The sequence below is a fragment of the Manis javanica genome, chromosome 1, assembly GCF_040802235.1.
Source record: "Manis javanica isolate MJ-LG chromosome 1, MJ_LKY, whole genome shotgun sequence".
Lineage (NCBI taxonomy): Eukaryota > Metazoa > Chordata > Mammalia > Pholidota > Manidae > Manis > Manis javanica.
This window is the reverse complement of record NC_133156.1, coordinates 44714861-45003218: the sequence shown is the minus strand read 5'-3', so window position 1 is coordinate 45003218 and position 288358 is coordinate 44714861. Positions and strand designations below refer to the sequence as shown.

General features: G+C 36.5%; 1 protein-coding gene and 1 non-coding gene across 2 annotated transcripts; one reads left to right on the top strand and one right to left on the bottom strand.

Annotated features, from left to right (window-relative positions):
- Positions 1–48674: 48674 nt before the first annotated feature.
- LOC140843441 (uncharacterized) lies at positions 48675–269517 on the bottom strand. Its single transcript, XM_073213066.1, has 6 exons — positions 269501–269517; positions 269020–269444; positions 246813–246898; positions 106960–107034; positions 103944–104017; positions 48675–48778 (listed from the first exon to the last, which is right to left on the bottom strand). Exons 1-6 carry the CDS (start codon positions 269515–269517, stop codon positions 48694–48696), a joined length of 762 nt encoding a protein of 253 aa, XP_073069167.1. The 3' UTR covers positions 48675–48693.
- On the top strand, positions 158396–158499 carry LOC118970145 (U6 spliceosomal RNA). The gene has a single exon (XR_005057954.2). It is a non-coding gene; the product is annotated as a U6 spliceosomal RNA (small nuclear RNA).
- Positions 269518–288358: the final 18841 nt, after the last annotated feature.

The window sequence follows — 288358 nt, the reverse complement described above, 5'->3', positions numbered from 1 at the left end:
CAGAAGTTGGGACACTGCTGCTGTTGTGATTTGTCTCCATATATTTCTTGATCTCTGTTTTAATTTGGTCATTGATCCATTGAGTATTTAGGAGCATGTTGTTAAGCCTCCATGTGTTTATGGGCTTTTTCATCTTCTCTGTGTAATTTATTTTTAGTTTCATACCCTTGTGGTCTGAGAAGCTGGTTGGTATAATTTCAATCTTCTTGAATTTACTGAGCCTCTTTTTGCAGCCTAGTAGGTGATCTATTCTGGAAAATGTTCTGTGTGCACTTGAAAAGAATGTGTATCTTGCTGCTTTTGGGTGCAGAGTTCTCTAGATGTTTAGGTCGATCTGTTCTAATGTGTTGTTCTATGCCTCTGTCTCCTTACGTACTTTCTGTCTGGTGGATCTGTCCTTTGGAGTGAGTGGAGTGTTGAAGTCTCTTAAAATGAATTCATTGCATTCTATTTCCCCTTTTAATTCTGTTAGTATTTGTTTCACATATCTAGGTGCTCCTGTTTTGGGCACATAGATATTTATAATGGTTATATCCACTTTTTGGATCGAACCCTTTATCATTATGTAATGTCCTTCTTTGTCTCATTACTTTATTTGTTTTGAAGTATATTTTGTCTGATACAAGTACTGCAACACCTGCTTTTTTTCCCTATTAGTTGCATGAAATATCTTTTTCCATCCCTTCATTTTTAGTCTGTGTATGTCTTTGGGTTTGAAGTGAGTATCTTGTAGGCAGCATACAGTTGGGTCCTGTTTTTTTATCCATTCAGTGACTCTTATGTCTTTTGATTGGTGCATTGAGACCATTTACATTTAGGGTGATTATCAATAGGTATGTACTTATTGCCATTGCAGGCTTTAGATTCATGGTTTCCAAAGGATCAAGGGTAACTTCCTTATTATCTAAGAGTCTAATTTAACTCACTTAGTATGCTATTACAAACACAATCTAAAGATTTTGTGGGGGTTTTTTCCCCTCCTTTTCTTCCTCCTCCATTTGTTATATATTAGGTATCATATTCTATACTCTTTGTCTATCCCTTTTTATTACCTCTGGTGACAGCTATTTAACCTTAGAAACACTTCCATTTATAGCAGTCCCTCCAAAATACACTGTAGAGATGGTTTGTGGGAGCTAAATTCTCTCAGCTTTTGCTTATCTGGAAATTGTTTAATCCCTCTTTCAAATTTAAATGATAATCTTGCCAGATAAAGTATTCTTGGTTTGAGGTCCTTCTGCTTCATTGCATTAAATATATCATGCCACTCCCCTCTGGCCTGTAAGGTTTCTACTGAGGTCTGATGATAGCCTTATGGGATTCCTTTGTAGGTGGTCATATTTCTGATTTTAATAGTCTGTCCTTATCCTTGATCTTTGCCATTTTAATTATTATATGTCTTGGTGTTGTCTTCTTTGGGTTCCTTGTGTTGGGAGATCTGTGCACCTCCATAGCCTGAGAGCCTATCTCCTTCCCCAGATTCGGGAAGTTTTCAGCAATTACTTCCTCAAAGACACTTTCTAGCTCTTTTTCTCTCTCTTCTTCTGGTACCCCTATAATAAGGATATGGTCCCATTTAGTTTGGCCACACAGTTCTCTCAGTATTCTTACATTCTTAGAGATACCTTTTTTCTCTCTGTTCCTCAGCTTCTTTGCATTCCTCTTCCCTAATTTCTATTTCATTTATTGTCTCCTCCACTTTACCTAATCTGCTTTTAACACCCTGCATTGTGTTCTTCAAAGATTGGATCTCCATCCTAAATTTGTTTCTGAGTTCTTGAATATTTTTCTGTACCTACGTGAGCATGTTAATGATTTTTATTTTGACATCTCTTTCAGGAAGATTCATGAGGTTGATTTCATTTGAATCTTTCTCAGGTGTATTCAAATTTTGCTTTGAAGCAGGTTCCTTTGACGTTTCATAATTTGTCTGTGGTGCCCTCTAATGTCCAGAAGCTCTACTCTCTGGAGTTGCTCAGCCTCTGGAGCAATGTTGGTGGTCACAGGGGAGCAGTGTTGGTGCTTGTGGGAAGGAAAGAGCTGTTTCCTGATTTCCGGCTGCTATGCCTGTCTCCTCTGCCAGAGACAGTGGGCTGAACACACAGGTGTAAGCCTCTATGCTTTGTGTTTGTAGCTGCCATAGGTGGGGTTTCCCTCTAGCTGGCCTGACACCAGGGCAGGGGTTGCCGGTTTGTGAGCCAGGTGCAGGTTAGCCAGGATGAAGACACAGCAGGCTGTGTATCACAGTCGGGGGCCTTGGAGCTGTGTAGCCAGCCAGGGGGATGGAGTGCCTTAAGTTTAAGCTCCCAACCTGCTAGGCAGAGTGCACCCAGACTATTTTGTCTACCTGTCCTTTCTCCTGAGCAATAAGCTCTGTGTAATCCTTGCCCCTTTATCAGCCCTCTTGCTTTTAGGAAGTCTCTCAGACTGCCTAACCAGATCCGCTGGATATGAATCCCTGTTTTCCACAAGCAGCTGGTATCTCCATCTTCCCAGGTATTCCACCTGTCTTAGCTTTCCAACCCCACTAAATAACTAGAGCAGCATGAAATGTAGGTTCATACTCCCCGAGCAGTTCTCCAGGGCGAGTTGTTCAGCATTCCCAGGCCTCCACTCCCTCCCCGCTCTGTTTTTCTTCCTCCTGCTGGTGAGCTGGGGTGGGGGAAGGGCTTGGACCCCACCGGGTCATGGCTTTGGTACGTTACTCTGTTCCATGAGGTCTGCTCTTTTCTCCAGTGTATGCAGTCTGGTGCAGCCTTCTTTCCTGTTGCTCTTTCAGTATTAGTTGTATTAATTATATTTTCATATTATATGTGGTTTTAGAAGGAGGTGTCTGTCTCACCTCTCATGCCACCATCTTTAATCCAATCTCCCATGTCTCTATAAAATTTAAATCACATTCTTATGTGTTTATTATTAGTAAATAAGGTCAATCCCATCACAGAATTTGTTTAGTGGGACTAAGATAAAAGAAAGAAAATTCATTTATATGCTTTTGAACTAAGATTTAGCATGTGTATCTGAAGGAAAATTCAAAATTACTATAATCTGGTTATTAATTGTACTTTTTGTGATTTCTTGAAAAAAAAGTAGATATGGTCTCTTTTTTTATATGTATTTAATTTAACTAGGAAAATTTAAAAGTTAATGTTTGTAATGCCTGAAATGTTTAAGGAATTTCAAACACCAGACATCAGTTAATACAGTATATAATTCTTGTCATTTATAAGCTTTTATAAACTCAATCTCAGAAAGCAGAGCAGGACATTCAAATGGGAACATCACAGGTACATTTTTGCGTTTGGTCACACTGCTTATAAAAAGAAATACAAGCAAAATGATACAGGGATGGTAGGATTTACTTACCCCTGATAAATTAACCTGAAGTCTTAGAAGAATAAGAAAAACAAACTGATGATATTTTAGTTCAGTTCAGTTTAAGCATTTTGAAAAAATGATTCTATGAAAGAACTAGGTTGTTTTAGAGGAAAATCATCACTTAAGAGAACTAGGACTTTCAAATATCCAGACCTTTAAAACATATATACATCTACATACACACACACTCACACATGCATATACATTATTTCCTGAGTAGTCATAGGTGGATAAACTGAATTTTTTTTCATTTTTTTTTAAACCACTCAATTGAGGTATGACTGCATACAAAGGATGTACATATTTCATATAAACAGTTTGATGAGATTGGAGACAACTGTGTACACAACTGGGATTCTTTATAATCATACTTTAGACTTTCCTCTTTAATTACACATTAGATTTATTTAGTCTAACCCTCAAATGGCTCAAGCCTCAAAGTTAGCCCCAATTATGACTCTTTTTAACCAATTGAGTAAATACAGTAATTTCTAAGCAGTACTCTCCAGTAGAAATAAAAGCAAACTTGAAATTTTTAGTAACGATTATTAAAATTTAAAAGAAACAGTAAAATTCATTCCAATGATATACTTTACATTACTCAAGATATTCAAAATATTATAGTTTTGACATGTAATTGCTAAAATTAATCAGACATTTTACTTTTTCTTGTACTGTCTTTGAAATCTAGTATATATTGTATACTGACAGTGCATCTTCATTCAGGTCAGCCACGCTACGCTGGTGGCTTCTTACTCAGCTGGGCAGTTCTACAGTCACCAGTGGCTCTTCCTGTGACAATTTCTTTCTTTGAATTAGCATGTCATACAAATGCAACATATCCAGTCACTCCCCCATCTCTGTGCAACTATGCTCATCTTGGAGAGTCCTTAAGAGAGATCAAAATCTCAAAATCTCAAAAATGTGACAAATATTTGGGGAGATGAAAATGTGGATGATTGTGAGAAAAAGAAACCAGGAACTAGATGTATATCTGATAATATACCCAATCAAGTGACTTGACACGGCAGAAAATTAGATACCCTTGCATTTTCTATAAAACACTCAACATGCAAAATTGTTAGAGGAAAGCACATTCATTAACTTCTCCAAGGTCAAGACATACTGGCTCTAACTGAGTTTTGTAATGTGACATTTGAGTTTCTAATTATAACAGTGGCAGGTTTAGATAATACTTGCTATGAAATAATTCTAAACTTTTCTAATACATAGCCAAATATACACATTTGGACTACAAACAAATGTGAGAAAATGCTGACATGCCCTCTGCTTACCCTCCGCCCCTTACAGTCGACAAGCTGGAGAAGGTAGCTGAGGAGTGTTTACAGATGCTTTTCTATCTTCGGTTGAGAAGAATGACACTGTCTCAATATCCACAGTGCTCTGTCAAATTGCTTACAATCCCATGAGAAAATCACATAAATGATTACTCGTAATCATAAAGACTCCTCCACAAATTCAATTTATTCCTTCTCTAAAACATTAGTTTGTAATTAGTTAATACAGCCTTTAACTATCAATTTAAATTTCCTTTTTTTTTAATCCTCTTTGACCGTAACTTAGTTCAGTTGTATATATAGTCCATCCTATCTGTCAGTCTACGCCTGAGATGCACCAAAGCTCAGAAGGTAAAGAAACTGGGGTGTAATGAAAACCCATGAGCTGTGGACCAAAGACAGCCTTGGTTCAGAACCTGCCCTGCCATTAATAGTGACTGACTTTGCATAAGGTAGTTAATCTCTTTGATTTGCTTCTTCCCTTTAACATGGGGATGAGATCTATTGAATTTAGAATATCCATCAATAAGTCGGGGTATAAATCCTAAATTGAGCTATTTTTATTACTGTTACTACCAATATTAACCCAATGATCTCATTTCTTAAAATCTCAAAGTCCTTTAAAGAAAGAGTATGAAGACTAAAAAATCTCAGTATTATCTATCTACAGCTTTATCTCTCTCTATATAAGTATGGTTATATAGGTATCTGTGTATCTATATCTCCAGAGATAGATACTCTGTCTCTGTAGCTTCAAAGTTAATCAGTAAAGCAGATAGCTATCTGATGCTGTTCCCTCATACTGTATTCTAGGACCAGGATTATTAGGAATTATTTTATGAGAAAAAATTATTTTCTGAGATAAAAGTATTTTTTCAGTTCTATTTTTAAAAGGTTTGGGAATAAATTTTATATGAGCAGTTTTTTGTTTTTTGGTAAACTTCTCAGAATAGTTAATATGACTAAGGACTTGTGAATCTGCAGTAAAGAGATACATTATCAATATTTTCTTAATTTATAACCACAGAATCTTTTTCTCCAAGTATTTTGTAGGACTGGTGTTCCACAGATCACACTTTGGAAAATACTATTAGCATCTAATACTTTTTTTTTTTTTTGAGATGGCATCTCTCATATTTATTGATCAAATGGTTGTTAACAACAATAAAATTCTGTATAGGGAGGTCAATGCTCAATGCACAATCATTAATCCACCCCAAGCCTAATTCTCGTCAGTCTCCAATCTTCTGAAGCATAACGAACAAGTTCTTACATGGTGAACGAATTCTTACATAGTGAATAAATTCTTACATGGTGAAGAGTACAAGGGCATTCATCACAGAAACTTTCGGTTTTGATCACGCATTATGAACTATAAACAATCAGGTCAAATATGAATATTCGTTTGATTTTTATACTTGATTTATATGTGGATACAACATTTCTCCCTTTATTATTATTATTATTTTTATTTTTAATAAAATGCTGAAGTGGTAGGTAGATGCAAGATAAAGGTAGAAAACATATCTTTAGTGCTGTAAGAGGGCAAATGTAGATGATCAGGTGTGTGCCTGTAGACTAAGTATTAATCCAAGCTAGACAAGGGCAGCAAAACATCCACAGATGCAGAAGATTTCTCTCAAAACAGGGGGGGTGAGGTTCTGAGCCTCACCTCTGTTGATCCCCAATTTCTCTCCTGATGGCCCCCCTGCGACTGTGCCTGTCTTAGGTTGTTCCTCCCTTGAGGAATCTTACCCGTCTCTGGCTAACCAGTCATCTTCCGGGGCCATACAGGGAAATGTAAAGTTGGTAAGTGAGAGAGAAGCCATATTGTTTGAAAAGGTTAGCTTTTTACTTCTTTGCAGATTTATGCCCTGTGGCTTCTATGCCCAGCACTTGTCTCGAGGTATCTTTACCACCTGGAGGAATTATGATACTCGGTAAATTCGATATGAGGTATGAATTCTATTTAAGGGTTGTAATTAGGAAGGAAGAATAAAAGCTATAGAGGTAGCATATGGAAGAAAACATGGGAGGATTGATTATTTCTTTGACATATCTTCTTGTAGAGTACCTTAAGCATGTATAGGTTTTAAACTACTAACTAACTTGCACACACATATTAACATAATAGGAATATGGTGACATAAACAATGCAAATCTATAATTACCAGCCATCTCCAGTGGAGGCAAGAAAACCAGTTATGCACCCTAGGCATTTGTGAAACTTTGTCTATGATATGATGGATATTGTCCAACTGTACTTGAAAGTCTGAGAGAAATCAGACAAATTAAAGCAACCCATTTCTGGGATCTGTTCACATCCCATCTGTTCTTTTAACCGTAGATAGTCTATAGTCATAAGATTTTGGAGTGCTACAACTTGCACCCCTCCCAACTCCTGGTTGAGTTCCAACAGTACAGATCAGGTCAAATTCGTTGTCTCACTGTATGCACATGCCAGCCTAGACATCTCCCTCCTCATTCCAATGGCAAGTCCAGGAAACGGTGGGGTGGATGCAGCCACAACCGCAGCATCGCCCGATCCCTGTGGAGGCTTTTTGATGATCATCCCCCGGCACAAGTCCTCCAGAGAGTGCTGATGCCAGAAGCTCCTCCTCATATCATATCTTAGTTCATTTTCTGGGTAGCCAAGGTAGGCCTTGATCTTCTGCATAGAAACAAACAGACCCTTTGCCCACACTGTGACATGCCCTCTATACCACTGTGTAGAACTCATTGGAGGTCAGCACACAGGAACTGCTTTGTTTTTTTTTATTAAGAGAAAGGAATATTATCAGAAAAGAGTACCACCATATCTGATCATCTGACAACCTTTAAGTGATCAACATTAAGGATATACCAATAGTTTTACCCTATCAAGGAGTAATCCCCCTTTTCTTTCTTTCTTTCTTTTTTTAATTTATATTATTTTATTTTTTTAATCTTTAATCTACACTTACATGAAGAATACTATGTTTACTATGCTCTCCCCTATATCAGGTCCCCCCCTAAAAACCACATTATGGTTACTGTCCATCAGCTTAGCAAAATGTTGTAGAATCACTACTTGTCCTCTCTGTGTTGTACAGCCCACTCTCCACTTTTATCCTCCCCCCCATGCATGCTAACATTAATACCCCCCTTCTTTTCCCCACCCTTATCCCCCCCTGCCCACCCATCCTCCCCAGTTCCTTTCCCTTTGGTACCTGTTAGTCCATTTTTGGGTTCTGTAACTCCACTGCTGTTTTGTTCCTTCAGTTTTTCCTTTGTTCTTTTACTCCTCAGATGAGTGAAATCATTTGGTATTTCTCTTTCTCCACTTGGCTTATTTCACTGAGCATAATACTCTCCAACTCCATCCATGTTGCTGCAAATGGTTGGATTTTTCCACTACTTATGGCTGAGTAGTATTCCATTGTGTATATGTACCACAACTTCTTTATCCATTCATTTACCGATGGACATTTAGGTTGCTTCCAATTCTTGGCTATTGTAAATAGTGCTGCGATAAACATAGGGGTGCATCTGTCTATCTCAAACTTGATTGCTGCATTCTTAGGGTAAATTCATAGGAGTGGAATTCCTGGGTCAAATGGTGGGTCTGTTTTGAGCATTTTGATGAACCTCCATACTGCTTTCCACAATGGTTGAACTAATTTACATTCCCACCAGCAGTGTGGGAGGGTTCCCCTTTCTCCACAGCCTCGCCAACATTTGTTGTTGTTTGTCTTTTGGATGGCAGCCATCCTTACTGGTGTCAGGTGATAACTCATTGTAGTTTTAATTTGCATTTCTCTGATAATTAGCAATGTGGAGCATCTTTTCATGTGTCTGTTGGCCATCTGTATTTCTTTTTTAGAGAACTGTCTGTTCACTTCTTCTGCCCATTTTTTAATTGGGTTATTTGTTTTTTGTTTGTTGAGGTGTGTGAGCTCTTTATATATTCTGGACGTCAAGCCTTTATCGGATCTGTCATTTTCGAACATATTCTCCCATACTGTAGGGTTCCTTTTTGTTCTATTGATGGTGTCTTTCGCTGTACAGAAGCTTTTCAGCTTAATGTAGTCCCACTTGCTCATTTTTCTATTGTTTTCCTTGCCCGGGGAGATATGTTGAAGAACAGGTCACTCATGTTTATGTCTAGGAAGTTTTTGCCTATGTTTTTTTCCAAGAATTTAATGGTTTCATGACTTACATTCAGGTCTTTGATCCATTTTGAGTTTACCTTTGTATATGGGGTTAGGCAATGGTCCAGTTTCATTCTCCTACATGTAGCTGTCCAGTTTTGCCAGCACCATCTGTTGAAGAGACTGTCATTTTGCCATTGTATGTCCATGGCTCCTTTATCAAATATTAATTGACCAAATATGTTTGTGTTAATTTCTGGAGTCTCTAATCTGTTCCACTGGTCTGTGGCTCTGTTCTTGTGCCAGTACCAAATTGTCTTGATTACTATGGCTTTGTAGTAGAGCTTGAAGTTGGGGAGTGAGATCCCCCCTACTTTAATGTTCTTTTTCAGGATTGCTTTGACTATTCGGGGTTTTTGGTGTTTCAATATGAATTTTTGAATTATTTGTTCCAATTCATTGAAGAATGTTGCTGGTAATTTGAGAGGGATTGCATCAAATCTGTATATTGCTTTGGGCAGGTTGGCCATTTTGACGATATTAATTCTTCCTAGCCATGAGCATGGGATGAGTTTCCATTTATTAGTGTCCCCTCTAATTTCTCTTAAGAGTGACTTGTAGTTTTCAGAGTATAAGTCTTTCACTTCTTTGGTTAGGTTTATTCCTAGGTATTTTATTCTTTTTGATGCAATGGTGAATGGAATTGTTTTCCTGATTTCTCTTTCTATTGGTTCATTATTAGTGTATAGGAAAGCTACAGATTTCTGTGTGTTAATTTTGTATCCTGCAACTTTGCTGTATTCCGATATCAGTTCTAGTAGTTTTGGAGTGGAGTCTTTAGGGTTTTTTATGTACAGTATCATATCATCTGCAAATAGTGACAGTTTAACTTCTTCTTTACCTATCTGGATTCCTTGCATTTCTTTGTTTTGTCCAATTGCCATGGCTAGGACCTCCAGTACTATGTTAAATAACAGTGGGGAGAGTGGGCTTCCCTGTCTGGTTCCCGATCTCAGAGGAAATGCTTTCAGCTTCTTACTGTTCAGTATAATGCTGGCTGTGGGTTTATCATATATGGCCTTTATTATGTTGAGGTACTTGCCCTCTATTCCCATTTTGCTGAGAGTTTTTATCATGAATGGATGTTGAATTTTGTGAAATGCGTTTTCAGCATCTATGGAGATGATCATGTGGTTTTGTCTTTCTTTTTGTTGATGTGGTGGATGATGTTGATGGATTTTCGAATGTTGTACCATCCTTGCATCCCTGGGATGAATCCCACTTGGTCATGGTGTATGATCCTTTTGATATACTGTTGAATTCTGTTTGCTAATATTTTATTGAGTATTTTTACATCTACATTCATCAGGGATATTGGTCTGTAATTTTCTTTTTTGGTGGGGTCTTTGCCTGGTTTTGGTATTAGGATGATGTTGGCTTCATAGAATGAGTTTGGGAGTATTCCCTCTTCTTCTATTTTTTGGAACTCTTTAAGGAGAATGGGTATTATGTCTTCTCTGTGTGTCTGATAAAATTCCGAAGTAAATCCGTCCAGTTCCGGGGTTTTGTTCTTGGGTAGTTTTTTGATTACCATTTCAATTTCTTTGCTCGTAATTTGTTTGTTTAACTTTTGTGTTTCTTCCTTGGTCAGTCTTGGGAGGTTGTATTTTTCTCGGAGGTTGTCCATTTCTTCTAGGTTTTCCAGCTTGTTGGCATATAGGTTTTCATAGTAGTCTTTAATGATTCTTTGTATTTCTGTGGAGTCTGTCGTGATTTTTCCATTGTCATTTCTGATTATGTTGATTTGTGTTGATTCTCTTTTTCTCTTAATAAGTTTGGCTAGAGGCTTATCTATTTTGTTTATTTTCTCAAAGAACCAGCTCTTGGTTTCGTTGATTTTTGCTATTGTTTTATTCTTCTCAATTTTGTTTATTTCTTCTCTGATCTTTATTATGTCCCTCCTTCTGTTAACTTTAGGCCTCATTTGTTCTTCTTTTTCCAGTTTTGATAATTGTGACGTTAGACTATTCATTTGGGATTGTTCTTCCTTCTTCAAGTGTGCCTGGATCGCTATATACTTTCCTCTTAAGAATGCTGTCACTGCGTCCCACAGAAGTTGGGGCTTTGTGTTGTTGTTGTCATTTGTTTCTATATATTTCTTGATCTCTATTTTGGTTTGTTCATTGATCCGTTGATTATTTAGTAGCGTGTTGTTAAGCCTCCATGTGTTTGTGAGCCTTTTTGTTTTCTTTGTAGAATTTATTTCTACTTTTATACCTTTGTGGTCTGAAAAATTGGTTGGTAGAATTTCAATATTTTGGAATTTACTGAGGTTCTTTTTGTGAGCTTGTATGTGGTCTATTCTGGAGAATGTTCTATGTGCACTTGAGAAGAATGTATATCCTGTTGCTTTTGGATGTAGAGTTCTATAGATGTCTATTAGGTCCATCTGTTCTAGTGTGTTGTTCAGTGCCTTTGTGTCCTTACTTATTTTCTGCCCTGTGGATCTATCCTCTGGGGTGAGTGGTGTGTTGAAATCTCCTAAAATGAATGCATTGCAGTCTATTTCCCTCTTTAGTTCTGTTAGTATTTGTTTCACAAATGCTGGTGCTCCTCTATTGGGTGCATATATATTTAGAATGGTTATATCCTCTTGTTGGACTGAGCCCTTTATCATTATGTAGTGGCCTCCTTTATCTCTTGTTACTTTCTTTGTTTTGAAGTCTATTTTGTCTGGTATTAGTACTGCAACCCCTGCTTTCTTCTCACTGTTGTTTGCCTGAAATATGTTTTTCCATCCCTTGACTTTTAGTCTGTGCATGTCTTTGGGTTTGAGGTGAGTTTCTTGTAAGCAGCATATAGATGGGTCTTGCTTTTTTATCCATTCTTTTACTCTGTGTCTTTTGATTGGTGCATTAAGTCCATTTACATTTAGTGTGAGTACTGAGAGATATGTACTTATTGCCATTGCAGTCTTTAGATTCGAGGTTCAAAGGTTCAAGGTTAGCTTCTTTAGTATCTTACTGCCTAACTTAGCTCACTTATTGAGCTGTTATATACACTGTCTGGAGATTCTTTTCTCCTCTCCCTTCTTATTCCTACTCCTCCATTCTTCATATGTTGTGTGTTTTGTTCTGTACTCTTTTTAGGAGTGCTCCCATCTAGAGCAGTCCCTGTAGGATGCCCTGTAGAGGTGATTTGTGGGAAGCAAATTCCCTCAGCTTTTGCTTGTCTGGGAATTGTTTAATCCCGCCATCATATTTAAATGATAGTCGTGCTGGATACAGTATCCTTGGTTCAAGGCCCTTCTGTTTCATTGCATTAAATATATCATGCCATCCTCTTCTGGCCTGTAGGGTTTCTGTTGAGAAGTCTGATGTTAGCCTGATGGGTTTTCCTTTATAGGTGACCTTTTTCTCTCTAGCTGCCTTTAAAACTCTTTCCTTGTCCTTGATCCTTGCCATTTCAATTATTATGTGTCTTGGTGTTGTCCTCCTTGGATCCTTTCTGTTGGGGGTTCTGTGTAATTCCCTGGTCTGTTCGATTATTTCCTCCCCCAGTTTGGGGAAGTTTTCAGCAATTATTTCTTCAAAGAGACTTTCTATCCCTTTTCCTCTTTCTTCTTCTGGTACCCCTATAATACAAATATTATTCCTTTTGGATTGGTCACATAGTTCTCTTAGTGTTGTTTCATTCCTGAAGATCCTTTTATCTCTCTCTATGTCAGCTTCTATACGTTCCTGTTCTCTGGTTTCTATTCCTTCAATGGCCTCTTGCATCTTATCCATTCTGCTTATAAATCCTTCCAGGGATTGTTTCCCTTCTGTGATCTCCTTCCTGACATCTGTGATCTCCCTCCAGACTTCATCCCATTGCTCTTGCATTTTTCTCTGCATCTCATCCCATTGCTCTTGCATTTTTCTCTGCATCTCTATCAGCATGTTCATGATTTTTATTTTGAATTCTTTTTCAGGGGGACTGGTCAGGTCTGTCTCCTTCTCGGGTGTTGTCTCTGTGATCTTTGTCTGCCTGTAGTTTTGCCTTTTCATGGCGATAGAGATCGTTTGCAGAGCTGGTACGAGTGACCGCTGCAAGAGCTTCCCTTCTTGTTGGTTTGTGGCCTTCCTTTCCTGGGAGAACAGCGACCTCTAGTGGCTTATTCTTGGCAGCTGTGCACAGACAGGGCTTCTGCTACCTGCCGGTTTGCTATGGAGTTTATCTCCGCTGTTGCTGTGGGCGTGGCTTGGCTGGGGCTGCTCCTCCAAAATGGTGGATCCCTATTGGAGGGGGAGCGGCCGGGAGGCTATTTATCTCCGTAAGGGGCCTCTGTGCTCCCTGTTGCCCAGGGGGTTAGAGTGCCCAGAGATCCCCAGATTCCCTGCCTCTGGTCTAAGTGTCCTGTCCTGCCCCTTTAAGACTTCCAAAAAGCACTCTCCAAACCAAAACAAACAACAGCAACAACGAAAAAGGAAAAAGCAAAGAAAAAAAAAAAGGAAAAAACGCGATTTTCTTTGTCCTCAGTCGCTGGTCCCAGGCACCCACTCACCGGTCCTGCTACCCTGCCTCCCTAGCACCGGGGTCCCTGTCCCTTTAAGGCTTCCAAAAAGCACTTGCCAAAAAAAAAAAACCTCTCCAGTTTCTTTCCTCCCACTGGGAGCCGGGGGGAGGGGCGCTCGGGTCCCGCCAGGCCGGGGCTTGTATCTTACCCCCTTTGCAAGGTGCTGGGTTTTTGCAGGTGTGGATGTGGGCTGGATGTTGTCCTGTGTCCTCTGGTCTCTATTTTAGGAAGAGCTTTCTTTGTTATATTTTCATAGATCTATGTGTTTTTGGGAGGAGATTTCCACTGCTCTACTCATGCCACCATCCTGGCTCTGCAGCATCTAATACTTTTTACCAAATGAATCTAAAACTGACAGCATCTTAGGCTGAATATACTTTATAGTTCCTGCACTTTTACAATCACCAGGAATAGGGCTCTAGTTTTCCATAATTTTAATGAATTTAAGATATTAGGTACTTCCTATTCTGTTCTATCTTCTTCCGTTATCTGCATCTATTCCACATGAGTGGAGTGCTAAGTAAGCATAAGGAAGACAGATGGATAGATAGATACAGACATATAGGCCTCAAAAATTAATCTATTTTTCTATTAATTCTAATGAATCATACTATTCAGAATTGAAATATGTATGGGGTAAGGGTACCAAGATAATTTATGTTATGTAACAACTTTCTCAGAAGACTTCAAAACATTTGTAATCTTTGTAATTTGTAGGCCTGTTTTTAAAATGGCAACTGAAGGTAAAACATTTATACAATGACCAAAACTCTGTTTGAGATGCCAAAACTTGAATCAGTGATTTGTCCATCAAATACCTGCCACTTAATTAATTCACTGATTAATTATCCACTTATATTTTTAATTGTTGCCTGTTTAAAAAGTCTTATTTTCATTTCCTGTTAATGTGGCATGAATTAGCTTAAATTTAATATTGTAAAAGCATGCAACATTCATTTGGAACTGAGTTTCTATCCCAAAAGGTAATTCAAAGGTAGTCAAATAAATATAAAGGAATATGCCCTTGTAAAATCCCAGATGGTTAACCGTACCACCATCCCAGTTGTCACTAAAGAGGCACAACCCAAATTCTGTTGTTGCTTAAAGGTAACAGCTTCAATCTAAGGATCTGTAAAGAGCCCTAAGGCTCAGAAGCCTCCTGCTAACTTCTGGAGTTCAACTGACACACAGTCACTGCAGCTTAGAGATAACTGCCCAAGGTTATTTATGAGTAGCAGTAGGGAAAATCAAATCCAGGGGTCACATGCTCTTACAAATGTTTTCCTCTCAAGAACACCAATAAGGAAAAAAAACACTCTGTAATATGCCAGTCCTCTAGTGTGTTTATTATTTTGATTTAATAAGCATTTACCTTAAGAACCCAAGAGCCTAAATGAAAATAAATGACACTTATTAGTAAATAATGGTTTGTTTGTTCCAGTCTCTGGATACAAAGAAACCCCATCAAACGATAAATCCAGCAGGGCCCTTGGAAGTCAACAAGTAATGATAAGTAGGAACAAATGGAAAGAAACAAGGAAAACAGCTCAGAGAGTTGGGAGATTGATTTTCTTATGTCAATTACATATTCTTCCCCCCCCACCCAGCTCCTTGATTGGCTAGAACAATTACATTAAATATAAGAGCTTCTCTTCAGTAGATTTTGGTACATTTGAATCATAGATGGAGCCTAATAAGAGAAGAAGAAAAAAATAACAGTTTCTAAAAGGTATAAAACCTATAGGAATAAAAAACATTTTTCCATTGTTATAGATATTATATTATCTTAGATAAAGCAGTAGCTTGGCCAGGTCATATTCCTTATAGAGAAGTTGTTTTCAGGCAGTAGGTTAGCCTCAAGCCAAACATATCTTTAAAAAATGTCTATCAGAAATTTCTAATAGACAACCTAAAATGTTGTTCAAGGTTTTTCTAATTGTTATTACTGGTGTGTAGCGGAGGAAAAAGATGGACTGCATTTAAATAGTACAAGTATATAATGGAGGTCAAGGAAACAAGCCTGATCCTCATAAAGTCTTAGACCCGGAATCTGAAATTAGTCATCCATTGGCTTCTTCTCTCTTCCTCCCTTCAGCTAGCCTGTGTCTGCTCTGCTCCTACTACCTGATTTTCTCCATAAAATGGCTTTTTCTTTACACTGTCTCTTCCCCCACACACTGCAAAATAAGACTTGCCCAAAAAGTCAGTAGCAGTTTCAGTGGTTACGTCCTCCCGTGGTTACATCATTCCTAAACAGACTCATAACTACAGTAGAAACTAAACCCTCTTCTTATCTGACATTCAGTTACACCAGCTGAAAAACTCAGAGTGGAGAATTTTTTTTAATATGTATGTATATAATTAATAATATAATTATAATAATGTAATACATAGTAATAAATATGTAATTAAAAGTATGTATTATGAATATACATATACTGTATACTCAATCCTTTCAATTTTTTAGCTTAAAATGATTGCATGTGAATCATGCACCAAGTTTTGACATTAAGGTCTTAAAGCTGGATGGGAAGGGTGAGCCCCAGTCTTCATCTCTCCCATCCAGGTGCCTGCTCAACTGTAGGGAATACTGAGATAGATAAGGGGAGAAGGGCTATATCTCATTTTCTAACTGAACAAGAGAATGGTCTGATATTAGTCCAGTTGTCACTGCTTCTCTGGCTAGCTTACTGGCAATTTTTGAAGGATGCTATAGGGGGCCTCCCCTAGTACACAATCTCTGACAGGGGAGCTCCTGTTTCACTTCGCCCTTTCTCAGTCTCCCAGTAAGGCAGCCCAGCTCACACTCTTACTGTTGGAGCCTTTCCCCTGACAAGAAGCAATCTTTAGTGTACTTTTGGCAAAATAGCTTAAGTACAACCATCATCTCCACTTCCACTCAATCCACAGGATGCTCACACACCCTTGATCAACAGCATGCAGTAGGAAATGACCTTTTGGGACTTTCAAGACTGGTCCACTAGAGACTTCAGCTTCCGCCTGGGGCTCTTAGAATGCTTGCTCTAGGAGAAGCCAACTGCCATGTAAGAAGTTCAGTTACTCTGAGAAAATCATGCTGTGAAGAAGACAAAGCTTGCTATCTAGAGAGGTCCTGTGAAGAAAAGAAAGATGCCTGATCAGTTTCAACCATTCCAGCTCAGTTAGACATATGAGTGAGGAAGCCATTTTGGACATTCCAGACCTGGCAGACATGATTTGTAAGGGAAGGAAGGATCCGGTCAATGGCCAGGACGGAAGCACTAGGATTATGGCCACAATGGAGCCACCCCAGCTGAAGCCCAAGTTACCAGCAAAGACATGCTATCCCTGATCTACTGACGCCAATTATGTGGGCATACCACTTAGTTGCTTACACCACTAAGTTTTAGGATGGTTGTTGTATAGAAATAGGTAACCAGAACATTATACAACACTCACATTCAAATTTTTTCAACCTTTTAAGATATTTACATTAATTTTTGTGAGTGGTTGAAGTTGCTCCAGTAGTAATTGCTATATGAGGTTATTTCTCAAAAAAATTAATCTTATTTAGCCTTAATTAACATGGACCTTGCTTTCACAATGAAAAACATGGATTGGAGTTCTGTTTGTTTGTTTTGCCTATGTGATTTTGGGTAAATAACATCAACTCTTTTTTATTTTATTCAGAAAATGGAATACTAGCCATTTTATGAGACTCCATGGGAAATCAATAAAATAGTATGCATATTGCTACAGCCACTATGGAGGTTCCTTAAAAATTAAAAATAGAGTTACCATATGATCCAGAAATTCCATTCCTGTTTATATACCCTATGAAAATGAAAACACAAATTCAAAGAGATATATACATGCACCCTTATGTTCAATGAAGCATTATTTGCAATAGCCAAGAGACAGAAGCAACCTAAGTATCCATCAACAGAAGAATGGACAAATAATAGACATTACATATATATATATATATATATATATATATATATATATATATATATATATATATATATATATATATATACATACATATATAAAAGAATAGGTCACTCAGCCATAACAAAGAATAAAAGCTTGCCATTTGCTACATACAACATGGATGGACCTAGAAGGTATTACATGAAGTAACACAAGTCAGACTAAAACAAATACCATATGATTTCACTTCTATGTGGAATCTAAAAAACAAAACAAATAAACAAATAAAACAGAAACCGACTCCCAGAATACAGGCAACAAACTGTTGGTTGCCAAAGTGGGGAGGGGTTGGATGGTGGGTGACAGGTAAGGGGATTAAGAAGTATAAATAAATTATAAAATAAATAAGTCCTAGGGATGTATAGTCAACAATATAATAAGTTCAAATAGTAACAGATGGTAACTAGACTCAACATGGGGATTATTTTGTAATGCATAAAAATACTGAATCACTACAATGTATACCTGACATTAATAGGATATTGTAAGCCAGTTATACTTCAATTAAAAAAAATGCATAAAATGCCTTCACAGTTTCTGACACATCACAGGAATGTACAAAATGGTGGCTCTTTGGAATGATAATATTTATTTTCATTTTCACTATTATCCTTCATAAGAGCCAGATGTGCACAAATACCTAAAGGAACTATTTCTGATTTAGTAAAAATAACTGTACATTTAAAGGAGTTACAGGGGTAAAATCTTTGGAGATATTAGATTTTTGCATCTGTTATTTATGCCATTTGGAATAAGCTTGAGAAATCTTTAGCATTCCCAAATATATTTGCTTGTTCGGTCAGAAGGAAACCTCTTAGTTTGAAAAAAACCTTGAGGCATTTGTGAAAAGAAAAGAACTTTGCATAAAGAAAGATAAACTAAACAAAGGTATACCATAGAAATTTATTCTGCTATAAGTGCAATGAAAAGAGAAAAATTGAGAGGTGGGGGGATAGAAGAAACTTGCAAATATTTCAATCAAATCAACATCAAGCATAGTTAGATGAGGCTGGGAAGATAATCACTTGCCTAGAAAAGCAACTAAACTAAGGTTTTGTCTTTAAGAAAAAACAGCATGCTCTGTTGTTAGAAATAAACAGTGGAAGCATTAATACTAATAATATAATATTTTAGGATTTACTTTTTCTGAAATATGCAAAATATGAAAATATGAGTGGCATGTAGGTTAAGTCATGCATAATCAAATACTGTGTAAGCAGTCCATCCTCAGGCATTCCATTTCACTATCTTGATTGGATGTTATTTTACCTGCCTGTGATAAAAAGGTTCTTTTAAAACAAGTGTTATCTTCCCACAGTTCCTTCTGTTTTATGGAAAAGCAGATTCTGTGAATCCTTTCTTGATAACTTTAGGCTGTTCATCTTGACTGATTATTCATTTTACTTGAGTTCTTCTTCAAGAGGATGTCAAGGACTTTTTTTTGTCATAGAAACCATTAATTTGCATTTGAAAGATGGGAAGTTGGGAAAAAAGTCTTCAACTAATTATAATCAGTGGCTACATCTCTATGCAGAAGCCTGTGCATAGTCACAAAGGATCTAAGAGGAGTAATGCATCTTCTTTATTCCTCTGTGTTTTCATTAAAATTGTGGAGATTTTTATTAGTCTCCTCCACATTTATTTCTCATCATTCCCTATCTTCATTTTATAAGTGAAACATGCTTGGTCTTTCAACAGTCAATATTTCTAATTCTCTTTCACAGTTCATTGTTTTCTTCCTCCTCTTTAACTTTTTTGGTTTAATTTTTTTATTGTGACAAAAAGTACAGGACAAAAGATGGATCTAACAAAGATGATGAGTATATTTTATAATTTATATTTCAGCATAAAGTGAAAAAGATATATTCACTGAATACCTCTACAGAAATAATAGGCATAGTAGCTAATTCATATTTGAAATCACACTTAGCTTTTATATCTATTATATCTTTGAAAGAAAACCATATTTCATATATAATATTGATAAAAGATAATGCAAACAGAGGAACTTTGTGAAATACTAAAATAAGATTTCAAAGACAAATCATCTATAAATATGAAAAAAATTAAACTAGAAAACAATATGAAGAAAAATAATGCAATAGTAAACAGAAGCTATACAATCTCCAGTAGAAGAGTATTGAGTAATGCAAACTTAGTAGAAAATAAAAGTGGTTGTAACAAAACAGGTTCAAATTTCAAAGGTCAAAAGACAGGGAGGAAGTCATCTCCATGATTGAAAAACAAGATAAATAAATATAAAGTAAGGTTTGGTGAAGCAGCTTAGATAAAATAAAACAAAAAAACTTGAAAAATCACAAACATTCATTCAAATTTAATCAAACCATCTTACTCTAAACCCAGAACTCTGCTTTATACCTTAATATATAATATTGATAAAAGATAATGCAAACAGAGGAACTTTGTGAAATATTAAAATAAAATTTCAAAGACAAATCATCTATAAATATGAAAAAAATTTAACTAGCATTCTGAATCTTTGAAGGGTTTGATTTTTTTGGCATTCTTAAAGAGAAAAGAGCAGGTACAATATAATCCCCTTTTTAATTGGAGGACAGATCAAAACACAACAAACTTCAAGTGAATTTTTTAGTGTAAAAATCGGTAACATTTTAGGGTTGATTTCATATCATAAATCATCCATCAGTATATCAGCATACATTTTCATAAAAAATCTAACAAAAGAGCCTTTGGATCCAATATTCGACAAAGCTGGTAAAATAATCTTCTGCTGTGATAGCCACTCTAGGAATATGCTAATAGTATTTGAGCAACATTTTCATGTCAGAAATGCCTCTAACCCTGTGAATATTCAATTATCATACAATAAATTTGTCATTTAAAACCTGTATGTTTCAGTCTATCATTAAAAGAGAAATGTTTTTGAATTTTGCCTCTCAAATCTTCTTGCTCCATAAAGAGTCCCACTAAAAATCCATACGAAAAATAACAACCACAAGAGAAGGTATATTCAGACATTGATTCTCATCTTTGGGATTAGATTGACAAAGCCAAAAGCCAGTGAATGAGAGAACCGTTGCACTAATAGGTATTTTAACTGTTTCCTTTGGAAATGGCAAAGAGGCTAATAGTAGCCTGCAGTAACAATAATGAAACTTGTTAGTCTTTCATTGCCATCATCGTCATGATGATTACCCTAGGTTGAAAATAAGAATATAAGAAAGAATATTGTGTAAAATGTTCTCTGAAATTATAAATAAAATATGTTCTCTTCCATACGTGCAACATTTCTTCTGAACAATATGCTGGGTAGCAACTATTTCTTTTGTTCATAATAACAGAAAGATCATTCTACCCATGCCAATTAAATTCTGGTCATTGTTTCTGTGAAGTATACTAGAAGTGGCATATATCCTTTCTTTTCCCATATCTGCAATATTTCTTCTGATCTGTAAGTAAGAGAGAAAACCTCTCTTCCACAACATGGAGATAAATTAGCTCATATATCTGACAATGGATTAAGCCATCCTTAACTTTTGGCCTTTTCAGGGTAAAATTAAGTATGTTTCATTCTTACCTGAGAATTTGGGGTTATATCAAAAAATTCCTAAGCTCTAACCCCCTCAGCGTGGAGTGATACTGATCACCCTATGTCCTTACATTTGTTTAAAAATGGAAGTCCTGTATTTTCAGTAAAATTGATGTTGACTATGTGACCCCGTAATATAATAACTTGAAAAAAAGCAGGTGATTTCAGGGCATTATCATTTCAAGCCACTATTAGAAATACTGATAAAAGTTCCTATTTCAATAACATAAGTAATTTTCTTCCAACAGAATCTGTACTGTGCATGGTTAAACAGTCCTTAATATTATGAAACTGTACATTATGTATAGCCCTCCATCCTGATTGAACTCCAAAATAGAGAATGGATAATGAACAAAGGAAGCTGATATTAACAGTTTGGATAATTAATGAGAAATATGCCCCCTAAACTTCAACCAATGTTTGTCCCATAATTTAAATCTCCCTATAAAATGAAGTTATTTAATGAAATTAATTATGGCTTTCCTTAAAGGCATACACATCTCCCTTCATCCATCCCCAACCAATACACACATCTTTCAAATGGGATATAATGAGGCTTGTCTGCTTTTCTCACACATCAGAGGAGAGCCACCTAGTTTAAAAAGAAATGCTGGAACTTGTCTGGAGTAAATAATGATTCCTTCATCCAAAAAATGTCTTCAGGGTGCCATTTCTATGCTGGGCACTTTGTTCTGAGTGCTTATCTCTTCAAGAGCTCAACTCTAAAAGCATTTACAGACAGACGCTTTCTTGACACTTCGAGCTGCCCAGCAGTTAGTGGGTAGTCTCGGGGGAGGTGGGGGGTGAATCACATGTAGATGGTGACTTGAAAGAGGGAAAAAGGGATGGTGCAAAATGAGCTGGACCAGAAGTCAGAAAAAATGGATTAAAACCCTGGTGTCTAGAGCCCTATGATTTTGGCCGTATCATTTAACCTATCTGGACCTCATTTTCCTCCTTTGCTAAATGAGTGAGTAATGAAGATGACTCCTCAACTTTGAAATTACATTGACACTCAGAACAATAAAGTTTTAAATAGTGTGAGTCCCACGTTTAATAGTTCAACTTTTCAATAAATATACTGGAAAAAATTTTGGAGATTCCCAACAATATGAAAAAACTTTTTTTCTCTAGCTGACTTTATTGTAAAAATACAGTATATAATACATACAACATACAAAGTATGCATTAATCAACTGTTTATGTTACCAGTAAGGCTTCCAGTCAACAATTGGCTATTAATAGCTAAGTTTTTAGTAAATAAAATGTTATATGCAAACTTCTCCACTGCATGGTAGGTCAGCACCCTAGTTCCATGTTGCTCAAGGGTCAACTGCTTCCTTTTAATCATTTTTATACCATCTTGTGTATGATTCTAATTTTAACTTTTCAATTAATATTTATTGATATAATAGATTTCCAACTAGTCTACATTTTCCATTCCTTCTGCTCACCACTTCGTCTGGTGTCCCTGTATTTGCTTCCCAAAACATCATTTTCATTATGCCTATACCAGGGGTTCCTCAAATTCATGATTTCAGAGTGGGTGAGCACTTGCCCCATTTAAGGGGGGAAGCTGTTCCTTGGCTTGGGCCAATTGTTAGCAGTCAGAAATGTGGATACAATGTTAACCATTTTTTAAAAGAACCCAGAAATCTAGGTTTTCATATGAAATCTAGTAATTTAAAATCTTGTCAAATAATGTTTAAAACTGAACACCCTACATGGATCAAACAAAACACATTCTTGAGACAATGTCAGCCCATGGAGTAGATGAGTGCTTGAAATCTCTATTTTAGGGCTTCTGGTGCTTATCAGTACATGCCCAAAGACCAACCATTTTCACTCTGCATTCTGAGGCATCGGCATCAATGCAGCAAAAGACCGCAATTACCTAACTACCTAGCAGACTGGCACTTAGTTCAACCCACTCATTCTAAATGTATGAAAGAAAACTGAAATATAAACAATTGAAATACCTTTCCCAAGGTCAGATGGCAAATTGGTAACAAAATTGAAACAGGAATCCAAGTCTCACACTTTCCAGCAAAAGTCTCACACTTTCTAGCCTTCTTCCTCTTTTTTCTAATATATCTCTGATAGAAAGGTTCCATGCTTTCAAATTATAAACATAATTTTCTCATTTATGGAGCTACCTTTCCTAGGACTGCCCTGTACATTATTCATATTGCTCATTTACATAAAATTTAATATGTAATATTAAATTACATATAAATTATAATAAAATATATGTAGTTTATTATGTACTTTGCATATATGAAATTTATTTCATTTTACAAATACAATATGAGGCTTTTAACATTGAAGACCCACAAAGTCTCAATTCTATGTACACATAGGACAATACCTCCACTACATTCTCTATTACATTAACATCCTTCTCTCCTAAATTATTTGCCTCAAGTACCTGGGTACTTCTTCTTGTGCACTTTAAATCATGGTGGAAGAATGCTAATCCTGACAGTTCAGTAAAAATCACTCGGATAAGTCAACATTGATCCATTTTTTTAGATGTCCTGTCATTTTTCACCGATGTTTTAAATCTGACTTCTCAAATACAGACCATTATGAAAAAACAATAAGTAGCTGACGGTTGTCAAAAAAAATGGAGGAAAAAATAGCATGGCAAGAAGAGATGAACTTTATTTTTTCTTTTAAAAAGTGTTGCTGCATTAGTTATTTTTTTAAACAAAGTAATTCAAACACTATAAAAAATGTACACATGAGCCCTTTTTAAAGTATTACTCAACAAGAACAAAAATTAATAAATAGAAATGAAAATGAAAATGAAAATGAAAATCTCTGGGAACATTCATTCTACTTGAATCATTTGTAATCCCATTAAATCATATGAATATTTGCAGACTTAGGAGACTCAGAACTGTATTGCATTTTTTCTCCTGTTTCTGCTCTTAGAAACTGTTAATGAGAAGATGAAAATTAGGACTGTATAAACTAGATTTGGTCTGTACACATTTACGTATGTCATATATATATATGCATGTATATACATATATATATGCATATGATTTAAAAATCTAGATTTTTTCCCCCCACCAATTATCTGTGTGAACTTCGGACAGTTGCTGCTGCTTCTAAAGCCTCAGCTTCTGCATCCATGAAATGGGGCAATAATTCCTGTACTATAATGTTATTGTAAATATTAAATTTAATATTTGAGAAGTATAGTAGAAAGAACTTTTCTTGAGAAATTCATGTAGTGAGGTGACTTGTTGACAAATGGCTTCTTGTTACAATAAATTTACTAGGAAAGGACAAAATGAAATGTGTAAACTTGTTTTTTTTTTCTCTTCCCTCCAACATTAAGGAGGGTATTCAGGCCTATATCCCCAAGCCTAGGTTTTCATTATCCCTAGAATGTACTTTTTAAAGTTGTTTTTAAAAGACCAAGAAGTCAAACTCTAACAGGCCTTTCAGCCTATGATGATGGAATGTTTGCTTGGGGACTCAAAGGTGAAAGAACAGAGGCATCGATTCCAGGTGGGTTGGATATCCAGGAATTTGACACTGAACAGAGGGGCCCTGAACAAGACCAAAAGCTATGCCCTTAAGGTGGCAGATGTAGTAAGGGCTTACGTTTGGGGTGAAAATAAAGGCCAGGCTATCTAGTCCTGGGGTTTCAGTGAAAGCCCTCTGACATACTGGTCCTACAGAAGTGGTGCACAAGGGAAAAGCCAACCCTTAAGTGAAAGCACTGGCCTGGGGAAGGAAAAGTTGCCAAAGTATCAAATGTGGATTTAAAAACAAAGGGCTTTCCCATTTTCATGCATTGCACAAGGGAGTAAAAGGATTACCAATGTAAGATGGTGCATAATGGACTTCTGGCCAATTTTGGAGGACGGGCCATCAACATAGATTTATCATGAGTAAGAAAAAATTTTAATTTGGTGTTTATTTTATGAAGATCATCATAGAGCAATTTAAATATGTTTAGCAAAGTGCCTGGAAAATAGCATGTGCTCAGTAAATTGGAGCTTCAATAGTATTATTATCCTAGTCAAATAGGCCATTCTTGCTGAAAGATCTCAACCTGTGACACATTATCTACTTTCTTTTCAGGTACTTGGAGTTATAAATGTTCTAAGAGATCACCAAGACTGATCTCTTATTCATGGTAGCAACTATGTATACAGCTTCTCTAACAGATAATCAAATACTCTCGGCTGTAATTTGTTAATTGACAGAGACTTCAGAGATTTTAGTAAGTATTCTTTGTGAAAACTCCATCCAGGAATCCCATGTCCTGCATAGTAATCTTCAGTACCCCATTATTTCCATAGATAATAGGCAGTGATTTATTTGAGAATAACTTAAGAAACTAATAATATAAATTATTAAATTAACTTCTTAAGACAATATAAAAGTATACAAATAGAAACTATGTCTTGTTACAGAACAATTTCTTATCCAAAAGCATTTTTTGAGGAGTTTTGCAGGAGGATCACATTAAAGTTTTTCTTTCTACGGCCTATTAAGTTCACACATGTGTACCTCAAATCTAAGCAGAGAGAACCCACATCACAATATTTCCCTGAAATCATCAGTAGCATGTATGTGTTTACTTTTTTTCTGTTTAGAAAGCTCTATTTACTTTGAATCATCTCATAACTGGACTTGGATTGGCCATTTTCCTTTTGTTCAGTGCATTTATTACTGATGCTCTTCTAAATTATCAACTGTGCTGTTTATTTGGTATCCCCAGGAGTTTTAAATAAAAGGATCTTTCTCCTAAGTAACTCACATTTACCTCCATCTCCATCTCTCTGCTAAGTACTAATTTAATAAATTATTTCTACATATATTATATGTTTCATTCATCATCAATGAACTGTGCATTGAAATACCCGTTTTTAGGTTCTCTTCAAATATATATCTCTGACCCCAAACTTAAGTGTTGATTTTTACTGTGATATGGGAGTGCCACAAATACAATTTGTTACCATTAAAATTGTGTTACTAAGAATTACTTTTCTGTCAGTTTGTAAAATTTAGCCTATACACACTAGAAGACTTGAAAAATTGGCAAATGGTAACAGTAAAAGCTTGATGGTTTTATTAACAAGGTATTAAGTGTGCATTCATAGCAAAGGTATGAAATGGGTTTAGTTCCTCTAAAGAGTGTCAAAAGAGGCCATAGTAAAAAACAGGAAGACTAGCTAGACATAAAATTATGAATGACATCTCCCCAACATTCTTCTGATGAAAGAAAAAGGAATTTGGAAATGTCTCTTAAACCAATAATGGAAAAAAAATGGTGCTTTTCTAACTTAAATAACACATTATTGCAAAAGTCACTCAATGAATTTGTAGACATCCAACAGGAAAAACTGGCAGTAAGGCTTGCAAAAATAACAAAGAAAATTCTGATCTCTCTGTTAGGGAGATTCCCTCTTGAAGGGAGAACTGAAATGTTCTGAAGAAAGAATTTACCTTTAGCATAATAGGGCATAATACTATATTTACATATAAAAATAAACACTATCCCATATTATCTATTTATACACTCATTACATAATTATTTTGAGATTTTTAATTCTTTATTATTTCCTTTTGTTGCTTTCTTTTCTTTTTCACAGAAAAGTACCTTTGTAGTATGTCAAACTTCAAAGAATCGAAACACAATTCTGTCACTGTCAGATTCAGTGCATCCAGAGATAGAGTTTTTCTTTCTTTGTAGGCTTTTACTAAATAAGTAATGTGCCTATTTTCTGCATTTTGAATTTCATTAAAAGTCATTTTGTCCAACACTCTGAATTTAATCCAATTGGTCAAGCTTCCAACAACGGATCTTGAAAATGAATTTTAGCCTGCATCGTAAGGTATTCTCTCCAGGAAATTTTCATAATACCATGATCAAAATGCTGAGATTTTATAGGATACATTTGGATTCTTTCATTACATATAAATTTTCAGGTCCCAACTCTGCTTAATTTCAATCAGTAATATTTCTAGACTTGTTCATGGCTATTAAGAAACTACATAACTCCAAGGTGCCTTTTTTTGCACAGGGAATTTCCTGACATAGGGTAATTAAACCAAATTCTACCTCTCTTGAAAACATGAAAACACCATAGATAGTACTCATCAATGAATTCTTGTCCTCAGCCATTCACATATGTCTTTGGACATTTCACAGCCCCCTTCTCATACCTTCTTTGGAAAAGATTCCAGCTATTCCTGATATTCTCTCATATCATTAGTCATAATTCTCTGACCAATGTGTATTGTTTCCAAGGAGAATGGTTTTTCTTACTTTAAAACATCAGGAAAACTTCCCCTAAAATTTATAATGTTTGTAGAAGAGCACATATTTAATGATAAACATTAAAACAGTGGAAAATAGAAACCTCATACAGTGCTTGTGGGAATGCTAAACAGTGCAGTCATTTTGGAAAACAATCTGGCAGTTTCTCAAAATGTTAGTTACCATATGACCCAGCAATTCCAGTCCTAGAGATAAGTCTAAGGGAAATAAAAACATGCATCCATGCAAAAACCTGTGTATTAAAGCAGCATTTATAATACCCAAAAAAGTGGGACCAGCCCAAATGTCTATCAACTGAGAATGGATAAATAAAATGCAGTGTATCTCTACAATGGAATATTATTTGGCCATAAAAACAGAAAGCTGATACTCACTTATAACTGGGATGCAACTTACAAATGCTATGCTAAACGAAAGATGCCTGTCACAACAGACTACACATTGTATGACTCCACTTTTATGAAGTGTCTAGAATAGGTACATTTGCTGTAGATCCATGGTTTTCTAGAAAAGATGGGGAGGAGGCAGGGAGGAACAGGGAGTAACTGCTAATGGAAACAGTTTCTTTTTGGAATGATGAAAATGTTCTAAATTGATTGGCTATAAAAGTCTGTGAATATACTTTGAATTATGTAGTTTAAAAAGAGTGAATTTTATGATAAATGAATTATATCTCAATTAAGTTATATTCTTAAAGGATCATAATGCAACATGAGATCCATATATACATGTATATAAATATATATTCTATATACCGAAAGTAACCAGACTGAGTATACACTTATTTATTCAACATTAACTGAGCACCTAAAAAAGCAAGGGGAATATATTAAGTATTCAAAAACAACAGAAATAATAAAGAAAACAATGAATTTTTTAAAAGAATGAAGTAAATAAAGTCCAAGCAAACCTACAGAAGAGAAAAGAGATATGGTGAATCTTAGATCAAATCTTCTGTCTACCAGTTAATACCAGGGTAACATTAAACCTGACACTTAACCTTCACCACAGGCCCCGAAGCTCAGCTGATTCCTATCTGCACAACAAAAGCAGTTAGGCTATTCCAACCTGTCTTCTATTCTAGAACATTTAGGTTGTTCTGATGTTTTTGATAGTGACAGCTTTTAGTTTTTTAAAAATGGGAAAACACTTTTAGAAATTAAATTTAACCCATCTCATTAAACTGTATTTTTAAAGATAGCAAAAGAAAGAATATATATAACGATATTCACAATTCCTATGTACACTAGAGTGATAAAAATGAGTGCTTATAGCAGAATAAGGTATAATGTTAAATTCCTAAGTTGCATTTCTAATTTTGTGACTATTACTACTACTTTAAGATACTTTACTTCTATCCTGATCAATAACAAAAAAGTCAATTATTTTCCCCAGGAGTGTTTGAATTCAACAATTCTCATATTTTTTGTCAAGGAACTTCATTTTCAACTCACAAAGCAAACATACCGACAGAATTACTGCCCCATACTCTGCAGAGTAGCGCTCTGGTGCCTGACGGACCCGGCCCAGAGCCCAGGCCTGCCTTCCTTTCATCTGACGTGGGCCTGGTAAGTTATTTTCCTTAATTTCAGTTCGGTGGTAGGTGCTATACTCAGTCTCCCCTTGTCCTTAGATATAAACGCCTATTAGTTTTGGGTGTCAACATGCCCAGTTAACACTCAGCTTGTCCTGGGTTAGCTTTAGTTACTGAGACATGGAGGGAGCTCCTGAGTCAGACTGCTAAGAAAGCTTTCGAATAGAAGCACTCAGCTGGCATCCCCTTTTGGTTCTTTGTTCTTCCTCCTTATCCTCTGTGGCTTGTCTCAAAAGTAGACACAATACCTAGAGCAGCCATTTTGCACATGAGGAAATTCATCACCCAGTAAGAATGGCAAAGTAGGAAGATCAAAGGACTTTTTACAACATTTGCTTAAGCTGCTGTTTCCTGGCATCTCTACCGCTTGCAGCAGAGCACATTTTAATAGTTTCTTCTTTAGATACTACTTGAAGATAATATCTGAACCAATGTCTGTGGCTTTATTTAGTTTTTTGATTAGCACAATGCTTAGAACATAGTTAAGCGCCAGAAAATGCTTATTACTAATGTTATTAGCAGGGTTTCTATCATAAGCCTTAACTGATAGACACATCTCTGAGATATCTAATGTCCCACGCAAAGTATGAGAGGGAAAAAGACATGTACATGTGAAACCAAATACAGAGATAAACATTTTGAACTCTGATCAGTTTCTAGTTATACCCATCATTCAGCTAGGGAAGGCTCCCATTTTATATGCTTAACTTTGGAGCTACTGCCCTTTTCCCATGGTCTCAAAGTTGTCAATAAGTAACTGATAAATTTTCTGTCACTGTGGGCAATTAATAGGAGTTACACAGTATCAGTTACATCCATTCTTCTGTATCTGAGGAGCAAAAAATTGATTTCACAAACTTACTGATGCATATTGATTCAATGCCTATCTCTAGGCCATTTCTACTTAACACTTTTGTGCAGTCATTGAACAAAACCTCAGTACTGTCAAATAAACTCTACTTCTGTGGAGTTTTTACCTATTAATCTCCTTTGCAAGTACTTTTGGCATCAGTAATGCACTTTCAAGCTGAGGGATGTAGATACTCTTTCTCTTAAAATATTTTCATATCTGGAAAATAAGAATAGGAAACAGCTAAAAATTATTCACTTAAGTCTGAAATCTCAGTTGACACATTCACAAAGGTATTACAGCATGTATTTTTTTGAAAAAGAATAGGATTTATGTACTTTAAGCCTCTCTTGGATTTCAGTAAGTGGTTTAAGTTAAAGGTTACTTTATCTTTGTTAGTAATTGAGGTTACTCTGCTTATTCATCTTTCCAAGGAGGTCTGGGGTGGCATCCTAATAATATCTGAATATATATTACATTCATTAATAATAGACTTTAAAAGCAATCCTAAAATTGATTCAAATATTTCCCTGTCAACAAATGTGGGTGAAATGTTCATTCTGTGTCAGGTACATTCTGAGTCTTGGGGAAAACAGTGTGAGAAAGACAGACAACACTCCCGCCCTCATGTAGTTTATATTCAGGAGAAAAAGAGATGATAAAGGGGAAGACAGAAAAAAATACTAAATAAACAGCAAAATTTCAAACGGTGCTGTGGGGAATAGCAATGGATTCTAGCAATGGAAGAGATGGTAAGTGGTATGAGTGGGAATTTGCTATCTAGATAGGGCGGTGAGAAGTCTTTTAAGGGGAGTTGACATATAAACTAAATCAGGATGATGAGGAGGGCACTATACAAAAACGAGGGGAAGAACATTCTAGAAAGAAAGAATAGCATGTGTAAAGGCTCTAATTCAGGAAAAGGTTTAGGATTTTTAGGCACGAGACAGAAAAGCTAGTGGCTGGAGTGAGCAAGGGGTGAATGGTAGAGGGTAAAATGAGAGCTATCAACCAAGGCCAGATAATGAAAATCTTCAGGCTTACAGATTGTGGTACAAATATATAGATTTTGTTTTGTGTACATGAGTAGCCACTTCAGGGTACTAGGTATGGGAGTTACTGGGCTGATTTATACTTTATTTCTTCCTCTCTATGTCCCTCACCAATCCTACATTTCATAGGAATCAGTTGAGATTATTAAAATCTTAATATAATATATAAAGAATGCAATTGCTTATTATATTCCCTCAAAATTAAAAAAGAAAACTATTAACTTTTTCTGTAAAACACTGGTTCTCCTCTGGGGGAGATTTTGACCTCTAGGGACATTTGGTGATACGGAGACATTTTTGGTTGTTGTGATTGCAGGTTGCTCTGGCAACTAGTAAATAGAAGCCAGCAAGGCTTCAAAATGTCATACAGTGCACAGCCACCCCCACAGAAATGCATTATCTGATCCAAATATTAATAGTGCAAAGGTTGAGAAACACTGCTTACTATAAAGGAATGTAACAGAATTCAAGAACAGTTAAGCATTTTTGTCTAATATATAAAAGGTGTTTTTCGTTTGACTTGATATTGAGCCCTGCACACTCTAAGTTCCAACACCTCTCCTGTAAATAAACACATAAACACAAATACAAAAATAGAACAAAAGCAGCTAATTCTGGGTGTTATGGATTGAACTGTGCCTCTCTACCCCCAATTTCATATATTGAAGCCCTAGCCCCCAATATAACCATATTTGGAGATAGAATCTTTAGGAGGTAGCTACAGTTAAATGAGGTAGTAAGAATGGGGTCCTAATATGATGGGAGTGTGGCCTTAAATGATAAGAAAGAGAAAAAGATACCTAGCAGTAAGAAGGCGAGCCAGAAAGAGAAACTTGATTTTGGACTTTCCACCCTCCAATACTGTGAGAAAATTAATTTCTGTTGTTTAATCTACCCAGTCTATTGTATTTTGCTATGATAGTCCAAGCATGATAAGATATTTGGGTGTGAGCTTTCTAAACAGTGATTAGTAAAGAGAGAGAAATAAAAGCTTAGAAAGAAACACTAACTCCTGTGACATATTTCACAGTCATAGTGACTTTCAACCCAATACTTACCAAGACTATTACACTCAATTTGATAAATGATCAAGGAGTTACTTTCCAAACTTGGTCCTGGGATAGACAATCCACACTGTATACAACACTCTTTGACTTATTCATAGCAGCACCCCTGAAATCAGTTGTCTTCTTGATGACTGGGCAAACATTCAAACATATGGCTGCATTCAGTAAAGTAGCAGACATGCTATATATGTTTTCACTTTAGAAAAACCAAATTTATAGTGTGGAATTTATTCTCTAATTGAAATTTACTATCATTTCTTCCTGAGACATTTTTCCTAAAGATGTAAATGTATTTTATGTTTTAGCAATTGCAATTTTATTCTTCATAATTAATAATGCAATTGCTGTGTGTTTCTCATTTGGATGTATTACAAGAGTCTTGACAGTTGGAAGAGTTTGCAAAATGTGTTATGTTGTGTTGCTTAATACCTTATTAGGAATATTGTCTTGCCTCCAACTTAGTTCCAGTTGCTACATTACAATAAGACTGTAAGTTACTCTGACAGGGAAACAGGAAAAGGAAGTCTATACTTATAAATATAAATAAGAGTCCAGACAAAAGAGAAAATGTAAAATTATTCCATAACCTACATGATGATTGAGATTCCTGATCAGCATAAGCATAAAACTCACACACAAGGCTATTTTCTTTCTCTCTGATATCTTTATGAACATAATCAAGACTTTGATATAGTCCTTACGAGCCAGTATTATAAACACTGATAATGTTTATGAATACATATGACTCATTTCCATTTTAAGCATTTACATATCCCTAAAAATAAATGCCCTGTAATTCTGCTCAACTTAAATATTTTAAGAATCCACCAGAACTTATTCTCCTCTGTAAGAGTAACAAAATAAGCTTATTTCATGGTTATATGTGATTATTCTAGTGTAAAATATTCATAAAATTGACTGTAACATATGACTATCTTCAACATGCAGTCTAAGAACATAAAGAGGGTGGGGACAGCAAAATATTGTTCAAAATGTAAAGCTGCCATTAAACTGAAATAATAGAAAATTAAGCAAGGGATTTCAGGACAAGGGAAACAAAACATCCTTCTTTACTGATGAATTGTTACAGTATTAAAATTAATAAATGTTGTTTGGTGAGTGCTCTCACTCTAAACTTGTAGAGTACAACTTTAATCATCTTTTCAAGTGATGGACACTTGAAAAAGAATCCATAGTTTCTGTTTCTTCTCTTCTCTCAAAATAAAAAATCTAGAAAGAAGGAAGGAAGGTAGGAAGGGAGGGAGGGAGAGATAAAGGGAGACTGAAAAAGAGAGAAAGGAAAGGAGAGAAAGAAAAAGAAAAGAAAGGAAAAAGAAAGAAAAAAATTTGAGTGCTAGAAATGGACATAGGCTGGGGGAAAAAAAAGAGCCAGGCTGGTTTCAGGTTGCTTCAGGAGCAAGAGAAAGACCTATGGGAATCATAAAGTCAGACTGGGGTCAAAAGAACCTCCCTTCAGTTTTGACCACTGCACCACATGGGTTGTCAAATTTTACAACCCCTTGGAAGCAATGATTACAGTAGCCATACTCAGCAGGGTGCTGCATGGGGCCAATCTGTTTGGGGTCTGCACACTCAGCTTCAGGTATGTCAGATAGCAAAATCAGATCAGGCCTGCTTACCTACAGTGGCTTTTGAGTATCTTGCATCACTGCACACTATGTCACTCTGGAAAGATAAAGAACTAATGCCCTCCAGCAATCCTCCTTCACCAGTCATGTGGGTCTCAGTAGGAATTAGGTTCCAACTGCCAAGGCCTGGTTGTTCCTTCGTAAACATCCCTGGGTTTCATGCTGCTTTGTTATGTGGCTACTTGCATAATTTAGAGCCCGAACACTTGGTCCAGGATTGCAGGAAATCTTTGCGTAGTATCTACATTTTGTTCATTTACTTTAAAGAGATAATCTTAATAATTCTGTCTCCACTTTTCTTTAAATCACTCTCTTGTTTAACAAATATCTAGTGCAAAGATAAAAAATGAAAGGACTTTCTTCCCCTCTCCACTCTTTGTACATGACTCATCTTGCTTTAGTCCCAAGGTAGGCAAGAAGGAAAAAAAATCACTTTATGTTCCATGTTGCTTCTTTCAGCTACAGGCTGATTTTTGATCTTCATATTACAGGTGCTCTTAATAAACAATATGTGACTTTATATAAGGAATTATATTCCTCCCAATATCCCCATGTATATTTCTTAAATAATCCATTTTCTTTTGAAAGTAAAAGTACTAGGCCAATTGCCAAACCATTAGGAGTTAGATCCAAAACTGTACATATAAAGTAGAATAGTGTTTAAAACTGTGGTAATGCTAATATATAGGTTGCCATAGTCAACTCAGGAAGCTATAACAAATTATGATAGACTGAGGGGCTTAAACATTTATTCCTTGCAGTTCTGGTGGCTGGAAGTCCAGGGTCTAGCATGGTGTGGTTCTTGGGGAGGGCCCTCGTCCTGGTTTGTAAGTGGTGGTCTTCTTGCTGTGTTCTCACATAACAGAAAAAGAGGTAGCTAGTTCCCCGCCCCTCCTGTAAAGGTACTGATCCCACTCCTGAAGACTCCACCTCATGACCTAAATACCTCCTAAAGGCCCCACCTCCTAATACTACCACACTGGGACAGGGTTTCAGCATATGAATTTTGGACACACAAACATTCTCTCTGTATGTACAAACACATTGGTTCCAGGTGCAATGATGAATAAAGGCAAAGTTATTACATATTGTTGACATCTTTCATCTATAACAAAATCTGCACAGAGTGTCTTTCCATGGGCTCTGCCACTCCCAACTTAAAGGAAGTGTTCTGGCATTTACTGTTGCTTTAATTCATCTTATAAAACCACTTGAAAAATATTGAATATCACAAGTGAATGAACCTCTATTGGTAGATTTCCTGGTATCTGCAAGATGACAGTACAGAATGTATAGTTTTTATGAGAAAGAACATTTTATCTTCTCAACTAAAAATACATAACTTTAATATCTATTTATCCCCAAACACAAGGCTAAATCAAGTTATGAAAATGTACTTACACATCTTATACACTCATTATACAATTTTAGACTCTTGTCTTGAGTGCTGTTAATGAGACAAGTAAAACAAATTACTGTTATGTGGCTATTGATAAATAAAAACATATGTGTAACTAATATCAATTAATAGAAGACAGTGGAGTCCATTGGCCCTTTAACTTTGATTTCCCCCTAAGGTGTATAAACAGTGATAAGCTATCTTAGAAACATAATATGCAATAAGGGCAAAATTGTTGGACTCTCTCCAGACATCTGACACCACGGCACCTTCTACAAAGATAGAAGCAAAAATAACAGCACTGGCAAAAACCACCAAGATTTCCAACCCATCCCTGCAAAAGACATAAGAACTAAAACCTTTCTCATTTTTCTCTTCCCAGGGAAACCATGTCCATTATGGCATGTTTCAGCAAGACTCTAAGTTAGTGGCGAAACCAGTCCTACCCCACACGTCTACCTTGGAATAACCGCTCACTTAGTATCCTTCTGAACACATATGCACATCCTATGATCTTTCCAGCTCACCTGTGAGTCCCTTTGAAGAGCTGCAGTTAAGAGTCAGTGACAGACCTTCCTTAAGGCTAAGTCACATATCACCTACTACAGACTTGACATTAAGTCCGGTGCAAGAGTAGCACTCTCCACTAAGCCAAAAATGTGCTTTCTAAGAATTCTCACCTCTTCCTCCAAACCTGAGCCCCTCTGCAACTGGCTTCCTTGAAGGAGGTCTTTAAACTAGAAAACAGATGTGTTCACCTGTCTCACAAAAGAATTTGGTATGAGGCAGTCTTTAAACTATATTCATGGGGGTTTCCTCATAGCAAGGAAATGCATATTAAATTATGAATTTACTATAAGCTAATTGTTTTCCCTTGTAGGAAATTAATTAAAATTACAAAATCCTAATATTCCTTCTAGATCATGTGAAATAAAAATTCAAGACAAATGCATAGAGTGTAATTGTAAAAAAGAGGTATCAGACATCTTATTTGTGCATGTGTGGTAGTGGAAGTAAAGGAAAATGCTATAATCTAGACTCTGATCTCTAATTGTAATTTGAGATTGTACAAGCAGTCAGTCAGTGATGTGAATATAATCTTTCTAGGGTTTTTATTGTTGTTTTTAATAATGTTCCCATATTCTTCACAGTATGTAAGTCAAATGACTGCACCTAAACAATTTCACATCAAAATATCCAAATAGTCCATCTATCCACTGGCTACATAACAGAGTTTGTGCACTTGTGAGCTTAGAAAAATGAACCAACCACCTGAGTATTTTAGGTCCAAATAGGCATTCACAAAGAAAGCCAGTAAGGTCAGTGTCCAATGGTTCTGTTGGCTCCACTCTCTCAATAGGTAAGACCAGGAAAACATTCGTGTGATGGGAAGTTCCCAGTGGCTGCATCCTTCTTACATTTACCTCCTTGCTTGATCATCTGTTACAACTTTCCCAGGCCAATCTCTTTCTTATTTATATGTGGAAAAAGGCATTCCCTAAGGAAATACACAAAATTGAGGTATTTTATGGATGGGTGCAGTCAGCATGTAACAGATGACTTATGGTAACCACTTGAAATGTAGCAATTTTACATTTTCTAAGTCCATTTACTGTACTTGTGCTATACTCTTGAGAAATAACCAAGACCCTAAATGTCTCTTCGTGTCTGAAAGATACTCAGAGATGAACTTTTTATAAAGTAGTAAGTTTCCTTGGTCCTATCTGTTGCTTCCAGGTGACTGTAACTATGACAGTCATTTATACAGTGGTTGGCAGAGATGTCCTGGATGTCTCAGTCACAATTAAAATAAGCAAAAGGACGTCAGGGATTACATATAACACACCTTAGCCTCTAGTGTAATCCACTGACAAGACCTGCCTGGCATATTTTTTGTCATATGTACCTCAATCTTTGGCAAGATAATTATATATAATAGACAGTTTTTAAAAAGCAAATGTTATTGGCAAAATAGCAAAATTTCAAATATACTTAATAGTAGGTAACTATAGCTACATTAAAATTGAGTTAATTCAAATAACACCCCAGTTGTTTGCTGTGCCTCTGATAACTGTTGTTTTATCGTTAATCTTCCTAATACTTAGGATATATCACCTCCTACTCAGAACCTAATGCTTCCTGACTAGACACTGGATAAAGACCAATCTCCTCACTCAGAACACAGTATTTCAGATGTCTACCCTACCTACTTTTCCAAATATAACTACCACTGCTGCACTGGATAAACTGTCTCAGTCCAATTCTTCTCATTGCAAGAACAAAATGTCACCGTTCCCTTAGGAACTTTGCTCACACTATCCTCTGTACCTGTTTGCTCCTCTCTTCTGCATTTGGAAGCATCACCCTTTCTTCAGGACTTCCACAGATGTCAGAGTTTGGTAACGGTACTAATACCAGCCTCTCAATAAACAGAGCTATACTTTTTATCATCTACCAGATACTGTGCTTGGAATATCATTATTGTAAGAATTCTCATCCTCAGTATTAACACATCAAATTTAAAAAAACATTTCTAATTTTCATAAATTCATTCATTCAGTCCACATCTATTTACAAGTGCCTACAGTGTGGTAACATAATACTGGCTGAGGCTGGCATGGGCCATTCTCTCCTGAGGGTATTATCTTGGGTGGTGGTGGTGGTGGTGGATAACAACTATATTAGGAACTACATTAGGAACAACTATATTATTATTATTTGATGTTATATGACAAATTCATGCTTAGAAAAGAGAAGTAACTTAGCTGACATCACACACTAAACATTTGGATTTCACTGACCGTTTTTCCACATGTTCTCTCATGTCTTTGTCTTAACTCCTTGTTTAAATTTCTATCACATTGCATACATGCAACAGTCCTTCAGCACTTACTATATGTTATTTTGCATTGATATTTAGATTTCCATAGGTGCATTCATTCTTCCTAAATAATGTGTTAGTGCCCTTGAAAGTAATGTCCCCATCATACATCTTTTGTATCCTTGACACCCAGGACAGTATCTGATCTGAAAAGCAGATACTCAGTAATGAGCAGTCTCCCAGTTGCAGTTATTCTCAACAAATGTTATAATAAGTTTACAGTAGTGATATTTAGCACTCAGCAAACATGAAGAATATCCACCTAGATACATTACCAGTTTCAGGCATGTCATTTTAAAACATATCAAATCTGTCCTAAGAAATTCAAAATTATTAAAATACGAAAATTAACAATTGCTGAGTGTCTAATAGAAATAGAAATCTCATAATTAACATGCAGAACCAAACATGTAAGATTACCCATAATAGTTCATTCTTACTTTTTCCCCAGTCTTCCCCATCTCAGAAAATAGCAGAGAGATCCATTAAAAATACAAATCACATCATACTACCTCTCCACTCAAAGCACTCAAAAGGCCTAACTTATTATTTAATATTGAACCTAAATCCTTTACCATTACCTGCGGCATCTATGTAGGTTTGCCTCAGTCACCTCCACAGCCTCCCATCTCTCCTTTGCTCCCCTCCTTCTCAAGGTCTTAGCATCTCTTTTACCCCCTGCCTGAAGCTCTCTTCTTCTCCAGATCAAAATGTCTTATTTGCTCAGTCTGTTAGTCAGGGTTCTGCAGAGAAACAGAACCAAGAGGATGTATATATGATAAATACAAATTGCTAATTCAAGACCCAGGAAGAGCCAGTGTATCAGTCTGAACAGGAAAAATGCAAGTCCCAGCTCACAGGCAGGCCAGCAGGAGGAATTCCCTCTTCTTATGAAAGGGTCAACCTTTTTGTTCCTCAGGACTTCAACTGAATGAGGCCCACTCACATTAGAGAGGGCATTCTGCTTCACTCAGTCTACCAATTTAAGTGTTAATCTCACCCAAAACTCACAGAAACACCCAAAACAATGTTTGACCAAATATCTGGGCACTCTGTGGCCCACTCAAGTTGAAACATAAAATTAATAATCAAACAGTCTTTCACAGTTTTGCTGAAATATTATATTAGATAGAACACCTCCAGCCATCTATATAAAATCACAAGCACATTCTGTTTCCTTTACTCATTCTTTTATTTCCAGCACTTATCACCAACTGATGTATTCTATGTGTGTTCTTTTACTGTCTCTTCCCTCCTATGGCCTACGCAACACATTTGATTATAAGCCCCATGAAGGCATGGATTTTGTTTTATTCAGTGCTCTGTTTCTAACACTTGGAATAAAGAGACAATCATTAAACATTTGCTCATTGAATGCATGAGTACCTTCCTTACCTGCCTAATTATTTAAAAGGGGAACTAGCCTGTTCTTTCATCACAAAGAGAAGGTGTATGTCAAAGAATTTAGTCATTCATGTATGATAACCTAGGGGGACAACCTTCTATAAAGCAGCCACTGGGAACATGTGAAATTGCTTTTGTTTTATTTTAGAATTTACATGTTATGCAGATTACCATTTTCACACTTAAAAATACATGTTTATTTCTCAGTATTTACCAAGGCAGTAGCAAAATCCCTTGATGAACTTTTAAGAGATTACCAAATTGAGCATAACTGTAACAACTATGGATATATTGATTTGTATTAAAGCTTTTGCTCATCTTTAAGAAACAGGTAAATTTATGAACTATTCAAATAACAGTTTAAAACCAATAGTTACCATTTGAAAAGTTGTGAGGACTACATTTCTGAGTTAAAATAAGCTAGCAAAGTGATCAGTGAACAGAGTATATATAATATGCCTTCGACTATGTTTCTTGTTTATCCTGACAACCATCTCCATTCTGCTGCCTAGACTCACTTTATAGATAAAATAAAACATTTTTCTTTTCCATTTTCTTTCTCCCAGTTGCCCTCTTTTTCTCATTTGATCTCATTTCTATTTTGACTTCTGTTCGGAAATGGAATTTTCTGTATTCAGTCTACAATGCCCTGTATCTTCATCAATTCTGTTTCAATGATACACAAATCTGGAAACTGGTAACTGTAGCCTCTCAGAAGGAATTTCTATAATAAGGCAGAAGTTTCTATGGTTCATTTTTATGGGAAGTCTCCTAATGAATTTTTAAAGGATATGTTTTTTTCATTCTTAGCATCAAAGTCTATTATTTTCATAAGCAGTTTGGGGAATGGTATATCCACATGTGAAACTTTGATAACATCCTTTATTATGTTCTTAGCAAATGTTTAACTCAATTATTTCAAATCTGTTCAATTAATGCTATATTGCTTTTTCACGCTGGTCAGTCAGTCTTTTAAGCTCTGCAGAAATAACAGGAGCTTAAGCCACATAATACTTGGTGTTTGAGAAGGGGGTATATTTGAAAGGCTCAATTCTCTAAGCAAAGTAGTTCTGAAAACTGTTTCCATTTTCTTGATGATAATCCATCAATTTCTATAGTCCTTAAAATAATGCAAAGTAGTTAACCTATGGGGTTTCAAGTTTTACCTACCAATGGAAGTAAGCTTAAGTCTTGCTTAGAAGGATACAAAACATTTTTATACAAAGAAAAATGAATAACCTTGGGCATTGGGATAAGTAAAAATTTATTCATATACTTTAATGTTTTGATTTACCTGGGGAGCCTCAAAAAGTATCAAAAAAAGGAAAAACAAGTATCTCAAAGATACCTTGAAAGGAAAATTCTAGAAATGTACTCCCTTTAGTGACATATGTATTCATTTATTGTAAAGGTAGTTTCAAAGAATCAACATCAAAATGGACTGTTCCAGTTCAATGATGCCAGAAAAAACTTTTTTTCTTGATAACTGTAGAAATGATTGAAGAAGCTAGGAAATAGAGACTACCATTCTCTTATCATCTCTCACAAATTTCAACAAAAGCTTGTTTTAAGGCAGCAATAACCACTAGCATCTAAAGCAGAGGCAAAGGTCATCAACCGTAGTCCTGATCGAATCCAGCTAAGAACTTTACATTTGTAGAAAATAAAAAAGAACAAAAAAGAATATGCAAACAATACTATATGTAGCCAGCAATTCCTAAAATATTTATTACCAGGCACTACACAGAAGACGTTTTTCTGATCCCTGTTCAGAAGTATAGTCTGAAATTTAAACTTAGCATTTTGTTTCCCTTCCAAGAAAGCAGCAAACTGGGACACAGAGAACTAGGGGGGAAAAAAAGTGAAAATGCCATATCTACCACAAAAATTATCCAGGAATATGGATTAAATGCAGTGATATGCTGAAGCTGGTTCATACTGGCTTCTAAGAATCAACTGCTAAATTTTCTGGAATTTTGAGAGATGACAAATTGTTAATAGCTTGAAATCAGCCATTTGTAAGAGTATTTACATCATGGAAATTAGCAAGAACTACAAATAGGGTTTTTTAGGGTTTTGTTTGTTTATTTTTGTATTGTCTGTTTTCCGACATACACAGTGACTGAATATCTTCTTTATGTGAATTATCAAGTAAGGTTTCTGTCAAGGAAATACAGGATTGAAATGATCTTGCTCAAACCTCTATTTATTTCCAGTGAAATGGTTCTTAGCCTTTTGCATAACACTTCTTTTCACTGAGCATTTGCTATTTGCAACATAGAACATTTAGTTTGGGATTTGTGTAAGGACCTCCATGGGCTTCCGTTTCTACATTATTACTGACTGAAAACATGCTACCAGCTACAAAAGAAATTCTAAATGGAATAGTCAGTCTTTCAAAAGCACAGGCATGAATTTGGATCTCCCAAAGGACAAAATCTAAAATAAAACTGAAAAGCAGAGGGGCTGGCATGAGAGCTAACTGTGTAGAAGCTGTGTAGAGGGTTATTTATCTCATAACTAAGGCATTTACAATTTAAAGTTCATGAGAAAACAGAAATGGAAGAGATGTTATCACAAAGATTCTCAGATGAAGGCAGGACATTTGAGTGGTTATTAAATCAGTAAAATGTTACTAAATGAGTTGCTGTCTGACAACTGGGATAAGTAAGTGAAAAGGAAACTTGAGGTTGGAATCTATTTGAAAAAAAGTCTTCCTTGAGAATCTACAGGCCAGAGGTTGATAATTAAACTGTTTGCTTGATATAGACCCAACCAAGCTGAAAATTTAATATTAAAGGGACACTGATAATCATTAAAGGCATTTAGCTGAAACAAATGCAAACCTCCCTAAAAGAATAATTATCACAGATAAAGGCCTCCTAACAATAAACCCCCAAAAACACAAGTTGCAGAACAGTTGTCAAAGACCATGAAGAAAGTCAGCAGACCAAGCACACAAAACTTCAGATAATAAAGCTACCAGAATGAAGTATTTTGAAATGGTTATATTCATGAAAAAAAGAAAATTTAAGGTATAAGTCATAATAAAAAGATATAAAAAAATAACAGGCAAAACTGAAAAAGAAACAAGTTAAACTTCTGGAAATAAATAAAATTAAGTCACTGTAAAAAGATTTAGTAAAGTATTTATATAAAGAAATTACCCAGGCATGAGCACATAAATGAAGAACACTTGGAAGAAAAGTTAAGAGACAACAAGGACAGAATGAGAAGCTCTAATATATTTGTAGTAGGAGTATACAAAGAAGAGAATCCAAAGAATGGGGAAAGATGATACACTGAAGATTACAACTAAACATTTCCCATAACTGATTAAGTTCAAGAATTCTTAGCCTCAGGTAACATAGAATACAATGGAAGAAAAGTAAAACGAAATCCACATCTGGATACATTGAATATAAAGACAAAGAAGAGTCTTTAAAAGTAGTCAAAGAGAAAACTAGATTACCTTGAAAAAAAAGACAATCTTATCTTAGATAAATGTTTTGGGTAACCACAATGGAATCCAGAATACACTGGGAAAAAAATAAAGTATTAAAAGAAATTATTGATAATTACTGCCCAGCTAAACTATTATTCTATAATGAGGAAAAAAATAAAAGAATATTCAGTCAAGAATAAAAGAGAGAGTTTGCTGTAAGAACTACCAGAGGATATACTCCATGGAAGAGGAAGTCAAACTCTGAAGGAATGAGTAGCAGGAAGGTGTGGTATGAAAAGAAAGTGATGCATGGATTGCTAAATTTAAAGAAGCATTGACTACATGTATTTAAGTCCACTTGGGCTGCCATAATGAAATACCACAGAGTTAGTGGCTTAAAAGAAATTCATTTCTTATAGTTTTGAAGGCTGTAAGCCCAAGATCAAGGTGCCAGCAGTATTAGTTTCTAGTGAGGTCTCTCCTTGGCTTGCAGAAGGCCATCTTCTCTCTACATAGGCCTCTTCTCTGTGTATGTGCACTTCTGGTGTTCCTTCCTCTTCTTAAAAGGGCAACAGTCCTATTAGATTGGGACCCCACTGTAATGACCTCATTAACCTTAATTACTTTCTTAAAGGTCTTATCTTCAAAACAATCACATTAGAGGTTAGAGCTTCAAATATGAATTTGGGGGCACACAATTCAGTCTCTAACATTATGTACAAAAATAATAGAGGAAATTTCTAATGGTAAAGAAAAATAAGGTAGAATTAAAATACTAGAGAACAACATGTAAAAGTATTTGTCTTTGAATTCTTCAGAAGAAGACAGACACAAATTAATTTTAGATTTTGTATCAAATATGCATGTTAAATTTTTAAATCAGATACAGAATGTATAAATTCCAAATAGAGGTGGAAAAAGAGTGAAAAAAACTTGTACAATATAATAAAGATAAATAGAATCATAGAAAAAAGATTACATTGACCCTAAATATTCTAAAATGAAAAATATCTTGTCTATTGATAATTTCATAAGAAAGTAAGGAACAAGCAGGCCCAAAACTAAGCAAAGGCAGAAGCCCAGAAAATAATCAGAACACTTAAGCTTGCTTTTGTCTTGAAGGAATTTGCTGAACCAGGGTACTTAAGCTTTAATTTTTATAGGCTCAGGGAATAGAATAATATATGCTATCAAGTGTAAAAGAATGACAGAAATACAAAATCAGAATTTTGCATCACCAATACAATGATTCAAACAAGGATCATGAAACTTATAAGGTGAGATGTTTTTGGGGGACAGAATATTTGCATCTTGCCAAATACCTGCATCTGGCCAAAGTATCATCCTATAGTCTAGTTAGTTTAAAAATAAAATAAAACAAAAGTGAGCCTTAACAAAAGTGAAATATGATAGTCACCACTTTAACCAAATGATCAAGGTTAACATCATTAACCCTGAGACAACCTCAGTGCCCCTTACGAGTGTAACATGAAGTACATGGCATCATCCATGAAATATTCCTAACAAAAATTGCATTCAAAATCGAATTAATCAGTAGATTCAACATTTGGTTTATAAGAAAGGGCATAGACCAGACCAGAGGGTATAGTGCTTCTGGGGATCTTCTTGAACCCCTGCTCAGGCCACTAAGCCCAAAGTGGCCAAAGGCACCCAGTTTTTTCCTCATCTTCCTTCATCCACCTACACTGGGACAAAGGCACTGAATAACTGGGTGTAGCAGCTACTGGAAAAGACATTTGCAAAGGCATGGATACTACCAAAGAAAGAGGCAAAGGTTTTGTGTAGACCCCCCATAAAAGGTGTGATGAAAGGCCCTGGAGCCCAGTGATTTACTACTGATGATCTGCATGCCTAGAAGAGTAGGCAAGGTAGGGGTTATACGGCTCATCCTGACTCCACCCCAATACCTTCTCCCTGCCCTACCTGCTGAATCATGGACCTAAAAAGAAAACATTAGTTCTAATAGATGAGTTTTTGTATTATTTCTTGTCTCTATTGCCCGTATGTGGTCTAGTTAAAGTAATTGAGGCTTGTCTCCTGAGCCTGAGATGCTACCTTGGTTCATTGAATAAGTCCATGAGAGTGAATGAAATTCACCACTGACACTACCAGTTCAATAACAGATGACAGATTCAAATATCTTCTGCAAAGTATCTGCCAATGAATAACATGATGAATAGCCATGGGCTTGAAACACTTCATATTTTCACAAGCTTTGTAAATTTATCAACTAAACCTATTCCTGTTCCATATACATTTTTACCATGTTCAGTTATAACACATACTAGCAGATTCCACCTCAGGTAGTACTGAATTAGGGCTTACTTAAAGTCTTTAAAACATTTTTGGCCTGTCAATGTTCCATACAGACTCATTTTTCAGCCTTTTCAAACTTGGTGTTGACTCCTCAAATAAACAGCTGAACAGTATGGCAACATCTGTCTGCTCATCAATAACCAAATAAATCCACTCAGAATTGTTTGCCTTGTTTTATAATTGACTGTCGGTATTGTCCAAATGTCTTTAATTTTTTAAGTGACTATTCTAACTAAAAAGCTAAAGCCTTAAACAAGTTATTTTCTCTAAATCATTTCTTTGTTTTTTTTAAATCAAACATGATTTAATTAACTATCAGTAAGTGACTTTCTTGATTAGTTAACAAATGAGCCTTATGAAAGTTACTTTGCAGCATCATGTTTAACTTTCATTGTTGTAAAGAATTTCTGCTGAGATGAGATACTCTTGTAAAATTTTTTAATTTTCCTGACTATGCTTTCCTGTGCATAGGGAATAGTGTGATACATACTTATTCGGTTAACATCATCATACACTGTAGCACACCGACATTGTCACTGAGTAAACACAATTTGGAGCATCTAGTTCAATAATAAAATAATTCACACTCCACTATGCTTTAAAAATATGAGACTTTATGTTAGTTACCTGTGGCTCATATAACAAATTACCACAAATATACTGGCTTAAACAACACAACTTTGTTCTCTTATAGTTCTGAGAGTCAAAAGTCTGAAATAAGTTTTACAGAGCTAAAACCAAGGTATCAGCAGAACCAGTTTATTTTGGAAGCTTTAGGGAAGAACCCATACCTTACTTCTTCTGGATTCCAGAGGACAGTGGTATTTATTGGCATGTGGCTTACATCACTCCAATCTCTGTCATCACATCACCCTGTTTATCTGACTTTACTATATCCCTCCTATAAAAATCATTGTGAGTACATTGGACACACCCAGATAATCTAGGATAATCTTTCCACCTCAAAATTATTAATTTTATCATGTCTACAAAATCCTTTTTGTCGTATAAGGTAACATACAGATTCATGGACATGAACACCTTTAAGATAGTCAGGCTACTGCATAAAATCTACTTTTCTTTTCTCATTTTAATATAATAAGTATGTACTGATAATAAAAAATAAATAAAACAGTATATAATAATATGCATTTTGAAATTCTGTCAAATTATAACAGCATCGTTGCAATTTGTAGTACACTAAAGATAATGAAAATAAAGCAGTCATAGGCAGTATGTAAACAAAAAAGCATGGCTGTTTCACATACTAAAATTTAAATTTCATATAATTTTCACATTGTGAAACATTTATCTTCCTTTGATGTTTTCAACCATTAATAAGGTGTAAAAAGCATTCCTATCTATAAGACCATAGAAAATTAGGTGGCAGGCTAGACTGGGCCCTTCAGCTATAGTTTGCTAACCCTGACATAAACCAACATGCAACACAACAGTCAGACAATACCTACAGATACACTTTGGACATCAAGTAGTTAAAAAAAAAATCTCACATTTAAAAATGAGGAGAATTTACATAAAAATCTTGCTTTCTCTCTCACTTTATAAAATCAAGATCTGGCAGCACTGAGGCCACATAACAAAATTACCACAATGATATAATTTTCCACCTTAGAAAGAATGTAGACTCTCCATGTGGCCTACTTCAATCTTATATCCCTTTGAATAAGTGACCCAGGTATATTATCCTCCTAAACTTACTGCTGAATTCTTTCAACCAATCCTTCTAGGCCATAATTTCCCAAACTTCTGTCATCTCAACCCCTTTCCCTTGTACCAGTTCCATTCTCTCCTAAAATATGGCACCCAATAAAAAATGCAATGCTTACTGCTCAACACAGACCCTAGATAAGTGATTCTTAACCTGGGCTGTACATTAAAATAACTTGAGGATTTTTTTGGGTACAATTGTGTACCTTAATCAATTAAATCAGAATTGCTGGATCTGGAGCCCATGTATCAGTATTTAAAATGTCCCAGGTGATTTTACTGTGAAGCCACAGCCCAGACCCAATGAATTGGTGAATAACATTATATCATTTTCCTTTATTCTGGGCTTTATGTAGTCAAATCAGTTTTGAGATTTTAAACTGAGAAACAAATACCCAGTAAACATCTATTTATTTAGACGTGAGAAATTATGGAATATTTCTGTTCAATTTTTATTTCCCATTTCAATCATTCATTCTTTCATTCAACAAGAATTTATTAAGCATCTACTACTTTCTAGACACTAGGCTTGATTAGATAGTTACAGTGAGAATAGCTTGTTAATTCTCATCTCAATCAGTTGACCTGAGTTCATATTGGACTGAATTCATACTACATTAATAGCTATCTATTGAACATTTGTCTGGGTGGCAGATTTTGTGCCAGGCACCTTTCATGGATTTCTTGATATGTTCTTATAGAAACTTACCACTATGTACATAATCTTATTACCTCCAGAATACAAGTGCTGATCCTGAGGCTTGGTAGGGCTAGAATTCTCCATGGTTCCACAACTGGCAATTTGGTTCCATGTTGGAATTTGAACCAAGATTCCAGAGAAGATTTATCACCACTGTGCAAAAACTGCCTTACCATGTGATAAACTATCACTTACACTAAATGTAATATTTTTATATAAAGCATTTCAGGGTGGTGCAGTGCTTCAGGCTCACCTGCATAACAATAATCTTTATTCATTCATAGGGAAACCATACATCCTAGTTTGCCTATTATACACCTGGTTTATGCCTATTTTCTGGGTAAGTATATTAATAAACCCACCTTTACCCTCAAAAGTATTCTGGTTTAGATAATAAATTATAGAGTCACCAAATGTTTACAAAATTAAAGCCACGTGCAGTGCCAGTAAACTCTAGACTTTCAAAATTCTTTGTTGTTTAACAAATAGAGGGATAATGGTGAAGGCAAGAACTTATGCCCTGCTTAAGGGTTGGCAAGTTATGTTTTAAGGAAGTTACCCACATCCGTGTTTATCATATGCTGTTCTCAAAACTTTAATATAGAACGTTCCAAATATTTGAGCATTCAGAAAAGTAAGGTTTTACAATTACAGGAGAATTGTTTTAGTTATTATGATTACCCCTTTCCGTTGATGAAATAAGTTTTTGACTAGCACTAAATTTTAAACACGGCAAGTTTTAGAAGCTTTGTGCCCTCTGAGTACATTTACGTTGTTGCTGAAATTTCTATATGTGAGAAATTCCACACCATATAGATATATTTATCTTTCCTGTATAGTGGCCAAAGAAATGACCCAGTAGAGATTTAAGTTTTTTCACTCACAAGAGACATTCTATTCTGGGTTGTGTCTAACACCCCAATTATAATATGAGATATAGCCAGGTCTGGGAATGTAAATGCACTACCACTAGCTAAAGAGATTTGCTGTTAATTGTTTCAATCACTCCTCATAACTCAAATTATATGCTTCTGGACCATTTACAAAGTCTCACAAAAAAAAAAACGATTAGTGCATTTCTAAAATCATATGCAGATGAGAGTGGAGGTGAATTTGTGTGTGAGTCTGCATTTACTCATGTTGCACGTGTTTATTACATATTAAAATGATGCACTTCCTCAGAGTTGTAAAAATGTCATTGACACAAATTTTATCTTTTCTCAGATCACATTTTCTTCTCCATAATTGTCTACAATCTTATTTGACTTATATTTTCTACACTGTAACTACAATTACATTATATATTAAAAATAAGAAAAAGTGTTCTCACTTGAAAAACATACAGAAAGATATGTTTCTCTGCTCACTTCTGATTAGCTGTAATCTGGGTCTCCAGAGGGAAAGGACATGACATTGAACACTGAGTTTCTCTCTTCAAAAAGCTGATCCTTAACAGTGCTGAGGAAAAGAAAAAAATTCTTTTGATCTTGTATTTTAATCTTAAATTTTAATTTGCACCATATAATTTTAATAACTGTCCTCTAGGTTTCAGAGTGAATAGAATTAAGTATTTTGCGCACGTTGCATATTACACATGTAACTTCATATTCCTTTGTATTTGCAAGAGCTTTGAAGAATGCTTATTAAATTAGTAATGACCACCAGTCAAGGGCTGTCAACCTCTTTGTACACTCATGAACCTTGGCCACAAATCAAATATGGATGTTGAACTCCTTTTTGTTCCCAAGCATAATATAATGATATAGCCATGAAACAAAGTCCATGTTTCACATGGGATTGTAAATAACTACATCTCTTGCTTTTTCTAGATTTTTCTTACTGCACACAAATGAATAAAGATGTCATTTGACTGCGTATACTGTCCAAAAGTCTGATGGTCAAGTTCTGACACTGCAAAAAGAGGATTACTTCTGAGCAACAGATTCTTATCCTTGTCATCTTAAGCTAAAGCAAAGGTAATATTCCAACTCTGGAAAGACATCAGGGAATCCAAGCCTATTGAGAAGTGGCTATTTCACTTTTCTGTTTTGCTTTTTTGTTTTATGTGAAGATTATATGGTATTAATAATTAAAGAATGCATGTTTAGCAAATTACATCCTGCATTTTTTGAAAGCATGTGAGAGAATATGAGTCTGAGTTTATATATTTACAATTCAATTTGGAAGCAAATATTAAAAAGACACAAATGTAATACAACTAGCAAACATTTTTATATTTATATTTTTCTATGAAAATATGCTTTTGTTCTTTTGATCACTCAAGGAAAATAAACTAAGAGAACTCACTATATATTGTGCACTATGCTAAGAACTGAGGAGATATAAAATTGTATAGAACTGAGGAGATATAAAATTGTATAAAACTAAGAGCTTCTCTAACAATTCACTGTATGCTAAGAAAGAAAAACATGGAATCAAATAGTCACATGCATGTCCTTCAGTGAAGAATGAACAAAGGGCCAAAGACTAGAACAAAGGTGATCAGGCACTGACTTGAGGGGTCAGTGAGCTTCAGTGAGGTGAGAAAGCTTGGCTTAGAGCTTGAAACATGAGGAAGAGCTTGCCAGGCAGGTGAGCAGAGCCAGGTTATTCCAGACAGTCCTCCAAGAGGAAAAAGATATACAGGCATTGGATGTAAGGCCCATTAGGGGCTTTCTGAGTTACTAGTACTGCAAGAGGATAAATGAGAGAAATAGGAGATGATGTTGGAAAGGAAATCAGGATTCTACTCTGTTTGTGTGTGTGTGCACACGTACATGCAGGCGAGTATGGATATATGTTGAATCTTAGCTTCTGAGAATTAAAGTGACGACCTAAATTGTCTTTGTACACATAAAACATACCATATAGGAAAAAAGAGAAGAAATGATTGCTATTATATTCTCTGCCTATTTTTCATGCCTCAACACATCCACCCTCAAAACACATATTAGCAAACACAGAATTGGCCCAGAAAAAGGTATTTAATGAGTACAATCCATATCTATTAATGATCTGGTAAAATACAAATTATAATAGACTCAAGACTTTATTACCATGACAACACTACTATCAATTCAACAAATTGTCTGATATACTTTGCGTTAAATAGTTGATTCCAACAATGAAAGGATGAAAAGGGCACTAATTCTACAGTAAAAAATTTGTATATATATGTAAACTTTTGACTCCCTAAAATCCTGCCTACCTACAAGCTGACTGCTGACCTGAAGACCAACCACTAACAAACACATTGTGTAAGTTATATCATATTCTGTATTCTTATGATAAAGCTAGAGAAAAAAATGTTTTTCAAATTGTCACACCTCTCCAAAAACTTTTCCAAAAGATTTATTGAAAAAAATATGTGTATAAGTGCACCCATACCATTCAAACCTGTGTTGTCCAAGGGTCTAATACAATTTACATGTTGTAAAATTAGATCTTTTTTAGTGTAAGCTGTATGAATTTGAAAAAATATTCAGTTATATAATTATCATGACAATCAAAATATAGTTCAGTTCTACTACCCACAGATTTTTCTTTGTGTCCCTTTTAATCACTCCCATTGCCACCCTTCTCCACCCTCTGGCCATTGGCAACAAGTTTTCTGTCCCCATAGTCTTAACTTTTCCAGAATGTAGAATTAGTGAAATAATACAGTTTGCAGTCTTTTGAGTCTGCCTTCTTTCACTTAGCTTAATGCACAGGAGCGTCCTTCACATACAATGTGTGTTCGTACATACCTGTGTCAAGAGTTCATTTGTTTTTATTGCTGAGTAGTTTCCCATTGTATGGACGCACCACACAGTTTATCCATTCACCAGTTTAAAGATACTGGATTATTTCCAGATTTTGTCAAACATTAATAAAGCCACTATAAATACTACATAAAATTTTGTGGGAGAACACAAGTTTTACTTTTTCTTAATAAGTATTTTGGAGTGAGATTGCTAGGCCATATACTAAGTATGTTTTTAAACTATATAAGTAACTGTTTTAACTATATAAGTAAGCTGTTTTCCAAGTGCCTGTGCCATTTTGCATTCCCACCAGCAACGTGTGAAAGGTTCAATTGCTCTCTGTATCCTCACAAGCACTGAGTTTTGTCATTTTTGATTTTTTAACCCATTTTAATACCTATGCAGCATCACAATGTAGTTTTAATTTGCCTTTCCCTAATGACTAATGATTCTGAACTCCTTTACATGTCCTTTTTGCCATCCATTTATCTTCTTTCGTGAAATGCCTCTGTAAAACCTCTGCCCACATATTGAAATGGGCTGTTTTCCTATTACCGCGTTTTAAAAGTTCTTTGTATAATCGAATACACATCCTTTGTAAAGTATATGTTTTGCAAAGATTTCTCTTAACCCACAATTTTTCATTCTCTTAATAGTGTCTTTCACAGAGCAGATGCTTTTAATTTTGAGGAAGTCCAATTATCATGTTTTCTTTTATGATTGTGTTTTAATGTCACATCTAAGAAACATCTGCCTGATCCAAGATCATAAGGATTTTCCCCTGTATTTTCTTCTAAAAGTTTTATGATCTTCGGTTTTATATTCAGGTCTAAGAAACATTATAAGTTACTATGTAAGATGCAATACATGGGTCTAAGTTCATTTTTTGCACTAATATGTAAGATGTAATACATGACTCTAAGTTCATTTTTTGTACATGCAGACACTATTGTTTCAGCCCCATTTTTTGAGAAGACTCTCCCTTCTCCACTGAACTTCCTTTGCTACTTTGTCTAAAATCAATTGGCCACAAAGGTAGGACTGCTTGGGACTCTTTTATATATATTTTTTTAAATGAAACTAATAAAAATGATGGAAAGCACTATAGTTCTACTAAGCAAGCTACCTACAATACATGTGAAACATGAGAAGCCCAAGCCAATATGTGAAGAGATGAAGAGAAAGAGCCTTGACAGAAGAGTGAATGCTCTAAAAAAATGAGATTCCCTAGATGATAACACAGAGCCATCCTTCTTTGTTAAAATGCTATTTCCAAGCATCTGGGCCCTGTCTCTTTATTAGAAATATGAGGTTGGAATCTTTTTCCATTAATTCACTGGCTTAAAGCTGACATATCACCCAGGAAAGCAGCAGAAAGAACTTGACCAATGGTGGGCAGATGCATGAGGAACTAGCATACACCTGAGTAAGAAAGAAAGAATAATAATCAACTTCGTATAGCTCTGTGCATAGGTCTTGCAAGGTGGTAGTGTTTTTCTTTTCTCCTAACTCACTTTACATACACCTGTCGCACAGTTTCTCAAAAAGCACTCCACTGAAAGGGGAGTTCTCAGATTCAAAACCTCTATTCTTAGGCAATGGTATTTGATACTTTAACCATCGAAGTCCAAATCCTCAGCCACTTCTATCCCTACTCCATGTTCCTTTGTGTGGTTTAGGATGTAATTCATATAAAAGTCATCTCTCTTTTTCACAGGCTATAATTCTGCTTTAATTAGATTGTAATTAAGGCCAAAAAAGAAACAGACATATGAATAACTTCCTAAATTTTTTTTCCTCCTAAAAAAACGGTAATTGTTTCTTTGATAATCAGCCTAAAATACAGCTGGAAAATGGTTTGTGCATTTCAGTAGTAAAACACTGTTGTATGTGTGTGTGTGTGTGTATGTGTGTATGTTCCCCGAAAAGCACTCGCACAGAGAGCATTTAAATTTTCCATGGTATTGCTATTTTGACCTCTGAGACCTTGCAAAGTAAAGTATTTATGATCCTGGGCTTTTTTATGGTATTGTTTCAATATTTTTGTAACATTTGTATTTCTTGCTGATGTTTTTGGCATTAAAAATCACTCAAGCTGTGCTGAAATATAATGGCATTCACTGAACCATACCATGGAAGGATAATTCAGTTCAGTGAGGTTATTCTAGCTAATCATGTACACCAAGGATTGAAAGAAATTGTAGGGTATTCTCAGCTCTCTACACAGGCAGCATTGAGTGTTTTTTTCCCTCTAATAACCTGACAAAGAAAAACCTTCACTTGAATATAGAACTATCTAGTTTTAAGTCCTTAGAGCAAACCAAAGTAACAATGCAGTGGCCCAAGGTATAAGGAAGCAAAGTGATGGTGGAGAGTCTCCTTAGATCACAATTTCCTTTATCTGTTACCCAGAAAAATATCAAACCTCAACGAACAGTCACCTTTCATTCCAAATTTCAACACCTTCCTATACAAGCCCCCAAAATAATTAGTCTCAAACTCAGAGGAATGGAATATGCTATTACAGATATAAACCAAGGATGATTCAATTTCTATATATTTATGTTGACTATAACTATCGATATCTATAATGTCTGAGTTTAACTTCCATACTTATGCCATTTTGTATATATTTTGAAATTTCTCTCCAAAAAAGTAAATAAAGGCAAAGCCTTTCTGTCTCTTGTCACACCCAGCTTGAGATGTCAATTATGACAGCACCAAATATTATTTGACCTTTTGAATAATTTCTCTTTCAGTCACTAATCATTCAAGTTTGGCTTTGATTAGCCAACATAAACTCCTGAAGGGTAAAGTACAGAAGCTGACTGGTCAAAGCACTAATGTTTACATGCTTAAAGATGGATAATATCCAATATATGTATCTTTTTCTTCAATTTCACAGGGACAAATATATTTTAAACTACAAATGATTGGTTGAGACCTTAAATTTAGTGTACTTATCTGAGAGAAACCATTTCCTACTGAAGATGAAAAACAGATCTTCCAAGTTGTATTCTCAGTAGATAAGTAAAAGTTAATACTGTAGCAATATACAAATGCAGTAGGCTGCTAAACACATGATCCCTAGAATCTGACAAAACAGGGCTTAAATGGCTTAAATGGTACCACTCCTATTTATATGCTGGGTAACTTTGAACAAGTTTCTGAGTCTCTGTAAAGCTCAGTTCTTCCATCTGTAAAATGGGTACAGTAATAGTTTGGTTTACAGCTCAGTTGCATAGCACATCCTCTGAAATAATATTGACTCAAGATAGTTAATTTCTCAAATGACATACTGAGCATAATATAGCAGCTTTTTGGTGCCAGGTACAGGACTCATTCTCTGCTGTGCCATCCTCAACATACAGCTTTCATATTTTAGTCAAAAGATGCTGCTCAAGCTCATTATCATGTACATGTACCAGCCAGAGGAAATGTGAACAAAGGAAGAGGAGGTAACGTACATTACAAAGATGATGACCTTTCTCTACTCTTCCCTGTATCTGTGCCTCTTCACAAGGTAACTCTGCAGTAACTCCCACAAAGTAATTTATTCCTTGCCCACTCCTTGAAGTCATGAGTGCCTTATAACTTATTCTAACCAACAGACCACACTGAAAAAAAATATGTAAGTCCTGAATCTAGATCTCAGTATCCTTATACTTGCTCCCTTGGGTCCCTGACAGCCACTGTGTAAGCAAGCCCGGGGGGTGAAGAAAGGCATGGAGCCCAAGCATCCTCACTGCCTCAGCTATGGCCTGCCAACAACTAACCTGACAGCTAATCACAGATGCATAAGTTCAGACAGTGCCAGAAGACTCTATTAGCTGATCCCAGCTCAAAGGGCCAAGCTGCAGAATTATGAGTAACCAACTGAATTTTGGGGTGATTTACTAGGCAGCAAGTGATAAAAGGAAAAGTCATCACTTTCCTTTTAACCACTGACCCAAAATCTGCACATACCACACCTACTTTTGCTCCATTGGTAAGAATTCAGTCAGTCAGGAGAAGTCAGTCAATCAGGAGTAGCAGGCCATAGTAGCTGTGAGGGAAGCTGGGAAATGTCAGTCTTTCACTGGATGGTCATGTGTCCAGCTACAGGTGGTTCCTGTTACTAAAGGCAGAGAAGGGAAACACGGGGAATCTGTTCTGGGGGACAACTAGTTAGGTCTCTACCACTGCTACTCTTCATCTTGTTGTGAAGATTAATGTGAAATAAGTGTAATGGTTTTAGTGTAAAAACTGGAATGTAGAAAGGACTCAATAAATGTACACTGTCATTTATATTCAAAATCCGAAATAGATGACATTTGTTTAAAGTGTCACAAAAATAAAGAATCTAATTCTCTGCACCTCTTTCTGCTTTATCTGTTATCTTCCAGCAACCTTTTTCCTGTCCCAAACTAAAGTCAAGAACCACACTGAAAGAAGATCCATAGAGAGAATATAAAAAGTGACATAGAAACACAGTGTGTACTGATGTGATGCTGACAAAGCCTGGACATCTGTTAGAAAAGATAAGATAGATTTTATGGCAGAAAGCCAGGGTACAAGACTAAAGGCAGTCCTTTCAATTCAATCATCTGTCACTGTATAATAAAGAGAGAATGTCACTGGGCAACTGTCAGAAATCAGAGTGGGAAGGGCTCTACTTTTCTTTTCCTTTTCCTTTTTTTTTTGGTACTATGGGTTTTACTAAAAAAACAAAAAAAGGTAATGAGTGTGCTAGTAAACTATCTTGGCCTTGAGGAGAGAAAAAAAGCAGGTATTCATTTGCCACAGCCAATTTATGTGTCTTTTTCCAATTTAATGGAAAAGTAATAAAAGACAAGAGCAGAACTGGAGATAGTCTGTGGGAAACTGACAGAAAAGAAATCTAATAGGAAAGGTTTTGAAAACAGTTTGATAGATGTGTACAAACCCCACCCCCCAAAAAACCGACCACCACTTATTAACCAGCTAGATGATTACCTTGGTAAGTGCAGAATAATTAAGCAATCACTAAGCAATAATTAGTCAAGAACACATGTTCACTTGTATGTTGAAACCTGACATTTTGTTATCCCCCTGACTACTGGATGGCCTCACATTTGGTAAAGTTACTATTGTTGAAATCTGTGTGAATCATCTTGCTCTCCTTCCCTAGTTGCTGCCAATTCAGAATTTTCTATTACAAGTCAAATCCTGAAACAACTTGAAAAATCATAACTGAGGAACCCTGGGTAAAAGAAAGATTAAATAATCAATAAATGAAGTGACACATGCACAAAAGAATAAGACAGCAATGAGATGCAGGGCAGGTGTGGGCCATCCTGTGAGTGCCAGTATTTACAGAATATGTCCAATTGAGATGCAAGGAAAGGTTCAAGGTCAACAACAACTAGAAAAACAGAAAGCCATAAGGAAGAAGGCTTTGTCAGGAGCGATATATGGATAAAGTTTAAAAGCTGAGAGTGGTGTGCTGAAATGTGAGCCAGAGAATGCAAAGTACATTCCAAAGAAGACTTCAGAAATAGAAAGACATAATGGCATAGAGGAGAAAAGGAGGATGAATGGCTCAAAGTAGCATCGTTAGAAATATTTGTTTTATTCAAAGTGATTAGGAAGCAAACACCCATGTCACCTATAGTAGTTGGTACTTTAAAATATGAGACATGCCAGGATAATCCTATCAGAAGATTAGAAAATTGTAATATAAGGCACAGGATGAATCAACGATTAAAGTGTGATGCCCAAGAAATACATCAACATTTCCACAGTGTATTCTAAAGAATACTAGTCTCTCTCAAGAGGGTAACAGATATTACATAAAAACAATATGGAAAATGGCCAGGTCACATGGGGTTGTTTAGGTTTCTTTGCTGTGGAGAGTATTCAGAGTTAACATCTGGAAAGTGTGCAGGAAACACCTGTTCTTTGCTCTCCCATTGCCACCTCACCACTTCTCCTTGAGCAACAAGAGGGTTGCTTGCATTGGGATTTTCCATCCAAGTACACAGGTTATACCTTCTACCAAACTAGTGAACACAGGACCATGTCCAGGCCAGCCAGTTTCTCCCACCTAAGAATGTGCCACTAGAGCCTATGGACACAGGGATAAAATAAAATTGGTGATATGTAGCATCACTGTTTTGTTCCTGCTAATGGGTTTCCCCTCCCTCCCAAGCCCTGTGGTTCAGACTAGCTTACATGTTCTGAGCTACCCCACCTCCTTCTAATGAACTCCACTCAGGCTTGGTAGCCAGAGTTTCTTTGTAACCAAATTGCTCTGAGGGGAACAGTTTGCAACACTGCACAAATATATTTGACTACGGATTTTTCTTTTTTTTTTTGGCAAAGTAACAAACCGTTTGGGTTATCTTCAGAACACACACTGTTCTAGCCAATAATGGAGGGCTTTTGGAACATATTAAGGGAATATAAGCTGTACTCAATGCTTATATTTACTCTTCAAAAATCACCAAGCAAGCAATAACACATCCTTCTCTCATGTTCTTGCCACAGAGAGAGCGTTAAAGTGTCCTTGCTAATGATGGTGAATCCCCCACACAAAGTTATTGCATTGGCACTAAGACCACCAAGGATCAGATGACTCCTAGTCAGAGGAGAAATGTAATGTCCCCTGCAAAGTATAGGATTAGCAGGCATCATATTTAAAAATGCCTATAAAAGGGAACCTTCAGCTTACCACCTTGAGCTTCCTAGAGAACCGTAAGGCTTCGTTAACTGACAATCTCCCTCACTCTGGCAGGGTGTGGAGGTCTGAAGGAAGTACCTCCCAAGCCTCCTCCCAAAGACTAGTAATGTGGTAAAATATATATTTATAAAGAAAAAAAATGGCTCTTTAAGTATATCCTCTTAAAAAAAGTAAGACTTCCCTAATATAGGACAAAACAAAGACATATCCCTTAATAGGAAAATAGGTGGAAGAGAAGATTCCAAGTAGAAAGAAGGAATTAAAAAGGTGGTAAAGGTACAAACCCAAATCATAGTAACTCTATCTGCATTTCTACACAACTTCTACAATGACCAGTCCAGAAACAACAATGGTATTTGTAATAGTAACAGCAAACAGTAACAATATGATTTAAGTTCTATTCTATTTACATTCAAGCCATTATCCCTGTTATACAGATGAGAAAACTGAGGCAGGAAAGTAGGTTAAGTGTCCAAGAGCCTGCCTGCCTTTTTAAACACTTAACTTCCCCCTCAGTTAATTCTTTTGCCCTAATTGTTTTCCTCCCTACTCCTCAGAAAATGCAGCTGTTATACAATCTGTAGCAACAACAGTGATGCAGGAAACTGTACATAGCTTTATAGGCATGCACATATACATGCTAGTACATATTCAAGAGTGCATGGGAAGGATGAATAACACAAATAAACAATAAATGCAATGAGGCCTGGAAGGGAATAGAAAGGCGACATGAGTACAATCTTAAAGAAAACCTGGGAACATATCGTTCTGTCATTCTGAATAACAACAAAAATAGAAATATTTTATGGCAGGTAACAGGAATATTGGCAAATTCATGCCTGAAAGCAATTCTTAGAGTGGTATCATGCAGAATGATCTAGAAAAAAACATTTCCATCTGTTTATTGAATCTTTGGGTCTGAACTGGCTTCCCCTTTGCTAACAACCCCTCATTTTTCTATATAGGATATAGATATTTGTCTATGATGGAAGTTAAATGAATGTTTATGGAGCAAATCAATTATGTGCAGTTGCATTGCATTCACATAATTTATATATATATATTCACATAAATTATAACAGCTCTTTCTAGCTCTCATAGGCAAACCTCTAGAAATTTTTCAGTTTTATCATAAACTTTCAGTTTGGTTAGGCTTTGTCAGGAGTTCCAGTATATTTGTTTAATCTTTACTGTAAAGTCATGAAGAATGTTTCAAAATTAGAAGTCAAATGGGTCAGGTGCACCAAAGTCAGGTGACCCCAGGATCCAGGCAAGCAGCAGAAGTTAATAAAGCAATCCATGTGTGAAAAAAATTGCATGGCTGCCTTGGTCTGCCTCTCATTTGCCCACTTTTTCATATGGCCTGGAAGCAGAAAATAATCCCCCTAAAAAAAATTACCACAAAAGTGCAATGATAGTGAAAAACCATCACTGGTCTTAATCTCAGAGAGATTCACAAGGCACTGTCATGACCTCACGATGCAGGACCATCTAGAGGTGGTGGCTGCTACCCAGACTTCCTATCAGTGCCACACCTCAGGTGTGATTCTGATATTGTCAGATGTTCTGAATTTTTTAGCAAAATGTGGGAGACAACAAAAATTCCCCCTCTTCCTGTGTCTATGCCCTTTGCCATGTAACTACATGGTGCCTTCATACTCTCAACTGCGGAATCACCTATGTCGCTTGATTCAACCGACACAATGACATACAAGTGACAGTAATGCCTGAGCCTCTAAGCCTAGAACTTAGGAGGTCTTGCATGTTTCTGCATGCTCTCTTTTACTTTTACCATCTCACAACACACCAAAGTTAACCTGATGTGTATGAGATACAAGGATGTAGAAAATAGAAAAATTGCCCTAGCTAATAGCTAAATGTGTGAACCCACCAAGGTCAAAGAAGCCACACAGCTAACCCTGACCTCATCCAAGACACATGAGCGATAAACTTATATTTGCATGCCACTGCAACTGTGGATGTTTGTTATACAGCATTACAATGGTAGTAGATAACTGATACACAAATCCAGATTCTTAGGTAAATCTGATATTTAAAATTCATGCCTTAAAAGCAGGTCTTGGAGAAGTATCAGGCAGAGTGACCTAGAAAAAAAAAGCATTTCCATCTGTTTATTGGGTCTATTGGTCTGGACTAGCTTCCCCTTTTCTAACAACCCATCCTTTATCCATGTAAGATACAGATTTTTGCCTGTGAGGGAATTTTTTTTTAACTCAATCAGTTCCTGATTTTTAAAAAACACAACACAGTTCAAACACATTATTTCTGTGAATCTTATCCAGACCACGGGCCATTACATTGCATTCTCTGCCATAGTCTAATCCTTCATTTTACAATTAAAAAAAAGACATTCAAAGAGATAAAATATCCTTTCCAGTGCTAAGTAATTGGACCTCAGATGCACTGACTGACCTAATGTGGTTACTTTTTATAAAGCATTGCACTGTCCTCCTTTGAGTTCATGATCCAAAATCACTCAGGTCTTCCCTCCCCATGCATCCTGCCACTTTTTTTTTTTTTGTCCAGAGAACGGATCCACATGAAGGATCTACAATGCATTAATTTCAGCAAACCTCATGTGAACCCTGTCAGCTAGCGTCTTTTGAGCAGGGTATTTGAATTCTCCTTTTCCGAGGAATGTGCTTGAGGCCACAAACTTAGTTCAAACTTACTTCTTTCAACATTAAACTCACACCTCCTCTCTCCACAAAACAAATGAATAAATGATGCCTCTACTTTAAAATAGAATAATTTTTACACAATGCTGACTAAGGTAAAATCCCATGAAATCTGGAAACATTGGTCTGGTCAAGCAAAAACAATCTAGGATAAGAACAGACAGGCAAATTCTAATAGTGCGTGTGTCTATTCATTTAGAAAAACACAGTTTCTCTTTCAGAGAGCTACTGAAGGAGAACCCATATTGAAAGTTGTGATTATTGTCTTAGCCCAGATTCATAAAGAGACTGAACAGCTGCACACTTTATTAGTCTAATCTAAATACCTGCTCCTTGTATTTTGTGCTGGGAGATATTTATGTTATCAATTCAACTTTATACTAACCATCAGGAAGAACACTCCCTGTAGCTCTGCTGACTCAAAATAATGACTTGTAAGGGAGCCCTAATGACAGAACAAGGGGCAATTATAGACACAGCATGAGATTTGGAATAACTGTGTGATGTATTTTGAGCACTTGATTGACCTCATGTTCAAGTTCGTTTGTGCCTCACTGTTGTAGATACAGCCTATGCCTTAGGGTATATGCCTTGTTGATTTCAATATAAGAAGATAGGATGGATTAGATCAGATGGCTCAGACAAAAAACAAAACTGCACCAGTGCTTGGTGGAAAAGTGATGGCACATTGGGGTCTACCAGAAGGAACCATCAAATATCTTTCAAGGAAGAATAAGAAGTTAGAATAATCAATACGGAGTGTTAATTCATTGCTACTCTTGGGATAACTAAACAACGTACAGCTTCTCATGTCTTTATATAATTGTGGTGGCTGCTGGGAGTACTTAGAATTTACTGCAAAATGAGAGATGAATAAGAAAACAAAGCAAGAACAAGAACTCAATATAAAATAAGGCTACTGTGAGATGTCCTTAGATTAAATTGCTTTAGAGCAAAACCATTTGGCAGTCTGCTCTGTCCGTTACTTTGAAATACACTCCTGCTGTGCTGTATAACTCACTGGATGAGAAAAGGGGGAAAGTCTTTTCTGATGGGTTGTTTATAATCCCAATTCCAAACAGGCTTCCTTACATAGGTGAGGGGGATTAAAAGGAGAGGAATGTAGGAGAGGAACTGTTTTTTGTTTTTTTATCAATGTTGGTGTTTATCAACAAAAAGAAGAAGAAGAAATCCTTGTTTCATTGTGTACAAAATTATAGAGGGTGTTCAAGCACATAACGATACTGCAGACTGACTTGAAAACAACATGGAATAACTGGCACTTATGCAATTCTTTAGAAACATAGCTTTTACTCTAAATTGGTTGAAAAGAGGTGCTCTGAAATAGTCGTTTCATCAGTCTTGGTTGTTTGTTAATAGCACCATCTAGTCAACTCTGCCCACACTTCCAAAGCGGTTGTTAGAAAAACCTACAAAGGCCTTGGTGAAAACTTGAAATCAGTGTTTTCTGAATGACACTGGGAACCACATCTTCGCTCTTCTATTGTTAGCCATGTGATCTGTGAGAAAGTGCAAAACTAAAATCTCATTCTGAATGAGGAAGCTCCTACCTCAGAATACACGAATAAAATGCCAACCTAACAAGGAACACAGGCAAACAATGCCAGGTGGCTACAAATTGGAGTATGCGCGTCTATTCCATATTTATCTGGCCTGAAGAATCTATGCTGGAAATGGGTCATAACTGAAACTATCAGAAGGTAAGAGCTATTGTGGGAAGGGGCAAGATGCTGATATTTCCATGGCTATCTTTACCTCAAATGCTAGGGAAAGAGTAGGAAATATATGCTCAAACCTGCAGCACTGTTTAAAAAATTGATCTTCAATAAGCCAAATTTAAAAAACAAATATCAGTGAGTTCTCTTCAGGACACTAGTCAGATAAAATATACTAATTTTAAACAGTATGTAGTAGACTAGATTTTCACGTTTCTTTGAGAAAACAGACTTCTGACTGACAGCTCTTGCTTTAGGAAAGTTGTTTCTTGCACTGAGGCAATATCCTTTACTAACTTAGAGTAATATGATGTGGACAATCCTAATAACACAAGCATAATGGTGATTGATTTATTCATTTTAAATTGCTGCCTTCTAATTTTAACAGAACTGCCACTGCTTTTTTCCCCAAATTAAACCAAAAATGTTATTACTTTATAGCATATGTTTTCAGAAAGTATAAATTCACTGATTTTAAAGTCAATAAATCAGAAACAAAAAGCTGTTTTCATCACATCAGGGATGCAGATAAAAGTTTTGTGAGAGTTTTACCTTTGATTCAAACTGCTCCAGCATTTTATTCAACTAAAGTTGAAAAGTAGTGTGTAAAAAAAATCTATTATTCAGTATATAAGTCTTTATTTTGGCTGGAAAGCATGTATTCTTAATTCATCCAATCAGGTGATTTTCCTCTGGATGTCATCTACCCAACCATGTATTTGGGGATATTCATTTCAACCCTGTCATGTGACTCCAGTCTAGCTGATCAGATACTATTTTTCCTGGTCAAAGTAATTGCTTCAAAATAGAGTGTCTGACACAGTTGAGATCCATGAAAGAGTCAATATCCCTGAAAAATTTCTGCAATTATTGTATCACTGGATTTGAACTTGGAAACATTTGGCCCTGTGCTATTTGCAGTCATCCTAGCACTATATAAGGGCTTGAGAATGACTTTATCAAAATAGAAGATAGCTCCACAGGATAAAGTGAAAATAAATTCTGATTCATTTATTTATTAATTTATTCGTTCAACAAATATTTGTTGAACATTTACTATGAACCAAGAGAGTTAGAGATAAGGTGGTAATAACAGATGCTATAGCCCTCATGATGCTTATCTTGTGGAGGAGATAAGAGCAATTTTAAAAATGAAAATACTTTCTTATTATTTTATGATATGGTCATTAAAATATCAGTGATATTTTAATTAATAAACCAAAGTATACTAAGAAAAAATGACTTTGAAGACTAAAAAAGAATGACAAAATATGCTAAGAAAGTGGGTGTGCTACATTGTCTAAAGCATGGCTCAGTAAACTACATAACATAGATCAATCTGGTTTTCTATTTTTAGAAGACTTAAAGAGATAGAGAATATTGCAACAGAAACTGTATCTGGCTATAAATGTATAAAACATGTATAAGGCACTATCCAGTGCTTTATAAAAGAAAGTCGTTCTACCAAGATAGTTGCCAAGAATTCCTTCTGTCCTTTCAAAGGAATGCCATTGATACAATCAAAACAGAGTCTATTTTCCCACTCCTGTATCTTAGCTGAGCTTTTAAATGTTTTTGACCAATAGAATAATGTAGAAGTAATATTCTGCAGCTTCCAAGCCCACATGTAACAAGGCCTCGTAGCTTTTGCTTTCACTCTTGGAAACTAGACCCCACATAAAGAAGTCTAGGCTATACTGTTAGAGATAAAGGCCACAGGGGCAGAGACCATGTAGAAAGAAAGGCCACACAGAGGAAAGCTGAAGCATCATAAAAAGTACTAAGGCCCTCAGTCCATTAATGAAGCCATGTTTGGTCCCCTAGTCCCAGTCACAGTACTCCAGCCAACAGCTACCACGTGGAACAAAGATAAGCCATCCCTACTGAACCCTACCAGATTTCCTGACTCACAGAATGGTGGGGAAGACGATGATGACGGTTTAAGCACTAAGTTATGGGGTGCTTTGTTTTTCGGTAATAGGTAAGTGAAACAGAAATTGGCACCAAAATTAGAATGCTGCTTTCATAAAAACCTAAAACACATAAGATTACCTTTGGAATTAGGTGATAGGCAGAGGCGTGAAGGGTGGTAAAGAACCATTAAAGGAGCTTAGAAGAGCACTGAAAAAGTGCTATAAAGACTGGAAAAAGGATGACCTGTTAACAAAGATGTGGAACATTTGGCATTATTTGTGAATCTAGCTATGAGTTTTAGGCATAGGTTTGAAAGTACAATTAGTTTCTTGTAGTTGTGTATGTAAAATAAATGAGAGAGAAACTAAAGAAGAATTTCTCCATATACAAGCAGAATTTAGAGGAAATATAAAGGACCCAGGACAGTTTTTCCAATCAGAAAAATGTTCTCCAAGTAAGAAATGGCCTCCAGGTAAAAATAAAATCAAGAGTGCCACCATATGATCCTTTGTTAAAAGAACTCAGAATAATTAAAGTGATTTTTATTGCACCATTCAGCTAAATTAAGAGTAGTATAAGAATCTTGATGCATTGGCCTGCATCAGCCCAAAGTAGAGAAAAATAATAGTTATCAATATGACTTTGGAACATGTAGTGAACCCTGATGAGCTATATGAGATGTCCACAAACATTTTAAGAGAGTTACATTGATAGAAGCACTACCATCTTGGATTAAGAGAGATGAAAATGAAAAAAGTGCTCTGGGCTCTCAACTTTATATAGGTAGAAAAGAGGAGCAGGAAGCAGATAAAGTGCAAACAGGAATACTTAGTGCACATAGCCATGAGTGAAGGAAAACAATTCACTAGAGAACAACTGTCATGGAACAGAACCAGGCCCTAGCAAAGAACCATTCTCTTGAAGAGAAAAATGGATGACATGTGCCCAAATGGATTTTAAAATTGCTGTGGACTAGTGACTGCTATGTGTCTTCCTTCTTCCCACTGTTGAATGAGATTGCCTATTGAGTTATCCTGCCCATCTTACCATTGTATGTTGGTGTGGGGAGAGGATAACTTCATTTTTAGTTCACAGATCAAGAAGAATGGCATTTAAGGAGTCTTATCTCCAGAACAAATGTGAACCACAAAACACTGAATTTTGGGCTTCATACTGTGAAGGATAGGATTTGGTGGTCTTGAGGGAATGAGTATACTTTGCATGTGAAACAAATGAGAAAGGTGTAGCCAGAAGATAGACTTTGATTGATTTATATGCAAAAATGGTCACCAACAATTATCTAATCCCTGTACATATATGACCCAACTCCCACCAAGTAAGGCATCTATTTGCCCAGCACTTAAATCTATAGTGGTCTTATAAGGTGTTTTGACCTATAGAATGAAGTAAAAAGACATCCTGGGACTCCCAAACACAGACCTTTAAAGGCCTGATAGCTTCAGCTTTTACTTTTTTTAAAAAAGCTGCTATATAGCAAAGTCCAGAGAAGCCACATGGAAAGATAGGCTCAAAACATGAGAGATCATGCAAAGAGATGTGCCAGGTGGAGGTGAGCTGAGGTATCCATGTGACAAGCAGCACCAAGACTGCAGACACGTGAGTGAAGTTGTCTATATCGGTTCTCCAGCCCCAGACAATCCACACAGCCAACACATAGAAGAGAGACAAGCTGCCCACAGAGTCTTACTTAATTCTGATATACAAAATTATAAGTGATAGGTGGGTGTTTTAAGCCACTGAGCTTTATGGTGGTTTGTTATGAAACAATAGATAAAAGACACACAAGATAGCCAAAGAAGCTCACTCTCTAAAGAAGTGGCATCTTAAGATTTTATGATGATGAGAAAACTAAGACTGAACATTCCAGGCAAATAGATATAACTATAAAGCTTAACTGACATTAATCCAGATATTCTGGATTAAGTATCTACCATAACAAACTACCACAGCTCTGGCAGCCAGAAGTCCAAAATCAAGGTGATAGCAGGGCAGGGCTGTCTCCAAAAGTTCTCCTTTATCTTCTGGTGGTCCTATGTATTCCTGTGGCTGTATTACTCCAATCTCACGTCCACTGTCAAATAGCTTTTGCCCTTTCTCTGTCCCATATCAAGACACTTAAGACTGGCTGTAGGACTCAACCAGTTAATGAAAGATGATCTCATCTCAAGATCCTTAACATAATCACATTCTCAAGTAAGATGATATTCACAAGTACCATGGGTTAGAACTTGGATATATTTATTTGAGGTGGCAGGGGAGACCATCAACCCACTAAAATACTAAAAGTACTTTTTTTTTAATCAAAGGAAAAATGTAAAACATTGTGGAATGCCTTGAAGCACCACTGAAAATGACCAAATTTAAAAATCATGACTTAAATTTCAAAACCATATGTTACCCCATTTTATTTTTATAGGATAATTTTATAGGATGATGAAGAATTGAATATAGGAGGTACCAAAAATTGGAAGAAATCAGCTTATACTTTGTACTGCATATCCACAGTCCACTCAAAATATTTGAAACAACTGAAAAAATCATTTTGAAAATCTCAGTACTTCAGATGCCAACCTCAATCTCCATACATAAGAAATTTTTATTTTCATCTTGCTTTCACTGGAACAATCCTTACTCCATTTACATTGTGAATTACAATTTATATTGCTGCCCTACATGTCTGAAAGTGACTTAATAGGGAACAGAAGAGGGAATCATTATAGTATAGACAAGCCTGGTGATATCTATCAAACAAACAAAAAAGCACCCTGTGAATGTTTGCTGACTCTTTTTTTATGTTGCATCCAGTTGAACAGATGAATCACAAATACTTGCACAGGAACAAAGATTAAAAATAACATTGAAGAACAGTATATGATTATGTCAATAATCTACATTTAATAGAAATTTTCATTTCTGACTATATAATGGGCCCATACACTTAACACATGGAATGTTTATATATCCATTATGTTTGCACATTTCTAATCCTGTCTAAGAATATTGCATAGGTCAGAATGATTTCTGTTCCAAGTGACAGAAAATGCAATTCAAGTTGGATTTAGGGTAAAAAAAGGCAAAAACAAAACAAACAAAAAACTTAGTAACTTTACTGAAGAGTCCAGAGTTTCAATTATGGATAGAGCCAGGGCCCTAAATGACCACATCTCTAAATGACCTTTCTCCACATCTTAAATTTACTTTTTTATGTATGGCTTCATCCTCAAAGAAGGCTCTCTCCACTATGTATTCCTGCAAGTCTTAGTTTACATTCTTTCAGGTTCAAATCCAGTAGAAGAGTGGATGGTTTTATCCCAAACACTCCAGCAAAAGTTCAGGCTTACTTGGTAAGATCATGTGCCCAATCCTGAGTTAATCACTGCAGGTAGAAAAATAAAATGCTCTGATCGGCCAGGACTAATAAACATGCTCAGCCCTGGAAATTTCAATGAAGTCAACCCATCATTGGTGAATATTTAGGTTGTTCTCTTTTTTTTTCATTGTAGACATCTCATCAAGGAATATCCTTCATTACATATGTCTATATATTATTTTCTGATTATTTTAATAGAATAAATCTGCAGAAGTGGGAATGCTTTGTCAAAGTATATACACATACTTTCGAGAATCTTTTTTAAATGCACAAAATTACCTCCCAGAAAGTGATATCAATTTCTACTTCAACAATAGCGCATGAAATTTACCTTTACATAGTCTATCACATTTGGATATTATCATTTTTGCCTTTCCCACATTGAAAGGCATAATCTGTATTTGTATATAACTGAGCATACATATTTCCTTTGCTGAAACTTTTGAAAATGAATTGCACTTTACCTCTATATATTTCAGCAAATATCTCTTACACAACCACAATGCCATAATCATAACCAATAAACTTAATGATATTATTTAATAGTCCATATACAAATTCTTCCAATTGTCCCAAAATGTCCTTTATAACTTTTTCTTCTAATCAAGGATCTAATCAGGATCATGAATTACATGTAGATATGACTTTATTTCTTCCTTCACTGACTGTATACCTTTTACTTCTTTTTTGCACTATTGCATTAGCTAGACCATCCAGGGTAACAGTGAAAAGGAGTGGTGGGAGGAAACATTCTTATCTTGTTCCTGATATTACAGGGGAAGCTTCTAGTTTCTCATCATTAAGCATATAAACTGCAGACATTCTTTATCAAGGTGAGGAAGTTACCCTCTATTCCTATTTTACTGAGAGTTTTTAATCATGAATACATAGATTTGGTCAAATGCTTTTCTACATCTATTCATATGGTCATATGATTTTTCTTCTTCAGCATGTTGATGGAATGGATTAATTTTTTAATGTTAAACCAGCCTTGAATATCTGGAATAAATCCTACCTCATCCTGGTATATAGTTCTTTTTATGCCTTCTTGGATTTCTTTTTACACATTGTTCAATTTGCCAATATTTTGTTGAGGATTCTTGCACATTTTGTTCATGAGAGATAATGGTCTGAAGTTTCCTTTTCTTGTAACGTCTTTGTCTAGTTTTGATGTCAGAGTAATGCTGGTCTCATTGAATCAGTTAGGAGGTATGCCCTCTGCTTCTATCTTCTGAAAGAGATTGTAGAAAATTGGTATAATTTCTCCCTTAAATATTTGTAGAACAGTAAACCAATCTGGGCCCTGGTGCTTTCTATTTTGGAAGGTTATTCATTATTGATTCAATTTCTTTAATAAATATAGGACTATTCTCATTGTCTAGTTCTTCTTGTGTGAGTTTTGGCAGATGTATCTTTCAAGGAGTTGGTCCATTTGATCTAGGTTATCAAATTTGTGGCACAGAGTTGTTCATTATATTCCTTTATTATCTTTTCAGTGACTTTGAGTTCTGTAGTAATGACCCAACTTTTTTTCCTATTATTTGTAACTCATGTCATCTCTCTTTTTCTCTCAGTTAGCCTGGCTAAAGGCATAAAAATTGTATTCATCTTTTCAAATAAACTGATTTTGGCTTTGTTGATCTTCTCAATAGTTTTATGCTTTCAATTTCATTGATCTCTAACTTTTATTATTTCCTTTCTTCTACTGTCTTTGAATTGAATTTGCTCTTCTTTTTCTAGTTTCCAAAGGTGGAAGCTTAGGTTCTTGATTTTAAATCTTACTTCTTTTCAATATATACATTCAGTGCTCTAAATTTTCCCCCAAGCACTGTTTTCACTGCATCCACAAATTTCGGTAAGCTGTATTTTCATTTTGTTCAGAATATTTTTGTTTTCACTTGAGATTTCTTCTTTGACCTATATGTTACTTAGAAGTGTTTTATTTCATCTCCAAGTATTTGGGGATTTCCTAGGTATCTTTCTGTTATTGATTTCCAGTTTAATTCCTTTGTGATCTGAGAGGAGACACATATTTTCTGCTCTTTTTAAAAATTTTTAAGGTATGTTTTATGGCCCAGAAAGTGGTCTTTCTTGATGAATCCTCCATATGAGCTTACAAAGAATGTGCGTTCTGCTGTGGTTGGATAAAGTAATCAATAGACGTTGATTAAATCCAGTTGATTGATGGTGCTGTTGAGTTCAACTATATCCTTACTGATTTTCTGCCTACTGGATTTGTCCATCTCTGATGGAGGGATGTTAAAGTCTAAAACTATAATAGTGCTTTCACCTATTTCTCCTTATTCTATCAGTGTTTGCTTCATTTATTCTGACACTCTATTGTTAGGTACACACATATTAAGAACTGTTATATCTTCTTGAAGAATTAAGCACTTTATCATTATGTAGTACTCCTCTTTATACCTGATAACTTTCCTTGCTCTGAATTCTGCTCTATCTGAAATTAATATAGCTACCCTCTCTTTTATTTAATTAAAGTTAGCATGGTATATCTTTCTCAATTCATTTACTTCTAATATATATTTGTCTTTATATATAAAAAGAAAAGTGGGTTTCTTTTTACAATACATATTGGGTCTTATTTTTTTATCCATTCTAACAATCGTTTTATTCATGCACTTAGACTATTGAAGTTCAAAGTGATTACTCATATAGTTTTATTAATATCTGTCATATTCATTACTGTTTTCTATTCATTGCCCTATTCATTTTTCTTATTTTTGTCTTTCATTCTTTTCTTACCCTTTAGGGTTTTAATTGAGCATTTTATAGAATTCCATGTTCTCTCCTTTTTAGCATATCAGTTATACTTTTTTTTTTTTACTCTCTTTTAGTGGTTGCGTTAGAGTTTGCAAAATACAACTAACCCAATCTACTTTCAAATAACACTATACCTCTTCACAGGTTAGTGAAAGTACTTAATAATGACTGATACTAATTCTTCCCTCCTACTTTCCCTTATAGCATTTCTGCCATTCATTTTACAGTATATATAAGTAAATAATTAAACACATTGTTGCTATTATTATTTTGCACAAATTATCTGGTAGATCAATTAAGAATAAGAAAGAAAAAAGCTTTATTTTACATTCATTTATTCCTTCTCTGATGCTCCTCCTTTCTCCATGTAGATCTGCATTTCTCACCTATATCATTTGACTTCTCTCTAAGGAACATTTCTTGCAAGGCAAGTCTACTGATAACAAACTCCTTCAACTTTGTTTGTCTGGGAGTTTTTATTCCATCTGCATTTTGAAGGATAATTTGCAGGGCAGAGAATTCGAGATTGGCTAGGGGATTTTCTGAACACTTTAATATTTCACACCACTCTTCTCTTTCTTGCATAGTTTCCGAGGAGAACTTGGATATAATTCTTATATTTGCTTCTCTATGGGTGCAGTGTTTTTCCCTTTGGCTCCTGTCAAGATTTTTCTTTCTTTGGTTTTCAGTTTGAATATAATATGCCGATGTATATTGACACTTGTCCTGCTGGTGTTCTTTGAGCTTCTTGACTATGTACTTTGGTGTTTAACATTAGTTTGGAGAAATTCTCAACCGTTATTGTTTTAGTATTTCTTCTGTTCCTTTCTTTTTTCTTCTGGTATTCCAATTATGTATATGCTATTCCTTTTGTAGTTGTCCTGCAGTTCTTAGATATTCTGTCTCTTTTTTTTAGTCTTTTTTCTACTTGCCTGCAGTTTTTGAAGTTTCTGTTGTCTTATCCTTATGCTCAGAGATTCTTTTCTCAAGCCTGTCTAATCTGCTAATGAGCTCATAAAAAGCAGTCCTCATTTCTGTTACTGTTTTTGATCTCTAGTATTTCTTTTAAAATCTTTCTTAGAATTTCCATCTCTCTGCTTACATGGCCCATCTTTTCTTGTGCAGTGTCCCTTTATCCATTAGAGCTGTCAGCATATTATTCACATCTGTCCTATGTTCCCAGTCTGATAATTCCAACACCCCTGCCACATCTCAGTCTGGTTCTTGCTCTGTCTCTGCAAACTGGTTGTTATTTGCCTTTTAGTGTATGATTTTTCTTGAAGCTGGATATAATGCATGGGCTACAAGGAATTAAATAGGCCTTTAATAATGTTAGGGTAAGGCATACAGGAGGGTGAGGAGAAAACTTCTGTATGCCTCTGACTAGACCTCAGTCTTTTATTTAGCCTGTGCCTCTGGACTGTGAACTTCTCAAGGGCCTCTGCTTTTTGTCTCCATTCCCTTTACATGAACAGGATAGCAAGAGCATGCTGGAGTCAGGTGTTTCTCTTCCTACATATCAAGGGACGGAATGGGCTAGAGCTGAGCATTTCCTTTCCCCCAGGTTGGTTAGGCTCTGAAGAAAACATAATAGTTTAGGCTCTGGTAAAATAGTTTATCTTGAGGAAAAATATTTTCAGAAGAACAGAATATCTGGTTTATTAAAAAATGGTTACGTTTCCCCTCCTCTACTTGAACCTTCTAAGGATTTTCCTCTGGTTTTCAGTGACAGAACCTGGTCAAGCTTCCTGGAGGTAAAACTCACATACCCCTTATGGCTGCACCCCACCCCAATTTTTTAATTGTCACACTGAGCCTCCAGCAATTCCTCAACTATGCCTCAGGTTTCCCAGCCATACCATTGGTTCCTATGATTTCTGCATGTGGGCTTCTGCCCCAGCAACTTGTGATTCTCTGTATTTGTGTGTCTATCTCCCCAACTTTAGGGGCAGAAGTTTTGTCTGACAAATCTAAGAGTCATTGATTTTCAGCATTTTACTTATTAGGACAAAGTGGTGACTTTAAAGCTCCTTTTGTGCCAGACTGGAAAACAGAAGTCCACATTTTTTTTCTCTAGTTTACTATTTCCCTCATTTCTAATACCCATTCTGAGGCTCAAAAAGGCCCAGCACAGAATATGTTTAGCAGCTTCCATAATGATATGTTTCCTTTGTCACATAGCTCCTGAAATAATCCATGAGTTTGCTTACACTCATCAACAGTTGTCTTCTTGTTCTTTTATAATACAGTTCTTACCATACCTTTTAGCATTTTGAAGTCTTTTCCCATATATCACCAGCAGAACTGATTATATAATGGAAAGTCTAAACAAACCATTGGCTTATATAGTGTATGTATACTCAAATGAAAAATCCTTTTAGCTAAGTTTTTGCTCATGGAAATATGAAGAATAAAAACAGTTTGTGCCCTGCTGCTTGTATTAGAGCAGTGTGCCTTTGCACACAACAGAAATTTCTCATTTCTTCCACCATAATGTCTTTATTGTTATAGGTTCAGGATTTGATGGTATAAGGGAAAGTTATCAATCTCTGATGAGAATCTAGTCTCTTACCTCGAGTGAGGAACTTTCATAATTATCATCATGCTCTTACATGCCCTCTTCATATTGCCACAGTATATTGAATCTCAGCTGCATATGACAGAATGCCCAGTTCAGATGATCTTATGCCGAAAGATAATTTACTGGCTCTTGTGAATGGAAAGCTCAGAGTGGAAGAGCTCACTGAAGGTGCAGCTTCATGTTAAGGACACTCTCTGACCTAGTTCTAATCTCTTCTGTGTGCTAGCTGTGTCTTAGACAGTTCTTCTTTTGTATTTCTACAATTATTATATCAAATCCAGGCCTTCTCTTCTCAACTAAATGTCCAGAGGAAAAAATGAGAGAGCCTCTTCCAGGATTTCCAGGAAGATTTCACTGTGTCATTGGTGCTGAATGTCTCTGAATGGGCTATGGGCCCACCCCAATCCAGTCACTGTTGTCCAGGGAATGGTGCTGGTGACCCATGGTCCAGGCATATGATTCACACATGAATAAAGAACAGAGCTAACTCCCCTAGAGACCCTTAGAAAGACAGTGGGGTATGGTGGGTGGCTTGGGATACAGTTTGAAGAAGATGGATGTACAGATACCAGAAAGTGAAATCAACATAAATTGTCTAATCTGAAAAACTAGAGTTAATTTGTGGTTATGACATCAGCAGGTCTTGAATGAACAACTCAAAAGTAAATTTTACTAGTTTGTGATCACTTGGTTTTTTTGTCTTTCTCCAGTCATATTTACATGATTATAGCACAAAGATTTTGGTAGTTCACTTAAGTTATTATTCCCCACATCTAATAACAATATTCTACTCATCACAATTAATTTAGTTAATCTGGAAGAGATTCTGATATCATGAACTGAAGATTATAACTACAGGTGAAAAATAAATATCAGGAACCAAAAAGAGAGAGAGAAAGAGTAAAGCCCAGATTTCATGAAAATGCTACCCTCCTCCATGTAATGACTGAGATTAAAAAATAAATTTTAAATGTAATTTTTGGTTTCTGGTACCATTGTTTTTAAATATACACACACATGCACATACTTCTCTTTATTTTCTCCCTAGGATATGCACTTGAGTGATACAATAGTTAATAGCAATTTGTTAATGTTGAATGTCTATGAATTTCATTTATAGTACTATTACTTTGAATGGAAAATAATAAATATGAACCTGCTCTATATGTATACAACTGTTTGTATAATACAAATTACAGGGATGAGGAAATCAAAAGTAAATTTGATGGGACATGTAGTCTATAAGAAATAACTGTATAATAGGTGGTACACATAGGCAAAAACTAAAGATATTTTCCAGTAATCAATTAGAATTCTGACAAAGCAGTTGAGAAATAATAAGCAAAATTAAAAGGCTTATGTTCAATATCACTGACACAGTTATAAATTACAGAAATTGTGGAGTAATAGAAATGATATCTGACAAAGGAAGTCCTGAGTAGGAGCCTTTAGTATTAAATATATTAAACTGTGACTTTCCACAATATTGAAAGGCTGGCAGGCTGACTCCCAAAAGTGCCACAGACCTAAAATTACACAGAAGTGTGATTTTTGAATTAATGAACAATGTGAAGCTCAGTAACAGTATGTTAGTTCTTAGGCCCTGTGGTCATATAAGGACAAAAGGAAGATGTGCTGAAATGCCAAGTATAGTTTCTGTTCTCATCCCATCTATGGAACCCATGGAGAAATAGTATAAGCAATGACCTATGTGCATTTTACAAATACTTACAAATGTCAGATATGAATTCCTAATTTGGTTTAAAGTTTGAGTTCACAACACACTGATCTCCACCAAGATCTTAGAAGGATTCTCTAGGTAACTCTCAGCAAGACATTAGGTTGAACAAAGAGTAAAAGGAAAAAGGTAGCTTTAACTCTTAGGGGAAGTGTGCTCTAAATAACCAGAATTCCAGTACACTGTAGTGCAGTGGGAAGGGTGTGATACTTGGAGTGAAGCAGACCCTGAATACGAGTCTTGACACCCACCCACAAGTTGCAGACTATAAACTTTGGCCAACTTGCTGAAATCCTCTGAGCTTGTGTGTGGTGATCCATGAGTGGGCAATCTCTCCAACTTCACAGGTTTGCTTAGAGCAGACTCTTAATCTAAACTTTAGAGATAATTCTCTATTGACCAGAAATTATGTGGACAATATATCTGCACCTGTATTATTTTGTATGGATAGCTATATCATTACCATTACTGGTACATCATTATCAAGCGTAGAGCAAACTAGCATATTAAATCTTGTGTATCTTTAGATTTTAAAGTGTATTTTATTATTTATGTGATAATTTATCATCTATTTCTCTATTTCCAGGAAAGAAAACAACCATAATTTTTCACTCTATGCTTTCAAAAAATTCCACATATCTCTGAATTTCTTAGTATCAGTTAAGGATTTGGAGCACAGGATTTCCAGCATCTGACTTTACCTTAACCCCCAAGAGTTTATTTTCTCTATGTCTAAAATATCTTATCCAGTAAGCATAAGAGGAAAAAGAAACTTTTCCATTTAATTGCTTCTTTGTTTTGTACCAGCTGCTGTAGCTTTGATGTTGATTCCAAGCATAGATAGAAGAGTTAGAAGGTGAAAGAACAGAAGAGTAGCTTCTGTGTGGCTTACAAATGCAAAGCAAAGCATCTTTATTGATATTCTTTTTAAAGAGTTCACTGAGGTGCAGTTCACAGTTGTCGAATGGAATGGAAAACAGAAATCTCTTTAAAAATAAGAGACAGAATTCAAGGTCAGTCTCCCATAAGCCAATATTCCCTCTACCCTCACCTTTTCGGAAATGGTAAATTATTTATCTGGGTTTGTTCACTGCATACTGATGGTATCACACCTTATCAGTGTCCAAAAGAACACTTCACTAGCATATTTTTAAAACAACAACTTATCTTCTCTTGCCCCCAAGTTAATTTGGACTCCAAAAATCTCAAAGAAAAAAAAATTTACAAGTTACAACGCTTTTGATAGAAGTTAAACCTTTCTTAGATCTGTCATTCAAAGTTAATGAATAGTAGGTACACTTACAGTAGATACATTTTCTCTTAGATGGGTCTACTGTGCATACTCTAATGACAAATTTCAGAAAATATTCAAGCATTCAAGACAAGAGAAGAATTATTATATAATTCCTATATGATGACAATATGTATCTGCTCATCTTTTCTCCATTTTTGTTTTTATGCTGGATCTCTCTCAAGAGAAAACACTGGTGATGAGTGTCTGAGAACATCATATTACCATAGCACAAGATGTGTAAGTCAGAGATACTCAAAATTTAGCTCCACCTAAATTTCTGATACAGTAGGTCTTGGATGGGACCTGAGAATTGTTTTCTAACAGGTTCCAAGTTGTTGCTCTGGTCTGGGGAACCACACTGAACAATCATTGGCTTAGCCATAGTAAGATAAATTCACTAACATAAGCATTCATGATTTTAAAGTATTACTTCATTACAGGTTAAGGGATTTCTAAAGACACCTGAACTGCAAAAATGCTGAGAAAAGCAAAGCAAAATCTGTGTCATACCTATGACAAAATCACTTCAGTAGGCATGATATGGTGAGACTATTCAAATATGGGTGTGCTGCAAAATATAAGATTCTATTTTCTGCCAACAGGCAGTGAAGATACAAATAATCAGGTATGGAAAGCTAAACTATATTTTCCTGCACACCTCAGTTTTGTCACCTAAACACAATTAAAAGGTAAACTGAGGCATGTTAATACTTTAAGAGTTTATTTGAGCATACATTGATTCAAATCAGGCAGCACCAAACTAAAGGTGGTTAGGCGCATTCTACTGACAAGAACTAAGAGAGGAATTATATAGAGAAGATACGGAAACAAAAAAAGGAAATTGTTTGATTGGCCATTGCTTAAACAGTTGCCTTCTTTTGGAGAGCCTAGTTGGCTGTGATTGCTTGTTCTTAAGTTTCATTTTTCTCACATTTGAGTATACTCACTCTGGCTTACATTTAAGTTTGCTTTTGTAGGCTACCAAGGCAGTAGAGCTACCCCAGTCTAATGGACTCCTCATTTAATTATTTTAACAATAATTAGAACTGTTTCATTCATTTTAAGGGGGCAAGGATTCATTGGTGCTTTCCTAGTGATGACTAATTTGGTGATTTTCTGCCTCTTTGTCAAACTTAATTACTGTGTAAATTTTATATCTGTTTTGTCAAAGCTTGATTCAGGTATAAATCTTACATTTCCTACAACTTGAATATGAATACTGTTATAAAACTTTAAGTGTTTCTGTGACAGTAGAAACCAGAGTTCATTTTTCTTCAAAGAATAGATAAGAGGCAAAATGTAACTTTAAGTCATAGCCAGAAGATAAAACAACAACAAAGAGCTCATGTTTACTGGAAAATACAAAGACCCTGTATCATTTTTTATGCGTGAGTGAGCTATAGAGGCAATAAACACTTCTCTAAAACAAAATGTCCTAAAGAATAATCAAGAAAAGAGAATGATTCCTAAGGATGTTTAGGTTAAAATCAAGATAAAAAGAAATGATTAATGTATCCTCCACAGTTACAATTTGATGTTTTGAGTATTTAAGCTTGTCTCTCTGCAAAATCTAGTATTTCTCAAAAGTGCCCTACAACCGAAGAAACCAAAGAGCATGAGAATAACAGACCTAGAATTGAACTGCATGATTTATCTAAACAAAACAAGAAGGCTAAAGCAGCTACTCCTCAACTTCAGTGAGTATTGCTTGTGAAAACTAAAGATCCTTGCACTTTGCTCCCAAAGAATCAGATTGATTAATTTGGGAGTGGGCCCAGGAATCTATATAAGTGACTGTGACAAGGACCAATTTGGAAAACTCTGAAAGAAAAGGTAACACTTGGAAGGTTCTTTCCTCTTCTGTGCCTTGCTTCTTACTCTGTTGAAATTGCTTTCCCATCCAGGTTTCCCCATAAGGACTCACTCACCACCAGAAACTAGACTTATGCTTAGCTAACATTATTAAAAATAAATGTTATACTCTGTATACATTCTCAGTGTTGGAGATATTCTGCCAATGGAAATGACTAAATCTCAACATCTCATTGAACTTTCCTTTTAAAAGACTTCCCATTTAAAAACAAGCAGTTCAAGATACCTCTTTCTCTGAAAACCTTGACATATTGCGAAGGCCTGCCGATGCCTTCCCCAGGCTTAGCACTAAAAATCCTGCAGCCCAGGAACCCCTTGGTCCTGGACAAAACAGAGTGGTTGGTAACGCCACCAGTCCTCCCTGTATTGAATGCTCATGTTCCATTCCCAATGCCTATATAACAGCTGAAGCAATGAAAACAAACAAAAAACCTTCACTCCAGAGTTTTTTCTTGTTTTTCAATTACACTCTTGTTCCTACTCTGCTGCTGCCCTTCACATATTTTTCAGAACAAGAAACAAAATATCAAATGGCCACCAGATCCACGAGTGACTTGAGGGCAAGTACAGCATCACATTCACCTTTCTGTCCCCAGTGCCTGGCCTGGTGCCTGACACTGTGAAAGGCATTTGATAAAGTTTTGGTAAATGAAAGATGTTGGAGGACTTTATTTCCATATGCAGAAAAGAAATCATGTCCTCTGTGAATATGCTCAGAGATGGTTTTCCTCGCCCCCAACAACCAACAAATGCATTTCACCATTCTCAAATTAAGTTTCAGGTACATGGACCTTTTCCAAACTAGGTTTGCTCCTCCAAATGCTCTCCATAAAATAGTAGCTCTCAAGGTTATCTGTCAGAAGAATTGCTGAAGTGCCGGAGAAGAGATATTTCCTGGTACGAAGTTTGTGTTAGGGAAATAGAGAAATGCATATATTTGTACAACCAAAGACTAGGACATTCATACCAGGTCTTTGAACATCTATCAACAAGGATATCAGAAAAGTCAGATTAAGTTCAGATGCATTTTTCCTGATTCCTAGGACAACTGGGAGGCATCTGACAGCAGCTGACAGTGGAAAAATTTCTTCCTATGAAGGACAAAATTATAGAACCAAATACCAAGTTAGGACACCAAAGGGAATACTCAAAGCTTTCTAGACGTTTTTCAATGAAGAGGCTTAGGAAGAAACTCTGATTTGAAACATATATCACAGAAACATCAGCAACAATTAAAAATTCACTAAGTGAATCCATTAGCACTGTCCCCTATCAGCTGAAGTTACGCAGACTCCCAAATATCCAGGAGTGTGTGTGTGTGTGTGTGTGTGTGTGTGTGTGTGCAGTGTGTGTACACATATCTAAGAAGGTGTGTTTAAGCCTGGGAAGGAAATACAATAGGACTTTGAAGAAGATACAGGTCATGATCCTATACAAAGAACAAGGGACCTCATAGGTGGCAGTTCACACTAGTGTAACTGATTTGAAAACTGCATGTATAGATATTCAAATCTTTCTCTTTCCCCTGGTACTGACCACACAAAGTCCTTTCCACATCTCAGTCCTCAAGTTCAGGCCTTTCCTCTCCCTCCTACCTACACTCCACCACTCTGAAGCCTTTGCTTCAGCCTCTTAGCTCCTTTTGGCCTGACAGTCCGGTCAAAGACAGAAGCACATGGCTTTTACAAAGCCTTTTCACTTAGGCAGTGTAGGATGACATAACATAGTCAAATTCTCCCAAAAACCTCATAGGCACTGAGAGTATTTCTGTTGTTTCTTCCATTTCACACCCCATCTCCTGCTGACAGTTGGTTTGCACAGTATGTTTCACTCTGATGTCACCCCAGGCATATGATAGGTAGGTCAAAGTTTTAACAAGAGCGATTCAGTCCAGGTGAAGAGGAAACACATTGGTAATAAAATTCTGGGCATATTTACTTGATAACTAGTAAGATGATGGTGCCATTTTTTTTAAACACAAATAATTATTTTAATAATGTCTTCTACCATTAAGAGTTTTACATTGTTTTGTTTCATTTTGCTTTTGGGGCTATTTTTGTTTTTGTCTTGTTTTGATTTTGGTGTTCACACTTGATAATAATTTTATGATTTCCATGGAGCAGATTAGCACTACCCACCAGAATTGCCCTATAGATTATTTTGAAAGTTTCCCTTGCAAAATATGCCATTTCATTCTCTTGGGCATTCCCCAAGGTGAATAGCAGTTTTGGTTAAAATAATAAATAAATAATAAAATTAACATACACTTGCACTTATTAAAATTAATAATTAATATGTATTAATATTAAATATTTAGGAGTAAGTCAATGATTTTTTATTGTCATAAAAATCATCACAGTATAAATGATCTTAGTTGCAAGATATCTTATATAGATTATAAGCATATGTGAGTCATGAATTTCTGTAGAGTTAGGCATGAAACCTATGGATTTATGCAAACTGGTTTAGGAAAACAGAAAATGATAGGTCACACAATGAAGTGACAAAAAGAGCTACAGAATTTTGGAGTCTACATGTTTCTCTATCTACTCCTGCTCAAATTCAACTTTATACACACCTGGCTCAAGATGGTGAGTGACAGAGACTGTCTCCTTGACCAAATTCTGGTCAGGTGCCTCTATGTTCTTTTTGACTAGGTCCTGGTCTTGGGCATGTCCTCAAAGCCCAGTTTTAGCAAGAATCCTGTCAACTCAGAGTCACCAGAATCCTCCTGCTTGATATCTGACCACTCTTCTCATCTCCTACAATCCCACAGGTGATGTCTCATCATCACACTGTCTTGCCTTCAACAAGAATCCTATTAGGACAGTTTGGCAAGAATCCCTCCTTAACCCTCATGTTTCCTCTTCCTAACTTTCCACCCAGCTTCTTGGCTCTAAATTCCCATTTTTCCTTGTTGTATTCAGCATGGAGCCCAATCTCTCTCCCAACTACAGAACCCTACTGCAGTGGTCTGTATTCCTATTGTGAGAGTCCTTAATAAAATCTGCCTCCTCCCTGTTCTTTCATAAGTGCCATGAATAATTATTTACTTAACATAAGACACTCAAAAGATATTTTAGGAAGCAATGATTATTTCATTAATGGTACATAACTGTGGAGTTTATTCTTCTGTGAAAAATATGCTGATCTCCCTAGGTGTAGTTTTGTTATGTAAAGATAAAATGTGGTCCTACCGAGAAAAACATATCTAGAAAAGGACAGCAACATAGCCCTGCAAAGTGTCTACTGAGGAAATGCTTGGAGAGCAAAAGGCAGAACAGCAAACCTAGTCAGAGACATAAAATATGAAAGTTTATGATCTGAAGGATAGAGAAGACTCTCTTGCCCAACCAGATACTCTGGGTGATCATTAGGACTTACGTTATTACGTGGAAATGATGCTGCTTTAGAAAAAGTTAGGGCTGTTACTGAAGTTCAAGTGACATCTCTGTCATTATCTCATTTGATGAGAGACTATAGTTTTGAAAGACTGTTTTAATTTTTTGATTCTCTTCCACAAATGAACCATGACATCATTTTTTGGGTTGAGAGGGGGTATGATTTGTATATTTGAAGGGCAAAGATGAAGGATTTGGGGAGTTTATTTTTCTTTTTAAACAAAGCCACATACAAAAGTTGTGGACCACATCACTATGGTTTCCACATTGTACTCCTTGCCCCAAATGAGATTTGGGGGGAAATTCTTCATCTAATTTTAAATAACACTTGGATTTCAAAAGTGAGATCATATTCCTCAATTGGAGTTAACTCTTATGGATGGGTGAGACCAAATTCAGATCAGTGAGGACATAGCATATCATCTTTGACTTTCCAACTGTCAGTCACTGTTCTGAGTTGCCAGGGACAAGTTAAAAGGATAGCTGTCCTATACATGTTTTGGTGGTCTGTTTTCCCTCTATTCCCCCTTACCAAGAAGAAGCTTTGATTAGGTTTCATTAATTGGGTTGTTAACAAAGCCAATATTCAGAGGCAAGATTACTATTCATTCACCGCAGCTGTTCTAGCCTGAGCTTCGTCCAATATTTTCCCATTTCATCTGTTTTACAATATCAACGTTAAGTTGATTGGGTTTCTGGGTCATTTAGGAAGAAAGGAATAGAAATAGATGTTACAAAATATTCCCATTAATTACAAAAGCTAATTATAAGATAATAGTATGCTTATATATATACATATGTATGCACACATATATATTTGTATGTATGTGTACACATGCATGTGTGTATGTGTGTGTGTGTGTGTGTGTGTGTTCCACTCAAAAAAGTCATGAAGCATGGGGGAATTAAAATGTATTATAAAAAAACGCTTTCATGTTGTAAAAAGTTTTATGCATTATAACTTCAATGGTCTTTCTGCTGATTTCTTCCTAAAGGCTTTTATAAGTTTCCTATAAACTCTCTTTCATGAGGAAACTTAAGCAAGAAGTTTTACTCCTTGACCTGGAATTAAATAGACAAAATATACACATATAAACACATACACAATTGAAGTACAATAAATTCAAGTTCAAATCTCTATGACACAGAGTTCAGAAGCGCACATAATCTTACTCCACAGTGACCATCCACTTTGTCTAAGTCATTACAAAGAAGGCAGTGCAAGTAAGAGATACCATATATGCCAGGACATGGAGGTGGGTGGAAGTATGGTGCGCACATTTGAATATACTATTGTACACAGGAGCGGAAGACTGGTGAAGAAATATAAAGTTCAAAAGGGAAGAAAAAATATATGTATATTAAAGATATTAAAAATAAACATTAAGTTGAAATCTCTTTATAAATTTCTACCCAATTAGAAGCATGGGTATCAGTTTGGTATTTGTTTATAAAATTTTCTGTTTTGTGTGTGTATAGAATTTACCATTTCCAATTGTGATTTTTTGTCTTCATTTAACTGAATCTATTCCAGGTGTTCCCAAAGTTAAGAGTATGGCATATTCTTCTTAATTTTTCTTAATTGTTTAACTGACAGCTAAAATAATGCTTTCATTTCTAAGGGAAGAAAGAGTAAAGTTGTCAATTCTTGCTCTGATTCCACAATCAAAAGCAACTGGAGTTTATATAAGGTGCAGACAGTTCAGACCCAACTGGAGCAGGTTATTTTCCTTTTCCACTTCTGGCTATGAAAGACCTGGCGCCAGGTTATCACTTCCAGAAAATATGTATGCCAGAAAAACCTGCAGACAGAGACTCCTTTTTTCTTTCTGAATTGTTAGTTGGTCTCTCAGCACATTTTGAATATAACCTTTTTAATCCCTGCACTTGCAATTAGAGATTAAAATTCCATTCCAAGAGCCATTCAGCAGATGGCATAGCATGAAAAAACTGGAGGTAATTTGTAATTGTATTTATACAGAACACCAGATGAATTTGCCAGGCTGTTTCTTCCTGAGTTTATATATTCACTTGTGAAAACTTATTGTTTAAGATGTAAATTTCATTTGCCAGCATGTCACATTTGTATAGGGTTTTAAAGCATCAACTAATCCACCTCTTTTGTTCAGCACAGTTGCTTTAAATATGCAAGTAAAAATCTATATTTAAAGAAACTGCCTCTTAAGAAGATTAAGTCACCTATACAAGGATCACCAAGGTAGGTTCAGAAAAAACCTCATGAGAACAGAATGGACAGGCCACCGAACCAATGCATCTATTAAGTGAAAACTTTATCACATCCTAGGCCATTTAGGCATTTTCATTCTTAATCAAAAGTTTTCCTTTAGCTTGCTCCAAGACCTTTTTAAAACACCTTTTTAAAAAAAACCTTGTAGTTTTTAAACATTTATTGACATGTAACAGATTCAGAAAAGGGTACAAATCAATCATAAATGTAGAGCTGAAGAAATATTTTTTAAATGAGCATACCCATGTTAAACACCTCCAAGAGATCAAAAAATAAAAAAGTTCCTCAAACCCCAGGAGCCTCCCTGTGTTCCTTCCTATTATTTCCTCCTCCACCATAATCACTATTTGAATTCTACCACCAAAAATTAGTTTACATCTTACTGAAAAATATATAAGTACACTCGTAAAGAATTTACTATTTTGTGCCTGGTTTCATTCACACAACGTTCTGTTTGAAATGCATCCACTCTGCTGCCTGTATGAGTATTTGGTCATTGTCTTGTATGTAAGTGTATTTTATAAATATACCACAATTTATCCATTTTGCTGTTGGAACTTTAGGGATTTTTCTAGTTTGGGGCAAGGCAAATAGTGCTTCTGTGATTTTTGTTCGTGTCTTGTGGTGAGCATATGTGTGCATTTCCAATCAGATTAGACCTAGTTGTGGAATTGGTCACAGTTTTCTGAAATAACCATATCCACCAGCCAGTGTAAGTCTTTTTCACTTTAAGAAGTCTGGTGGGTATGAAGTGGCTTTGTATTGTAATTTTAGTTTGCACTTCCCTTATGACTAAATGAACATACTTCCTTATTTATTTGTCACTTGTGAAATGTTCATTGAAGTCATTCGGCAGTTATTTTATTGATGCGTTTTTTTTTAATTATGCTAGGTGAAAATCTCTTGTGAGATATATGTATTGCAAATAATTTCTATCCTGTGGATTGCTGTTCACTCTCTCGAGGCCTTAAGAAATTCTTAATTTTAAAGAAATTTAATTAATCAACAGTTTTTTTCTGGATGCCTATTGCTTTTTAATGTTTTAAGAAATCTTTGCCTCCCTTAAGTTCACAAAGTGAACTATGTTATTTTCTAGAATCTCTATTGTTTTGCCTTTCAAATTCGGTCAATAATCTAAATTTATTATTGTTTGTGGTGTCAATAGGAATTAAAATAATTATTTTCCATTTTGACATACTATAAATCCAATACCTTTTGTGGGAAAGACAACTTCTACCCCTTACCCTCAATGCACTGCAGTCTATTCTATTTGTCTATCCTTTTGTCAGTAGCACATCATTTAATTGTATAGCTTTTATGTCTCAATATCTGGTGGAATAAATCCTCCAACTTTGTTCACATTCAATAATTCCTTGGGTATTTTGGTCCTTTGTATTTCTATACACATTAAAGAACCATTCACAAATTTTAATCGGAAAATATAACTTGCAGGGATTTTTGACTGAAATTGCATTTCAAATAGACTGTTTTCTTGAAATTGATATCTTTGCAATACTGAATCTTTCATTTTGTTAATATATTCTGTTCCTCTCTTTACTGACATCTTTAATATCTCTCACTGTTTTGTTATTTTCATGTACAGTAAATATATATCACTTAATAGATACATCATTTAATAGGCTTATTCTTAATCATTTTATTTGCCTTGCTATTTTATATGGTACAGCTTCAAATGTTTATTTTCTGATTGTTTATTGCTGACATTCAGATGTGTGTGTATATATGTGTGCATTGGACTTGACTTCAGAAAAGTTTTGTAAGAAACTTTATAAACCTACTTGTTAATTCCACCGGTATGCCTAAAGACTTCTGGTATTCTAGGCTTAAGTGACTTTTTCTTTCTTTCATAAACTTAAACCTTTTATTTCCTTTTCTCTCTACTAACTAAAACTTCCAATAAAATGTCTAACAGAAGTGGTCATAGGGGCACCTTTGTTATATTCTAGTATGAGGGGGAAATAGTTCAATAATTCATCCTCAAGATGTTTACTATAGATTTTTTTACACGCTATAAAATTGTGAAAGTTCCCTTTAATTCCTTACTTATGAGTTTTTATCACAATTAGTTCACTTTCATCAAATGCTATCTCTTTGCATTTATTGTGATAATTATGCATTCATTTTCTTTTTAATTCTATTAATATAGTGAAGATCAGTGATTAATTTTTAAATATAACATACACCCTGTTCTTGAATTAAATACAACTTTGATATACTGTATAATTCACATATTGTTTGCTTTGGTTTCCTAGTATTTTTACAGCATTTTTTACTTATGTAACATAAAAGGTTTAATCAGAATTATGCTATCCTGTAATGCCCTTGACAAATTTTCTTATCATGACTATGCTAGCTTTATAAAATGAGTTGAAAAGAATTTTCTTTTTCTGTTCCATGGAAAAGCCTGTGTAAGGTTGGTGATATTTCTTTAAATTTTTGGAATAATTTCATAGTAAAACTCTATGTGTCTAATATTTTCTTTTGTAAAACTTAATTGACTTCTGTATTTATTTTTGTGGTTTCAGTATTTTCCCTCTGATACAGAACAGTTCATAATTTCTATTCTTCTTATATCATTTTTGATAACTTTTTTTATGGGCTTTGCCATTTCACCTAAGTTATAAGATGTATTATTAAAGTTATTTTATCTTTTTTATACCTTTAATATTTGTAGGTTTTGAAGTGATTTAATTTTCTTCCCGCTGATACTGGCAAGTCGTGCTTTCTGTTTTTCTTAATTAACAGTATTTTAATTATGTTCATTTTTTAGAAGACAAAATTTTGGCTTTACTGATTTTCTCCATACAAATTTACTACATCATTAGTTTCTCTTACCTATTACTTCCTTTTGCTTCTTTCTTTTAGTTTATTTGTTATTATATTCTAACATTTTTAATTTGATAATAAAATTGTCAAATTTTTTTTCTGATATACACATTAAAGACTTTATATTTAAGTCTAAATATTTATATTTCTTTTCTAATACACATTTAAAGCTGTAATTATGGCTACAGCTAGATCCTACACATAATAAGAATACTATTTATCACTTAGTTTGAAATGCTTTCTAAATTTTATTTTGATTTCTTCTCTGAACATGGATTATTTAGGAAAATAAGTTATTTTTCAAAGATATATTTCTGTTACTGATCTGCTTCCTAATTTCAGTCTGGTTGGAGAACATACTCTGTGTAATTGTAATTTTTGGAACTTATAAATATTTACTTTAGGAACCAACATATGGTCTATTTTATGTGCATCTGAAATGAAAGAACCTTATAGTTGTTGGTATAGTGCTCTACATATATCAATTAGATCATGCTGTACGCTGGTAAGAATTTTCTATGTTTTTACTAATGTTCTATTACATCATGTATTGAGAGAAGATGTAAAAATCTTCAACTATGAGATGTGAAGTTGACTATATTTTCATGTTTTTCTTTATTCATATTGTGTACACAAAAACAAAATTGTTATGTATCCCTAGTAGATTAACTCATTTATAATTATGAGATGTCTCTGTATATCAGCAATGTTTTTATATGGTCTCATTTGTATTATACAGGACTAATCTCATTGCAAACTCATGCAAGAAGTCACATACTACTGAGATCTGAAATGGTCAAAGAAGCCTTTGTCAAGATTTGTGCTCAAAGAGGTTTGAGGAATGGCCTATGTGCACATGGGGGCTGGGGGGAGGAAAAAAGGACTTTTCTGGCACTTTTTATGGAATTTCTACTGATGCCTTATACTTTCATTCTCTTTTGCTTCTAGTTCTGTACTCTTGCTTTTAAACATATTGGACACTTATCTGCTGCACACAATCTTTGTAATAAAGAACTCTTCTCCTTTGATAAGTCATAATATTACCAATACAAATATTTTACATCACTCAAGATAAAATTGATAAAAAGAACATTTTTAAAACAAAAGATGAGGGAATCATAATGATTCTCTGATAATCTATTATCTTATTCAGATATGAACAACAATCATATTTATAGGAAATCCCAATTCATATGGTGATATTATGTTTTTACATAATTTATTTCATGGCCCTCAAATACTACATCGCCAGCTACACAACTAAGCCCACAAAACAATACAGGACAAGCTCAGGCATTATTTCCTTTACAAACTAAGCAGAATACTGTAATTGTTGAGAGCTCAGGATGGCTTCAGTGCCAAAATGCTGTCATTACCATCTGTAAAATCTTGTTCATGTTCCCTAATCTCTGAGTCTGAATTCCTCATCTTTAAGTGAAAAGAATAATAACATCTAGCTGTGAGAAATGGATTTGTTTCTATGGTCCTCACATGAACTTAGTATCAGAATCACCTGGATAAAAGACTATTAGACCACAATTGAGGTAGACTTCCGGGAAAAGGACTCATGTTGTTCAAAAAAACTGGAAGCTGTAAATTGACTTTCTGCTTCCAGGTAAGAATATAGATTTGATATTACTAAGTTTGGTTTCAAAATCATGCATTTCCCATTATTGTACAGAGTCTCTTACAAGGGACCATTGATACTGTTCCTGTAACTTCCTGAATGACACAAACATGACCTTGGAACAGCAAAGATGATACTCTCAGGTGCAGCATACACCTGGGTGATCTGTTAGAGTCTCTGGGATGCTCAGAAATATAATCTATGAAACTGGTCCTGCTCTTTCTCAGCAGCCACCTCATTTACACAAAGATTTTGCATCCTTGACTTATTCACTCAGGATCACAATCTAACCTACACAGGATGCTTGTGTTAAGTGACAGCCTCTTCCCAGTATCTGTAACGTCATAGGCTGCCTTACATATGTAACCATATAGTTCATTTAAGTGCTTAGCCCGATGCCTGTTACACAGTAAAACCCTAAATAAACACTAGTTAGGGCTACAATGCAGGGAATAATGTTGGTTATGAAATGAACAGATGCATCAGTGACGTCAGCATTCTATTTTGGTGGATGATCAATAAGACAGGAGTAGGGGGATGTTGCCTTTACTCCTCTAAAGGCTCCTGGCATGAAAGAATAAGGATCACAATCAGATCTTGGAGAACCTTGCTTCTCATTTTGTGAGAATTTTAAAGTAAGATAATTGAAGGCAATGTGGTGGTCAAGAGATTACATCAAGGAACCCTTTTTTTCCTTTGTCTTGAAACTAAAACTGGAGTGATGGGAAAATAAATAAAGTAGATTAAGTTGGAATCCAACATTTGAAGCATAGCCATTTTTGTGATTCAAAGGGATTCTACGTTCAATGTTTAATACAATGGTTCACTCGCTTAGTAGACAACCCTGCAAGATCATTGAAAGACAGAAACAAGATCTAAAGGCTTCTAAGAGTGAAAGTAATACATAGAGATGAATTACCACAGGTCTGTGCTTCTGTCTCCTCTTCTATTAAAGCTTTGCCATTACCAGCTCTGTGGCCTCAGGCAAAATACTTAGTCTCTCTAAGTCTCATTACGCTCACTTGTAAAATGGGGAAAGTAAAAGCTACCTCGTAAGTTGTGTGGGCATTATTATTATTTCACCATTACAAACTTTATCAAAGTGTCTTAATTAAAAAGGATGACAGAAAAGGAAGCTAAGATTATTCAGAGGCCATAACACTGCATCCATCTTCCTCTGAAGCTTCATCTCTAAAATAGCCCTCAACTCTTCTGTCATTTCAGATACCTCAAAATAGTAATTGCTCCTTAATTACACATTAATTCATTCATTTTCAAATATTTAAGCACCTACTGTCTTTCAGGGCCTTGAAATGCAATAATGAAACAACTGAACTCTGTCCTCCAGGAATTTACAATCTGTTAAAAGACCATTATTGTGCCATTGTTGACATTGCTCCTTTAACCTGAACATAATTCTCTACTACCATCTCCACTCTGGAAACATTTTCCAATGCACTCAAACAGTATGAATCTATTTGCCCTTTTTCTGTGGTTACTTTTTTTTAACCTTGAATATAACACTCCAAATACTGGGCCATACAGAACAGTTAGTTGTATATATGGTTAATTCCATTGTGGAAAGGATGGTGTGTTTTTTATATAGGGTCTTACTTCTGTGCATCCAACAGCATTTAGTAAACTGTATCAGCGGACATTACACATAGTTAATTTACATGTGCACATATAAATAATAACTATATCCTCTGGCATTTTATACTTTGAAACATTTCCCCACATCTCTCTCTTTTTAACCTTATAGCCATTGTCAAAATGTATTAATGTTAAAGAAAAGAAGACTACTTTATTGAGTTGCCAGCAATCAGCAAAAGCTAGATCTGAAGAGCCTAGAACAAGACTTCCAGCCCCTTTTTCAGTAATTTTCCTACCATGACCCCTTTACCTTCTAAGAGCCATCCTACATTTTGTCAGTTTTCAGATGGGCTTTGAATAAATCTTTAGTCAGAAGATGGAGAGATAGAAATGAGAAAGATCAGGAAAGTGAAAGATTTACTACCTTCTTGAAAAGCAGGAAGGGCTATGGTTAGCAAGTGACAAGCCTGTTTGAAATGCAACTTTAAATCAGTAACTTCTAGCACTATTTATCTACAAAAATATAACAAGTCAAAATCTTTTCATCTGTGGGTGCTGCCAATGCTTTTAACTTCATATCCATAGCACCAAGGTTCAGAGCTACGTTCATCTCCCATTAATGAACCTTATGATATGAGTCACTGTGCACATCAAAGATAGGGTTGGCTTCCCTACACATGTACATGTATATACATATGTGTGTGTGTGACTCAGTCATTACACAGAAGGAGAACTAGACAAGGCTCTAGTTCAGAGAACTCTTTCACTAAACTTCCATACTTCCAACATTTTGATTCTCACAGGAGAAAGGGGACAACTGGACAGAATCCAGTGACCTGCGCCTGGAATTCAAAACTATGATCTTTGATCCAGCCAATTCTTACTATCACCTGATCTATTTTTTTAATTAGTGTCATTTATACAGTTATTTTTAACCATGTTTGATTTGCTAGTCGATATTGGTACTAGAAATGTGTGCTTAAAGAGGCATGTGGATCAGTTGAGGGGGACATAATTGCCTAACACGACTAGGTTGAAATTGTCTTGCTAGGTTAAAGAATGCTGACCCAGAGGAAAGATCTGGAGAAGTAGTCAGGGTCTAGATCTTATAAGGCCTGGTAGGCCTAAATAACTGTACTGAACATTTACTGAAAACCTTGTGTATGTAACAGACACATTCTAAACTCTGGAGCTATATCACTGAATAAAAAAGGGCAAATTCTGTGCTAACAGCAGTGTGACTGCAGATTTTCTGCCACTCTTCACACTGAGGTAGTGAATCTGAGTCCCTTACCATAAACCTTGATCACTTACTTGGCCAACAGGATGCACTGAAAGTGATTTTCTGCAATTTGTCAGGCTGGAACATAAGAATCCCAGCTACTTCTCAAGTCTTTTGGAAAACTCTGAGAACCCTGAGATCTCCAGTCTGGAGACATCATGTGGAGACACTCTAGTTGTAGTAGGCAGCATCTAAAATGGCTCTCAGTGATGCCAACTTCCTAATATTCATATCCTTGTGTATTCTCCACCCCTTGAGTATGGGTTGGACCTAGTGACTCACTTCTAACAAAAAGAATACCACAGTCATGTTGGGATGTCACTTCCAACATTAGGTTTTAAGAAACTATGTGTTCTGTCTGGCTTGATATCTCTCTCTCCCATATCCCCTACTCCAAGGAACGCAATTTGCTATGCTGTGGCCAACCTATGGAGAGGTCTGCATAGGGAGAGAACTAAAATCTCTTACTAAAATCCAGCAAAGACATAAGACCTACCAACAGCTGCATGAGTTTGAAACTGCTTTTCCCCAGTTAAGTCCTGAGACAACTGTAACCCCAGAAAACACTTTAATTGCAGACTTCTGAGAAACCCTGAGCCACAGGATTCACCTAAATTCCACCTGGATTTTTGACCGACAGAAACTGTGAGCTAATAATGTTATTTAAAGACACCATGCATTTGAGGTAGTTTGTTACACAGCAACAAACTGCTAAAATACTGGGAGACAATCCCAGTTGAGGCCAGCTTTCTGTTCATCCCTGCCAAGTTGCCAGACATGTAAGTGAGGCATCCCTACAAGCCGGTCCCCCAGCTAAATCTGACTAAATGACATCTTTCAATGCCAACAGCAATAGAAAATTCATCCAGTGAGGTCCTGCCCAAATTCCTGATACACAAAGTTGTAAGCTAAAAAATGGTTGTTGTTTTAAGTCACTGTTTTTGAGGTGTAGTTTGATATACAGCAATAGAGAAATTGGAATAGGTGATGAGGAACATCTCTTCAATAAGGTGACATCTGAATGACATCTGAAAGCAATAAGGGAGTGAGACCTGATGATGTCAGGGAAAAGGAATAACTGGACAGGACCGAGGCAAACACATGCTATGTACATATCCACGGAACATCAATAGTCTCTGTCGCTGAATAGAGTAAGTAAACAGAATGGTAGGAGATGAGCTCAGAGAGGAAGCCAGATATCAGATAATGAAGGCCATTTCAAGGACTGTCATTTACTGTGAGTGAATTGCAGAGTTCTGAGCAGTGGCTCCAAGTTTTGAGTAAATAATCGGTCATGTAATTCTGTCCTTAGTCCATCTCTCTTCACAGCCATGTCCAAATGGTGGGAACCACCAGCCTACAGCAGACACCTTGACAGCGTAAAGCACCCGACACCAGCCCTTTTCACACCTGTCCTACAAGAACGGCTCCCAGACTCTGAAGTCAGTGTGTGGCCTGCACCTTCACTTCCTCCCATCCTCCTTCTTTGCCTGGCCATACTCGGCATCAGTGCTTTCGTTCTCAGAGTGTTTACATTAACTTGAAGTTGTTAACCTAGTGTGTTGCAGAATGTTTCAGACAGTGCCAGAGGCTATAAATAAATAACAGTTCTTTCAGGTCTGCCTGGAAAACAAGAGCCTGGATTCTGCTGAGACCCCAGAGACTCAGACTGCTGCAGTGCTGAATACCTCAAACAGGGCTAAACACGGGTATTCTCAAGGAATGCTAAGCAGATGCACTCCAGGTGACACAGTTATGTCTCCCATCCACATACATCTCCGGATTGCCACCAAGACCAATAAATAGACCTCCTGTCATACCCATTTGAGATAAGCTGCAGCTAACCTGAGCCCAATTATTCAATATTACCAAACAGATTTCTTATCTTTCCTCAAATTTTAGAAACTGACAAATAACCAAAACAAAGCCTTCCAAGGTTTTTTTTTTTTTAGCTGTCACCTAGTATACAGTGGGTTCCAAATTTTTCCATTAGGAAGATATATTTTTAACATCTCATTAATTACCAATAATCCAGCTCTATGCACTTGGACCAGATAATTCATCTTTCTGTGCCTTGGTTTTTATACTTGTAAAAGGTAAATGAAACTACCTACATCATAGAGTTAGTAAGAATTTAAGAGAGATAGTATGTGTAAAGAGCTTAGAAAGTATCTGACCTACAGTCAATAAATGTTTCTCATCATTTAAAAATACTACTGACTATTCTTCTCTCAACATAATAGTAGCTAAACATTATTAATGACCATGTTGCAATAAGTTCAGTAGCACTTATAAATGAATTTATAATTTATTACCCATTAAAGCATTGGATATACTTGAGACATAACAAATTTGAGAAAAACACAATGTTTATTGTCAATCAGTCATGCCTCAAGAATATGTGTTTATCCTAGAGTTTGGGAATCTCTGGTCCAGGGGTTAGAGAACTTTTATTTCCATCTACTTTGTCACTTAGATTGCTAGTATTATACAGTGAAAATTATTGTTCAGAATCATGATACCGTGCCCCAAAGAGGGTATCACCAAAGAACATACTTAAACATTACACTGGTGCATTTTAAGAGAAAGATGCTGGTAATTTGAATTTGAAACTCTTCAGCAGCAATATTGAAGCACACACAAAAAGGTCATTCTGATTCATTTCCAGTAAAGTAGAAAATTGAACTTATCAGAATTCTTTCTTTGGCGATGTAGCTGGTTAAGATTTTGTTAAGATTTTATAACAATACCATTTCACTGAAGTACCTCAGTATGCAAACTGGAAGTCCATTACTTGGTCTGCATACTTCTTATTGTAGGCAACTTCATCTTTTGACAAAATGTTACCTAATATATAGATTCAGAGCCCTGGGAAATGACTAAGGCTGGTCAATGTTCTCCAGCAGATTGCTGATATCCTTATAAATAAACTATATAAAATGAAGCATATTTTAGGAAAAGGTGAGAGAGGATAAATTAGTACGGTTTCAGTGTAAAAACTACTCATCGTATCACTAATGAATCTACCTATCTTTAATAATTTTTCCTTCATAACGATTTTCACATTTGCAGTTCTTATGAACATAAAAGATTCCTTATAGACAAGCTATACAAAATTAAATGTTACATGATATCTAATTACTAAAAATAAGTCTGTCTTACTTAGAAGAGAACATGAAACTGCTAATTTACAGCACTGAACCTACACCAAAATGTTGAATTTTTTCTTCCCCAGATGAGCTGCCTACACCCTTTTAAAGTTCCTGCCTTTGTTCTCTTGTCTTGGAATTCCATGTCCCTAGCGGCCAAATGCAGACTGAGTTGGGCTAGACCTGCTTATACCCAGGTCTTTTACTCTGAAAAACTCTTGATGGTATGGGCTAATTACCTCTCATCTCACCTTCCTTTACCACTTACTCAGTTAAATACAAATTTGAATGTAGAAAGCAGTTTTCTCTCCACACAAATGTTTGTTTTTAGCCTAATGCACTTTCACATACTGGTTGCCATGGTGGCAGGCACTTTGGACAGTGCCACAAAATGAGTAATTATCATTGAAAACGACTAATTAGTCATCTGATAGAAAATTACTATTTTCATGCTCAGGTGAAAACCAGAATTCTCCTGCAGATTTCATTAACATGACTAAAATGTGACAGAGGTGGAGATGCAGAAAACAATGTTTACATTTACCCCTCTTTCTCTCCCAATCAGAACTCTATTTGAGAAGTAGCTTATGGGTTACAAAAATTGCTTGATCCTCTTGGTTACTTGAATACCAATTACTGTTGCCTTTCTAGAATATCCATCCTTTCGTGGGTCAGTTGTTTGTGATGTATATGAAAAGAGTGTACTCAGTGGTGCTTTAGCCATAATTAGATTCTGCTACTTCCCTCACCAATTCAAAACTCCCGATTGTATTTCCAGAGAAATATTTCTAAGCACAAGGTCATAAAGACACTACCAATTTCAGCTTAACCTCTCTCTTCAATTGGCTACTTAAACTGACAACTCTAATTGTCCACTAGCAGACACATTTATGCATTAAAATGTCTAGTTACATTGTTCTAAACCAAAGGATAATCTGACTTCAATAATCAGGTCTGAGTTTAGAGGCTAATTGCATCTCATCCTTTAACCCTTAAAATGAGTTGCCCTTATAATTAAGCAGAATCCTCTGCATATCTGAAACGAGGGGTTCCAAAGGCACAAAAATGAAAAGAAGAAATTGTTCTCTGTGACTGAAAAGTGACAAAGCAATGACCCACAAGTCTTCAATTTCAAAAGGGTTATGAAAGCTATGTTCATACTGCACACTTCCTGGATTTATAATTTGTTCAATACCCGTTGCTTTCATTTGCATGAAAAAGGAGGGAAGGTCAATAGGTTCCTTTTAAAGTGTCTAAACTTCAATTTCAGAAAGTACTATTTAATGGATGGTGTCTCTCTTTTCTTCTTTTTCTCCCTCTCTAATCTCTACCTCTTTCCAAAGACAACCCCGTAATGTAGATTTTTTTTTGGTTTCAGAAAAATATGAGCCTTGATCCTAACTATACCCTATGAAATCAAAAAAGTCAAGGAAAACATCTGTTTTTTCTAACAATATTGTTTGTTTCTGGAGTGTAAAGATTATTTTTACAACCTACTCAGTTATTAGCAGTATATTGTATATGTTTAACAGACAGTCATCAGATATTTGTTTGTAATCAAATCATTAAGTACATTTGTAAAAGGCCAAATAGAAATGAAGTAATTTTATTAGGGACCACAGTCACTGCCCTCACAGAGACTATAACCATACACTAACCCAGCTTAGAGAAACAATGTAAATGTGTTCTCAGGGAATGATAAATTTTTTTATTCCTTGTTTAGATTTTTCTGGCACTTGTCTACTTTGCTATGCAAGAAAGAATAACATGCTTTTATTCTGATCCCTGAACTGACTCTATACTGTAAATTCTATCATTCATTCATTCTGATTCTTTCCACATGTGATACAACTGTCAATTGGGTAATACTGGTGAAAAATAACAATTATAAGTTAAATACAAATATGTCTATTTATGCCTACTTAATGGAATCATTGAATTAAAGTACTTTTTGAATTTATGTAATTATGCATACTTGAATGGAATGAAGAGAATCCCTCTTCTCCAATCAGAACTGCTCTATCAAAAGTCTAGCACAACCTAAAGGGATGGAGATTGTTATCCAATAGTCATAAAGTTTCAATCATGCTAGAAGAAAAAGTTCTAGAGATCTGCTATTCAACTTTGTGCTTATAATTAACAATATTATACTGGACATCCATTTATAATTTTAAGGAGGTAGATTTCATATTATGTTTTTTGTATCACAATAAAAAAAAGTCAAGAAAAGTCTTTACTCCCTGGATGAGTAAGAAAACACTAAGAGGTGAAGAAAGCATTTGAACAATCATTTATTTATCACTAATAGATTTCATAATTTTGTTGACGTCCGTAAGTGAACATGCTATTGTTTTTAGTCTCCCACAGTGAGCAGACTAGACTTGGTTTGCTTCTTTGATGAGCAGTTTCTAGGATTCCCAAGACTCTAATTCAACAGGTCAGCTTTATGGTCCCCAAATTTGCATTTTTTAATAGTACTTCAAGGATTACTCAGAAGAATTCTACAGCATGCTTTGTTTCCACCACAAATGATGAGGATGGATTCATAATTCATTTTTAATACGTTTTATGGCTTCTGTGGCAGTACACACATGCAAAACATTGGCTTAGACGTACTTGGAAGCTTAAGACAGTGTAATATTAAGGGGTCAATGCTGGGAATAAAGTCCATGACTCTGGCACTATTAGTACCAAAAATTGGTTGGCATGATGACAGGAAGTATGCTCAAAATGCTTCACATAGAAAGCAAATTTATTAAAAATGACTAATACACCATCAATAGGAAATCTAAAATAGCTGTAATTTATGAGTATGTTAGCTTAACACAGGAAACTACCCTTGAATCTCAGAGACTGCATTTTTGTAAAGCTCCTTAAAAATACAATAAGACATCTGAATGCTGATGTTGCAACTTTAGCCATTCATTTGGCTCATTTCAGTACAGCACCACTAACTTTGATTAGAATATTGAAATTCCAGGAGTTACTGTAATTTAAAAAACATTTTAAGAAAGGTTGATGGTAACAAAGACATGGATAAAATATATTACCAAGCCGCAGGATATTTCAAGATTACAATTCTTTTCCTTTTTCTTTTATTAGCATGAAAACCTTTTTTCCATTCAAAATCTTTAAATCACATTCATGACACGTTGGTATTCTTGAAATATCCTTCTTTTCTATATACAGTCCAATGAGTATAAATCAAAATCATCAAATAATTTCCTGGACAATAATTTCCTGGATAACTAACCTTGTATATTTTAAGATGTCTTAGAATATGTAAAAATCCTACTTCCCTAAGAAGACCTGCTTCAGCAAAGTCTAGGAAAGTCTTTCGTACCATGAATGATTAAGAAACCATTGGAATGTGAAGGAAGGATTTAAATAATACAATCTCGATAATGCTGGAAAGTTGTCAAATCATTCACAGATCACTTGCATTTGTATTCTTCTTTCTTTGTATATGAGAGCTTCAATCACACTCACAAGACCAAGTTATCAATATTTTTAAAAGTCTCAAGTGAAATTTATATCTAGTGTTTGATGTATATGCTAGACTGATTAATTCGTATCCCAATGCTTTAAAAAAAAGTCAGTTTTTTACCTGTCAAAAATATACTACTACTATCAAGAGAGAAGTTCTAAATCAAATCATAATTACTCTAAATAGAGTCTAATGCCCATGTTCCATCTTCAAAATCCAATCAAATGACTTCATACTAAAGACAACAATTTAAGTAACTATAAACAGTGGAAGATTGTGCTTCCATTAATGCAGCAAACACTGATTAAGTATATATAGGTCTTAGAGCACATCTTGGGCAATAGAGACATGAATATAAACTGCTGTGCCCTGAAGGAGTCTGCATTCTACTAGGCCCAACCATTGAAGGACCAGTTTCAGCTAAAGTGATAAGAATCACAATCCACATATTCAAAAATTGTGTGAGTGCAGAGCTGAACTTGAGAGCGACTCTCTCTTTCTAGGGCAAATCACTATTAAGTGAAATATTAATTTCAAATATCCCACTCTGCCTCATGAGAAAGAGTAGATTTGGGGCAAGTAGAAAAGAATCAAATGTAGAGGGGGATTTCTGTTGTAGGGAACAGTATTTGCCAAGTACATGGACTGCTTTGTAGTGTGTTGAAGGATGGAGCAAATGATGGACACTGGCAGGAGATGAGAACAGAAAACTCTGTCCAACCAAAAATCTTTAAGACAAATCTGTCTTTTTCTTCAATTCATCAACATTTTCTGAGAGCCATCATTCTCCCTTTCAAATGTTTTATGTTGTAACAGACACACACATAAATGAGAACAACTGAATGGCACACTGAAGTATAAGTCCCTCCCAGGACTGAAGGATGCAAAATTTAGCACACTTAAAACTCATTCCCAGAACACCACTGGGAAACTCCAAGTCAGAAAAGAACAGGTCCTGCTTAAAAACTCAGACTTCTCAAAATTAATCTCTCTAGATTCAAATCCTGATTCACTAGCTTCATGAGCTTAGAGAAGTTTCTTAAACTAGCTAAGCATCTGTTTCCACATTTATAAGATGAAGGTGATATTTACTATGTTTTGAGGACTGAATAAAGGCAAAGAGTAAAAAATACATATGTAAGAGCTCACCAAATTATAGCTACTAATATTATCATTATTTGTTACCATAAGGGAAGAAATAATAACAGTATCTATTATACACTGAACTCCTACTTAGATTCAGGAGCTGTTTAATTCTTCATAACATTCCAGTGAGGAAGGCACTAGTATTATTTCTCATTTACAGATGAGGAACCTATATAGCACAGAGAAGTTAAATGATTGCATAAGCCTGCACAGCTAAAAAGTGAAACTCATCTGAAATATGTTAAGATAATTGCCATTCCACAGAGATCGTCTGGCCCATAGAAGCAACTTGTTCTTCTCTTTGACAAACAAAAAACAATACTATATTCTCAGTCTCTCCTAAGAGGCATCATGCCATTTCTGTCTAAAACCTCTTTATGGGCATTTATGTTTTCTGCCTCAGCTATCTGCTGGTGATTGTAGCACTTTCCTGTATTTTTTCCTATACTTAACTTGACTTAAACTACATAGAATATCTCCTTGGGCTGATATTTCCAGATTTAGACAAAAAGTCGATTTTCTCATTAGACTGGTTTCACAAGTCCTCAATCCTTTACTCGATTGTCTTTTAAGTGTCATTATGTCTCTTGGAGTGTGACTGCTGGACTTACACAGGTATTTCAGGATAATCTGGGAAGTTGTGTTGAGTCTGGTTTGCAGTGCCTTTTTGTTTTCAAATGAGAACTACTTGAAGAAGCTTAGATTATGCTGAAAGGAAAGACTAGTATGTTGACATAATGTGTGTTGAATGGTAAAGATACATTTTATGTTGTTCCCCCTACCTACAATGCCCTTCATCTTTCCCTGCTTACCCAAAAATCAGATACCTTTGTATTTTGTAGGTTGAACAGGATTTTCACAGAAAGCAGTGAAAAAAGCATTGGTGAATATTATAGGCAAGTAAATAGCATGAAACAATGCATTCAGAACTGGGTGCCTGCTCATTGGTGTTTTGCAGGCTGTTAATAAGTGTGCTACAGACATGTTCTAGACAAGCTGAAGAAAGGTTAATATAAACAGAGTTAAAGAGTTTTGTTGTATTCATTTTTGTAATACTGTAGGAATTTTCAGAGCCTTCAATATGCTCCTGCACATTGTGAATCTCCAAGGGAGGGAAAGAGTACAATATTTCCCAAACATATTTGACCATGAAGTTTTAGTTAACACTCCGTAGAACTAGTATGTTATCGAACACAGTTTTGTTAACACATTTTAAAAAGTAGAGGTAAAGCAATCATTATTTATGGGGCACAAGGAAACTAGCAAATCAATCGCAGCATCTATCACAAGGAGTCCTGAAATCAGGTGGAGGGTAGGGAGCAAGACCCAGCAAAGGGATTCAGTCCAATGCTGTATGAAATAGGAGTTCATTTTCATGGGGGGTATACTATTGTAAGTATTCAGTCATAAAAATATACTAGCTTAGCTACAGAAAAATACTCACATTCAAGATGTGTTTTTGCTTAGCAAAGTAGAGCTCTTGGCATACCATTATTGTTCTTCATGATGCAAACATAGTAAAGGTAAAACATGTGGCTTTCTGACATCATTCAGTTACTACTTTGCACATATTTCTATAAATAAAATTTACAACCAAAAATTGGTTGTCTGTTCAATGGAAAATTGCATTATGACTTTATTTAGAAAAGCTGAGGTATGAATTAATTTTTTTAAATCACCAAGTGAAAACTAGTTGTTTTCTAAAAATAGGCCAAATAGACATAAATGAAAGAAAATATCACAAATTGTTGTCTTTACTGTTGCTATATAATTTTTTAAGTGTATAGGATAATCTTGTTGCTTAAAGATATGAACATAAATACCAAGTGAAAGCTAAAATAGATTGAAATAGTTGTGCTGCAAAATGATAGGGAGGCAGGTGGTTGGTAGGGCAGGAACAGGGAATTGCTGTTTTTAGCTATGTCTTTTAATACTGATATTTGAATACTTGTGTAAGTTACTTTATCAAAACATTAAATACTTTTCAAAAAGAGGACATACCTTTGCCATTTAATGCTTATTTGCTAAACTACAAAAGTGCAGAAATAAATATCTAACCTGAGGATGATATATCTATGATATATGGCTACACTGTGATATAGGACCTGTTTAAAGTTTGATTACCAATAAAATATCCACCATCTATTTACAAAATAAAAAATCTTTAAAAAATTCAATAAAAGCAGTCTATTGATTTAATCAGGAAAATTTTAAAACTTGAATCACTTTGATGGGGTTTTCTCCCTTTAATTTGAAAATACAATTTTATTTCTTCTTCCCAATAGCATTTATTATCTGTTATTTATCAATTAATCCTTTACCACCAGTCCATAAATTCTTTGATGAAAGGTCTAGAGTTTCTTCAATTCTTATCCCCCCATAGTCATTTCACACTAAAGACGCATGATGAAGGGAGACAGAACGGGCAGAGGGAGAGTGGTTCTAAGAAACACGGGGGGAAATTCTTACCCAGGGTTTTTGTAAACAAAAGTGTTTTAAAACCATCTTGAACTCTGGTAGTAGTGATTTCTGTTCTTTGGGTGTTTTTATTTAATTACACAAGACTAATTTCAGAAGCTTGGGGTTTCAATTTATCTGATAGGGAAAGCTAGAGAATTACCCTTCATAATATTTAATTAAACATTTCTATCAATTACACTGAATAAACATACAGTCACAACTACTGCTGGTTCAGTTGGCGTTTAAAAAGATGGCATATATTAAAACCCCAGTTTGGCTATGCAACACATTAGATTCGGTTAGCAAACACAGCAATTGTTTTTCCTAAGAAAATTGTTCCTTTTAATTAAAGCATTTGCTCTTCTTTTAGCACTTTACAATGTGTGATGCAAAATAAACATAAAATAGTTACTGCAGATTTCTCCTCAGCTTTCTCAGTCTAGATTCAGAATAATTTGATTCCGAATAATTTCTCAAGGGTTTATTTACTTGGAGTGGGAGAACAAAGTACTACTGGCAATTTTGGTGATCAGCAAAGCTACTTTATCAATAAGTTATGGTACTTAGAAAACTCCTATAGAAAACATGATGAGAAAGCTTGATGTGACATCTTACACCTCCTTTTCACTCAATGACAAACAAATGAAACCTCCAGTTATATACTGATATACATGAGATAATGATTTTCAAACACTGAAGATCAGGTAGAAATAAAGAATATGGATCTTGAGCCTAAGACAATTGATCAGAACTGGGTGCTCTTCTTCTTTGCAATATGCAGTTAGGTAAGAAAGGTGAGCTATATTTGAGTTTGTTTTAACTTTTTAAAAACTTACCTCTGATCCTAGTATAAATTTACATATTCTTCCACACAATGCAGTTCCCCGTTCCCCTCCTCCCACCCTCCCCCTCCCTCTCCCTCTGCCTCTCTCTCTCTCTCCATATGGGTAACTTACGCCCTATGAGATGAAAGCGTTCATTTAGTATGTCTGAACCATCAAACAAAAAGTGTGATTCTGTTATATTGTCTCTTCAAGTGAATGTTTGCAGAGATTTTAAAAGCTCTGAATCAACTCCTCTTATAGAACCACTCCCACTGGAAGCTAAGTATAGAATCGTCGGTCTGCGTACACACACCTGTGCAACTGAAATTTTTAAAGAAAAATTCAGTGAAACCATTTCATGGTCTTAAGTGATGTCAAATACAGGTTTCACGTTTTTAATCAGGTGTTTAGAATTCACTGGGTTGCTGTAGCTATAGCTGAAGGAAACAAAAGACCACCCCACCCCCAAAATGTGTTTTGTGTGTGTGTGTGTGTGTGTGTGTGTGAAAGTTAGAAGAGTAGGTCACAAAACTAGAGGCATGGAGTTCATCTTTTTTCATGAGATTTTCTTGCTTCAAACGTGATTCCTATTGGAATCCCCAAGATTAGGAATTAGAACCAGACTATGACCTCTCTACCCCTCCTTTACAGGTGCAAGTGTGTCTGCACCTGCCTTATATCTTTGTTCCTTTCCCTACATTCTTTCTAACTGTCCTCCCTCCCCCTTCTACTCAATGAAAGGAGAGTCTCCCTTTTTGTTCTGAATTAAGTCCTTTTCACTATTCATTTGAAAAGCAAAATTAGAATGTCTAGAGTTTGTTTCACCAAGATAGGAAAAATCTCAGACAAAACTTGAAAACACCCATGAAAATGACTAAGGCAGCAGGTCTCAGTTGACAGACACTTGAAACAAGGATGGGGTGATGTCATATGATCCTTCCAGGGGCACAGGTCCTACAGATGTGGGCACACAAGAATGACTACTTCCTATTATCTATAGACCAGAGCCCCAAATATTATATGTATTCCACAAAGAAATAAGGGGATTTACATATTTTAAGCTCCAGAATGAGAGGAAAACAATAGGAATCACGTTTAAAGCAAGAGAATTAGCTTTAAAGCTAAAACAACTTGGATTCAATATATAACTTAATTATTGAAGCTAAGTAGACCTGGGAAAATAACTTAACCTCCATGTGAAATGGAAATGATATTAACTACTTCGTAGTCCTGGAGAAGTAATGATTAATGCGTATGAAGTTCATACATGACACAGTGCCATTCTTTGGAGTGTGTAAATGAGTTCAGAGAGTGAGAGGTGGGTGATCAAATGTAATTCAAAGAAGAAGGCAGAAGAGTATCTGTTATTCCTTAATCTAGTCAGAGCCTTCTGGATTGTCTTTGCCCCTTTAATTTCCTTCCTCAAAGCATAAAGTGCCAGAATAAAGGGCAATTGCATAGCGGGCAACTTAAAGACTGCATAAAGCATCTGTCTTCAATGCCCGTGCCCAACACACACACCGTTGGCTAACTTGTATTTCTTCTTTCAGTCTAAGCTTAAGTCTTCCAAGAAGCTTTATCTCACAAAACTGGCCCACCTTCCAAAGACTAGGATAAGCCAGCATTCCCTCTCATTGTCCAGGAGCTGTGCCCTGTGTTATAAATCATAACTTGTCACATTATTTTTATCATACAGGGAGATTCTCAGAGCAGGGAGCATTTCTTGTTCACTATTGTATCTTTAGCATTCAATTCAGTGTCTGACCATGAGTGTCCAGAGTTAGCATTTATCATTGGTTTTTAGTAATCCAGCATCCAAATCCCCTTCTAACTTTTGGTGAAACCTCCGATGCATGAGCCCTGCTAGCAGTCAGGGCTGATACAAGCCATGTGGTGCCAGAGACTCTCATTTTCTGACACCTGGAAGTTACAGTTTGAGCATGAGACCTAGCCTTGGCCAACTGGACACCCTGGCCCAGGACTCTGAATCCACAGGAAAGAAAACAAAGCACATGACACAGACATTATCCACAGTGGTATTTGTGCTATCAGGAGTCCAGTATTGGCAATCAGAGTTATCAAAAGACCATGGAAAAACTCTGGCACCTACCTGGCTGTGGTCTGTGTTGCCCTTTTCTTTGTGTCTCCAGTTAAGGTCTTCGATTCTGTGAATTGCACAGTATTCTACAAATAAATTAAATTTTGCTTAGTCAGAAGTTGTTTCTGTTGTTTACAACCAAGACACCTAACTAAAGAAAAAACATGCAATTTTAATAACTGGATGGTCAGACGGGTAGATTGATAAACAAATAACTAAAGTAACAAATGAATGAGTAAAACAAACTAAGAACCAAAGGAAATCAGACTCAGTTTCCATACTATTTGCCATTTTTTCTCTCCCTCATTTCAATTGGCCTCCCAACCTTTTCCTGGATAACAATTAATTTTTAAAATAAATAAATATTCTGGTGTCCTAGAAACCCTTAAAGTTCTTAGATAACTTTTAATAATGACTCCTAAGATACTGGTTTAATTATGATCAATTAGATTGTGAGCTAGTTGAAGTAAAAGCTCTGTTTCTTCTTCTTTAAGATCATTATTTTTTTTGAAACTAAAGAAGAGATAAGAAGAGAATGAGCATTTTTTCATTTATAGACACTTAGCTGAGCTTAGTACTTAAAGCTTGAGCTTCAATAAATAATTCTACTCATGATTCTAAATAGCATTTAGAGATATTCCTGTGGATAGCCCTCAAGTATCTTAAATTCAACAAGTTTTTAAAAATTAATTTACCACTTTAACTGTAAACATGGTTTAAAATGGTCTGTTCTTCATGTCCCACATGAAAACATAGTCCCAAAGATAGATCCCCCATTACTTCAAATTTCTTTAAAGTAAGGAAGAAATGCAGTAAAACAAATCTGTATTATAATAGAAAAAAATTTTTAAACTGTTTCATATAAGTACTAGGTATTTTGAGGCAATTCTGTAAACAATGGAAGGAAGGAATAGAGAGTGGATTTCCATTATACAAAGGAAATGACAAGATGGGGAGTAAGTGAAGAAGTCTCCAGAAGAACCATCCTCAGATCTCATACTCAGAAAAGGTTTGAGCCTATTACAGAAGCTTTTTTTAAAATGGCAGCAAATTAAATTATTTAACACTGTCTCACTGAGATGTGGGAATCTATGAAATCTTCTTTTTAATGAAAGTAGGCTTCTGAGAGCTGTGACCAATAGGGCACAGCAGATATGACTCTAACTTCCAAGATTTTAAAAATGGCTAAAAGATTGTGCTGTTTGTGCTCGTCCAACGGAACACTCACTAATGGAGCCTCGGGCCTCCCTGTAGGTAAGTCCGACTGCTTGGAGAAGCCATTGCTGGGGAAGCTGTGGGCAGGTACTCTGATCAACACACCCAGCTGAGTCCTGCCGTCAGCCATCTGTGTCAAGGTGCTATACACACAACTGAAGCCAGTACTCCTAATCCGTCCTTTCACCAGCAGAATGTCATGAAGTGACCTCCGACAATGTCCCCTTGCTCAAAGGAAAAATCAACTCAAGCTCTGCCCTTATGCATGGCCCTATGTTTAGGGGTAGTTTGGTATGAAACAAGAATTTATAACTGAAGTAAAATTCAAGGTATAATTGGTGGCATGGATTTGGGGCACAGGCAATGGATAAAAGTATGATGGGTCCCCAGCTGGCTGTCAAAGGGCTTGATGTAAAGTGAGAAACAATTTTTTGAAGAATGGAAGAAAAGAAATTCTTGTTATGCAGTAGCAGAAAGTTTGCCACTTGGAATAACACTGAAAATAGGAAGTATACTTAATGAATTCAGTGACCTGGCTTTCTAGATAGTGTTGGAAATAACATCTGACCTGATCGCAGTGCCTATGGTAAAATCGAAGAGAGAAATGAATCAAAGAATAAACTCTTCAGTTTTTGAGTAGAATTTGGAGGAAATGTAAAGGGCCCAGGACATGATTTCCAGTCAACTCAGTGTTACTAAAGATACAGCCTTAGGGAAAAGATCAAATTCAGAGCACTGAAAATAAAACACAGTCTCAAGTAATCCAAGTTTTGGCTGTAAGATCCTTTCTTAAGATGTGAGAAAGATTTAACTCAGCACCTCAAACACCCTTTTACTTATACAGAAAAAACATTAAAAGTATGCGTCATAGACCCTCAACTAGAAAATAGTGCTTCTAAGAATCATAAGAAACCCAAAATGTTATAGAGAATAGACTAAGAAAGTTTATGTAGCTGTGATGTTGACTATATTTTAGGGAAAGTAATACTCAGAGGGCAAAACCAAGAGTGGCAGAGACCAGGACTCAGCCCCATTCATGAAACAGACAATGGACACATAGCTGAATTTCAGAAATGCTCTACTGGTGATTGCCACATACCTTCTATTGCCCCCTTTTTGAATGGGAGTGTGTAGTGTGTGTAGTTTCCACCACCATGTCTTGTCTGTAGTGTGTTGGGAAGGGAAGAAAGGCAAAGTATTATTCTTGCATTCACAATTCCTCAGGACAAGAAGAACTGGCCCCAAGTAACTGAATTCAAAGAGCTTCATCTGCTCCTGGATATGATTTAATATGAGCTCTTCCACCTCAAGCCTAAGGGTGAAGGCAGATTGTTGATATTTCTCTCATCAAGAGGTAGGGCCTCTATACCCTCCCCTTGAACAAAGGTAAGCTAGTGGATGCTTCAACTATTAGAATATACAGAAGTGACACTAAATGACTTCTGAGATTAGCTCATAGAAGGCCATAAAGCTAATGCCTTGTTCAGTGAGAGTCTGACCACTGTGAGGCTGCCATGCTGCAGAAACCAAGTGTAAACACCCTGGTTGACAGCTCCAGCTGAGCCCAGCCTTCCAACCTTTCCCTCCAAGGCTCCAGAATGTCAGTGACGCCATCCTGGATGCACCAGAGTAGTCCTCCACCAAATGAATACTGTAAGATGACCTCCATCTATACCACATAAAAGAATCACACAGCTGAGCCCTACCTGAATTCTCAACTCATAAAGTTAGGAGATACAATAAAATGTTTGCTGTTTTAAGCTGACAGGTTTTGGTGCCTTTGTACATAGCCGCAGATAACTGGAACACTTACTGAAGCTTCTAGAGTTTTTATCAGGCACTTCAGGCCATTTATCAGGAATCCTACTGCTGGGATTACAACTGGAACCTGTTAGAAATGATAAACAAAGTAATATGGGGGCTGCTATTGGTGATACCACTCAAAGAAGACATTAGTCCCACAATAAAAATCCCTCTCTCTTTAAAGGATCACTACCCCACAGATACATCCAGCCAGCCACAGTATCTTCCACAGTCTTCACCAAGCTTTGAACTGGGAAAATAATTTACAGAGAAATCTTCTCCCTGCCCCTATTATTTTTCTTCTACCATTCGCTGAAATATATGTATTGGTACTCAAAAAAAACTAACAGAACTAAGCTTAAATCTAAATTCTGGACAAACATAAATAAAAGCAAACAGAGAATAATCTCTGGGTATATAGAAGAAAAAACTGAAAACAAAGGGAAGAACTTTCTCTGCCCTTATTGGACTAGCTTACTTTGGACAAAGCCTCCTCATTCAATTGTCTTGATCTGCATTTGTCAACCACTGCATTCAAAATGCTAAGAAACTGAAAAGCTGAGCAGAAATGTTTGTAGTAAACTCCTTTATCCATCCATATAAAAAAATCTGATAGATCATAGAACAAAATTGTAAAAATGGAGCAAAAAGCTTCTAGGAAAAATGTAGAATAGTATTTCTGTAATTATGGGATAGGCTTAGGGCACAAAAGCACAAATGATACCAGAGAAAAAAATGACAAGTTGGACTACAACAAAATGTCTGGCTGCAAAAAGACACCAAGTAGGGAAATGAATAAACAAGCCACAGACTTGGAAAAACATTTGCAATACATACATCTGACAAAAAACTTGTATTAAGAACAAGGGACTCCTATAAACTACCAATAAAAATACCCTAAAATTCCCAATTTAAAAAATGGATACAAGACTTAAACAGATATTTAACAAAATATCATTAATTGTCCAAGAAAAACAAGAAAATGTACTCAACATTATTAGTTATAAGGAAAAGCAAATTAAAAATCACTGTAAGATACTACTTCAAATGGATGTAGCCAAATGATGGATGGCTACAAACAAAATGCTGGTATGTGGAGCAACCAGCACTCTCACTCTTGTTGGTAGGAATGTGAATGATACAAGTTTTGCAGGAGTATTGGAAATTTTTGATAATAAAACAGAGATCTCCATTATGACCCGGAACATCTACTCTTTGTTATTTTCTCAAGAGAAATGAAAACATACATCGATACAAAGGCTTGTAGAAGAATGTTTGCAGCAACTTTATTCATGATAGGCAAATACACCCAAATGTCCATGAACAAGACAATGAATAAACAAAGTGTGATTTAGCCATATGATGACATACTACTCAGAAATAAAAAAAGGAATTAAATATTGATATATGTCTAAGCTTTGTTCCATAAATTCCCCTTCTAAAAATTGCAGAGGAAATGAATTAGGAAGATGTGCAAAATTTAACTACAAGATAGCCACAATGCTATAACAGTAAGTCATTGAATCAACTGAAATTTCTCAAATTATAAAATAGGTTAAATTGACTAGTCTATATACACAATGGGAAAATATCAAAAATTAAAACTGGATGTAGTCATATGGAGAACTGGTCACAATATATGAATTGAACAAACAAGCTTACAGTATAATATGAATTTTATAACATATTATAGACAATACACAAATGTCCAGCCATAAAGTTATAATAACATTTGTGTATCTGTACATATGTGTAGACTTGTGTATAATGCATGTTTTTGTCAAGCATGTGCATAAGTGTGTGTATACCTGTGGAGAGACTACGTGTTGGAATAAGAAAAAGATTATGCGAGATAACGTTCCGGAGTTTCTTTCTTCAATGACATTGCTGAATCTTATTTTGTTTTTAACAGATATTTATTGCTGGTATAATAAAAACTACCCAAGATCCAATAAAAATCCAGTGTTCAAATCAAATAAAATATGCTTAATTATGTTTTATATAACCTATTCATTAAAATGAATTTTCTTCAGTTGTTTTTTGTAAAGCGTATGTGCAACTGTCATTTCTCCTGAATCTGATGTGAAACCAGACCATATTGCTACTGACAAATGCCCAGAATAAGAGAAAAGCTGTGGATTTGCTTTTCATTGGTTTGTGAAACTATGCAACTAAACAAGAGCTCTGCAATACCATGCCCCAGACCTCCACGCCATCTCCCAGACAGATAGAACCCCTCAGGTCTAGCATGTAGAAAGTACCATTTCCATTGCCTGAACTCTCCTTATAACACATTTTTAAATCACTCTTCCCCTGAATCAGAGTAAGCAAACTTTTCTTGTAAAATCAAAATACTAAATATTTTTGGCTTTGAAAAAAGTCACAACCACAGCTGTAACATCTGCTGTTACTGTGTGAAACTACTCACTAACAATAGATAAATAAATAGTCTGGGCTATGTTACAGTAACACTTTACTCACACAAACAGGCAGTGGGCCAACTTGGTATACACTTGCTGACCTCTGCCCTATGTAATATAAATAATCATAATAATGATATAAAGAATAATGAATGTCTGGAATGAATAGAATAGAAATGACATAGGCAAGGTAAGAAAAGGATTAATCCATTAAACAGCTCTTATACATTGAATACTCATTTTGTAAATGTGAAATATTTTACCAAAATGTTAGTAATGTGGTTTTTCTTCATATATTAATATGCACCCTTTGGCAAATATTTTTAAAATACTTATCTTTGGAAAGATTGATACCAATTTGCTAATGGCAATTATCTCTGAATATTAAACAGATGAATTGTGTGACCACATCATTGGGAAAACTTGAGGAATAAAAAGCAAAGCTAAAATAACTAAAGTACATACTTTTTGAAGTATGTATTTACTGAACAATAATTTTGCTTCATTACACTGTCACACTTATAAGATAGTTCTACTCAAAACTTATTACCAAAAATGAATAAAATTTCTAAAAATAAAACATTCACTGTTCATTTAAGAAAATTTGTCTCTATTAACTGAATATTTTTAAATAGTAATAGAATAATCACTTACTGTATATGTCTCTCATATCACATCACAGCTCTCATTCTGAAGTATGTATTTTCCAATATAATGTTATTACTTTATTAATAAAATTGGAATCTTTTTCAAATTTGCATTTTACAGTTAATAAATTTTAAATTGGTACTTTCAGTTGGTCCCTCTTTATAAAGTTAACAGCGAAATTATTCTCTATTTAGGTTTCAAGGTAAGCAGAACAAACTGCGAAGTTGAGAATATCTTCATTTCTAATGCTTTCATGTGGAATTTTGTAAATATTTCAGCTTAATATATTTATAAGTACTAACTTTTTACCTCCATTATGAGAATCTTTCTTTACAACCATTTTTACAAAATGAAAATCTTCAAATAGGTATTCTCTAGTTTATATGTTCTTTACATCTTTCCTCAAGTATTAATATTGAAAACTCATGGAATTACTCAAACTCAATCCTTGCCGGTACAGAATATAAATTTATTCAGTGAAAAATAGGAACTCCATCAAAAAAATTTTACTCACACTTTGAAATATTCCAAATTTCAATGACAGAATTTAAAATTTAAATCTTGCACACCATTTGAGGAATTTAATTTGTTCTGATCTTCCCTTGCCTTTACAGGATGCATTACCACAGTTTCCTGTTGATAGTTTTGTTTTGAACAATTGCAATTTGCGGAAAAGCATTAAAACTGGTATTTCTTGGTGCTCCATTCATAAATAAATAAGTATTTCCAACTGATTTTGAACAAAAGGTAACAAAAATTTTAGATGACTCTTATCCATTAAAGCTCAGTATCATGGTAGAGCACTTAGGTTTATTTCCAATTTTCAGAACCTGAAACATTTCTAATATCTGGCTGATGTGCCTAGGAAGCAAATCTGCCACCTGAAATTCTTTTTTTTCCTTATTCAGAGGAGTGTCTCATATAAAAATGTTGTAGTTCAATTACTCTAAATTGTATATTTAAACTGTATAAATTTGACAACTGTTGTTATTGTTGTCATTGATAGTACAGGAACAATGATAAATTATGCACTCAATGTTATGAATACCAAGCACACTGTTCCAAATTTTCTTAATTTTATAACAATATTGTTTTCCTGTGATGCTGTGCTCCACCACTTTTAGTAATACAGCAAAACCAAGCAATTTCATTTTGAATGGTGAATCCTTTAATTGAATTTTATAAAAGAATCCATCATAATACCAGATATTTCACACTTGATGGAATGAATGTCCAAAGCCCTTAATTCGATTCCATAAATTGGATTGGAAAAAACAGATTATTGGAATTAACTAATTTTCTGTTTGAAGGATCTGACCATTCTGATATAAACCTGCCATCATTTAATGATTACAGATATTCTTCTACTAATACAGCCAAAATATTCATAGCTACAGCTTAAATTTTCATACATGCACAAGAATAGCTGGAGTCAGAATTAAATAAATGCTATTTCAAACAGTCATTTTGTCCAAGTTATAAATGATATTTCATAGAGTGATATGTAAACATCCCATCTGTAGCTGCATATTAAATCACAGCATTCAGGCACATTCTTCTTAATGTAATTTTTAACTTTTGAAGTATATTCTGATGCTTCCTCAGCATATTTGTCTTCTGTACCAATGTGGTCATTGATATCGCTGTACTCCCCATGGCAGGGAGTAATTGTCAACAAATAATTCTGCATAAATGTTAAAGCTAAATGTTCTTCATCAGCTTTTCTTGTACTTAATTTTTTTAAGTATGTACTTTCAGTTTTTAAGCTTACTGCACCCAAAGGATTTATTACAAAATTAAATGTATCATCAAACAATTAAATACATATTTGTGTATTCATCCATACAACAAATAGCAGTATCATTACGGAAAGAATATTCAGAACACTCTCAATATTCTCATCCTCTCTTTCCTGCACATATTTCACATACACTTAACTAACAATTGTCTGTGTTACCCACTGATTCCTCCAACTAATGATCTGGCAACTTCATGAATCTCACTGGTCACAGCACAACTGTCAGGCACATCAGCTAGGGAGAACATGAACATTTCTCCAGCCAATGCCAAATAATGAGTTAACAGTCCTTACCTATTCTTAGGAGGTTGTGGCTACCAGATAAATGAAAAGGATACAAAACATAAACAAATCATAACTGGATATTTTGTCTTCTTTTACTTTGTTTTCCAGATTTAATCATATAATAGAGTAAAACCTCTGATCATTCATGGCAGAAGTTTGAAGGTCTAAGTGGAGGTCTACAAACCATTGATAGGTGCATTTTCCCAACAAAAGATGGAAATCAGAATTAAGGAAATAATAGCACATGTTGTAGCATTGAAACATGAAATACATAAGGATAAATTAAACAGGATAGATGTAAGAGCTGTACATCAAATCTCCAAAAAAAGATCTAAGTAAAGACATAAAAAAATCATGACCATGGTTCAGAAAATTCATTATTGGAAAGATGTCAGTGCTTCTAAAGTTGACCTATGCATTCACTACAATCTCAATCAAAATATCAGCATACTCTTTGTAGAAATTTTGAAGCTGATTCTAAAATTAATATGGGAAAACAAATCAAACTTATAAAACCCAAACAATTTTGAAATGAAAAACAGCGTTAGACAACTTATAAGACTGGATTTGAAAACATCCTAGAAAGCAATAATAACTAAGAAGTTGCTTCGGTGAGTGGGGTGCTGGACAGACACAAGAAGCAAGAAATAGAAAAGAGGAGATAAAATACACATATATAAATGCATTCATGTGACATACTAAAAAAGGCAAAATGATTGGGTTAGAAAACAGACCAGGGTTTTCCAGAAGCCAGGGGTAAGAGTAGAAGCTTGACTGCAAAGAGGCAGTAGAGAACAATTCTGTGGTGATGGAAATGCTGTATCTCAATGTGGTAGTAGTCAGGCAACTGTTTAGGTTCTCAAAATTGGGACTGAACACTTTTAAAAGATGGAGTTTACTGGATATAAATTTTACCTCAATGAACCTTACACTCTTAAAAGAAAAAAAAATAAACAGAAACCTTAATTGAAATCTCAATCCTTGAAAATATTTCTTCCCTTCATTACTTTCAGCCTGGCATGTCACTCCAACATTTAAAAGGGCCATTCTCTTTGACATGCATCTGACCTTGTGCTTAATGACCTTGATTAAACTCACTGATGTTCTTATCTATTCCCACTGGAGAGGGCTCCTTGGAGGTTTTCTTCCCCCAAAACTTTATTCCCATGCTTAAAGTCATATCTCACATATAAAGATAATTAAAAGATTGGAGAGGGTAAAGAAAGAGAAAAAGGGGAAAGACACTCTTTTCACTACTATTTTCTTTTCCAAAAACCCTTTGAGGGAAAAAATATTTTCTTTTATCATTCTATAGATACCAAAACTATTCTTAGTTTTATAATGTCTTGGCTTTGCATGTTTGAATGAACGTGGGATTTTGTTTTTATTCAGGTATGGTGAGGTGACAGATCAGGAGATGATTTCCATTTAAAAGATAGCATGTTATTCCCAGTTCCCCAGAGTAAGGGGCATGCCATGCCGTGCAGGGCCATGCAGAGAAGCACCAGCGACAGTCAGGAGGCAAAAGGAGTAAGGGAAATGGGGCAAAAGCCTTTCCTCCGGTTTTCATGAAAGGAAATGGGGGAGTCAGAGTAAACAGCCGAGCAGGTTTAGGATGGGAAAGTTTAAATAATTTCTGAGGGCTCTGGGCTATAGAGGTAGCCTCTAGTTTTCCAGTACCTGGCTTTGAGGTGATTTAGACAAAGGGATTATGTTCCAGATTTCAGAAGCCTGATAAAAGGAGGCAGAAGGCGATATAAACTCGGGATTGGATGGTGTACATATCAAAGGCATGCTCACACCAAGCATTTGCTCTCTCTAGGAATGGGGCGTTCTCTTTCTTCCTCAGATTCCCTTAACACCCCTACCAGTAAGGTCCCATATACCATACCCTAGGAATACAGAAATTAAGAAAATATAGAAAATTAAATTTGCATAATTTGCATAGTATCTTTCCTGTATACATTACAATTTATCCTATAATCATAAAATAAAACTGGGTGTGCACTGCTGATTTTTTCACTATTTTTAATCTATAAAACCAGTCTAACATCTTGCTAAATATGAAGTGAAAAATTGCTTAGATGATGTGCTAAGGCATATATTCTATATTCTGCAATAAGCACTATGTAAACATTGAGAGGGAGATTTGTGTATGGAAAGATGGAATACACAGTCAACTTCTTTAACTTTTATTTCCTTATTGTGAATCAACAAAAGCCTTGTTTTTAATGCCTCCTGGGATAAGTAATCGAAAACGCAACAAATGCAAACTGCTGAGTTATCTTCACCCTTGTTCTTTTATTTAATATCATGTCCATGTTATTTCATCTAATGAAAGATACAAGAGCTGAGAAAACACAACCAGGTGTCTGTGCATATAAAGACATAGGGAAAATCAATTATAATACAATAGAAAGCATCATATTTTCTTACATACATTTTGTTTAAAGTATTAGGGAAAGGTCACACTATTTTAGACTGCAAAATATATTTAATATAAACTACACTTAATAAGAGAGCAAAATGTTTATCACTGCTCTTAGATCACTATCAGGTTTTCATTTCTGACATCTTTCCTACAAGTCTACTTTTGGCATTAGTCAGGGTTTAAGTTGGGAACAATAATTAAATATAAGACCATCCAATACGTTCATCATAAGATTCTCAACTGCTGGATAAATGCACAAAATAACATATTCATTTAGGAAACTGTGTTTCGTGCTTCAAATGGTTCTCTCAATTGCCCTCTCATTTCCAAAAATATAAATATTGGCTACCTCGAAAATGAGTTTTGAAACATAATCTATAGTAACAATAGTAATATTATACAGCTAATACTTAAGATCTAACTATGTATTTATGAAGTGTCTGACATACATTATTTCATTTATTCTTCCAAACACAACATAAGGGATGTATATATGCAATTCATTAGCAGATGGAGAAACAAGGAGAGATTAAGGAATTTACATAGTAACTCAGCTGGTAAATAGTAAACCCGGAATTTAAATGCAGGGTTGACTACTGAACTTATATTTTTAATCACTCACTCCACTGTGTTCAATCACAAGTATAAGCTGCTTGGTTGTAGCATTTTCTCCTAGAAACCATATGTTATATTGTTTAGAGTCTTTTGAATACTCACAAAAGCATACTTCATCCATATAAAAGCATGAATACTGTTATACAGAATCTGACCATAATGCTTAAAGTTGCTTCTGTGAGACAATGCATTCTAAGATTTTTACTCTTGGCAAAGCAAGAATAGGTTTTTTTATTTATGTAACTGAACAACAGAACCTCTCCCCTTTTTCCCCTGTTCCCTATTAAATCTGAATACAGCTGATAATGTGGGATTTTGTGATATAAAAAAATGAAATAAGAATCAATTTCACCATTCAGGGAACAGAGGTAGATAATGCTAGAAAGACTAAAATAACTCTAATGGGTATAGTAGACAATGAGAATATGTTCCAAGTCTGTTTTTGAGAATACATTCCTATCACACATTATGTACCTATAGTGCCTAAGCCCTTGCTACGTATTTTAAAGATGTTACCTCTAATCCTCACAGCAGCCTTGTGAGGTAGACATACATATTCTTCTTTAATACTTGAGGGTCAGTAGAAACTGAAAGTGCTTCATATGGTTCTAAAATTAGAACCAGCCTCTGTATTCTGGCATGTCCAGATGCAAAGTCTTCCCTATGGTGTGGTCACTGGTAATAAAAGATCTCTGAGTGGAGGAATATACTGTTAGCCTGAAGGTCAAGGCTGTTCCAGAGTCATATTTTATTTGGTGCACCAAGTGTTTTAAGAAATCTTTAACTTAAGTTCTTTTCCTCACCAATTTGTTCCCCCGCACATCATCTCTCAGGTTCCATCTCTCAGGTTCCAACACAGTTACATCAATGTCATGGCTCCTGAAAGAATTTAAGGAGCCAGGTAGGAGAGGATGATGAGGATACCAAGATATTGTACAGAGCACACCATTAATGTTCTACATGTATTATCCCACATTTAATTATAATAACCACTCAAAATGTTGAAAATGGTTATTCCCATTTTACAGGTAAGGAAATTTATTAATTTGCCTAAGGCTATACAACTGTGTCATGGTAGATCTGGGATTTGAATCCAAATCAGTATTACTGAAATTGTGTGCTCAAACTACCAGTTGCATCACTTCCTCTAAAAAACTACGTTGTAAATGTTTCTATTAAAAACAACTCCCAAACAATAATTAAAAGCATCAAAATATACTTCAGAATATACTTTAAGAACTAGCAAAGGCAGCTGATTGACTTGATCATCAATGGACTTTTACCCTTCCTTTAAAAAAGAGTCAGCCAAAATTGCTATTTGACTGAATTGCAAATACCTTCTATTGAGAATATCTTCATCCTAGGAGGTTGACTTAATTGTCCAGGGGATTTGAGGTTAAATAGTGTGTCCTTTGATTTCACTCTTGAATCAATGGCTCTCACATCCTTCTGTCACCACGAAAACTACAGTTTCTCATCTCTAGACAGCAGAAGAGCAAGTGTGCTAGAAGGGAGGCTCACTGATATTTTAAAGAGAACTGCTACCTGCACAGAGAATTGATGGCAGCGTCAAGAGAACGTGCTCTCCCATCCACTCAGAAGGGTGATTTAAAGAGGATTTTTCAAGGCATGGATAGACACCATTACTCACATCAATTCCCATTGCTTTCTCTCTATATAACTCTTTCCCAATTCTAGTCCATAGCTACTCTGCCCTGTTTAATCAACAGCAAACATTTGAAAAGTAGTCGGTAGCATCCCCAAATGAATTCCTTATAATAAAACTGAATGACATGGTGATGATGATAAATATATCTGCAGTGTAACAGATTTGTTTCAAGCTATATGATCTGTCTGAGAGCAAAGAAACTTCCCAACAAACTATGCCAACTTCAGATTTGAAATGATCTATTTTGATCATGGTTTTGCTTCAGTTTTTCACCCATGAATTTTTTTCTATGGAAGTTTTTATAGACAATGTTTTCTGAAATTGAGGTCAATTCCCTCTTTTGAAAGCAGATATATATATATATATATATATATATATATATATATATATAAGTACAAGGACGTGAGTTTCAATAGGACAAAAATTTCATAAACTAGAATGCATTTTTGATTAATGATGTTTTTCTAACTTTTCCCCATGTGACAATTGTGATAGAATAATTTACCCCCAAAGATGTCCACATTCTAATCCCTAAGACCTGGGAAAATGTTATGTTACATGGATAAGGTATTAAGGATGCAGATGGAATTAAGATTGCCAACCAATCAGGTGACCTTGAAATGGACAGATTATCTGAATGTGCTCAATGTAACGCCAAGGATCCTTATAAGTGAAAGAGAGAGACAGGAAATTGAGTGTCAGTGGGATGTGATATGAGAAAGAAATGGGCCCTGAACCAGGAGGGTGGGCAGACTATAGAAATGGGAAAAGACAAGAAAACAGGTTCTCCCCTTGAACTGCCAACACCTTAGTTTCACCAAGTGCAATCCTTTCAAAATTTCTGACTTTCAGAAGCATAAAATAATATTTGTGACTCTTTTAAGCCATTAACTTTGTGGCAATTTGTTAGAATAGCAAAAGATAACTTAATACAGATGTTGGTACCTAGAGGTGGGATGATGCTATTATAACATCTAAAACTGTAAAAGTGGTTTTGTAATTGGGAAATGCAAACGGGATGGAACAAACTTGCAAAGCATGACAGAAAAAAACCAGGACTGCCTCAAACTTAGTGTTAATAGAAACATGGATGATTATGAGTCTGCAAGTGAGGAATCAGAAGGAAATGAAGATAATGGTAGAGAACACAAACTTTATATCTCAGAGAATACCTAAATATGAAAAGGTAGGAGGGGTGGAAAGATGGAGGCATGAAAAGTAAGGCAGAAACTTCCTCTCAAAACCACATATAACACAAAATACAGCAAATACAACTAATCCTGAAAGAGTGACCCAAAGACTACAACAGACTGCCTACATCTGGGGAAAGAAGAAGACCTTACAGAAAAGGGTAAAGTAGCAAAGTGGCGATCTGGTGAGAAACACACCTCCCCAGTTAATAGGCAGGAGGAAGAAAAACCGAATGGAGTGGGAGTAGAAGCCCAGGACAGCTAACCACCCAGCCCTGGAGATGTGTTCCAGGAACATGAACCCACATTACATGGTGCTCTGGAGATTAGTGGGGTTGGAAAGCAAAGACAGGCAGAATACTCAGAGAGACTGAGATTCCAGCCACTTGTGGAGAACAGGTACCCACAACCCGCTGCTCGGGACAAAAGAAAGGCAGGTGCTTTGAAAGATTTCCCAATAGTGAGTGGGGTACTAAAGGGGAAAGGATTACACAGAGCTTGCTGCTCAGGAGAAAGAACAGTTGGACAAAATCGTCCTGGCACACTCAGCCCAGCAGGTTGGGAACTTTCAGGAGCTTCAGATGCTCCATCCCCCTGGCTCTCAATGCAGTGTCAGGGCTCCCCACTGCAATACACAACCTGCGACCCCTTCCTCCCTGCAGGCACTGGTCAGCCCACCTGCTGCCCCTGCCATCACACCAGGGCAGCCAGAGGGTGGCCCCACCTATGGCAGCTACAGAGGCATAATACAGTGAGTGCTTGGCCCACTGGCCCTGGCAGTGGAGGAAGGCACTGCATCTGGGAAGCAGGAAAGTGCTCTTCCCTCCCAGCAGGTTCAGTGCCATGCCTGCCACCCCTGCCATTGCTCCAGGTGCTGGGCAGCTCCAGAGAGTAGAGTTTCTGGGCACTAGAGGGCAGCACCTACACAAAGTAATTATTCCACAGGAATCAGAGAAATATGAAATGGCAAAGAGTTACACAATGGAAAATAATAAAAAAAACAAGACCCATCTATATGCTGTCTATAAGAGACTTACTTCAAACCCAAAGACATACACAGACTAAAAGTGAAGGGATGGAAAAAATATTTCATGCAAATAATAGGGAGAAAAAAGCAGCAGTTGCAGGACTTGTATCAGGCAAAATAGAATTCAATGCAAAGAAACTAACAAGAGACAAACAAGGACATTACATAATGATAAAGGGATCAGTCCAACAAGAGGATATAACCATTATAACTATCTATGCACCCAACTTTGTAAAACAAATACTAACAGAACTAAAGGAAGAAATAGACAGCAATACAATCATATTAGGAGATTTAAACACCCCACTTATATTAATGGACAGATCATCCAGGCAGAGTACAAATAAGGAAACAGAGGCACTGAATAACACATTAGATCAGATGGACTTAATAGGTACATACAAAACATTCCACCTAAGAACAGCAGGATACACATTTTTCTCAAGTGTACATGGAACATTCTCCAGAATAGATCACATACTAAGCTACAAAATGATCTTCAATCAATTCAAAAAGATTTAAATTGTATCAAGCATCTTTTCATATCACAATAGTATGAAACTAGAAAAGAAATACACAAAGAAATAAACAAAAAACCCACACACAGAGGCTAAACAACATGCTTCCAAATAATCAATAGATCAATGAACAAAGAAATCACGCAATACATGGAGACAAATGAAAACAAAAATATAGCAGTTCAAAATATATAGGATGCCACAAAAGTGGTTCTAAGAGGGAAGTATGTAGCAATACAGGCCTACCTTAAGAAAAAAAGAACAATCCCAAATAAATAGTCTAAACCGACAATTAAAGAATCTAGAAGAACAAGTGAAACCCAAGGTTAGTACAAAAAGGGACATAATAAAGATCAGAGCAGAAATAAAAAACAATAGAGAAGAATAAAGCAATAAAAAAATCAATTAAACCAAGAGCTGATTCTTTGAGAAATAAAATAGACAAACAAAAATAGATAAACCCTCAGACTTTGAAAAAAAAAATGAGAGAGCAAATAAAGAAACTCAGATATGAAAATGAAATAGTTACAACTTTTCAGAAATACAAATAATTATTAGAGAATGCAATGAAAAATTATATGCCAATAAATTGAACAACCTAGAGGAAATGGAAAGATTCTTAGACAAGTGTAACCTTCCAAGACTAACCCACGAAGAAACAGACTGAACAGACCAATTACCTGTAATGAAATTGAACTGGTAGTCAAAAAACTCCCAACAAACAAAAGTCCAGGGACAGATGGTTTCACAGATTAATTCTACCACACAAGAAGAGTTAATAGCCATCCTTCTTAAAGTATTCCATAAAGTAGAAGAGGGAACACTTCCAAACTCCTTCTATAAAGCCAGTTTTACTCGAATACCAAGCCAGATAAAGACACTACAATAAAAGAAAACTATAGACCAATACCCCTGATGAACACAATTGCAAAAATGCTTGACAAAATATTAGCAAACTGAATTAAAAAATACATCAAAAGGATCATCATTCACAACCAAGTGGGATTTATTCCAGGGATGCAAGGATGGTAGAATATTCATAAATCAATCAATATCATATACCACATTAACAAAAAGAAGGATAAAAACCACATGATCATCTCAATAGATGCTAAAGAAGCACCTGACAAAATTCAACATCCATTCATGATAAAAACTCTCAACAAAAAAGGTACAGAAGGAATATACCTCAACTTAGTAAAGATCATATACAACAAACACATGGCTAACATCATGCTCAATGGTGAAAAGCTGAAAGCTTTTCCTCTAAGATCAGGAACAAGAACAAGTTGTCCACTCTTACCATTCTATTCATCATAGTACTAGACATCCTAGCCATAACATTCAGACAAGATTAAAAGATAAAAGGCATCCAAACTGGTAAGGAAGAAGTTAAACTGTCACTATTTGCAGATGACATGATGCACAATGAATTATTCAGCCATAAAAAAAGAAAGAAATCATGCCATTTGCAGCAACATGGATGGACCTACAGGGTATTATGCTAAGTGAAATAATTCAGATGGAGAAAGACACTTATGATTTCACTTATTTGTGGAATCTAAAAACAAAACAAACATAATGAACAAAATAGCAGTAGACTCAGAGTCACAGAGAAGTGACTGGTGGTTACTGGGGAGAGGGTTTAGGATTGAAGGAGATAAAGGGGCACAAAAATCTCAATCAAAATATAATCATGGTCATGGGGATAAAGGTGGTACATGGCATATATAGTCAATAGTTCTGTAATATCTTTCTGTTAGCAGATAGTAACTGCACTAGTTGGGGTGAGGATTTAATAATGTGTGTAACTATTGAAACAATGTGTTGTATACTTGAAGCCAATGTAATATTGTGCATCAACAATATATCAGTAAAAAATTAAATTTAATTAAAAAATAGGTATATTGATTTCAATTCTGACCTAACAATTTCACTCCAAAGTATAAATCCAAATACAATATTGCAGTGTGTCATAGCTCTAACTTGGAAGTAACCAGAATGTTAACCAAAAATGGAATAAATAGACATGTCATTTGTTATGTTCATACAATGCAATACTACACAGCAATAAAAATGAGTAAACTATAGCTGAACACAACTTAGATATTGAACATATGCACACAAACATATTACCAAGCTAAAGAATCCTGACACAAAAGAATACATGGTATGTAACTGTCCATATAAAGTTGAAAAACAGAAAAAAAACTATCCTATTGAGTTTAAGAATGCATGCTTAGGTGTAAATTTAAAAGGGAAAGCAGGGCAGTAATTCCCATAAAAGTCACGATGGTGGTGACCATTGAGAGACACTGGGAGGGACAGGAAAGAGGGTTCAGTCATGATGGTGATGATCAAGGCTTTGACCTGGGGAGTGGTCACACAGGTACTCATCTTTGTTTTGTGTACTTTTCTGCATGTGGATTATATTATACTACTACAGTATGGCAAAAAGGAAGTGAAAATTATGAAAACCACTTTGGTACTAAGGTCCTCAAAATTATTCCAATCATACCTTATCTAAGACAATATGGTTATGAGCTCAACTCATGACTTTTACCTCATGGATATAAATCATTGCCTTTGAGCATTGCAATCCATTTGAAATTACTTTGCAGAAATGTGCATGCATGTCTCTTTGTCTCCTTTTAAAATCTTTAATTCAGAGAGAATTCCAGACTGGAAAACAACAGCACAGAATAACAGCAGTCTAAAACAGATCACTGTGTCCATTGTCTCTGTGATACTGGACCTGGCCACTGCAGTGATGGACCCCTACCTAAATTGGAAGGGAAAGAATATATTTTTTGAGCAATAGCTAATCCACATAGAATGTGCATGAATAATTATAGACTAATAGGATCATACTTAATTGTCCTAAAAGTTACTGAAACTGATTCTTAGACATTTGAACAAATGAATATTATATGATCTTTATTATTTCTAGTAGAAGTTTCAGGTGCCCAAAAAATAAAGCCAAAAACCTAACCCTTTGATGAGTCCTTTAGACATATTTCCTTGGTACAAAGAATACAGTATCAGTATTCCATGTGTAAATAAGTTCAATTAACAACAAGTTATAATTGCACAGGGAGATGAAAATTAGTTTAAACAAGTCAATTAAATCATAAACATTTCAGAAATAAGAGGATGTGTTTGTAATCCAATTAGTGAGTTAATATACTAATACATTTACTGATTTGAATGGTATCTAAATTGTATAATAGGGCACCAGAAGAAAAAAACAGTATATCTTAATTGTCATAAAGGGAGCTTTGGATGCAGTATGACTACATAAGTTTGGAGAAAATTATCCATGTTAATGAGATCAAAATGTTTCTATCTAGAATAATAAATAAGGTTACTTGATGGTTTGGCTAATAAAAATGCATCCAAGGGACAGGGGAAATGACTGAACATAGTATTGTCTGCCAGCTGCTAATTACACTAAGTTCCTGATGGGAGAGAATGGGATATTTTATACTATGACCAAAAAATCACTTGCATAGTTTAAACACTCAAATAATCATGGGAATAAAATATTCCAGAGATAATTCTTTATTGCTACCTCAATTACCACAAATTAAGCTGATATTAATATACTTTACTGCTGCTCAGCCTTAAGTGAAATCCATTGCACTTCACAGATAACTCAAGGGAATGAGCTGATCTCCTATTTCTATGTAAATTACTTGTAATTTATGGAGCACAGAGAGACCTGTGAGCAGCCTAGTCAAGGTCACCTAAGGATGTTGAATCGCATTGTTTTCGATCACCATCTGTGATCTGGGCTGAGGCTGTTATTCCCCCAACTACCACAGGAGGAAGGGACCTCCTCCCCAGCACAGGAGTCAGACCAAATCATCAAGGCCAAGGACAAGAGCATGAGCTCTACATAAAGTGTGCATTTTAATGAGTATGTGGCATTCTGATGAAAATGTTGAAATAAATAAATAATGAGTTTCAGTACTAACTGTAACATTTTAAATCAATTGGTATATCTGCAAAGAATTTTGACAACCCATCCCAGTCTGAATTCCGACTTACTTCTGCAGATATGGCTTGTTCCTTAGGCCTTCTACTCTAGTGCTGTAGAAACCTGTGGCATCCTCACCATATCTACCTGACAGAGCAAATCTCCAGTAATTTTAAACACCACTGGAAGCCATTATTACTCCACTATTTCACAATTTTTACTTTACCCTAATAAAATTAATTATGAGTTTTTATTTCTTTCTGCTTGTTTTCTTGTTTGTTTTTAATGTGGAAAAGCACATGGGAAATGACATGCAAAGTAGATCACTAAGCTTGATGAACTGGGAGTACCTGATTGTAAGGGGAAAAGACAATCTAGAATTTCTCGATAAGTACTGTGTATAGAATTTTAACAAAACAATAGTATTTTGTTGTCATTATGTTTGTCTTTTCGAAGTCACATTTTTTTAAATTGAGGTCTAATTAACATACAACATTATAAAGATTTCAGGTATACAACATAGTGATTCAATACTTCTATACATTGTGAAATGATCACAATAAATCTAGTAAATATCCATCCTCATACAAAGTTAACTTTTAGGATTAACTCTCTTGACAACTTTCAAGTATATTTCAACAATATTATTGATTTTAGTCACCATGCTGTACATTATATCTCCATGATTTATTTTTTTTATAACTGGAAGTTTATAATCCTTGACCTCCTTCACCTTTCACCCACCCTCCCAACACTCTCCTCCTCAACGGCAATCAACAATCTGTTCTCTTTATCTATGAGTTTAGTTTTGTTGTCCCATGTGCTTATTTGCTTTGTTGTTTAGATTCCACTTATAAGTGAAATCATGTTATTTGACTTATTTTGCTGTGCATAATTCTGTTATCATCCATGTTATCAGAAATGCAAAATTTCATTCCTTTTTATTGCTGAGTAGTATTCAACTGTGTGTGTGTGTGTGTCTCGCACATTTTCTTTATCCATTCATGCATCAATGGACACTTAGGTTTTCCCATATCTTGACTATTGTAAATAGAATGGTAATGAACATAGGGAAGCATATATGTTTTTTAAATAGTGCTTTCATTTTCTTCAGATAGATACCCAAAGGTAGAATTGCTGGAGCATATGGTAGTTCTTTTATTAATTTTTTGAAGAACTTCTATATTGTTTGCCACAGTGGCTGCACCAATTTACATTCCCACCAACAGTGTAAAAGTGTCTCTTTTCACCACATTCTTTCCAGCACATGATTTTTCTGTCTTTTTGATAATAATGATTTTAATAAATGTCAGGTAATATCTCATTGTAGGTCTGATTTGCATTTCACTGACAATTAGTAGTGTTTAGCATTTTTTGTGTACTTATTGGCCATCTGTACAACTTCTTTGGAAAAATATCTATTCAAGTCCTCTACTCATTTCTAATCATATTTTCTTGTTTTTGAGTTGTGTAGGTTCTTTATATTTTTTAGATATTAACCGATTATATATACACAATTTTCAGATATTTTCTCCCATTCAGCAGGCTGCCATTTCATTTTGTTAATGGTTATGTTTACTGTGCAAAAGTTTTCAGTTTGATATAGTCCCACTTGTGTATTTTTGGTTTTATTACCTTTACTTTTGGGATCACCACCCCGACTGATGTCAAGGAGCTTACTGTTTTTTTCTAGTTTTATGGTTTCAGGTATTATATTTAGGCCTTTAATCCATTTGGAGTTAATTTTTGTGTATGATGTATGATAGTGATCTATGTTATTCTTTTGTATGTGGCTGTTCAGCTTTCCCAACACCATTTAGTTAAGAGACTGTTCTTTACCAATTCTATATTCTTGCCTACTTTGTCATAAATTGTCTATTTATGGGTCAGTTCATCTCCAGATTTGTGTCTGATTTTAGTACACTACCATACTGTCCTGATTATGATAGCTTTGCAAATAATTAGAAATCAGGGAGTGTGATGCTTCCAGATTTTTTTTCCCTCAACATTACTTTGGTGAATTGGGGCCTTTTGTGCTTCCATAAGAGTTTTGGATTATTTGCTCTAGTTCTGTGAAAAATGCCATTGGAATTGATATGAAATACATTAAATCTTTGGGTACACAAATTGCTTTGGGTAATATGGACATTTTAACAACATTAATTCTTCCAACCCATGTTCATAAAATACTTTCCATTTATTTATGTCTTCTTCAATTCCTTTCATCAACATTTTATAGATTCAGTGTACAAGTTTTATCTCCCTGATTAAATTTCTTCCTAGGGAAAGAGAGGAAAAGATGGTGGTGTGAGTAGGGTGGTGGAAATATCCTCACAAAACCATATATATTTTGAAAATACAGCAAATACAAATATTCCTAAAAGAGTGACCAGAAGATACAGTACACCAGCCAGGCTACATCTGCAAGAACTCAACATTTCATGGAAAAGGGTAAGACACAAAGCCATGATCTGAGCACTCCCCCAACTCCAGGTCCCCAGTGGGAGGAAAAAAATCAGAGTAGGGAGAGAGTAGAAGCACAGCACTGCTAAATAACTAGCCCTAGTAATCTGTCCTGGGAGCACAGACACACATTGCATGGTGCTCTGGATAATAGAGGAGTGAAGAATCAAAATCCGAGACTAAGACTGAGAACAGTTTCCCACAGCTGGCTGTCCTGGGACAAAAAGAAAAGCAGGCACTTTAAAAGTCTTAAAGGGACAAGGGTTTAATAGGTGGACAAAATCATCCTGGCACACTCAGCCCAACAGGCTGGGAACTTTAAGAAACTCCAGGTGCCCTAAACCCCTGGTTGGCAACACAACTCCCAGAACCCTCACAGCAATAGCAGCCTGCCGTTCCTTCCTCCCCACTGGCACCTGCAAGCAACATGGGTGTCCCTGTCATTGTTGCAGAGCAGCCAGAGAGCAGCCCTGCCTACCACCACCACACAGCTTAACAGAGATGCTTCTCCCTGTGTGTGACTAATCGGCCCAGAGCCAGAGGCTGTTCCCTGCACACAGTTGACCAGTACAGACAGTGGACATGAGTGCAGAGACCGGGAGGCACAAAGAGGCTTTGTTCTCATGACATAACACAAGCTGCTGGTCTGAAACCCCTGCCAACACCCTAGGCCACCCCAAGAGCCTCCCCGCTCATGGCAGCTTAGGGCATTAACCCAGAGGCTGCTTGCTGTGTGTGTATGACCAGTACAGAAAGCAAAGATGGGTGTGAAGACCAGGAGGCATAAAGGGACTGTCTTCTCATGGCAGAACAGAAGCCACTCACCTGCAACCCCCGCCAGCATTCTAGCCATCCAGAGGGCCGCCCCACACACAGAACCTTGGGAAATTAACCCAGAGGTTGCTCCCTGTGTGCAATTAATGAGCACAGACAGTGGAGAAAGGAAAGGCAACCAGCAAGCAGGAAGGGACTTGCTTCTCCCAGCTGATACATAAGCCAGTCGCCGGTGACCATGCCCATCACCATGAATAGACAGAAGAACCTTGTTCAGTCCAAAATCCCTCAAACACCAGAGAGAGGGCATAGTGAGACTGAAATCACCAATTTTCCTGAAAAAAATTCAAAATAAAAGACATAAGCATTCTGATTGAGCTACAGAGAAATATTCAAGAGCTAAGGGATGAATTGAGGAGGGAGATAACAGAAATGAAACAAACAATGGGAGAATTTAAGAGAAGAATGGATTAGGTGGAAGAGACTGTTAATGGAACAGAAATCAGAGAATACAAATACAGAGAAGCTGAGGAAGAGAAAGATAAAAGGATCTCTAGGACTGAAAGATTAAGAGAACTGTGTAACCAATATAAATGGAACAACATTCGCATTATAGGGGTACCAGAAGAAGAAGAGAGAGAAAAAGGGATAGAAAGAGTCTTTTAAAGAAATAATTGCTGAAAACTTCCCCAATCTGGGGAAGGAAATAGTTTCTCAGGCCATGGAAGTCCACAGATCTCCCAACACAAAGGATCCAAGGAGGACAACACCAATGCATATAATAATTAAAATGGCAAAGATCAAGGACAAGGGCAGAGTATTAAGAGCAGACAGAAAGAGAAAAAATATCATCTACAAAGGAAAACCCATCAGGCTATAATCAGACTTCTCAGAAGAAACCTTACAGGCAAGAGGGGAATGGCATGTTATATTCAATGCAATGAAACAGAAGGGCCATGAACCAAGAATACTGTATCCAGCAAGATTATCATTTGAATTTGAAGGATGGGTTAAACAATTCCCAGATAAGCAAAAGTTGAAGGAATTGACCTCTCACAAACCATCTCTACAGTGTATTTTAAAGGGACTCCTCTAGATTGAAGTATGCCTAAGGCTAAAGAACTGTGACAAGAGAAAATAAAACCACAGCAAAGGAAGTAGACAAATTAAATACTAACTAAATCCAAAATAAAATCAGCTATCCACAAAATAAATCAAGGGAAACACAAGGAGAACAGAATAAAACACATAACATATAAAGAATGCAGGATGAAGAAAAAGAAGTGAGAGAAATAAAAAATCAGCAGACTGTGTTTTAAATAGCATAATAAGTTAGGTAAGTTAGACAGTTAAAAAGTAAATAAGGTGCCCTTGAACCTTTGCTAACCATGAATCCAAAGCCTGCAATGGCAATAAGTACATATCTATCAATAATCACACCAAATGTAAATGGACTGAATGCACCAATCAAAAGACACAGAGTTATAGAATAGATAAAAAATCAAGACCCATCTATACGCTGCCTACAAGAGATTCACTTCAAAACCAAAGACATACACAGACTAAAAGTCAAGGGATGTAAAGATAAATTTCATGCAGACAATAGAGAGAAAAAAGCAGGTGTTGGGTACTTATATCAGACAAAATAGACTTCAAAACAAAGAAAGTTATAAGAGATAAAGAAGGACATTATATAATGATAAAAGGCTCAGTCCAACAAGAGGATATAACCATTATAAATATGTATGCACCCAAAACAGGAGCACCTACATATGAGAAACAAATACTAAAAGAATTAAAGGGGGAAAAAATGCAATGTATTCATTCTAAGAGACATCAACACACCACTCACTCCAAAGGACAGATCAACCAGACAGAAAATAAGGAAGGACACAGAGGCACTGAACAACACATTAGAACAGATGGACCTAACAGACATCTATAGAATATTGCACCCAAAAGCAGCAGGATACACATTATTCTCAAGTACACATTGAACATTTTCCAGAATAGACCACATACTAGGCCACAAAAAGAGCCTCAGTAAATTCAAGAAGATTGAAATTCTACCAACCAACTTCTCAGACCACAAAGGTGTAAAACTAGAAATAAATTGTACAGAGGAAACAGAAAGGCTCACAAACACATGGAGGCTTAACAACATGCTCTTAAATAATCAACGGACTGATGACCAAATTAACACAGAGATCAAGCAATATGAGGAGACAAGTGAAAACAACAGCACAGTGCCCCAACATCTATGGAACACAGCAAAGGTAGTTCTAAGAGGAAAGAATATAGCAATTCAGGCATATTTAAAGAATGAAGAACAATCCAAAATGAATAGTCTAAAGTTATGATTATTGAAACTGGATAAAGAAGAACAAATGAGGCTCAAAGTAAGCAGAACGAGGGATGTAATAAAGATCAGAAAAGAAATAAATAAAATTAAGAGAAATAAACCAATAGAAAAAAATCAATGAAACCAAGAGCTGGATATTTGAGAAAATAAACAAAATAGATAAGCCCCTAGCCAGACTTATTAAGAGAAAAAGAGAATCTACACACATCAACAGAATCAGAAATAAGAAAGGAAAAAATCATGATAGACCCCACAGAAATACAAAGAATTATTAGAGAATACTATGAAAATCTATATGTTAACAAGCTGGAAAACCTAGAAGAAATGGACAACTTCCTAGAAAAATACAACTTTCCCAGGCTAACCTAGGAAGAAACAGAAAATCTAAACAGACCAATTACCAGCAACAAAATTGAATTGGTAATCAAAATACTACCCAAGAACAAAACCCCCAGGCCAGATGGATTCACTGCTGAATTTTATCAGACATATAGAGAAGACACAATACCTATTCTCCTTAAAGTTTTCCAAAAAATAGAAGAGGAGGGAATACTTCCAAAATCATTCTATGAAACCAGCATCACCAAAATACCAAAGCCAGGCAAAAAACACCACAAAAAAAGAAAACTACAGACCAATATCTCTGATGAGCATAGATACAAAAATACTCAACAAAATGTTAGCAAACTGAATTCAAAAATACATCAAGAGGATCATATGCCATGATCAAGTGGCATTCATCCCGGGGATGCAAGGATGGTACAACATTGGAAAATCCATCAACATCATCCATCACATCAACAAAAAGAAGGACAAAAACCACACAATCATTTCCATAGATGCTGAAAAGTCATTTGACAAAATTCAACATCCATTCATGATAAAAACTCTCAACAAAATGAGTACAGAGGGCAAATACCTCAACAGAATAAAGGCCATATATGATAAACCCACACCCAAGATCATACTTAACTGTGAGAAGCTGAAAGCTTTTCCTCTAAGATCAAGAACAAGACAAGGATACTGACTCTCCCTGCTTTTATTTAACATAGTACTGGAGGTCCTAGCCATGGCAATCAGACAACATAAAGAAATAAAAGGTATCCAGATTGGTAAGAAAGAAGCCAAATGTTTGTGTAAGCAGGTGACATGATATTGTACATAAAAAACCCCAAAGAATCCACTCCAAAATTACTAGAACTAATATCTGAATTTAGCAAAGTTGCAGGATACAAAATAAATATGCAGAAATCTGTTACATTCCTATACACTAACAATTAATTACCAGAAAGAGAAATCAGGTAAACAATTCCATTCACAATTGCATCAAAAACAATAAAATATCTAGGAATAAACCTAACCAAGGAAAAACCAAGGAAATGAAAGACACATACCCTGAAAACTACAAAACACTCTTAAGGGAAATTAAAGAGGACATTAATAAATGGAATTCATCCCATGCTCATGGGTAGGAAGAATTAATATTGTCAAAATGGCCATCCTGCCTAAAGCAACCTACAGATTCAATGCAATCCCTATCAAAATACTGACAGCATTCTTCAGCGAACTGGAGCAAATAGTTCTAAAATGCATATGGAACCACAAAAGACCCCCAGTAGCCAAAGCAATCCTGAGAAGGAAGAATAAAGCAGGGGGGATTTTACTGCCCAACTTCAAGCTCTACTACAAAGCCACAGTAATCAAGACAATTTGGTACTGGCACAAGAACAGACCCATAAACCAATGGAACAGAAAAGTGAGCCCAGATATTAACCCAAGAATATATGCTCAATTAATATATGATAAAGGAGCCATGGATATACAATGGGAAAATGACAGTCTCTTAAGCAGCTGGTTTTGGCAAAACTGGACAGCTACATGTAAAAGAATGAAACTCAATTACTGTCTAACTCCACACACAAAAGTAAACTCAAAATGGGTGAAAGACCTGAATGTAAGTCATGAAACCACAGAACTCTTAGAAGAAAACATAGGCAAAACTCTCTTGAATATAAACATGAGTAAATTCTTCATGAACATGTCTCCATGGGCAAGGGAAACAAAAACAAAAATGAAGTGGGACTATATCAAACTAAAAAGCTTCTGTACAGCAAAGAACACCATCAATAGAACAAAAAGGCATCCTACAGTATGGGAGAATATATTCATAAATGACATATCCAATAAGGGGTTGACATCCAAAATATACAAAGAACTCATGCACCTCAACAAACAAAAGCAAATAATCCAATTAAAATATGGTCAGAGAATCTGAACACTTCTTAAGTTCAGATGACCAACAGGCACTGGAAAAGATGCTCCACATCAATAATAATCAAGGAAGTGCAAATTAAAACCACAATGATATAACACCTCACACCAGTTAGTATGGCCAACATCGAAAAGACAAAAACAAAAAATGTTGGTGAGGATGTGAAGACAGGGGAACCCTCCTACACTGCTGGTGGGAATGTAAATTAGTTCAACCATTGTGGAAAGCAGTATGGAGGTTCCTCAAAAATCTAAAAATAGAAATACCATTTGACCCAGGAAGTCCACTTCTAGGAATTTACCCTAAGAATGAAGGAGCCCAGTTTGAAAAAGACAGATGCACCCCTATGTTTATCACAGCACTATTACAATAGCCAAGAAATGGAAGCAACCTAAGTGTTCATCAGTAGATGAATGGATAAAGAAGAGGTGGTACATATACACAATGGAATATTACTCAGCCATAAGAAGAAAACAAATCCTACCATTTGCAACAACATGGATAGAGCTAGAGGGTATTATGCTCAGTGAAAGAAGTCAGGCAGAGAAAGACAAGTACCAAATGATTTCAACTCATCTGTACAGTATAAGAACAAAGCAAAAACTGAAGGACCAAAACAGCAGCAGACTCACAGAACCCAAGAATGGACTAACAGCTACTGAAGGGAAAGGGCCTTCAGAGGATGGGTGGTAAGGGAGGGATAAGGGGAATAAAGGGCATTACAATTAGCACACATAATGTAAGGGGGGCTACGAGGAAGGCACTATAGCACAGAGAAGACAAGTAATGACTCCATTGCATCTTACTATGCTGATGGACAGTGAATGTAATGGGGTATGTGGTGGGGACTTGATAATGGGGGAAATCTAGTAACCACAATGTTGCTCATATAATATTAATGATAGCAAAATAAAAAAAAATTTCTTCCTAGGAATTGTATTGTTTCTGATGTAATTGTAATGGCATCATTTTACTTTATTATTCTTACTGATAGTTTTTTGTAGTGTATAGCAACATAAGCAATTTATACACATTGATTTTGTACCCTGCAATTTTACTGAATTCATTTTATTAGTTCTACCAGTCTTTGTTTTCCTTTCATGGAATCTTTAGGGTTTTCTGTGTATAAAATAATGTCATCCACAAATAGAATATTACTTCTTCCTTTCCAACTGGGATCCCTTTTATTTCTTTCTCTTGCCTAATTGCTCCAACTAGGACTTTTAATACTATGTTGAATAAAACTGGCAAGAATGGGCACCCTAGTCTTGTTCCTAATATTAAAGTATGATGTTCCTGGTTGAGTATGATAACATCGTATTATGGGTTTATCATATATGGCCTTTATTATGTTCAGGTGCAGTCCCTCTTTACCTACTTTGTTGAGAGTTTTTGTCATGAATGGATGTTGAATTTTGCCAAATGCATTTCCTGTATCTATTAAGATAATCATTTTTTTACCCTTTATTTTGTTGACATGGTGTATCATATCAACTGATTTGCAGATTGCAAAACATCCTTGCTTCCTGGAATAAATCCCACTTGTTCATGGTGAATGATCCTTTTCATGTATTGTTGAATTCATTTTGCTGATATTTTATTGATGATATTTGCATCTAAGTTCATCAGGGATATTGGCCTTACATTTCTTTTATTGTGTGTGATGTCCTTCTCTGGTTTTGGTATCAAAGTAATTTTTGAAGTGTTCCCTCCTCTTTAATTTTTTGGAGGAGTTTGAGAAGTGTAGGTATTCAATCTGCCTTGAATATTTGGTAGAACTCACCAGTGAAGCTATCTGCTCCTGGACTTTTGTTTATTGGGAGGTTTTTGATTGCTGATTCAATCTTCTTTAGATCTATTCTGATTATTTTCTACTTCTTCATGATTCAGCCTTGGCAGAATGTATGTTTCTAGGAATTTACCCTTCCAGGTTGTCCAATTTATTGGTTTGGAATTGCTCATAGTGGTCTTGTGATATCCTTTGTGATTTATTTGTAGCATAATTTGTAACTTCTCTTTCATTTCTGAATTTAATATTTGAGCCTTTTTTTGTTTCTTGGTTAGTCTAACTAAATTTTTGTCAATTTTCTTTATTTTTTCAAAGAACCAGCTCCTAATTTTATTGATCTTTTCTATTGCTTTTTTTTAGTCTATTTCACATGATTTCACTTGCAACTTTATTTCCTTTCTCCTATTGACTTTGTGTTTTCTTTGTTCTTTTCCTAGTTTCTTGGTTGTAAAGACATTACTTATTTGAGGTTTTTTCATTTGTTTCTTTAGGTGGGTCTGTATCACTATGAATTTCCTTCATAGAACTGCTTTGGCTGCATCCCACAGATTTTTGAATATTGCATTTCCATTTTCATTTGTCTAGAGGTATTGATCTTTCCATTTACCTAATGGTTTTTCACTAGGATATTGTTTAATCATGTATTTGTTATTTTTCCAGTTTTCCTCTGGTAATTTATTTCTAGATTGTGGTCAGAAAAGGTGCCAGATGTGATTTTGATTTCCTTAAATGTATTGAAACTTCTTTTGTGGCCTAACATGTGACCCATCCTGTAAAATGCTCCATGTGTACTTGTAAAGAATGTGTATTCTGCTTCTTTAGGATGGAAGAGTCTGTACATAACAATTGCCCATCGGGTCTAATGTATGACTTAAGGTTGTTGTCTTATTGAGTTTCTGTCTAGATGATCTATTCACTGATGTAAGTGGGGTATTCAAGTCCCCTACTATTATTTCATTGTCATCAATTTTTCCTTTTAGATCTGTTTATATTTTAGATATTTTGTTTTATATTTTGCTAAATATGTTATGTATACATATTTACAAATGTTATTTCTTCTTATTGAATTGACCTTATCATTATGTACTATTCTTCCTTGTCTTTTACTACAGTCTTCATTTTTAAGTCTCTTTTGCTTAATATGAGCACAGCTGCACCAGATTTCTTTTCATTTTCATTTTCATTTTCATGGAATATCTTTCCATCTCTTTACTTTGAATCTGTGTGTGTCCTTACATCTTAAGTGAGTCCTAGTAGGCAGTATATACGTGAATCTTGTTTTTTTATCCATTCAGCCATTCTGTATCTTGACTGGAGAATTTAGTTAATTTACATTTAGTATGATTATTGATAGGTACATACTTACTAATATTTTGATAATTTTTTTCTGGCTGTTTTTATAGTTCCTCTCTTTTTTTCTCTTTGTGTTTCTTGACTTTCTTTAGGTTATGTTTAGATTCTTCTCTTATTATTTATTGTGTATCTGCAATAGGTTTTTGCTTTATGGTTACCAGGGGTTTACAAATGACATCCATATATATATAATAGTCTTTTTAAAATTGACAGCAACTTAAGTCTTAATGCATTCTAAAACTACATTTTACTTCCCCAACCCAACATATTTTCAATGTCTCATTTTACATCTTTTTATTTTGTATAGCTCTTAATTATTATAATTATAGTTAAATTTACTTTTTTATTTCAATATTCATATTAGCTTTATAAGTGACTAATCTACTACCTCATATACATTTACCACTAACATTGAGATTTTGACATTCATATGTTTTGTTGTTACTAATTAGCAGTTTTTCTTTTCAGTTTAAAGAAGTCCCTTTAATATTTCTTTTAAGGCCGGTTTAGTGGTAATAAATTTCTTTAGCTTTTGTTTATCTGAAAAAGGGTATCTCTCCTCCTTTAATTCTGAATGATAAGCTTACTGGGTAGAGTATTCTTGACTGGAAGACTTTTTTCCTTTCAACACTTTGAATGTATCATGTCACTCCCTTCTAGCCTGTAAGTTTCTGCTGAAAAATTACTGATAATCTTATGGACATTCATCTTTTTTGGAATGCTCATGGTTTTCTGGACCTAGGTATCTGTTTCCTTCCCCAGGTTTGGGGACTTATCAGTCATTACTTCAAATATTTTTCTGCCCTTTTCTCTCTCTTCTCTTTCTAGGACCCATAAAATGTGAATATCATTCCTCTTGATGTCTTCCCATAGGTCTCTTAAGCTATCTGCACATTTTTTAATTATTTTTTTCTTTTCTCTTACATGTATGGGTAAGTTCCACTGCCCTGTCTTCTGGTTCCCTGATCTATTCTTCTGTTTCATCTAGTCTGATGTTGAAGTCCTCATGTGTAGTTATTGTGTTCTTCAGCTCTGTGGCTTCTAATTGGTACTTTCTTATATATTGTATCTCTTGCAAGTTTTCACTGCATTAATCCAATTTTCTCCTGAGTTCAGTGAGCATCTGTGTGACCATTACTTTGAATTCTTTATCAGGTAAATTATTCATCTCCATTTCATTTAAGTATTTTTCTATGGTTTTATCTTAAAGTTTTCTTTCATTTGGAACATACTGCTATTTCCTTATTTTGCAAGACTCTTTCTTTATATTAAGGAAATAGCTACCTCTTACAGACTTGAAGGAGTGGTCTTGTATAGGTGGTAAACCTCATCATTCAACCTTGCCCTAGCTCCTGGTTATGTCTCAAACCTTTGTGGTGTCTAAGCCACCTAATTTATTCTTGATAGTTTTTCATTGTTTAGGGTGTGCTAAAACCTGTCAGTGTTTCAAGGGAAGGAATCACAGTTAATATCTAGTTTCAAGCTGATTGGAAAGTAGACTCTCAGGCAGCAGCTTTTAATGTATTTAAATAAATAGAGTTCTATGCGGCCACAACCATAAACCCTGCAGACCTTGAGAAAAGGCAGTCTGAAGGTATCCTTTGGCTGCAAATATCAGGGCTCCAGATAGGTGTATAAGTTTGCCTCTGGGGGTTACCAGAGAGCTGCAGCAAGTCCAGGAGAGAGTGAAAGGATGGGGTCTCCCCACCTGCATTTCTGAGATTTCCTCTGTAGTCTCTAGATGTGTGACCGACATGAAGCCTGTCCCTCAGGCTAGAGCATCAGGACAAGTAAATAGGCCTTTTCCCTTTTTCGTGAGAAGACTAGGGATGTTTCAGTTTACTATCTGTGCAGTGCTCTGGGGGTGGTAGAACTGTCTTTTTTATTGTTAAAGTCCTATGGGGCCCAGAAATGCAACCCCCTCAGCCAGCAAAGCCAAGTAATCAAGGGGCATCCCCTGTATGGACTGCTTTTGCCCGCTGGCTTTAGCAATGATGCTAGAGAGTCTTGGAGGCAGCACATGCCTACTCCACTCCAGCAAGGCAAGAGGGAGAATGTCATACTCACATCTTCTGGTCCCAACAAGGCAGCGGGACTGTGATGCAATGACACACACCTGCTAGCTTCAGAAGAGCAGCAGGGGAATGCCACAGTCACTTCCCCCACCAGCCTTAGCAAGGTAGCAGAAGAGTGCTGCATCCATATTATTCCCCCTGCACTAGCAGGGTAGAGAGAGAGCTCAGTAATGGTGAAAACAACAGCATTTTGTAAGCAAAAATGAGGAAACCAAGGTAGGGAATGGTCTTACATTAATTAATTTAACCAATATGTAACTTGCTTTATGCTGGCCACTAGAACACAAAGCCCCTAATGGCCTGGAGTCCACAACTCAAATCTTGGAAGTTAGACAGTAAACATAAAACAAGAGCAAATGTAAAATATAAATGACAAATGGGGAGAAAAATAAGGCAAGATAAAGAAGAAAGGGAGAGCAGTTAAGGGGTGGGGAACTTTTTCTTTATGGTTATAAAAGAAGGCTTATCCAATAAGAAAGAATTGACCACATATAAGAGAAAGAAAATCATGTGACTACTGGAGAAGGAGAATCTTAGGCAGAAGGAAGAATATGTGAGGTTGGTCATGACATGGAGGTATGCTCAGCATGTATGAGGAGGGGAAGGGGGCCAGTATGGCTGAAGTTTAGGAAGCATAGGAGAAAGGTGTAAGACCAGGAAACAACAGAGAGTAACCCCTGCCCAGTTAGAGTACACTAAGGGACCTGGAAAAGGACACAATCTTACTGAGGCTTCAGGAATGTATAGGAATAACAGGTTGCTTGAGGTTGAAACAATGTAACAGTGTATCCCCCACTACCACCACCAGGACCCAGCCATACAGAACAGCTTGCTGACCACAGGCAGGCAGGCCCATTCATTTACAACACAGATAGGTTAAAACATAACTAGCATTCTGGCTGAACCTATAGGAAACTAACAGCTCCCACTGCAACAGGCATAAAACGTAGACACCGAGACCGCAAGGGGCAGCCTTGCCCCTCCCTGGACCTGTAGGGAGTTCTATACTTTCTCTTACCCTGTATAAAATTTTCTCTGTAAATCTCCTACCTTGCTCATTCACAAAGTTCATTCCTCTATTCTGCAAACAAGAACCCCAGTATCAGTTGCAGGACATGGTATCTGAGAGATCACAAAGGGCCAGAGACCAGTGTAACAAAATTTTCTTGTGCTTTAGTGTTATTCCCATGTCCCTGGGAGCCACTGGAAGATGCTGTGATCTGATATTCTAAGAGTCATTTTGACTACTGGATTACAAATTGATGTTTATCTGTTAGAAGAGAGAACATTTAGGAGGCTATTGCAATAATCTAGGTAAGAAATTATGTTGTATCATCTAGGTATTAAATTACGATTGCTGAATCAGGAAAACAGCAGTAGAATAAGTTAGAAATTATCAGAATTTTGTATATATGTTGAAGGTAAAACCAACTGGATTATCTCATTGAAGGAAGAATAGGAGAAAAAGATAAGTCATGGAAAAATCCAAGATTTTTGTATAGTAGGTGAAAGGATGGTGTTATTCTTTACTGAGATGCAAAAGAAAAAGAAGGAACAGGTTAGGATGAAGAGAAGAACTGGCAGTTCAATTGTGGACATATTAAGTTTTAGATGCCAGTTTGTCATCCAACTGGAACTGTTGAGAGAGCAGTCAGATAGTTGAGTTCATATTGATCCAGGCTGGAGATATAAATTTTGGAGTCTTCAGTTTTTAAATAGTTTTAAAAGCAAGAGTCTGTATGAGATCACTCTGAAATTAGAGCAAACAGAGAAGGGAAGAGATCCAAGGACTAAGGTGGGGAAATGAGAAAACACTAGCAATGGAGCTAGAGAAGAAGTATACACTTTCTAAGAGGATAACAGCAACCCAGAATCCAAGCGTTCTATCTGAGGTCAGGAAAAATGAAGACTGTGATTCAGCCAAGTGGAGGTTGTTAGTGATTTTTCACAAGTGTTTTCACTGGAGTGGTGGGGGTAAGAATCACTTTGAATATGCCCAAGAGAATATGGGAGCAAGCAAACAGACACCCCTTTCAAGGATTTTTGTTAGAAGAGGACCAGAAAAATAGGGCAGAAGATGGAGGGAAATGTGAAGTCAGGAAATAGTTTTTCAGATGTTAGAAATTACAGCGTATCTGCATGCTAATACAAATCAGTAAAAAGGAAGAACAAATTGCTGGAGTAGAAATGTTAGGTTTGATTAGAAAGAGACACATATTTCATTCTTAAAAACGAAGGAAAGGGAGATTTCAAGTAGACTGGCAGATATTACAGTAAGGCCATGAAGAAGTTTTCTTAAGTTTGCTTCTACTTCCTCAATGAAATAGGAAGCAAGGTTATCAAATGAGAATGAAGATGAGAAAAGTACATGTTGAAAGTTTAATGAAAATGAGATGAAAAGGAAGTAGCCATCTGGGAGAGGGAAAGACAGAATGGACTAGGAAAATAAGGTACGATAGCTGAACAGAAGACAGGCCCACTTGAGGGAGGTGGCCGTGGATTTCAGTGAAGACTATTCAGCAGCACAATTTTGTTTTTCTTCAGTCATGTTCAACTAGACAGGTCTAGAGCAGAGTAAGTAGAGAATCATATTTAACCAGGTTTAAGTGTTACCAGGTAAATACAATGAAAGGATAGAGGAAGAAAGGGCACTGTAGTTACAGGGTGTGCAGGGAGGTGGCTAAAATGGCAGACCTGTTAAAGAATGACCAAAGGCCAGAAATATCAAAGCTGAACCTGTTAGTTTGCTTGGAAAGGAAAGTCACTGTGGAATGGATGGTGTGGAGTCTAGGCTAGTTATAGGGAAAGAAGGAGAAATTTATATCCAGAGAAGATAGGATTCTGAAAATCACTTTTTGATTATAGAGAAATGTAGTGAAATTCTTTCTTAGAAGTGGTCATTATCCCAGCATGACCAGTCATTCGTATAGGAATAAAACAGGGCCTAATTCTCAACAGAACGAGATAAAGTAACTTAGTGTCAAACTGGCTTAGGGTTAGGAGTGATCAAGTCTTTATGAGCAGGTGCAAGATTGGATTAGACTTTGGGTCAAACAATGGTCAAATATACTGAAGTGCCAGTACAAGATTTGAGCAGAGTTATTTCATAATTAGACCAGAGAATCCAAGCTAAGATATGAGGAGAGAGTAACAGTGAAAATGTAATACTACTGTAAAGCTGATGGAGTGAAAGAATTGCTGGCTACTATATTAGATGGAGTGAGCTAGAAAGATAAGAGATGGTGGTTGGAAAGTGAAATGTTTATAATTAAAATTCTGGAAAGAATGTAATTTTACAGAATGTCGAAGTCTGCGGTTTAACTAAGAGAGTATGTGGCTGTATTAAGGCAGAAGATAAAAAGTTGAAAGTCAGGGTAGTGAAAGAATTATTAACATAGAAACTAAAACTAGTCTCAGTGATGATGAGAGAGTGTTAGAGAAAATGACAGCAAGCCAGGAGCTTAAACTGTCACAAAATGAGGAAGTGACATGTCTACAAAGACTGCAACAAAGGAGGGGTGATGAGAAGTATAGTCTGACCATTTGGGCTTTAAGACTGGAGACTTTGGGGGAAGAGAGAGAGACAATGATTTCTAATTAACAGTGAAAAAGACATACCATTGGGAAGAAGAGAATGAGCCACAGGAGAGAGAAGATGAAGTCAAATTAGAGGATGCCCAGAACGAAATGGAAATAAGAGTCCAGGTCATAAAAGATGATCTGGGAGATCCTAGGCTTCTTGAGCAAGTGAAACATATAGAAATGAAGGGCACACGTCATTATTCCTGCTAGACTCCAAGTCAGACTGAGGAGAGACCATGAGTACAGAGGAGGAGAGAGTAGATCTCTTGTCAAGAGCACAGTTAGCCCTGCAGTTCTCTTTGATGCCTTTTGGCTCTTGTCTTTTAGCTTTCTGCATTAACCTTGGAAAAATAATTTTATGCTGAGAGTTTGTCAAGAGTCTCCATATAGTCCTTAGCAACCACCCCTATTTTAAGAAAAATCCATCTGCGGAATCAAATACTAGGTTTCTTCCACAGAAGCCTGAATTACATACCACTTTTGTCCAGAGCCCTCAAATATGCATTATCAAACAAGTGCATCTTACTGTAAACCTTTATTTTGCCCTGAGGAAAGGAGAATTCAGACAAAATGTGAAGCTGCAATTTAGGCCTTCTGCCTTTCCTATCAGTATTCAGTCAATTCTCAACCAAACTTTCCATTTTATTTCTGTCCTTTAGACCTTCTCCTCAATTTATCACTTCCCTGAATTGTTTCATTCTTTCAACAAAGTTTATCAAGCATTTATTATGTGTTATGTGCAATGGGAAATACAAAGATGAATAAAATGCAATCTGTGCCCTGAAGAAGCTCAGACAGAGCCCTGGGTGAGAAGTAAGCATGCAAACAAGTAACATAGCACTTCGTGGAATATGGAACAACAGAAGGATGTACCAAACACAGTGTTGTTTCCAGATTCCAGAACTACTTTAAAATTGATAATCAGAGTTCCTATTGACTCTTATTTAATTTCTTGGTCATTTTCTAAATCAGCTTGTAAACAATGACTTTCCTCATTCTTGTATTCTAAGTCTTGCCTAATTCAAGAAGGAATTCAGAGATCCTACTCCTCCAGCTTTCCTTTCAAGTCTACTTATCAGCAACTAACCATCCACCTAGCTCCTTCATGCTGGTTTAAGCATTTTCAAAATAAGACAGAATGGAAACTGAACACAGAGGTCTTTCACCAAGAATCCTACTTTATATGGTAACTCATTCACTCCTTTATTCAATTCGTTCTTTCACTCATTTATTCAATGTAAATGTTCACTATAAATATGCAATATAAATTTTATTTAAAACCTATGTAGTAGGCACTAAACAAGGTCTGCTTACTGCCTGATGAGAACGAGTTAGGAGACAATTCAGATGACTTCATGCCCTTTTGGGAAAAATACCACCAAGTGGAAAGGCCCTGGGGACAGGGAGAAGGTTCACCTATTCTCAAATAATTCAGTGCAAAGGGAACAGAAAGTACCAGTCTGGAAGTAGACTAATAAAACTATTTTATTCCTAGATCACTCTGGACCTAAAGTGTCCTTGCAAGAGATGGTTCAAGACCAGCCTAAAGTTCTACACAGGGAGGGATTTTTCTCTTGTCCAATGTTGGGGTTTCAGCCACATAATGATATTTGGAGCCTTCATGACATGAACAGTAGAGGATTCTAGGTTTAAGGGTAGAAAGTAGTGGGAATCTCCACTGGATGATGTCAATTTTCTTTGTGTAATCACTATACCAATGTAATAAATAACCTTTCTGTTCTTAAATCCAATGGACACTTTGCTCTTTTTGTCTTTTTTAACCTCTTTGTACCACATGACATGTAGACTGCTCCATTTTTCAAAATTCTCTTCCCTGACATTTCAGTCTGCTACATATATTACTGTACTTTTCCATTTCAAGTACAGTATATTTACAATAGGACACTGATACACACATACAAGATAGCCAAAATTATAAGGATTAACATAATGCAGTGTCAGTAAAAATGTGGAGCAACTGACACTCAGATACTAATGGGGGAGATGTAAAATACCACTACTTGGAAAAGTTTAGTAGCTTCTTAGATGTAAACATACATATTGCTTAACAATTCTACTTATAGGTATTTGCCCAAAAAGAAATGAAACCGTTGGTCCATAAAATGACATGTACACAAAAGCTTGTAGCAGCTTTATTTATAATAGCCAAAAACTAAAGAGGGAAAAAAGTCAGCAACACATGCATAAAAAAAACCAATCATGGTACATCCATATAATGCAATACTACACAGCAATCAAAAGAAATAAATCACCAACTTCTAATTTATGCAACAATACTAATCTCAGAAACACATTGAACAAAAGAAGCAATACACAGAAGAGTATTCTATTTACATGAAATTCTAGAAAAGATAAAACTAACCTGCAGTTACAGAAAGCAAATCATTGGTTGCTTGTGGCCAAGAATAGAGGTATGTAGCCAAGGGCATGAGGGAACCTTGAGGGAGGATGTATAGTCAGTTCTGCTGGGAAATGCCTAACAATCAACCCTATGAAAAAAACATACATGTGTATGCATACATGTGTATATATATGACATGTTTTTATAACTTTTACTGATATAAAAATGTATATAGGGCACAATTTACAAATAATAAAATATGTAATATACTGTATTGTAAATTCTGTATAGCTAATTCTCACAGAATGCTTTCACTGATTTTCACCCATCTCTTCCATGCCTAAGCTACCTATGACTCCAGTTCAACCAAGTTTTCACAAATGGAGTTGCATCCAATTCTCTAATTCCTTTCCAAATAAATTTATATTCATTACATCTGATGTATGACATACTATTAAACTCTTTCTCATTGTCCTGAAATTAACATTTACTAAGTTTCAGCACTATGTATCTTGGAACCTAACTTGTTCATCTAAGACCTGAGTGACTTCTTTGCTGAACCAAATAATAGTTTTTAAATACAGGAAGAATATATCCTCAAATATCCTCAATTTTTTGTGCTAGTCGTAAAGTAACAGTTACAGACATGGAACTTTCACATTTAATCTACATAATTAACATTTCACCCTTCACTTACTTACATCTAGACAACCAACTAAAAAAATAATTCAAGCCCTGATTTGTAGAGCTTGCCAAATTCCCTGGTGTAAATACTCTCACCATGGCCAATTCATCACTGCAGACATACTAATATAAAGTATTTCCTTCATTCAAATGAGACACTTGTAAATAACCACAAGATCAGAGACACAAGCAAATAATAGTAAATAGGAAGTGTTAAGTTTTTAGTATGTTTTGTTTTTAGTATAATCTGCTTAATTGTAAGATCACATCATTTTACACAAATGGCTGTATTTAATATCTGGCACTCAAAAATTCCTAAAAATTAAATAATAAAAACTCACAACCTATAACCAGTGTAACACTAGACATTTCCTGTATCTTTATTAGTGTGTTGGTTACAGGTGTGTATACATTTGTCAAAATCACTGAAATGTTTACTTAAAATGGGTTCACTTTGTTGTATATAAATTAAACTTCAAAAGATAACTTAAAAGAAAACTCCTATCCTTCGGGGTTCTGTGTGAGAACTCTGCTGCACTCCCTAGGCCAGCTTATGTCCTCCCATTGTTTCAGTCAATGTCCATATCTTGATTGTTCCTGGTGTTTCTCTCATTCTTTCTCCTGACTGCTACTTTCATACTATCAACCTCCACTGAGATGTCACAAAGACTTTCCAAATTTATTATATCTAAAACTTTATTCAACATCTACTGTTACTCAACTGTTCTCCCTTCTGGTTTATTTCAGAAAATAGCAGTTCCACCCACTGAATTACACAAACCAAAAATCGGTATGAAACTTAAGTCTCCCGCCTCCCTAACTCCACACCTCTACTCAGTTAACGCCTGTCAATTCTACTTGTAAATATCTCTTACATTCATCTATCTGTAAGTCCCTTCTCTCATTACTCTAGCTCTGATCACAACACTCTTTCACCTGAACTACCCCAAAAGCCTCCTAATGACCTCTCAGTATTTACTCTTGGCACCTCAAATCACGTTTGTAAACTATGTAGAAAGGGTTACTTATATATGCAATTCTGATCTTGTTGTATAGCTTATAAGTACCTACATGATTGGGCCTGATTACATTTCCCACACTGTGCCTTGAGATTTACCTTCAAAACTCACTGATGTTTTTACACTTCCTCCATAAAAAACAATCCTTCTTCTTTTCTGTAGCTATTTCTTACCCATTCTTCAGACATCAACTTTTACATCACATCTTTGGAGAAGTTGCTCCTGACCCCTTCCACTAGATTAGATGTTTTACCTGTTTAACCCTGTAGCTCATACTATACCATAATATTGCCCATGTAATTTTCTTTCTCCCATGCCAGTCCAAATGTTCCTGTAAATCAGAGACCATTTTTATTGTGATTGCTGTTGAAACACTAGCTCCTATCAAGGTGCCTGGAAGACAGCAACTCATCACTGAATATTTGTTGAATAAATCTTACTAATGCTGAACACTGAAAGGTTACTGTCAAGTACTGCTAACCCTTCTCCTTATCTCACACACCTCAGATTTCAAGACTTACTGTTTACAATGATACTGTAAGTTCCTTGATGGGTTTAGGGTTCTGCTTTAAATGTATTTAAAAACCCACATAAGGTTCAGACAGCACTAATCTTACTTCACTGAACTCCTGGTCAGTTACACTGGTTCCTATCATTTCCCAAACTCAAATTCTGCTAAATTCGTCAAGCTGACATTGAAGACCTTAGCAACAAACCATGTACCATTGTACCATGTTTTGAACATTCTTTCTAAAACACATATTTTTGTGGTTTTTTAGCATATTTTCAAGTATTTTCCCTTCTCATTTGCCGCTAGCCCGCCCCTTCCCTTCTGTCCTCTCCTCTCCCCACCTCTGGACTCTGCTTACTCTGTTGCCACAATCTTGAGTGTCCCTTGAAATCTCATCCTATCTTCAAAGGACCACTTCAATTTTCCATCCCTTGATTTAAGAACATATTCAACTCTTCTCTGTTCCATGAACAGCACCAGGTGCTGAAAAAACAAAATTAAGTAACAGACTATACCATGCAAGAGCTTGCATGCTGTAGGATGTGGGTGGCTGGTATTTAAGTACATAGTTTCAATATAATGTGATAATGTACTTTAGAGAGTGCTGAAGCAGCATATAGAAGGGAACACCTTCTGAATTGAGCATGGGATGTAGAAGAATGGGAGAAGTTATTAAGAAAAATTATTGTATCTCTTTTCTCTGGATTCCTATAATAAAATACCATGTCACATTCATTCCAGCACTTTCTGTGACTAACCTAAATTGAGCACACCCATTATCTCATTTAACTCTCATTACAACTATCTGAGTTAGAATGACATAAATACTATTATGGTAAGGATTTTTTAGCTGAGAAAACAGACTTACAGACGCTGGGTCAGTACCCAAACTCTTAACCACTATGCTGCAAAGCCTCAGTCATCAGTGGGTAATACAAAATATACTCGCAGCTGGGGCAGGGGTATATGTGTCACATGATTCCTAGGACAGAACTAGGCACACAGTAAATTGTTTGCAAGCACTTTTTATCTCTTATGTATTTGGGCCAAGAGCAATCTGTAGTATCAGGTTTGGGGGCAGAAATAAAATCCATAGCTGCTAACCCTCCAGTCTCCAATATGTTCACACACATCAGACCAAGATTTTTTTTCTGTCTTGTTGTACATTTATTTGTTTTGTTTGAATTGAGGTTGGGCATGTGTTTACTTAACGGAGGAAAGTCTCTAGGAAAGAAGAAAGAAAGAATACCACAGAACCTGCTCCTATAGGAAATAGGCCCAGATCTGAGAATTAGTCATCATTTTCCCAATCCTATTAGAAAAAGAATTTCCCTCGTGCATTTCTCAGTGTAGATACTGAGGCAGTGAGGACAGCCTGCAGATTCCTGCATCCTCTGTGCACAGCAACCAGGCAAGGTATGTCCAGCTGCCCTTCTGATACTCTCCTCACTGTTCGCATGAAAGAAAAGCTTGAAATAAAATTTACACTTTGCTCTCAGCAAGAACTAATACTTATCAAATGCCCCGGTCAAACACAATAAAATCATACTGTGTAAGGAAATTGCTTTTGTAATTGATTTACTAGTTTCATAGAGGAAAAAGCATTTCAGTAGCATTTTCATTAAATTGCTTGTCTACAACAACCAAAAAATATCTAGTTTTCAGTTTTTAAAGTCCCAGCGTCTTTGTCATTTGGATTAAAAAAAAATAGTAATAGAATAAGGAGAAACAGTAAACCAAATGGAGCACTGGCTGGTAAATAAAAGACCTACACATATCCTTCACTGCAGAAAAGCATAGAATGAGAGACTATAGGAAAGACAGCGTTTTTGTTTTTGTTCTCTTAGGTTGAAAGACAGAAAAATAAATTGAGAAAGGAGGAGCCTGATTTTGTTTATATTAAAATATGACTTAATCCCCTCCCCTGAGCCTCAAAGGAGGGCCCAGGAGGCAAAGAACAAATCCAGCTGCTCAGATTCAGCTCCTCGGGACTCTATATGTCACTAGAAGCCTAGCAATGAGCCCCAACAAAAGCTCTTATCAGTTAAAATATACTTGGTTCAAAAGAGATCAAGGTAATGAACTGAATCCAAGTGTCCTATTGGTGAAATTACTTGATATAAAACTAAACCACTGAACCTTTGGCTGAAAATCTGCATGTAGTCATTTCCATATTAAATTGTAAGCACCCTAAGGACAAAGTCTGTGGGGATGTGCACGGCTGTGTCCCTATGGCCAGGTATATATTGAGGCTCAAAATTAACAAATGCCTTTTGAATAAATAAATGAGTTTTAATTTCTCACTAAATCAAATAAAAAATGTCACTGAATGAATGTCAAAATAGTATTTTTCACCATTAACTTGCAGGGTGAAAATCTTCCCAGGCTCCTACTTGATCTCAGGTTTTAGGGTGCATCAAAGGAAGCGAAAGAGATTTGGGGGTCTGAACAGAAACGTGGGAGTAGTAGGAAAAAAAAGCTACAGGAAGTAGAAAAATGTCACTTGGCACAATCAGATCAAAACTTTGAGTTCCAAATCTCAAATGGCAATATTTCCTTACTTATAAATACAAATACCATTTTATTAAACTGTGACTATACTTGATGGGCACTGCAAGAAACTAGGCAATGCAAAAAATTTTCCTTTGGACAAACTAGAGCATTCTGGGAAACCCACTTGACATGCTGACATAAATTGAGGGCATTAAGCTGCCCAAAAATATTTAGAGGCCTGCTATTTGCTAAGCACTGTGCCAGGTGCTGTGGATTCAACAAGGAGCTTGCAATGCACATCTGAGTTTCTCTTAGGGTCCTGGACAAACTTATTAATCTGATATATAGACACTCTCCCCAGGAGAAAACAAAAAGAAGCACATTCAAACATGTAATGCTTTACATGCAATTTCAGGGATGTTGTAGGTCCTCCAAAGCCAAATCACATACCCTGGGTATACATATACACAGTAATTCTACTGATTCCATTATCCTCTGCCTAACATGCTGCTGTATTTTGCCTTTTTTGCATTTAAATTAAATTCAGGTTATGTTCTGAACCTCTTGATTGGAACAGGTTACAAACAGAGGCTTGCAAAGGGAGGGCAAGACGGCAAGTGATCTCAACGCCTTTCTAATCTTAGAGAGCTTTCTGAAGTAGTTCATATGAAATTAAGTAAGTCATTTTAACATAGTTTTTAGAAACCCTCCCTAACTTGATTAATCAACTTAGAGCACTTTTCTATTTCAAAGGTTTTACTCATTAACTGTAATTTTTGCATTTTCAATATGTAGATAACAAGCCAGACATGATGCAGAATCTTTAAGAAAAATCAAGCCAAAGTATTTAATTCCATGTAGAAAGTGCATACAAGGTTGACATTTAAAATATTTGTTTGCACAAAAAACACTTTGTTTTTTTTTTTTAATTAATTATCCTGTTCTCGCTTGCTTTATGTATTATAATTCATGGATTACTGTAATTCATAATTGAATAATATGTAGATGTCACCTAGAGATGCTAAACCAATTCTCCTACTTGGAATTGCCTGTCTAAATAAGAATGACACTAACTTTAGCATTTTCTCCCTGATTAGAGACATTATAGATTTGCAGTCGCCTCCATGTAATATAAATCAATAAAGAATAATTTTCCAGGCATTAAATCAATTGTCAGTTCACAGGCCCTAATAACCCTGTGCAGGATTTATTGAAAAAATGAATGGCAGCCTTGTTAGGAGATGTACAGCATGTTTTATAAGGACATAATAGTGTATACCCTGGACTATTACATTCACTACAGCGAGGAATCCAACACGCATAACCCTTTCCCTTCCATGGAACACACACTCAACTGGGTTTTCCAATGACAAAATGAAAAACTTAAAAGATGATAAAACGATAAATAACACATCATGGAGTGGGAGGCATGTCCATCTTGAGGACACCATACCCCTTTACTGGAACTTCCTGCACTTTGGGTGTGGTAGACCTGAAAGCTAATATTCTAAATCTTTGCGATTCAATAGGTTATTCACTAGTCATATTGGGTTTTTGAGTTCCTGTGACATGGCTAGTCCAAATTGAGATGTGATAAATGTGTAAAATACACATCAGATTTCAACACAAAACAAAAAAATTATCACTAATAATTTTATATTGACTATAAGTTGAAATGCCAATAATTTGGTTATATATTAAGTGAAATATATTATTAAAATTAATTTAAACTTTATCTTTTTATATGACTACTAGAAAATTTTAAAGTACATACGTGGGTCACATACCATTTCTATCATACAATACTGTTCTACAGAATAAAGTGGCTCAGGTGACTGAAAAATTACATCACAGTCAGCCAACAACGAACCAGCAAATTCTCAGACAACCAGATAGTTAAGTAAGAAAATGACAAAATAAGACTCCACTTCTTAAAAATGAACAATATGTGGGTCCTCTGAGGAGGTGGGGAGAAGACAATGGTTGGATGTTCATGGGTGGGAAGGGAGGTCCCATGTGTCAAAAGGTAAATATTAGTATTTAAAATACTTGGCAAATGAAAGGGGAGGGAGAAAGGAAGAAATGCCAGACCTGCTAATGGCTACATAACCAGATTTCACCTAATGAGAAGTCTGAGTAAGCCCAGAAAAGTTAGACTCCTGTCCTACAAAGACATTTTAAATTTATGTTAAAATTATCTTTGGTTCAATACTTAGAAGCAGTCTCATTTATTATTAGGTGCCCAGAGTCTTGCACAGGACCTGATTCTGAAAAACAATAAATACTTGCTAAATGAAAGAATGAATAAAATGACTAAATAGTAAAAAAGACCTAATCTGACTAAAGCACAATTCAAATGCAAAAAAAACCAAGAAGTATATTAATTTTTCTACTGCACTAAAGTAGAAATACTCATGGAACAGACTGGGAAGATTGGAACTCTAGACAATGAAGAAGGAACTACTGGCAAAAGGTGGATAAAGATGTAGAGATAAAGATTTAGACATAAGAGTAACAAAATTTAAAATGCATACTAGCATTAGTGAATCCTAAATAGGAGAAGGTAAACAAGGAATGTGAGATGTGAAAAGTAACAGATAGGGTCTAGGACAATTTCAACCATTCTGTGACTGGGTGAGGAGAGTAATAGCTTTTTAAATCTCAAATTTTGAATTGTATAATGAAACTTTGGAATTAATTCTAAAATTTCAGCAGTCTTAATACCAGCGATATAAGGGAAAATCAAAGGATGCAACCAACCATTCCCAAATCCTCAGGAAGTCCTCTGACAGGTTTAACATCAAGGAGGAAATGTAAACTTCAGCGCCTCACAATCAGGGATGATGTTGCTCCCAGGGGATGTTTGGCAATGTCTAAGGATATTTGGGGTTGTCACTTCTGGGGAGTATCACTAGCATCAAGTGGGTAAAACCAAAGAGGCTGCTACACACGCAACCATGCCCAACATAGCACTCCAAACCCCCTGGTGCAAAATGGCAACAGCACAGTGTTAAGAAACCTTGATCTAGAATAATACAGAAATTCTACTGACAGAAGCCAAAGAGGGTGGGGCAAGAAAATACCAAGAATTTCAAAGTGGTGCACTGATAGCACAAAATAGCTCATAAAAGTTTAGGCTTAAAAAAATGAAATAACACCTGGATTCATCATTCAGAGCTGGCTCTCCTCTCTCAATATCACTTCAGAAGTTTTGTTAGACTTCTGCTTAAGAAATCATCATCTCTAAGAAAATGGGAAATACAATTCAAATTTATATGGGAGACGTATATGCATTTTATGCAGAGAAAGTAAAAATTATTCTTTACTCTATTATGAATAAAAAGACTTGTCATAAATTTAGACCAGTTCATTTCTTTATGCTTAACAAAGCCTGCACACAAGCTCCTGAAATGAAAATAGATAGAAAACATAACCATTAAAATATTTACCCTTCCAAGTAACCTAAAGTAGTAAGAAATATAGGCTTAATTAATTATCAGATTTTCAGCTTGTACATGAATTTACAGTCCTACTGTACCTGAAAAAGAGAGAACCCATTTAATACCAAATTTACATCTGTGCTTTAAAAATACCTTCCTTTGGGCTGCAAACTATAATAAAGTATTCTACATCACCGTGAGGTTTACTACTTTAGTATGAGGTAAAATGTGCTTTACAGATATACTCATGACTTAAAATAATTGCAACTATCAGAAACTAATAGCCAGAAACATTTGTCTTTTACCTTCAAACATCCTCGTCAAATTCAGTTAAAATACTGTCCAAATCAGCACAAGAGCTTCCTTCTACAGTGAGGTATTAGAAACAATCATCATTTTTTAAAAGAATTCCGCTATTATGTTATGTTTGATGTGTTACTCTAAGTAAAAGATTTTTATTTTGATAAGACTCCATTAAGAACATACTTCAGTACCAGTGGTGATATTTTCAAGGACCCAAGGCTGGAAAGCAAATACGTATGTGTGCAGTGGGGGAGGGGAAGCTGACGGATAAGCTCTTTAGAGTATATCCCTATAATGGTTTCCTATGGCTGCTATAACCAAGTTCCACAAACTATGTGGCTTAAAAAACAGAAATTTATTCTTTCATATTTATGGAGGCTAGAAATCTGAAATCAAGGCATCAGTAAGGCTTGTTCCTTCTTCAGGAGTAATCTGTCCCATGCCTCTGGACTAACTTCCGGTGGCTGTCAGCAATCCTTGGCTTGTAGCAGTATTTAACTCCAGTATCTGTCTCCACCTTTACATGGCCTTCCTTACATCTCTACCTCCGCTGTGCTTGTGTGGCTCTCTGTGTGTTCTCTGCTTTTATATGGGCAATGGCCATTGGACTTAGGGCCCGCTGTAATTCCAAAATGACTTCATCTCTACATCCTTAACTATAGCTGCAAACCTATTCACAAATAAGGTCACATTCTGAGGCTCCTGAGTGGACACAGTCAACCCACTACACTCACCATTCTTATTTATGGCCAACTATTTTGTTTAAATAAAGGTCTGACTCTGTGTCTCCCTCTCTCATTTTCCTTATGGCACCACACCTAAAATTATATATAGATAACCCTTTCCAAGAACACATTGTCTCATCTATAAAATGACATTGGCATTAACAGGTGTCAATGAAAGAATCCAAAATGATTTGAAATAAAGGGGTCAATGTACCAGCTTGGGCTTTTTCAAAAACTTTCTAGAAATGTTACATAAGTGATTTAACTTCTTAGTGTCTGTGTTATCAAGAAGATAAAATGAATTAGCCATAATATAACATACTTGGAGTTTGATCCTGGCCCTCGCACTGAACAGACCTTACACAAATTACCCAACTTTCCTTAATTTCAGATCTTTTGTTTGTAAAACCAGAATATTTTAATGATAAAATAAAAACTCTGCATACAAGTATGCCTACCACAGTAGATCCAGTGGTTAGCCAGATGACAAGTTTGGTTTGGCCAGTACAATGGGCTTTATCTTGTTTAAATTTAAATGACCTTCATCAGAGAAAGCATTCTCTAGTTTGCCAATTTACCACTCTCCACTGCCTCAAACTGGATTTATCTGTCCTGAAGCCTTTGAGTGTGTTACTACAATGTAGATACATAGCAATATATTTTATTATTCAAAATTATATCAGATGCTACCTGCCAAAATATAGATCATGCAATCAGGAACAGGGAACTTACTAGCTAGAGAGAGAGCTAATTCCATTTTGTAAAGTAACTCCATTTTGTGGTAAATTCTTCCTTCTATCTCTGTAAGTTTTATTGACTGACCTTAGCTTTTACACCTAAAACAATAGTAAACAAATCTAACCCTGCATCTAGTCACCTGTCATTCATTTACATGAATACATCTATTTTGACTCCCCAGAATATTAGATCATTTCTATGACAACATTCAAAGGCATAATTGTAAATTACAATAAGTATAGATCATTAAATCATTCCTCTCACTGTTATCAAAAAACTGCCCAAAGAAATTTTAATTCCATGATATTATATTCCAAGTTTATAAATAATTAGTTCTCCTTTAGTTTTTTGACTTTGTGAGATATGATGGGAAAACCACAATTAGTCACTCCCAATGTTTATAGGAAAAAGGATAGGAACATACCCTTGTGCAAATCTAAAAAAGGCTCTCTTTGTCTACTTTTCTTGGGCCCACATGTCATAGAATCAGATTCGTGGGCAATTTTCCTTCTTAGAAAAACAATTTTTAAACCAGTCTTAACATTTGTATTTAGCAATAAGATATAAGCTTTCCCCGAACTCTGTTACCCTCCGACTACCTTTCTAGCTCCTGGATCCTTATAAAAAAGCTTGAAGTTTGGAGGTGTACACTGAAAATGCTAACTTAAAACTGCTAACCAATGGTCATACATCAGGAGTCTGGTGAATCTCACAGGGCCTCTGAGTCAGCCCTGATAGTCCTAGTATTCAGAATGCATGAGAAAGAAATACCAATCACCTTGGACTGCAACTTCCCATGCAAAGGCTGTAACTGCCAAGTGACCAGATGTCAATAGGGTCAGCTCTCTGCAATGACTATAGGAATTCTATGGGGTCTGGAATACAGACATACTTACTTATCTAGCTAACAGCAAAATAAACTACTGTCACCAAGCCCTTGATATTTAGGCCCTGTAGAAGCTAATTCTCTTTCAAAATATGGCAATCCAAAGTGCCCTACACATTAACGATCAGTGATAAGAAAACAAGGGTGCCATTGCCAGTAATTCCCAAAGTATGTCGTGTTTACATATCTTTTCTATTTCCCCATCCTAACACAATGCTAAACTTACCAAATAATCCTTTGATTAATGAAGTGGTTGTATTCAAATCTTCTAAAGCAAAAAACTATGAAGTTAGTTGGATTGTCCTGCTATATCAACAACAAATTTAGAAAAAAGATTCTACTATGCCAAGGGTTTTTTTTAAATTAATTTTTTTAACTACATAAACACTACAGGTGCATTATATACAGGAGGAAAAGAATGATAAAAATAACAATAATAGTAATCAATCTCAACCATCAGAGATAACAGCTGGTGAAATTTTGGATTTTGCATCATATACTTTAGATAACCAAAGACTTATGACTAAAATGACTATCGTGACCAAAGACTTTAGTAGGCAAGACATACAGAGGATTTTTAGGGCAGTGCACCTGCTCTGTATAATATTACAGTGCTGGATTCATGTCCTCATAAATTTGTCTAAATCCATAGAATTTGCAATTCTAGGAGTAAACCCTAATGTAAACTTCCTATTCAGGGTAATAATGTGTCACTATAGGTTCATCAATTGTAACACATGTACCTCTCTGGTGGGGGATGTTAATAATGGAGAGAAGAGGTCATGTATTTGTGGGGGCAGAGAGCATATAGGAAATCTCCATAAGCTCTTCTCAATATAAGCAAAATAAGGACTTTTTCAGGCATTCAACAGTTGAAAGAATTCATCACCAGTGAATGGTCACTAAAAGAAATGTTAAAGGAAATCCTTTAGGCATAAATACTGGTAAATGAAACCAGGTGGAAATATTAATCTATACAAATGAATGAAAACATCAAATATGGTAGCTAACTGGGTAAATATGTAATCTCTTATTATTATTTATATATAAACAATAATTGAAGGCCTAAGTAAAAATAATAACTACCAATGTAGTGTGGGGTTCATTATATACTTACAAGTAAAAATATAACAAAATATATCACAAAGCCTGGGAGTCAAAAATGGAATTATGCTATTGCAAATTTCCTCTATTATATGTGAAGCATAATATCACTTTTAGGTGTACTGTGATGAGTTAAATACAGATACCATAAGTCCTAAAGCAGCCATTAAAATAACAAAGCAAAGACTCATAGCTAATAAGTCAACAAAGAAGACAAGAAGGAATCATAAATACAACCCAATTATTACAAAAGAAGGCAGGACAAAAGGGGGGAGGAAACAAGGACCAGTTGGGAAAATAACAATATGATATATTAAAGCTTTATCAACAATCATATAAAATATATATATGTTCTAAATACCCCAATTAAAATGCAAATTTTATCAGATAGGATACAAAAGCAAAATTCAATTACATGCTTCTTTTGGAAGTGTACTTCAAAAATAAAGATGCTAATAGGTTAAAAGCAATGATAAAAAAAAGATATGTCATGGTAACACTGATCAAAAGAAAGATGGAGTGACTCTGCAATACTGGACTAAATTAAGACCAGAGGAAAGACTATTACCTAGGATAAACAAATTTACTTCAAAAAGATAAAGAGGTGAATTCATCAGGAGACCTATGTGCTAAATAATTTTGCACTTAATAAGAGAGCTTCAAACCATATTTTTAAAAAAACTACATTGTAAGGAGAAATAGTCAAATCCACAGTCACAGTTGGAGATTTCAATACTCTCTTTAAATAATTAATAGAACAAATATGTAGAAAATCAGGATATAGAAGACTTAAAAAATACTATCGTCAACTGAACATAATTGGTACTTAGAGAGCACTCCACCCAACTATATTAGAATACATATTTTTTCAAGTGCACAAGAAACATTTACCTATATATCACCTTCTACATCATAAAACACAAATTTACAATTATCCAAGTCATACAAAATATGTTCCATGACTATAATTGTGTTAACTGGAAACCAGTAAGAGAAAGGTCTCTGGAAAAACTTCAAATATTTTGAAACAAAATAGCATACTTTAAAATATCCTGTCAGTCAAAGAAAAACATTCAAATTTGAAATTTGAAAGTATTTTGAAATGGATGAAAATGAAATGACCACATATCAAAATTTCCATGTTACCTCTAAAACATTACTTATGGGAAAATCTAAAGCACTAAAAAGAATGGCACCAAGTCAAACACTTCAGATATCACGTTCAAATATATGAAAAAAGCAAAAGAAACCAGAAAATAAATGCAAAAATATTCAATATAATATTAGATATCCAATCTCACAATATATAAAAATAATCAGGAGACCAAATGCAATACTGCTTCAATGTACATATTTCAATCAATGTAATCTTCCATATTAAGAGTATAAAGAAGGAAAAACCACAGGATCTTATCAAATGATACAGAAACATGATTTGACAAAATCTAACATTCACTCCTAATAAAAATTCTCAGAACTAGGAATAATGGGCCCTTCTTCCACATATGGAAGGGCAACTACAAATAACCTGCAGCTAACATTATGCTTAATGGTAAAAGACCAACTGCTGTCCTCCTCAAAGAGGAATAAGACAAAGATGTCCACTGTCACTATTTCTATTCAATATTGTATTAGAGGTTCTAGCAATGCAATCAGGGAAGGAAAATAAATAAAAGCATTAAGATTAGAAAGCAGCAAGTAAAATTCTTTATTCACAGTTAACATGACTGTCTATATAAAAAATCCAATAGAATCCACAAAAAGTTACCAGAACTAATAAATGAGTTCATTAAGGTGCAGGATAAAAGACTATTAAAACACAACTATATTTCTATATTCTATCAACAAATAATCAGAAATTGAAATTATAAAAAATACACAAAAAATTTTAAAAATTTTACAATAGCACAAAAATAATGAAATATTTAAGGGTAAATCTGACCAAAAGTGTAAAAGATCTGCTCATATCTTTACACAATTTCAGTACAGTACAGGAAGCCTTAGCTAGAGCAATTAGGGAAGAAAAAGAAACAAAAGGAATCCAAATTGGAAAACAAGAAGTAAAACTGTATTTGCAGAGAACCTGATAGTATATATAGAAAACTTAAGAGTCCACCAAAAAACCTATTAGAACTAATAAGTACAGTAAAGTTGCAAGACATACAATTAATATTCAAAAATCAGTTGTGCTTTTACTTAGCAATAAAAATAGTGAACTACAGGTAAACACTATTACATGGATGAATCTTAAAACAATTATACTAAGTTAAAGAAATGAGAAAGAACACATACTATACGATTTCATTTACACAAAATGGTAAAGAATGCAAATCTATACTGACAGAAAACAGATTAGTGGCTTCCTTTGGTGGGGGGGATAGAAAGGGGCCAGAAAACCTATAAAGGGGAATGAGGAAGCTTTTGAAGGTGATGAACATTGTCATTATCTGGATTTTGGTGAAGACCTCGGTGGTATATACATATGCCCAAATGTATCAAACTTCGCACTTTAAATATGTGTAGCTAATTTATGTCAATTATACCTTAATAAAGCTGTTTTTAAAAATTAAGCCAAAAGCAAATAGAAAGAAGTTCCTAGGGAAAGTTAATTTTACAAAAAGTATTATAAGCAACTTCTGGGAATTATCCAGAATTAGATTAAAATGCAATAATAATTTTTTTCAATAGTTAAGAATGTTGAAAGGTTATAGTTCACTTATGTTTACTTTTAAAGATTACTCTATTAGAAAAATGTGCTGAATCCAATTAGGGCTTCAGAAGTCCAATTGTATTAATAAAAAACTCATTTTTTTTTAATGAGCATCTGGTTTTACAACCTAACAATTATCTACTCTTGGCTTCTGCTCACTAGCATACATTTCATAAATTTCATAGTACTTTGGAAATACATTTCTAATTTATGTTCTTCACTTTTGAGATTTATTGAGTATTTTGTATAAGGGGAAATCTGAAGTATAAGCACTGCAATTTTGTAATATGTATTATACTTTAGGTAGCATAAGTAATTCAATTTACATGTTTAAAACAGTCATTCACTGTAAACTAAACACAAACAAATCTCATTTCTCATTACATTTCTGTATTTTATATATACAGAGAAGTGGGAATGCAATGCACAGGAAATACTCCCAAAGGTAAAATTTAGCTCTCATAAATGCCAGGTACTTAATACATATTCTTTATATGAAATATTGAAAGCTAGAGTCTATAGGGTATATTCAGTGGTATAAAATGTATTTCCTCTCCTCAAGGGGTTTATAATCTAATAGAGGAAATAAGGTTAACATATAGTAACAAAACCAATAAGAGAACAGATAAAAATGAGTAATGCAATTAAAAGTAATCTCTATGAGTTCTGAGAAACCAAAGTGATTTGGAAAGGTTTCCAGCTGATGATGAGACAGAAGCTTTCCACGTCATAGCATAACTGCCTATTTACTTGTTAGATTCCCCATTATTAAATGAGGTCCTTGAAAGCAGAGATCTTGTTATGAGCTGAGCACTAAAGACACAGATGCCTGCACATAACATTCACTCAGTAAACAGTTGATGGATAATGTATAAAAAACAGAATAAACTTTAAAGTATTTAGGCATGTAGGATTTGAATACACAAATAAGAACATTCAAATTTTGGCAGAACTAGTAGTGTTAAGCACAAGCACATGGTGGAAAAAGGAGGCATGACTTAACAAGAATGCAGAGTAATGTACCTGAAGGGTAGATACAAGTGTAACAGTCAAATGAGACAGAACTGTACTGCTTAGTACACCTCCAGTTGAGATCAGAATTAATAATACCAATTAGGGGGCTAAATAATGCACATATGATTCAAAGAATATCTAACAGGGTACAGACAGTACAAACGCAAACTGGTTATAACCCAACATCCACTAGAAAAGAAGAACTGTGCTTACTTCAGCAGCACATATTAAAATTACAGTTATAAAGAGAAGATTAGAATAGCCCCTCAACAAGGAACAACATGAAAGTTCACGAAGCATTCCATGTTTTATAAAAAAGAACTGCCACCATGTGTTGGCTGAGTTGAGAGGGAGCATAATAAGGTGTGGAGAGTCAAGGATGACTAGTCCTTCAACTTTGGGTAACAGAAAATAGAGTGGTCCATTTTCAACAGAGGATGGAGGATTAATTTTGATAGGAAAATTATGAGTTATCTTTTAATATTAAACTTAGATTTTTGAACATCAAATAAGAAATTTCAAGTAGAAATTGAGGTTTTAACACAGACCATTGAAAAGATCAGAATTAAATGTATTTTTCTTACAAAAAACATAAATCAAAGCTTTTGACTAAATCCACAAGAGCCCATCTGAGCTGTAGTAAATATCCATAATATTGAAGAAAACCAGAAAGAAGAGAAAAAGGCCAATGGGAAAAGGACGAAACACTCAGATGGGGCATGACTAAAGAGGCTAAAGAACAGTTATATGACAGAGACCGTAATAGTGGAAATACTATCGAAGGTTAAGAAGGACTTGATCAACATGGACTGTAAGTCAGGGGTGAACATCTGATTCCTAATTTTAAAGGAGAACAAATGTGAGGAATTTGACACAGCATAATATGTAGATAGTGCTGCCTCAGGAAGTGTGAATATAAAAGAAAATAGTAGTCAGTGGTAATAGTAGACTAAAACAAGGAATTTTGTGTTTGTGTGTAAGACCAGGAGGGGGAAAGAAGTAGCAAAGGAGTGGGAACTGGTGCACATTTTAAACACAAGAAAATATACTAATAATCAGAGTAAAATAATCTAATTGAAAGACTGCATATAACCAGAGGTTGACTTTTAAAAGTATTTCAACATCTCTTTAAATCCACTGAGTCCTAAGGTAGCCACCAACCACATGTGCTATTTAAATTAACTGACTTAAATCAAGATTAAAAATTCAATTCCTCAATCACACCAGCTATTTCAAGTGCATATTCACACATGGCCAATGGCTACCAAATCAAACCATGCATGTTTAGAGAAGTTCCATAATTTCATTAATTTCTATTGGACTGCATTGCTCTAAAATATGGCCTTCTGCATGTATATAAATTAACTACTAATTTTCCTGAAATGTGTTTATATTATAATGGAATAATGTATTAGCCTCTTTAGTCCTTCTCCAGAGTAAGCACAAGCATGTGCACATGTACACACAGAAGCTTTTTACTATGAAAGACATATATCCAGAACAGAATTCAACTTGTACAGAACTGTAGGCATTGATTACAAATCCCTAGAAATAATATATAACTGGTGAATGTCTTCTTTTTTAGTTGTTTTCCCAGACACATCAATACGTCAAGCATTTTCAATAAACACATTTCACAGATGGGTTTCACAGATGGGCAGACTAAGGCCTAATGGGAGGAACAATCATCAGGAACAGTTATGGGAAGTGTCAGATCCCCCAGTGTTTTTCTGAGGATTCTCTTCTCAACAGCCAGACCTCAGTAGGCTCTCTCCACATGTACTTCCAGAGATGACGTTTCCTTTGATTTCTCTGACAGGTGTCAAAAACCTCACCCACAGGCTATGTCAACTGCTGGCTAAGAAATCAACCATGGACAGATATCTCCTACTAGATGTGTATGTACTATGTATGTAGGTGATCATTTCATCTGGTACAATTCTCCACTGCACTAATATGGCATACAAGTATACTTGAATAACCACTTTATATTGCTTTTCTGCCAAGAAGCCAAATGAAAACTCTTCAAAAAAGCATCTTTCTTCAGTCCCCCTATCTATTCACTACAAATGCCATTACTCATATTTTTTTGCATGTGTTTAATATAGCTGTATTCATAAAGAGTACAGAGTGGACTCCAGCAAATCATCAAAATAGACCTGAAGAATAGGAGGGCATACATTTTAAAGGGATAGGAAGGATGGTAAACAGAGCAGAAGTAAGAATAATTCCACATTCCCAACCTTCCACAGTTGAAGATTAAATTTTTCTGGCATACGACTCTGAGTAAATTTCTGTATGGCATTTTAGGAATTTGTGAGCATAAAGATGATCAATGGTACTTGATAAATTTGAATTATGTTTCTTGATGATTTTTTTATACTTTCTCCTTTTTGTCCATTGTGTTGGCATTACTGCACCCAGCCAGATAAAATGAGCTGCAGCTAATAAGAAAAGGGAACAAGCTTTACAATTCCCTGGAATTATTTTTTTTCTTTCTTTTTTTTTTGTTTGAGAGGGCATCTCTCATATTTATTGATCAAATGGTTGTTAACAACAATAAAATTCTGTATACGGGACTCAATGCACAATCATTAATCAACCCCAAGCCTAATTCTCAACTGTCTCCAATCTTCTGCAGGATAATGAACAAGTTCTTAGATGCTGAACAAATTCTTACATAGTGAATAAGTTCTTACATGGTGAACAGTGCAAGGGCAGTCATCACAGAAACTTTTGGTTTTGATCACACATTATGAACTATAAACAATCAGGTCAAATGTGAATATTCATTTGATTTTTATACTTGATTTATATGTGAATCCCACATTTCTCCCTTATTATTACTATTATTTTATTTTTATTTTTTTTAATAAAATGCTGAAGTGGTAGGTAGATGCAAGATAAAGGTCAATTCCCCGGAATTATTATCTGACTGGTCCATACTATTCTCACCAACACCTGTCCAATGACTCACATAATTATCCTAAAATTCTTAAGTACTTCCCAAGATCTCCCTTCCTTCATCCAAGAAACATGAAATTCAACATCCTCCAAGAAGTCTTTGATTCAGTCAGTGGGTTTAGAAAATTGATTTTTTTCACACCTATCCCCCACTTTCTACCATTTCCATTCAGATCACAGTTCAAATACTAACTCCACAATGAAATCTTGCTTGGACATCCCATGCCACCAACCATTACTAACTCACTGCCATGTCATCATAGTTAGTTTCACCATAGTACTTACCATTAGGAGACATTATCTTTATGTAGGTTTATAATATGTTTGTTTAATGTATGTCTTCCCTAAGTAGAATTTGAGTTTCTTGAGAGCAAGACTTTGTGCTTTGCTTACCACCCACTGTGACTGGCGCATTATATATAGTAAAAAATCCATTGAATGAAATCCAAATGAGCCTCTAGACCTAAATTTAGTGCACAGTAAGTTTGGGGAATAAAGGTACACAATAAATGACACCAAGAGGAAACAAGCAAATCAAGAATGTGGGAGCTAATACATAATAACTGACTTGAACTCTTGAATAGGTCAATGTCAGAGAAAAAGTAGAGGGATCATTTGAGGACAATTTAATATTTAACAACTTAAGGAATTGTTATTTTCTTGGGAATGATTATAGTACATTATTCCCAAGAAAATGGGAATGATTATAGTACATTATTCCCAAGAAAATGGGAATGATTATAAGTACATTATAGTAACTTAAGTAAATGTCCTATTCTTAAGCAATGCATGGTGAATTATTAATGGGTGAAATTTTTTAATATCTGCAACTTAATCTTTCAAATGGAATGGCAAAAAAAGGGTGTGTGCGTGTGTGTTAGAAGAAGAACAGATGATAAATCTTACAGGATATAACATAGGTATTTGCTGTACTTGTCTTGATGTATGTGCATGTTTTATTATGAACATTTTCAAAGTTTGGAAAAACAACACTTGAATAAATGGTTAGATGAAAGGTACTGAATTCCTATTGATTCTGGCCTTCCTAATACCTAATGCTCAGGATCCACTATTCCTCTAATTTTTCATGAAGAGAATGCTTATTTGTGCTTATTTAATAATCTAAGGCATCACTCTGTTGAGCATTAGTCATACGTGCTTTATAACATTTAGTTCAATAATAATCCTTTATATAATAAGAGCCCAGGGTCAGGGTTCATGCCAATTAATTCATTTCTAATGCTCATACTATAGTACCAAAGGAAAAAAAAGATTCATAAATTATTTGGGACAAATACATGTAGATCAACTACCCATTTAGGAAAGTCATTGATCTTGAGCATCTAGAGATCTTGAAACCATTCCTAGGAGAACTGGCCATGAAAAGGAAAGTAGCTAATATTGTGAAATAAAGCAAGTCTGGTTTATTTACCAAATGCTTACATTCCCACTTTTGCCAAACCTACCTCAACACTATGGATCATTGAAAAGGGCATTTTGCAGGGCCCAAAATGGCAAACTAATGAATTCCTCATTTCCTTTTACTTTCCCAGATTGCATACTAGAATAAAAGCTGCAAGTGGGAACATGTTTGACTATTTGTTCACACTGTCATATTATCAGTGCCTATAAAGAGGGCCTAGAACTTATTAGATACTCCATAAATATTTGTGGAATGAATTAATGACTTGAATTCTGATAGAACAATGGTTCTCCAACTTTAACCAAGAATCACCTGAAACACTCCTAAAACAGATTGCTGGACCTCACTTCCAGAATTTCTTATTCAGTATTTCTGTAGTGTAGCCCAAGAGTGCATTACTAATAAGCTATCCTGTAATGCTAATGTTACTGGCCTGAGGACCACATTTAAGAAGCACTACTGTAGGAAATGTCTCTTTGAACTTACCCCTTGTTTCAAATAGCTGCTGCTTCAGAAATACAGTATTGTGGGGTCCTTTTGTGTAAGATACTTAATGTACCTCACTGTTTATTTGACAAATAACCTTCTTATGGTATTATAGAAACATTTAAGCTTGAGTTTAGATTACTGAAAATTGACACTTTCCCATCAATCAAGACAAATATTTACCATAAGTATTTTTCTCCCTGCCAAGGGAAGCTAGAATTCCATATTAGCAGCTCAGCATACTACTCCTCCAGCTCATATTTGTGCATTTGGAAGATAGCTAGGAAACTATACACTATCTCTCTGCAGCACAATTGCTCTGTGAAGCATGTCTGCCCCCAGAGAAATCAGGTGCCTCATGTACTGCAGAAATTTATGTTAAAGAAAGTCTGTTATGAGAGGCAAATGTGTTACCCAAATTTATCTCCCAGAGACAACTTCAGAATCTGAAATTTTCTAACTTCTCCCCTTGTGAGTTGCTTGAAATTGCTGTTTTTCAAGTCAAGAACACCTGTTTAGTGTTTTTCTCTTCACCCTCCCTAGTAAATGGAGCCACTAGGAGAATGGCATCTGAAGGTCTTAATGAGTCAGAAACACAAAGTATTGACAGATTCCAGCACATTATACAACCCTTATCCCATCTCCCTAATGAGCTAAGATCAAAAAGGAAGAAAATAGTTGTGATATTGGGCTCTGGAGTTTGTTTTTCAACTGCTGCAAATGAGCCCAGAGTACCATTCTATCAGGTACAGTCAGAAGCAATTTGCACATTGCTATAATATAACATATAAAGACATGATTTTGGTAAGTGAACAACGAAAGATTTGATCTTTAGCGTCAGGCACCCTTCCAAATAACTTTCCATCTCAACTATATGAAACTCTAGAAATCAGAATTCCAATTGTGCCTTTACCAGAAGTCAGTTCTAATTACAAAGCAAAAAATAAACAATCAAAAATCCTGAGCCATTTATTGAATCTTATTCTGATTCAATGGTTATTGAGTGCCTTTTCTGTACAAAGTATGGATTTTGAGAACAGAAAGGGAAAATGCTAAATTTCACTGGGTGGGATTAGGAATCAGTAAAGACTTCAGGATAATACAACCTTTTTTCATCCAGTAAACTATTATAAAACACATACTTTATGATAGTCACTGATCTAGGTTCCCTATAAATATTTATTTGATGGTCACAGTCCCCATATGCCTCTGTAGGATTTTGGTCTAGTAATAGAGACAAACATGTCAGCAAGTAAATAGATATGTCAAAAAATGGGTGTGTTAATTATAAGTTTAAAAGACTTAACACTAGAAGAAATAAACAGAAGGCCCTCCATTCAACCAACATTTGCTGTGCAGTAAAGTCAGGTCCAGTAGCTTGAAGGACAGGTAGAATTTTGAGAATGGGGTAAGGAAATATTGAGGAAGGAAGGGAAGTGGTAGTCTGTGTAAAATTAGTAACATGAGAAAATATAAGGGATAGAAGATACAGGCCATCAAATAGAAGTGAGATCTTAGAAGGCTTTGAATTCCATAAGGAGAGAATGGGCTTTATTCTCTAGTACTGAGGTCTACACAAGGGGGTTTATAAATTAATTAAACCATTCAGGATAGGAAGAACAAGTTAATATACCTACTTACATTTCCTACCTAAAATTTTTAATGCAAAGATCAATGCAGCTTCTTACTTGACCAGTATGTTGGATGGAATTGAATTTTTAAAGGAATCTTGATACAGTGGGTCCCTTACCTCAGTCTTGCCCTCACTTGCAGTAGCTTCTAAAGATGCCCTGAAATGTTACTGATGTGGATAACTTTAATTAGTAGAGTTCTTATAGTACTTTATAATAAGATGAGGACTCATTGGGAATACCTTATCTACTACTCAGATGTTTGTCAGTCATTTCAAGGAAGAGTATTTAAAAGAGTTGTTAAGTTGTCAAACTAAAGATGAATTATAAATTTTTTTATTTCAGCTAAATAAATTCCAAATTTGCAGTCCTTTTCTATGATGATAATAGATTTAAAATATCATACATACCCTACCTATCCTTTCAAGTAAAATGTAAATATTTAAAATAACTAAGAAAGTACCTTATTTGGAGAATGAAAAAAAAGCTATGGAGAGAATATTTAGAATACCAATGTTTAGAAATTTTACTATTTCAAAATTTTTGATACCAAAATGACTTAAACATGTCACATATTTAAACAAATATATATCAACACATTTAAATTTGGAAATGGAATTTTCTAGTTTGTATCTGAATGTCCTAAATGAGTTTCAGATGGCTTAAAGCCATTTGTTAATATGAAAATATTTGATTCATTTTTAAGATTAATCTGCAAGAAAAAGTGTTAATAATAAAAAAGGTAGAAATTTATGTGTCAAATTTCAGCAAAATGAAACCACATTTTCACACAATTAGCAAAACAGATTGAAAAATGAGTATCATGACAGTGCAGTAAACATATATTCTCTCATATGTATAACATGAGGCAACTTTTTTTAGTTAACATCTATAACAAGTATCAGAATAATCTGGATGTAGTCCAAGATACTCAAAATAGTGTTAAACCAAGATTTTATAAAACGGTGCATTCCATCACATTTCTATCATTGATAATATTAGCAATAATTTTTACTGATAAATAGGGATTTTATACCATAAACAAAGTTTTAAAACTCCTTAAAATTTTGTTTATTTCACCAATGGCACACACTTTTGTTTATGTATGCTTAAGAGTTTATAAAATATTAGTACAACAGCACATGAATGAAAATTATAATTAAGTAAAACAATGTACACACAAGTTTGTATGGATAGGATGTATAATCAAAAGAGCTTGATGAGCAAGGCCTTATGGAAAACCTGCCAGGGAAGCTTTCTGAGGAGATACTCAGTGCTAGATTTTATAAAGATTAGTCTGTCAGCAAAGATTAGGATGTCTGGGTTAATGAGAAAATAACAGCAGAGAAGAAAGTCAGATGTTATTGCAATGATCCTAGTAAGTGGGCCTGAAATGAGAGTGGTTATCACAAAGGGAGGAATGCATATGATACTGTGATAGGCAGACAGGTCCTCCAAAGCATCCACATCCTAATTCCCAGAACCTGTGAATATATTAAATGACCAGAGAGAATTAACATAACAGAAAGAATTAAGGTTTCTAATCAGATGACCTTAAAATAAACAGCTTAACATGGATTATCTTGGTGGACCCAGTGTAATCACCAGGTTACTTAAATGCAGAAAAAAGAGGCAGAAGAGTTTGCAGCAGAACAATGCAATGTGAAAAAGACTTGATCATACATTGCTGAGAATGAAGATGGAAGGGACCATGAGTCAGGGAATGTGGGCAGTCTCTAGGAGATGGAAAAGGCAAGAAAATGGATTTTCCCTTAGGGCCTCAAAAAGAAATGCAGCACTGCCAACACCTTGATTTTATCCAAGGGAGACCAATTTTAGACTACTGACTTCCAGTACTATAAAAAAACAGGCATGGTAATGTGGGAGATAATGTGGGTTTGGTTCCAGGCCACTACAGTAAAGCAAGTATCACAATAAGGCAAGTCAAATAAATTTTTTGGTTTCCTGATGCATGTAAAAGTTATGTTTATACTATGTAGTAAATAGTCCATCAAGAGTGTTGTCTTTAAAAAATGCCGTACATGCATTAATTTAAAAACACTTTATTGCCAAAAAATGCTAATCATCATCTGAGCTTTCAGCAAGTCATAATCACTGATCACCATAACAAATATAATAATAATGAAAAATTTTGAAATATTGTGAGAATTATCAAAATGCAATAGAGACACAAAGTGAGCAAATGCTGTTGGAAAAATGGCACCAAAAAATTTGCTCAATACAGGGCTGCCACAAACCTCAATTTGTAAAAATTACAGTATGGCAAAGCACAATAAAACAAGGTATGCCTGTAATAAATCTGTCTTTTAAAGCACCATGTACATGGTCATCTGTTAAAGCAACAATAGGAAACAAATATGGTATTATAGAAGAAACATGATGCATAAGAGAGGAAACACTAAAAAGCTGAAGATAACTTGAATGTTTAAAGCTCAGAAAACTCCAAGAATGAGGTTTATAATTACAGAAACAAAGAAGAAAGAAGAAACAGATGTAAGGAGTATGTCAAAATAATATTGTAAAATCATCTAGGGTTCTAGTTCTATATTATACCCTTAATACATAAGACATAATTAGTTATAATAAAGAAACTGTCTATTACTTCAGTGAAATTTTCAACAACCAATGTCATACTAAAACTTTTATGATTATGTATTTAATTGTTAAAATTGTAGAAGATGCAAAAGAAAGCATCTGCCTGACCAGTGATCAAATGCTATCCTACATACAAACCTGTCCAAAATACGATTTCATTATCAAGAAAAAGAACACACTAACATCTTCTCATTGTACTTGTGTTTGAGTTCTTTTTTTTCTCCTGCCTTTAATGTGTCGCATTCTTATAAATAACAAGGTGCTCCTGCACCTAAATTTAATGCACTCCTTTCACAATATTGCCTTACACTAGAAACAATTATTAAGAGGGTTGAAATGGATTAGTCTAGTAAATGTACAACAGGTGACTCTTCTGCTTTCATGTCATGTCATCAGAGCTACCCATTGAGCCGCTTGATTAATTAGATGATCAGTGAAGACTGGATGCTACAGGAACCCAAACAGCAAGTGCAACTTTGGATTAGGTAAAGGAGCAACACACAGTGTTTTTAGATGCTGTCAGAGAACTTGCTGTTCAGTGAATATAGACATAAGGGGAGAACTAAAGAGAACAGACAATTCTGTTGTAAAGCTCACCATTTTATTTCTTGGCTAGAAAATTTGAGTAACTTTCCACTCAAAAATTCTCCATATGCTAGTGGTTTTGCAAGATGCTACAAAAGTATTGAAAAGTGTATACCCTCTGACCCTGTAAATCTATTTCTTATACTCTATACTACAGACCAGGGTGTGTGTATGTATGTATTAATATAATTCCTACAAATGCTCATTCAATTTGGTCTTTCTTTATTTCCCTTGCCCTCTCCCAGTTTTAAACAATGGCCAGGCTGTTTACTTCCTCAACTTGGGTATCGTTCAGGGCAAAAAGCAAGAGTAGCCCAAGTCTAGAGTTCTTCCTATAGATGTCAGATTCATAAAAGGGAAAATGCTAGATATAGGAAAGAAGGGAGAGAACAAAATTAAATGGCAAAGCAATGAGAGAAGTTTCCTCAGACCAGAGTGACAAGTGAGTAAAGTGAGTCACTATACATACATCTTAGTTTTTTACCCACCCAAAGAACTCAGGCTGTATTTTCAGCTCCTGTTCGGCCACTGACAGGATGGATAACTTCAGCTAAACCCTCTTCTAGGTGCTGGGGATATAGCAGTGAACAAGACAGACAAACCCCATCCTCATGGAACTTACATGCTCAAGGAAAACAAAATAAAATAAATAACTCACTCTGCCATGCAAATGATGTTATACAAAGCCTAGAGAAAAATCAGTCAAAAAGAATCACTCAGCAATGACCCAGATGATGAATTAGTGAGCACATACATTAAGTCAACTAACTAATGTTCAAGTATTTAAAGAAAACCACGAACATGAGGAGAGACATAGGTGACATAAAATCCAAATGGAACTTCTAGACATAAAAAAAATACATCTTAAATGAAAAATTCACTGGGAAGACTTAATAGCAGATTGTACTCTGCAAAATAAAAGATTAGGGAACCTGATAACAGAAATAAATTTTACCAAAATGCACCACTGAGAGAAAAAAACAAAAATAAGAAAATAGAGCCAGAGTAAACTATAAGAAAATATCAAATGGAAGAATGTCAGCAAGTACAGGAAAAGCATTTGAAGAAACAATGGCTATAATTGTTGATGAAAACTTTCAACCCACAGATCCAAAAAGATCAATGAAGTTCAAACACAATAAATGCAAAGACCACCACATAAATACCTATAGTAATCAAATTGCTTTTTAAAAAGCAGTGATAAACAGAACATTTTTAAATCAGAACAAAAATAAAGACATGTACAGAGTAGAAAATAAGAAATATAAAAGACATTTTATAAAAACCAGGTAGGAAGAAAGACAGTGGAATAAAATCTTTAAAGAAAATGAAGAATATCATCATTTGGCCAATCCCTAATACTAGTTCTATGTAATGATTATCTAGCCTGCTAGCAAACACATAAGAAAAACTTAAACAACTTATATTATTTGTTTGGAAGTATACAGACCATATAATATGTATTTCTGCCAAAAAATAAAATAAAATAAGAATGAATCAGATCAAACCTCTAGGTATGATAAGTTTATAAGAAATATAGGGGCCAGAGGAGCATATTAATGACACTGAATGGTTGCAATCAGCAAAATATGGAATCAGGAAAATACCACAAAACAAATATTTCCTTTGCAAAATAAACTTCAAGAAAATAAATAGACCTAAAAGAAACATTAACCAAATTCAATGTATGGATTTTATTTGCATTCTAACAGACTGACTATAACCAAAAAAGAACTGCACTAACTGAATATTGAAAAATATAAGGAATCAGAGATCCTTGTTTGTGGAAGAGCTATAGAGTTTGTAGAGGTATAAATGAAACCACAGAGGCCCTTAGTTGTTTACTGCAGTTGGGTAAATAGTACATAGGGGTTTATTATTGCTCTAATTTTATTTATAAATTTACAGAATAAAAAATTTTTAAGCAAATGAAAGAAAGGCAATGTTTTTCAAATATATAAGCTTATATTCATAAGCATAAAATTCATAAGCATAAAATTCATAAGCATAAAATTCATATTCTGTGTATGTACAGACATGTTATCTGTAGCACTGTAGAATGAAATGGGATGAGGATATAAATATATAGGGGATTAAAGATGGCAGCGTGAGAGGTAAGAGAGAGGCCTCCTCCCAAAACCACATATAATACAAAAATATAATTAATACAACTAATCCTGAAAGAGCAACAGGAAAGAAGATTGAGCCAGACTGCATACACCTGGAGAAGAGAACAAACCTCATGGAACAGTACAGCATACCAAAGCCATGATCCGGCAGGACCCAAGCCCTTCCCCCATACCAACTCACCAGCGGGAGGAAGATAAAACAGAGTGGGCAGGGAGCGGAGACCTAGGACGACTGGACACCTAGCCCTGGAGATGGGCTCTGGGAGCAAGAACCTACATTGCATGGTATGCTAGTGATATGTGGGGTTGGAAAACTAAGAGAGGCAGAATACCTGGAGAGACCGAGATTCCAGCTGCTCTGGGACAAAAGAAAGGTGGGCAGTCTGACAGACTTCCTAACAGAGAGAGGGCTGCTAAAGGGGCAAGGAATGCACAGAGCTTAATGATCAGGAGAAAGGACAGGTAGACAAAATTGTACAGGCTCCCTCTGCCCAGCAGATTAGGAACTTTAAGGAACTTCAGGCAGTCCATCCCACTGACTGACTACACAGTTCAAAGGCCACCTAACTGTGATACACAGCTTGCTGCACCTTCCTCCTCCCCAGTGCACACCTGGCTCACAAACTAGAAGACCCTGCCCTGGCATCAGGCCAGCCAGAGGAAAGCCCTGCCTATGGCAGCTACAAACGTAAAGCATACAGAGACTTACACCAGTGTGTTTGGCCCACTGGTTCTGGCAGTGGGGACAAGTATAGCACCAAGACAGCAAGAAACAGCTCTTCCCCCGCCCCCCAGGCACCAGCACCACTTCCCTGGGATCCCCAACATCACTCCAGGGGCTGAGCAGCTATAGAGACTAGAGCTTTTGGGCACTAGAGGGTGCCACATACAAACATGAAGCATCAAGGGAACCTGGTTCAAAAGAAAATCCCACAAACTCCAGAAAAAGGGTCAAATGAAATTGAACTCATCAATCTTCCTGAAAGAGATTTAAAAGTAAAAATCATGAACATGCTCATGGAGGTACAGAAAAATATTCAAGAATGCAGGAATGAATTTAAAATGGAGATCCAATAATTATGGAATACAATGGAGGGTTTTAAAAGAAGATTACATACGGTGGAGGAAACGATAAATGAAATAGAAATTAGAGAAAAGGAATACAAAGAAGCTGAGGCACAGAGAGAGAAAAGGATCTCTAGGAATGGAAGAATATTGAGAGAACTGTGTGACCAATCCAAACAGAACAATATTCATATTATAGGGTACCAGAAGAAGAAGAAGAAAGAAAAAGGTATAGCAAGTGTCTTTGAGGAGGTAATTGCTGAAAACTTCTCCAATCTGGGGAAACAGATAGTCTCTCAGGCCATGCAGGTGCACAGATCTCCCAACACAAGGGACCCAAGGAAGACAACACCAAGACATATAATAACTAAAATGGCAAAGATCAGGGATAATGAAAGACTATTAAAAGAAGCCGAAAAGAGAAATAAGATCACATGAAAAGGAAAGCCCATCGGGCTATCATCAGACTTCTCAGCAGAAACCTTACAGGCCAGAAGGGAGTGGCATGATATATTTAACGCAATGAGGCAGAAGGGCCTCGAACCAAGAATACTCTACCCGGTAAGGTTATCATTTAAATTTGAAGGAGGGTTTAAACAACTTCCATATAAGCAAAAGCTGACATAATTTGTCTCCCACAAACTGTCTCTACAGTGTTCTTTGGAGGGACTGTTCTAGATGGAAGTGTTCCTAAGGCTAAATAGCTGTCACCAGAGGTAATAAAACCAGAGTAAAGAAAGTAGAATTAATTACTAAACAAATGCAAAATTAAATCAACCACCCCCAAAGTCAGACAAGGGATAGATGAAGAGTACAGAATATGATACCTAATATATAAAGAATGGAGGAGGAAAAAAAAAAAGAACCTGTAGATTGTGTTTGTAACCACATACTAAGTGAGTAAAGTAAGAGTCTTATATATTAAGGAAGTTACACTTGAACCTTTGATAAGCACGAATTTAAAGCCTGGAATGATAATAAGTACATATCTATCGATAATCACCCTAAATGTAAATGGTCTGAATGCACCAATCAAAAGACATAGAGTCACTGAATGGATAAAAAAACAATACCCAATTATATGATGCCTACAAGAGACTCACTTTAAACCTAAAGACATACACAGACTGAAAGTGAAGGGATGGAAAAAGATATTTCATGCAACAAATAGGGGGAAAAAAGCAGGAGTTGCAGTACCTGTATCAGACAAAATAGACTTCAAAACTAAGAAACTCCCAAAAGATAAAGAAGAACATTACATATGATAAAGGGGTCAGTCCAACAAGAGGATATAACCATTATAAATATCTATGCACCCAACACAGGAGCACCTGCATATGTGAAACAAATACTAACAGAATTAAAAGGGGAAATAAAATGCAGTGCATTCATTCTAGGAGACTTCAATACTTCACTCACTCCAAAAGACAACTCAACCAGACAGCAAGTTAAGTGAGGACACAGAGGCACTGAACAACACATTAGAACAGATGGACCTAACAGACATCTACAGAACTCTTCACCCAAAAGCAGCTGGATACACATTCTTCTCAAGTGCACATGGACCATTTTCCAGAATACACCCCAGACTGGGCCACAAAAAGAGCCTCAATAAAATCAAAAAGATTGAAATTGTATCAACCAGCTCCTCAGACGACAAGGATATGAAACTAGAAAAAAATTATGCAAAGAAAATGAAAAATCCCACAAACACAGGGAGGCTTCACAACATGCTCCTGAATAACCAATGGATCAATGACCAAATAAAAACAGAGATCAAACAATATATGGAGACAAATGACAATAATAATTCAACACCGCAAAATCTGTGGGACACAGTGAAGACTGTGCTAAGAGGGAAGTATATTGCATTACAGGCCTACCTCAGGGAAGAACAATCGCATATCAACAGTTTAAACTCACAATTAGTTAAACTAGAAAAGGAAGAACAAATAAAGCCCAAAATCAGTAGGAGGAACATAACAAAGATTAAAGCAGAAGTAAATAAAACAATAGAAAGAATGAATGAAAGCAGGAGCTGGTTCTTCGAGAAAATAAACAAAATAGATAAAGCCCTAGCCAGGCCTGTCAAGAAAAAAAGACAGTCCACAACACATAAACAGAATCAGAAATGAGAAAGGAAAAATCACTACAGACACCACAGAAATACAAAGAATTATTAGAGAATACTATGAAAAAGTATATGCTAACCAACTGAATAACATAGAAGAAATAGACTTTTTAAAAAAATACAACCTTTCAAGGCTGACCCAGAAAGAAACAGAAAATCTGAACAGGCCAATTAACAGCAACAAAATTAAATTGATAATCAAATAGCTACCTAAGAACAAAATCCCTGGACAAGATGGCTTTACCACTGAATTTTATCAAACATTTAGTGAAGACTTAATACCCATCATCCCTAAAGTTTTCCAAAAAGTAGAAGAAGAGGGAATACTCCTAAACTCATTTTACAAGGCTAATATCACTCTAATACCAAAACCAGGCAAAGACAATACAAAAAAAGAAAATTACAGACCAATATCCATGATGAACATAGATATAAAAATACTCAAAAAATTTTAGCAAACATAATTTAAAAATACATCAAAAAGATCATCCATCATGATCAAGTGGGATTTATTCCAGGGATGTAAGAAATGTACAATATTCAAAAATCCATCAACATCATCCACCACATCAACAAAAGGAAGGACAAAAAACACATGATCATCTCCACAGATGGTGAAAAAGCATTCGACAAAATTCAACATCCACTCATGATAAAAACTCTCAACAAAATGGGTATAGAGGGCAAGTACCTCAACATAATAAAGACCATATATGACAAACCCACAGCCAACATCATACTTAACAGCAAGCAGCTGAAAGCCTTTCCTTAAAGATCGGGAACAAGACAAGGATTCCCACTCTCCCCACTTCTATTCAACATAGTTCTGGAGGTCCTAGCCATGGCAATCAGACATCACAAAGAAATAAAAGGCATCAGATTGGTAAGGAAGAAGTCAAACATCACTGTTTGCAGACGACATGATATGTATATAAAAAACCCCTAAAGAATCCAGTCCAAAACTACTAGAACTACTATCTGAATTCAGCAAACTTGCAGGATATAAAATTAATACACAGAAATCTGTTGCAGTCCTAATACTAACAATGAACTAGCAGAAAGAGAAATCAGGAAAACAATTCCATTCATAATTGCATCCAAAAGAATAAAATACCTAGGAATAAACCTAATGAAGGAAGTGAAAGACTTACATTCTAAAAACTATTAAGACACTCACGAGAGAAATTAAAGAAGATACCAATAAATGGAAATACATCCCATGCTCATGGATAGGAAGAATTAATATTGTCAAAATGACCATCCTGCCTAAAGCAATCTACAAATTCAATGCAATCCCTATCAAACTATCAACAGCATTCTTCAACAAACTAGAGCAAATAGTTCTAAAATTCATATGGAACCACAAAAGACCCTGAATTGCCAAAGCAATTCTGAGAAGGAAGAATAAAGCTGGGGGAATTACACTCCCTGACTTCAAGCTCTACTACAAAGCCACAGTAATCAAGACAATTTGGTACTGGCACAAGAATAGAACCATAGACCAATGGAAAAGACTATAGAGCCCAGATATAAACCCAAGGTCATTTGGTCAATTAATATACAATAAAGGATCCATGTACATACAATGGGGAATGACAGCCTCTTCAACAGCTGGTGTTGGTAAAACTGGACAGCTACATGCAAGAGAATGAAGCTGGATTATTGTCTAACCCCATACACAAAAGTAAACTCAAAATGGATCAAAGACCTGAATGTAGGTCATGAAACCATAAAACTCTTAGAAGACAACATAGGCAAAAATATCCTGAATACAAACATGACCAACTTTTTCCTGAAACTGTCTATTTGGGCAAGGGGAACAAAAGCAAAAGTGAACCCATGGGACTACATCAAGCTAAAAAGCTTCTGTACAGCAAAGGATACCATCAGCAGAACAAAAAGGCATCCTACAGTATGGGAGAATATATTTGTAAATGACACATCTGACAAGGGGTTAACATCCAAAATATATAAAGAACTCACACACCTCAACAACCAAAAAGCATATAACCCTATTAAAAAATGGGTGGAGGATATGAACAGACAATTCTCTAAAGAAGAAATTCAGATGGCCAACAGGCACAAGAAAAGATGCTCCACATCACTAATTATCAGGAAAATGCAAATCAAAACCACAATGAAATATCACCTCACACCAGTTAGGACGGCCAACCTCCAAAAGACTAAGAACAACAAATGCTGGTGAGGATGAGGAGAACACTCCTACACTGCTGCTGGGAATGTAAGCTAGTTCAACCATTGTGGAAAGCAATATGGAAGCTCTTAAAAAAAAACAGAAAATAGAAATATCATTTGACCAGGGAATTCCACTCCTAGGAATTTACTCAAAGAACACAAGTTCTCAGATTCAAAAAGACATACGCACCCCTATGTTTACTGCAGCACTATTTATACACAATAGCAACATATGGAAGCAACCTAAGTGTCCATCAGTAGATGAATGAATAAAGAAGATGTGGTATGTATACACAATGGAATACTATTCAGTCATTAGAAACAAATCCTGCTATTTGCAACAACATGGATGGAGCTAGAGGACATTATGCTCAGTGAAATAAGCCAGGTGGAGAAGGACAAATACCAAATGATTTCCTTCATTTGTGGAGTATAGTAACGAAGCAAAACTGAAGGAACAAAACAGTAACAGACCTACAGACTGTAAGAAGAGACTAGTGGTTACCAAAGTGGAGGGGTAGGGAAGGGTGGGTAGAGAGGGAGGGAGAAGGGAATTGAAGGGTGTTATGATTAGTACACATGGTGTGGAGGAGATCATGGGGAAGACAGTGTAGCACAGAGAAGACAAGTAGTGACTCTGGAATCTTACTAGACTGATGGACAGTGACTGCATTGCGGTATGGGGGGACTCGATAATATGGGTGAATGTAGTAACCACGTTATTTTTCATTTGAAACCTTCATAAGAGTGTATATCAATAATACCTTAATAAAAAAAGGAGAAAAAAAATATATATATAGAGTATAATTCTAATTTAATTTTTAAATACATAAGGCTATTTACATATGCATGTAAATGAGAGAGGAGAGGGAAAGGGGGAAAATGTCAAAATTTATTTGTAATTATTTCTGGGTAGCAGTATTATGATGGATTTACGTCATTAAAATTTTGTTTTCCAATCTTTCTATATGATTTATTACTATAATTAGAAAAAGTATGAATTATTTGAAATAGAGACCAAAAGTACCCAAAATTAAATTCAAACTAAGAGTTTAAGAGTATTAAATTTGGCCTTTACTTCAGAGTTCATGAATAAAGGGATAATACAAAAATAGTGAGTCACAGTATCTGTGCATCTGCTCTACTTTCTCCAGGCACTGTTAGCCCTTTCACTGTTTTCTGAAAGCACATTGCACATATCTCATTTTTTTTAGTGTACCTTTATCTCATTATATTATCACTTTTTAATCACCTCTCTTTTTCTCTTGCTTAAATGTGGGACCTTACAGACCAATGAGCACATCTATTCATCTTTGTTTCACATCACAACACATAGAAGGTGTCCACTAAACATGTTAGATGAATGAGTTATTGATGTGTTTTTTTAAATATAACAGCATGTAATTAAAAGAAGCTAGAGAAACCAGGAAAAAAGGCAGGTAGTCTCCTTCCTTCACAAAATCCTTTGGTGATATCCACCAATCAATTGTTTATTCATTTAAATATATATTGAGATTCAATCTTTGCTAGGTAGGTGCAGAAATTTTTTTTTTAATCAGATTATCTTCCTTCAAAGAGATTACAATCAGGAGGGAAAAGAGAGAATCATAAATAACTGCATTAACCAGATAATAGAGAAAAGAGTCATGAATGGTACAATGACCCCCTCATGGGAGGGTAGAGAATATTTACATCCTACAAGGAATACAAGGAAGAGCTCTGTGGAGAACATAGTCCTGGCGTTGTCTTGTAAGATGGCTGGAAAACATATGTGGATAAAGAACAGCATAAGTAAAACATGTAAACATATGCATACCCACACCATCAGTACAAAAGAGAAAGGCAGAAATTGGCTGGATGGAAGTGAGAGCTTCTGATTACTATATTTAGTAATTAAAAGTAAAATACTGGCCAAATAGTCACCAATTCTTCCACTAAGTTTTTATTAAAACTTAGGCATTAGGCACCATGTCCAGGTGCCCTGTGGTCTGACCTTATGGTCTGACCTCTACTAATCTCTCACCTCAACAGTTTCTTCCCCATACCATGTATGCAATGTCTTAGCTTCTATCTTAGTCCTTCCGTTGGTTTGGTAAAAGTTTGGTAGAGGAAGTCCCCTACCCCTTCTCCTGTTCATCCCTATCCAATTCAACCAACAAAGCTCCTCTTAGAAGTAACTTTTTTAGGTAAATAAATGCCTCCTGTCACTTCAGATGTTCTAGGTGAGTGCCCCCCACCCCCACCCCCACCACTCTCACTACATATATCACAATGAGATACTAAGCAAAAATACTATTGCCATTTGAAATCAGTGATTAACGTTTGACATATCAATAATACATCAACTAGAAGTTGATGATAATTTGCTAGTTGAGAAAAAAATGTTATTAATGGCAAGTGGGTTTGTTAAGAAAGTTTGGTAAATGAAGTTCCAAATGGTTTAAACTACAAAACACTTAGCTCAGTGTGCTGCGATGAAGACCGGGCAAAAAAGGCAGAAGCAGAACAACTATGGTGTGAGGTCTCTTTCTTTATTTCCTCCTTTCTTCTATTTGTAGAAATGCGTAGGAGAGGGAAGGCATCTGTAAGCATCCTATCATGACTAAAAGTGCTCTGTATGTTTCATTTTGTTTTGTTTCTCAGAGCTCCCACCCATAACAAATCTCGACAGACATGGAAACAATTTTCTCCAAGCCAATCAGGTCCTTGGTACTGAGCTTCTCTTTACAGCAAGGTGGCATTTAGTTATTTCCTTCTCCAAGGAAGCCAGAATATCTGCATTATTGTCTCCAAACTATTTACATCTTAGCTAGTGTCAGGTTATTTCTTGCTCTCATGCTTGGGTACCTCCATGTTGTTGACTTAAAAAATCAAACTTGCCCAATTGTCCTCAAATATGGCCCAGAAGGAGAACCTGACTTTTCTTTAAATAAGCACACACTTGCCAATCATTTAGACTCCTTTGCAGTTGTAGAACTAAGGAGACATTTTCATTACCTCACAATGTCCCCTATTAGTTCTCTCTGGTTTTATTAAAATCTTTTCTCTTTCATTAAAATAAAAAGCCTCTGAAAACTACAGTTACAGATTTTCTGCAACCCACAATTTATGGCTGCTACTTGCAACCTTCAAAAGCTTTTAAAATAGTATCAGCTCTATTATTCTATATTATGGTAATTGTAGTAAAGATTTAAGAGGCACTTTAAGACTTTTTAGCACTACAGTATATTTCTATTCCAATTTCTTGCTTAGGCATTTGGGAAAGAAGCCTTATTTAAAAGCTTTACCCTCTGCCCTCTGATATACAGCTTCCCTCTTAACTACAGTAACTAGACCTCACTACACAATTAGGGAAGCTAGGTCTCCAATTAGAGCTCAGCAAAACATGGAGCAAAACACATCTCTCCAGAAGCCCATTCCATTTATATGCACCTGACAACAATCAAAATTTTTCTCATGTGCTATATACCTTTGACCCCATTGTCATGCTTCACATCCCCTTGTTAACTTCCTACCCCTCCTTTGCTCCTATAGGAAATCAGCAAAGATAATCACAAGATTAAATAACATCAATGCCACTGCTAAAACATTCAAAGCCATTAACACAACAAATGCCCAAGAGGCCACAGGGATTTATGTAGGATTGAAAATAAGCTGACCTCACCCTATCTTCTACATATATCTTCTTGCTAGTTAACCTGTTTTTCTCTTGTTATCTAGTCTAGGATGGTTACAATTTGAAGCAACCAAGGAAACAGCTAACGGAATTTCCAGAGTTGTGAGTGTGCACAAAATCCCAGTGTAAAGGCTGTCCTGGCACTGTCCTTTCCATTCAGTGCACCAAACGGGAAAAGCATTTTAAACACGATTCCCTCCATACACCCACATGTGTTTTTTCTTGGGCACATAACATACAGAAAAACCACACATTCCCTGATCCTTCCGTTCCCTCCTTTAGGATTTCAGTAGCATCTGGGCAGCATGAATCTGTAATAGTCCTCAACTCTGCAAAGGACAGAGCCAAGTCTCAGACTTTCTGACTACAGCCCTCTTACTGCACAATCACAATCTTTTATTGTGTCAATAATTATCAACCAGGGAGCTTTTCACATGAACCTCCTCACTGAGCACATTTCTTCCCTACTGCCAGCTTTCTTCCAAAGCAAAGGAAAGCTCTACTCCATACCCATAGTAAACAATCTTAAGTTTTTCTGCTTTGTTTTGCCTTGATCCAAGCTTCCATGTAAATTTCAGAATACTGAAACACAGTGATTCCTACCTACTGGTATTTTATGATTTTAATTTGCTCAAAAGCTCTGAATTTCATTATATTTTCCCATTTGGTACATGGGATTTTTACAGTTAACAGATGTTCACTTAATAGAGCTTCCTAGTGAGCAAATCAGTTTTTTCCCTCTGGTATTCATGTAACTTTTTAGTCCTGTAGTAGCTGCTTCTGGCGCCTGCCAAGTTATCTGGCAGTGGAAGCTCAAATCGAAAAGTGCAACAGCTCTTTGGAAAAGTACACTCTCATTCCTTCAGTCCCACTCATTCCAGCTTAACTCCTTCCTCATTAGTACCATGTGAGAGAGCCTGCAGGGGAAAACACCAGCTTCAGACACCAGACAGGTTTCACTTACAGATGCAAAGATGTTCTGTGCCCAATAAATATTTTCTTAGCCTACGGCCCCTGCAAATACCGAAGTGTTTAATGCATCCAAAATACTAAAGAAGGAGCTTTCCAAACAACTGTCCTAGGCCACTCTCCAACTCATGAATTGTTTGGAGGTTTTTACTCAAACATATATTGGGACATTAAAATAAGTAACAACACTGAAGCAACCTCCCTATCCCAGGAATCCTGACATGTCTGCTTACAGTTTCCTAACAAGGAAAGGTTCTGTGGGAGATCTGCAGAGGCTATTATCATGGGGCCCCTTCAGGTTATAAACATGATGTAAAAATTTGAATATCCAATGACCCACTAGTATTACTATTTGATTCAGGATACAAAGAATAATCTCTCTTGAGAATTTATTTGGAACCCCAAATTATCCAATAAGTAGCAGAAGTATAGGACAAATTTCTTTACAAAGAAATCAACAACCTCTTATTAAAAATCTTCATTGTTATTTCCTTGGCAGGACTCCTAAGATTAGGGCTTGCGACACATGAAGGATAAAGAAAGGGGATGGATGGAATTGGGGAATGTCATCCAGTAATATTCCTTCTCTCCTGATTGGTGAGTCTTTATAATCTGCTGTGGACTTGCTCACCACTAGAACCTGTTAAGAGCTGTCTGGCTTTCTAATAGTCTTTTCCAGTGCCCTTATCTAGAATGTTTATACCCTGGCCAGCTTTCCAATCTGACTGTGACATCTATAGCCTCTGGGTTAGTTATCCTTCAGGACTCAGGCAAATTTCCTCTCCTTGATCAAGTTCTCCTGATCCCCACTATTTGTCCTCAACTGAATACCTGTCTTTTTGTAGCAGAGAAATACCTTATTTCCCAAATGTCTCAGTGATCAGGCAGGCAAGCTGAGACTCTTAGCACTTATGATACTCACCTACTTTCTCATAGATGGCTAAACCCAGAGACAGAAGTTAAACCCAGTGTCCAGACTCCCACCTGAAGCACTTTCTGCTCAGTTACAATCTATTTTATCATAATTCTTTTAATTTTTACCTTCCTCGCTATCCTTGTATCTCTAAGCATGTTAAAGCTTGTTGAACATCTGTTTCATGTTATGTATATAATGTGTTCTTTACTTAATCTAGGAATGCTGAAAGATGGATTATTAGTCACAGTCCAGTTAACAAAACAAACCACTCTAGTTGTTTCAAACCAAGGGATTTAATGTAGGAAATCAGTTACAATGGTAACAGGAGAGCTGATAAGCCAAACAGGGATGGCAAGGCTTAACCAGAATGGGAAACTGTTAGGTCAGAGCTGGAGGGACAAGGGAGAAAGCACGCCACCAGAGTCCATAGGCCACACCAGTGCTGGAAGACGAAACCAGACCACCTTGCCAGGGAGAGCTGAGGCCCAGCAAGGGCTGTAGCTGCTGCCAGAGAAGCTGTAGAAGCAGAGGGAGAAATACTCCAACTTGTCCTTTCCTCCAACTCTGCTCCCCCACCAGTGCTTCCCACTGGCCAAGCCGAGAATAGGCCAGCTGATGGGGACTTGCAACTGTCAGTTCCCACTGGTGATCCAGAGGAGAGCAGAGGAAAAGCAAAAAAATGGCAAGTAGGCAAATATCTGGCACAGTAAGTACCATCAACCCCACTTACCAATTCAGGAAACTTAGGCTGACAGTTTGAGATACCTACCCAAAGTCAGATATCTACTAAGTGACAAATTCGACATTCCAACTTCGACACTGTGGAATTGATTCCAGTGCCCATAGCTTCTCACTGCCCTGCCTTCCTCCTCACATATGAACACATGGTAGGTGCTTAATGTGTAACCAGTGAGTCGGATGTAATGCCAAGGAAGCAGCCTGGTTCTGTTCACATGTGAAGGCCCCCATTAGGCAGAAAGACAGAAATGAGTGGGATGAAAAGGAGAGAGGGTCCCTCAAAAATGACTCAGGGAGTAGATTAGATAAAGCCAGAGAGCCAGAAATGACTCAAAGAGTTAATCAAATGAAGCCACAGGGTCCAGGAGTGACTCAGGGAATGTCCAGGGTCTCCCCGGATAAGAAACATCAGAAGCACAGGCACAACAGAGCCCCTATTGTCATTTCCCCAGTCAGAACCTGCCTACAGAGCTGAGAGCTATCAATCAAGGACCTCTCTGCCCTGTTAAAACCACATAAAAAAAAGCCTCAGAAAAAGCATCTGGGCCTGTCTCACCTTAGGCAGGCCTGCTCTGTTCCTCTCTGCAGAGTGCATTACAACTTACTTTGCTTTCTTGACTTTGGTTTCTTGCCTCACTATATCTGACTTCTCTTTGACACCCAGTGGAGTTCCTTCCTTCCTAACACTCCTAACATGAGTTTCTAGGGTCTACTGATTCTGTTTAGGTTTAGGAAAAGTCTTACTTATTTTCCATTAGTTGGAAAGACAAAAGTTATTATGGACTCCCAAAAATCATGAACTTTCATGGAAGATAGTTTTAAAGCCAGTTGCAAGTGGCTCATGTCTTAAATAATATGTGATATAGCTGTATTTATTATTAATTAATTGAGCAAGTGTTTTGAAATTAGGTTGAATTAAACACAGATCCTTGCTTTTGCCAGTCCCAAGCTGTGTGAAACTGGGCATGACAATTTCCCTCTCTCAACATTAGTTTCCCTGGGAATAAAATAAAAATAATAGAACCTACCACAAAAGTTGCTAAGAGGACTAAATTAATAAGTTATATAAAAGACAGCAGGGTGCTTAACATAGTTCAAGTACTCAATAAATCTTAGGAAAGATGGCAACAATAAATGTTCAGAAAAATATTCTCCAAGAAAGAATATGGCCTTACACAGATAGACTGAAGAGTAAGGACTCACTCAAGTACTCCTGCAATAACTCATTGTTCTGTGGTGATTAAACAGTAAGTTGGCAACAGTAAGCCAGCAACCTTAGTCATTAGCAAATCCTAGGGTCTGTACTACTCCTGTGAGGGCATTTAAATGTGGGTTGTTTTTTTTCTTTTGGCTCTTAATTGGCAACAAGTTACTAATATAAGAATTTAAAGAATTTATTTATCTGCATCTAGCTGATCAATATTCACTCAGCATGCCTCAGCTCATAGCATCTCAGAGGAATAAAACAAATTGTCAGTCAGCAGCACAATTCTGTTGTGATGGTGGTGGTATTTTTTTCTTTCTTTTTTTTTTTTTGCTACATTATTCACCTCAAAAAGCAATTTGATAAATGTTTATTTCTCCATAATACGTTCCAACAACTGCTGATTTGTGACCCTCCCTGTGGACTGAATTTCAACTGGGGAAGAGGTAAGAACTCCACAAAAATGCCAAGACAGAGCCACAGACAAGCTCTGGGGTGGCCGCTTTCTTGCTCTCAGGGTGTATGCTAGCCTCCCACGGCAGAAGGGTACTAATTGAATTTAAGAGAGTAGTAAGTGAGAAAATTCACACAAACTCAGCCTGCAGTGTGAACACCAATACCACAGGCTTGGCAGGAGATGCGGTGGCACAGCACAGGGGAGGGGCCCCATAGCCAAGCCAGGGAGCGAGACTTGGAGTTGTGCTGACCAGTGGTCTAGGTGACAAGGGGACAGGTAAGAGACAGTGAAGGCAGAATTCTGAGGGCTTTCTGTCCTCAGAAGCTTTCTGATCAGAAGACCTCTCTTAAATATGATTTTTAAAAAATACAAGAAACATGCCTGAGGTTATTGTCTCCTTGCTGTCTCTTCTGAATGATCCCTCCCCACCAGCCCTCCACTACCATTCAGATGGCTCCCCAGTGTGAGAAGTGCTTCTTGCAGGAAGTAGGGCAGAAAGGTGGTACACCCAGGGGACCCTTCTCCTACTGCTTCCCTCTCATCTTGGTATCCTTGATGGCAAATGACTGAAGGTTTTTGCAGCGTTTTTTCCAAACATTTAAGAAGATTTAAATAAAGAAGTACTGAAGCTCAGTGTGCCAGGAGCAGCAGGACAGAGTTATTTTCCTTCACACAGGAAAAGCACAGAAGTTAACACATGCTGCTTAGCACTTGTCCCTGTAATCAAGCAATGGAAATTCCCTCTTAGTGAAGACCACCACACACTCTGATGTGTCCTGCCTGCAGCATGAGGCAGATTGCTCGGACTTAGCTTGGTTGAGACTACAAAGTCTCATCAGCCACTCATATATCCCACTTCAAATTCTGACATAGAAAGTTCTGGAAAAGGCACCATACCAAATTCTTTAATGTACGTAATTCTGAGCGTTTAGACTGGTGTTTTTTGCAAACCGCCCACAGGTTGTACACATATTTAAAAATACCACAGTTGAATTTAATCCCAAGACGATGGTTCCCAAGTTTTTGTACTTATGGTCACTACAGTTTTAGGGCCAGCTTCTGAGCACGCGGTAGCTCATCCTTTAGATGAGGAAGGTAAACTCAAATACGTACAGAGGTAAGGAAAAATAAACCAATGAGTGAAGCCAGCTAGGTTGGAAGAATAAAGCAGTGGTGGGGACTGTAGAAAACTTGAGCGCACAGGCACCACCCCAGGGGCAACTGCTACTGAGCTCCAGGAAACTGCCTCCATGGGGAATGAAGGCTCAGCATTGCCAGTTCCTCTGGTTTTGCCAGAGAATTGCCAAGCTTTCCTAATTCTTCAAGAAAATCTGGAAATGCGGATTTTATATAAAATTAATTGGCAACAAATTTGATAAAAGTAAATACTGGGTGGGCCAACACACGCAGCTGCAGTATGTGATGTCCAATCAGCACCATCGCCTCCCAAGTCTACAGGAGTTTATATTAGGTTGTATGAGGCCGCAGGAAGAAATTAAACCAAATACCCAGTGGCTCAATACAAAAGAGGATTATTTCATACTCACACAACAGTCTGTGGCAATTCCTGATCACTTATAATGGGAGTAAACTGAGGAAGAGGGGAGGCAGGAGAGTAGAAACTGACTTTCTCCTAACATATTTCATTACAGATCTGGGGTCTTATTCTAGGAGAATTTAGAGGAAAGCTGATATCCTCTGTCAGTATTCTTTCTGTTGCTTAGAAGTGACAGATCAAAGATTTTATGATATTTAAAAGTTCATCAAGGCTTACATAGACCATTCTTCACTTTCTTTCAACATAGAATAGAGCTGGAAGCATACCTAAAGATTTATCCCAGACTCAATTTAAAGACAAATGTTTGTCAATGGTTACACTTACTTGAGGCAGATGTACAATTAGAAAAACTCCAAGCCATTGTTTTCTTTGCTACTTTATATATTGTCCAAGCTACAATGTCAGCAACTATTCCGCATAGTCTAAAGGAATATTATTGTAAGATAGTGTAGTAACAGAATTATGAGTATTACAGAGAAGTCAGATGTGCCCAATGGTGAAAAGTCAAAATTGACAATTTATTTACTGTTTGTGAGGAAAAATCCTTTTAGAAGGCAGACACAAAGGTACAAAAAATATATAACAGTAATAGTGCTAAGTACTCAATAAATGTGAGCTCTGCCCCAAAAACATTTTTATCCGTTAACTCACTTAAATTTCACAAGCCTGTGAGGTAGGAAAATGCTAAACTTCCTTTTAACAAAGAATTCAAGGTTTATAGAGGTAACCTGCCCAAGATCATAAAATTAGGAAGTGGTAGAGCTAGGAATCAAATCTTCATTATTTGATGATGAAGACTAATATTCAAATTTATGTTAAAAGTCCAACGTGTAGAATTCATTCTTGCTATTGTAATATCTTGGGAGATATTTCTTCACAAAAGACACCAGTCCAAGAAACTGCCTATAAGAAGTTGCACAAAATACATCCTATTGTTCCACTATTAAAAGAAAATACTCTTCCTCACTAAGACTTTAGCTACTCTGAAGAAAACTAGAGCTGGAGCCATTGCTTCCCTTTTCATGCCTCTGGGCAAGTGGAGCTTTGTCTTGGGGCTGATAATCACAGTCACCCTCTAGACGAGCACTTTGTGCAGGATGCCAACTACACCCAGATACAGCAGCCCTGAGTAAAGCTCAAGGTAGTTCAAATGGCATAGCATCCAATCTATCAGGAAGGAAGGAGCTTGAAAAGCTCTACAAGGCAAGAAATTTCTATAGACCAAAATGAGAAAGAATAAGGAAGCTCTACCAGGCATTTGCTGATTGATTAAAGCAGGGATACATTTCTTACACAGAACAAAGGGAAGTCTTGGAGCCAGGTGAAGAAACTTGTGCTGAGTAGGTAAGTGCTGATGGACCTAGGACTTCTTTTCTGGGAGAGCATGGCATGGAAATTTAGTTAAGTTTTGACTGCTGGCATGGGGTTTAGAATAAGGGACACTATCCAGGGCCTTATCTGGTGACCTTACAGTTGCATGAAATAAAGGCAGTAAGTAGTGAAGGACAGACCACGGTTTTAATCCTGTTTCTTTTTGTTTGTTTGTTTTTAAGCCCTATTTTAAGTATGACAAATAAAATGATAGAGAAGTCACCTAAAAAATAATCATTTATGTAGGGGTGATCAACACATAATACTGAGTGTACTGAGAAGATTGCTGAATTCAGCTATTTAGATTTCCAGAGGCATGAGGGAGGAGCCTTGCTCTTTGAATCATATGACTGAGTCTTTGCTTCACAATTTAATTGCTGTGCAGCTCTGGCCAACTGATTTAATCTCTGTAGCTTAAGTTTCCTCCTAGAAAATGGAGTCCTACCTGTTTCTTTTGCCACTTGTGTGACTTTTAGAAAATTGGTTATATTTTCAATCACCACTCTGCTCATCTGTAAAGTGGGAATCAATATTTAATCCACCAGATTGTTGGCAGAGTGACTGCCACATAGCAAGTGCCAAACAATTGGCAAGTTTTCCTTTCCCACTGGGGCCCACACCCCAGGATCTCTGCTTATCTAGACTTCAGAACAAGACACATACTTAGGAATCAGCCTGCAGTGAGGGTTCAAAGGCTCCCCGTTCTATTTCGTGAGGAGCATGCAAAGCTCAGTAGAACTGTAACTATGCTGTTTGGATACACCAAAGGCATTCCTTTCATTCATCTATATTTCAGAAGGTCCAGATCAGACATTCCACACCTAGTTTGTTTCCACAGGTCAGAATTGACATAGAAGTATAAAGTGAGAATACCAGTGATAACATTGACAAAGATGTTAGAAATAAAGAGTGAGAGAAGAGAAAATGTACTTCTCAGCAGACAGTAGAGGGAAACTGGAAGAGAAAATGGAATAACCAAAAATATTTTTTAAATATCCAGATAAAGGGAGGGGGGAAAAAGGTGGCAGAATAGGAAGGCAAGGCAGAAACCTCACACACACATACACACACACACCTCCCCCCCCAAGAAAACAACTACAGCAAAGACAACTAAACCTGAAAATGAACTACAAACTGCAAAAGAGACCACCTATACCTGCTGAAGAAGAGAAGTCCACCCAGAGAAGGGTAAAATGGGAGAGCTGTGATTGATCAGGATCTAAGCCCTTCCCCTATCCCAGCCTACAAGCTGGAAGAAGAAAATTAGCAGAAGGGGATAGGCATTCAGAAACTCTGCACACCCAGCCCTGGAGATCTGCTCTGGGAACACAAGCCCACATTGCACAGGGTTCTGGTGATTAGTGGGACTGGATACCAGGGAGAGTCAGAGCACTCTGGGAGACTCAGGGTCTTGCCACTTGTGGAGGACAGACATTGCTGCTGCTGCACAATTTCCACTTAGACCCAAAACAGAGGCAGCAGTTTGAAAGACTGGACAGCAGCAGGAGGGGTGCCAGATGGATGAGGGTTAGATGGAGTTCCTTCTGCAGGTAAAATGGCAGGTGGATGATAATTTTCCAGCCCTCCCTTGGCCCAACAGGTCAGGCACTCTCAGGAGGCCCAGACACTCCATCACAGTTGCTGGCAGCTTAGCCCCAAGGCAATTCCCTCAACACTGACAGAGTTCAGACTTTGGTGTCTGGCAGGCAGAGGGACACACTCACAGCTTTCTGAGTCAATTCTCAGTCCATTAGAGAGGATATGCAGGAGCCAGCTCTGAGCATTCCTTCATCCTCTCAGGCACACCCAGCTCACTGACACTGCTCAACTACCCACCACAGCATGCCTGCCCCAGAACCTTGTGACTATCCCACCCATCCCATTAACCCAAACACCCCGCTATTGCTCAGGGCAGGGAAAGGGTAGCCCTGCCCACAATGATTCCAGCAGATATCACTGTTCTGATCACAAAGGGCCAGCTGAGGCAAACTGTAGGAAAATACTGACAATCTCAGGGAGGACTTCAACAAAGATATAGAAGAGCTGAAAAACAGCCACTCAACACTGAATAATACAGTAACTGCAATGGAATACACAATACAGGGAATGAATAATAGATTGCTGTAAGTAGAGGAAACAATCAATGAGATGGAAATTAGAAAACAGGAATGCAATGAAGCTGAGGAACAGAGAAAAAGAAAACAATCTCTAGGAATGAAATAATAATAAGACAGCTGTGAGACCACTCTAAACAAAACAATACTCACATAATAGGGGTACCAGGAAAAGAGAGAGACAAAGGGATAGAAAGTCTCTTTGAGGAAATTATTGTTGAAAACTTCACCCATCTGGGAAAGAAAATAGAGACTCGGGTCATGGAAGCAAAGAGAGCCCCTAACACAAGGAACCCTAGGAAGACAATGCCAAGACATATAATAAATACAATGAAAAGATTAAGGATAAGGAAAGAGTACTGGAAACAGCCAGAGAGAAAAAATATTACTTTTATAAGGGAAACCCCATCAGGCTATCAGCAGACTTCTCAGCAGAAACTTTACAGGCCAGAAAGGAGCAGAATGAAATATCTAATGTACTGAAACAGAAGAATCTTCAAACAAGAATCATCTACACAACAAGATTATCATTCAGATTCAAAGGAGAGATTAAACATTTCCCAGATAAATAAAGGCTGAAAGAACTTATTACCACTAAACCAGTATTATGGGATATGTTAAAGGAATTTTTGTAAATGGAAATGTTCTTAAGCTGAAATAATTTTCACCAATGAAAATAAACCCACAATAATGTAGTAGACCAATTACTCACAAAGCAAGTGTGAAATTAAAACAAAACAAAAGCAGTAAAATCAATGTCACGCAGAATCAGTCAAAGGTACATAAAAAATTCAGATTATGATATCTAATTCCTAAAGTGTGGAGAAGGAAGAGTAAAAAGAATGTACTTTTAGACTGTATTTAAAATAGAGAGATCATCAACTTGAAATATACTGTTATATAATTAGGAAGTTATCCTCAAATGTTATAGGAAACACCAACCTAAAGCCTATAATAGATACACAAAATATTAAAAAAGAGAAATCCAAACACAACACTAAAGAGAACCATCAAATAACAAGAGAAAAGTATAGGAGAGGAAGAAAGGAAGGGAGAGGAACTATAAAAACAACCAGAAAATGATTCATAAAATGGTAATAAGTACATACCTATTAATAATTACCTTAAATATAAATGGACTGATACACCAATCAAAAGACATAGAGTGGCAGAATGGCTAAAGAAACAGGACACATCTCTATGCTGCTTACAGTAGACTCATTTCAGACCCAAAGACATACACAGACTGAGAGGGAAGGGAAGTAAAAAAATATTTTGTGCAAATAATAAGGAGAAAAAAAGCAAGAGTAGCAGTATTTATATCAGACAAAATGAATTTCAAAACAAAGAAAATAATGAGACAAAGAAAAAGATTATGTACTAATAAAGGGATGAGTCCAACAAGAGGATATAAACACTATAAATAACTATGTATCCAATATAGGATCACCTAAATGTGGAAAACAAATATTAACAGAATTAAAGGGGAAAATAGATTGCAACTCATTCATTTTAGTAGACTTTAACACATCACTCACATCAATAGATCAACCCGACAGAAAGTAAATAAGGAAACAGAGGCACTGAACAACACATGAGAACAGATGGACATAACAGATACATATAGAACATTCCAGCCAAAAGCAGGCAGATACACATTTTTCTCAAGTGTACATGGAACATTCTCCAGAATAGATCACATACTAGGCCACAAAGAGAGCCTCAATCAATTCAAAAAGATTGAAATTGTATTAAGCAACTTCTCAGACCACAATGGACTGAAACTAGAAGTAAACTACACAAAGAAGCAAAAAAAATCTACAAACACAGGGAGACTGAACAACACGCTTCTAAATAATCAATGGATCAATGACCAAATTAAAACAGAGATCAAGCAATAAAATACAAGGAGACAAATGAAAAATAAAACAGTCCAAAATTTGTGGGAAACCACAAAAGTGGTCCTAAGAGGGAAGTATAAAGCAATACAGGCCTACCTCAAGAGACAAGAACAATCCCAAATAAACAGTCTAAACTTACAATTAAAGAAACTAGAAAAAGAAGAACAAATGAAACCCAAAGTTTGTATAAGGAGAGACATACTAAAGAGCAAAGCAGAAATAAATAAAATAAGAATAAAACAATAGAAAAAAATCAATGAAACCAAGAGCAATTATTTGAGAAGATAAATAAAATAGACAAACCCCTAACCATTACCAAGAAAAAATGAGGCCACAAATAAACAAAATCAGAAATGAAAAGAAATAGTTACAACTGACACAACAGAAATACACAGAATTATTAGAGAATTCAATGAAAAATTATATGCCAATAAATTGGACAACCTCCAATAAATGGACAAATTCCTAGAAAAGTGCAACCTTCCAAGACTGACCCAGGCAGAAACAAATGATCTGAACAGAAAAATTACCAGTAACAAAACTGAACTGGTAGTCAAAAAACACCCATAAAACAAAATCCCAAGGCCAGATAGTTTCACAGATGAATTCTACCACATTTAAAGAAGAGCTAATACCTATCCTTCTTAAAGTATTCCAGAAAGTAGAAGAGGGAACACTTCCAAACTCTTTCTATAAGGCTAGTTTCACTCTAATACCAAAACCAGATTAAAACACTACAATAAAAGAAAATTATAGACCAATATCCCTGATGAAGACAACTGAAAAATGCTCAACAAAATATTAGCAAACTGAATTCAAAAATACATCAAAGGGATCATCCATCACAACCAAGTGAAATTTATTCCAGGGATGCAAGGGTGGTATAATATTTGAAAATCAATCAATATCATCCACCACATAACAAAAGAAGGAGAAAAACCACATGATCATCTCAATAGATGCTGAAGAAGCATTTGACAAAATTCAACATCCATTCACGATAAAAATTCTCAAGAAAAGGGTACAGAGGGCACATACCTCAACATAATAAATGTCAAATACAACAAACGCACACCTCGCATCATGCTCAATGGTGAAAAGCTGAAAGGTTTTCCTCTAAGATCAGGAAAAAGAGAAGGATGTCCACTCTCACCTCTTTTATTCAACAAAGTACTGGAGGTCCTAGCCACACCAATCAGACAACACAAAGATATAAAAGGCATCAAAATTGGTGAAGAAGAAGCTAAGGTGTCACTATTTGCAGATGGTATAATATTATACATAGAAAACCAAAAGGAGATTCTCAAGATGGTGGCATGAGTAGGGTGGCAGAAATCTACTCCCAAAACCATATATATTTTGAAAATACAGCAAATACAACTATACCTAAATGGGAGACCAGAAGATACAGTACAACAGCCAGGCTACATAAACATCTGCAAAAACTCAGCATCTCACGAAAAGGGTAAGATACAAAGGTGTGACATTGCAGGACCTGAGAACTCCTCCCACCCCAGCTCATCAGTGGGAGGAAAGAATCAGAGAGGCGAGGGAATGGAAGCACAGGACTACTAAATAACCAGCCCTAGTAATCTGCACCGGGAGCACAGACACATGTTGTGTAGTGTACTGGATATTAGAGAAACAGAAAAGTAAAATCCAAGACTAAGACTGCAAACAGAAGAAAAGCAGGCACTTTAAAAGTCTTAACGGGAAAAGGGTTTAACAGGAAAAGGTGGACAAAATCATCCTAGCACACTCAGCCCAGCACGCTTGGAACTTTAAGGAACTTTAGGTGCCCTAACTCCCTGGATGGCAACACAGCTCCAAAGCCCCTGAGATGATAAGCAGCCTAGTGTTCCTTACCCCGGGCTGGCACTGCAAGCAAAGTGGCTGACCCACCATTGCTGCAGAGCAGCTCGGGAGCAGCCCCACCCACAGTAATCACACAGAGTCTTCTCCCAGCACACAACTAACTGGGCCAGACTCAGAGTATGCCCCCTGCATGCAGCTGCCTGACACAGACAGCGCAGAGCCCGGAAGGCACAAAGGGGCTTTACTCTCATGGTGAACATGCACTGCTCGGCTGCAACTACTGCCAGTGCCCTAGGCCATCCAGAGGGCCGTGACACACAAAACAGCTCAGAGGATCAATCCAGAGGCTGCACCCTATACCTGGTTGACTGGCACAGGCAGAGGAAGCTAGCACAGCGTCTGGAAGGCACATAGGGGCTCTGCTCTAATGGCGAACATGCAGTGCTCACCTGCAACAACTGCCAGTGCCCTGGGCCATTCTGAAGGCAGCCCTGCCCACAGCAGCTCAGGGAATTAATCCAGAGTCTACTCCCTGTGTGCGGTTGACTGGCACAGGCAGCGGAGATGGGCAAGATGACCAGCAAGGAGGAAGTGATTTATTCTCCCAGGTCACACACATGCCACTCACAAGCAATCACTTCTATCACCATGGAAAGGCAGAAGAATATGGTTCAGTCCAAAATCACTCAAATGCCAGAGAGAGGGCCTGGTTAGACTGAAATAACCAATCTTCCTGAAAAAGAATTCAAAATAAAAGTCATAATCATGCTGATGGAGGTGCAGAGAAATATGCAAGAGCTAAGGGATAATTCCAGAGGGAGATAACAGAAATGAAACAAAGAATGGAAGGATTTAGGAAAAGACTGGATGAAGTGGAAGAAAATGTTAATAGAATAGAAATCAGAGAACAGGAATACAGAGAAGCTGAGGCAGAGAGAGAGAAAATGATCTCTAGAAAGGAAACAATATTAAGAGAAATGTATGACAAATCCAAATGGAACAATATGTGCATTATATGGGTACCAGAAGAAGAGAGATAAAAAGGATAGAAAGTATATTTGAAGAAATAATTGCTGAAAACTTCCCCTGTCTGGACAAGGAAATAGTCTCTCAGACCATGGAAGTCCACAGATCTCCCAACACAAAGGACCCAAGGAGGACAACACCAAGACATATAATAATTAAAATGGCAAAGATCAAAGACAATGACAGGGTATTAAATGTAGCCAGGGAGAGAAAAAAGGTCACCTACAAAGGAAAACCCATCAGGATATCATCAGATTTCTCAACAGAAACCTTACAGGACACAGGAGAGTGGCATGATATAGTTAAAGCAATGAAACAGAAGGGACTTGAACTAAGAACACTGTATCCAGCAAGATTACCATTTAAATTTGAAGGAGGGATTAAACAATTCCTAAATAAGCAAAAGTTGTGGTAATTTACCTCCCACAAACCACCTCTACAGTGTATTTTAAAGGGACTGCTCTAGATGGAAGTACTCCTAAGGCAAAATAGATGTCCCCAGAGAAAATAAAATCACAGCAAAGAAAATAGACCAAAAAAGACTAAAGGCAAAATAAAATCAGCTATCCACAAAATCAGTCAAAGGAAAAACAAACGAGTACAGAAAAAAACACCTAACATATAAAGACTAAAGGAGGAAAAAAAACAAGGGAGAGAAATAAAGAATCATCAGACTGCACTTATAATAGTGTAATAAGTGAGTTAAAATTAGTTGGTTAAATAGTAAAGAAGCTGCCCTTGAACCTTTGGTAACAATGGATACAAAGACAGCAATGGCAATAAGTATGTATCTAACAATAATCACCCTAAATGTAAATGTTGTAAATGAACCAATGAAAAGACACAGAGTAATAGAATGGATATAAAGGCAAGACCAATTTACATGCGGCTTACAAGAGATTCACCTCAAACACAAAGATATACACAGAATAAAAGTGAAGGGATGGAAATAGATATTTCATGAAAACAACAGGGAGAAAAACACAAGAGTTGCAGTTCTTGTATCAGACAAAATAGACTTCAAAACAAAGAAAGTAACAAGAGATGAAGAAGGACATTCCATAATGATAAAGGGGTCAGTCCAACAAGAGGATACAACCATTATAAATATCCAGCCAACACAGGAGCACCTACGTATGTGAAACAAATACTAACAGAATTAAAGGGGGAAACAGAATGCAATGCATTCATTTTAGGAGACTCAAAACACCACTCACACCAAAGGACAGATCATCCAAACAGAAAATAAGTAAGGACACAGGGGCACTGAACAAAACACTAGAACACATGGACCTAACAGACATCAACAGAACTCTACACCCAAAAGCAACAGGATATACATTCTTTTCAAGGGCACATGGAACATTTTCCAGAATAGACCACATACTAGGCCACAAAAAGAGCCTCAGTAAATTCAAAAATAATGAAATTATACCAACCAACTTCTTGGACCACAAGGGTATAAAACTAGAAATAAATTGCACAATGAAAACAAAAAGGCTCACAGACACATGGAGGTTTAACTACATGCTCCTAAATAATCAATGGATCAATGACCAAATTAAAACAGAGCTCAAGCAATATATGGAGAAAATTAAAATAACAGCACAATGCCCCAACTTCTGTGGGACACAGCAAAGGCAGTTTCAAGAGGAAAGTATATAGCAATCCAGGCCTATTCAAAGAAGGAAGAACAACCCCAAATGAATAGTCTAAATACAAATTATTGAAACTGGAAAAAGAAGAACAAATGAGGCCCAAAATCAGCATAAGGACATAATAAAGATCAGAGAAGAAATAAATAAAATTGAGAGGAATGGAACAAAAAAAAAATCAATGAAACCAAGAGCTGGTTCTTAGAGAAAATAAACAAAATAGTTAAACACCTAGACTATGTAACAAATAAACTGTATAAAAATAGTCAGACATATTAAGAGAAAAAGAGAATCTACACACATAAACAGAATCAGAAATGAGAAAGGAAAAATCATGACGGATACCATAGAAATACAAAGAATTATTAGAGAATACTATGAAAATCTATATACCAACAAACTGGATAACCTAGAAGAAATGGACAACTTTCTAGAAAAATACAACCTTCCAAGACTGACCAAGAAAGGAACACAAAATCTAAACAGACCAATTACCAGGAATGAAATCGAATTGGTAATCAAAAAACGACCCAAGAACAAAACTCCCAGGCAAGATGGATTCACTGCTGAATTTTATCAAACATTTAGAGAAGACATAATACCCATTCTCCCTAAAGTTCTCAAAAAATAGAAGAGGAGGGAACACTTCCAAACTCATTCTATGAAGCCAGCATCACTCTAATACCAAAACCAGGCCAAGATACCACAAAAAAAAGAAAATTACAGACCAATATCCATGATGAACATAGATGCCAAAATACTTAACAAAATATTAGCAAACGCAATTCAAAAACACATCAAGAGGATCATACACCATGATCAAATGGGATTCATCTCAGGGATGGAGGGACGGTACAACATTTGAAAATCCATCAACATCATCCACCACATCAACAAAAAGAAGGATAAAACCACATGATCATTTCCATAGATGCTGAAAAATTATGCAACAAGATTCAACATCCATTCATGATAAAAACTCTCAACAAAATGGGTAAAGAGGGCAAGTACCTCAACATAATAGAGGCCATATATGACAAACCCACAGCCAACATCATACTTAACAGCAAGAAGCTGAAAGCTTTTCACCTAAGATCAGGAACAAAGCAGAGAAGCCCACTTTCCCCACTTTCATTCAACATAGTACTAGAGGTACTAGCCATGGCAATCAGACAAAACAAAGAAATACAAGGCATCCAGATTGGTAAGGAAGAAGTCAAACGTCATGGTTTGCAGATGACATGATATTGTACCTAAGAAACCCCGAAGACTCCACTCCAAAACTACTAGAACTAATATTGGAATTCAGCAAAGTTGCAGGATACAAAATTAATACACAGAAATCTGTTGCATTCCTATATACTAATGAAGAATTGGCAGAAAGAGAAATCAGGAAAACAATTCCATTCACAATTGCATCAAAAAGAATAAAATACCTAGGAATAATCCTAACCAAGGAAGTGAAAGACCTATACCCTGAAAACTATAAGACACTCAAGAGAAATTAAAGAGGACACTAACAAATGGAAATTCATCCCATGCTCTAGGATAGGCAGAATTAATTTTGTCAAAATGGCCATCCCATCTAAAGCAGTCTACAGATTCAATGCAATCCCTATCAAAACACTAACAGCATTCTTCAACGAACTGGAACAAATAGTTCTAAAATTCATATGGAACCACAAAAGACCCCTAAGACCCAAAGCAATCCTGAGAAGGAAGAAAAAAGTGGAGGAATCTCACTTCCCAACTTGAAGCTCTACTACAAGGCCACAGTAATCAAGGCAATTTGGTACTGGCACAAGAACAGACCCATAGACCAGTGGAACAGAATAGAGAGTCCAGATATTAACCCAAACATATATGGTCAATTAATATATGATAAAGGAACCATGGACATATAATGGGGAAATGATAGCATCTTCAACAGCTGGTGTTGGCAAAACTGGACAGCTACATGTAAGAAAATTAAACCAGATTATTGTCAAACCCCACACACAAAAGCAAACCCAAAATGGATCAAAGAGCTGAATATAAGTCATGAAACCATAAAACTCTTAGGAAATAACATAGGCAAAAATCACTTGGACATAAATATGAGCAACTTCTTCATGAACATATCTCCCTGGGCAAGGGAAACAAAAGCAAAAATGAACAAGTGGGACTATATCAAGTTGAAAAACTTCTGTACAGCAAAGGACATCACCATTAGGACAAAAAAGGCATCCTACAGTATGGGAGACTATATTCATAAATGACATATCTGATAAAGGGTTAAAATCCAAAACACATAAAGAGCTCATGCACCTCAACAAACAAAAAGCAAATAATCCAATTAAAACATGGGCAGATGGTCTGAACAGACACTTCTCCAAAGAAGAAATTAAGATGGGCAATAGGCACATGAAAAGATGCTCAACATCCCTAATCATCAGAGAAATGCAAATTAAAACTGCAATGAGATATCACCTCACAGCAGTAAGGATAGACACCATCCAGAAGACAAACAACAGCAAATGTTGGTGAAGATGTGGAGAAAAGGGAACCCTCCTACACTGCTGGTGGGAATGTAATTGGTTCAACATTTGTGGAAAGCAGTATAGAGGTTCCTCAAAATACTCAAAAAAGAAATACCATTTAACCCCGTAATTCTACTCCTAGAAATTTACCCTGAGAATGCAGGAGCCCAGTTTGAAAAAGACATATGCACCACTATTTACAATAGCCAAGAAATGGAAGTAACCTAAGTGTTCATCAGTAGATGAATGGATAAAGAAGATGTGGTACATATACACAATGAAATATTATTCAGCCATAAGAAGAAAACAAATCCTACCATTTGCAACAATGTGAGTGGAGCTAGAGGGTATTATGCTCAGTGAAATAAGGCAGGGGGGAGAAAGACAAGTATCAAATGATTTCACTCATATGTGGAGTATGAGAACAGAGCAAAAACTGAAGGAACAAAACAGCAGCAGAATCACAGAACCCAAGAATGGACTAACAGTTAACAAAGGGAAAAGGACTGGGGAGGATGGGTGGGAAGTGGGGGAAGGGAGGGATAAGGAGAAAGACGGGGCATTACAATTAGCACACATAATGTAGGTGGGGGGAGGGGAGGCATGGGAAGGCTGTACAAAACAGAGAAGACAAGTAGTGATTCTATACCATCTTACTATGCTGATGGACCATGCCTGTAATGGGGTATGTGATGGGGATTTGATAACAGGGGGAGTCTAGTAACCATAATGTTGGTCATGTAATTGTACATTAATTATACCAAGATATAAAAAAAGAAAAGAGAAGAAAACCTAAAGACTCTACCAAAATCCTTTTGGAAATACTGGATTCAGCGAAGTTGCAGTATACAGAATTAATACATAGAAACCTGTTGTGTTCCTATATACAAGCAACAAACTAACAGAAGGAGAAATCAGAAAAGCAGTTCCATCTACAATTGTATCAAAAAGAATAAAATACCTAGGAATAAACCTAACCAAGAAGGTGAAAGACTGGTACTTTGAAAACTGTAAGACACTCATGAAAGAAATTAGAGAAGACAAAAAAAAATGGAAATACATGCATGCTCATGGGTGGGAAAAAATAAGATTGTCCAAATGACCATCCTACTCAAGCAATTTACATATTCAATGCAATCCCTATCAAAATGCCAACAGCATTTTTCAACAAACTAAAACAGTTCTAACATTCATATGGAATCACAAAAGACCTGAATAGCCAAAGCAATCCTGAGAAAAAAAAACAAAGCTAGAGGGATTATATACTCCTTGACTTCAAGCCATACTTAAAAGTGACAGCAATCAAAAAAGTATGGTACTGGCACAAGAGCAGACCCATCGATCAATGGAACAGAATAAATAGCCCAGAAATAAACCTGCACATATACAGTCAATTAATATATGAAAAAGATGTCATGAATATACAGTAGGGAAAAGACAATATCTTCAACAACTGGTGTTGGGAAAATTGGACAGCTACATGCAAAAGAACAAAACTGGTTTACTTCCTAACTGCATACACAAAAGTAAACTCAAAATGGATCAAAGACATAAACATAGGACATGAAACCATAAAACTCTTAGAAGAAAACATACTCAAAAATTCTCTTGAACATAAGTGAGTCATTTTTGTTTTCTGGACAAGGCAAGGACATCTCCCCAGGCAAGGGAAACAAAATAAAAAATGAACACCTGGGACTACATCAAACTAAAAAGCTTCTGTACAACAGGGTCATTATCAACAAAACAAAAAAACAACCTATAGTATGGGAGAATATAGTCATAGATGATTTAGCCAATGAGGGGATAACATCCAAAATATATAAAGAATTCATATACCTCAACACCAAAGAAACAAATAACCTGTTTAAACTATGGACTGAGTACCTGAACAGACATTTCTCCAAAGAAATATAGATGGCCAACAGAGACAGAAAAAGATGTTCCACATCACTAATCATCAGGAAAATGCAAATCAAAATCACAATAAGATATCACCTCACACCAGTAAGGATGGCCAACATCCAAAAGACAAGAAATAACAAGTGTTGGTGAGGATGTGGACAAAGGAGAACCCTCCTACACTGTTGTTGGGAATGTAAATCGATTCAGTCATTTTGGAAAGCAGTATGGAGGTTCCTCAAAAAACTAAAAATTGAATTACCATTTGACCCAGCAATTCTACTTCTAAGCATTTATCCAAAGAAAACAAAATCCCTGATTTGAAAAGACACCCCTATGTCAAGGGTCCATAGCAAGGTATGGAAGCAACTTAACTGTCCATCAATAGATGAATGGATAAAGAAGATGTGGTACATATACACAATGAAATACTATTTAGCCATAAAAAAAGAAATCCTGCCATTTGCAGCAACATGGATGGACCTAGAGGGTATTATGCTCAGTGAAATAAGCATGTGGAGAAAGACAAATACCACATTATTTCACTTACATGTAGAATCTACAAACAAAGCAAAATAAAATGAACAAAATTGCAGTAGGCTCATAGACACTGAAAAGGGACTGGTGGTTACCATAGGGGCAGGGATTGGGGTGGGTGGGTGGAGAGGGTGAGGGGGATAAAGGTGCACAAAAATTCTCAATCATAATATAAGTTGGCCATGGGGATAGTAGTATTGCAAGGAGAACATAGCCAATGATTCTGTAACATCTTCCTATGTTAACAGATAGTAAATGCACTAGTATGAGTGAAGACTTAATAAATATGGGTAACTGTTGAACCACTTTGTGTATATCTGAAATCAATACAAGATTGTATATCAATGATACTTCAATACAAAAAAAAATCCAGATAAAGTAAAAGAGAATTTCAAACATCTGGGTAAATGCTATTAGTTTGTATTTAAGTAGGAAGAAAATCTTCCCAAAGCCCAGGGTGGTGAATAGCACTTATTACTTCTTCAACAAAAAGAGATGAAAGTAAATATGATTCTTTTTTCATAAAAAAAAGTATTCATTATTTTCTTTTTTAGCATCCACTATGTTTTCTGTGGTGCTACCTATAACACAAACTCTTTCCTGCCCCTTATGAGGCTATGCTTAGATGGTAATAGAAGACTAACAAGAAGGGAAGAGGAATAACTACATTAGACCAACATTTTTAGTTATCTGACACTTGATAAATTCACAGTCTACCAAAGTTTACAGGGTAAAATTTCATTCAGAAATCCCCTTCTCCTGTTCCATCATATTCATATCCAATCAAACACCAACTTCCATCTTCTCCCCCAACTCATTCTTTCTATTATCTCTGCCCGTCCTTCAGGTGGGGGCACCAACATATCTAGCCTCATCAATTTCAGCAGCCTTGGCAGCCTCCAGTCTTGCCCCTTTCGGCACTTAACTTGATTAGTGTTTTTAAAATGCAAATTGATCAGTGCTTAAACCACTTTGATGAAGTCCCATAGACTTCAGGATAAAATCAAAATGACTTTAAATATAAGATTAAGAGTCCCTTGTTCTCTGCCTGCCTCTTCGGTCTTAATCTCCCACAAATCCTCCCTGTATTCAAGGCCAAAATGAATGCTGAGCTCTCCAGTCTGGGCTTTGGCACATTCTCTGCTCTCCCATTCATTTTCTTATATCTGGATTATTCCTGTTCATCTTTTCGGATTCCATCCTTGGAAGTCATCTCATCCATGAAGCCCTCTCTGACCTGTCACACAGACAGACAGGCAGGGATGATTACCACAAACCTAGTAACCAAGATGGTTACCACAAAGCCAGAATATTGTATTTATGCTAACATCATATTGGAAGTTCTGCTTGCTTCTCTGTCTCTCCATGAGACTCAAAGATCACTGAGACTGGGAGCACTCCTGTTAAATTTCCTGTGCCTAACAAAGATTCTAACAGACATTAGGCACTCAGAAATTTTTAAATGAATGAATGGGTTGAAATTACTGGGAAAGATGTTAAGGAGGAAAGAAGAGTTCAAAATCCATTTGGGGGGGATTTCAAAAGGTAAAATGGAATGGAGGGGGCCTTCCAACAATTACTGTCTTCAACAGAGCTTACTAAATGCAAACACCCTGAATGGTCAATACCAGAAGGAACTGTTTATCACCAAGCATGTTCCAATTTAAAACTAGGCTCTATATAAATAAGATAGAATGTTGGAGGGGATAAACTTTTGAAGGATGGAAGAAAACAAGACTTATTCTTTCTCAACTAGATTCCTCCATTTTGGTCTGGTCCCTCAACCAATCAGCAAAAATTTTAAACACTTCAGTTGGGAATAAACACCCTACGAAATAAAAAATATTTTGTGTCCAAATTATTAAATACTATATTGCAATTGCAATTGAAATAAAATCTATGCCCCACAGAAGAAACAACATTCAGTGGCTCTACACTATAGCATAAACCCTAACCATCTTAACCTCTAACTTAAGATTCCCCGTCTTCTTTTCCTCTCATCTCCTGGTTAATATTTCTTTCTGTACCCTTTTCTGTTCCACGGAATGTTATGTATTCCTGGTAAACCACAGTCTTATTTTTATAGCTCTACTTTTCACATCTTACAAGTTTTTGCAGAATATCCTTTCCCTTTTCTGAGCTGGTTACTTATTCATTAATGCCCAATTCAAATTCTTAGCTCCTCTGTGAAGCTATGTCCACCCCTCCCATCTCTATTCTCCCATTGCTGTCTATCTGTATTCAAATACTTCCTAAGGAGTACTAGTTTCATGGAATGTCAACAGGTCATATAGAAACCCAAGGTTTCCCTTTTCAGTAAGTTGTAAAATACTTGGCTAAAGATATAGCATTTCTGTAGCACTTCTGAGATCTTATAGGCACTGTGAAACTTAAAAAGAGATTATGATTTAATATACTCTCCAACGTTGTATAGTCATAAATTCTTGAAGCAGGAATACCACGCTTCACAAAATAACTTGTAGAGCTAGTGTTCTGCAAAACATTTTAAGAAATGTGGCTTATTTGTGGTTACCTGCAGGTCAGTCTCCCCAGAGTTTTTGTGCTACTTACTAAGATTTGAACTCTATTCTTATTGGTCTTTGCAAACTCAATGACCAGTACCCAGTAATTTCTTAATAAATATCTCTTGATTTATAGAAATAGGATAAGGGCTGGAAAAAAAAAAGGTAGTAGTGATGGCCAATCCCAGGTATCATGATAGAAGAAGGAAATACACACCCACACACATCCCCCTACATGAGCTGGCCAATTTAAAATGATTTAGTTGCAAGTTATAGAAATCCAATTCAGACTAACCGTTACAAAAGAGAAATATGTTGGTAAGTACCTGAATATTGGAGTAGGTTACACAATTAATTGAAACTGCAAAAATCTAGGATCTGGGGAAAAGAATGAGCATCTCCATGCTGCTGGGACACACTAACTCTGAGTATCCATCTTATATCACTGCAACGCTGTTTTTCTTGGCACTTACCATAAGTGTCATTTCCTCCAACTAAAATAAGTTACATTGGCAGGCAACATGGGAACTGTAGCCAAAACAAGTCCCCTTGTGTGAACCTCTTTCTCCCAGGATCTGTATACCAATATCACTGGTCTTTGAATGGTTCATGAGCCCATGCTCAGACCTAATTTCTGTTGCCAGGAAATAGTTAGTAGAACAAAGGCCTGACAGGGACTCAGTACATTACCCCAAAAGGGGAGATGGAAAAGCTTGTTGAGCAGACCAGAAAAGGGCTACACCATCCACTCTAGCTAATTAAACGTGGCTTAACTAAAAGGTTGTCCACACTCTACCCTTGGTAACAGGTAAATACCATTGTGGTGGTGGTGTGTGCAAAGTGGGTTCTTTCTTCCTGTTTTGGCTTAAAGCCCACTGTAGAGGAAGAACTTCTTAAAAACCAAAGCAAAGGGTCACAGAGAATACATTCTTAGCTTATTGAAGCAGAAAACGCTGAGATTGTCTTTAAAATACAAATATCAGAACCCTTTTTAAACACCTAGAAACTAGGTTAAACTAAGAGAAATCCCTGTCTAATAGGTTAACCATGTGAAGTTAGGTCTTTATTTCATTTGTTTTTTGTTTTTTGTTTTTCTGGTAGAGAAACACAATTTGACCCTCAGACTACACATAAAATCTGGCTAAAAATAAGCTGAGTTATACAAGACTGTTACAATTGACATAAAATCTAATAATATTTAATACTTATCTTTTCCACTGTACCAGGAAAAATTTTAGAAGAACCACTTAGGCTCTGCTTTCCTATACTGCTTACCTTGAGTTTTCCTGTCATCAATGCAGCACAGTTTAATTTTTTGAGGGATAGAGAAAAATGAAGAATTAAAATCGTAATTAGAAAAATTGCTTCAATCAGAATTGCACTTCAAGATGCTTGAATGGATGGGCTAAATAAGTTCAGGCATCCATTAGTTTCCAAATTGAATTAAAATATATTGAGTGCTAATTCAAAAATCTAGAGGCAGCCAGCTGGAATAGAATGGGAATCATCTGGGTCTAAAAGGGTAGTGCAGACAACACAAAGCAAGGAAAGATGGCATTTTTGCTGACCTGAAAGAACAAAAATCTGAAAACCATGAGTAATTTATTACAGCCCATTATACTAATATTGCTATTTACTCCAAGTCTGCATCACGGGTGGTCCCTTTTGATTTTGCAGAATAGCCCGGTTCTAACCCTCCTCTCTGTTCCTTCCTACAGGAAGCTCTTTTTCTCTGCCATTTGCTGTATGCAGCATAGATGACCTGTGGTAATTGCTGAGGACATTTTCACCCAGATTTTTTAGTAAATGTAATTTCCTTTTGATGCTGCCCCATCCTCTCCCCACCCTCCTGTGAAAACGAACTCCAATAATCATGCGACTAACATGCAGATAGAGATCAAGTAATGCAGCCAGCTGTATCACAACTTTTGACTTTCAACTTTGTACTTACTTGGGTGCACATATTACCATTTGAGAAAATGAAAAACATTTTTTTCTCTAATGAAAATAGCTTTGGGCCTGGGGTGAGGCTGGTGGACTGGTCCTGAGTTTAAAAAAAAAAGTCTTCATACAATTTGACTCTAACAAAAGCCCTTTAAAAAAATATTTTCCTGTAATGCACATTTTCAAAGCAGGCCATGACTAAAATACTTATTAATTATGGTCTTGAACAAACAGTCACTGTTGTAAAGACTGTCCTCTGAATATTTTGAATCTTTAAAATAAAAGAATATTTTCTGAAGGAAGAGAAAGAGGTAGAGGACAGAGAGAGGGAGAAAGGGTTGCATAACTAGGATTGCATAGCAAATTACTCCAAAACTTGCTGGCATAGAACCATTTATCATGTTCATGTATTCTGTGGGTTAGAAATCAGACAGGATACAACAGGGAAGGCTTGTCTCTGATCACTGTTGGCTGAAGCCTCAGCTGGAACACTTGGAAGCTGAGGTCTAGACACAATTGAACGCTCTCTCAGATGTCTAGCTGTCAATGGTGGCTGTCACCTGGAGAACTTGGCTGCAGCTGGTGACAGCTGGAATACCTACATATGGCCTCCCTGTTTGGCTCAGATTTCCTCACACCATGGCAGTTTGGGATCAGTATCATGACCTCCAAAAGAACAAAGCATCCCATGCCTTAATATCACTTGCTCAGACACCCAGTGAACCCCAATGGACTAACACCTCATTGGAGGCCAACCGAGAAACAGAGCATGTAATTTAAGCCAAGGTTTCTCCCCATATGATGTTATCTTGCAAAGGAAGAGGGAAGCCTGGTTAAGAAGAAAATACAGATTGGATAAATTCTTATACTTTGAACCAACTGAATATTTACACAAAGAAGATCATTTTATACCTAAACAGTCTGAATTCATTTTAAACATGAAGATTAAATATTTTCTGTTGTCAGTAGAAATGGGAGTCTAAGAACAAGAGATCAGTTATAAAAATCATAAAGAAAGCCACTGTACTTTTATGACTGAGTTGTAGTACATATGTATTTGGACTTAGTAAGCAAGGAATCTTATACTGTAAGCTACTTGACATTTCTTATACCATACTGAGGTGGTGAACTTTCACTCCTTTCATCTATTTAACCAATTTTTATTGAATATCTACTAAGCAAGGCATATTAAAAATACAGAAATGAGTGGTACAGTCTCTCCCTTCAAGGAGTTCAGAGTCTATAGCATAGAAAGAAAGCAAATAGGGGAGCTCCATAGGTCCATTCACAACAAAGAGATCCCATACACAGTTTAAAAACCTCAGGGATAATCAAGAATCATTGAAGTTTTACACAAACTCAGAAAACATGCTAAATTCACAGATGGTTTAGTATTATCTGCTTAACTCAGTCAGTTAGTGAAGATTAACAATAAAGTCAGGGTACTAGATTCACTAACACTGTAGCCCAGTTAGCTCTGCAAATGACAGAATGTGTCCCAAAGCTCTAAGCTACTTTCCTTTTTTCCAGTCAATCATCATAAAAATACATAAATAGAAGGACCAGTTCTCAAGTACATATAGTTGAAAGGCCTTCATTCTCTCTATAAGAAAATACCTCAATACTTAAGAGCTTCTAATGGTGGCTCTATTCCATCAGGTCACCATGAAACGAGCAAGATGGGAGTGATTATCAATTGTGAAACATTGTGGAAGCCTGGACACACCATATTTCACCAAATCTAAAATATCATCACTTATAAGATGCTCCATGATTTCATTTACCACAAAGAAAGACAAATGATATCTAATAAACTCTGACACTATGCTAAGCAATTCTCAGTTGTAGGTCATGTCCCACATTCAGAGATGTAAAAAGCATGAAAAAAATTAATCTTACAGGGAACAGAACATGGTACCATACGAGAAGCTCAGATAGATCTCCAGGGAAAAACCATAATGAGGCAAGTTCTTCCGACAACTTTGGGATAGAAATTCTTAAGGACGTAGGAATGGTTCCCAGCAGGTTTATGATCCAAACTACTTAACTACCTTGGCCTCAGAGCCTTGCCCAGTCAGGTGTGCGCAGACCTTGCTGAGTTCTCCTGGGCCCCCTGCCCTCTGCCTGCTCTGCCACAGCCTCCCTGGCCTTTGAGGCTCCTTCCTGGCTTGGTCTTGTACTCACTTCCTCTGTCTGGAGCTCCCATCACCCAGGGTAGAATGGCTCTACATCTCATGCATGTTTCTGATCAAACATCAATCTTCCTAAGGAAAACATCCCCTTCTCCTATAACAGTTTTTATAGTCGGCTTTTCCTTTCCACGTGCCACTTCTCCTTCCTAAAATATTTATATATTTGCTTTCTTGTTTATTTTTTATTTCCCCCACTGATGTAAGTACTTTACTAGGGCAGGGAAATTGTATTTTCTCAATGTTAAAAGAATGCCTGGCCAGTACAGCACAGAGAAGACAAGTAGTGACTCTGGAGCATCTTACTGTGTTGATGGACAGTGACTGCAATGGGGCATGGGGGGGACTTGCTAATATGGGTGAATGAAAGAATTTTAAATACGAAATTGGGTGATGCTATTTGTTATCCTCCAAAGAGGCCCTAGAAGACATATTCTCAATTTTTTCAAAGTTAGGAACAATTAGAAATTGGAATAGCAAATCAAAAGTTGCAACTTAAGGAGTACCTATTGAAGAGCCAAATTTCAAAATGTTAATTTTTGTGTGTAGAGCATTCCTGTCATCCCCACATCAAGGGAACTCAATACTATTGGCTTTGGAAACAACCAGGTCACCACAGATAAAAGACAACAAAGTGATGAATTTCAGCAAGTGGAATGGCAAGGATCATTTGAGCATCAGAGAAAGGATATGAATAAGGTAACAAGAAGTCCCTGAAGGCAGAGGGACTGTCCACCAACACAACAGTAATCATCTCCTAAGTGCTTACAGGTACCAGGAGCTGGGGTTATGTCATCCTAAACTTCAGGAGAGAGAGACTTGTATGGGCTAACTCCATTCATTTCCCTCCTCTATTAACTTTCCTTCTCTCACCCACATGGTTTAAGAAAATAAAGCAGTTTTTAAATGAGGCACAAAAAAGAAAAAAATAAAACCTTTAAAGCTCATTTATTTGCTGTGTTAGAACAAAGAGGAATAAAAGAGTAATATCACCAGTCTCCAAGACCCATTCATCTCTTCTTCCACACTTGGTTTCAGGAACAGAGTATGTCAGGCTTTAGGATGGATGTAGCTTACAGTGGGTTTGTTGTTATAATTATTTCAGAAACATTTTTCCCTTCTCTAGAGAACCTAAAGGACTTGAGTGGGGTCTCAGGCCTTTTTCTTGATGTAGTGGGTGTAATAAAAATTTCAACCACTCTGGTCTGTATCTAGAGTTAGAGGGGTTAAAGCAAGCCAGCTTCTCCGTGTGTCCTTCCTTTAAGGGTAACACACCAGAGTGAAGAATAGGGGAAATTCCTCCTAGGCTTATTTCATCCTGAGCCTCAGGAGAGAGGCTGGTATTATTGGCTCAGATATCTTGTCTTATTCAGAGATTCAGGAAAAACCCTTAATAAATGAGAGCATTACTCTGGCAGTGTTCTGTTGACTGTCACAAAATTAATTTTAATTCATTGGCATATCTGCAAAGTTGCCATCAAAAGCTCTGTATTCTAAGTATGACTAACTAATTAATTTTCTTACATCAAGAGAAAAAAATAAACTATGAAAGAAATTTCGTATAGCACTGGGTGTGGTGGGGGAGGGAAACATGGGCTTGAACCGTTTGGTTTCAGGGTGAAGCATAGCTTGTGGGGAGTTGGGAGGTGCACCCAGTCTTTGCCCCACTTACCTCCACCTCAAAATTCTGTTTCTTCCTGAAGAAGAATGGCAACTAGTGCTTTTCAGATGGGTCCCCCATAATTTCTTAATTGTGATTAATCAGACACAAAGAGAAATTCAAGAGTTAACCACAACAACTGGCACTCTTCCCATTTTGAAGATGAGGACATGTTCCCAGGGCCACAGAGAAAGTATATAGCAAAGTTCAAAATCAATACATTTGTGTTGTCTTAAGCCTGAGTTATCATATTTAGGGGAGATACACCAAAGAGAATTAAGTTTAAGGGCAGGGGAAAAAAGAGCTGACATGGGGGCTTGTGACATCAGAGAACATGTATGTGTAGCATCTCAAAGCTCTATTGCAGGACGGAAGAGACTTAGAGAGGTTTCTGTGACTCAATCACATTTTAAATATTTCAACCAATTATAAATATCCACTTGAAAATGGACTCTAGGATGTTTGGTTTGCTTAGGAGCCTCCGGATATGTCTTAGAGAAAGAACAGAAATGAATTTTAACTACCACCACCCAAAACTTATTTTTTAATTTTTGAAAAGTGCTATTATCATTAAAAATTACACTGTATCTATATACAGAAAAATCAAGAGGATTATTACACATCAAAAAATAAAGATTAGGCTTTTGGTAGGGGAAGAAGGAGGTTATTACTAGAGGTATCTTTTATTTTCCACACTATAGAGCTCTATCATGTTGGATTTTTGCCAATGAACATACATTATGTTTATATTTTGGGGAAAACAAGGGGTTTTTAATTTTTTTAACCATTGCAAAAAATGAAAGGTTGGCAAAAATGTTTACAATGTTAGAGCCATTTTTTAAAAAGTAAGAGATTTTAAAAGTTTCAAAACAGAAGTGAAGACATTGAGTTCAGGGAAAAGAAGTGGTATTTTTAATTATCAGTACTCTTGTCTTTCATTTTCAGAAATACAGATAAGTTGCAGTACGAAAGACATAGAGGAAAGAAGCCACTTTCTTACTACTTGGAAGAAGAGAATTCAAAAAGAACAAAGGAGCTCATTGACAGGTCTAACTGTAAGCATGTTATTAGAGGGGGGTAAAAAGAATAAGGAATCACAGGCATTTGTTTTATCTGTCACACTTCCTTCTCTATGGAGGCACAGTGCATTTGCAAGCCAGCTACTAAAGCAGAGTGGCCAAGGAAAACAGAAAGAGGAAACAGGAACCAGCTATTACCCCTAGAAACTCAGTCAATTAAATGCAGCCCAGAAGGGATTTAATCTCATATCAAAGAGGCTGGCAGGGGATCAGCTCCCCAGAGTTTAGGGTTAATGATGTAAAGCATGACAGCCTGGCCAGGAGCAGAGAAAAAGAAACCTCACCCAGATCAGGTGTAACTAGAAAAGACCCAAAAAAAAAAAAGTAAAATAAGCATTTTTCAGAGTAATAAAGGACCTTGGACAAACACTTCTGCAAACTTGTCAGAATATCCTTGGCTTACATTAGCCTTCAAGGGGTTGGGTTCTCCAAGATATAGCATATTTTACTGTAAATCAAAGTTTTTACACCCAAAATCAAAATCTTCATTGAAGAATGGTCCCCCTTGATATCATTCACAAGTTCTAGGATTATAATCAGTAAACTCAAAGTAAGTCCCTTTCCTACCCAGAGTCAACTGGAAGCATCATATTAACCCTGAAGTTTTTGCACAAAAGAGCTTGAAAATGAAGGTCACAGGTAAAACTGGGACTAGAAATCTGAGTGTAAGCTAATGACCTACCAGACTGTTATCCACTTTGGTGAAAATCAGTGACCAACACAAATGGAAAGAAGGTGAACTACTAAATACTAGGCTCTTAATGGCTGTGGCCAACAAAGCCTTCCTTCTAAAGGGATGTGAATTTGTGAAAAGATTCTCCCAGCACTTCACAGATTAAGTGAGAGATGAAGTGAGAAATAAATATTAACCATTCAAATAAATAGGCAACAGCCTATAGGCCATGTTCAGAATTTAATTTTCAAACTTACTGAAACTGGCAAGCAATTTGCCTTTTCGGTTCCATACGTTTCATTGCCAGCAATAGCAGCAGACTAGGTCCCATGAAAGGTCCTCCCGTCAGAAGGACTGTTTCCTTCCCTTGTTCTCCTCCTTCCTAGTCACAGTCCAGGAGTTATCCTCATACTCAGTGTTTAACTGCATACACTGAGTGGGGGGGAAACACCCACAATGCTCTTGAGGCCTTTGATGGACACAATCCTTTTCATTTTATTTAATTATTTAATTTAACCATTTTATGAAACTCTCTGGTGATTTAACTCTTATATAATCAATAAATGTTAAGTCAGATGATAGAAAGGGAATATGAAAGACAAAGTCCTCTGTTAATGTTTGCTGGAATTACTCCGATGGAAATCAAAGAACAAACAGCTCAATGGTAGGGCTGAAAAAGGCCCTTTGGAGGGAGAATAAAAAATATAATGTATTCCTACAAGTAGTCATGGAAGGCTTATTATTACTTAGAGTATAATGGGTCTGAAAACAGTAGTGAGAAGGAAATAAACTACTTCTCCCTTTGAGGAAAAACTGTTAACTCTTCTGGGATATCACTCAGAGAGCCGAATGAGCCAGTATACTCATTGGTATGTGAGTGGTCTCTAAATATTAGTAGGCCTCTCAGAGGTTGCTACTTATTACCCGATGCTAAGGGCTAGGGCTAGGCATTATCAAGAGAAAAAAAATGTAGGGAAATACAAATGCTTACTTTGGCAAATTAAAATGAATGTTAGTTTTGCGATAGCTTATGTACTTCTGAGAATACCAATGGCTTTGGGGAACATTTATTTAGCACTTACTAACTGTCACACACCAGGCTCATCCCCTTTCATAGACTGGCATATTTAATCTCCACAACATTATGAAGTAAGTACTGCTGTGATCTCTGCATTACAGAAGGAAACAGCCTTAGACAGATTAAAACAGTGGTCCAACAAATCACCACAGAGGACAATTTGTGGGCATAAGGGGGGAAAAATCATATAATGAGAACACTAAGCATTTCTGTTTCTGGACAACTGCTCATAGGGTCAAAAAGCCACTATGCCTCTCAAGATGGTAGATGGCAACTCAAAAATCTATATTAGTGCACATGAATTTTAACCACAGAATTCAGAATAAACCACAAAGAGCAATGGAGAACTTAACATGAAGGGAAAAGCATAAGCAATAAATATTAATAACTTCACATGGATATTATAAAACCATATTTTTGAGACTTAGAGTCACAGACCCTCTGGGCCATAACCCTAAAAGTTTTAGCGATGGTAAGAAGGCAGAATCTGATTAATGTGAAACTAAACTGTCATATTCATGCCCTTTTATTTGATAATCCATCATGTAAATACAACAAAACTGAAACAGAGAAATTTGTCAATGTTCCTGGTATTTGGTTTGGACTTCTCTACAGACTCAACACTCCGTAAAATCTGTTTGAAGTTTCAAACCACTGTCAACCTCCCAGGTCCTTAGCCCAGAAAAAATTCAGAATAAAGGCTGGGGTAGTCATTACAGCTGATCCACCGTATTATCACATGCATCTAGAAAGTTCCTTCAAATGTATCAGGAACTTCTTTACCTTGGCTACAGTACCTGCATAACAAGAAAGATAAAATTACTTCTCAGTAAATGACTTAAAAATAACAGGATGAAATACATATATATACACACATATGTAGCACCTTATAGATACTGTAGTAGTGTATTATATATATATATATATATATACATACATACATGCTGTAAAAGAAAGATAATAATTCTGTGTGTGTGTTTACACAAGTAGCAAGCCAAATCCTAGAGGTTATTCACTTCCACTGCCATGAGCAGCAGACACTCTGACCCTCATCTTACTTCTCCATGTTGTGACCATCCTGGCAGATGAAAAGATTGCCAGGTGACAGCCTACAAAACTTTGACTTGCTTTGGGAGGCTGTAAAAGGACATTACCAAAATTTTTTATATAAATGCATGTGCAAGATAACAGTCTTTAAATATCAAAATGCCAAACAAAAACACTATTGAAATGTAAATGCATCAAGTGCACATAAATAAAAGCATACTTCATATGGGATGTAATAATATTAGGGAAAATCATCATTACCTCCTCCCAACCAAAAAAAAAGATGCAAATATTTTTAAGAAAAATAGATCAATAAATCTAAAAGGAAAATTAGGATTTGCATGTTATTTAAGGTTGATATCAGTCAAGAATGTTAAGTAGGTCCAATTATTCCTTGGGCTGTGTTAGCAACAGCATTCCAGCCTGTCCAAAACACTGCAGTAATTCCTATCTAAATCTTTGTACTTTCCCACCCATCAGTAGGTGTTTTCATGATAAATGATAACTTATTACAAATCAAACCTATGTCAAATGCAGTTATAATAGTGAATACACAAGAAGAGATAAAAATTTAGTCCATGAGAAAATAGAAAAAGAAAACAAAATACATACTTGAAAAGAAACGCACCTCCATGTTCACTGCAGCATTATTTACAATAGCCAAGATACGGAAACAACCTATTGGCCCTCAAACAGATGAATGGATAAAGAAAATGTGGTGTGTATATATATACATATATGCATACCTGTGTGTGTGTGTGTGTGTGTGTGTGTGTGTGTGTGTGTGTACACACCATGGAATATTATTCAGGCATAAAAAAATAAAATCTTGCCATTTGTGACAACATAGGTGGACCCTGAGTACATTATACTAAATGAAATGTCAGACCAAGAAAGACAAATACCATATGATCTCACTTACATGTGAAATCCAAAACAAAACAAAACAAGGTCATAGATATAGAGAACAGATTAGCAGTTGCTGGAGTTCCAGAGGTAAGGAGTGAGGAGGGGGCTTTGTATAGCTTTGGTGGATAGAACTCTTGCAGGTTTTCAATAAATTTTCCCAGTATTTTACAGTCATCTTGTCCATTCTGATTCAGCAGACATCTTTATAACTCTTTTTCAAAATTTTCCAAAATATCCAGTGTAGCTTTTAATTTTTACTGATTTCATTAATTTATTAACTTAAATTATGTAACTACAATAAAATGAAAAATGTCAAACAGATTTAGAAGTAAAAACAACCGTCTTTTATTATGCAAAACTCAAACGGTGGGAGAGACAGAAATGACCTGTAAAAGCAGTGATACCCCAGGAGCAATAATTGAATCTGATCTCAGATCTGTTTCTAATACCATTCTTCAGTAAAAGAAATGTAGGCTCTTCAGAGAAATAAGTGATTCTAGGGCTGGAGCAGGGAATATATAAGATGAGCTTAGAAAATCTTATAGTGACAGAAGATAATGAATTGTTAAACAAAAACAAAGAACACAATAAGGGCATGTCAAAGGACACAGAAGGCAAACCGACTGAAAGAGCACCCAATAGTCAAAGCTGGAACAAGTTGAGCATCAAAATAAAAAATAAAGTTGAATAAATGGGGGAGAAGAGACCAATCTTCCATGCACAAGAATTTAAAATGATTCATAGAGATACTCTACCCTCAAGAAAATGAAGTGTAACTTCCCACTTCTTCACTGTAGGCTACTCATAATGACTTCTTTTCAAAGACGACAGTATGGAAAGCAGGGGGGGAGAGGAGAAACCTGACAAACACTATTTCAGCCAAAAGATAAAAGCATCAAGAGTAGTAAGTCATGTTCAAAGCATGTGCCCTTAATATGATGTGGTGAGAATGGCACTTTACTTCCGTACTCTTCCTCCCAATATCCATAACTCTAGTCCAATTATGAAAAAAACATCAGACGAATCCCAGTTGAAGGAGCATCTACAAAATATCTGATCAGTACTCCTCAAGACTGTCAAAGTCAATCAAAACAAAAGAAGCCTAAGCCACCATCACAACAGAAAGGAACCTGAAGAGACCAGACAACTAACTATGATAGCATATTCTACTCAGGATATCAGAACAACAACAAAAAAGACATTAAGTAAAAGCTAAAAAAAGTTGAATAAAGAATGGATTAAATTAATACTGGTATCAATATTGGTTAATTAATTATGGCAAATTCACCATACCAATGAAATTTACTAATAATAGGGGAAACTGAGTGCGAGGTTGAGAACTCTCTGCACAGTCTTTGCAACTTTCCTGTGAATCTAAAAACTATTCTGGAATGTAAAAGTTTATTTTTTAAAATCCAGCACGGATGTTTTTTGGCACACTAACCAATAATCTCTACGTCTGTCCAAAGGGGATGAAAAATACAGCCTATCTTGCTTATTTCCCCAGAATAACTCCCCTCAATTATCATTTGTCTGACACTTTCCCTTCTGCCCACAAGACTGATTTCAAATTCTCAGCTAAAAGCCATGCTGAAAGACCAGAGTGGCATATCCAATCTTCCTTTGACCATGGTAGGAATCAGCAGAAAAATAGACCCTATTTATAATGGAAATAGATAGCAGGAAATTTTCTCAACAAGAGATAAAGAGGAGGCCTAGTGTCAGGAAACGTTAACTTCTTATCCTCTCCTCAGTTTTGCTTTTGATCCCAACTAGGCTTTTTCAGCTACCTAGAGCCTAAAAGCGGCCAGCTCCTTTGCTCCAGCTTGCAATTCGAGAAGCAATGGAAATAACCAATAACTAAGAGGCCAGGGGCCATCTGAGCCAGAAGGTTCCAGTTCACAGAAATCATGAAACTGATCCTAACAGCTACAGGTAAGGATTGGTGCAGGTGGCCGGCACTACAGATCTGTGTGCCCTTTTCTTGTTTGAGTGCCAGGAAGCAGCGACAAATACTTTTGTTTTCCATAAGTCCCTAGAGAAAACATAATCCAAACTTGTCTGAAGGGAAGAAAAAGACACTAAAATTGTACCCACATAGCAAACAGTGACTGGTTAGAAAAGCTGGGGAGAGAAGTGAAGGAGAGGTAGGCATAATTTTTCATGGCTTTTCCCTCTTTTGAGACTTAAAATGGGTAAGCGTCATATTAAAGATTTTGTTAATTCTCTTTTCTTCTCTGTAGCCCTCATTTCACTTGCAATTAATAACATTAATACCCCCTGTAGTAACATTATTTATGTCTCCTGCTATAATATACACCCAGGGATCATTCCATTTTGTTAGTTAAATCCCCAGACTTACACCTTAGTTTTGTTTCACAGTAAGTGATCAGTAAACAGACCTCCTGAGTGATAAAATATTTATGCCTCTTCTGTAGTTTTTGAGCTCTTTAATAAAATTAAATGTATATTTTTTTAACTGTCCTTTTTGGCCTTAATAAAGTGTTTAAAAATAAATCAATTCTCCTTCAGGGGCTCAGTTGTTTTATCAATGAAGTAGAAAAGCAGTTTAAATTATAATTTTTCAGTTTACATTATACACAATGACAAAAGACTTTAAGCAAAATTTATAATTAATTTGTCTCTTTTTAAAAAGACATAGAAAATGCCTGTCAGTCACCTTTGAAAGACGTGGCTAACTGGCTCCTTAACCCTTCCAGTTAATCCAGCCACAGGGTGTATTAAATAAGCTGTGTTTTTAATCAAAATTCTTATTCTCCAGAGCAAAAAAAAAAGCTTGCTTACTGAGGAAGATGGCATATTTCTCACAAAATTCATTCTTTTTTGTTCCCTCCAGTAATCACCCTTGTTTTGTTTGGTATGTTCACACTAATTACAGCAACAACTTTATTTTGCTTTGTATAAAAGATTGCTACACTTGATTACATCGCAGAGAGAATCCACATTGTGTAGTTATCACAAAGCAAAGTAACATTATTTTTGTGTTTTGTGTTTTTTTTCAGATATACGTAAGAGCTGTTCTTATTATTAAAACACTGTCAAATAAATAAAGAGTATCAGAAAACTAATATATAAAATTAAGTTTTTAGAGACTATATATTGCAATGACCTTTTAAAAACACTTTTTTTTAGAGCCCAGCTATGGACTCCAAAAAAAGGTGTCCAATCTTTCAAGTGAAAACAGAGATGGAAGAATGCCACAAAGAGGTTTTCACTTCTCATCTTAAGTTAAAAGTTAAGTTGAAGGTGATCTCAGCATGAGGAATTCTATTTCCAACTCCCCAGTTATTCAAATCACAAACCCTAGACTATTTATTTGCTCATAGGGCCAAAAGGAAAAATGGAAATAGGTCTAGTCCTCTGAATAAGGAAAAGAGCAACATCAAGAAATTCTTAAAAAAAAACAAAAAACTCATATATCTAAACTAACTCCTTTTCAACCTGACAAGAAACTCCCACAAAGGATTCCTTAGTTACAGTGTCTCTACATGGAAATGGATTAAGACTTCCTTTTCCTCAAAGAAACGTTAGACAACAAATTCAATAGAAATAATCAGTTAATCTCTTGAACCACTTAAAGCCACTATCACCTATAAAGAGTAAGGTGACCTGAAAAATGCCTGACAGGGCGGACAGCTTTTATTTGCAAGAAGGAGGGGCCATATTAGGATAATCCCATGCAAAGAATGCAGTCACAGGATACATTGATAGAGTTTACCAGTGACAGAAATGATAGGCATTCATCCCTTTCAATAATTTTTACCATATATGCAATATATGCAAGGTCCTATATACATACTAAGGAGGAAGAGGAGAGAATGATGTGACATTGGATGAACACCAGTTATGTGGCAATGGCTTTGCCTGTGTTGCCTTGTATAGCTTTCATGGACCCAGAAGGGTGTTGTCACCCTCATTTCACAGATGAGGGAACAGATGCTGTGCAGAGCATTAGAGCATTGAGCAGTTTGCTCAAGATCACACACCTACAAAATGGCAGAGGCAGGACCTAAACTTACTTCTGCTGACTCAAATTCCCATGCATGTTCCTGTAGAAGAAATAAAAACATCTGTTGGATCCCCCTGAGGAAGGCGCCGCCCCAAATCACTCACCAAAGACGTTTCTTTCTGCAACAAGCAAGAGGAATTTATTCAGAAGCCAACTAGCTGGGGTCCAAGTCAGCCCAACGCAGCGGGTCTCAACGAGGACCCTAAGCACTCATAACTAAGGGGTTATATAGGATTTTCTGAGGCATTCAGCCCTAGAGGATTACCATGGTTACAGATTATTTTGTAATAGCAAGATAACAATTCTACAAAGGCAGTAATTTTTCAAACCTACGATTTCTGGGTTGGCGCCACGTCCTGGGGGTGTAGCAAGATAAGATCATTCTCTTACTGCTAGGGTGATTTGGCAAGGTAGGGTCGGTACTTATGATTAACTAACCGAAAGGTTACCGCTGCCAGCAGTCATGATTGATTAACTTGTTTTTCCAGAGGAGTTACCTGGTTTCGGTTGTTTCCTCTGAGTCATATATTAGAATGGCTTTTTAGGCTTCAAGATGGCCACTCTTAGGCTAACTTATTTCTCAGGGAGGTTGGGGTCCTACACATCCCCTACTCTCTAGAGAGTGATCCTTGAACCAGGGAGAAAGGGCACAGATCAAGATCACTGTAATAAATGTGTCTGATAGTGCTACAAGGAAGGCAGATGTAATGTGTTAGGAGTTGAGAAATAAGGGAAGATTAGCAAGAAATAAAACTTAAACTGGACCCGTGGTAGATTCTGACATGTGACTCAAAAAGAATTGCAGAAAAAAAACACAGTATAAACAAAATAACAGAAACAGAAAAGTATAATGTAGGTTTGGGAGACAGTAAACGATTGGTTTTGGCTTCAGAACAGGACACAGGTAAGTGGGAGATTTATAGCATCAGCTCTGGAGTGAGGATGTCTGGATTCAAATTCAAAGCTTCATACCTTGTTAGGTGTATGAAGTTGTGCAAATTATATAAGCCCTCTAAGCCTGTGTCCTCATGTATAAAGTAAGGATAATGGTACACATCCCTAGATTTTTTTCAAACATTAAATAACATGATAAATATCAATCCCTTAAGATGATGCCAGGAATGTGCGTGTTAGCTATTGTCATTATGTAGGAAGGTACAGGGACATAAACTTGAGAAAGAACGTTGGGACCATACTGAAGACTGGTGTGAATGCCTTTGAGAAGAGCTTAGACAATGTATTAAATGCAATACAGAGATAATACTGAAAGGTTTTGAGTTAAGGGGTTCTAGGCTAAGAATGATACTTCAGTAACAATAATGTGTCAGTGACGTACAGGATGGTCTGAGAAAAAAGAGACTAGCAGTTGTGAATGAAGACAATAAGCAAAGCTATGGGAAGATAGCCAAAAGCACCACCACCACCTACAGTGGTAAAAGGGTAGTAAATATAAGTGAAGACACAAAAGATATCCCATAATTACATATAGAATTAGCCATCACATCCAACCACAGAGGCAGTCTAGGGCAAATGAGGAAAATATTAACTGATCCTGCAAACGTACTGAATCTACAGTAACAGGAGATGCAGCAACGAGATCCTACAACAATAATAGACTACGTAACACAGCAAATATTCAGGGTCTCCAGCTTTTTATGCTTTGTAATAGATTTTTGGGATATAGTATTGAATATGACATTATTTCCATCCTCAATGCACTTAAAGTCTAGCTGAGGTCTAATTGTATATACAGGCACTGCTTAATATACAGTGAATGGAACAACCGTGATCACATTGGTGGCATTTCTGAGATCAAACAGACCAGCATTAAAATCCCAGCCCAGACACTTACTAAATTCATGACTTATGTGAATTACTTAGTATTCCCAGCCTCAATTTGCCTTATCTAGAAATAGGAGTATAAAGTTACAAGTTGACATAATTATGGTAAGGATTAAATGAAAACATACAATGAAGACCATAAAGACTAGAATTATAAGATCTGAAATACAAATTAAAAATATTTAATATGTTTAATGAACTGAAAAAAAGGAATTGAAAGCACAAAGACAGAAAAAGAGAAGATTAAAATTATCAGGAACATTTGAAAAGAAAGAGAAGTTTCAGAAAAGGAAAATTCAATGGGCAAAATTTTAAATATATTGGATCAGTTAAACAGAAAATTAGAGTCCTCTGAAGAGATGATTAATAAGCTGAAATAACTAAAGAAATAATTCAGAATGTAGTATGTCACAGGATTAAAGACAAAATATGAAAAAGTAGTTAAAAGAGAGGAAATAAGGTATAAATTTCAATGTAAATTTGGTGTTCCAGAAATACTGGGAAATAAACAGAAGAGAGAAAACATTTCAGTGAGAACATTAAAGATTGTTTTAGGACAATAATACTTGGTTTGGGGAAACATAACAAATCTGAAGCATGAATGAAAAAGACACATGGTAATGAAAGGAATATTGAACAATAAAATGATCTATGTGGATAAAAATTTACCCGAAGATGTAGTAATGATGATGTCATCTAATTTGTGTAGTTAGAAATTATTTACACAGAAGTAAATTACTTGATAAACAACATATTAGTTGGCTGGGGGCAGTATATGTTGAATGACTGAATAAAGAAAATTTTATTTGTTTAATGAAATTACAAAAAATAAACCTAAATTTACTGATACTCATAATAAATGCAAATCAACTCTTATACAAAGAAAGAAGAATAAACTTGTATACACTGAGTAATCATAAAGCTAAGTAAAGTCAGGAAAACAAATTTTAGGAGATACCCCACACTTTAGGGAGCTCAACATCATAAAGAACAAAAAGGGATATTAGAAACAGGCTAATGGAGTAAAAGACCAAAATAAGAAAACAGTGATGAAGTGAGGAAGGAAGGAGGAAAGAAGAAAAGATGAAGGCAGAAATCAATGAAATAAAGATGACTAGAAAAACCAAAAGTTAGTAAGCTAGCAAACTTTTGGGAGGACAAATTAAAAATGTGATATCAGAGTTAAAGGGGGGTAAATTATTAAAATATGACAAGTATTAAAAATTTTTAAATGTGGGCGGAGCCAGGATGGCAGCGTGAGTAGAGCAGTAGAAATCTCCTCCCCAAAACACATAGATCTATGAAAATATAACAAAGAAAACTCTTCCTAAAATAGAGACCAGAGGACACAGGACAACATCCAGACCACATTCACACCTGCAAGTACCCAGCGCCTTGCGAAGGGGGTAAGATACAAGCCCCAGCCCAGCGGGACCCGAGTGCCCCTCCCCCCGGCTCCCGGCGGGTGGAAAGAAACCAGAGCAGTTTTTTTTTTGGTGAGTGCTTTTTGGAAGCCTTAAAGGGAAAGGGACCCCGGTGCTAGGGAGGCAGGGCAGCAGGACCAGTGAGTGGGTGCCCGGGACTGGTGCCTGAGGACAAAGAATATCACGCATTTTTTCCCTGTGGGAACGGTGGGTGGGTGCCTGAGACTGGCGGCCTGAGGACGGAGGAAATCATGCATTTTTCCCCCTTTTTTTTTCTCTTTTTGGCGAGTGCTTTTTGGAAGCCTTAAAGGGACAGGGACCCCAATACCAGCGAAACAGGGCAGCAAGACTGGTGAGCGGGTGCCTGAGACCGGCACCTGGGGACAAAGAAAATCGTGCGTTTTTCCCAATACCAGGGAGGCAGGGTGGCGGGACCAGTGGGCAGGGGCCTGGGGCCAGTGCCTGAGGACAAAGAAAATCGCGCATTTTTCCCGTTTTTTTTTTTTTTTGGTGAGTGCTTTTTGGAAGCCTTAGAGGGACGGGGACCCCAATACCAGGGAGGCAGGGCAGCAAGACTGGTGGGCGGGTGCCTGGGACCAGCACCTGAGGACAAAGAAAATCGCACGTTTCTACCATTTTTTTCTTTTTGGCAAGTGATTTTTGGAAGCCTTAGAGGGACAGAGATCCCAGTGCCCAGGATGCAGGGCAGCAGAGCAGCAAGGCCGGTGAGCAGGTGCCTGGGACTGGCGTCTCGGGACAGAGAGGGTCACGCGTTTTTCCCCTTTTTTTTGGAGGCCTTGGAGGGATGGGGACCCCAGTGCTAGGGAGGCAGGGTGGCAGGACCAGTGGGTGGGTGCCTGGGACTGGCACCTGAGGACAAACAATACCATGCGTTTTTCCATTTTTTTTTTTTTTTTGGCGGGTGCTTTTTGGAAGCCTTGAAGGGACAGGGACCCCAGTGCTAGGGAGGCAGGGCAGGAGGACTGGTGAGGGGGTGCCTGGGATTGGCGCCTGAGGACAAAAAAATTGCATGCTTTTTCCTTTTTTTTTTTTTTTTTTTGTCTGTTTCCTCTTTCATTGTTGCTGTGGTTGTTTTGGTTTGGAGAGTGCTTTTTGGAAGTCTTATAGGGGCAGGACAGGACACTTAGACCAGAGACAGGGAATCTGGGGATCTCTGGGCACTCTAACCCCCTGGGCAACAGGGAGTACAGAACCCCTTACAGAGATAAATAGCCTCCCAGCCACTCCCCTTCCAATGAGGCTCCACCATTTTGGAGGAGCAGCCCCAGCCAGGCCACGCCCACAGCAACAGCAGAAATAAACTCCATAGCAAACCGGCAGGTACCAGAAGCCCTCTCTGCGCACAGCTGCCAAGCATAAGCCACTAGAGGTCGCTATTCTCCCAGGAGAGGAAGGCCACAAACCAACAAGAAGGGAAGCTCTTCCAGCGGTCACTCGTACCAGCTCTGCAAACTATCTCTATCACCATGAAAAGGCAAAACTACAGGCAGACAAAGATCACAGAGACAACACCTGAGAAGGAGACTGACCTAACGAGTCCTCCTGAAAAAGAATTCAAAATAAAAATCATGAACATGGTGACAGAGATGCAGAGAAAAATGCAAGAGCAATGGAATGAGATGCAGAGAAAAATGCAAGAGCAATGGGATGAAGTCCGGAGGGAGATCACAGATGTCAGGAAGGAGATCACAGAAGGGAAACAATCCCTGGAAGGATTTATAAGCAGAATGGATAAGATGCAAGAGGCCATTGAAGGAATAGAAGCCAGAGAACAGGAACATATAGAAGCTGACATAGAGAGACATAAAAGGATCTCCAGGAATGAAACAACACTAAGAGAATTATGTGACCAATCCAAAAGGAATAATATTCATATTATAGGGGTACCAGAAGAAGAAGAAAGAGAAAAAGGGATAGAAAGTCTCTTTGAAGAAATAATTGCTGAAAGCTTCCCCAAACTGGGGGAGGAAATAATCGAACAGACCATGGAATTACACAGAACCCCCAACAGAAAGGATCCAAGGAGGACAACACCAAGACACATAATAATTAAAATGGTGAGGATCAAGGACAAGGAAAGAGTTTTAAAGGCAGCTAGAGAGAAAAAGGTCACCTATAAAGGAAAACCCATCACGCTAACATCAGACTTCTCGACAGAAACCCTACAGGCCAGAAGAGAATGGCATGATATATTTAATGCAATGAAATGGAAGGGCCTTGAACCAAGGATACTGTATCCAGCACGACTATCATTTAAATATGATGGCGAGATTAAACAATTCCCAGACAAGCAAAAGCTGAGGGAATTTGCTTCCCACAAACCACCTCTACAGGGCATCTTACAGGGACTGTTCTAGATGCGAGCAATACTAAAAAGAGCACAGAACAAAACACACAACATATGAGGAATGGAGGAGGAGGAATAAGAAGGGAGAGAAGAAAAGAATCTCCAGACAGTGTATATAACAGCTCAATAAGTGAGCTAAGTTAGGCAGTAAGATACTAAAGAAGCTAACCTTGAACCTTTGGTAACCACGAATCTAAAGCCTGCAATGGCAGTAAGTACATATCTCTCAATCGTCACCCTAAATGTAAATGGACTTAAAGCACCAATCAAAAGACACAGAGTAATAGAATGGATAAAAAAGCAAGACCCATCTATATGCTGCTTATAAGAAACTCACCTCAAACCCAAAGACAAGGACAGACTAAAAGTCAAGGGATGGAAAACCATATTTCAGGCAAACAACAGTGAGAAGAAAGCAGGGGTTGCAGTACTAATATCAGACAAAATAGACTTCAAAACAAAGAAAGTAACAAGAGATAAAGAAGGACACTACATAATGATAAAGGGCTCAGTCCAACAAGAGGATATAACCATTATAAATATATATGCACCCAATACAGCAGCACCAGCATATGTGAAACAAATACTAACAGAACTAAAGAGGGAAATAGACTTCAATGTATTCATTTTAGGAGACTTCAACACACCACTCACCCCAAAGGATAGACTGACCGGGCAGAAAATAAGTAAGGACACACAGGCACTGAACAAAACACTAGAACAGATGGATCTAATAGACATCTATAGAACTCTACATCCAAAAGCAACAGGATATACATTCTTCTCAAGTGCACATGGAACATTCTCCAGAATAGACCACATACTAGCTCACAAAAAGAGCCTCAGTAAATTCCAAAATACTGAAATTCAACCAACCAATTTTTCAGACTACAAAGGTATAAAAGTAGAAATAAATTCTACAAAGAAAACAAAAAGGCACACAAACACATGGAGGCTTAAGAACATGCTACTAAATAATCAATGGATCAATGAACAAATCAAAATAGAGATCAAGGAATATATAGAAACAAATGACAACAACAACACAAAGCCCCAACTTCTGTGGGATGCAGCAAAAGCAGTCTTAAGAGGAAAGTATATAGCAATCCACGCACACTTGAAGAAGGAAGAACAATCCCAAATGAAGAGTTTAACATCACAATTTTCAAAACTGGAAAAAGAAGAACAAATGAGGCCTAAAGTCAGCAGAAGGAGGGACATAATAAAGATCAGAGAAGAAATAAACAAAATTGAGAAGAATAAAACAATAGCAAAAATCAATGAACCCAAGAGCTGGTTCTTTGAGAAAATAAACAAAATAGATAAGCCTCTGGCCAAACTTATTAAGAGAAAAAGAGAATCAACACAAATCAACATAATCAGAAATGGCAATGGAAAAAATCACGACAGACTCCACAGAAATACAAAGAATTATTAAAGACTACTATGAAAACCTATATGCCAACAAGCTGGAAAACCTAGAAGAAATGGACAACTTCCGAGAAAAATACAACCTCCCAAGACTGACTAAGGAAGAAACACAAAAGTTAAACAAACCAATTACGAGCAAAGAAATTGAAACGGTAATCAAAAAACTACCCAAGAACAAAACCCCGGGGCCAGATGGATTTACCTCGGAATTTTATCAGACACACAAAGAAGACATAATACCCATTCTCCTTAAAGTGTGCCAAAAAATAGAAGAAGAGGGAATACTGCCAAACTCATTCTATGAAGCCAACATCACCCTAATATCAAAACCAGGCAAAGACCCCATCAAAAAAGAAAATTACAGACCAATATCCCTTATGAATGTAGATGCAAAAATACTCAATAAAATATTAGCAAACAGAATTCAACAGTATATCAAAAGGATCATACACCATGACCAAGCGGAATTCATCCCAGGGATGCAAGGATGGTACATCATTTGAAAACCCATCAACATCATCCACCACATCAACAAAAAGAAAGACAACAACCACATGATCATCTCCATAGATGCTGAAAAAGCATTTCACAAAATTCAACATCCATTCATGATAAAAACTCTCAGCAAAATGGGAATAGAGGGCAAGTACCTCAACATAATAAAGGCCATATATGATAAACCCACAGCCAGCATTATACTGAACAGCGAGAAGCTGAAAGCATTTCCTCTGAGATCGGGAAACAGACAGTGATGCCCACTCTCCCCACTGTTATTTAACATAGTACTGGAGGTCCTAGCCATGGCAATCAGACAAAACAAAGAAATACAAGGAATCCAGATTGGTAAAGAAGAAGTTAAACTGTCAGTATTTACAGATGATATGATACTGTACATAAAAAACCCTAAAGACCCCACTCCAAAACTGCTAGAACTGATATCGGAATACAACAAAATTGCAGGATACAAAATTAGCACACAGAAATCTGTAGCTTTCCTATACACTAACAATGAATCAATAGAAAGAGAAATCAGGAAAAAAATTCCATTCACCATTGCATCAAAAAGAATAAAATACCTAGGAATAAACCTAACCAAAGAAGTGAAAGACTTATACTCTGAAAACTACAAGTCACTCTTAAGAGAAATTAAAGGGGACATTAATAAATGGAAACTCATCCCATGCTCATGGCTAGGAAGAATTAATATCATCAAAACGGCCATCCGCCCAAAGCAATATACAGATTTGATGCAATCCCTCTCAAATTACCAGCAACATTCTTCAATGAATTGGAACAAATAATTCAAAAATTCATATGGAAACACCAAAGACCCCGAATAGCCAAAGCAATCCTGAGAAAGAAGAATAAAGTAGGGGGGATCTCACTCCCCAACTTCAAGCTCTACTACAACGCCATAGTAATCAAGACAATTTGGTACTGGCACAAGAACAGAGCCACAGACCAGTGGAACAGATTAGAGACTCCAGAAATTAACCCAAACATATATGGTCAATTAATATTTGATAAAGGAGCCATGGACATACAATGGCAAAATGACAGTCTCTTCAACAGATGGTGCTGACAAAACTGGACAGCTACATGTAGGAGAATGAAACTGGACCATTGCCTAACCCCATATACAAAGGTACACTCAAAATGGATCAAAGACCTGAATGTAAGACATGAAACCATTAAACTCTTGGAAAAAAACATAGGCAAAAACCTCTTAGACAGAAACATGAGTGACCTCTTCGTGAACGTATCTCCCCGGGCAAGGAAAACAACAGCAAAAATGAGCAAGTGGGACTACATTAAGCTGAAAAGCTTCTGTACAGCGAAAGATACCATAATAGAACAAAAAGGAACCCTACAGTATGGGAGAATATATTTGAAAATGACAGATCCAATAAAGGCTTGACATCCAGAATATATAAAGAGCTCACACGCCTCGACAAACAAAAAAAAAACAAATAACCCAATTAAAAAATGGGCAGAGGAACTGAACAGACAGTTCTCTAAAAAAGAAATACAGATGGCCAACAGACACATGAAAAGATGCTCCACATCGCTAATTATCAGAGAAATGCAAATTAAAACTACAATGAGGTATCACCTCACACCAGTAAGGATAGCTGCCATCCAAAAGACAAACAACAACAAATGTTGGCGAGGCTGTGGAGAAAGGGGAACCCTCCTACACTGCTGGTGGGAATGTAAATTAGTTCAACCATTGTGGAAAGCAGTATGGAGGTTCATCAAAATGCTCAAAACAGACCTACCATTTGACCCAGGAATTCCACTCCTAGGAATTTACCCTAAGAACGCAGCGATCAAGTTTGAGAAAGACAGATGCACCCCTATGTTTATCGCAGCAGTATTTACAATAGCCAAGAATGGGAAGCAACCTAAATGTCCATCTGTAGATGAATGGATGAAGAAGATGTGGTACATATACACAATGGAATACTACTCAGCCATAAGAAGTGGAAAAATCCAACCATTTGCAGCAACATGGATGGAGCTGGAGAGTATTATGCTCAGTGAAATAAGCCAAGCGGAGAAAGAGAAATACCAAATGATTTCACTCATCTGAGGAGTATAAGAACAAAGGAAAAACTGAAGGAACAAAACAGCAGCGGAATTACAGAACCCAAAAATGGACTAACAGGTACCAAAGGGAAAGGGACTGTTGAGGATGGGTGGGCAAGGAGGGATAAGGAGTGGGGAAGAAGAAGGGGGGTATTAAGATTAGCATGCATGGGGGGAGGGAGAAAGGGGAGGGTGGGATGTACAACACAGAGAGGACAAGTAGTGATTCTACAACATTTTGCTAAGCTGATGGACAGTAATCGTAATGTGGTTTTTAGGGGGGACCTGATATAGGGGAGAGCATAGTAAACATAGTATTCTTCATGTAAGTGTCGATTAAAGATTAAAAAAAAAAGAGAAAGAAAAAAAGAAAAGGGGGATTACTCCTTGATAGGATAAAACTATGGGTAAATCAAAGATCAACGCATGCTTTAAATATCCTTTATCTTGATCACTTAAAGGGTGTCAGATGATCAGCTATGGAGGTACTCTTTTCTGATAATATTCCTTTCTCTTAATAAAAAAAGAAAAAAAGCAGTTCCTGTGTGCTGACCTCCAATGAGTTCTGCACAGTGGTATAGAGGGCATGTCAAAGTGTGGGCAAAGGGTCTGTTTGTTTCTATGCAGAAAATCAAGGCCTAGCTTGGCTACCCAGAAAATGAACTAAGATACGATTTGAGGAGGAGCTTCCGGCATCAGCACTCTCTGGGGGACTTGTGCCGGGGGATGATCATCAAAAAGCCTCCACAGGGATCCAGACGATGCTGCGGTTGTGGCTGCGTCCACCCCACCGTCTCCTGGACTTGCCATAGGAATGAGGAGGGAGATGTCTAGGCTGGAATGTGCATACAGTGAGACAACGAATTTGACCGGATCTGTACTGTTGGAACTCAACCAGGAGTTGGGAGGGGTGCAAGTTGTAGCACTCCAAAATCTTATGACTATAGACTATCTACAGTTAAAAGAACATATGGGATGTGAACAGATCCCAGAAATGGGTTGCTTTAATTTGTCTGATTTCTCTCAGACTGTTCAAGTACAGTTGGACAATATCCATCATATCATAGACTAATTTTCACAAATGCCTAGGGTGCTAAATGGTTTTCTTGGCTTCACTGGAGATGGATGGTAATTATAGATCTGCTTTGTTTATGTCACCGTATTCCTATTATGTTAATATGTGTGCACAAGTTAGTTGGTAGTTTAAAACCTATACATGCTTAAGGTACTCTACAAGAAGATATGTCAAAGAAATAATCAATCCTCCCATGTTTTCTTCCATATGCTACCTCTATAGCTTTTCTTCTTCCTTCATAATTACAACCCTTAAATAGAATTTGTGCCTCATATCGAATTTACCGAGTATCATAATTCCTCCAGGTGGTAAAGATACCTCGAGACAAGTGCTGGGCATAGAAGCCACAGGGCATAAATCTGCAAAGAAGTAAGAAGCTAACCTTTTCAAACAATATGGCTTCTCTCTCACTTACCAACTTTACATTTCCCTGTATGGCCCCGGAAGATGACTGGTTAGCCAGAGACGGGTAAGATTCCTCAAGGGAGGAACAACCTAAGACAGGCACAATCGCAGGGGGGCCATCAGGTGAGAAATTAGGGATCAACAGAGGTGAGGCTCAGAACCTCACCGCCCCCCCCCGTTTTGAGAGAAATCTTCTGCATCCGTGGATGTTTTGTTGCCCTTGTCTAGCTTGGATTAATACTTAGTCCATAGGCACACACCTGATCATCTGATCATCTACATTTGCCCTCCTACAGCACTAAACTATGTTTTCTACCTTTATCTTGCATCTACCTACCACCTCAGCATTTTATTAAAAATAAAGATAATAATAATAATAAAGGGAGAAATGTGGAATTCACATATAAATCAAGTATAAAAATCAAACGAATATTCATATTTGTCCTGATTGTTTATAGTTCATAATGCATGATCAAAACCAAAAGTTTCTGTGATGAATGCCCTTGTACTGTTCAGCACGTAAGAATTTATTCACTATGTAAGAATTCGTTCACCATGTAAGAACTTGTTCGTTATGCTTCAGAAGATTGGAGACTGACGAGAATTAGGCTTGAGATGGATTAATGATTGTACATTGAGCATTGACCCCCCTATACTGAATTTTATTGTTGTTAACAACCATTTGATCAATAAATATGAGAGATACCCTCTCAAAAAAAAAAACATTTTTAAATGCTATGGAAAACTATATGGTAACATATAAAACCTAGACAATAAGAATAAATTTTTGGAAATACAGAAAATGTCAAAATTGAAAAATTGGACAGGCCAAAAGCCATCAAAGAACTTAAGACTGGTGATCTGTTAAGCTAAAAAGGATATGTTAAGTTAGAAATAAGAGTCCCAAATCTTTTTCTCTAAATGGTTTTGAGTTAGAGCTGGACAAAAGAGGAATGTGTAAAAGATTTGAAAGACAGAAATGGAGCACCTGCCATTACTCTTGAAGGCTGTCATAGTCAGATGTGGTGACAGACCAGCCGTACACTGGAGCCAGCTCACAGGAGCTAATTATGTGTATTTCTTCACAACTTTGGATTCAAAGACTTCATAGAGGAATTCTTCATTGAGAATCATAGCTTGAAATCAGATGCAGTAGTCATACTTATGCCATAGGAATTGGCAAATACTGAAACCAGGAAGCTCCCTCTGACCCAGGCCTGCTGTTAAATATTTTCAGCACAACACTGTGATAGATACAAAGGTGTCAATAGGTACCCTGCTAATCAACAGTAACCCTGGGCCCATTGTCAGATGCTCTCAAAGCAATGATGATCTCTATCTTATGCAAGAAATTCTAGGAAGTAGAAAAAGAATAAGCTCCCTGATTACATTGCAAAGCTAAGTATTAACCTAAAATCAAATCTGGATAATAAGAAAATTATTTTAGAGGATCGTTTCAACATATGAACATAGATCCCCAAGTCTTAAATAAGATAAAAGCTAACTATTCTAACTCTATATTAAAATGTCTACCTCATGATCAAGCAGGGTTTATCCCAGGAATGTAGCAATTGTAACATCAGAAAATCTAAGCACCATAATATTAAGGGACTAAAGCAAAAAAGAAAAGACATGATCATTTCAAAAGATGAAGAGAAGGTGTTATACAATCTCAATATTCACAGGATTATTATTCAAAAAAAAATACTTAGAAAACAAGAAACAGAAGAGGCCTTTCCTAACTTGATAAATATCTTTCAAAAATCCCAGAGCAAATATATAATCAATGGCACGAGGTTAGACATATCTCTTTAACATCAGAAACTGCCACTTCTCACATAGTGCTGGAAGCCATAAACCACAGGAAAGCCATAAACCAATGCCATAAGACATAAGATAAATTAGAAGTATGAGGATTTTAAAGAAAAGGTGGATTGTTATATTAAGTAGATAATATTATCTCTTACATAGCCAATCCAAGAAAGTTAACAAAATACTTTTATTAATAAGAGTTGATAAAAGCTTGCCAGTAAAATACTAGCATGAAAATACATAATTTGTCCTAAACAATAACAACTAATTAAATGATATAAAACAAGACACTAGTAACAGCAGCAACAAAGTACTTACCAAATATCTAGGAAACACCCTAAAACAAAAGCACCTTTGCAGGAAGAAACAATAACTCCATGAAAATTTTTTTTAACTTAGTAAAAAGTCATATTAAGTTCATGGATAAGACAATAATTAAAAGATATCAATTGCTCTCAGACTACCCTATAAATTTCATGTCATTCCAAAAAGATATTATGAGTAAAACTGAATGCAATTTGATAGACCCTTGCTACAATTTTATATGGAGGAACATAGAATCACAAGCAGATAAGACAATTTAGAAAAAGAAGAAAAAAATGGAGGATTGTGTTATCAGATATTATAAAGCCAAAGGGGTTAAGGTAAATGGCAGAGATTAGATAGGTAGATGGACAGAGAGACATAAAATAATTAGTGCAAGAATAGACAAGTCAGTGGAAAAGAATAGAGGAACTTTGCAACAGGCATCATAAATTAGTAGGTTTAGTATGCATTATAGAGTACATTGTGCTAAGAATTTATCTCAGTATAAGAAAACAACAGTACAGTTGACCCTTGAACAATGAGGGGCCTAGGGGCACTGATCCCTATGCAGTATAACTTTTAACCCCCCCTAAAACTTAACTACTAATACCCTACTGTCAGTCTGAAACATTACCAATAACATAAATAGTAAATTAACACATATTTTATATGTTATGTGTATTACATACTCTATTTCTACAATAAAGTAAGCTAGAGAAAACATTATTAAGAAAATCATAAGGAATAGAAAATACATTTCCAGTACTGTGAAGTATTTATTTTTTTAAAAATTCTTTGTATAAGTAGACCTATGCAGTTCAAACCACTGTGGTTCAAGGTTTGAACTATACATACAAAAACATATTTAAAATTTTATGTATGAAATATATATTTTTTATATAAAAAGTCCAAAAATATATTAAAATTTTTTGTATATGCAAAAAATTCAGTTGTATATACAAAAATATAAAGCTAAAGAAAAAAGAAGATCTTTGAGACTTGTGGGAGCAGATCATTTTTTTTAAAAGCCAAAATCTTAGATAAAAAGTAATTTTAATACAAATTTCATGAAATATTCCTGTTCAATGAAGAATTTCACAAACTGAACATGAGTAACAGACTGACCCGTAACTAACAGTCACGAGATTAATTATAACAACATCCAGGGAATCCCTGTAAATCATACAGAAAAAAAATTGGAACTCCGTAAGTAAAATAGGTAATGAATAGGCAACTTACAAAAAGGAAAACTTTCAATGGCTAATAAGTATATGATGTTTGACCTCATTCATTAGCAATCATAATAATGCAAATTAAGAGGAATAGATGCCATTTCATGTATACTTTAGAACAGCAAATTTTAAAAGACCAGATAAAATCAATTAGTAAAAGCCTCATAAGTTATTGGTGGGAGAATATTAACTATGAGTACATCCTGATCCCAACAATTGTCCTTAAGGAGACACCTACAAAGAAAATTGTGGCAGCACTCTTTCTCACCAAGATGCCAGAGGCCTCTACGATTTCCATCACTAGAAGAATGGGTACGTAAAAGGTAAAAATTGTACATACCAGAAACAAGAAATAGTGAATAATATGCTTTGATAATAAATAAAATATTTTTTAAATGTTGAGAGAAAAAGTGAGGAGTACATTGTAGAGCATAATACCATCTAAGTAAACTACAAACACATACAAAAAAAAAGACCAGTATGTTTGTTAAGGACTTATATCTGAATAAACATTTGAACATAAGATTAGAAAGACACATGTTAAATTGAACAAAGTGGGTGCTTATAGACACAGTGGAAGGACTGTGGAGATTGAAGATAAAAGGGAAAACCATAAAAGAAAATACAAGATACTAAGCAGTGATGAGATTGCCTGAGAATAACTCAATTCTTGCACCTGAAGTTCACACCAAGAGGAACAAAATGGTGTATGGGCTTTCATTCTCAGACACACTTCCACATGTGAGAAGAGAATTGATCATCTGTGTGATGTAACTAAATACGCACTGCACATTCCATTCTACCCTACTGATATCCAGGTGGATGAAATATTCACGTGTCCAAGTGATAAGATTGTACACTCGCATGAGAGATGTTAATTCTCCCTTCTCCTCCACCCCTCCACATGTAAAATAACAATAAAACACTGATACTGGCACAGAAAGAAGCAGCCAATTTTAAATAGTATACAGGTTTTCAGATCATGATTTTATTATCTCTATACTTCTTCAAACTCCCAAATCTCCAAAGAGGAATAACTCATAGATCTCAGATTCACTCAGAGGATAAACTTAAAATAGAAATAAAATGAGGCATAGTTTGCCTAGAGATTTTTCCTTAGAAAAACATAAACTACTCTATGCAATTATGTTGGGAATTGAAAACTGCTACAGATGGCTTACTAAGACTATTAATACCAAAGACTATTACATGCAATTTTGTCATTAATTGCTAAAATCCCATTGATTTTAATCTACTAAATTAATAGATCCAACATACCATAATTGTTTGTATTTTTAAATCCTAAGAGATTAGACATTTTAAATCTTCTTGTCTCTGCCCTTAACCAGGGAATTTAAATATTAGAAAATAAACTTGAGGCTTCTGCTTTGGAGAGAAAAACATAAATTTTGTCAGGAAACACGTAAAAATAGATGAATTTAGTTCACATTAGTTGTCTCACTATAGGGTTTCTATAAAATTTGAAAGCTAAAACTTGCATGAGCATAATTTAACATCCACGACTTAGAACAAGACCAAACATGCTTGTCAGGTCAAATAATATTGCAACCTTGATATATTTTATAACATATTTTCTTAATGGTGATTATAGTTATATGTATACTATTACTGTATTTATGTCTTAAAATATTTTTATAAAAACATTTTTGAATATAGTCACTAATATAAATAGTTTTTACTAGGTTTTGACCTAGCAAAAAACAGTACTCAAACACAGAAGTCTTATAATGGGTCTAGAATAGATTATATACTTCATGTTAAGAGATATAGGAGAGAATGGGGTTGAAAAAAGAAAGGGCAAACCACTTTCAATACTTATTTATTCTGAATTATTTTATTTTTATAATATTTACATGCATAATTTTGATAAATACATTAAAAATACTGATTATGGTTATGTCTGAAAAATAAGAAGATGGGTCTTTAATTTTCTTCTTCATACTTATCAAGTTAAATATGCATGTTAAACTTTAACATTTCACTGTAAGCTCCTTAAAAAGTAGGATGCCCATTTTTCTGCCAGTGTTTAAATAGTTTTAGGGTCATCTCAGGATACGACAGACTGTCGTTGCAAATAAGTAAGGAAATTTTACTTTATTCAATAAATGATGCTGAGACCATTGGTTGTTCACATGGGAAAAAAGAATCAAAGTGAATCTCTCCCATACGTCAAGAAAGTCAATTTCATGCAAACTAAAACCACAACACTACATACACATTCAAATATCTAAAATAATAAGACTGACAATCCCAAGTTCTGGTGAGAATGTGAAGAAACTGGAACTCTCATCCACAGCTGGTGGGAATGCAAAATGGTACAACTACTTTTGAAAAGAGTTTGGCAGTTTTTTTATAAATATAAACTTACCACTCCTAGATATTTTCCTAAGATTAAGACACATATGCCCAAAAAATAACTTGAATACAAATGTCTACAGCAGCTTTATTCAAAATAGTTAGACAACTGGAAACAGTCCATCAACAGGTAAATGGATACACAACTTGTAGGATAGCTACACAATGGGATGGAACAGGATTCAGCAAAAAGGAAAACAAAAAGGAGCCAACTACTGCTAAATACAACATGAATAAATCTCAGAAACATTTTGCTGAGTGAAAGAAGCCGAGGGAAAACTAATCTCTGGTTACAAGGCAGATCAGTGCTTGGCTGGGTCAAGGCAAGTCAGAGGAACTAAATGCAGAGAAGCAAAAGGAGCTTTGTGAGGTGTTGACAATGTTCTACACGTCGGTTGTGGTGGTGGTTACATTAGTGTACACATTGTCAAAATCTAGACAGTACATTTTAAATGGGTATATTTTACTTTATGTGAATTATACCTCAATAATAACATATGTATACATATTTATACAAATATATGTGTACATACATACTCTTAATACATATCAAAAAACTTAAGTGGTAGAAACAAACCATTAAGGATTGTTTAACAAAAAGGATTGTTTAACCAAAGAAACAAAAAAAATCACAAATGAAGACAGATGAAGGTGACTAGACTAAATCATGCACTCCCTTTCTCCTAGGATACATCAGAATAAGAAAAATTACATCCAGCAAAAAGATATATTTGAAATATAAAATGACAAAGGACTAGTATCCAGAATATTTTAAAACTCTGATAAATCAAAAAAGAAAACACTTAAGTGATGAGCATAAGATAAAAATAAGCAATTTATTTAAGTGAAACATGACTGGCCAATAAATATATGAAAAGATGTTTAACCTCATTAGAGATATTCAAATTAAAACCATAACTTGATACCATTTAACACCCACCAGATTCATAGAAATTAAAGTGCCTAACAAAGTTCAAAGACAGTAGGAATTTCAGTATGACTGGTGGTAATAATCTAAATTGGAGCAGGTGTTTAGAAAACTATTCAGCATTACCTGGTAAAGTTGAAGACATTCATACTCTGTGACTTAGCAGTTCTACTCCTAGGAGTAAACTATTTCAAATTATTAATAATAACCTAGGTAACTTGGGTATACTACATTTCCTTTAGAGCAGTTGTTCTCAAATCTTTGCATGCATCAGGATCCCAGGGACTTCTTAAAGCACAGCCAGGTCCCTGGACCCACTCCAGAGTTTCCGATCTAGTAGGAAGGGGATGGGGCCTAGAATTCACATTCCTAAAAGATCTCAGTTGATACTGATGCTACTGGTCTGAAAAACGCTGCTCTAGAGTAATGTGCTTTCCCAGTTTACACCTTGACATAGGCATAGAGTAAAGAAATTCCTCTTTTGCTTAAGAGATCTCCTGTGATATTTCAAGGAGAAGCATTATCTTTGGGAAACAAAAACAAAACAGAGGAAATAGTGGAAACAAGTATACTCCAAAATGGAATGTGTATCAAAGGAATTGGCAGTCTCTTTGATTTTAACACACCATAGATATTCCAGGTTAAGTTACTTGCTTTTTATAGGCCTAGAATTTGAAAATATGACACTATTACTTTATCAGCTTCAACAAACTAATCAATCATTTTCTAATTGGGAGTCTTTTCTGCCAACATTTCTAGATTCTTACTAATCTATATACTGCGTTTTATAGAATATCTAGTAAATTATGCAAGAGGTCTAATTATACCTATTTTTCAGAAGACAAGATAAGTAAACCATGGGCTTAAATAGAAAGAAATGAACATCTGATTTTAATTTACTTCCTCTCAATATCAGGAAAAAGAAGAAAAGTCCAGTTACAGGTTACAGTAACGAAATTTCGTACAGATTGACTACCTCTAAACAATCTATTTCAAAACAATTGTTCTGAAATTCCCAAAGATATTTACCCTGGGATTTTCTATGACACTTTCAAAATCATAAAACTATATAAAAATTGTGCAACGCATACAGTGTTGGACCAGACCTGTCATTTTATGTTATGGCATCATTGAGCTATTTAATACAACATAATAAACTTATATGACTAATATAAGAAGATAGTTATTCAAAGAGGTTTGAGGTTTTTCTAATGAAGAATGATATCAGAAATAGGCAGCCTCATACATATGAAATTCTCATGTCTCTGAATGCAAACAAACTTACTCATACAGGATGCTAGTAACTAGCCAATTAAAAATTAATGTAATAATTATCACCTAAAACTAATTTCCACTATATTTATTCAAGATTTCATAAACAAATTGAAATTGTAATAATTAATAGTAATAGTAATAATACTAATAACTGAGAAAATTATTTCATGTGAATAAAGCAATGGGGAGAGAGATAAACCCAAATAAGTACTGACAGTGGGTAAATAGATAACAGGAAGGAGCAAAACTTGAAGAGGAAGTTCAAGGATTGTTTAGTGAAGGGCATTTCTCCATAGACCTACCAAAGATGCTAGTCAATAAAAATCTCTTTGTCAAAAGCCAAAATATTCTCCATACTCCATAACCATGAGAAGGTTGATTCACTCCTTTAAAATTGAAGTTTTCATACTGTAAAATGGGAACAATGGGCAAGCCTGCCTCATGGAGATACAATTTCATGCACTCTACAAAGGGTTTGGTTTAGGGAGAGAGGAGTCAAAAGTCATCTTTGCTGTACTTAACCAGACTTGTCCCCTCCCTCAACCAGAGGGGTTTCCTTTTTCTACTGCACACAGAGGCACCATAGAGACTGGTAGCAACACTGTTGATAGACACTATCCCATCAGGTTGTTTTGAGAATTCAAGGAGATGATGTTATGTTAAACATATATGGAGGTTCAAGGAGGTTACTTATGTTAGTGTAGTGACCAGCACATAGGAAGCACTTACTAAAGACTAGATATTAGTGTAATGTCAGCTATCATTAAGATCTGATGAAATCAGAAAGATATGAAAATATCATGGACAGAAGGATTTTAAGAGTGCCAATTACACAAACTGCACTGTATCTGGATCCACTAAAAAGGAACACCTCAACTTTTTTGAGTGATGGAAAGGTTCTATGTCAGAATTATGGTGTTGGTTACATGGCTGTGCCCATTGTGAAAGTTTAATTTACACCCTTAAATTTGGTGAATTTTACTGTAAGTTATACCTCAATAAATCTGACCTTAAAAAATAAAATAAATAAATCTGCTGGAGTTCTCATGAGATATTTTTGTGCCTGACAAAAAGAGAGGAGAACGTGAGCTCATCTGTCTAACTTATCACTATGGCAGATTGCTTCCTACCTTGAACACGGTCATGTCAGTCCTTGATTTCTGGACATTCGGCAGCCATTTTGTGACTAGGAGGTAATATGACTCAGAAAGGAACAGGGGAATTAGAGGAGGGAAAAGACATAAAAGCCCAGCATTCTGTTGGTATCAGTGAGCTTTCCAAGCAACCTCTTTCTGTATATTGGTAATCCAACAGGCAGTGCTGTTAGATTTTAGTATTCTGTGGCTTTAATAGCATAAGGTATTTGTATAAGTACTGAACTCAGAGGGAACACTAAGAAGGGAATATTGAATAATACAATGCACACACCTAAAGCATAGTGGATATTTACTGTTGTATCTTCCTAGTACACCTCCCTTCTTCTGGAAAAAACATGCTTTGGCAGATGTGTTCCTCTTCCACTGGATGTACGCCCCAGCCCTCACTACTCTGTATAAACTAGCCACTCAAACAAAGCTTTTTAATATTCAATGCAGCTAGTTGGTTGGTTGTTTTTACTCTAAGTAAATAGTTCTCCAAATTATTTGGAGAAATAAAAGGAACTTCTCTAGGTCATTTCCTCAAAACTACAGCAGAAGCTGGCCTCCCCATCATACTGTCTTCCCTTGAACTTTTCAGTACTTCACCAGCTATGAACTATGTGTGCAGAGCTGTGCGTGTGAGTGGGGAGGGGAGGGGGTGAAGGTAGGTCTGAAAGCTGATTTGGGTATGATACCTAATGATTCAGGTTTCAGATTTTTATACTCATGTCTAAGCACACAGACATAACTTGCTTTAAACAATTTATAAATTCAAGTTAAAATAAAATACCATGGGCCATTCCTGGTTGAAATCTCATATTTACCTTTCTACTTATCTCAAGTTCTTCCCATCCTTCACATCTATTCTAAGCCTCTTTTTTAAGGGAGTTGTTTCAAACTGTGACAAGCCATGTTGATTTTCCCTTCTCTTAAACTAGACATACATATCTGAGCTACACACATAAGCATTTTGATCATTCCATGTTTAATTTTAGTTTCCAATCTTCTTTCCAAATACACGATGAAATGTTTGATGTATAGTAGGTTCCTGGTAAATATTTGTCTTTGTAACTGTCACTCTTTACCATCAATCCAGATAATGGGTAATGTGGCAAACACAGAAATGTTAAACTTATGTTTAGTACTTAAATAAAAACATATGATACTAAATTAATAGCTTTCTTTTTAAATTAAAATTTCAAATCTTAGCAATAACAAAGTTTAAAAGTTATAAAATATTGGTCTTCCAAATAAACCAATGGGTTTCTCCTATGACTAACATATTAAGTATACAACATTATGCATTTTACATATTTAAAGAATTTTTTAAATTATGATTTCTCATATTTGCCTTGAGAGATACATAAGACAGATATTATTATGCCCTGTAACATAAGAAGATACTGAAGCCACATGAATAATAACTGGGCTCTCTTAAATCTCAGCTCTCTACCTCTCTCTCTACCAGCTCTCTAGAGACAGAGTTGTAGAAATAGGATTATCTCATCGTTCTCAGAAAGGTCATCTCCTCAATAAAATACAAAGAACATAAAACTATTGATTGTTAATAAGTTGAAATCAAGCTAATGGGTTAAACAGTATGATCATTTAGATAATTCCAATTCTTAAAAGGTTAGTTCTTTAATAAAATAATTAAAATGTGTGAATAAAAATAGAAAATAGAAAAACATTCTATATATTTAAGGTAATGGCAATGATATATTCAGAAGTCACAAAGTTCTCTATGGATGGTCCTGTTAGCAATTAAACTGTTAAAACTTTAATATTGGAGCACACATATGTCCATTAAGTATTGGAGAAAACTGAATTGGAGCTTATGTGTTCCAATATAAATGTCTTCTGTCCTCCTCATTTGGAATGAAAACTGCTTAATAATAAAACTAACAGCCCCCAAGATGCCTATTTCAAGCCTTTACTTTCCCCTTAAATCCTAAACATTATTTCATCCTCCTCAGCATTTATCTGTATCAAATCTACCTTCTTCCCGCTAGTCTTGGCACTAAGAAGGGACTTAAGGTTGTTATGGCTGTTGTTGTTTTGTTTTGTTTTTTCCTCTCCCTTTCCACTTGAGCCTTGCCCTCCATCTAAAGTTGTTCCCTGACCTCCATACCCTTGGCCCCATCACTCAAGTCTTCTTTTGCTTTCTGCCTGTCTGTCTCCTTCCCTCTCTTCACTGTCCAGAATATTAAAAGGGTAGCACATACTTGCCCTTTTGCCCTTACTTCTTAATCTATAGAAATCTGTGCCCAAAATTCTCCTTTGAAGCTTTCTAGTGACAACTTCATCAAAAAATTCCTAAATCTATCTCTCAATCCCCCTTCTTCTTAATCCCTATGTAGCCATTTACGGTCTTGGCAACTTCCATAACTCTCTTTTCTCGTGGGACCATTATTATCCTGTGTCTGATTTGATATTAATCGTTTGCTGCTCCTTCAGTACATGTGAGTGCCCCTGCAGAAGTACTCTGATCCTCCTCTCTGCTCTTTCTACTTCCTGCCTACCCACTTTCTATTATTGGTATTTCAGTCCAGTCTCGTGGCTTTAGTAATTATCATTATTCAGAAGACTGTCTGACCCATATCTCATCTCTCTCTTCCCAACCCAGACTCCTCTTCCAAATTCTAGTCTCATTCTTGATATTCAACTTTCAAACACTCAGTCCCTGTACACTCTGGAAAGTAGCAGAGATTGAGAAATATATACAGTAATATTTCTGCTTTCAAAGATCTCTATTAACTACAGAGTATCTTCATTTTGGTAAATACTGATCAAATTGACATGTCTAAAGATGAAACCATCTTTCTATTGGTGAGACCCATCACCTTTCTTCATTGCTCATTAGTTTGATTAATGGTACAGCCATTCTTGCAGGTTTGAATTTTACAAAACAACTTCCTCTCTTTTGCTTCCTACTTACACTCTGTTTGGGAATCCACCCCTCCACTTTACTGCCCCTAGAGCCTGATTCAGGTCACCATTTCAGGGTGGCATTGCAGAACAGATGTTAAAAGTGTAGGCACTGAAATAAAAAAGCCCATATTCCTCATCTTAAACAGAGAAACAGCAGGGAATAAGCAGCAATGAGGAACCCACAGAAATAGGAGCAACATTCATGGCCAGTCTCTTAAAACTTAAAATAGATAAAGGGTGAAATGATAGGAAGAGGCAATTCTTACCACAATAGAACTCTACTAGGTACTAAAAAGAGTTTAGTTACCAGAATGCTCACCGGTGAAAAGGGGAGAAAAGTGAAGAGAGGGCACCTACTCCAGTGACTGAGATTCAGAGTAAATACTATATCCATCTTTTCATTTCTATGTACAATATTTGCATTGTACCACAGTTTCTTTCCCCAGAACCTAGCTCATACATAGTAGGTATTCAAACATATGTTGAATGAATTAACAAACATCAATCACTTATTAAGTACCTATCAAACATTAGACACAGAAAAAGCCACCTCACATATAAAAAATTATTTAATCTTACTTAGATGAGGAAAATGAGGCTCCAAAGATTGAATATTTTGCCTAGCATCCACAACTGGAAATAACAGGATCAGAATTAAAACCCTATTCTATCCAAAATGAAAGTATCTATTGTTTCTACTACATTTTTAATAATTCTTTGAAGATATTAAAATATTTTTTGAGACATCCTCCAAGGCTTTGACCACAAATTAATGTTTGCATGAAATGTAGATTCCCTCTTGAAACACATAAAAGTTAAGTTATTATGTGGAAAGAGTTAAATTTAAGCTATTTTTATTCATCTTACTCATAAAAGGAAGAGAAGGAGCTGTACAACAAGTAAAAAGAAAGTGAGAAGATAGTGAGAGACAGAGTGCCTAAGATTACTAACTTAACACACTTTATAATTTTGCCAAAGGCCAGCCTGAATTATCATCTCCAAATATCCTAGAAATAAGACTTATCTCAAAGAACCAGCAGTCTTCATTAAATATAGATGAGCAGGAAAGAGAATATGTGAAAATGGAATAACCAAGTCCTACTTGCCCAAGGCAAAAACTTGGAGAAAAACAATATGAGACCATTTTATTTTTCTCTGACCTGTGCCATAATTCTGGATGCATGCATTTTGGCTCCCAAGAATTTAAGATCAAAATGTTGAATTTTATCACTTTAAGTAGTTAAATTATTCAAACCAACCACCCTTCATCTCCAATTCTTCATGTAGAAAACAAAACTAAAGCATAGTGGTTCTCTTTGGCCTAAGCCCTGCCATGTACTAACCATGCATTGGAGGAGGGAATTTATTCTATCTATATCTTAGTTTTCTTCTCCACAAAATGTGGTTAACAGCAGAACTATTGTTGTTACTCAGTGATTGTTAAAAGTAATAATAGAAAAGGGTTTAGCACACAGTAAACACTCAATCAATGTTAATTATATTATCCCACCCCTAGAAGTTTCCATAAGGGCAAAGATGTTAGTCTCTTTTATACATTGCTGCATCCCTTTGAGCTTATTTAGTGTCCATCATATAGGTCATATCAATAATTTTTTCAGTGAGTGAATTTATAAAAAAGGAAAGAAAACATTTTCATCTGAGTCCTCCAACAATATAAGCAAAAGTGAATTTGAATTAGCCATTCAAATGCTTCCACCCTTACTCTACCAGATTACTGAATACTGCTTTAAATTTAGTCCTCTGAGATAACAGTTCTGTTTTCATAATTAGAAGCATTTAAGGTAACTTTTGCCCACATTCTCCTTTATCCTCTCGGTACTTAGTATTTCCCATCTGTTCATCAAGTTGGCCATTTCACTTGCAATCTCTTGGGAACATCTCTTTCATTCTTTCATTGGGGATTCTGACTTTTATGAGGAAAGTGCTAGATGTACTAAAATAATAATAATCAATGGAGATGAGGTCATCATCATTACTTGCAGTATGAATCCCTCTATCCCTGACTGGCCAGGTGTTTTATGGGCAGTCACTTCACTGCCAAAACTCCCATGGTCTGGGAAACTCCAACAGTGAATGCAAATGCAGCTTTACTGTCTACTGGGGTAGTAGGGAAAGCAATTAACAAATGTTCATAAGGTACTTAGAGAGAAATAATGGCACTATGTAAATGTTACAGATTATCCCATCATGAAGCTTAAAATCATCATCAACTCTAAGATGGGTTAATTGGAAAGGTAACAATAATTCAGAGGGAACCTCCTTTCAGAGGAATATCAAAAAGGCATTGCTTTCCTGTGACTGATAAATCATTATCAGATCTTTTGCCCCTCATCCACATCCTTTGGGAAATAAGGATAAGAAGCTATGTGATTATGACTGAGGGGTGGAAAAAAGAATATTAATAAAAAAAAAGAAACAAAAAATAAGCATAACATCACTCCCACTCCAGAAGTAAGCCAGAGACAAAATCTAAAAGACCTGGGTTACAATCCATGGTGCCACGAACAAAATTTTTATGCAAGTCACAAACAGCATAACACAGAAGGCAGTGTTCCCAATAGTGAAGAGCACACATTCTGGTGCTGACTACCCCCCAATTTATACTTCCAACCTGAGCCATATTCCCAGTATCTTGTTTATCATGTCTATTTGTTTATCCAATAGGCATCCCAAGCTCAATATACCTAAAACCAAGCTCCTGATCCTCTCTCAAAAAAGTGCATCATTGCCAGTCCTCTTATTCTCTGCTAATAGCGAATCTATTCTTCCAATTGTTCCAGCCAACACCTTGGACTCATCCAGAACACTTTACCTTATATCCCTAATTCAATCCATCAGTAAAAGCTGTTGGCTCTAATTTCAAACCCTCCAGAATCAGACAACTTCTCACCACCCTTACTGCTACTGCTCTGGTGCAATCCACCACCTCCTCTTGCCTGGATTACTGAAACAGCCTCCTAATTGGTCTCTTTGCTTCCTCCCTTACTCTCCTTTAGGGTATTCTTAGAAACTCAATCCACAACATTCCTGCGCTCACAATCCTGCAGTCAATCCCCACTTGACTGGGACTAAAAAGTCAAAGAGTCTTCATAATGGATTATAACAACCTACATCATCTGGCTCTTTCATCTTCCCTCATCTCCTACACCCTCATCCTGCAATTCTTTGTCCCTTTAGCCCATCTCTGCAATTCTTCTTTTCAGTATTTATCACCATTTGCCATTACTGGTTTATGTGCTTATAACTTATTGTCTAACAGCTCCCCCCATTTGAATGTACTCTACATGAGGGCAGTAACTTTTGTCAATATTTTTTCTTTCTTGTTCACTATCTCTCCATACCCTAGAACAGTGTCTGGTGGCATATAACAAACTGAATAAATATTTGTTAATTTATACTTTTGCAATTTTATTGGTTCTTGAAATCCCAAGTGCCAGAATTATTGCAGTAATAATCTATGCTAAAGAACTGCATGGCACCATCAGGATACCAGGAATGTGGTCAGCTTGCTCTTACACTCCCAAATATACAACATCTGGGCATGAAGATATTAAAGGGTAAAGCTGGAATTTGATTTTTTCCATAGTCATTAATGTTGAACACTAGACCCCTAATCATAAAACACAAGGCTGGCTTTTACTTGTGAATCAGGCCTGGAGGCTAAGAAATCAAATCAAGATGCACATTTCATACCCTGGCATGGTCCCTTGGATATAAGAGACAGTTTTGTTCAACAGCTAAAACAATGTTTTAATGTGTAAATTCTAAAAGAAAATTGAAACTGGCAGCTACTTGATGTTTAGCAAAAAAAAAAAAAAAAGACCTGTTCAGCAATCATTAAGATCTAGAGCTGCAGTAATTCCCTCTAATAAAAAATAAATTATGATTTTCTTGGAATTGAGAAAATGATGGTGCACCTGAGCCTCTGATTTATAAAAAAATGCATTTCTAGCTCTTTTTAAAAGCTTCATCTTGATTTCAGTTTTACAGTTCTTCAGCCAAAGCAAATCATAATTGTAAGTCCTACAGGAAGATAAAGGCCACCGAAGGAGGGAAGATAGATGTTCTAAATTACAAGGAGGAGCAGGCTTGCAGAATTATCTTGGAAGACCCTCTCAGATGTGACACAGTGGCCTTCGCTGACCATCCAACCTGAAGTGTCCCCCCACCCCACCCCACCCCACTGTCATCTCCCAATCATCCAGTTTGAACTGTTGGCAAAGGATTCATCTCTCTCGTGCTTTTTATTACCCTTCGCTCAACTCTAGAAGCTCCCAAAGACAAGGACTTACATGCTCACAGTGGCAGCAAGGACACCTGGCAAAGAGTAGGTACTTAGTACAAATTTGCTGCATAAATAATTGCACTAAAAGTCTGAATTTTTCCCTCTTGCATGAGGTCCAAGCAGAAGGTATGATTCCAACTTCTGCCAACTAATGAATTAATCTGACCAGCTAAGATTGGAAAGAAATACATGTTTTTGTAAGGTCTAAGTTCTCCCCATAAAAATTATTGCCATATAAAAAAGTCCTGTAAGAATAAGCCCATTTCTGCTCTCCTCCCCAATTCTCAATACAATAAGTGAAATGTACATTTCTGTTGGCTTCTATTTGCTGGTGACATTTGGTTTTAATTCGAACCAGTCTTCATAAATGCTGGCACTGTGCACAACATCTTAAATGGCTCTATTCTTTATTCAAAATCATCTCTCTCATTCCCAGAATTGTAGTAAATAGTTCTTCTAAAGGGGAAATAAAACTATTTCAACAACTGGCCTATTTCAGCAGTTTTTCAAAGGTATTTTTTTCATTCCCTTGGCTAGCATTTTCGTTTTATGCTTGGAAAGTTGTATTATGTATACATGTATTTTAGTCCAAATGGATGTGACTTTCTGTTGTTATTGTTGATTTCAGCTTTTCTATTTTCCACTTCAGTATGTTTGCAAAAGCAAAACTTCATATTTCTCTTACTCTCCATTTGTGAGTGTGTTATTGAACCGATGTTCTCTTTTAAATAAATGATACCCAGGATAATCTGTGGTTTATGTTTTCCCTAATGAAAAAAATCAAATTTATAGATCAGAATATTTATAGCATATAACAATGTCAAGTAACCTTTCATCTTTCCACAGAGTTTTTAAGGAGTGACTTACCTGCATGAGAATTTTCCCCTAGCTCTTCTTACTGTATACTCTAAGTATCAAGTAATGCTCCTCAAAATCATCATCTAGCCAGAGACAACTCCACACTATCCCCACAGAGCTGATTACTACAGAGGAGGAAGATACTTCAAGAACTGCAGCTCCTTCCCTCCTCCAATCAGTGGCTTCAATGTTGCCAATCCCTTTCTCCAGCCCCGAGCCCCATGCTGAATTTAAAACTTCAGAGGAATTTTAAGTAATTTTAATTCATCCTAAGGAAACAATCACAACTATACACAAAATGTGTATACAGAAAGGTTTATCAGAGCATTTATTCTATTACAGAAGCAAAATATACACATACGCGCATTAGAAAGAAAAAAAAGACTGGAATGACTTAAAGCCATTTAACACTATGATACATCTTTGAATGGAGGAAGTATCAATTATTCTTGTTTTCTTTTTACCTCATTTGTATTTCTAATTTCTTTCAATCAACTTGTAATGCATTAAAAATTCAGAGTTTAAAATGTTTAAGAAAAAGCCTTTAAACAACAAAAAATAAAGTCCTCTGATCATAACTGTTTTCTTTCTTTAGGTTTTCTCTCTGCCTTAAAAGTATCAGATTAGAAGGAACAAAATGTTAGCCTAGTTATCCTATCTCTTAGGATGTCCAATCTGATATATGGTGAAAATACACCAACTACCAACAAGTTTGGGGTAGGAGGAGAAGGAAGAGGAAGGCTTCTCTATTTTATAGAGAAGCGAACATATTTTATAACCTTCACTCCTTGTGTATTTCCTTTTTTCTTAGAAGCCTATGGAACAATGTGTGACACCTGATTGATTAAATTTATCAGTCAACATGATCAATTACTATTTTTCAAGCCAAATGTTTTTACAGATGAGCACTAGCACCCAGCTTTGTGAAAGCATTCAAAAAGATCTTACTTAAAGCTCTCTTTTCCTTGATTTTTACTTATCCTTTACTAAAAATGTGCATTAATTTTACCATCAGACACATCTCTTTCACTCTTGTTTTTCTTTTCAATCCTCATTTACAGACATTTCTATCTCATGGAATTGTAAAGATGTTAAAAGATTTTGCATTGTGTTCTCTTCATTTTAAATTTATAGAGGAGACTCTTGTTTAAACTATTGCATTTTTTAATTTAAAGAGAGAAAATTATCGTATAATATTTTGACTAGAGATCTTTTTCCACCAGAAGTAAATATAGCTATTAAAATTAATTACACCAAACTGGTTGAGCAAGGTAAACAGCAAAACCAGGGCCAACCGCTAAAAACTTGAGAAAGTCAATTATCAAGGGATCTAGTAAAAGCCACCAAAACTCAATAATCCTCCAGCCTACTTTAACAATGAGATTAGAAATAACATTAAATTTTTTGTATATAAGGAACAATGGAATGGAAAGCCAGCCTGTGCTAATTTTTTAAACCTATTACCAACATTTTATGCATCATAATCCCAGCTAACCAAAGTATGTGTATCTATTTAGATTTTCCCAACAACAGCACTTTCTAAAAGGGTCTCTGTCAGTATCACCATTCATTTACTAAATATTGCCTGGGGACATGACCACGCATAACTCACATTAATGCAGTTGGTAGTTTCACAGTCATATCCAAGGTCTGTGGAACAAATGGAGTAAGCCATCATTGGTTCTTCTCCTCTCATACCTATTTAACACAGATTACAAAAAGAATTTGGTCTGCCATGCCTTATGCAATTGCCAAATATTACTAGGTTCATATTTTTAGAATTTGCTTTTCCTTTGAACCCGGGTATCATCTATCCTCACGAGTTCACAATTAGGAGGAAATCTATACATTACAACATTACTTTAAAAATATTTCTTAATCAGCCTTCTATTGTTTCTTAATTATTTTATTGGCATAATTACAAGTAAAGGAAATTTAATACTTAGAAAAGTTCTTATATAGAATGTAGATATACTGTAAATATCTGCAGTCTAATAACACCAAATATTTCATATACTCATACAACTGAGGATGATTGTTTAATAACAGCAGTCTGTCAATTTTATTTTCTAATATTACTTATTTACCCAAATAATGATGCTCACTTAGGATTATGCAAATAATTAAGAGGCACCTGTTTCTAAGCAATATGATGAAATAAACTGTAGCCTAGCAATGCAAGAGGATATGTCAAAGCTATTGAATATGATACATAAGTCCCTACTAATTGTCTGGGATATATTACCAATTAAAACATAAATAAAGAAAAGGTGAACACAGTATGTGATCCAGTCTTGTCTCTCTATATGTGAGTTAAAATGGAGCACAGAAGAGTTTATACCCAAATCTTACCAGTGGTTAGCTCTGCATGGAAAAACTGCAGATGAGGTGTTTGCTTCTTTTTACCTATCAGTGTTTTCTGTAATGACAACTATAACTCTATATGCAAAACAGCTTGGGGAAAGCACTTTAAGGAAAGAGAGAGTGGGTGGGATCAAGGGAGACAGAAAACCAGCTTGTCCTGCATTTCAAACATCTATCAAACATACAAATGATACTTTTGATAAATGACAACTTGACTGATTTGGGTTAGAAATTCAGAATCTAACCATCAGTTTGCAACTTCCAGAATACAGACAGTTAAAGCTTTGAACGCCAGTGTCTTTGCCATTCTTTGCCATGTGCTGCCGACTAGTTCAATTTCCTTACCCACATGTCCTCCATTAATTGCCTTTTCAATGGATTACTAATAAGTTTTTGATGTTAAGCAAACACCAATGCTCCTATTAAAGTGAGACCAAACACTGTGAGTATTTGTTTAATAACACAGTCTGAATGAAGGACGAAGTTCAATTAGCACTGGAGCTGATACAGGCTTCATTAGAAAGGAGAGGCAATTAAAAAGTGGAAGGCTGCAGGAGGCACTGATGTGCACATCATGCAGCAAGCGGAAAAGGACAAGCAGCACAGAGCTCCTTTGAAAAAAACTGTAACCTGAAGACTTCAGACAGAAAGAAGGATCATTAGCACAAAACTAAGCACCCTAATAAGGTGATCCTTATGCAGCTAGCTCCAGAAGAAATATGAGACCAAATCACATAATCTAAATAAACTGCAGGGTGTCAGGACAATTGGAAAGAACAGGAATTATCCAGAGAGTAGAACTTCATCTAGCAAAGAGCTTGGTTCATAGAAGCTGTTCAGTGGATGCTTCTGAGCACTATTTTGGGAGTCACAAAACCCACTTGTACCATTAGCTAGCTGTGTGACCTTGAGTAAGTCATCCAACCTCTGTAGACTTCATTTCTCTTTTTGTAAGATTAGGGAACTAAGCAAATGAGCTCTCCTAATTCAAAAATTCCATAACTTAATGATTCCAATGACTAATTGTTATCATTGTTATCCTAGTGATACAGGACACAATGCAAACCACAACCACCTGGCAATTAACAATATCCATGTTATTTTTTTAAAAGGATGGTGGCAAGGATAAGCATAAGTGTTATCATTTTTTTAAATGTATACGTGGGCAGGGACTTTGTTTCTCTGATCTATTCTAATGTCAAAATATGTTCTAGAATTTTAAACCAATACAATAAACTGAATCTTTTATGAATTTTTCTTGTGGTGTTGATGATTTACAACAAGTGCCAAACACTTGTGGAGAAATAAATGTGACTTAAGTATGAAAAGGAGATTCTTTTGTCTATTAAATTGTTTAATGACAACTCAGTCACATCCCAAGGTCACTCTTGAAATCACAGCCTTGTGAAGAGGCTCATGGGAATCAGACCAGCTGCCTAGTGCCTGCTTTTCCTCCAGAGCTCCCAGGAGGGGCAAAAAGCAAGCCAGTCAGCCACAGTAGAAACAGCAGACTCACAGAACCATTCTGAAGAGGGGAAGTGAGACTACTAAAATAAAATGGGCATGGATGTGAGAGAAGGGACTGTAATAATAAAGGATTTAAAAAGAAAAACTATTGCACTCAGTGCAAAAAGCAAGCAATTTCACTTCTAGAAATTTACTTTATAGAAGCATTTATTCAAATGGATAAAGATATGCTCAATCAAGACTCATGAACTATATATGATAAGGCAACATTTCAACAGAGACCTAAAAGAGAAATGAGGGAGTGAGTCAGGCAGATATGGGGGGAGGGGGAATGGCTTAAAGGTTTCTAGGTAGTGAGAACAACAAATGCAAAGACCGAGGGAGAAATTGTGCTTACCATACTCAAGTGATAGCAAATATTATAATGTGGCTGGTGTGCATAAGGGGGAGAGTGGCAGAGGTCAAAGTCGGGAAAGTAGTAGGATTCTGGCTTATGGGGAGTCTTAGAGACCACGGCAAATACTTTGAACTTAAGTGAGTCAGATGGGGGCTCACTGAAGAGCTTTGAGCAGAGGAATTTTTATCTGATTAAGTTTTGAAAGATTACTATTGGCTACTATGTGTGTGTGTGTGTGTGTGTGTGTGTGTGTGTGTGTGTGTGTGTGTGTGTGTGTGATCTGAAATATACACATACATGATTTGAAATAATATACAATGAACTAAATGGTAGCTATCTCTATGGAAATGGGGAGGTAAGGTGGCACTTCATTATCAATTTTCTCCCAATTTTACCACTGTTGGAGGTTTTAAAAACTTAATATATTTTACTGACCATTGATGATTAGCATATATGACTTCTTATAATCACAAAAAAGTTTATTTTCTTCAAGTTAACATAAACAAGAGAACCTAGTCAGTGTTTGGCCATAGCAAAGTCATTAAAGACTCATACTTTGAAGTCAGACTCTAAATTCAAATGTTAGCTCTGCATCTTAGAGCTATGTGACTTGGAGAAAATTTCCCAACCACTCTCCCTCAGTTGTTAATCTTTCAAAAAGGGTAATAATAGTACCTATTTGAAAAAGTGGATGTGAGGGTTAAGAGGATGATGATTCTACAGCTCTTTAACAGTGCCTGACACACGGGACAGGCTAAGCAAAAGTGAATTATGAATAAAATTCTACCATAAGGTAAATTATCATAAACTTTGTAGTTTTTTTCACAGTTCAAAGGGCTATGTGTGTGTAATTGTGCATGTCATTTAAAGTTAGTGGGTCCAATGGAAGAAAATGAACATTGTTGAGGGTTTCAATTTCAGTCACAGCCTGTGTTTTGAGGAGGAAAACATCATTGTTGACTCTGGTATGACTTAATAATTTAAGAGATCAGCAGAAGGGAGAAAGCTAAACTAAGAGTGAAAAAAAGTCCTTGTATAGATAAAAAACTGGAATGAAATATTTTAAATTATCAGGTTAATTGACTTCAAGAGGATATGGTCTTGGAGTCGGCAGAAAAAGATGACAGCATGAGAAGTAAGTCAGAAACCTCCTCCCAAAACCACATATACCACAAAAATACAGCAAATGCAACTAATCCTGAAAGAGTGACCTAAAGACTGCAATAGACTGCCAACATCTGGGGAAAAGAGAAGACCTCACAGAAAAGGGTAAAGTAGCAAAGCCATAATCGGGCAGGACCCAATCACTCCCTGGACCCCAGCTCACCAGCAGGAGGAAGAGAAACAGAGTAGGGAGGGAGTAGAAGCCCAGGACTGCTAAACACCCACCCCTGGAGATCTGCTCTGGGAGCCCAAACCCACATTACATGGTGCTCTGGAGATTAGAGAGGTTGGAAAGCAAAGGCAGGCAGAATATCTGGAGAGAGAGAGATTTCAGCCGCTTGTGGAGAACACGTACATACACTGGCTGCTGCATGACAAAAGAAAGGTGGGCACTTTGAAACACTTCTCAGCAGCGAGAGGGGTGCTGAAGGGACAAGGATTGCATAGAGCTTGCTGTTCAGGAGAAAGGGCAGGTGGACAAAACTGTCCCTGCACACTAAGCCCAGAGTGTTTGGAACTTTCAGGAGCTTCAGGTGCTCCTTCCCCATAGCTGGCAGTGCTTCACCAAGGGCCCCCACTGTGATACACAGCCTGTCAATCATTCCTCTCAGCTGGCACCAGTTCACAAACCTGCTGCCCCTGCCATCACACCATGCCAGCCAAAGGATGGACCTACCTAGGGCAGCTACATGGGCATGGCACAGAGTTTCCTCCCTGTGCACTCAGCCCACTGGCCCTGGCAGTGGAAACAGGCACTGCAGCCAGGAAACAGGAAAGAGCTCTTTCTTCCTGCAGGCAGGTGTCAGCACTGCATGCCTGCAACCTCAACCATCTCTTCAGGTGATGGGAAGGTCAAAAGAGTAGAGCTTCTGGGCACTAGACGGTGGCAACTATATAAAGTTATTAGTCCATAGGCATCATTAGAAATATGAAATGGCAAAAGAATCTTGCACAAACCAAAATCCCTCAAACACCAAAAAGAGGACTAAGTGAAACTTTAATCACCAAACTTCTTGATAAACATTTCAAAATATATATCATAAACATGCTCACAGAGCTATAGGAAAATATTCAAGACCTCAGGGAGGAATTCAAGAAACAGGAACTTTGAAAACACAGCATCTGAAATGAAACATACAATAGAGGGATTTAACAACAGATTAGATGAGGAAGAGGAGATGGTAAATGAAATAGAAATTAAAGAAGAGGAATACAAGGAAGCTGAGGCACACAGAGAAAAAGGATCTCTAGGTATTGAAAGAACTGTGTGACATATCCAAACAGAACAATATTCGCCTTAGAGGTGTACCAGAAGAAGGAGAGAGAGAAAAAGGAACAGAGAGCATCAGTGAGGAGGTAATTGCTGAAAACTTCCCCAATCTGGGAAAGGAGATAGTCTCTCAGGCCATGGACATGCACAGATCTCCCAACACAAGAGACCCAAGGAAGACATATAATAATTAAAATGGCAAAGATCAAGGACAAGGGCAGAGTATTATAAGCAGCCAGAGAGAGAAAAAAGATCACATACAAAGGAATACCCATCAGGCTGTCATTGGACTTCTCAGCAGAAACATTACAGGCCAGAAGGGAGTGGCATGATATACTTAATGCAATGAAGCAGAATGGCCTCCAAACAAGAGTACTCTACCTAACAAGATTATCATTTAAATTTGAAGAAGGGACTAAACAATATCCAGATAAGCAAAAGTTGAGAGAATTCACTTCCCACAAACAGTCTCTATAGTATACTTTAGAGGGACTGCTTTAGATAGAAGTGTTCCTAAGGGAAGATAGCTGTCACCGAAGGAAGTGAAACCACAGTAAAGGAAGTAGACCAATTAATCACTAAGCAGATGGAAAATTAAATCAATTGCCCTGAAAGTTAGTCAAGGAATAGACAAAGAGTACATAATATGACACCTAATATACAATGAGAGGAAGAGGAAGAAAAATAAGGGTGGGGGAAAAAAAAGAACCTTTAGACTGTGTTTATCATAGCATAATAAGTGAGTTGCATTAGACCCTTAGATAGTAAAGAAGCTGCCCTTAAACCTTTGGTGACCATGAATGTAAAGCCTGCAATGGCATAAATACATATCTATCGATAATCACCCTAAATGTAAATGAACTGAATGTACCAAAGACACAGAGTTATATAATAAATAAAAAAACAAGACCCATCTATATGCTGCTGACAAGAGACTCACTTCAAACCCAAAGACATACAGACTAAAGCAATGGGATGGAAAAAGGCATTTTATGCAAATAATAGGGAGAAAAAAGCAGGACTCGCAGTATTTCTACCAGACAAAATAGACTTCAAAATAAAGAAAGTCACAAGAGACAAAGAAGGACATTACATAATGATAAAGGGCTCAGTCCAACCATAGGATATAACCATTATAAATATGTATATATCCAATAAAGGCACACCCAAATATGTGAAACAAATACTAACAGAATTAAAGGAGGAAACAGAATGCAAAACATTCGTTTTAGGAGACATCAACACACAACTCACTCCAATGGACAGATCAACCAGACAGAATATAAGGAGGACACAGAGGCACTGAACAACACACTAGAAGAGATGGCCCTAACAGACATCTACAGAACACTCCACCCAAAAGCAACAGGATACACATGCTACTCAAATGCAACATGGAACATTTTCCAGAAAAGATCACATTCTAGGCCACAAAAAGAGCCTCAGTAAATTCAAAACGAGTAAAATTGTACCTACCAGCTTCTAAGACCACAAAGGTATGAAAGTAGAAATAAATTACACAAAGAAAATAAAAAAGGAGGCTTAACAACATACTCTTAAATAATCAATGGATCAAATAAAAACAGAGATCAAGAAATACATGGAGAAAAATGACAATAACTCAACACTGCAAAATCTGTGGGACAAAGGGAAGGTTGTGCTAAGAGGGAGGTATATTATAATAGAGACCAAACTCAGGAAAGAAGAACAATCCCATATGAACAGGAACACTCTAAACTCAAAATTAATGAACTTAGAAAAAATAAGAACAAATAAGGCCCAAAGTCAGTAGGAGGGACATAATAAAGATTAGAGCAGAAATAAATAAAATCAAGAACAATGAAACAATAGAAAGAATCAATGAAAGCAGGAGCTGGTACTTTGAGAAAATAAACAAAATAGATAAACCCCTAGCCAGACTTATCAAGAACAAAAGAGAATCTACACACATAAACAAAATCAGAAATGAGAAAGGAAAAATCACTACAGACACCACAGAAATACAAAGAATTATTAGAGAATACTATGAAAAATTATATGCTAACAAATTAGATAACCTAGAAGAAATGGACAACTTTCCAGAAAAATACAACCTTCCAAGACTGACCCACGAAGAACCAATCACTGGCAATGAAATTGAATTGGTAATCAAAAAACTACCTAAGAACAAAACCCCTGGACCAGAAGGCTTCACTGCTGACTTATCAAACATTTAGAGAAGACATAATATCCATTCTCCTTAAAGTTTTCCAAAATGTAGAAGAGAGGGGAATACTTCCAAACTCATTATATGAGGCCAGCATCACTCTACTACCAAAACCAGGCAAAAACACCACAAAAAAGAAAATTACAGACCAATATCCCTGAAGAACACAGATGTAAAAATACTCAACAAAATGTTAGCAAATTGAATTCAAACATATATCAAAAAGCTCATCCATCATGTACAAGTAGGATTTATTCCCAGGATGCAAGGATAGTACAACATTTGAAAATCCATCAACATCATCCACCACATCAACAAAAAGAAGGATAAAAACCACATGATCATCTCCATAGATGCTGAAAAAGCATTCAACAAAATTCAACATCCATTCATGATAAAAACTCTCAACAAAATGGGTATAGAGGGCAAGTACCTCAACATAATAAAGGCCATATATGATAAACCCACAGCCAACATCATACTTAACAGTGAGAAGCTGAAAGCTTTCCTTTTAAGAATGGGAACAAGACAATGATGCCCACTCTCCCCACTTTTTTCAACAGAGTACTGGAGGTCCTAGCCATGGCAATCAGACAACACAAAGAAATAGAAGGCATTCAGAATGGTAAGAAGATGATAAACTATCACTGCAGATTAATTGGTATTGCACATAAAAACCCTAAGGAATCCACCCAAAACTACTAGAACTAATATCTGAACTCAGTAAAGTTGCAGGATACAAAATGAATACACAGAAATCTATTCATTCCTATATACAAATGATGAATTAGCAAAAAGAGAAATCAAGAAAAAAATTCCATTCACAATTGCATCAAAAAGAAAAACATACCTAGGAATAAACCTAACCAAGGAAAGACCTAAACTCAGAAAACTACAAGACACTCAGAGAAATTAAGAAAGACACCAATAAATAGAAATACATCCTGTGCTCATGGATAGGAAGAATTAATTGTATCAAAATGCCCATCCTGCTTAATGCAATCTACATATTCAATGCAATCCCTATCAAAATACCAACAGCATTCTTCAGTGAACTAGAACAAAAAGTTCTAAAATTCACATGGAACCACAAAACATACTGCAGAACCAAACCAATTCTGAGAAGGAAGAATAAAGCTGGGGGAATCACGTTCCCCAACTTTAAGTTATACTACAAAGCCACAGTAATCAAGACAAATTAGTACTGGCACAAGAACAAAGTCACAGAGCAGTGGAACAGAATAGAGACTCCAGACATTAACCCAAACATTTATGGTAAGTTAATATACGATAAAGGAGCCATGGACATACAATGGGGAAATGATAGCCTCTTCAACAACTGGTGTTGGCAAAACTGAACAGCTAAATGTAAGAGAATGAAACTGGATTATTGTCTAACCCCATACACAAAAGTAAATTCGAGATGGATCGATGACCCAAATGTAAGTCATGAAACCATAAAACTCTTAGAACAAAACATAGGCAAAAATCTCTTGAATATAAACATGAGTAAATTTTTCCTGAACACATCTCCTTGGCAAGGGGAAAAAAAGCAAAATGAACAAATAGGACTACATCAAAGTAAAAAGTTTCTGTACAGCAAAGGACAACACCAGCAGAACAAAAAGGCATCCTACAGTATGGGAGAATATATTCGTAAATGATTTATCTGATAAGAGGTTAAGATCCAAAATATATAAAGTACTCACATACCTCAACACCCAAAAAGCAAATAACCCTATTAAAAAGTGGGCAGGGGGTATGAACAGACACTTCTCCAAAGAAGAAATTCAGATGGCCAACAGGCACATGAAAAGATGCTCCACATCGCTAATCATCAGAGAAATGCAAATTAAAACCACAATGAGATATCACCTCACACCAGTTAGGATGGCCACCATCCAAAAGACATACAACAACAAATGTTGGAAAGGATGTGGAGAAAAGGGAACCGTTCTACACTGTTGGTGGGAATGTAAATTAGTTCAACCATTGTGGAAAGCAATATGAAATTTCCTCAAAATTAAAAATATAAATATCATTTGACCCAGTAATTCCACTACCAGGATTTTCACTGAAGAAAACAGGATCCCTGATTCAAAAAGACATATGCACCCCTACATTTATGGTAGCACTATTTACAATAACCAAGAAATGGAAACAACCTAAGTGTCCATCAGTAGATGAATGGATAAAGAGGTGGTACATATACACAATGGAATATTATTCAGCCATAAGAAGAAAACAAATCCTACCACTTGCAACAACATGAATGGAGCTAGAGGGTATTATGCTCAGGGAAATAGATGGAGAGAGAAGCCAGATGGAGAAAGACAAGTACCAAACGATTTCCCTCATTTGTGGAGTATAACAACACAGCAAAACTGAAGGAACAAAACAGCAGCAGACTCACAAACTCCAAAAAGGGACTATGGTTACCAAAGGGTAGGGGTAGGGAAGGTGGGTGGAGGGAGGGAGGAGGAGCATAAAGGGTATTATGATTAGCACACATAATATAGGGGGTCACAGAGAAGGCAGCATAGCACAGAGAAGGGAAGTAGTGACTCTATAGAATCTTACTATGTTAATGCACAATGACTGTAATGGGGTGTGGTAGAGGAACTTGATAATATGGGTGAATGTAGTAACCACAATGTTCCTCATGTGAAACCTTCACGAGAATGTATATCAATGATACCTGAATAAAAGTAAATTTTTTAAAGGATCTGGTCTTACTTTTAAAGTATTATTACTGGTATTATTATAGCTTAATTTTTAGAATTCATTACAATGTATACCAAGATAGATGGTGGTCTAGAATACAATACCACTATTTTCTCAATAAGAAGGTTCCTAAAATGTTTCTAGCCAAATTGAGCATATAAACTTTTATATTAAAATAGAAGAGTTAAATATTTACTTGTAATGACTCATTTTTTATACTTATTTAATATCACATATTATATAAAATACAATAATTCAGAATTACTCCTCTTTACTACACTCACATTACTTGAAATAATTTTATTTGAATTCTTCACCTGCATCTCTATCATCATTCCTTTATCTACCCAGTATTCGCGTTTTGAGATGTCTAACAGTTTTCCAGAGTTCATCAAATTCACTTCTGCCTAAATTATTTGTATTTGTGCAAATGTAATCAATAGCAACATTACCCCAAGCCTGAAGTACTCATTAGCATTACATTAGGTTGCTTACTCGTCTCATCATCTCATAGGAATACATTCTTAATTGCCACAAACCCAAACACATAGAATTTTCCTCTCTTAAGGACTCTAAATTTTTTGTTTACAGTAACATACAATGCTTAAAGTTGTGAAGTCAAACCTCTTGGAACAATTACTAAAACTATAACATTTTTTGTGTCTTTTTAAACCTATTGTGGCAGATGATCGCTTTAAGTATCCAAAACTTGCATTCATTTAAGTCATCAGGGTTTATGTATTTTCCTCAAACTTTGACACGATTTTACAGTACATCTATTATGAAAGGCTTCATAAGAACTTTTTATTAAATGTCACTCAGTCTTCTGGAGGATGCTAGGTGGGGGAAAATAAACCCTTTCTTAGTTTAATCGTCAATCAGGCAGTATGCTAAGAATCTTACATGTAATATCTTTTATATAAAATCCTCAGGATAATCCTATGGGGCAGACAATATTTTTGTTGCCCTTTTCCAAATGAGAAAACCAAGGCAGTTAAGTAACTTGTCTGAGATCACAGGGCTTAAAAAGTGATAGAGTATTTGAAACTCTAAAATCTCATGTTATTGGTCATTACTTTCCGTGATGCTTCTAGTCAAGACTACTGGCATAACAACCATGTTAGAGAACAACTAAGAAAATGAAAGAGTAGGATCCAGAGAAAAGCATAAATTTTCCTGTTATAAAAGATGAAGAGGGGCGGAGCCAACATGGCAGCGTGAGTAGGACAGTGGGAATCCCCTCCCAAAAACATATATATTTTTGAAAATAGAACAAATACAACTAATCCTAAAAGAGAGACCAGAAGATACAGGACAACAGCCAGACTACATCCACTCATGCGAGAGCCCAGCGCTTGGTGAAAGGGGTAAGATACAAGCCCCGGCCCGGCGGGACCCGGGTACACCTCCCCGCAGCTCCTGGCAGGAGGAAGAAGGAGCCCAGGACTGGCAAACACCCAGCCCCAGCCACCCGCACCAGAGCGGAGACACAGTGCATGCGTGGAGGGCTGGAAACTTGGGAAATAGGGCAGCAAGACCTCTGAGCAGGTTCCAAAGCTGATGCCCTTGTGACAAAGAAAAGTGAGTGCTTTTTGAAAGTCTTAAAGGGACAGGGACATAACAGCTGGATGGAAACAACAAAGGCCACAGTCCAGTGACTGGAAATTACAGGGAAAACTGGGTACACTAACCCCCTGGGCAACAGCTCTGAGACCCCTCACGGAGGTAAAAAGCCAAACAACCCCCTGGTCCATTACCCCTCCAGGCACTGCGAAAGCAGAGAAGCAGCCTGAGGCTGGCCACGCCCTCAGAAAGGGAGTTTTCTCCATATCAGCTGGGCAAGACACAAAGACCCAGTCTACATGCAATTACCAAACACAAGCCACTAGGGGTCGCTGTTGTACCAGTAAGGAAAGGCCAGGAGCAAGTGAAAAGTTTGGCCCTACCAGCTGACAGTCAATAGCACCTGTCAACATGAAAAGGCAAAAAAATATGATCCAGACAAGACTAACCCAGACAGCTTTGGCATCTGCTACATCTTCCCCTGAGAAGGAACCTGGGGAGATAGATTTAACCAGTCTTCCTGGAAAAGAATTCAAAACAAAAGTCATAACCATGCTGATGGACTTGCAGAGAAATATGCAAGAACTAAGGAAGGAGAATACAGAAATAAAACAAGCTCTGGAAGGACTTCAAAACAGAATGGACGAGATGCAAGAGACCATTAATGGACTAGAAAACACAGAACAGGAACACAGAGAAGCTGATGCAGAGAGAGATAAAAGGATCTCCAGGAATGAAAGAATTCTAAGAGACCGGAGTGACCAAACAAAAAGGAACAATATTTGCATTATAGGGGTACCAGAAGAAGAAGAGAGAGAAAAGGGGATAGAAAGTGTCTTTGAAGAAATAATTGCCGAAAACTTCCCCAAACTAGGGGAAGAAATGGCCTCTCAGACCACAGAGGTACACAGAACTCCCATGACAAGGGATCCAAGGAGGGCAACACCAAGACACATAATAATTAAAATGGCAAAGATCAAAGACAAGCAAAGTATTAAAGGCAGCCAGAGAGAAAAAAAAGGTTACCTACAAAGGGAAACCCATAAGGCTATCATCAGACTTGTCAACAGAAACCCTACAGGCCAGAAGAGAACGCCATGATATACTTAATGCAATGAAACAGAAGGGTGTTGAAACAAGACTACTGTATCCATCACGAATATCACTTAAATATGAAGGAGGGATTAAACAAGTCCCAGACAAGCAAAAGTTGAGGGAATTTGCCTCCCACAAACCACCTCTACAGGGCATCCTACAGGGACTGCTCTAGATGGGAGCACTCCTAAAAAGAGCACAGAACAGAACACCCAACATATGAAGAAGGGAGGAGGAGGAATAAGAAGGAAGAGAAATAAAGAATCATCAGACCGCGTTTATAATAGCTCAACAAGCGAGTTAAATTAGACATTAAGATAGTAAAGAAGCTAACCCTGAACCTTTGGTAACGACAAACTTAAAGCCTGCAATGGCAATAAGTTCATACCTCTCAATAATCACCCTAAATGTGAATGGACTGAATGCACCAATCAAAAGACACAGAGTAATAGAATGGATAAAAAAGCAATATCCATCCATATGCTGCTTACAAGAGACTCACCTCAAACCCAAAGACATGCACAGACTTAAAGTCAAGGGATGGAAAAAGATATTTCATGCAAACAACAGAGAGAAGAAAGCAGGGGTTGCAATTCTGGTATCAGACAAAACAGACTTCAAAATAAAGAAAGTAACAAAAGACAAAGTAGGACATTACATAAGGATAAAGGGCTCAGTCCAACAAGAGGATATAACCATTATAAATATATATGCACCTAATACAGGAGCACCAACATATGTGAAATAAATACTAACAGAACTAAAGGAGGAAATAGAATGCAATGCATTCATTCTAGGAGACTTCAACACACCACTCACTCCAAAGGACAGATCCACCAGACAGAAAATAAGTAAGGACACAGAGGCACTGAACAACACACTAGAACAGATGGACCTAATAGACATCTACAGAACTCTACATCCAAAAGCAACAGGATACACATTCTTCTCAAGTGCACATGGAACATTCTCCAGAATAGACCACGTACTAGGCCACAAAAAGAGCCTCAGTAAATTCCAAAAGATTGAAATCCTACCAACCCACTTTTCAGACCACAAAGGCATAAAACTAGAAATAAACTGTACAAAGAAAGCAAAAGGCTCACAAACACATGGAGGCTTAACAACACGGTCCTAAATAATCAATGGATCAATGACCAAATCAAAATGGAAATTCAGTAATATATGGAAACAAACGACAACAACAACACTAAGCCCCAACTACTGTGGGACACAGCAAAAGCAGTCTTAAGAGGAAAGTATATAGCAATCCAGGCATATTTAAAGAAGGAAGAACAAACCCAAAGGAATAGTCTAATGTCACAATTATCGAAATTGGAAAAAGAAGAACAAATGAGGCCTAAGGTCAGCAAAAGGAGGGACATAATAAAGATCAGAGAAGAAATAAATAAAATTGAGAATAATAAAACAATAGAAAAAATCAATGAAACCAAGAGCTGGTTCTTTGAGAAAATAAACAAAATAGATAAGCCTCTAGTCAGCCTTATTAAGAGGAAAAGAGAGTCAACACAAATCAACAGTATCAGAAACAAGAAAGGAAAAATCATGACGGACCCCACAGAAATACAAAGAATTATTAGAGAGTACTATGAAAACCTATATGCTAACAAGCTTGGAAACCTAAGAAAAATGGACAACTTCCTAGAAAAATACAACCTTCCAAGACTGACCCAGAAAGAAACAGAAAATCTAAACAGACCAATTACCAGCAACAAAATTGAAGTAGTAATCAAAAAACTACCAAAGAACAAAACCCCCGGGCCAGATGGATTCACCTCAGAATTTTATCAGACATACAGGGAAGACATAATACCCATTCTCCTTAAAGTTTTCCAAAAAATAGAAGAGGAGGGGGGATACTCCCAAACTCATTCTATGAAGCTAATATCACCCTAATACCAAAACCAGGCAAAGACCCCACCAAAAAAGAAAACTACAGACCAATATCCCTAATGAACGTAGATGCAAAAATACTCAACAAAATATTAGCAAACCAAATTCAAAAATACATCAAAAGGATCGTACACCATGACCAAGTGGGAATCATCCCAGGGATGCAAGGATGGTACAACATTCGAAAATCCATCAACATCATCCACCACATCAACAAAAAGAAAGACCAAAAGCACATGATCATCTCCATAGATGCTGAAAAAGCATTTGACAAAGTTCAACATCCATTCATGATAAAAACTCTCAGCAAAATGGGAATAGAGGGCAAGTACCTCAACATAATAAAGGCTATCTATGATAAACCCACAGCCAACATTATATTGAACAGTGAGAAACTGAAAGCTTTCCTCTGAGATCGGGAACTAGACAGGGATGCCCACTCTCCCCACTGTTATTTAACATAGTACTGGAGGTCCTAGCCACGGCAATTAGACAAAACAAAGAAATACAAGGAATCCAGATTGGTAAAGAAGAAGTTAAACTGTCACTATTTGCAGATGACATGATACTATACATAAAAAATCCTAAAGAATCCATCCCAAAACTACTAGAACTGATATCGGAATACAGCAAAGTTGCAGGATAAAAAATCAACACACAGAAATCTGTGGCTTTCCTATACACTAACAATGAACCAACAGAAAGAGAAATCAGGAAAAAACTCCATTCACAATTGCAGCAAAAAAAATAAAATACCTAGGAATAAATCTAACCAAAGAAGTGAAAGACTTGTACTCTGAAAACTACAAGTCACTCTTAAAAGAAATTTAAGGGGACACTAACAGATGGAAACTCATCCCATGCTCGTGGCTAGGAAGAATTAATATCGTCAAAATGGCCATCCTGCCCAAAGCAATATATAGATTTGATGCAATCCCTATGAAACTACCAGCAACATTCTTCAATGAATTGGAACAAACAATTCAAAAATTCATATGGAAACACCAAAGACCCTGAATAGCCAAAGCAATCCTGAGAAAGAAGAATAAAGTAGGGGGGACCTCACTCCCCAACTTCAAGCTCTACTATAAAGCCATAGTAATCAAGACAATTTGGTACTGGCACAAGAACAGAGCCACAGACCAATGGAACAGACTAGAGAATCCAGACATTAACCCAGACATATATGGTCAATTAACATTTGATAAAGGAGCCATGGACATACAATGGCAAAATGACAGTCTCTTCAACAAATGGTGCTGGCAAAACTGGACAGCTACATGAAGGAGAATGAAACTGGACCATTGCCTAACCCCATATACTAAAGTAAACTCAAAATGGATCAAAGAGCTGAATATAAGTCATGAAACCATTAAGCTCTTGGAAGAAAATATACGCAAAAACCTCTTAGACATAAACATGAGTGACCTTTTCTTGAACATATCTCCCGGGCAAGGAAAACAACAGCAAAAATGAACAAGTGGGACTATATTAAGCTGAAAAGCCTCTGTACAGCAAAGGACACCATCAAAAGAACAAAAAGGAACCCTACAGCATGGGAGAATATATTTGAAAATGACAGATCTGAGAAAGGCTTGACGTCCAGAATATATAAAGATCTCACATGCCACAACAAACAAAAAACAAATAACCCAATGAAAAAATGGGCAGAGGAACTGAACAGTTCTCTAAAAAAGAAATGCAGATGGCCAACAGACACATGAAAAGATGCTCCACATCACTAATTATCAGAGAAATGCAAATTAAAACTACAATGAGGTATCACCTCACACCAGTAAGTATAGCTGCCATCCAAAAGACAAACAACAACAAATGTTGGCGAGGCTGTGGAGAAAGGGGAACCCTCCTACACTGCTGGTGGGAATGTAAATAAGTTCAACCATTGTGGAAAGCAGTATGGAGGTACATCAAAATGCTCAAAACAGACTTACCATTTGACCCAGGAATTCCACTCCTAGGAATTTACCCTAAGAATGCAGCAATCAAGTTTGAGAAAGACAGATGCACCCCTATGTTTATGACAGCACTATTTACAATAGCCAAGAATTGGAAGCAACCTAAATGTCCATCGATAGATGAATGGATAAAGAAGATGTGGTACATATACATAAGAAAAGGGCAAATCCTACCATTTGCAGCAACATGGATGGAGCTGGATGGTATTATGATCAGCGAAATAAGCCAAGCAGAGAAAGAGAAATACCAAATGATTTCACTCATATGTGGAGTATAAGAACAAAGGAAAAACTGAAGGAACAAAACAGCAGCAGAATCACAGAACTCAAGAATGGACTAACAGGTACCAAAGGGAAAGGGACTGGGGAGGATGGTTGGGTAGGGAGGGATAAGGGGGGAGAAGAAGAAGAGGGGTATTAAGATTAGCATGCATGGGGGGGTGGGAGAAAGGGGAGGGCTGTACAACACAGAGAAGACAAGTAGTGATTCTACAACACTTTGCTATGCTGATGGACAGTGACTGTAAAGGGGTGTTTAGGGAGGACCTGGTATAGGGGAGAGCATAGTAAACATAGTATTCTTCATGTAAGTGTAGATTAATGATAACAACAACAAATAAAAGCAGTTCCTGTGTGGTGACCTCCAATGAGTTCTACACAATGGTATAAATGGCATATAAAAGTGTAGGCAAAGGGTTTGTTTGTGTTTATACAGAGTATCAAAGCCTAATTTGGCTACCCCAAAAATGAACTAAGATACGATATGAAAAAGAACTTCCAACATCAGCACTCTCTGGAAGACTCATGCCAGAAGATGATCATCAAAAACCCCAACAAAAATCCACGCGCTGCTACAGGTGTAGATGCACTTATCCCACCGGTTCCTGGACTTGCCATGGGAATGAAGAAGGAGATATCTAAGCTGGCCTGTGCATACAGTAAAACAACAAATTTGACTGGAACTCAACCAAGAATTAGGAGAAGTGCAAATTTTAGGGCTCCAAAATCTTACAACTACAGACTATTCACTGTTAAAAGAACATATGGGATGTGAACAGTCCTCAGGAATGGGTTGTTTTAATTTGTCTGATTTCTCTCAGACTGTTGAAGTTCAGTTGGACAATATCCACCATATCATAGGTAAGTTTTCATAAATGCCTAAGGTTTCTAACTGGTTTTCTTGGTTTCACTGGAGATGGCTGGAAATTATAGGTATGCTTTGGTTATGTAACTGTACTCCTATTATGTTAATATGTGTGCACAATTTAATTAGTAGTTTAAAACCTATACATGCTTAAGGTACTCTACAAGAAGATATGTCAAAGAAATAATCAATCTTCCCATGTTTTTCTTCTGCCTGCTACTTCTATAGCTTTTCTTCTTCTTTCCTAATTACAACCCCTAAATAGAATTCGTGCCTCATATCGAATTTACCGTGTATCACAATTCTTCCAAGTGGTAAAGATACCTCAAGACAAATGCTAGGCATAGAGGCCACAGGGCATAAATATGCAAAGAAGTAAAAACCTAACCTTTTCAAACAATATGGCTTCTCTCTCACTTGCCAACTTTACATTTCCCTGTATGGCCCCGGAAGATGACTGGTTAGCCAGAGATGGGTAAGATTCCTCAAGGGAGGAACAACCTAAGACAGACACAGTTGCAGGGGGGCCATCAGGTGAGAAATTGGGGATCAACAGAGGTGAGGCTTAGAACTGATCCCCCCCTGTTCTGAGAGAAATCTGCTGCATCCGTGGATGTTTTATTGCTCTTGTCTAGCTTGGATTAACACATAGTCTACAGGCACACACCTGATCATCTACATTTGCTCTCTTACAACACTAAACTATGTTTTCTACCTTTATCTTGCATCTACCTACCACTTCAGCATTTTATTAAAAATAATAATAATAAAGAGAGAAATGCGGTATCCACATATAAATCAAGTATAAAAATCAAACGAATATTCATATTTGAACTGTTTATAGTTCATAGTGCATGATCAAAACTGAAAGTTTCTGTGATGACTGCCCTTGTACTGTTCACCATGTAATTTATTTATTATGTAAGAATTTGTTCTCCATGTAAGAACTTGTTCGTTATGCTTCAGAAGATTGGAGACTGACGAAAATTAGGCTTGGGGTGGATTAATGATTATACATTGAGGATTGAGTCCCCTGTACAGAATTTTATTGTTGTTAACAACCATTTGATCAATAAATAGGAGAGATGCCCTCACAAAAAAAAAAAAAAAAAAGTACACACTTCCAATTGTAAAATAAATAAGTCACCAGGATGTAATGTATAGCATAAGGAATATAGTCAAAATATTGTAACAACTTGGTATGGTGATAGCTGGTACCTAGAATTATCATGTATATAAATGTTTAATCACTGTGTTATACACCTGAAACTAATGTAATACTGTGTGTCAACTACCCTTCAATAAAAAATAATTCTCTAAAAAAAAAAAAAAGATGAAGAGTGCAACAGGAGAGAGAAATATGGTCAAAGTGTGCTTTTTAAAAATTAACATAATTAAATTTTCATGGACCAAAGGGAGGCCAATTTTTCAGAGACAAAACGGAGATATTTCTTGAACTACATTTTAAAGGTTTTTCTTTTCTACGGAGTTCATTACAGAACCAAAGGGATTTAAGTTGAAAAAACTTTTCCTAAAATTGCAACTTCTTAGAGCCTGGGAAGTTTGCGTAAGGAAACAAAATTTATCCTTTCTGGTTTCTTTTCAAAAAGTAAAGGGTAGGGCTAGGAAAGTGTGATTTTTCATATGACTAGAATTTCTCCATAACAAATAACATCAGTGGGTGGAAAACTTCATCTTAGACAGTCAGCTGTGTGAGAAGAAAAGGGGAAGCTCAATTAAACAGGTCAAGAAAAGATGATTTAACTACCTTGTAACTTTATTCAATTATGTTCCTTTGCGGAATGTACTTGATTATTCAATAAATGTACCTTGAGTATTCATTATTTGACTAGCACTTTGTTAAGCATTTTAAGTTTATAAAGAAGGGTTACTGTCCTCAATCTATTTAAAATTTAAGAGTGCATAGTTATCATTGGATGGTAGAATTATCTTGATTTTTAATTTCCCTTTTGGGCTATATTTCCCAGCTATATCAACATAGACAAACTAATCTCTCTAAGCCTATATTTCTTCATCTATAAAGGAGGAATAATATTAATAGTATCCATCTCATAAAGTTCATATGAGGAACAGATAATGATACATAGTAAATGTTTTCAATAAATATTAGCTTTTATTTCATTTTTACTATTACTTAAATGCTTGCTATTTTTAATAGGACCTCTACAATTCAATTGTGGCTGAGGAACAATACAGTATTTATTTAACATTAAATAGCTCTTGTTTAGCAAATTTATTGCTGCCACAAAACAACATGGAATTAATCACCTAATGAATGTCAAATCAGGAATCCAAAGGAGTGGTCACTTGCCAGACAGGTCAGAAATAGCTTGAAAGAAGCTTCGTTTCCTTGAGTGAAGAGGAAGCAGGAGAAAAGCACAGGCAGCCAATGTCAGATGCCAGGGAAAAAAATAGGCACAAATTATGGAACTTGGAATAGAAGCAACCAGGACATAGTAAAGAAACAAGAGTATTGAGGGGGTTCCTTCAGCCAGTTTCAAGGACACCAAAGATTTTCCCTTTTAAGTTTTTTCCATCCTGATGTTCACATATTCTCTTCTTAGAGAAAAGTTATCCTCCCTTCTCCTATGGTTCATGCACTGGCAATGCTCTATCTGTTCCTCTGCAAGTCTGCTAAGAATTGCTAAGCTCCTGTACTTGCTACATGTAGGAGCTATAGGTAATCATCTCTAGCCAGAAAGACGTGGGAAAATATTTCTCTATACCAGGTGCTGTAGTAGAAAGAGCATAGGCTGAGAATTCCTGGCTTTGTTTATAGGCTGGGGAAATGTGGTATTTCATATGATTAGGATTTCTCCATGACAACAGTCTTTGACATCAGTGGGCACAAAACTTCACAAAGAACAGTCAGCTGTATGGGAAGTAAAGCATGTACACATATGCTTATATTACTTACATTTCAGAACCTCAGTCTTTCCACATGTAAAATGGAGAGGTAACAACATGGTTGTAAAGAACATTCATTTGATAAAGTCAGTAAGGTACTTAATATACCCGGTATAAAATATACTTAGAACTCAAATAAGAGATGTGATAGATTAAAAAATGAATACAAAGAAGAAAAGGAGAAAAAGTGAATATAAAGGCAGAACTTCATTGCAGACTTTTTTTTTTTTTGGCAACCCCTGATTTGAAGAGTCAAAAACAAATAGGTCACTAGGAAACCAAGGAGAAAAAAAGTGCTTCAAAGTTGATCCATCCTGGATTCTAGCCCGTCTAAGCATTTTCAGCAATAGATCTCTAGATTCTGTTTCATTATTTGAAATTTTTAAAATTTCCTCTCATTAACTATACAGAATCCATTAACACCCACATTAATTTGCCATTATATTTCAGTGAGAGAACCCTATTCTCCTTAATGCATACTAATACGGTAAGTGCTTGCATGGCCCTTAATTATACAAATGCTCACAGCAACTTTATTTGTAATAGGCAAAATCTGGAAACGACCGAAATGCCCATCAAGAGGTGGTATATCCAAACAATGGAGTACTACTCAGCAATAAAGAGGACTGAAACAGTAATACATACAACATGGACAAATACAATGCTAAGGGAAAACATATAAACATAATGTCAATTGAAAAAAATCAAATACAAAAGACTACACACTACACACTGTAGAAATCCATTTATGACGAGATTCTAAATAAGATAAAATACAGTGATAAAAATCAGATCAGTGGTTGCCTGGGGCTGGGCATCTGAGATTCACTGCAGAGTCATGAAAACACTTAAGGCTATGAAAATGTTCCCATTCCTTGACTCTGGCGGTAGTTACACCACTGTGTATAACCACCGATATCAAACCCTACACTAAAACTGGTGAATTATATTATATATAAATAGGCTGGAGAAAAAAATCTGTAAGGCAACTCCTGCTTCCTAACAACTAATAGGAACTTTCTCATATGCAGTTTTAAATAAATGATGATGCAAATTCCAGCAAATCAAAATTAGATCCCAGTATTTTTTTCAGTGTCATTCAAAAAGTCTACACTATATTCTCAAAACACTTGCATACTGCAAATATGAGAAAGGCACCTTATTTACCATCTCTGTCTAACTTCAAGGGTTTTGGTAGCTTTCAGCATTTGTATAAACTTTGTTGCTTTCCACACACCACCGACTTTTTTTTTTGTATCATTAATTTTGCTGTATACATGAACTCAATTGCATATACTCTATCATATACTATATATATAGTATATATATACTGTGTCAGCTGACATATCCAATAAAACCGTCTTCACTCATTTTTTATATTCATTCCCATTTGCTCAACCAATATTTGTTGAGAGCGGGCTAGGTCGGGAGCTGCGCTGGGTGCCAGAGCTACAGCGACGCCCGCAGGGGACGCGTGCCCCGCCTTCCCAGGCCTTGCCGTCCAGTGAAACCCCGCAGCGCCATCTTCATGAAAGGCCGTTAGACTAACGCCTTGCATCTCCACCAAAGGTTCTGAGGAAACTACGGAAAGAATCTGGAGAACTTACTGCCAGCAGCCAGAACAGCCCGTGGGCCTGACAATGGTGTCCGAGGACACTCGGTGATGGAGTGCCCCGGGGCTGCGCTCGCTGTTCGTTGGGTCAGAGCTGGACCGCGGCGTGCCCTGCCGGCACCTCCTGAGGGCGCGCCGACCTGCCTCTGGCCTCGGTGGCCGCCGGGAAGCCGCGCACGGCGTACTGCGTGGCCGCCAGGGGGAGCGGCGCTCCCAAGAGCACCCGGGGCCAGGCCCCGGTCGGGGCCAGCCAGGCACTGGGCGCTCGGGGAGCTGGACGTGGAGACCGGGCTGCGGTAGCGGCGGGCCGCTCCAGGGCCTGGCTGTGCCCGGGAAAGAAGCCCGAGTCCGCGCCTTCCGCCTTCTGCCCACCGCCTGGCTCCAGGTGTGAGCACTGCGACCCGGACCTCACAACTAGCCCTTCACACGCCAGGTCTCACCTGGGCCTGGGAAAGTGAACCTTTCCTCGTACTTACACTGGATCAGCCAACATATCCGATAAACCTGTCTTCATTCATTTTTTACATTTATTCATTCAATATGTTCATACAACCAATATTTATTGAGCACGGGCTGGGCCAGGAGCTGTGCTGGGTGCCGGGGCTACAGCGACTCCCAAAGGCGTCGCACGCCCCGCCCTCCCAGGCCTTGTGGTCCAGCGCCGTCAATGAGCTCAGCAAGGCCGGCGTGAACACCTGTAGCGCACCTACTGCACGAGGCACTCACCTACATCATTTGGCCACACAACAGCCAGGTGACTCTCATTATTCCTCAGATTGAACAGCAAGGACCGTGGAGCACAGAGTTAAGTAATTTTTCTGATATACTCAGTCGGTCAGCCCTGGGCAAAACAGTCACTGTGACTAAGCTTACCCATGGTGCTGTCTTGACCTCATCTTGCCACACAGAGTTCCAGGCTGGCCTTTTTCTATTCTCCTTAAATGCCACGATATGAAGGCTCCTCCACTCAGCTAAAGGGGTGTTCATTAAAATTTTAAGTCAAGGAGAAACATTTCCCTAAAGTCCAGGGGTTCTCACCTGCAGCAGCACTAGAAGGCAGCTTGTGCGACCCCCCCCACACCCTCACCCCCACCCCCGCACCCTCCTCCCCAGCATTTAATGCAGTAGATCTGGGGTGGGGCCCAAGAATTGACACGCCTACCAGGGAGGCTGAGATTGCCAGCTTAGGGAAAACGTTTTGAGAATCACTACTCTAAACGAGCAAGTAGGGCTCTGAACTCTTGTTATCTACTTAAAACACAGCAACAAGAATAAAAGTATACAGAACTCTTCTTGTTATCTACTTAAAACATGGCAACAAGAACAATCAGAGTACATAAGAGAAGTTTGCAGTCTTAAACCATTTGTAGGTGAAGCAATTAAGGTTCAAAAATATGTGAATCCTAATGGAAATTATTGATGTTATCATTATTATGATCAATTTAGATTTCATCAATTGTAACAAATATTCCACTCTGGTGGGGGATGTTGGTAATTGGAGAGGGTGTGTATGTGTGAGGACAGGAAATACATGGGCAATCTCTGTGCCTTCCCCTCAAGTGTGCCTCCCCTCAAAGACTGTATGATACATAAACCAAAGAATGCTCTTAACTCCTATACCAAAATTTTGCACTTAGAGCAGTGAATACATTACAGGCATCAGAAAGCACTCCCCTTAGTACCCAAGATGGTAGAGTAGAGGGTCAGTGGGGAGACTTGGGATGGCCTGGACCCCATAAACAGCCCCTTCCAGAACAACTCCAATTGAATCCCTGGGGTGATTCTCTTAAACCCCATCCTATTCCAATGGTTTCCAATATTTTGCTCTGCAGTAAGATCCAGAAATCTTCATTTCTCCTCTTACACTGACTACTGAGAAAAATTAGATGGTTGTTAATGCCTCGGGGAAATATTAGCCATGTCCAAAACAATCCTATCTATTGTTTCTTCCTAAAATGTTCTGACCGGGTGCTGAGTACTGGGTTCAACAACAAAACCCAAAAGGCAGCAACTAGCCCTCTATCGTCAATTTTCTACATACTCAATAAGCTCTGCAAATCAAACTCCTATTGGGTCAGTGGCTCTTTAATCTCCTAGATGATCTGAACTAGAATGATGGCCCAGCAGCAAGCCAGTACTGAATTAATCTTCTTTAAAGTCTGTATTCTATATATGTGGTCCTCCCTAATTTTCAATTAAGGTGAGATAGCTTCATCCAGAGCATCATCAGCTCTCCAAAATGGTTCTGACACTCAGAACCCTGAATCTGTTGAAGCCTTAAATGTGTGTATGAATGTGAACAGACAGAGGAAATGGGGACATTAATTAGTATGTATTTGAGGTTAAGAAACCGCTTTCCTACCCAACTCATGTACTCACTGACAGATTCCTATCCTGTTTGGTGTGCTCTGTGCTGGACCCTGAAATCCCAAAGAAGCACAAAATCATGGTGTCTGCCCTCGTAGTCTAGTAAGCAAGAGTCTGCCAGTGAGTAGAGGCACAGTGGAACAATCCCTGGCTATTTTCATACACACGGATACCCAAAAAAATAAAACCAAGCTGGGGAAAAGTGGCAAATTTAAGTAGATGGATTTAGATCTTCATTTTAGAAAGGAGGCACTGTGTACTTTACCTCAGCAACAAAATCAATTGTCCACATTTTCATTTCTATATAGGATTCAGGACAGCTGTGACTAAATCATGCCCTTTAGCTGCCCAAAATCTCCCCCACAAAACAGCTATGATGCCTGGTCCCTTGGCTACTCAACCCCTCCTTTTGGTTATGCCATTTTCCGTGATCCTTTTATAAAGACAGTTAGCCCTCAGAAGATTTATTCCTTAAAGCCAAGAATTCCCAGACTTTGTTGAGTGTAAGAATTTCCTAGAGCTCTTTAAAAAGTGCAGGTTCTCGGGCCTTTCTTTCAATATTCTGAGTCAGTTGTCTTGATTCAAAGAATTTCATTTTTAACAAGCACCTTAAATGATTGATTCTTCTGATGCCAGACACTGAGCTTTACATGGCATGTTACATTTATTGCTCAAAAATGTATTTGCAGATGGGGACATGAAATGCAAGAAAGTTAAGCAATATGCCTACAACTACACAGCAAGAAAATGGCAGAATCAGGATCCTAACGGAGCCCCCAGGCCCCTGGCCCCGAGGACAACCCAAAGTGGGCAAGCCAAATGCCAGAGGCAATTAAACTCAAAGCTAATAGGGCTTAAGTAAAAACTGACAGAAGGTTTAGGTTCAGAGAGGGGAAGATAAGCACTGAAATCAGAGGGGACTCAGAAACAGATTTTGTAAGCCACACGAGTTTGCTGCTGGCCAGTTCCACTCAAGTGGAGGCCCACAGAAGTATACCAGCACAGACAAGACAAAGCAGTTTCTATAAATGTGTCAGATTAAGAAAAATTGAGGTTTTAATGCAATTAATTGCAAAGACATTTCTTAATGGCAGCCTCCCCTTGCCTTTCCAAATTAATGAGTCAGAAAAGCACTGCTCTCAATAGCATCTTTAGAAGTGGGCAAGCCCCCCTCCTGGGCTGCCATTAAAACAGAACACAGGACCTCCAGCTAAATGCAGCAATGTTCTCCAATTTAGAAAGTCACTTCAAAGCTGTAAAAGCCTATGCACAGATTCCTCCCAGGAACGCCTTATGGTCCCAGACGAAAGATGGGAAGGGTGATGCACATGTGTCGTTTGAAGTAACATCATTTGGGTAACATTTTGGATTAACACTAGAGGTAGTTATTCATTTGAAAGATGATTCTTTCTGTGAAGCAAAATGTCGTTTCTGTTTATGAATAACAGTTATGTACGTAAAGAGGGTGGAGATGGAAAAAATCCCCTAAACTACTGTATGGGGGGGGAAGCACACTTGACAATAGCATTTTCAGGTTCTCCCTATTTTACTACAGAGGGTGTGTGAGGGCGGGTATGGGTGTGTGTGTGTGTGTGTGTGTGCGTGTGTCTTGCCAATGGGTTTCAGCCCCAGGCAAGTTCACTATGGATTCAATGTGACCAAAGAAATGACAGTAGAACATTCTTGGGGTGAAAGGATTATATCCAACTTTATTCCCTTGGTGGCAGGTCAATCACTAGAATCCCGTCCACTCAGAGCACATCTGCATGCAGAAGGCCGGTCTCTGCCTCTGGGCCTCTCTGCCTGCACAGCCATGCTCTGGGCCTCTGCACAGTTATCCCACATAGCCATCCTCTGGGCCTCTGTCCTCAGCGCTGCCACCACTCCAGCCTTGCAGCCATGCCTCCGTATCACCCAGAGCACTGGGCAGGGGTCTCTATATAGAGTCAATAACGATGCATTGCCCATACGTGTATAGTGAACTCGCCAACCGGGGCCAGGTGAGAATCCTGGCCACAGAACCTTCATTTTATCCAGTGTATGGGTATGTCTGTGTCTATTACCTATATTCAGAGGAACTAACATTGAACTGATTCTTTTATAACATCTAATCTATGAATAGACTGGGTCTGGTGGGCTCCCAGTCTATCCCCAAATTAAACTCCAAGTTAAAAGGCCTGAGTGGCTACTGGTGTTTTGCATTCTGCAGAGCATTGCCTTTTAAATGAACCAACAAGGGCCCACCTGCGTTTGTTACATGTCCCTTGGATAATTAATGCTGGTAATAACACCTAAGTGTTAGCACACAAAGCACCTTGAATAAGACTTGCTGTACACATTCTAATCACATCAGCCCCCGAACTCTCGGAATGACCTTCTTCAAAACAATGACTGTCTTTGAAACCACAGAAACCAACCTCAGGGTAAGCTGTATCCCAGGATTTGGCTGAGGCTGAGCAGTTCTTAAAGCTAGAGTGGCACCAAGTGGTTGGGAAGGGAGTTAAGCTGCCAGTTTATATTCTTCCCCTCCCGGGCTGCTTGCCTATCAATCCAGCGCTGTTCCAAGCAACCAGAGGTTGCAGCCCACCTCCTAGAACAAGCGACCAAGGCCAGGAGGAAAACAGAGGCCTGATTATCTCTGACACTTTAAAGGTTATTCTGAAACGTACATAAATCCTAAACTCTCCTAATTTTAAAAAGACTTATATTTTAATGAACACCAAATGCGACTGGGGGTATAGCATGAGGACCACTTATTCCATATCATTGCATATATTATTTACATAGTATTTTATACTTTTATTAAAGTCTGTGTCATTATGCCCCACAAAGAAAGTGAGAAATATTGTATCCATATTACAGATTAGAAAGGAGAGTGAAGTGTTAGGAACAATAGCAACAGTAGTGAGAGTATTAGCTAGAGAACAGGTGTTTTATGACTTTTTATAGCCACTTATTTAACTACTGAACAAATAACTCCCCCTGTCCATTAGCTTTTCATGGCCCCAACTGACATTTTTTTCTTTCTCACACACATAGGCTCCCCCTAAGACTAGATTCATTACTACATATTCTGATTTTCTCTTTTTATATTTGTCTTACTTTTTCTTGTTTTATCCCCTAATGGCTCAGACTCAAATAACTTGAGTGGCTTCAAAGACCAGTATCAGAAAGGGTTTCTCTCTCCTGTGGCTTCATATAATTGTAGACATATCATTTTCCCATAATGCTGAGCATCATTAATCACTTCAAATAGAGAGAGAGCCAGGCAAGCTTTTCTGTGAACAGAGCTCAGGGTCCCATTTCAATTTGTGATTATATCAATAATCTCAAGACTGTCTTGTGTGAACTAACCCATTATTCCTAGAAAAAAAATAGAAGAAAACTGCTAAAATCATACCCTTGCTGACACAGGGAGTATATGTTTGTATGATATAAAATTCCTGATGACATTTGTCAGCTGCTTTGTCCCGAATTTCTAAGTGCCAAAAAGGCAATTTTGTCTTTCCTTTCATGACATTTATGTAAAGAATTGTGAGAACTTTCATCATAAAAGCACAAATTATCTATGGATCTCTCTCACATACAGCAGAGGCCAGTATGAATTTAAACTGCTTATAGATCAGAAGAAAAACAACAACAAATTAATCCTGATGTACTTTTCTAAAATACTCTAGTGTGATTTTCATGCTTCAGCCCTTAAACCCTGAGACCACAAGCAAATCTTGTAGCAATTTCACAGATAATCTCACAGCAGATTGGAAAGATTAGAGGAAGCAAAATTTCTAAAGAAATCACTTCAATAGAAAAAAACAGCTTAATATAAATATTGTCATTTGTATGGATTATTTCTCATGAATACATCTTTAGCCAGGGTACATCTTTCACCAGACACATCTTCAAGCAGAGGATAAACATACCACACATCATGCTCAAACAGGGAAGTATTTTTATTTGGGAGCATAAATGTGGAATGACACATACTGCTCTGGTCAAACAGTAGAACTATAAGATTTCTGGAGGGAATGTTGAGAAACCATTTGCCATTAAAGAAAATGCATTCATTTGTTCAAGAAGTGTTTATTGAGCACCTGCTATGTGCCAGGACCCTACTCAGGACAGGAAACAAGGCCCTGCCACCATAGATGTTACCTTCTAGTAGGGGAACTGTGAAAACTATGCTGTGTAAAAACAACAAACAAATTAATATAATATTGGGCAAGTACAAATGCTTTGAAGCAACGTGTACCAGGGGAGAACTGCATTATGAACTCTGCAGCTGTCAGCAGGGTGGTTTGGGGAAGGCCTCTCTGACTACATGCATTTGAAGGCAAAGAAGGTCTATGATCAGATGTCCATTTTAGAATTTAACCCTAGTAGCAGCTAACAGGAAGTACCAAAGGGAGAAAAGAGTAGGGGCACCCAACATCTGGGAATACCTTTAATTTCATAGGAATAGAGAAGAAATAATCATTCATCAGGAATATTAAGTGCCTGTTCCTCAACTTCCTAAAATCTAAGTGCTTATCCAATGCCTTTTACTTTGGCAAGGGAAGAAAACACAGGTCACACTATAAACAGATCATTCTTGACATTTCACAGTGGTTGGAGTTGCCATGGAATAATAGCATCAAGACTTCAGCTTACAATAAACATTACTTTCAATTATGCAAATACAGCTTTAAGAACCCTAATATATGTAGATTTATGAGCAGTTCCTTAAAGGTAATGATCTAAAAAAGTTTTTTAAAAATACTCTGCTAAAATCTAAGAGGAATTTATAATTTAAAATAAAAAAAACAAGAAAGCAAACAATGGAATTCTAAAGTTTTTCATAAGCAAAGAAATGTAGCTTTTTCCACTAGAAATAATAATACAAACCCACTGATTTCTTTTCTCACATTGCATATTTTACTGAGCTCTTGCATATGTGAGCAGGCAAAGGCAGCCAGCAATTGGAGCTCTGGCACATAGTAGATTTCATCTTATTTTGCATATATAAGGGCCTCATGCTGTGGAATTAACAACTTTTAGATTGTCCTAGTGAAACCATTGAGCTGTTATATTTGAATATGATGCACATTTTTTAATTTAAATAAAATGCATTTAATACTGATTTTTTTCATTCTTATTCAGTATGCCATCCAAACTACAAAATATACTGATGATATAAAAAGTCCCTTCCTGAGCCTAAAAATGTTGATTCTGTATGATGTTTCACTTATACTTAGTACAAATTCACCACTCCAGAATTCCTCAGTCTTCTCTAGTCTAATCAATAATTGTTAATAGTTATAATATTAAAAGTCCTTCTCCAGATACTAACCAAGTATGTTATACAATGTGCTTGAGATTCCATAAAGATATAGAATTAAGTTATTAGATATTCAGCTACTGAATTAGCAAAGCACTGGTATACTAGTGGAGATGTAATAAATATCATGTTAGCTATACAATAAGCATAATCAAAGGTGAATATGTTCAAGACAGACATCTTCTGGGCATTGAAACAATGAGGTGGCAATTCCTTGGAAATGCTTGAAGGACCTACTACAGTAGAAACTTTCAAAACAACTCCTTAGTGACATGGGGAAAACAATTTAAGAATTTATTAGGAATTAATGAAATACATTTATAATTGATGTTTATGCTATTTTATCTAATCTCATCCAAATTACAAATGAGAAAACTAGCAGACAAATATATGCATGGTACCATGTGACATGGAAGTCACTGGTGGGTTTTGTTTGCTTGAGGGGATGATAGTCTCTATAATGACTAAGAAAGGAAAGCTAAATAATTCAACAGTTCAGTTGAGACCTTCCATTTTGTTGCACCAGAGCTTAAAATATTAAGTTTTTCAATTTAGTAAAAGTACAAGAAATAATACACACACACTCTTATTTACAACTGTAGCTTCTTTCTGAGTTTGATGTGAGCTCAAGTGAAAACTTTTAGTAAAATGCCAAAAAGTCAGATCAGAGTACAGAGAAGCCAAACTATTACTTTAAAATGAATCCCACAAAAAATTTATAATTTCCTGATAGATCTTCCCCTGTCATCTTCAAACACTGTCAATGAAAGTTTTATTTTCATCATTTTTAAGCAGAAAATCCTTAATCATTATCAAAAGAATTTAAATTTGAGGTACCCATCTGCTGCATTTTTTAGAGGCTCCAAACACCCTTCATGGAGAGAAACCTTGGTTTTGAACTTCAGTGATTAAACAGTGGTCTTCTAGGTAAAATCTGTTTATACTGCTGTTAGATAGCAAGAATTTTAATGCCAAACTTCAGTCAAGAGCCTCTTGTCCTACAAGACACTCATTATTTTATAAAAATATATATCATCTACATTTAAAAATGAAAGCAGGGAATCTGTGCTCATGTAAGTGTTTAATGTTGTGTTGTTTCTTTTAATCTCCAATTCAGAGGCTTTGCAATCACCAGAACTGAACTTCTTTCCTTTCTGAAAGAATAAAAAGACCACTTCATTATCATCTCATGGTCATTTTGACTCCTACATGTATATTGCAGAACTCAGTAACAACTCTAATGAAAAGCATGTCTTTGTGACCACAATCTCTTACACCGGACTACAGCTTTCAGAAGATGTTTATACAGTTGCTGCAAGGTAACCACAAGGCCAAATAACAGTCCAGACACCTGAATTCCTCCCAAGCACCGTACTAAGCACGCTGCAGAATGAATGGCTCCAAAGGATGGAGTGGCTTATAAAAAAGACCATTATTTAAACACCCTAATAGAAACGCTTTGAAAAGATCATTTTAAATAAACATAGCAGTACAGTGAGGTTAAGATAATGGACTGACTATAAAAAGTTAACCAGCTTGTAGTTTGAATTAAGAATAATGGCCAAAGGAGATGAAACTGGATATTTCACAGAAATTTTCACCAACATAAATGAAATAACCCTCAGATAGGAGAACCTAGGAAGAATACAGAATTCTACTGATCAATTTGTTATAAATGACAGCATATGTTGTGTTTTATTTTTAATTCTCTGATAAATGAATGTTTATCCTGGGATCAATGGCTCTGGGTGAATGGCAGATTGCGGCAGCAATTGCTTTCTTACCAAGAGAATTATCTTAAATCAGATCTCTTTTGTTTGATGAAACCTAAATTGCAGGGGGAATATTTAAACATCTAAGGAGAAAATCCGTAGATAAGCTAACACATGGCTTCAAGATGCATTCAGCAGAACTAATTGTCTCTATTATTCTTTTATTCTAAAAGCTACAGATAGAATGTGCAAGTGAAATAGGAAAATACTATATTGTTATAGGTGCCCTGATAAGAGACACTAGGCCACCAAAATAGTATATGTACTTAAAGAGATATTAGAGGCCAGGGCAAATGAGACAATCATGTCTATGGCAAACCCAGCGAAATAACTGGCGTAAGAATGAAAACTCCTTCTATGTGCTGCGTCATAGTTTTGTAAGACTAAGCAAAACATGGACATGATCTCTTTTGTACAGTATCTATGGCCGCAAATGTACTCAGCATACCGTGGGACCAAGAAGGCTCCCTGTTCTGTAGGTGACCGCATACCCACAGCCTTGACAAAAATGGTGAAAGAATTAACGACAGTTAAGAGCTCAGTCCCACAGGGCAGGCCTTTATGTGTTTGAATGCTGAGTCTGCCCCTCACTCAATGCATAATTCCCGTTAAAGTACTGAACATTTCTAAAGCCATTTTCTCCTAGTTGGTTAGCTCTTAAACATATGTACAGTAGTAATGGCTTCCCACTGCCATGTTCTGGCCTCTCACACACTTCTCAGCCCACTGCAGCGAGGCTGGCCGCCTCCCCCCTCCCATTAAAACAGCCCTCCTTCATGTCACCCTTGTCACTGCACCCAGTGGCCATTTTCACCGCCCCCACTGTTTTGCTATGATGCCTCAGCAGCATCTAACAGTCGCCCATTCTCCCCTTCTTGAGAAACTTCCCTCTCTCTGTAGAGAGAGAAAGTAAGGCAGGCCCACGGAAGGGAAGCCACCGCAGTCCGAGCAACGGCAGTCGCCCGTGTTTCTTGGGCTCTCGGAACCTTGTTTCAGGCCTGCCTGAGTCTGGATTCTGCAGCACTGTCGTGAATCCTGACTGTGAATTTCCTACTGGGGCACCTTAAAAATCCAGAGACACTATGCGAGTGGAAAACAAGACCACCCTTAAATCTATTTTAAGGGTTTCTCTTCAATACCTGGCATGTGAAATCCCCACCTTGATTTCTTAAACATTGGCAGCAGACAAGCATACAACACAGGCCTCTGACAGGAACTGAGATGCAGTGAAAAGAAACATGAAAAGTCCACTGCTCAGTGTGATCCATTCTTAAGGCCCTTCACCAATTAAGCCGTGTCCCTGGAGGGTTCTTCCAGGTCAGGTGTTGAAAGGTTTTCTTGAATTTAGAGGAAGCTAACTTAGGACAGCCCCAGGCCTGTGATATTTCTTCACCCCTTAAGAGACCTCCTTAAAATAAATAGCCAAGGCTTTGTCTCTTTGCCATAGCCTTCCCTATTATAAGCTGAGGTTAGGACAAATAGCTCATGTCCCTGACTCACAGCTGCAGATGAAATGGCTCCTTTGAGGAATCTCTAAATCACACAATCCTCCTGGCAAAGGATAAATGGAGTTTGCCATTCGCCACTGGCTCAAACAGGTATCAACAGGACTCGGAATCAAGCCTCTCATGTTTCTGCTTTGCTCAAGGCCCTTATAACTGCCCCTTGAATAGGTCACTCCATCTCTCCCGCATCCTGGCAGCGCCTCGGTGGAGAGCTTCAGTGCTGTATTACTGCAAATACTCTGGGACTGTCAGTGATGCATTTCCTAAGACAAAGACTGACAAATTGCACTCCTCACATTAATTTTCAAGTACATTTTTAAAGCACATGTCTCTGATGAAGTATTTTGAATAGTGCTGTGGATGTCAAGGAGACATTTAAAATATCTCACTCATAATTTTTGAAAATCTTCCTCATTCAAAGTTGTCAGAGCTTGACAGCTTAGCTCTGTTTTGAGTATATTCTTTTACAATGTACTACAAACTGATTGAAGAGCTGACAAATCTGACTTAACCCAAACAAGAATCTTCAAATATATCTGATTGAAAAGAATGATTAATGAAAAGGCACATACAGACATTACATCTAGCCTCCTATTTTTTAAAAGTCAAATTACACAATTAAAATCTTTGCTGAAAATATGCCTTCCCGCCTTCCAGAAAAAAAGAAAATCACTCAGCCATCTATTGAGACAAGATGCTGAAGTTATTGGAAATGACTCCAATCGAATATTCATATATCTTTTCTCTGTCTAAAGAAAATCCAGAATTTTATTTCCTGCATAGACCTTTAAAGAGAGTTTCATATAGTTATTGTTCAATTTATCCAGTCCTTTGAATCCAATGATTGATCCTGGTTTGTACAAACAACTTATTAAAAAAAAGAGGTTATTAAAAAAAATAAGGTTATTATATTTCTTCTCTAACCCAGGCTTGAAAAGCAACCTTATGATTATTAAGCACAAAAAAAGGGAAAGAAAAATAAAGGGGATCTGTAGCTAGATAAAGGGAGAGAAATTGTTCTGTGTAATGCAGGAGGCAGTCATGAGTTCAGGTTCCTAGTGTAATGAGGGTTCTACACAAACATACACAAGCCAGGAAGGCCTGACAGCTCCATGACAGAGGAGCTAAAGAGGAAGCTTTTCTGAACAAAAAGCCATAAGATTCTCCCCCAGAATATTTTTTGGTTTTGCTAAAATACACCCGGTTCCCTGAAACCTTTCTTGCACTAAGATTATGTCACTAATAAAGAGTAGAAAAAGAACAGCCCATAACATAAAGGGAAAATTCCTGACAGAGAGGAAGATGAATACAGAACCTTTCTGATGCTGGGGAAAAAGGAAGAAATAAAAGAAAGAAGGATCAGGGAGCCCCAGCAACCTGCAAGGGAGCAAAAGGCGCTGAAATGGCCATAGAGTTTTCTTGGAACTTGAGGACTCCGGGAGCGAGGGCCCCATTTCCGTGGACGTAGCTGAGGAGGCCCGGAGAATCCCAGAGAAGCCCAAGTGCTCAGCATACCACCACATTCCACATGGCACGTAAGAGACAGAGCAACGTCATGCCCCCTGGGCCTGACAGATTCTTAAACTGGGTACTTCTGTGGGTGATTCGGGGTCTCCTTCCCCTCGGGGCCTATCGGGGGACAGCTCCAATGACACGGATGAGATTTCTCTTCCATGGTGGTTCTCTAGTGACCATGCTATACACAGACTGGCTGTCAGAGGCTCTTTGCCCTCCTTTTTGGGCAGAACCTAAAATAGGGGACAGGTCTGATCTTCATGTGGCTTACATTTGGTCTACTGAGAAGATACATTATCTGTTTAGCCATTAATTGACATGCAGTTACTTCCTAAATATGATCTTCCATATAGTGCTTCCAGAGGCACTCTCGGCTTTTAATTAGACTTCTCTAGCTCTCTCTGACGGGGGTGAGCCCCCACAGTCTGCAGCAGTCCCAGCTGTAGGCACTCCTAGCTGTCCCCCATAATTACATGGGCCAATTCCTTAAAATAAATATCTCCATATATATAGACAGATATACACACTCACATACATACACACACACAAACACACACATGTACATCTTAGTGGCTCTGTTTCCCTGGAGAACCCTAATACAGGGTTTAACACAATATTCTCTAAAGAAAATCTCACCAAATTCTCTCCTCTCAGCATTTTGACTCCTTTCTACAATTTTAATTTGACTGATATATTCCTCCTTTTAAATAGGTGCATTTTAACCTGGCACCTTACTTAGTTAAGGAGTATCTATAATATCTTGCCTTTGAAAAGTCCTACTGTCACATTCCGTCATAGGTGCTAACAGGGGTAGGGGATAGGAGAAGACCAGGGAGACAAGGAGACCTCACAGGACAGAACCTGATAACCAGAGACAAAGAGAGGATCCACGCAACCCATGGCAGAGGCCAGCAACGCCTAAGACCAAACCAACGATTCACCACCACGGGAATCAGCCCACAACAAACAGCACCAACCTGTTTTGACTGAATCTGTATCTACAAGACATGGTTTTAAACTAGAGGAGTTCCAGTTAATAGGATCGAAAGCTTATGGGTTTTTCTTCTTCCACTACAGGGAATAAGTAAGAGAAGAACATGACAGCAATATGAAATCAGTTTTAGCAAACAAACAAAGCTGTATGCTTATTCACATGTAAGTCATAATGAGAGTTTGAGTTTTTCTGATTCTATTTCACAGAAATAGAAAGTTGAGTAACTTCAAGCTGACTGATATTTTTGGCTATTATAAGTCAACCACAATACAAGGGAAGAATGAATATATCATAAATTCACATAGAATGTGGAAAGGCATGGAACACAGTGATAATCAGCTCCCAAAGGTGAAGCAGGGCAAAACGGAATAAGAACCACAAATTGATCAGACTGGAACATTTCTGTAAGCCTCTTCTGGGATTATATGGAAATGCCTAAATCCTGGGAGAGGACAAATTGTAAGGAAATGTCAGAACTAAAATGTAGTTATAATTAATTTTGTGTGTATCTGTAGCATGCATTAGTGCACAAACTTATAAAATATAATAAGAGAGAGAGGTCACAAAATTCATCTACTTCCAAATATTAATAGCCCCAAACAGGATGGGTACTAGAAGTTGACATTTTGTAGACCTCTGTCTTTAGAGCAACCAAGACCAACAGAATACTACAATAGTTAAAATCGCATAATCTGGAGGTTTCAAATCACAGTTCTTTATTTATTAATGTTGTGACCTTGGGGACGTTATATAACCACTCTGTGTCTCATTTTCTAATGCGCACAATGGGATAACAGTAACTACCTCATGGGATGTTATAGGGATTAATGAGGGATTTAATTTCTTTCCATCCCTTAGAACAGTGCCTGGAATACAAGGAGCTCTAAATAAAAGGTTTCTTAAATAAAATTAGTATGGTAACACACATTAAGAGCATGATAATAAATTGTGTAAACTGTGTATTTTGTTTATTTGTGTTTCATTTATTTTATTGTTCTCAATTATTTTCTTTATCACATTCAAAAGTTGGGGGAAAAAACCCATTGCAATTATTAAAGTTTTTTAAATCAAGTGAGCCAATGTAAAAATGGTAATTAAAATTGAAGTTCTAGTACATGATTAGATGTTTGGGAATAGCACTAAAATAATGAATTATAAAGCTATGGAGATATTAAATTAATATTTAAAAAGGAAAAAGGGAGCTGAGAGATATCAATCTTTAATAGGGAAAGTATAAAAATACAGTGGAGCTTTGAAATTCAAACTACCACAACTTTCCACTAGCTAGAGTTTTCCCATTTGACTAAAACTTAAGAGTATTTACAAAGGTGAGTTTTTGAAATTCTAAGTATGGCTTATAATCAACCCACATTTAGGACAGTCTTCTACCTACTATAATCAATGAAAATTGATAAATTGGAATGATTTACCTGATGCACTGTAAGATTTTTAATTAAAAGTGCATCTCATTAGGTTTAATATACTATTTTTAGTGACAGGAGAGTGAACTCAAACATTATTTAAGATTTTTCAGAGATAGAGGGGAAAAAAAGAGGAAGCCTAGCCCTCTGCTAACCAAAAATTTTAAAAAATAATTTCCCAGAATTCTAAATTATTCCAGCATTTGAGTTTATCCAAATTTTATTACGAGGTTCTGATTTCACTTTGGGCATATAGCTTAATTTTTTATGTGGGCAAAATGATTTGAAATGCATATAATCTGGTAATGCTCTCGTTAACAAGTAAATATGTCTTGGTAACAAAAAAGCCACCCAAGGACATGCTCATCATAAAAGTTCAGCAGCTTAGATCTTTTTGTGGGGGAAGCAACTGGTTTTCCATACAAACTAATCCAGAATTGAGAAGTAAGTAAGGAAACGTAATGTAACAGCCACCCACCAAAAGCATTCATGAGCCAGCCCAGGACATGCATGAATAGATTACATTGCACATCTGGTTTTAGGGAGCTGATCATTACCACTTGCTATGTCCTCACATGGTAGACAGAAAGATCCCTCTCTGGTCCTTCTTAAAAGAGCACTTAATCTCATATAAGGGCTCCAACCTCATGGCTTCATCTAAATTTAAAGAAAATCCTAAAGAAAAGAAAATTCCACCTCCCAAAGGCCCTACCTCCTAATACTGGCATAGGGTTATGGTTTCAAAAACGAATTTTGAGGGGATACAAACATTTAGCCAATAACAATGTTCCTATCTCTTCATACCTCCAATCTCAAAGGGACTTTCTTATACTAGACAGTAGCCACACCATCACTGTCTCTATTATACCCCCTGGCTAGGTAAAATGACAGCTTTGATAACTAGGGTTAGGAGTATTTTCTGATCCTTCTCTTCAGCTTATATGATACAGAGAAAATCAAGATTAAAATGCGACAAAATGGCTTAAGTAAAAAAGATCAGACTCCAAAATCAATACCTGTTGGATTTTGTTTAAAATGCTTAATATTGTTTCCTCCTCTGTTAGGCTGGGTAACAGTAATATCTACTTCTCAGATGGTGCTGTGAATACTAAATGAAATCCTTTTCAGCACTCACCATAGTATTTGGTGAGTGCCTCCTCTGTACAGATGCTGTTCTAGACAATCAGGGTAGCAGTGAAGAGGACTGTCAGAATCTCCACATCACTGAGTTTTCATTCTAGTTAGGGAGATAAACATATGCATCAAATAGTAAGGCAGTACAGGGAACTACAGAGAAAAACAAAAGTAGTATAAATGGCTAGAGAGTAACAAAAAGTGCTAGTGGGGGTAAAATTGGTCAAACAAGTCCCCTCTTGGAGATGGATTTGAGTGGAGACCTATTAAAGTGACAGAGTATATGTGGAAGAAAAGCCTAGAGTATCAAGTGCACATTCCATGAACTGACAACATGTTTTGGGGTCTTCAAGGAACAGTGAGGAGGTCTGGCTGATGAACTGTGGTCAGTGAGGAGAGTAGCAGGAAATGAGATCTGAGAAACAAGGGGAAAGTTGTGGAGGCAGTTGGTGCACAGACTGACACAGAGTAAGTATTCAAAAAGTACCTATTACCAACACATTTCCTCCCTGTAACGATGATGCAGGTCAGAAATAGATGGTTTCCCTTTATACTATCAACAAATCCTCTTTAAAAAAAAAAACAACTTGCTGAATAGATTATGTTCTGTCCCTTTCTCACAGGTCTATCAGCACATTTGGTTCCCATTGACCCTCGCCTGTCAGTAAATGACAGCTGCTTTTCCTCTGTCCATGGTCCTGATCATCCTAATGAAGATGCATTGTTAGTACCTGCTTCCTGCACGGCTGGGAAAGAGTGGTAGTACCAAAAGGGCCCATCCAGATGGAGGAGCTCAGGAGAACATCTCTCTTGCATGGCTGCCACCTCCCTACCTCCTGCTGCTGCATAAGCAGCCAGTCATTGCAGCACACCTTCTTAGTTAAGGGCCCTCATCTTCTGCTGTTTTCTGGAAACTTAGACAGTAGCATCATGCCATCTTTCTTAAAACTACAGGAAGATCCTGACGGAAATCTCAGTCCTTTAAAACACTGCACTACTATTTGATCTCCAAAATGAGGTCTGTTAAACCATACCCATGCCAGACAACCTGAAAATATCAACTGGCAATAGGCAGCTAATTCATGGCACCATTTACATGGATGGCCTACACTCATCCATGAGACACTGAAGAAAAGAGACAACTATGGAGAACACATTCATCTCTCTTCATCTCCACTACCACCGTTTTAGTCCAGATCACCTTCTTCTGCCTAGGTTTCTACAGGAGCATCTTAACTGATCTAGTCCAAACTATCACTTGCTGGATTATTATTAATACATAATAGCCTCCTAACAGCCTATTTCCACTTCAGCTCCTGTTATACCCATTGATCTTCCACATTTGGGCATGTGGTGTTTTTGAAACCAAATTCTGAACATCTGAGTTTCATATAAAACCTTTCTATGGTTTCCTAATCTGTTAGAAATTATTTATTAGAGGTAGATCAAGATTTCTATTGGCATCCTTAAGGTGATGCATGATCTAGCCTTTGTCTGGCTCTTATCTAACAGCATTCCCCCACTTGTTTTCCATACGTTAGTCCTACTGGCCTTTTACTGTTCTGTTAATATACTACAGTCCTTTCTGCCTTAGGCATTGTTTTAATACTGTTGCCTCAGAATGGAAATTCTTCCCAACCTCATCTCACTTCACCTACTAAACTATCACCTTTCATATCCCAACTCAATCACCACTTCCTCAGGGATACCTGCCCTGCACTCCCCCCGTAGGCCCACCACCCTCTATCCTCTCTATAGCTCCTGCTACCCTGCTTGTGAAGCTCTTAGAGTTTGTAAATTACATGTAACTGTGATTATTTCACTAAAAACTCATCTCCCTCCACTAGCCTATATTCACCTGGAAGCCAGGGGTTTTGTTTGTCTCAGCTCTTGAATCCCAGCATTTTCTGGCTCCAAAGCTAGTGCTTATTCCACTGCTTTCTGGATATATTTGTTAAAGAATAACCACTTAAACCTAAAGATAGCCTATATAGGTATTATAAACCTCTGCCATTTGATTCATTTTGTATAGGAGGAATAATAACTCCAGTATTTTCTAACATGACTTGAGCTAAGAACTCATTTAAGAGCTGAGACACTCAGTAATGTGTTTTGAGTAACACTTTTTTAATTGACATATCACTGATATAAAATCTTATATTGGTTTCAAACATACAATACAGTGATTCAACAGTTAACCATATTATTAAATCCTCACCCCAACTAGTGCAGTTACTATCTGTCAACATAGTAAGATGTTACAGAATCATTAGCTATATCCTCTATGCTGTTTGAGTAACATTTTGCAAAATCAAAGAATTTGATCTACCCTTTTCTTCTCATTGAAGGTATATCCAAAGAGCTCGACTATGGACATAAGCAAGAAGGTAAAAATGGAACTCTCCAATATTCTTCTTCCATAAGCTTATCTGATTTGTTCAGTGAAAATAAATATCTATATACTTACTTCTGATAGTCCTGCTTGAGTCCCTTGGTACCAATCCATATTTTAAGTGAACCACAAAGGCAAAGCCTTGCTCTATTGCAACATCAGCCCTTCCTTTGAAAAATAAACTATTGTCATAAATGTATTAAAATGTATTACTACCTTAAAATCCTGAGTTTTAAAGAAAGCATTATTTCATACTTTAGGAAAAATAATAGAAGAATATCACTATTGTAGTTCAATTACAAATCCCCATGAAAAATAATAAGAAAGAAGAGAAGGAAAGACAGAAAGATAAAGATAAAACAACATTCAAAAAGGGAATGATTAGTCATGAGTCTCAGAATAAGAGATTCTGTGCAAAATCATCATGTTATTCCAAGGAAAATGTAATAGTATTTATACATAACCACCTCTTACAATTAACCACTAAATTAATAATTTTAAGTACATAAAAATGATATTTGATATTCAGACATCACAATATCAAAATTCTATCAATGGTGGACAATTACCTTATTTCTTTAATAGAAGCAACAAGTATTTATTGATCACCTGCTATATCCAGGCACTGAGACCCATCTGTAAACTAAGATCTCTGTCTCCAGAAAATTTAGTAATAGTAATATTAATAAGCAATAAATACAATCAGTACATTACATAATTTGTTGAACAATGACAAATACTATGAAAAAGAAAACAGGAGTTCAGAGTGCAGAGATGGGGAATTGTAATCTATACAAGGTGGAGAGAGTAGGCTCATCAGGCCAGTGACATTTAAGCGGAGTTTGAGGAAGGTGAGAGAGCTACATGAATATTTGGGGAAAGTACGCTTCAGGTAGAGGTCAAAACTGTATCTGGAGTAT

What these genes read in the sequence shown, in the direction of transcription:
- LOC140843441 (XM_073213066.1), bottom strand. An exon ending in TAAAAACTCTAGAAGCTTCA is followed by an intron (nt 104,018 to 106,959) that starts GTAAGTGTTCCA and finishes ATTTATTTGTAG; the next exon opens with AATACTGTGCAATTCACAGA. An exon ending in GCAACACAGACCACAGCCAG is followed by an intron (nt 48,779 to 103,943) that starts GTAGGTGCCAGA and finishes TCTTTTCCTCAG; the next exon opens with CACTGTTAAGGATCAGCTTT.